The following is a 288358-nucleotide window of genomic DNA, read 5'->3' as shown; positions in this document are numbered from 1 at the left end:
AATGTTTCGACCCCCCCCCCCCCAACTCTCTGTGAAATAACTGCAGTCGTTTTTGAGGCTCTGGCTGAATCTGATGTGAGACAACTTTGAAGTTGAATCGCCCCAATTTAGAGCAAACACGTCACTGAGATCAGCACAAAATGTGACTGAGCAACTTGGCTACTCTATTAGAGGATTGGACAAGCGCAGGTAACCAGCCATATTGTGAGTAGACTAGTATTAGAAATTAACATTTTGAACTTGCAGCAGTGATTGCGGTTGGCAAATATGAACAGATATTCCTCTGAAAGATCAAATGGCATACATCATGGTATCTTCATATCAGTACAAAATTTTTGTGCCTAATTGGCAACATTGTTGTACTACATTTTTGTTGTCTTTCAAGGAAATTAAATCATTTTCTTTGACATTTTCATCTTTCTTTAATCACTTTACAGCTGAATGCAGCAGAAGTTAAGATTAAAACTACCTGCACAGAACACTTGCAAATTGATATCAAACTGTGATTCTAGCGTGATGGTAATTGTTCTCTTTATGACAAGAGGTAAATTTATATAATATTCCACTGCAGAACAGGATGGGGACTCAGGAATGTAAAATGGCCCCATATGTTTGTCGGTTCTGGAAAACAGTTTGTAAAGATTAGCCCTTCCTAATACATTTGGCTCTCTCAACTGAACTGTTAATGGACCTAGCTGTATAATGTGTACAGCTACCCCCCAAGTATCCAACAAATTATATTTATTTAAATTACTTCTTTGATTAACAGATGCCCTTATTTTTACATAGAATTTACATAGCTGAAACTTGGCATATTATCCAGCATCCATATGTAAAACTCGACCAGAACAGGCAGTTTCATGTTTAGTTGCTTGCTCAACAGGGGAAACTACCTGATTCAAACTAAAACCACTTTGGTGAAGAATATAGTTCCTCACCTACCAATTCACGTTGCTACTTGTAATTACCCCATTCACTCACTACACTACATACAGTATAAGCCTGACTTTTTTGTCATACTGCTATCTTTTTATATCTGGCTCAGCTCTGTTCAGTTCAGAAAGCTATTTTTTTCTGGTTCTCTTTTTTTTCTCCCTTTTGCTGAGCATGGTCATTCACTTCCATGGCACCCTACCTGACTCCAAGAGGTTTTTGCATGGAAGGTTGCAAAAGGGAAACAGACAGATAACAAACCAGCATGGGAAGTTACTTTGTGTTTATTTTTATCTCATCCTGACGCTGCCATTCTTTGAGATGTAAATTGCATTCAGCTCTCAAATTCAAAAGTGAGGAAGAAATGACGCTATTGGATCATATAGTTTTTGATCTTCATATGAGTAATTGTATGACATAGAGGGATAGTGCATAGAAAAAAACAACAAGGCTTGCTTTCCCTTCAACAGACTTTAATTTGTATGCATATCAGCAGAATGATGCTGCTCACTTTCCTTTTCCTGTGGAAACTCTTTGATGGCTTTTCATCTGTTTCAACTTGGAAGTTATTTTTGTTAATCCCAAAGCATTTCAATTTCAGACAGAATCAGTCATTAGGCAATTTGTTGTGAGTTGGCAGGTTTCCATTTTTAAACAAAAGCTTGACAGTATTAAATGTCTGTTGTATAACATTTCTTCTTTGTCAGTGAGTTAAGGCTTGTTCTGTAATTCTACATTCCTCTCCTAGAATTTCTATTTTAAAAGCGAGTATTCCAGTGGTCTTGTATTTGACAAGGATTTTGAACACTTTTTGATGTGTGTTCCAGCCCAGTGTGGACCCATTATCCCAAACTTTGCTGAAGTCACTTTATTATTAATACAGTAGAGGACTTTTACAACGCAAGTCACTCAGACATACCAGATTTCAGTAGGCAATAATAAGGAAATATTTGGGATCATGATTTGTGGTGTTAAAGACACCACGTTGTTACCACTGCAGTGAGTTTTAGTCACACGAGGCGGCCACACACTATATGACAGGTCTTTGGTTACTTCCTTTATTTTAGATGTTCATACTTCACATATTCTACATTCTTTTTAGTCAAGAGAACATGATACACAGCCTTCTCATATGTAACTGAATTTCCTAATGCTTGCCCATAAACCACCAAGAATTCCAGTGTTCTCAACCATTGATACCATGAAGACTGGGTGGAACTCAGTCAAAAGTGAAATGAAAGCATATCACTAGACAAATAGGCTTCCCATGAGGTAGTAAAGCGAATCAGGCGAGTATGGGCACACAGCCAAACATCTAGCTAGCTCCATCGCTCAGCAGTTCTTCAGTGCATAAAGTCATGAACACTGCAAGGTTACTAAACAAAGCTTGCAGAAATGTAGAGAATGCTGTATCAGGAAAGCACATTGGTCCTCACAGCAGGCAGTGAGGTCTGAAATTCTAACTGTTGAGAGGGATCTTTTCCAATGATTCAACATTGGGAATTGTGGGATATTTGAAGTATTACCTCATAAATATTTACAGACAAATAGGAAAACAGTTACACAGATGACTGAAAAAACATGCTTAACACAAAGTTGCCACTGTTTCTAGACTGCTGCCTCCATGTATTGTAGGCCATGATATTTTTGCTTTTTTATTGAAAATCGCCCAAGGAGCATTCCAGAAAGCAGGTTTAGCAAGTAATTGATTAACTGATTAATGATTAAAACATAATTTGAAGAAATCCCAAATTTGCAGTTCCACAAACTGAGATCAAAGTAATGCTGTATCAGTAACTATGACAACTCATCCTCTGAAGTTAACCTGCTATCTGGCAGGTTAACTTGAGCTAAGCCTGACCAAGCATAAAAAATCTTAGTTTATAACTAAACAATCCCTTTGCCGTCATGGCCTGTCCTTTTCAAGAAAATCCCATTGATTTAGGCACTTGCTTTGTTCAACAAGCTTTGCACCTTCTTAAACCAGACATTTCCTTTGTCACACACAGATTTCCACTCACTCCATTATAGACAGTGATGCAAAACATGTTTAGGGTTCTTCTTCCTCATATGGGCGCCAGTTATTTAGGGGACATGCCTATCTAGTATTTGATGTTAATTTTACGTGTAATATTGTGATGTATATTGATTCTGTGTTCTAGGGACTGTTGTATCGTATTATACTTGGCTTCTGTTAGATTGTTCAAATTAACTTGTGGTAGGGCTTAAATAGTGTTATGCTCACAGTCACTGGTCTGGGTGTGTTGTTAGCCTGGTCTGACACTGTTGCTCTTTTAAATTGAATGGATACATGTTCTGTTGTGCTGGAAGTCGTTCTTGATAAGAGCTTCTGCTAAATGTTTGTGATGTAATGTAAAGAAATCCATCCACAGATGACACAGTCTTTTTGGCCAGTGTGAGGCAGTGGCCCATAAAATAAGCCGTAAAAGATATATGCAGTAAGGAAGGTAAACTAATCTCCTATGAAGTGTCCTATGAAGAGTTCACCAGTATTTATGGTAAGGTTTGCCCTTTACAAAATTTTAATCAACTGATTGCTGCCATACCACAAAAATGGAAAAGAAGCATTGGTAAAGGAAGTGGCCAGGATCTAGTCTGCCGACCACATATGTAAAATTTTAATTGGACTAAAAAGACAAGCATAAATAGAATATTATATCAGTTTCATCTAAAATCAAAAAATCTAATAGCTGCTCCATATAATAATTTACACTCTTGGGATTATATGCTAGACTGTCCGATTCCATGGAATCAGGCGTTTAATGTAATTTACAAAGCAACAATTGACTCATCTATAATATTCTTTCAGTTTAAACTAATATATAAATTTTTGGCCACTAAAAAGATGCTTCATACTTGGGGAATTGAAGAGTCACCCTTGTGTAGTTTCTGTCAAGAAGAGGTTGAGTCGGTGGATCATTTATTTTGGTACTGCCTCTTTGTGGCACAGTTCTGGACAGGGGTTCAGCGGTGGTTGTCCCCATACTGTAGTCAGTTTTCACTAGACTTGCCCACCGTGCTGTTGGGCGATCTAAGAAATGGCACCCAAATAATAGTTAACGTTATAATACTTTTGGGGAAAATCTTCAAAATCAGTCAAAATCTGTGGAGGGTTTGAGGACAGAGAGATTCAGACTCTTTATAAAACATCACAGCACAATTGAGGGTTACATGGCATAAGAAAACAGTAGGCTAATTGTATATAAGGACAGATAGAAGGCACTGAGAGTGGAGGTAGGCTGGGAATAAAGAATAACATAGACATATGTAGATATGTGTGAATATTGATATGTGATTTGGATAAATGTACTTACTGTAAAAATGTATATATAATAGAAAGAAATGTGTGAATTATTAGTACAAAATGGAAAAGGCGTCATGAGTGGATTGCATAGATAACCAAATATGTGAAGTAGCAAAGAAGTAAACAGCTACAGGAAATGTGGTTGAGTTGTTCCTGTAAGGGGGTTGGATAATGATGGTCTGTGAAGTGAAGGGGAGGGGACTAGGGCATAATGAAAGAAGGAAATCAAAAAAAGTAATGATTAATGTATTTCTTTCCTTTTTTCCATTTCTTTTTTCCTTAAAATGTATGTTTTGTTTTGTAAATATATATATATAATAATAATAATAATAATAATAATAAAAAGGATAAGGGGAAAGAAAATTCATTGGGAGGGGGGCAGGTAGGATGGGGGGTGGGGGGTGTTAACTAGAGAAGAGGTTGATACTGACCATTGGTTTTGGGTGGAGGATAGGTGGAGGACATTCACTTACTAGTGGTGGGACAAAAGACTATTGATAAATATTGTATCTATTTTTTTTCTGTTTTCTTTTTCTTTATTTTATTCTGTTATTATCCTTTTTTTCTCTTTTTTGTGTCTTCACCTTCATCTACTTGCTGTTATACAGTAATATTGTTGATCCTGTTGCCTTTCTTCTTGAGCTTAATAAAGAGGTCCTCCAATGAGGGGTGGGCAAAAAATATATATATATATATATGCAGTACCCCAGAATGTCTCGTCCTGACAAGACTGTCTCTCTGGTGTTAAACCTCAGTTTTGTCTTACTTTTCACAATGATATCCATGGAAAAACATGTAGGAAACTGACTCATGATGTTAGTCAAGAATAAAACCAAAATTACTACCTGCAGCAAAATGGCTTTATAGCAGCAGGTTGTTGCAAACTTTTATAAATAAAAAGCAATATAATGTGACAGTTCCACTGTCTCTCTGCTCTAAAGCAGATTTTTCCACACAACCAGATAAAAGAAAAACAGAAAAAGTGGTTTTGTCATAAACAGTTGTGTGGGGCATCAGGGACAAGCAGACAGATCAAAGTCATGCAGGCTTTCCCATTTAGGAAATGGTTCATTTCTTTAAATAATTTACTTATTCTGTAACAGCCATCCTCTGACGAATGAACTTCCGTAATCAAAGCTGGACCAGTCTCTTATGTTTCACTCAAGCATAATGGACCATGCTATTCTTTGATGTGGACAAGACATCCTGTAGGGCAACATGATACATTTGAGCCTGAGCTGGGTAACAGTGAAGCGACCTAACTGGCAGAGGAGCCATCACACTCAGTGAAACAACTTCACAGCCCTCACAATCCATCTGAGGGAGAGGTGTGTGGACAAGGCCTTGTGAGTGGAAAAGACAGCTGTTATCCCACGGAAAGGGCGGTTGTGGCTTCTGCCATTGAGCTGTCATGAGAAGGTACATGGAGGTGCCTCGCTCAGAGGTGGAAGGTACCTACAGCTACATCCTGGAATTGGACAGAAGATACCTCCTCGATTTTGGTAGGTGAGCTGTAGCACAGCTTAAAGAGCACCCAGCGGTGCTCTCTGGAGACTGCATACCAAAGGAGAGTGTTTTGTTAAATGTAGCAAGTATTCACCATACAAACTTACGTGGCCATAGGCTTGCAGTTCAACATATCCTTCCAGAGGCACAATACGGTTTGAAATTTGCAAATGCTTACTGACTTTTGGAAGGAAAAAGACCTTTGGTACAGGTATTTTTCAGGGGAATATATGCTTCATGGTTAAATAGCCCATACAAGGTCATTTAAAATATGAGTTGTTGTTTCTTTCTTTTGAAATACAAATTTGGCATATTTCTGAATGTTTCAAAATGTTCTCAAAGATGTCATTATGTCATGAATGTTAAATTTATACAGCGGCAGCTTTGGGCTGAGTGGCTTACAACTGGTTTGGCTTTTTAAACTGTGTTTGTAAGCCATGCTCTTGCATTGCATCCATACTTATCTCCATTACTACAAGTGATTTATGGGATTGGACATGTACAGGAATTTTTGTAGGCAGTGAATGAAACTGGATTATTTAAAATCATGTGTATCGCTGTGTGGCTTAAATTTAGACATTTTTGTGCTCAGGTGCCCTGAGTGCCCTAAGTCATTAGACGTCTGTGTGACTAAATGTTAAGAGTGTAGGAAAAAAAGATGCAAATAGAACTAGAAAAGTGCATTTCTTGAAGAAAATGCAGAGTGTGATTGCGACCCAGCAGCAAAAATGTGCTAACGTACATGAGATGAATGGAAGGATGTGGCTAGTTGGTTGCTAGGTTGTTGCTAGGTGGTTGCTAGGGTAAACAATATGGTCACTGGGTGTTGCTAGGGAGTTGCTTGGTGGTTGCCAAAGTGTTGCTAGGTGGTTTCTAGGGTGTTGCTAGGCAGTTGCTAGTTGTGTTGCTAGGCGGTTGCTAGGGTAAACAATATGGTTGCTAAGGACACACCCACCTTTGGTGAGTGTTGGGTCACATGACCCAAAGCAGCATATCAGGTCCCGGGGCTATTCGTCAAATAGTGAGATAAGTGGTAAGATTTTGAAAAATGAACTGAAGTGAATGGGAGGATGGAGGGATGAATAAACGAGTAAAAGACGAGTGCGGGTCAGTATGGGTTTCAATGAGTGTTAAGAGATTTGACCTGAGACAGCATATGTGGTATGGTGGCTGTCAGGACAAAGGTGACCGAGCAGTAAGACCTTAAAAATTAATTGAAGTCAATGGGAGGATGGAGGGGTGAGTGAATGACAAAAAGACGAGTGCGGGTCAGTATAGATTTCAGTGAGTGTTGGATGGCATGACCTGAGCCAGCATATGAGGTACGTTTGCCGATGGCCCAAGTGTGACCGCGTGATAGGGTTTTGAAAAATGAATTGAAGTCAATGTCAGGATGGAGGGATGAATAAATGAGTAAAAAAAAACTGGTGAAAAAAGACAAAAAGACGAGTGCGGGTCAAGACAGTCTTGGATGAGTGTTCGGTGATTTGTCCCGAGGCATCGTATGAGGTATGGTGGCTATGGGGTGAAAAGTGACCGAGTGGGAAGACCATGAAGTGTGAGGGGGTGATTTTGAAAATGAATGTGAGTCTATGGGAAAAAAGGGGTGAAAAAACGACAAAAAACGGAGAATGAGTGCAGGTACGGCTTAGGCCAGGTTCACACTACACGATTTTAGCCCTGATTTTTCACTTGCCGACAGTTTTTGGAGATCGTCGAGAAAAGCCCTAGATCAGAGGTAAATCGGCGTTCGCTCGGCACTGGCGTAGCTACGGGTGGGCCCGGATGGGCCAAGGACACCCAAATTGACAACTGGCCCACCCATTCAAATCCACAGGGAAAAAAATTATAGAAAATAATAGGCTACTATTAAAAATTCTGTGTGTGTGTGTTTTGTCCTCATGAGGGTCAGTCCTGTAGCCTAATATAAATGAATAATAAAGCTATAATTCAATGTGTCTGTCAGAACCTCCTCTCTTGCATTAGGTTACGTTAGCTTGAAAAATAACACGAGCGCCAAGTGGTGTTGTTTCGGTCACCTAAGATAGCAACTGGCTAGCTGATTGTCGTGGGAAGCTAGCTAGCCCTTTTTTTCCAATTAACAGAGGAGTTGGGACATCACTGCATTAAGGGAATGACAACTATCTAATTGTGTGATTCTGTAGTTACAACCACATTGGGAAAACATCCAGCTTTAAGAGCAACATTTTATATTAAGGAAATGTCGAACAGTAGTCTTAAAAGTCAGATAGCCGAGTTAAACTGCAGATTTCAAGAGGACCAATGGGATCATGTAAGCTTGGTGTCCTTTTTGCTCGGATCCGACACTTAGGCCTTAAATAACTGTTGAGAGCCTCTTGTGAGCTGTATGGAATTTCAATCGGGGATGCAGAATTCACCGTTTTCATTCAAAGGACAAGACGCAAAATGGATGCTGAACATAGGAGCTACCCTTCAGTAATCAAAATACTTTCCCTTTAGATATTTTCCAACATAAAATGTCTGTTAAGGGCTATCATAACTCTCCCTACGAAAGTGTTGAAGGACTTTTCTCTACGACAAATCGAATGAAAACACAGATTCTCAACTATGACAGCTCATCTAAACAACTTAGCTAGCTAGCTCTCGTTTTTTGAATGGTAACTAGTGGATGGTTCGGAATATGATGAAATTATCAGCCAGTTCAACTCCCAAGGCCAGACAATTGCACCTCGTGTTGGCCAATTTCATACCCGCCCCACTCACAAGCCAAAGGTAGGCTAAGCCTGAATAATCAACTACATAAAAGGTTTACTTTTTTCATTTTTGCCATGGTATAGCTATGATTGCAGCCTCTGTTTTGCAGTACTATTTGTCCGGTACATTGAGAGAGTCGAGTTCTGATACCTGCAGTGTTGGTTATGCTGATTAGGCAACTGTTCAGTTTTAGCTTGGCTATTAAATTTGTGGCTGGTTTGGTGTCTGTGCATTATGATTGTTATCCATCATTGGATTTGTTAGACTAGTTATGTTTATTACTCTTGCCATACTATGGAATGCGGTCATTCGCAGAAGGCTACTGATTGTGTTGATCACTGTGAACAAAGCAGTGGTTTAGTATTTGATTACTGTCTATATAGGCATGCACCCGTTATTAATAATGTCTGGGGAACAACAATGCGTGTACAAGCACATCTCCGGTTTTGTTTTAATGGATCAAATTATGAATCTCTCTCTTCTTCCTCTCCTTCTGTCTCTTTATGATTTCTATGGCGTCAGATTTATGTCAAAAGTCGCGAGTGCAGAAAACAGTCTCACACACAAAGCAGCCACCATGCGCGAGAGAATTTTTGCTTGGCGAGCGCTGGAGGGCATACGGGTTAACTCTAGCTCTCGACATTGAGTTCTGCTCGCGGGAAATCGACCTGAGTTTTGACAATTTGGGGGCGGAAACCAAGGGAGGCACTGGCCCTCTTATGATTGGTCATTTTCAACACAATCACAACGCAACACAGCCTCCTTGAACCTTGATTGACAGCTTCTGTTAACTGAACGACAAGCAGTGTTTGGCCAGAGGCTTGTTGTTTTACATTTACATTTATTCATTTAGCAGATACTTTTATGCAAAGCGACGTACAAAAGTGCAAATAGTGGGCAAACATGCCCACTAGCGCTCGCCATCAGACATTCTCTTGCGCGTGGTGGCTGCTTTGTGCGCGAGAATGTCTTCTGCGCTCGCGACTTTTGACATAAATCTGACGCCATACTGGCGACTTTTGATATAAATCTGACGCCATATTTGTGTCTTGCTCTTGTAAGGAAATTGAGTTTTGTGGAAGTAAATTGATTTGGTCCCTGAGAGTGAAGAACTCTGAAAAGCTCTAATGCACCTTTTGTTAACATCCAGCTTCCAATGTGACCAGTGCAACATGTCATTTTTTCATTGTGGTTCTATATCTTCATTTTACTATAATGAAATGTTGAGGTTGAGACTGGGAATTCCACGTGCACAGTGTTCACATTGTTCTCTGGTTTTTGATCTTTTTTTTTAAAAAAAATATACATTCTACCAATGTGCTTTTGTGTTTCATAACCTGCACATACAGTGATTGTCTTGTATTCAGAGATGTTTCAGTAAAGTGTACTGTATACTGCCAAAAAAGAAAACATCTTCTGTCAACTATAAGTTCCAAAGCAATTCAATAATTAACTGGCCTTCTCCCTTAGCAACATTTATTGAGTCCTTTCTAAATGACAGAAAAGCACATCTAGTAGATTCATACATGAAAAGGATATATACTCTAATTGGTAATTATTGTGGAAATTCACAAAATGAAAATAAAACTTTAAATGGCAAGAAATTACTGGCTTCCTGTAAACATTTGCTTACCTGCACTTTCTTTCAACTTTGCTGTTTAATAATGACTGCTTGAGTAGGGCAGGCCACTTTAGCAGAGGTAAATTTTGCTGGCTGCTGTTCAGGAGGTATCTTTTAAGTCTCCTCTTCCTCACTTTCTGTTTTGGAATACAGTTTTGTCTTTTCATGACATAGATGGGGCACTGATAGGATGCTAAGGGAACAGTAGATAAAAAAGCATTCTCAGTTTACCTCTGTGGTGCTGAATTATTAATTGGCCATTCAAGATGAGACTGGTTTATTGCTGCACTGAGTGTGAGATTAAAGGCAGGTGAAATATCACCAAAACAGTGGGAACCATGGCTCCAGGCCCAGCGATGTTCTGTAACTCTAGGAGACTTCTCAGTATCCTTTAATGCACATTGCTGGACCCCCAAGTATCTCCAGTAATACACATCTTGGCATAAAGGAGATCCAACTAATCTATTTTACTGAGGAGCAATCCCTTATGTCCCTTCTTTTTTGCCCCACACAACATCCCTTTATATACCTGGATATATAATGAAGTAAGTATCCACAAACAAAATGATATATGATGACATAGGTGATGGAATTGCATGCAAGTTATTTTCTTGAGTCCCCTGTGGCCTGAAAGTATGATTGACTTTGGTGAATTGAAGCTAGAAATTCTTGTATTTTATTCCCAACACCCAGCAAGGATTCACCACCCTCTTGTGCATCAGTTGCTGTAGAGCAGGATATGCTTACATGTTGTGTAATCCATGGGTTTAGCTGCTCTTATTCCTTGTTAGATATTTATTCCCCTGGGAGCGCTGCTTAGGCAGATTCATCAGTCTCAGTCATTCATATTTAAATTGTACTAGATCCCTACTGTAGGTTTTCTGTTATTTCATACTTCATTGTGTGTATCTGTCAGCTGGGTTTGCTGCTCTGGCCCAATTTTTACTTTTTTTTTTTAAGAAAGCAATGCAATAAAAAATAAAAAATAATTGACTGCAATCAGAAACCTAGTGACCTCATATTTGATGTTTGTCCAAAATTATCTGTCACCCTTTAGTTAAAGTAACTCTGGGAAATATTCCTACACTCATAGCCACCTACTTCTGGAAAATAAAATGAAACTTCTTTCTCGTAATATGGAGGAATGTTTAATATCTGTAATAACAAAACAAGAACAGACTAAATTCATAGAAACACAGACCATTACAAAACATGCATGTATACTGTAGGAGCTGCATCTAATATGTACCCATTTTAATAACTTTCCATTCATGTTAAAATGATTTCTACAGTTAACTTACCAGTAATACAACACAGAAACAGAACATGTACATTTGTGTTTATAGAATTAGTTTCACATATCTTAATAGTTTTCAGAGATTAACAAAAGCGAAATTGTGGGCATTGTATTTATTTTAAGTGCATATTTTATTTACTGTATTTTACTCTGTTGTGATCATGCTATAAAAACAGGCTTGCACATTTTGAGGTGACACTTCCTGAAGGTGTGTTGATAGTCAATTTGTAGACTTTTCATATAAAAATAAATTAGATTTTTCATTGCTCTTTCAGTTTTTCTCAATATCAAACATCTAGTATGACTCATTATTTTCTCAGAGGATTGTTTGTTTTTTTATATTTTTGAAATATGATATAATTGAATATATGAAAATAAAATTACAGGATTATTATACACAATTATAGGAAATATACCTAAGCATATTCATTTACTTATTGTAAGGTAAATACTTCTATGAGAAGGAGAATTTGTTTGTAAGGTGTAATCCTGATGACTGGGTCCTGCCGTCTGAAAAGGTCTGCAGAGAGAAACTGTGATAGAAAAACAGTCAAGGGGGGGGGGGGGGGGGGGGGGGGTTCAAAAATGCCTCTATATTGATCTATATTACAAAAGTCTCCAGCTACCCTTTGCTGAAGTTGTTGTCTGTAATCCATAAAGTACATTCAAACATTTTAATGAAAAATAGCACAGAAGTTGTCCCCCCAGTAAGTATTTATTTTGTCTTGTAGAAATCAAGCCCCTCTGTTTTATGTTCAGTACTCTCTTCAATAATTAATTTGGGCCGAAGAGAGAAGGACAAGAGTTTTGTAAATGTTGCCTTTTCTCTATTTGATCTATTCACAAAGCAGAATAGCATGTCAGTTATAAATTCTAGCAAAACATTAAAATGTTAGTAACCTCCAATGAAAATGTTCAGCATGAAAAAACGCCAAAATGTATTACTTGAATTATATTAATTGCATTGAGACTGAGAAGGCTCCTTTGTCTCCCTAAGTAACACAGGACATCACAACAGCATGATAGTTCCTATTAGAACTCTTTATTTTAATGTCTTGCTTTGTATGGTTGCTGACAGATGTATATAACTTATATCTAACTTATAATTGAAATGGACTCAACATGTTTTGCAGCATGCCTTATGGTACTCAAAATCAATTGCAATTTTCATACACTATATGGACAAAAGTATTTGGCCACACCTGATTTTCAGGGTTTGGGCTAGGCCCCTTATCTCCAGTGAAGGGAAATCTTAATGCTTCAGCATACCAAGACATTTTGGACAATCCAACTTTTTGGCAACAGTTTGGGGAATGCCCTTTTCTATTCCAACATGACTGTGCCCCAGTGCACAAAGCAAGGACTATAAAGACATGGTTTGATGAGTTGGGTGTGGAAGAACTTGACCGGCCCGCACAGAGCCCTGACCTCAACCCCATCGAGCACCTTTGGGATGAAGTGGAACGTAGATTGCGAGCCAGGCCTTCTCGTCCAACATGAGTGCCTGACCTCATAAATGCTCTACAGAATGAATGGGCACAAATTCCCACAGAAACACTCCAAATCTCGTGGAAAGCCTTCCAAGAAGAGTGGAAGCTGTTATAGCTGCAAAAGGGGGACCAACTCCATATTAAAGTATATGTATTTGAATACATTGTCATTACAGTCCCTGTTGGTGTAATGGTCAGGCGTCTGAATACTTTTGTCCATATAGCGTATGTATCCAAAATTTAAATGATAACAACTACGAAGAGTCATCCTTATTATTTTACATCCATATATCATGGGCCAGAGAAAATAGGTAAATGAAAAAAAATGGATAAAACACTTAAACTGAAATAGTGTGAAATAACTGACATAAATACATAGGAAAAATAATAACACATATGTAACACAAAACTGTTCTTTTATTGGCACTGTAATGCATAGACCGTCTGGAATTTAATGTATTATGAGTGAATTAAACAGCATTTTTTATTTAATTCAATTCAGTTCAATTTTATTTGTATAGCACTTTTTACAACACAAGTTGTCACAAAGCAGCTTTACATTTTTCCCAGGCCTGAGACCCCCTGGGAGCAAGCCTAAGGCAACAGTGGCAAGGAAAAACTCCCTAATTTACAGGAAGAAACCTTGAGCAGAACACTGCTTAGAGGGGGAGCCCATCTGCTTCTGGCCAACACTGGGCAGATAGAATTACATAGCATACTTGAAATTGTACAATGTACTTTAAGACATTTGAGTTTTGATAGACAGTAGTAAATAACAGAGTAATTATAAAATGTATCCTAGAGAATGTCCGGTTGTTGGCACGTAGTTAGCTTGATAGGCAGGGCAGCCTATAGCAGGACTGGAGATCGGGCTGTGATGCTTGGACTACAGCTCCAGGCAGGAGCCCGGAGCAGGGACAAGAAACAAATAGAGAACAACGATTGGTAAGAATGACATGAATGCACAGCATATGGGCAGGAGAGGAAAAAAGGTGCCAGTGTGCAACAAGGAAAAAACCCCGGTAGGCTAACATTATGGCAGCATAACTAGGGGACAGGAGGCAAGGAACTGGCATAGTCATGAGGGCGGCCCTAAGGCAGTCAACACACCAGTTCACGGCACAGAGTCCATGTCATGACAGCAATGACCACTTAGTCCACCAGAGACTCTATGATCCATGCTAGCACCAGGCCATGTCCCTCAGCTAAAGGATTTACTGTATAGATATGTTTTTAGCCTAGACTTAAAGGTAGAGAGAGAGTCTGCTCCCCGAACCTCGGTAGGTAAGCTGTTCCACAGGAGAGGGGCTCGATAGGAAAAGGCTCTACCACCTATAGTAGTTCTGCCCACTCTTGGGACGATGAGAAACCCGCCATTTTGGGAATGAAGGTATGGATTTGTGGAAGGTATGGATGAAGAAGGTCCATAAGATAGGGAGAGGCAAGCCCATGTAAAGCCTTAAATGTAAGAGTATTTTAAAATCGATCCGGTATTTAATGGGTAACCAATGGACAGAAGCTAGAATTGGGGTAATGTGCTCAAAACATTTTGTTCTAGTTTAGATTCAAGCAGCTGCATTTTGTACCAGCTGAAGGGGTTTTAGTGAGACATTTGCACATCCTGACAAGAGGGCATTACAGTAGTCTAATCTGGATGTTACAAAGGCATGGATTAACTTTTCAGCATCATTAATTGATACAATTTTCCTGATTTTGGCTACATTTCTCAAATGGAAGAAAGCTGTCCTAGAGGTGTTAGTTATGCGAGTTTCAAAAGAGAGCTAAGGATCAATGACGACACCAAGGTCTTTGATAGCTGCACTCAAGGAGAGGGAGACACCATCAAGGTCCAGTGTAAAATGAGTGAATTTGCTCCTGATTGAATTTTGAGTTAAGGAGGAGAAAATTTCAGGCCATCCAGTTCTTTACATCTGTTAGGCAGGCCTCCATGTTTGATATATTCAGAGGGTCATCAGGTTTGACTGATATGTATAACTGAGTGTCATCCGATTAACAGTGGAAGCTAATGTCATGTTTACGGATGATATTGCCAAGAGGCAACATGTATAACGAGAAGAGCAGAGGCTCAAGCACAGATCCTTGAGGTATACCATATCTTACTCTGGAATGAGCAGAAGATTCATTGTTAATGGAGACAAACTGATATCGTTCTGATACATAGGACCTAAACCAGGATAGAGCCTGTCCACTAATGCCAACCAGGTTTTCGAGGCAGTCGAGGAGGATACATTTATTATTTTCTAAACCTCATTTATAGACAGTGATGCTGACTAATCATGGTGGCAGTGTAGTAAGGAGTAAGATTGTAAACGAAAAGTTGCTGGTTCAGTTCCCTGCTGGGGCACTGTTACTGTACGCGTAGGCAAGGTACGTAACCTAGAATTGCCTATGTAAATATCAAGCGGTATAAATGGATAACGTGATAATTGTAACCTGTATGTAATCCACTCTGGATGAGAGTGTCTGCTAAATCAAAATGTAATCGTAGGGCATGCTGGTAGTGGGATTTAACTTTTGCTGTTTCCCATCAGAGAAAATGGTATTCTGTCAGAGTCTCAGAGTTTTGCATGTAATCATAGAATGATATGCATACTCCATGTGCACACAGTATATATAGCAAATGCCTCCTCCCTTCCCCCTCACTGGAGGTGGGATGTACATATTGTGCATAGCAGATAGGAAAAACAATTAAAATACTTCTGTAAACAAAACACAACAATACAGCACAATTTGTTATGTTCACATCCAAATCGGTGTCAGTGGTAGCAATATATGCTCTGCTAACCCATTGTTTGTACGACAATGCAAATCATTTTCTATCTTGGACTAAATGGTAATTAAGAAACAGAGAGTGGGTTAACAATGTCAACATAACTTTAACTTGGGACATTACCTTTAAATAGCTTTAACTGACATCAAATCGAGAGTGTACTTTTTAACCAGCTTATAAAAAACAAACATGTATTAGAGGTTGAAAATGAACAAGGTGTGTTAACCTTGCATGCTTCTGTCTTTTAGGAATATGTGGATGTTGTGGTTCCCTAAGACCTCGCTACAAGCGCCTAGTGGACAACATTTTCCCCGAAGACATAAGGGTATGTGCAGTTGGTTTTTAGCATTGCAAGTGGTCTTTTTAAGAGTGATCAGCCTTTGAAATCTTATCTAATGAATTAAAAGCACATCTGTCTACTTAGCTATGGCTTGTGCAGGCACAATTATTTTACGCAGCAAATACTTTTCATCTCAAATAGGTAGTAAACTTTGGTGAGAGTAAAAATGGTTTCCCATTTGCTGAATCTATTGAACTGGCAGCCAGCCAGTCTGTAGGATGGCATCATACCACCTATACTTACACAGTCCCATAAGTAAAGCCCTTTTGTAGGTCTCATATAGAAATAGGCCTAGAGGTCTGAATATTTATGAGCATTTACTGCTCTATCATCATGTCATGAGTTAAATTAAATTAAATTAAATTCTATGAGTTCATGTCAACATATGGATACAGCATGATCCTTTTGAAATTCCTTTTCTACTTCTTTTTCTTCCTTAGTAAATATATTGGCTAAATGTCCCTTACATTTGAACCAGATAAAATTGAAATGTTGGAGTTTTGGACAGGGATTTGCTACAGTGTCTGGGCTGTATGTGTCTGGATAGGTAGCTTGCTAACACAGATGAATGCATCACCATTTCCAAAGTGTTGATATTAATCAGCTAATTTATTAATTATCTCAGCTACAAATTCAGCTATATATGGTCATATGCACAAATATGCTCGAAGGTCAGCTAGGTAGCAGGCTATTTTTGTTGGTTGACTGAGCTACCTAGCTATTTCAGCTTGCTACCCATACAATTTCTCTTTATTAAAAACATTACTGCTTGCAAAGTGTGGAACATTAGAATGAGAGTGAAACTTGTAAGAAGTGGTCAAAGTAGTAATTCCTATGGAAGTTTAGGTCTAAAAAATTGATGTTAAGCTTGCTGTGTCAATTAAAGGCATGCAGTTCACATATAAACAAATCTTTTTGGACAAATATTTCCAGTATACTGTATATACTGTTACTGTCACTATTATAACATATTTGTTCATACTGGTTCATACTTGTTCATACAGAACGCTTTAAAACCAAAAATGACAGGTCAGCTGAGAAAAACATTACATTTGAATGGGCTGCTATACAGGCATATCTGATTGAATGAATTGCCAGTACACTTCAGGACACTGATTGATTCAGTTTCTATACAGTCTTACTCAGTCATTTTATCCAGTTCCTTTAGTACATGGCTGTATGCAGACCTGCCAACATGGCAATTAAAGTAATTAAAATACATCCAATGTCTACAGTTCAACCACCCCACAATGCATAGAAACCATCAAAGGATATATTTGGCTAGCTAAGTAATGTGAGTTAAGCTAATTTGATCATTCATGTAACTGTTCACTGGCTAACTGGCAACAATTTACCTATTCAATCGTACTAAATTGTTGGGTAGCTAATCAAGTAGCATGTATGGCCATCATCACGCACCACATATACATGTACCAAACCTTACAGGGAGGGGAGGGAGGGGCACTACCTGATAACTCATGCACCCACATCCTAAACTCACCACTTGCTCTGGAATGGGAGGCTCTTCACAATAACAGATGCACTCTGTTCTGAATCCATAACCAGCAGTGGGAAGCAAATCCCTCATTGATAACCAACACACTATTGGGCCCCAAATAACCTGATGCAGATTAAAGATTGAAGGCAATGACTCTTGAGACAATGAATCTTCTGCTGTCCAAAATGGAAATTTAGTTTCCAAAGATGATCACAGTTGATCTCCCTTATGTGCCATTCAACCACTGGTAAACTTTAAGATACAGGTCTAATGGACTTGCCCACAAATCTCACAATTTTTTGGATGAGACTGATGAATTGATGAGTAGTTAAGATTTTGTCATATTACTTATATTGTACTGACAAACCTGTATCCTGTCAGTGTTTTCTCAAACTATGCTAAACATTTGATGATAGTATCATAATTATTAATTTAGCTTTATATAATACAGTAGAACAGTGGAAAAATTAGCTGAACGCTTTAATATACTGTCATTAAATTCAGTAAATGGAGACTGAACCTGAGTTCATTTGGATGCCCATACTGACAGCAGCTAAATCCAGATAAGAGGATATTTAACTAATATCTGGGGCCAAAGGTTTGTCAAAATGTTTGTCCAAATCTTTATCACATTAAGTGGTATATGCTTGGACTATGTTTAATATATTCCAAAACATCAAAAAAGCTACATTAGCTCCCAAATTCACAGAATAATATGTACAAACCATTACCACAAGTCAGGTAGGTCTATTATGCATTGTGAAATCCTGACCTCATCAGACTCCAGCCTTGACCTTTATTTCTAAGACAGCAAATGATTTCACAAGTTATACAGGTTTAGTTCCTCTGGGTTTTAATCTTTTAGTGCATATGCATCCACATTATAAAAGTGTTTTCCATTGTTGGGAAAGGAAGTGAGAAAGTCAACATTCCACATTATTCTACATCTCTCAGGCCCTGACTGTAAGGGGTGAGCAGTGGGATCCAGTTGCAGGGACCACAAAGTAACACAGATTGATGGTAAAGAAACAAAGTAATTTTACTGGAGACTCAAACACCAAGCTTTGTACACACGAACACACATGAGGCAGGGCAGCTCAAGAGTGAGCAGTGAACCAACCAGGAGGCAGGGCTTAAATAAGGCACCCGCCGCAGCGTGAAAATGATTAACTTGATAAGATATGGCACAAACGGGAAGACAGGCCCTCTGGTGGAAGTTCGGGGAAGCAGCAGGCAACAGAACCAGACAGACTGTTACGAGGATGCCTGCTGGTTGTTCCAGGAAGCAATGTTTGAACCCCTGACACTGATCTGATATTCTGGTGAAACTGCATGTTTCCAACGTCTGAAAAGTTTGGCTTTATCCCATTCTAAAACCGCATCAAGCAGAAAGGAAAAGAGCCTCAATCACTGTGGATAAATTGTACATTGCCAACTATTCCGCGATCTCAAGATTACTCTGTGGCTTTTCTAATGGAAAAAAAACATTACACCCGAAATGCACATTACCTGTAAAAACCAGTGTTCTCTTTTTTCCCCTTTAGCTTAAACTTTTCCTCTTTTCCCACTCCATCTTTCTCCCCTGCTTTCTTTCTTATACTCTGTTACATCTTGGCATTTCTGCAATTAATGATACATGATGATGCTTATAAAATTATGATTGATGTTAATGGTGATACTGATTGTGAGTATGATGGTAATGACAATAACATTTTACAAATATTAGTTCTAAACATGGTAATGTTAATTATTCAATCTGTGTCTTTATTGATTCTACTACCAATGATACACTGTAAACCTATGTAATGTTTTCAACAAAGTTTATAAGTTGGAATGTCAGGGGTGCGTCAAAGAGAGAGTCAAAACAGTCACTTACCTTCAGAACCTTAAGGGAGACATCTGTCTATTGCAAGAAACACACCTCATTAATTTAGACCATGAAAAATTTAAAAAATCAATGGGTTAACCAGGTATTTGCCTTATACCTCTAAGAAAAGAGGTGTGGCAATGTTAATTATCAAAAACACACCTTATACTAACAATTCAGTCACACCAGACCCTGAAGGACGTTACATAATAATCAGTGATTGGAGATATCAAGTTAACAATAGCAAATATGTATGCACCAATGAGGACAACCCCACATTTTTCCATAGTTCTTTCTTTTTTTCCAGCTTATGAACTTCTCTGATACAACTATCATCCTTGGAGGTGATTTCAATACAATTATGGACTTGAATGTTAACCACTCAACCACTACAAAATTCTACACGCCAATGAAATCCACAGAAACATTACAACAATACATAAATGACTTTGGTCTCAGTAATAACTGGCAACTACATAACCTCACTAGCAGAGAATATACTTATTACTCTCCACACCACAATTCACTGTCCCGGATTGATGACTTCTTAATAAGTAATTCTGTTATACCTCAGATAAAATGCAAAGATTCACCCAATTATTATTTCTGACCACACCCCAATCAGCTTCAATCTCATAAACAAAATCACTATAAAACCACATACTAGATGGCACTTTAATACATCATTACTGACAGACTCAGAATTCAATAAATACCTGATTCTTCACATCCTTCATTGAACTGAAAGACTCCCCAACAAGCTCATCTACATTGTTATGGGAAACAGCTAAGGCAGTATTAAGAGGAAAAATCATCTCATATTCCACCCACAGGAAAAAGAAAGAACAAGACTTGGAAAAAAAAGCTTGAGCAGAGAGTTGGTATGCTTACTCTGCTAGGAGCCGATAATCCATCAGATGACCTTCATAAAGAACTCATTGAAGCCAAATATAACTTGATACCATCATAAATTAGAAAACCCAATTCCTTATACAGAGACTCAGACATTACCATTTTGAACAAAATGACAAATCTGGACAGTATCTGGCAAATCAACTAAAAAGACAACAAGAAAAAAACAAGAAAACAAGAAAATCATACCAGTCATTAAAAACTGAAGGGAATACCATGTCAGCTCCAAATGATATCTCAGCAACTTTCCAATCCTTTTATAATAACCTTTACAAATCCAACTGTACATGTGATCCGTCTGCAATTCAAACCTTTTTTGACGTCTTATCCCGTTTTCCAGTCCTGCTACCTCGCTGCCCTGCCCATCAAAGCCAACTGCGTCCCAAGAACCGGACATCCTAGGAGACATTCTTATAATCACTCTGCTGTCAATTACTATTGTCTATCAATCTTAAATGCCTTAAAGTACATTGTATAACTTGTCTTTAACTCTATCTGCCCAGTGCCGGCCAGAAGCAGATGGGCTCCCCCTTTGAGCCCGGTTCTGCTCAAGGTTTCTTCCTGATAGGGAGTTTTTCCTTGCCACTGTTGCCATGTAAAGCTGCTTTGTGACAACTTGTATTGTAAAAAGCGCTATACAAATAAAAAATGAATTGAATTGACAATATCAAACTCCCCAGGCTAAATAAAAATCAAGTAATAAATCTAGATCGACCACTTTCACCAGACGACTTTAAAAAAGCACTGCTTTCAATGCCAAATAATAAAGCACCTGGAGCCGATGGTTTCCCAGCAGAATTTTATAAACATTTCTGGCCAACAATATCACCATTATTTATTAAAATAACCACTGAAATTAGAAATTCCTGTCATTCCACTCCATATGAACACAGCACTTATATCACTCCACCTTAAATCTAATAAAGACCCAACTCTCTAAAGCTAACGTCCATTATCTCTCATTAACACAGATATAAAAATCATCAGGAAGGCACTAGCCATAAGATTAGAAACAGTCATACCTTCTATAATACACCCCGGTCAAATGGGCTTCATTAAAGGCAGGCATTCATCAAGTAACATGCGCCGCCTATTCAATCTAATCAGTATAGTCAAAAACAAAAAAACCAACACAATTATCTTGTCATTAGATACCGAAAAAGCATTTGACCGGGTTAATTGGACATTTTTGTTCTCCACATTAGAAAGATTTGGTTTTGGGGAGTCATTTATTCAATGGATCAAAGTTTTGTACAACTCACCCACAGTATCAGTAATCACAAATGGTATAATTCCATAACGTTTTACAATTCACAGGGGTACAAGACAAGGATGTCCACTCTCACCCCTACTATTTGCCCTGTTTATTGAACCCCTAGCAGCTGCCATCCGCCAAGACACCAAAATCACTCGTATCACCACCATGAACACAACCCATAAGGTCAGTCTATATGCAGATGACCTATTACTATATACACAAAATCCTCTAACATCACTTCCAGCTATTTTCAGTCTGATTGGGACATTTTCCACCATCTCAGAATATTCAATCAACTGGTCAAAATCCGTTATTCTCCCAATCAACCAGGACCAGTGGAATGCTGTGTCCGCCAATCTCTCACTTAATATCCGTACAGGTAGCATTCGATATCATGACATTGATATTTCCTCCAGCCTTTCAGAGTTGTTTGAACTGAACTTCATGCCAATTCTTAAAACCATTGGGAATAAGTTAAACCAATGGAATAACTTACCACTCTCACTCTCTGGCTGCATAGCTGCAGTAAAAATGTCAATCCTACCAAGAATCATCTTTTTTCAGTGACTCCTGTCTTTCCAACATCCAATTGGTTTTCTACTCTAAATTCAATAATCACAAAATTTTACTGGAAAAATAAACAACCAAAAATTAAAATCTCAGTACTTCAAGAAAGCAAGCTGCTTGGTGGCTTAAATGCCCCAAACTTTGTTCATTACTTCTTAGCTCATCAGTTACAGTACATAATGAAATGGATATATTCAGACATGCAACAAGACCCCTGGCTTGAAATAGAACAGTCAACATGTGAAGAACTCACCATTAAAGACCTACCATTCTTGTCCCAATCAATCAAAAAACATAATTGCTATAAGACCATCACCATTTCAACAACGCTGGAGGCTTGGTGGAAAATCAGTAAGATCACCAACCACCCACTTAATCCGTGGAAACTCACACCAATTTGGAACAACCCAGATTTCTTAATCAATAAGACCACTTTCATATTTAACTCATGGAAAAGTAAAGGAATCACCCACATACACCACCTATTTGAAAATGATAAATGTTTGACGATCCATGAACTAACACAGAAATATGACATCACCCAAGAAAACCTTTTACAGTATCTCCAACTTAAGAATGCACTTAAAAATAAAATACAACTATCCAACAATAATTTGCAACCACTGCCATTAGTAGAAAACATAGCATCCATTTCAACATCTGAACTTTATCTAAACTATATAAACTCATATCATCATCAAAAGAAAAAACACTATCCATTCCAATTACAGACTGGGAAAAAGATTTAACAATCAAGACTGATCTCAATTTCTGGAAACAAATATGTAGCAACATCTACTCCATGTCTAACAACTCCCGACTACAGCTAATCCAGTATAAGATTATGCACAGAACACACGTCACCAATCGCAGAATGCATCTCATGGGCTTCACTGATACAGATATCTGCCCACAATGCACCCTCAACACAACAGATTGTTATTATCACTCTTTTTGGCAATGCACACCAACCCAAAATTTCTGGCAAACTGTAACAGTTGAACTCTCCAAATTTCTAGGCCACAGCATTCCACTATCCCCATCTCTTTGCCTTCTAGGAGATCTCACACCCATCAGTCACCTTCACAAATATCACAAAACCATACTTATCACGTTGACCATAGCCAAAAAACAATACTCCTTAACTGGAAATACAGGCACAAACTCTCAATGTCACAATGGCTTAATCTGTTAATAGGCTATATCTCAATGGAACGAATCTCAGCTAAAAACAATAAACAATCCAAACAATTCAGTGATACCTGGGAACCCATCCTTGTTAGCCTCAACTTGCAAAAACCGGCATTCCTTTCTTTCCTTCCTTCCTTATTTATTAACTTTTTTTTGTTATCCATTACCACTATTCATTGGCTGTCATTATTATTATTATTATTATTGATATTTCTCTTCTTAGTATTGTTGTTACGGTTATCACTTATTATTCACAATCACTACAATTATTATTATTATTATTATTGATGTTGATGATAATGATGATGATTATTATTACTCTTACTGTTATTATTATTACTGTCATCATGTATGATTATTTACTGTTAATACTACAACTAGTATTATTGTTATTATTATTATTGCTATTGTTATCATTATTATTATTGCTGTTATCATTATTATCATTAATATTATGATTGATGGCTGAAGATTATTAGACCCAGTGATGTTTTGTGTTGTATGTTGTTTATGTTTGTATGTTTATCAATAATTTTGTGTTATACATGTTTATCTATCAAAAAAAGAAAAGAAAAGTTTGGCTCATTGCTTTCTGCCGTTTACACACTGCGTCTGTTGTGAGATTCGTGGAGTAAAGAGCATCTGGACACCTTGTTCCCACTGATGATTTCTCACTCACTCACATCTTTCCACATCTGCAGTTGATTAAATATGGGGTGAACGGGGGCTCATTTTGCCATCTGAAGTGTGGCTCCCTGGAACGAAACCGGGATTTGTTGTGTCAAACTTCTGAACAGCTCATGGTATGCCCATGGCTGGGACGGAGAAAGACTCCTAGCGATAGCTTCCAGGTGACCTTCTGGCGATGATAGATGAGTTCTCCTTCAGTCAGGGAGTTGCTGTGTCTTCACTGTAAAGACTCTCAGGTCAGCCCCTGTCACAGGCAATTTCTCTTCTTTATTGCTGCACTTCTTTTCTGTGTCACTTGAGGGTTCTGAGGCACCTGGATTTAACCTGAAAAAAGGTGAAAGTTTTATAGTTGTATCTTTATGTTCACTTGGTATTTTTGTAAGCAATCTTGTTTTGTAATTTGGAATTTTTAAAAAAATACTTTTATTAAACCAAACCTACTTACCTTTTTAAGTATAACAGAAATGCGAAATGCAGGTGTATTTTCATTAATCCTGAATATTTCTAACTTAAAATGCCTCCCATCAACAACAAAGTAGTTACAAGAACACAGAATGTACCATTTGCAGTGTAAGCTTTAAATTCATGTGTTTGCTTCCCCCCCAGGATGGTCTGGTGAAGTCGGAGATGGAGAAGCTCACCTTCTATGTGGTATCAGCCCCAGAAAAGCTTGACCGAATCGGGGCATACCTGGCAGAAAAGCTTAGCAGAGATGTTGTTAGGCACCGCTACGGGTGAGTGGTCCCCGCCAAAGTTGGGTGCTGTGGCATCTCCTCAAAGCCCTGTCACAGTCTAGCGCTTCTCACAGTCTAGCGCTACTGAAGAGTATAATAGTATGATATTATTAGTATAATAGTATAATTGTCAGTATAAGTTTTGTACGGTACTCCCAACTGCATCTGTAGACATCTATCTTTAGTTGATTGTTCAGCAGTGCCTTAAGGGTGTTAATTAAGATTCAAATCATGCTGAATTTAAATCAAAACAATTGAGATTTAGAGGTCAGAACAGTATCCCCGTTGACAGAATCAATATCACTCTATAGTGTAGTGATTTACATGACAGGACAAAAAAATATATTATTATAAAAAACTTTGTAGTCCCATCAGTTACCCTAGTATCTGAAAAGGGAGTGGTTATTCCAGACACATGAGGTGTAAACCTCATGCTAATACCACACCTTCGCTCAGTACAGTTCCACCAGATCAGATCAGAGAATAGCCACATAAAAGCCCACTTCCACTCTTGCACACAGATATGTAGTCATCGCTATGGAAGCTTTGGACCAGCTCCTCATGGCCTGCCGCTCCCAGAGCATCAAGCCCTTCGTGGAGAGCTTCCTCCACATGGTGGCCATGCTGCTTGAGTCCCCAGAACCAGATCTGCAGGTCCTTGGGACCAACTCGGTAAGTTCCTGATCCCACCCACAGTCCATGAAACACTGGCCTCCCCCCTTCAGCTGCCCCACTCTCATTGATAAATCTAAGAGGAACTTACTAGTGAAGAATTTGGACTTGTAACCAGAAGATTTCAGGTTTGATTCCCTGATGGGACACCCCAAATGCATCCTTCAGCAAGAATGTCTCATTGTTTCAATGAGACATTCAAATGGATAAATGGATAACATGTAAAATGTACAGTAAGAGGTGGTTCTCAAGGATAGGCCTTTTGGATAGGCCTTTTGTTGCTCCATTTTGTGGCAGTTTCTGTTTCCCCTTACCAATCAGTAAGATGTTACCAATCAGTAAGATGTTGAAAAAAATGTTCTAGACATGCTTTCAACAAACATATTGTAATGTTATATTGTAATAGGGAATTGTAGCTTTAAAGGGCTTAGAAATTGTGTGTTGCAGTGTTAAATGATGTGCTTCAAATACACTCATATGTTCAGATAGCACGGACCATTTCAGAGGACTAAAGCCTGCATCTTTCTGTAACTGTATTTGAAGAGTTTATGTGTATCTTTCCTTTTGCATGGAAAAGATGTCAAAACATTTTGATCTCTAACCAACAATGACAAAATCACTGGAATTAGATCAGACAAGGTCTGATTGACTTAAAGACTGATTAGGACCTAGAATGATTAGCACAGGCTGCTGTGACATTTTGCCCTCCTATTCAGTTCATACGAAGTGGTTGAGAGATGGGTAGTGAAATTCTTTCTGACAGAACCTGTTTCCACAGACACAGTCAGCGAGTTGGCAGACTGTATCTTAACTCTGCATTCTGCCAATATTGGCATGGGAAGAAAAGACAGAAAGAGGTTGGAAGAGTGGGAGATAGGGATACAAAGAGGGAGACGCACTGACAGAATCAGTACAGAGAATATGAGATAGCATGGACTATGGAACACATTTCGAATTGGTCAGGCCCATCACCCCCCCCAAAAACGTCAAACTCACCACTGCTCTTTATTGCCAAAGAACTGTCTCCGTCTGTCGTTGTGCTACGTGAAGTCCGAAACATCCACTGTTGCCAAAAAATCCCTGTGTATGTGGACGCACATCAAACTATCAAACTTGGGTCATTGTTGACCTCAAATATGTTTTTAAACAACGGAAGGACAAGAAAGACCTCTCAGCACTGCCAGTTGATATAAGGGATGGTGTAGAACAGCTTCAACAGCTTGTGCACCTCTGGCAATAGAGCTTTTGTCACAGGAGTTGCATTCATTGTCGATGATGATACTGATGATACTGTTAGACCTACTTCAATCCCGGAACTCTGAATTGCGTCTGGCAGCATATCAAGCTGTGTGCATAGACTGTCAAAGTCAAAATCCCTCTCGTAGAGTGCCACTACGGAAGACAGGAAACCAACCGTCTCCCTTTCAGCTGCAGATACAATCAGGCGCTCCAGGTCAGCCGCCACATGCAAGTCTCTCTGCTCAAAACGCCGTTCCAATTCACCATCAAGTAGATCCAGAACTTCAAAGTACAGTCTCGTGTAATGATCCGCTGGGCTGTGGAATGTATGTGCAGGCACTCCAGCATCCAATTTTGCATGGCGTTTCTGTTGCCTCGGCAACACGGGGCATCTCTAAGGTCTTTCGAGTCCTCTACCACTTTCTTGTAGAACTCATCAAAGGCATGATCTGACCTCTTTCGTTGAATAAAGCTTTGATTAAAAGCCACGGCTTTCTGCGCATCCTGTAATGATATGTTTACAGTCTGTAAGGTCCTTGACAGCTGTTCAGTGGGAGAAAAACACATCAACGTGAGGTAGAGGACAAAGAATGTGCTGAATTTGTCAAGGACTGCCAAAATTCCCCCAGCTTTCCTACTGGCATCACTGTATGATTCTTCATTAATTTCTGTCATCAGAGAGGAAAGTACAGTGTAATTGTCAAGGACAGATTTCACTGCACCTGTGTGCACCGTCCATCTCATTGGACAGAGAGTACGTAAGTTATTAGTGCCCCGGGCCATTTCATTTTTTAAGATTTGGAACTTGTGGTTTTGTTTAGGGGACTGCTTCACAACATGTACCACCTCTTGCACGAAATCCGACGCATCTCTAATGACTTTGTATTTTTCCCAATGTCTTGCAAACATAAATTAAGACAATGTGCAAAGCAATGGACATAAATGGCCACAGGATTGTCCCATTTAAAGCTTGCTGCAAGTCTATTCAAATGACCGGACATACTTGCAGCCCCATCGTATGCCTATCTATTGCAAATACTGGGCAAAACATTGCAGCGGATGAGAATGTCATTTAGTGCAGTGAGAATGGTCGAAGCGTCAGCCTGGGGTAAGTCAAATAAGCCAATGAAATCCTCGTGAGGGACGCAGCTGTCGTCAACCCAGCGGAATAGAACCACTAGCTGTTCTTTATTTGAACTTTCTCTGGTCTCGTCTGCTAATGTTGCATAGAACTCCCCACGAATAGGCGAAATAACCTGGCATAGTACTGAACGAGAAATTAAATGAATCAGTTCATTGATTATGTCACGGCACATGTAGTTTCTGTCAGTTAACCATTGGTAAATTTCAGGACGATCCTGAGCCTGTAATTCCAGCAACTTGTAAAGATTACTGTTCTTCGGATCATTGCCATCTAAGGCCATGCCCTGACCCATGAGATAAATGATGGAGGTTATCTCCTTAATCAGCATTTCACGTCTGTGCTGTTGTATAACTTTCAGCAGGGCGTCACGCTGGGACGCAGTAGGTTGCTGTGATAAATACACATTGTAGTAAGCCACGGCCTCTCTGTGATATTTACTGCTTTCATGTTTCCGAAAAGAGCACAAAGCATTTTTCCAGTTTTGGAATCCAAACACAGAGAAAGTGTGTTTGTTAGTTTTGCTTAAGCCTGAACTCAGTTGTTTAATAGTCCAAAGGCGACACTGAGTGCAGAACATTTTTGCTTGCGTTTGACACAGTGTTATCCAATGGAATTTTTTAAACCACCGCAGTTGGACCGGCTTTTCTGTGGTCCACCTTGGACACGTTTTATACCTGAGAGAACAGCTGTGTCGTCTGGTTGGTGGGACTTAGTCAGATCCCTACAACTCTCACGGAAGCAGTAGACTTCTGCCAGGCTTGTAGAAGGAGACAGTTGGTAGCTGGAGCGATGGAGGAGTGTATAGCTGGAGAGGAGTAGCTAGTTGGGGCACATCTACCTGCAATATTATTTTATATTTATATTTTTGGCAGTAGCATATTTTAGGTGGGCACAATTTATCGCAGTTCTTGTTTATCACAACTGAAATTTTACATAGGCTACGATGTAGTTAATGCTGACATCACATTTCCTTTTCCTTTTAACGTGAATAAAGTCCTTATTAATAAATACTGACAAATCAACATAGTGGGCTACAAAACAAAACAGAATTTGTAGCGTACTGTGTCTACATTAACAACAAATAAAAATACAACATCACTGACTAGGCCTATAAGTATATTAAAATGTCTGGGCTGGGTTAGTTCAAAACTTGTAAAACAAAGTTATTCGCTTCAGATATAAGCGTGGCTCTTTTTTCCTCAGTGCTTTTTTTAGTTTTAGCAAATGACATGTATTTAGGCTATTATATAAAATGTGGGGCTCTATTACCTTCCTAAAGACGAAGTATACTTTGCGGCTGCATGATTGTTTGAATATTATGGTGCAGTTTCACGTAATGAATATTACGATTTAATTATTATTAATTTCATTGACATTTGGTTTGACATGTGCTGTTTTGCCACAGAGCAGGCTAATAATGGACATGACATTTGGAACAATGTAGAGTAACTTTTAAAATGCAATAAAACTATTTACAGATTTGTGTATGCCGCCCGACCGGATATGGAAATGAACGAAGCAGTGAGTCAAAGATTCGAATCATTTTATTGAACTGAACGAAAGTCACTAAGAAGAATCGTTTTGAACACTAGAATGTGAACATACGTTGCACCGTGTTGCATGTTGGGACGGGGGCGCCATGTTGTGAGGAATGCGCTCTGTTACCTGTGCCTGCCACGGTGGTTACGTGCATACTTTTTGTTTGGCTAAAAAGTTGTTTAAATCGTTTATATCTGACGGAGAAGGGACGAGATGGAGAAGGGCAAAGAGAAAGAAAACTGACCCTACCGGGAGAAATTAAATCACAGTGCCAAGCAACGGTATTTAACTAACAACGATAAATAACATACATCCATATGACTTGCCAGCCCAAGACTGGATTACAGTAGTGATGTGTCGGTCGCGAACGAGTCGGCTCTATGAGCCGGCTCCCATCTGAGAGCCGATTTCATTTTTTTGTTGTTGTTGTTGTTGTTGTTAATTAATTAAGACAGAATAATAGGATGATCTTTTTGCCACACTGCTCGGCCACAGGCACTCCATGCACTGACTGAATGTTAGAATTGTAACATACATTTATTGTTTTATTGAGTCATAGGCAGTGGTTTTGATCAGTCGCATCATTAATAGAAAAGATTTGCTATATTCTTGGACCTCCTTCTTGCTGCAGCTACCCACGCCATCCGGCGTCGTCTTGTCACCTCCTCAACCTGCTTCCCTTCGTGTTTTTTCCACGTAGGAAAGGTGAAAAACATATTCCATTGTCCAGTTTTCTCCCTGAACGATAGTGTGACCTGCCATGGCAGTTCTTGATGCAGCAACACTGACCTACCATGGTGACATTTTTCAAAATCACGATAGAAAATCAAAACACAGCCTCCAATTCATGAACAGAAAGGTAGCAGAATCCTCAAAATATGGCACGTAAACAAAATTCAACACAGTGTGACGTCAACTTCGCGTTCTCTATAATGAGCCTTTAAAATATAAATTTTACAAGTGCATGCACGAAGCGAGCCGCCTGTTAATGACAATGCTAACGGCAAAAGCGGTAATGATTCTGAATGTGTCGGAACAACCAGCAAGGATTTTGTTCATTTATTTCAACACAGTATAACATAATACAACTTATGAACTTGTAACACCAACACACTTATAAAACAAACGATAAATAAACATAACATGAAGTTAAACATGCAACCTTAACTTTGCAATTCGTTAATGTTAATTAGGCCATTAATTATTTAGCATAATGGAACAACCCTTTCGTGCATATGGTCACACCGGTGTGATTAGCCATTTAGCACGTATGCTAAAACCTGTGCGATTAGAACACTATAGATTGGAAAATTCTAGCTAATTTTAGCTTCGAGGAAACAGTGATTTAATGTTAAAAAATATAAATCCTAACTGAAAACTATGAAAAGCTTAATAACGCTAATGAAAACATAACGAGCCATGTAACGTAACAGCGCCACATTGCATAAAAATAAGTTGCGTACGAAAGGGACAATAACATTGGGCTACTTAGGGGAGAGCCGGGACGAAAGTAAAACTTTTCAGATAAACGTCATTTTAAAACATAACGTTACAGACAGAAATGTGTGTGTTCTATCAATACCAGGTGCTATTTTGTACAAATGTGGAACAACTTCGGTATAATAATATAATAAGTATAGTTGTTATTGTAGAGGGACGAAACTGTCACAATTGTCCCGACAATGACTCCTGACAGTTAAACCTGACTTGCTTCTATACTGAGAAACTCTGACATGGCAAACTTCAGTATGTGTTAAAGTACTAATTAATCTGTCAAATGATCTTGACTATGACACATGAAACAATAGACACAACTTGTCATTCAAAAAAATCACCGCTTGAGTGAATTTACTTCCTGTGATCGAAAACAACTTCTTGGGTATAACTCCGCAAAAGTATGATGTATCCACGTGATTTTTTGGGGTTCTGGTAAGTGTTGCATGCTGTACATACTGATGCAGTCAGGCATATCAGACTTGTATGGGCTCGGAGAAAATTGCAGTGTTACTTTCATCCCATGTTACTTTCGTCCCGGCTCTCCCCTACATGTTTCAGATGATAAGTCATGTTTGCATGCAAAGATTCGCCTATCATTTGTCAACCTCAGAGTTTGCATGTCACCGTCTTGGGGTCGTCCTTTACACGCTCAAAATGATCCCATACTTTGGATGATTTCCTGCCCGACATACTCTAATAACTTTTTAACGACAAGGTGTAGCTCTCAAATGGAGTTTGAGGGTTTTTTTTTTCTGCGACTAACCGACCAATGAAAACTTGGTCGACTAAGACTCTTCTCATCAACTAACGTTTGATCGACTATTAGGGGGCAGCCCTAGGTGCCACATACTCCCAGACATTGTCAGCAAAAGAAAGGTGTCTTTACAATCTCATCCATTGGGGGGCCCAATCCACAGTAATTCGTATGTGCACAGATTTAAGTTAACCATGATGCAGTTTATCCTACATTGTGAATAACAAAATTAAAAGTAATACTTTTTCATTAGATACAAGAACAAACTGGTTTCTTATTAAGGCTGGGATTCAGTCTGTTTCTGATTATGGCTACGGCTAAAATGTTAGCATGGTAACTTCCAGTAAATGTCATGGGAAAGGTGCAGACAATTATAATGTCAAGGACAAATGCTTGGAGTTCTCTTGATTTTTGTCCACAGTGCATGAGGGATTTTCTCACCATACCCATCTAACCTGTAGAGAAACCAAGTGAGAAAAGACAGCAACAGCGAGCAGTGATGAGTTTGTGTATAGAAAACCAAGCAAATCAAACTGGAAATTCTGACTACTGTAATCTGAGACTGGATCTTAATTCTCTGCAGTTTGTGAAGTTTTCCAGCATTGAGGAGGACACCCCTTCTTACCATCGTCGCTATGACTTCTTTGTGTCACAGTTTAGTGCCATGTGCCATTCAACACATGAGAACCCCAAAACCAGGACCAGGTGAGTAGTACCTAGGACCTATATTTAGGTCGAAAACTGTTTAATCATGGTTTAGTATTTGTGTCCATATACACATTTCTTCTTAGATATCGATAACTATCTGGTTTCAAGACAAGCTCATGTATACATATAATGACAATGGCAGCTAAGTACTTGGTCCAGCTGTAGCCCCCACCAGAGGTTGCGTTAGACTTTCTCCTTGTCCGTCATTTTGACAGACAGGGTCGTAAAAATTCTGTCATAATCTATTATTACCTGTCATTTTAATTTTCATTTTTAATGATAAGACATATTTAATAGAATTTCATTTTCATTCATTCATTTAAATTTTTTAATTATTAATATACAGAACAAGCTCATAGATTATGCATTTACAAGGGTATGGAGAGAAAAGATGAAGAGACACCGACCGTGCAGTAACTTTTCATGTCAACACCACACGATTAGGGATAGGTACCAAAACATATTGGCACCAGTTCCCATGCGACCAGTATCTAATATATACCCGCAAGGTCAGGTAAGTTGTTTATATGTGTCCCTTCTTTATCATATATTCTCAGTTTGGCTCAGCTTCTCAGTTATATATATATATATAAATAACTGGCAGATATTAGGTTCACAAGATGAACTCCTTCAGTAACAAGAAAAATCAACAAAGTATGTAAAGCAAGTAGGATATGTTTCTTTAACCTTAATGCATTTGGGTCGGCGCTAGTTTTGCCAGCTCGCTTAACCATCTTGCTAGCTCATTTAAGTGAAATACAATTTTCTTATTACCGAAGGAGTTCATCTTGTGAACCTAATATCTGCCGGTTATATTGTGTGCCAAACTGAGAATATATGATAAAGGGACACACATATAAACAACTTACCCGCCCTTGCTGGTTCGCCATTACTAGCGCTGACACTGATGTAAAGTGCTGTGTCGTTCAGTAGCCAATGAGCTACTAGATCCTGCCCCCAATATCCGGCAATGTGTCCCCCCCCCCCTTGTGGTTAGCCTGTCACCTAGCTTAGAGTGTTTAAGAGCTAAGTAACATAGAAACAACATCCCGTGTTGATGTAGACACAAATGGTTGCCCATACATCTTTTAATCATATACATGTTTTCATGCTACATGTAGCCTTTAGCCTCCGCCATCTTGGTCAGACTTTTTTTGTTACTCCCGCTTCTCTTTTTAACGTCACGTACCAAACACATCAAACACTGAACTGATTGGTTCTCACGTGGTTCTCATTTGCATAAAGTTGAGATTTCGCCATCTCAATTTCGCTTGCCTCGGCGAATTCGTCCCGATTTCGCCCAGCCAGAGCGAATTTCGCCCCCATACAAACTGAAAGAGAGCGAAGCGAAATTTGCTGCAGTGGAAGCGTACCGTAATAGTGGTAAGGAGCAAGGCTTGTAACCAAAAGGTTGCTAGTTTAATTCTTCACTCGGACACTGCTGCTGTACCCTTGGATAAGGTACTTAAACCACAATTGTCTCAGTAAATATAAAGCTGTATACATTAGGTGTACAGTGCTTGTTTGTGCTCAGTTACTTATACGTTTCTCATACATTCCACAGGGATGTGATTTTTCTGGATTAATCCGGAATTCCAGATTTTCCGACCCACGTGAATCATGCAGATCCGTAAAAAAAAATGGGTGGGGGTTGGGGGGCAGGGCAATGAGCTGATGAGCTACATTTAGAGGTTATACACGTGACATCATAGTAGGCGGAGTCACCTGCGGGTTACACCCACTGAGTGGCAGAAAGATTTACTGAGTGGCAGGCACTGGCAGGTACGCATTGCTTTTTTTTAAATTGGGAATTTAGATAAAAATATACCGATAACCGATCATCAAAAATTTTCAAATATCGGCCCGATTATCTAATGGCCAGATGGTCGGTCGACCCCTAATTTTCATTTGTACTTTTTATAGGTACTTATTGCACTGTATATGTAATACAATTTGACAGCATTTCTTTTTACTATTTTCGGACTTTGGTTGGGATTGTGGTTTTTTGCACTGTAAATAAAACGCCTTGCCCTAAAGTTCTATTTGCGTCGAGGCCAGTTTTGTGTTTTCGGGGCAACCTGAACCCCTTTATGGCCTATCTTAGACCACATAATGTATTTGTGGAAAAGTTAAATGGCTTAAGCTATATTGTGCTTCAACTTTAAAAAAGTTGAAAAAAACCTCTGAAAAAAGTTTATATTCAGAATGTCAGTTTGCCACAGCTGTGATCATAATAGATGAAAGCACACATGACTAGAGCGATTTGATGAATTCATATGAACATTTCAGCCTTCAATGACACACTTAGAATTCTAATGGTTAGGATTCATTAAAAAGATCTGAATACACTTCTTTTTGATATTGGAATGCAGTAAGTCACGCCTTGTGTCAACCAATGTAGTGTAATGCTAAGGAGCAATCCTTGTAACCCAAAGGTCACTGCTTTAATTTTCTGGTGGGGCACTGCTGTTGCATGTATGGCTAATGCCCAGAATGCTTTACGAAAATATTCCATCTCAGATGGGTCATATGTAAGCCATTCCAGATAAGAGTGGCTGCAGGGCTTTTTGCATCCTTGTGTGTCCCTGCACTGCAGTCCCTTTATGAGGTCACAGCTATGAACAGAAGGTGGATCTTCTACCAGCAGTGATGTGTTTCAGTTAAGCAGGAGGTATTCATGGGGCAGCTGGTGCTCAGGTGCAACCTCACATTTCCTCCAGGGATGAGGAGGAGGCCCCTAAGGGATATATGGATGATGAAGTGTCTAGTGTAAAGTCTAATTTTTGCACCCTGCATTTCATACAGCAAGCTGGAGTAAGACACTGTTGTCCAATATTGCTGCCATGTGTTCTCTCCCTCTAGTGGAGGGCCCTCGGGAACTTTGGCCAAGTGTCTATCATAGCTTCTCAGCTTAAGCCACAGCATTTGAAGACATGTCAGTGAAAACATTCACTCAAAGAAAGCTTGAGCTGTTAAAAAAAAAAAAACTCATGCAGACTCTGCTATTGGATTCAAACAATCTGTACCTTAATCTTGTTAGTGTGCAAAAATACAGTGACACCCAATCAGGAACAAATGAGATATACTTTCAAGAACAAATTAGAAAGAATGCCCCAAATGCTGAATGAGTTTTTTCCTTTGCCTCTACTATTATGCACTCCATGTCCCATCCTGTGTGTTCCACACAGGATCCGAGTGGCTGGAATCAAAGGCCTGCAGGGAGTTGTGCGAAAGACAGTCAACGATGAGCTGCAGGCCATCATCTGGGAGCCCCAGCACATGGACAAGCTCATTCCATCACTACTCTTCAACATGCAGGAAGCTGAGGATGTTTATAGGTAGGGGGGCAGGTCCAGAGAGGGCTACTGAGTGGGTGGTTGGTCAGTCTAGGGGGCTTTCAACCTTGTCAGTTGTAGCCATTGGTCAGTCCCAGTCTCACTCTTTGATGTACATGCTGTCATTTTTCACAAGGCACAGCCAAACTGCACAAAACATTTTCACTCTGCATTCACTTTGTATTTCTGAAGGAATCTCTTCTGGTCTCATGCTCCAAGTTTTGGGTTTAGGAGGTCTACAAGGATAATGTGTTCATCTCACTAGTGGGTGTTTCATGTCATGCCATGTTTCTTAAATTTCTCAGTTTGTTGCATAGATAAACAAAAATCTGACTTCCTGGTGCATTATCATTAATTAGTGTGATTGTGAAGCGAAGCCAAAAGGGGTCTGATCAAAAGTTATTCAAAGAATTTTGCTAGGGCAAACGATGTGGCCGCTGTCATCCAATGAAATTCCATGGCAAAGACACCAAAACAGAAAGTGAGCCATATGTCAGCAATGCTTGGTTGGAGTGATGCCAAACTTGGTACACTTTGTTGCTATTAGCAACACTGGGTATGCACCAAGTTTCATGAAATTTGGCGCTATACCAGAAAAACAGAGAAAAAAAATTCAAATGCCTATCACTTTGGAACCAAAGCAGATGTTTCAACAAAATTTCTTGTGCATCATCGCAGTAAAGGACCCTAGCTGGGAAATTATGAATCCTCTGTGTCCGCCGTTTTGTTTTTCAGCCATCTTGCTATTATCATTTTTTCAATGATTTTCTCTGGCAGGCCATAGAAGCCCTAGGTGGATTTTGGTGGATTTTGGCGCGCTCACAGAGCACAGTCCAACGTGTCCAGGCACCAAATTTGGGGTCATTCCATCATTCCCTGTAGCATCACCAACGGGCCAAATTTCAGAGTACATTTTTGCTTATTACTTTTGAACCGTTTGTCCTACAGTTGTGATCCTTTTTTCCCCTGAATCCTTGGGTCACGATATATTGAATAGACTCATCCACTGTATAGGATATTAAAAAAAAAATCATATTTTGAATTTTTTGAAAAACCTACTTTTGCGAATTAATCCCTGTCCTAGAATTTTGCTAGGGCAAATGATATGGCCGCTGTTGTCCAATGAAATTCCATGGTGAAGACACCAAAACAGGAAGTGAGTCATATCTCAGCGGTGCTTTGTTGGAGTGATGCCAAACTTGGTACACTTTGTTGGTATTAAGAATACTGGGTATGCACCAAGTTTCATGAAATTTGGCCACTTGGGGTGCTATACCGTTAAAAAAAAACATTTCAATCCCCATTACTCTTACAATTTACAATTTACGATTTGGCATTTTGTAGACGCTTTTAAACCGAAGCAATTTACAATTAGTGCATCAAACAGGTTTAGCTGACTTCCTCATAGGCAAAAGATCACAGTAGGAATGCAAAATAATTATTTACAGTACCATGCTCCTGTATATCCTGCAACAATAAAACAGAAATCTGCAAACAAAATCTGCAACATAGAGACAGGGTTAGTACAGAAGGTTTTTTTTTCTTTTTTTTATAGAAACCTAACAGAAAGGTTACACAATAGGGGACAGGTGGATTCTGAAAAGGTGGGTTTTCAGGCTCCTGTGGAGGATGGCGAGTGATTCCGCAGTTCTGATTGGGTGAGGAAGGTCATTCCACCACCACGGAACGAGGGCAGAAAAAAGACGTGGCCAAGTGGAACGGCTGCCAGGTTCCCGAAGTGAGGGGACCGCCAGCTGCCCAGAGGAGGTTGAGCGGAGAGATCTAGTTGGAGTGTATGGAGTGATCAGAGACCGAAGGTAGGATGGGGCAGAGCCTCTTGTGGCCTGGTAAGCCAGTGCCAGTGTCTTAAACTGGATGCGGGCTGCTACCAGAAGCCAGTGAAGTGCAGTGAGTAGCGGAGTGACATGAGTGACACACAACTATCTGTCATCTACGTAGCAGTGTTAGGAAAGACCGTAGCCAGAGATTACCTGTCCAAGTGATTTAGTGTAATGGGAGAAGAGGAGTGGGCCAAGTACGGAACCTTGTGGGACCCCAGTCCAGAAAGGGCGGGGGCAGGAGACTAATTCCCTCCAAGATACCTGATAGGAGCGGTCAGAAAGGTAGGACTCGAACCATGTCAGATCCTGAGAAGCCCATCCCAGCAAGGGACGAGAGAAGAATCTGGTGGTTCACAGTGTCGAATGCCGCGGAGAGGTCAAGTAATATGAGGACAGAGCTGAGTGACTTCGCTCTAGCCAAGTGCGGGCGGCAGTGTAGCATAGTGGTTAAGGAGCAGGGCTCGTAACCGAAAGGTTGCCGGTTCAATCCCCGCTGGGACACTGCTGCTGTACCCTTGGGCAAGGTACTTAACCCACAGTTGCCTCAGTAAATATCCAGCTGTATAAATGCATAACAAAACAACTGTAACCTATGTAAGTCGCTTTGGATAAAAGCGTCTGCCAAATGAATAAATGTAAATGTAAGTGAAGCGCTTCTGTGACTGCAAGGAGGGCAGTCTCAGTGGAGTGGCCAGCTTTGAATCCCGACTGGTTCAGATCCAGGAGGTTATTGTGGAGGAGATAGGGAGAAAGTTGGTTATAGACTGCGCGTTCTAGGGTTTGGGAGAGAAATGGTAGAAGAGATACTGGACAGGGCCTTCTGACATCAGCTGGATTTAAAGTGGACTTTTTAGCAGTGGCATGACATGTGCCACATGACACTGTTCAGAGCAGAGGGAACTACACCAGTAGACAGGGAGCTGTTGATTAAGGAAGAAATAAAGGGTAGAATGTCCTCAGAGATGGACTGAAAGAGAGAAGAAGGGATAGGATCAAGAGGACAGGTAGTGGGACAGTGGGATTTTATTAGTTGTAGAACATCAGAGTCAGGGAGGAGAAGGAGGAGAAGGTAGTGGGAGTGACAGCGGGTGCAGGATCCGAAATGGGAGGAGATGAGGGGAAAGAGTTGCAGATGTCTTTCACCTTCTCCTCGAAGAAGGAGACAAAGTCATCAGCAGAAAGGGATGGGGGGGGGGGGGGGGGGAGGAGAATGTAGAGAAATGTTTGCGAGGATTAGAGGAAGCAGAGTGGATCCTAGAATGAAAGAAGGCAGACTTAGCGGAGGATAGGGTAGATGAGAAGGAAATGAGAAGAGAGTGAAAATGGGGTAGGTCATCTGGAGATTTTTATTGCCGCCATCTCCTTTCAGCTGCATGAATGCAGTCTGTCAGCCAGGGACTGGGAGAGGACAGGCGAGCTGGTTTGGTAACGGGGACAGAGGATGTCCAGGGAGGAGGACAGTGCAGAGAGGACAGTAGAGGATTTCTCCTCAACAGAGAGAAGTGAGAAGGATTCAGCAGAAGGGAGAGCAGAGCACACAGCAGAAGAGAAGGTGCCTGGGGAGAGGGTGCGAAGGTTGCATCGAGTTGACACTAACAGGGTGGGAGCAGGGCAGCCTCTTGTGAAGATAAGGTCCAGCTGGTTGCCAGCCTTGTGTGGTGGTGGGGACTCCACTAGGGTGAAGTCAAAGGACTGGAGGAGGGGGAGGAGACCAGCAGACTGAGTGGAGTTCAGAGGAAGATTGAAGTCCCCAAGCAGCAGGATGGGAGTGCCGTCCTCAGGGAAGGAGCTGAGGAGGGTGTCCAGTCCAGTGAGGGCTAGGAAGTGAAGGGACAGCATGGAAAACGGAGCAGAGATGAAGACAGCCTTCTGTACTGCCGACTGGCAGTTCCAGAGGCCACCGGAAACGACAACAGCAATATGAGTAGAACGAGGTGGATGAATAAGGTTAGACAGGTTACGACTGTGAGGTTGCCGTCTGCAAAGATTGGGAGGAGAGATACGGACAGGAATGGGTAGATGGCACATGATTAGTGTATGTGTGGGAGAGGGACAAGACAATGCAGAACAACAGGTATTATTAGCACAAACTCAGAGACGACAACAACAGAGATAAACAAAATGGATGAATGAACCAGAATGAACCAGAACAGCAACACAACAACTAGAGCACAAAGACTGAGAGAGAAACCAACCACAAGGTAGCTAGCGAGCAGACCGCAGTAGTGCCCCTTGTTGTCCTTCCACGGTGGACTCCTGCAGGTAGACTCCCTTGTTGTAATTTGACCGAGTCTTTGTACAATGAGACAAGGAAGACTAGACTAGAGCCTAGTGGCTCACACACTCACGGCTTACAGGCTGGCTACAGTCCTGCCCCCTCAGGAACCAGAACAAACCAGAAATCGGCCGTGGCAAAAAACTACCAAACTAACAAACAAACACAAATTAGCAGCTCAACAGCTAACGCGACAGTAACTAAGACTACCAAGTAACATAAACTAGCAACGCTACCAAACAGGACACACGGTTATAAATTGACACTGAACCCTAACCAAACAGCAGCGTTAACAGAGTAAACAGAACGCACGGCTACCCTAAGCAAATTAACAAACAGTCTAACCTAGATCCTGCTCTGAAGAAGAAACACAACCTTCAGTGATGCACACAATGCACGAAAGCAGATATTTCAACTAAACTTCTTTTGCTTCATCAAGGTTAAGGATCCTAACCGGGAACTTATGAAACCTCCACGTCAGCCATTTTGTGTTCCAACCATTTTTTTTTTCAAAATTTTGTCAAAAACACATTTAACCATCTCCTCCTAGAGTCATGGCACAATGATGTTTTGGACCATTGTCTTTAAGAGTTGTTAAAGGATAGTTGCCAGGTTGAACAATATGGCTGCAGTGTACTCACAAATTCGCCCTTGAAGGCGCCATAAAGGAAGAGTGGCCATATCTCTGCAATGCTTTTGTTCATTGGCATGAAAGTTGGTACACATGCTTACCATGGGCCTGGGTGGCACACACCAAGTTTAGTGAAATTTGAGCACCTTGGGGTGCTATACTGAAAAACAGGTTTAAACACCCAGATGTCCATGTACTTAGATTTTAATGACATTTTGTTCCAACGGACATCACATGGCACAGACCACACAAAGAAAAGCAGATATTGCGACCAATTTTTTGTAGATCATTACATCATTACATGTCAGGTCCTGACTGGGAAATGAACACACTGTTCAGTGTCCAAATGGCATGGCTGCTAAGATACAATTAGTTTGTAGCACTTTAAATAGGCATATCTCCTGCACCTTCTGACATACTGCCACAACTAATACACTAAATAGTGTTGAAGAAACACTTGGACTTTCCATATTGGCCTGAATGTAAGACAGGGTTGTTTTTTTCTACTTCAGAAATTACATTTGAAAAGTGGGGTTGTCTTACATGGGAGGACTAGATTTTTTTAATGTCATTATACATTAAGAACAGCAGATGGCGCCATTTATCTGATATTGTTGAGTGATATTATAAATCCCAGTAGACTAGTTTATTTTTATTTTTATTTAAATAACTTATTCACTTTAAATTGTGATTACATTTTATTTTTATTTAAATGGGGCAATTTCATCTAAAAGATGTAGAAACAATATGGAGGTTTCAAGTTCGGGGTGCGTCTGCATTCAGTTTGTACCTTGCCCCTGTGTTCATGTGGCTTTCCTCTGGGTATTCTGGTTTTTTACCACAGTCCAAACACATTCAATGTAATGTCAATTGGACATGCTATATTGCCCATAGGCGTGAGTGTAAGAGTGGGTGTCAATGCGTCTGTTCACCCAGTGATGGTGTCTTGTTCAGGGGTTGTTCTGATTAATTGTCTACCTTTTGGCCCTGTGGTGCTGGGCCCCTTCATTAGTGTGATTGCGATGCTTTGATGCAAAGCATTGCAAGCACAACTATTGTTATCCGATAGTTTTATTAGTGTAGCAAACTATTGTTATCTGATTTTTATTATTATTATTCTTCTTATTATTCCACCAAATTTTGTCCCACTTCTCTTCCCACAGTTTTCGAGATATCGACCCCTAGCGATGCCTCAGTGACCATATCGTTTACCCTAACAACCACCTTGCAGCCACTTAGCAACACCCTGGCAACCACCCAACAATGCCCTAGCAACCACCTCCTATACCTTAGTAACCATCTAGCAACACCCTAGCAACCACCTAGCAAGACCCTAGCAACCACCTTATACACCTTAGCAACCACCTACCAACAGCCTAGCAACCACCTAGCAACACCCTAGCATCCACTTAGCCACATCCTAGCTGTCATCTCATACATGTTAGCATGTTTTCGCTGATGGGTCGCAATCACATTTTGCATTTTCTTCAGGAAATGCACTTTTCTAGTTTAGTGATTATCTTTCCTTTAACTGAACATATCATGTTATACCGCAATTAGTGAGAAGACTTGGTGAGACCTAGCTGGCTCTGTAGGACAGCTCATTCTGAATCAAGCAAGGTATCAATTCAAAATGAAAAGCACTCCTTTTCAACCCAAAAAAGGCCAGACATTTACTATAAGTTGCTTTCTACAGTTCCCTTGACATCCCTTAGCTCATTGAGGGAGGATCTGAGATGGTGCAGGTACTGAGTGCCAAGGCCGCCATCTCAACACATAAGAGATGCTTTGTATATGTTTATAATACAGGATCAGAATTTCAGAATAATGCAAAGGTTGAAAAAAACAACATACATATTTTAGTTAATGCATTTAATGTCTCTTGTGTACTGCAAGTGCAGTAACTGTGCACCATCTACAACATGAAAGTACAAAGCTTGACCTTTTTTTCCCTGTTCAGTGATATTGAGAGTCATTCGCCTCCCTCACCTTCAGTCTTTTATCTCCAGCGATGGTGTGCTGGGGTGTTTTCAGTGTGTCGGAAGCCTGATGAGTTCAAGGCTTTTCTTGGTTCCTGCCTGTAACTTTAAACAGTTGAAGCTCTCTCTCTGCCTAGGCCTGAATGACTGCCAGTAACCAACCCCCTCTAGAACAGACATCAGCTCAGCTGGGCAGCAGTGCGGTATAGATGTAAGCTAAGCAAATAAACAGCAATAATAATTCCTCTCCCAGCCAGGGCTTGATAAGATATCAGTTTCCTTTTATAACAATTGTCTTTCTGATTGGTGATTTACTGGAAGACATTTCAGTATAGAAGAAGGAAGAGTAAAACACAAATCTAGAAGACAGAAAAGGCAGCTTCTTGAAACAGCAAACAGAGCAGGCATGGATCATGTTCCCTTTAGTGGATAAGTGTTTATTGCACCCTCGATCCACTAACAAATGCAGAACATTGAAGGAAAATTCATTTTTTTCTTGTCATCTTCTGCTATGTTGTGCTATTTATGTCTTTTTACTGTTCTCCCTTCTTTATTAAGAATTATTTGCATCATGACCTCTTGTCACTGCAACCTGTGCAGTTACTATGTTGTTTGAGTTAAAACCTCATCCGCCAGCCAGAGTCAATTTCTACATATCAATCATCAGCTTATCCATACTATTGTCCTCATTTTTATCCATACAATTGCCCTCATTTTTGCTCTTCTCTGTCTGTCTCACTGGTGTCTCCTGTGGGCTATATGCCTGTGCCATTCCCCTCCACAGGAGGGAGGCTTGAGGCACACTATGGCTGAGGCAGGAAATGTCACCAACCATCACCCCTCTGAGCTGTAGCCCAAATATGTAATAGGCCACTTTACGCACACACATTATGCTTAAACTCTATTGCACTATTACAGTGTGTGCTGTTATCACACATGATAATACCACACTACTCCTTCACTTGAACTGAATAGTGTCTCTCTTGTTTGGCTAGTGTGAAGCAACAACATTCAAAGTTTAAGATGTTCTTGTTTTAAAATGTATCTTCTGGCATGATATATGAGTGCTTGCTATCAGCGGTATCTATTAGTGTGTATTAGTCTCATAATCTGAAATTCCCCGTTGTAGTGTTCATACATTTACATATTTACTTCATCTAACTATGTACAGTATTTATCTTTAATGCCATGGTAATACTTTTCAAATAACCCATTTTTATTTCTCCTGCGGGTATTATTCATAGGGTTGTTTTCAATCTAATCTGTTAAAGTTTTTGCATTTCAGAGAATTACAAATGTTTTAGTGTTTACAATCTATTAGTGCTTGTAGTGGTAGAAGATTGCAATAGCACAGTTATATTACAGAGCTGTATGAGGAAGAGCAGGTGTATTGTGGGAGATGAATGGGAAGGATGAGCATTAAATGCTATTTTCTGTTTGGTTGTACTTATCCTGCTCTGTCTGCTTAATAATATTCGGATTTTGCTCACTCTTTCTTCTTCTTCTTTTACTGCAGTTGCACCACCCTCACCTCTGCCTCACATGCCGTAACCTTTTGTTTTAAACCGCTTGCCTTTTTGACAAAGTGTGAAGAGCAGCCAGGCAGAAATGTATTCAAGATGATGGTGAAATGGACTTATAATATCTGGTCAAGGATGTTTGATTTCTTTAATTGCTTCTGTGGAAGGCGTACGTGACATGAATCAGTGTAGTGCTTGTAAATAGAGTAAATCAGGGGTGTGATGTTGTAGAATGTAATAATATGTGTAGCAATGATTGATCTCAGCAGCAGATTTGGCCCATATTCAAAAGCTTCAGTCAAAAGTCTGTCATTTAGTTCCTTCTGCCTTGTTGCTCTTTCCACTTTGTTAAAAGGGCTCTTAATTCCATATATGACTTCACATACAGCAGTGATGCTGATGATCTCACAGTTGACTTGAATGTTACCTCCAAATCCAAATGTTAACAAATTTGCATTATGTGCTTATCTGTGGTTCACTACCCCTGACTGTTTGATAAGAGCTTGATGAACTTTAGAAACCAGAAATAATGCTTAAATTCTGATCTAAATGCATCAGAGGCAGCACTAAACAACACTCTAGTCACTATCTGTGTTGTTTCTGCTAATATTGCCAATACCTCTCAATATGTGTGAAAAGTCAATATGGATGTTTGATGTTTTAACTTTTTATTATTTAAGAAAGAGCATATGACTGAAAAGGGGGGAATTGTGGGATGATGATACAGTATCTACATAGAAGAAAGGTTTTCATGGTCACCGACACCAATTGATTATTATTTGGATGGGAGACCTCAAAGGAAAACCAGAATTCTGTTGAAAGTGGTGTTGGCAAGCCAGTAAAAGAGCAGACTTGCCTCATAATCAGGAAGAATACCAATACCTCAGGCCAGTGATAGGACACTGTGCTGCAGGAGAGCCAGATTTTTCTCACAGCTTGACACAAATAAAACCAAGCCTCACACAACTGGGTTGCCTCTCTCAGGCATGATCCCTGTCTGTACTGGTCCCTCAGTGGTGGAATGAACTCCCCATGGAGGTAGGACAGTAGAATCACTGGCCATCTTCCAATGCAGACTGAAGACCCACCTCTTCAGACTGCATCAGCTCAATCCCTGCCCCAACACCTGCTACCTCTAGTACTCCCTGTTTATTTTACATGTAGTATTGTGATGTATTTTGAAATCTGTATTCTAGTGACTAATGTATGGTAGTATACTTGGCTTCTGTTGCCTAGTCAGAATGCACAAGTTAACTCATGGAACACTTACAGTTACATTCATTCATTTAACAGATGCTTTTATCCGAGTGACTTACAAGGCAGAGTACAACACAAGCAAAAAGCCATACAGTATAAGGAATCAACAATATTAAAAGCGCTACATGATCAAGTTTCAACAGTTCGCCAGACAAGGTACAAACTAGCTGGTAGAGATATATAGGGCTTGAATAGTGTTCAAGTGTTGGGAATGGGAGTGTCATTAGCCTGGTCTGACATGTGTTGCTCAACTTACGTTCTGCAATTATCTGCAGTAATGAAGTAGCCATTAAAAGCCATCAGCTCCCTGTGAATAAATGCAAAATATACAGTGTATCAAACTTCACTTCTCAAGACACATTTGACTAATGTTTCACACATTTCATATATGACAAAAACAGCAATGAATTAAATTTGCATCAGATAAAAGACACATCAGCACAATGATAAACATGAATAAGGAAATCCATGTTCAAAAGTATGAGAATATCAGGCCTGAGCATAAGCATAAGAAACATACCCAATGCATGAAGCTTAAGATCTCTGCTCATGGGCAGCTCAAGAGTGTACCCTCTCTTGCATTGCTTTCTAGCTATATCTGTCACATTGTGAAGAAAACCAAGGGCTATAATCACACACCTGATCAGACTGCTGGATGGCCATTGATTGTATTAGAATGATGAAATACTAAGCTGGTAAAGACTGGAAATGTGAATGCTTAACTCATGGTAAAATAAATATGCGATACCTTTATGGGGTACGGTGACTGGATTACAGCACTCAGAATATGATTATAGTTTCTGTTTTCATTCAGTGATATGCGGATGTGATTATCAGCTGATTTTACCAAGAGGTCAACCCTTTGGATTCTGAAGAGACAAGTATAGTGTTGCCCTCTGTTTAGAGACGCTTCTGTTTAGAATTTAAATGACACACTAGTGCACTCTTTTGGTTTGTTGTGCATTTCTTCTGTTACCATTTGAGTGGTGAGGCAGGGCAAAGCTTCAAATGCCCATCTGGACCAGCTGTCCTTGAATTAGCTGTACTGTAATTCCTCCCTTGTTGGGAAGTGTCAGTGCTAACTTGTACTCATTGAAGGTGTGCTGAAAAGTGTGAATTCAAATATATTTCTTTCATAAAGTTATAGCCAAAAGATTTCAATTAAATTTGATGAGAAAATGACCAGTGGCACATAATCACTTACTTTACTGTGTGTATCCGTTTGCTATGGCACTTTAAAAGACCTTAATAAAAACATAATGGCAAACCACTCATCTAAAAGACAGTCTGAGCCCTACAGGCCAGGTTCAGTCCTTGTCATGTCTTCCACTGACAACAACCAGGACCCCACAGCCCAAATTGGCTTCATACTGCTGGGGTTACGGGTGGGTAGGTCAGCCAGGGTTTCTTCATCTCACCACTGTCAGGCACCCTGAAATTCAAAAGTGCCTGTGAGTCATTCAGAAGAGGTTAGATTGTTAGGGGCTCTGATAACCAGGACCTTCTTCTGCAGCTGATACAGAAAATTGAGAATTCAAACTCAAACTCCTCTTTTTCTTCCTTTTCAGAAATTTTTAATAAAAAAATAATTGAAAACAGGATTAACTAGCTTATGCTTTGATGTTGTCTTCCCAGCTTCTTCTCTCTGCTATCAAATGGCAAAAGGTCTTTTCTTTAGCCTTTATCGTGGGTACTTACATGACTAATTGATTAATGGCACTGTACTGGAGAGGCAACTGAGAAATGTGCCAACATGGTCCACATGTTAAACCAGATGGAGATTTTTTCTGTATTTTGTCTAGATTTTGCAGTTGACTCTCTCCCCCTGCATGGTTTCCTGTCTCTACAGAGTAGGGCATGCCAGCACTCCTTCTGCAGTTCAAGATGGGGATGAAAACCCAGCCATGTTAGCAGAGAACTGCTTAAGAGAGCTCCTGGGGTGTGCTGCCTATGGTAACATGAACAACGCCATCCACGCTGTGCTGGTGTGAGTACCCCAACCAGACACACGGACATACAGACATACATACACACCGACTGAAACAAACTGATTTGCTGAGCAACAGCATGAATGTAATGAAATGTAAATACAGGGGAAGGGAACTTGACTTTTACTGGTACCCATTTGGCACACATCAGTTAATGCTATCAAGCATGTGTTCACACAGACCAGCACCACCACAGTCAGAATTAGGCCTGCATAATACTCTGTAGTATTTTAGATTCAATAGTTGATCACATGAATATCAGCATGTGATAATTTTATATTAGCATGTGAAATTTGATGAGGCAGTAAAAAGCAACATTTCATCAGCTACACTTCCAATGGTAACTGAAAAAGCGCATTAAAATGGTTGTATGACATTGTTTTCATTACACAAGAGGAGAATTAATTAATATCCTGGTGATGATTATTACCATTTTACAGACACGTTCATTAAACTAGTTCATTTAAAATCAATTTGGCTGCGATTTTTTTATCACTTCATCAGTGATGGTCCAGGTAACTTACCCCTGTGACCTCAGAACCCAGCCCTAGAACATCTGACACTGGGTGAGTGAAATTAATTAGACAATTCTAGAGAAAGGCAAACAATCCTACAGCACAAAGGACCTGGTGGACTAATCATTTCATTTCTCTGAATTGTAAAATTCTCACTGAAAGACTTTGTTGCTGTGAGTGCATTCAAGGAAGATGTTACTGTAGCCTGCAATTACACAATATCAAGCAGTGGATCAATGTGAAGTACAAGTTATGGCATTTTATATTATGATAGCAATATACTGTAAAAGAATGTCTCACTGGAATTTAGTATTGAATTTCTGTTCAGTGCTTTACAAACCCTTGGGCTACTCATTCATTCCCTTTGACATGGTACTAGGTAGTCTATAAATAATTTGTTTTATACTGGAATGGTGGAATGAATAATAATACGCCATATACAGCAGTTGCTGCAAAGGAGCTCATAAGCCAGGTATGTTGGAGAATGTATGGTGAACATTTGTACCAAGATTTAATACTATGTGGGCTTTATTTGTGGTGGCTATTGAGCGTTCAATCTGGAAAAGGATAGATTTGTTGGGGAATATGGGAACATCTTGAGGAAACAATGTTTGTGCTATAGATATATTCTGTCACCTAAAATGGCTTCATATTCCTTGACTATTGTCCTTGATGCTACCATGCAGAGTAATAATTGGTCCAAGTGACTACTACAAGATGGCTGCCCATACCATAATAGATCAACCATTGTGCTGAACAGCTTGAAACAGACAGTGAGGGTTGAAGGTTTCCTGTGGCTTGTAACGTAAACCAATCAGATGTAGGAACAAAGTAAAAAACGACTCATGTGGCCATATTACTTTCTGCAGCTGCACAGGAATGCCAGTTCTGCGCTTATGTCAGGCTGTTTGTTGTTGTGCATTGCCCTTCACTGCAAATACTTTCAAAATGGCAGTCCCACCACAAATAACAGCTTTGTGAAGCTCAGGACGTACAATCTTTGTCAATATTTGGTCACAAAGGTGTACATGCAGTTCTGTTAGTTTTACTTTAGGTTTTAGTCACATTTTAGTCATTTCTCCTTTCATAGTTTTAGTTTAGTTGATGAAAACACAGGACATTTAGTCTAGTTTTAGCCACAGTTTTAGGCTAGTTTTAAGTCACATTTTAGTCTTTATTCATTTATTGTTCATTACATTATTACAAATCTTTTCATCATGCACACACGGATGTGCTAAGACTAAGGTTGGAAAATTCCAGGAATTTTTAAAATGAGAAATTTTCCATGGAAATTAATGGGAATTTATGGGAATTGATAGGTTTTAACACAGTTTGCTCTTTCCCTCTGCACCTTTTATTCTCTTTACCATCAACTGAAACATATCCTTCAAGACAAATAAAACAGACTTTAAAAGCTTTGCTTTCCTTTTCTTAGAGGCTTGAATTTTCATGAAGTAAAACTGAACTTAACATGCCTTGATTTTTTTTACATGCTGTCAATTATTGTACATCTGTTTACCTCTTACCTTTTACCATTTTGTGTAGCTAGCTGGTAGATTGATCAGTGGTTCAACAACACTTTCCTACCTGTGATAGTTGTCTTATTGTGCTGTGTGATCTACATTTTGTCCCTCAAGCATTTTAACATTTGTTCCTGTTTTTTTCTAAATCTTCACTGTGGTTCTCTGACCTAGCTTATAGAAGGCATGATTTAGTCTTCCATGAAGACAGCCAGCTCATTTTATCTGGGAATGCAGTAACTAGGTAGCTAGCAAATAAATACAAATTATATTAATTTTATTGTAATATTACATTTTGACACTTGAGTTTTATAGGGGTGAGCAAGGTGTCAGTTCAGTCATAGTAACATTGGCTACAATTTGAATCCCCAAAAATGCTCAGCACCCTTGAATCTGAATCAGCTCCTTAAAGCATTCTTTACATTTACATTTACATAGTTACATTTTCTTTTTTTAGCAGTGAATTCCGAAGTACTAGTTCAAACTCCATTTAAAGAAAATAGCATGAAAAGTTGTACAAAGAAGGACACAGCAGGTGCCAAACACAGTGCTGCGATTACAAGTGCATGGTACAAGTTACATGTTTCAACATGTAAATGAAATACATTGTACCCATTATTATGTTTTTGAAATAACTTTGTTTTACATAATGATTATAGTTTTCCAAAACAGAGAGCTACTGCATACGATTTAGCAAAACTATAATATATTAAAAAATTAAATAAAAGGGGATTAAGATGTCATACTAGGTTAATGGAAATGAGGTACAATCTGAAGAAGCAGGTCCCCAGTCTGTGATGGAATATGGCTGGTGATTCTTCTGGTCTGACCACAGTAGGAGGCTCATTCCACTAGATAGGAGCCAAGATGGAGTTGGAATCTTTACACAGCAATTTAATGATTTACTTCTGTTAAATAAGATAAATCATCATCCAAATCTTAGGATATCATCAAAGCCAAATTAAATTTATGACTGTCATTGCTATTTTATGTCCATAACAAAAATCACAAATTATTAAATCAGCTGTGGCCTGCATGGACTTACCTCTGTCATCCTTTCATGTTCAATCACAATGGCAAGTTTCAAAGTTTCAAGTTTTTGTTGCCTATGACATCCGTAAACAATCTCTGTCCAAAAAGAAATATGGAGATGAAATATGCAGCTGTCCTGAAGCACTATGTGGTGCATCAGGACTGGGAAACAACCCAGGACATGGTTAAGATGTTTTTAATTAGCATGATATCCCTGTGTGCTACCCCTGCAGCACTATGGAATTGAGGAGTGTGTTAGAGCTGTTGTCAACCTACTTCACTTTTGTATTGAATTCATTGCCAATGCACTCTTGGACACCTGCTGTTGGAATAACGACATTTCATTTCCTGATATTGTTTCTCCTGCATCCTTGTATGTGCATGAACATGTACTATTAATTTCTTTGTACTGCCATAGCACTGGAAGCTGTTTGCAGTTTGCAGTGCCTCATTATTATGGGCAAATGCATGATCAAATAATTGTTTATTAATTAGCTTCTAATAAACACTTAATTATTACGCTTTATAATACCTATGAAGTAGTGTGCACAAACAGTAAGAGTACATGCTCAGTCTCAAAAGTCATTTAAACTCAGATATCATGCCCATTTCTTGATGTTTGCACAGCAATTAAAATATGCTTACTAGTTAACAGCTGTACTCTGATAATTATTCAGGGTATAATGTAGCCATATTCTGTGTTTATGGTTGTTAACATCCTTTGAGTCACTGTTATAGAGTAAATTAGTGAGAGTTATCAGGTTTTACCAGTTTTACAATGTACTGACTGATGAGTTGACTGCATTCATGGTGATTAATGTGATGAACCAATCAAAGTGCATTATCATGTAGAGTAAGGTGTATCAAACAACTGGCTGACATGGGTTAACCTTTTGAGATGCATATTTAAAATCACTGTGAGAAAAATATGTACATCCTTCTAATTTTTGTAGTTGCTTTTGTGAATCAAAAGTTCTAAAAACAAATCATAATATAATGTAGGGACAAGTGTCAATTTGAAACAGAATATGACTGACGTTTGTCAAAGTGTGATAGAGTGTAGACATTATTTCACTCATAATCAAGCCTAAAGCATTCCCTTGTGCATAATGGTAATGTATGCATATAAAATATGGCCACCAGACTCACAAAGTGCTTGTATAGTTACAATGGTACAAGTCCTACATTTTTATGGAGTGAAATTTAAAATGTTTGTAAAGTGCTAAGAGAAGTACCTAATCAGCAAATTTTGTATTGATAGGTCACATAGGTTGTCTGCCATATTAGATTATGGTGTGGTTATTTTCCTGGAAATCATCCATTCCATTTCATTGATTTTTCACAGCAATCAAAGGTCTTTATAAGAAAACCTCTACATACTGTAACTGTGCAGAGTTGTAGTGAGTGAAAAAACATGTAACTCAGTACAGAATGATGTTTGTTTTGATGGTGTGAATGTGATCAAATTAAACAATAGAGATTACCAAATTATCAATGTACTAAATGAAACCTAAGATGGTCAGCTCCGCTGCCACTGCATGTAATGGTATTGTAAAATTAATATTAATAAGTACTTTGGTACACTGTGGCTGATCTGCACAGGAGAGCTAAAACATTCTTCATGAAGGTCTAAAGATGTTCCAGTAGAGCAGCCACTCCCAAACTCAAGAGTGCTGCGGCCCACTTAAAAATCAGAAAATCCCGTGCGGCCCGCCCAATCTTAAATCTTCACTCTAATCAAAATACAAGACTAAGTCAAGTATTTCCCTGAAAAGTTTATTCAAAAAACATAACAAACAGCACAGGCTTTTGCCTATAAAGTGCTTAATAATAATAATAATTTTTTCAACTCCACATAGAAGAACTGATGTGCAAATAGTGCCCAGGCATCTTACAGGGTGGCAAAGCTAATAGCAGAGACTGGAAAGCCACACACCATCGGGGAGGATTTGATTTTACCTGCTGCCAAAGAGATGGTTAGTGTGATGGTTGGCAAAAAAGCAGCCAAACAACTAAATGTGATCTCTTTGTCTGATAAGACAGTGAAGCGCCATATTTATGACATGGCTAAAGATGTGTTAAACAGCTAGTGAGCAGAATACAAGTGAGCCGTTTTTATGCTCTCCAGATTGAGTCCACAGACATCACAAGCTTTGCAAATTTGCTTGCTTTTGTCAGATAGGAATATAACGGAGAAATACATGAAGATTTTCTGTTTTGCAAGCCTCTACCATCACACACTACGAGAGAAGCCATTTTTGAAACTCTGAATGAATTTATGGTTTCCAGTGAAATAGAGTGGACAAAATGTGTGGGACTGAGCACCGACGGAGCCAGGGCCATGGAGGGAAAACTGACTGGAGTTGTGAAGCGTGTCAATGATGCGGCCCCACTGGTTACAGCTGTCCACTGCAGCATCCACCAAGAGGCACTGACCACAAAGACTATGCCTGCAGATTTGAAGATGGTTTTGGATGAAGCTGTGAAGACTGTAAATTTCATCAAAAGTTGCCCACTGCAGTCGCGCCTGTTTGGCATACTGTGCGCGGAGATGGGAAGCGAACACCGGCAGCTTTTTAAAAAGCCATTTGACCATGCAAGGACTAACTGAACTGCTCAAGTAAAAGTCTCTTCTCAGCACTTAATAGTACAAAATGGCCTATTCACTACTCTGCTGTGATGGATTGGTTAGCAGCTAAAATAAAAGGCAGGTTTAGATAACTGTGTATAGTAAGTCTTGTTTTGAAATAATATTGTCACAGGGAGGGAGGGGGGGGGGGAGTGCCTTGGTCAAATCCCCTCAGTGTCAATGTAAATAGTATCCCCAGCCACCCCCCTCCCCAGTCATTAAGGATCCCAGACAGCTCACAGCAAACAGTGAAGTAGGACTTCTTTACAAATATGTCACAAAAAAAGTAAAATAGGCACTGGTAGGTCCAAAAGTCTCAAGATTAGGTTTAAGATGGATAATTTAAGCAATGTTCCCCAGTTACAGTACAAACAATGCACTAGCTAAAGGCAAGTGTTACACAAGTGGAAATCCCAATACACACTCTAAACCTTGAGGAACAGAGTTTACAAGGTCCCGACCAGCCCTCTCTAGACACAATTAAAAAACAAAAGAGATAACCACCACCATTCATGGATCCGAGCTTCAGCTGGTATCCACGGTTCCAAACCGTGGTTCCAAACCTCAGGTTAGTTAGGCAGGCAGGCAGGCAGCTACCACCATCACCCGTGTCTGTCTGTCATCTCCACACTGCCCTGACATTCTTGGCTACTGCTTTATGTTCTGTTCTTCCAATCAGCTGGCACCTTGGCACATTCTCACGCCTGAAACAATTAGCAGCAGATACGAGGAACAAGGGAGGGAACAGAAACATACACAAACAAGAACTAAACCAGCGAACTCCCGTGACAATTGTCCTGTTTTAGCAGAAGTCCTTAGAAAAGCCACAGGAAAAAGGGGGACAGCATACTCCATTCAATATTCAACCTCAGCCCATTCAGAACAGGGATATCCATGTGGGAAGGGGAGATAAACAACCTGAGTACCACTGTATCTCAAGTGGCAGTTTATGTGCAATCCTGACTTGCGACCAGTAACATATTATCTTGGTTTTAGTTTTATTGTACACAATTGGCAGTGGCAATGAGAGGATTGTTGATAGACCCTACATATTTCAAGAAAATATAATTAAATTTTTTAGTTACTTAACAACAATGTTATTATTTAATGCAGTCATTAATTTTGTTGAGCGTGGAGAGAAGGTCTCAGATAGTGGTAATGTCAATGGCTGTGAAACATTTCTGGAATAATGAAGGAGATGAGCTGCAATATAAAAAGTGACTTATAGTCATTACCTCAGTACTGCCAAGCATCCAGTTGACATGAAGATGTTTCTCATCTCAGTGCACAAGAGAAAGGAATGACTCAGTGCAAGTGGTGCAGAAAAATTTCAGCAGCACCTCACTGTGAACCTCCAAGCAGGCCTTCATGGTGCTCACACAGAAAAAGAAACTCTTTTTGAAGAGATGTTGTAAATCAGTACTGTGCCTGGATCTGAACCCTCAGGCCTTTGCCTCCCCATGGGAAAAGTTGACATCTTCCTTGTTTTTGTCTCCCTCTTAAGATTTTGCCATATTCACAAGAGGGTCCCGTATCACTGTTATCCCTCAGTCATTTTTACACTTAAATAACTTCCTGTGGTAGTACTGCAAACAGACCACATGCTTCACTTTTGAATGACTGCAGTCTTGGCTTGATGGAACTGGCCCTTTTATCTTGGCAGTGTTCATCTGCATCAAAGGTACACTATATGGACAAAAGTATTTGGCCACACCTGTTTTTCAGGGTATGGGCTAGGCCCCTTATCTCCAGTGAAGGGAAATCTTAATGCTTCAGTGTACCAAGACATTTTGGACAATGCTATGCTTCCAACTTTGTGGCAACAGTTTGGGGAATGCCCTTTTCTATTCCAACATGACTGTGCCCCAGTGCACAAAGCAAGGACTATAAAGACATGGTTTGATGAGTTGGGTGTGGAAGAACTTGACTGCCCGCACAGAGCCCTGACCTCAACCCCATCGAGCACCTTTGGGATGAAGTGGAACGGAGATTGCGAGCCAGGCCTTCTCGTCCAACATCAGTGCCTGACCTCATAAATGCTCTACAGAATGAATAGGTACAAATTCCCACAGAAACACTCCAAAATCTTGTGGAAAGCCTTCCAAGAAGAGTGGAAGCTGTTATAGCTGCAAAAGGGGGACCAACTCCATATTAAAGTATATGTATTTGAATACAATGTCATTACAGTCCCTATTGGTGTAATGGTCAGGCATCCGAATACTTTTATCCATATAGTGTATATTCAAAATACAGAGTATCAAAATACATAGGTCAATGGTATGAAGTATGATAATTAAGCTAAGGTTATTTGTAACCTTAGCTAGCTATAAAAATAAAAGAAAAATGCTTGAGAGTAACACCATTACAATCTAACATCATTATACACTTATATTCATTTCCAAATTTGGCTTTGAAATGTTTCGTAGGCCTACTATTATTGATACCGTCGCCTACATAAGCTGTTTTTTAATCAATGGCGTTTTGTGAAATGTTAGCTAGCCTACTAATATGAAAGAAACAGCCTAGCCTTCATCATAGCCGGAGTACGCATATTTAACATGTTTCATACAATTGCCTTTACTCCAGACGCTGTACCAGGTTACTGTTTTGAACATTTCTTCCTCACAGGGGCAATGCCAATTATGTAGGGACAATGCCTACGATTAGAGAGGGGTACCACTTCCGTGTAAGGAATGTCCTTACATGAGGTACCAATTATGTTGGTGATAATTAAATTAAACACATGGAGGCGCCATACAGAATATGGTGTCTACCATAGTGGTTAAAATAAAATATCAGTCTCAATTAATAATTAAATTAATAATCGTAATTGAAATTATCACATCAATAGTTAATCTTAATCAAATCACAATATTATCTATTTAGCTAACTAAAATAACACTGTTGATTCAACTAAGAGGTGAAGGCATTTAGAATTCTGATCAGCAGAGGTTGGCGATATTCATTTCATGTGTAATATTACAACACAACCTTGGAAAAATAATGCATTTATTGAAATATAAAAACCAAAGTAGTAATGCAATACATTTATGTACAGTAAGTGAAGCGAAGGTGTATTTGTATGTATTTACTCTTGTATGTAGGTTGGAGTGAGTGTCTTGCACTAGTGTGTGCTCCCTGAATTGCACGTGTGCTGCGCGTGCTCGCTGAGCACACGTGTTCAAAGAGAACAAAGGATCATGCATGTGGCGGCGAGTTTGAGTTGCTTATGTGCATGTGTGAGCGAACATAACCTCTGTCTTTCACAGTATATGTTCGGACGATTGATAACCGCGGGGTTACTCTGGGATAAAAGAAGGTACTGGGGTTAGTAAGACGATACGCATGCAAAGACCCTATGTCTGTGTCATATCTTAACTAACGCTGCGCGGTGAATAATGTGTGACAAATCAGTTAGGAACAACAAACCATGGCTAGTTACATTACTCGTAATGATCTGAAACACACAGATGTACAACATTTATCAATGCTGTACATTGCATAGCTATGCAAAGTCCGCCAGTTTTGCTGGCGCTTCCGTCGTCGGGGAGCCAGGGCTGGTCTGGTTCGGTTTGGATGAGGGTTACTTTCTGGGAGACACGTTGAGGTGGATCCGGTCGCACCTTTGTCTCCGGCTAGTAACAAGTTTGCGCTTCTCTGATCACTGGCGCTGAAACTCGGCTCTTGCGTTATTGATGTCCACTAGCAATTTGTCGCTAGCTTTGAGAATCTGCTTTCAGTGTGACCAGGGAGGTTACTGTGGTCATGATAACTGCCGTGTACATTTCACCGGATGCTAATGCTAACTCGGCTCTCGGACATTTGCATAGCAGCATTATCTTACAGCAGAGCATGTATCCTGACATCATGCATATAATAGCCGGGGATTCAAAAGCAGTGCTCCCTAAATTCCACCAGCATGTAAAATGTGCTACCAGAGGAGCTAACACACTGGACAGCGTCTACACCAACATCAAGCTGGGCTACAGGACTAGGCCACTACCACACCTGGGCCAGTCTGACCACATGTCCCTGCTCTTAATCTCAGCATACACCCCCTCAGGAAAACTGCTCTTACCACCACTAGGACTGTTAAAATCTGGCCTGATGGAGCCTCTCAGCAGCTGCAGGACTGCTTTAACAGAACCAGCTGGGACATTTTTGAACACCAGGACCTGGAGGTGTTTACAGACACTGTCTTTTGTTACATAAAGAACAGCACAGATATTGTCAAAGTGGATAAACGCATCCGAGTCTATCCCAATCGGAAGCCCTGGATGAGCAGGGAGGTCCAGCGGCTGCTAAAGGAGAGGAACACCGCTTCAGGTCTGGCAACAGGGCTCTCTACATCACAGCCCGAGCCAACCTGAAGAGAGGCTTCAGAAAGGCTAAGGTGGACTACTGGAGGAGGATTGATGACCACCTGGACAGCAACAACAGCAGGCAGGTGTGGCAGGCAGTCCAGCACCTCACCAACTTCAGGTCCGGCCTTCAGGTCCCTATCCCAGTCTGCCGTTCCATCCTGCCTGAAGTCCTCCACCATAGTCTCCATCTCTGCCCAAAAAACTCTCCATCACCAGCCTCAACGACTACCAGCCAGTAGCACTCACCCCTGTGGTGATGGAGTGCTTCAAAAAACTGGTATGGAGTCACATCATATCATTCCTACCCCCCACCTTTGACCTACATCAGTTTGCATACAGGGCTAACAGGTCTAAGGAGGACGCTGTAGCCACAGCCCTTCACGCTGCGCTGACCCACCTGGAGCAGCAGGGGAGCTACGTTCAGCTCCTCTTTGTGGACTACAGTTCGGCGTTCAACACCATCTTCCTCCCCAGACTGGTGTGTAAATTGACCTGGGTCTGCCTTACTCCACATGTCTTTGGATTAAAGACTTCCTGACAGGACGCACACAGAGGGTTAGAGTAGGCCCCCACATCTCCAGAGCTCTCAGCCTCAGCACCGGCTCCCCTCAGGGCTGTGTGCTGAGCCCCCTGCTCTATACCCTCTATACACATGACTGCACCCCTGTCCACTCCAGCAACACCTTTGTCAAATTTGCCGACGACACCACAGTGGTGGGGCTCATCTCAGGGGGGCGATGAGTCCACCTACCGGGACGAGGTGGAGTGGCTGTCAGTGTGGTGCAGAGACAACAACCTGCTCCTGACCATGTCAAAGACAAAGGAGTTAGTCATCGATTTCAGGAAGGAAAAAACGGACATTCAACCCATAATCATCGGCGGGGACTGTGTGGAGAGGGTCACGGACTTCCGTTTTCTGAGAGTCGACATTGAGAACGACCTGACCTGGGGTATGAACACCACAGAACTGGCAAAGAAGGCACAGCAGAGACTCTACTCCTTTGTCTCTGAGGGTCCTCAGGAAGAACACCATCGCCCAGAGACTGCTGGTGTCCTTCTACCGCTCCACCATAGAGAGCATTCTCACTTACTGCCTCTGTGTGTGGTTTTCCAGCTGCACCGTGGCACACAAAAAAGAGCTTGGCAGGGTCGTCAAGACTGCTGAGGTAATCATCGGGTGCCCTCTCCCCACTCTGGAGGACCTACACAGTTCCCGCTGCCTCAGGAAAGCCCATAACATCATAAAGGACACATCCCACCCCGGTCACTCTCTGTTTGAACTGCTTCCGTCAGGCAGACGGTATAGAGCTATTAGAACAAGGACAAATCAAATCAAAAACATTTTTTATCCCACAGCTGTACAAGCTTTAAATGCCACAAAACATAATGTTCACGTCCACTGTGCAATAAGGAATTAATTAATGCAATTAATGCTCAGGGTTCTTCACTCTGCAACAAGGGATCTCTGCAATCTTTCTGATCTGTGCAATTTTTCAATTGATATTTTGCATTGTTGAGGATTGCACTCAAATTTTGTTGTACATGTTCATTGTACATAAAGAAATTCTGTTTCTGATTCTGATTCTGTGCCTTGTGATGTCCATTACAACAAAATGTCATTAAAATGTAAGTACATGGACACATGGGTGTTTAAACCTGTTTTTCAGTATAGCACCCCAAAGTGGCCAAATTTCACTAAACTTGCTGTGTGGCACCCAGGCCTAATTGTAAGCATGTGTATTGACATTTATGCCAATGAATAAAAGCATTGCAGAGATATGGTCACTCTTCCTTTATGGCGACTTCACGGGTGAATTTGTGGGTACACTGCGGCCACATTGTTCAACCTGGCAACTATCCTTTCACAACTGTTAAAGACAGTGGTCCAAAGAGGTAATACACAAAACCTCATTGTGCCATAACTCTAGGAGGAGGTGGTTAAATGTGTTTTTGACAAAATCAAAGATGGATGAAACACAAAATGGCTGATGTGGAGATTTGATAAGTTCCCAGATACGATCCTTAACTTTGATGAAGCACAAGAAATTTAGTTGAGATATCTGCTTTTCTGCCAGAGTAATGGGTATTTTAATAATTTTTAATGATATAGCGCCCCCAAGTGGCCAAATTTCACGAAACTTGGTGCATACCCAGTGTTGCTAATAGCAACAAAGTGTACCAAGTTTGGCATCACTCCAACAAAGCACTGCTGAGACATGACTCACTTTCTGTTTTGGTGTCTTCACCATGGAATTTCATTGGACGACAGTGGCTGTATCGTTTGCCCTAGCAAAATTCTTTGAATAACGTTTGGTCAGAACCCTCTGTAGATGATACGGACCAAATTTGGTGGTGATAGGATCAACAGTCTAGGACTAGTTCACAAAAGTAGGTTTTTCAAAAAATTCAAAATATGATTTTTTTTTCCAATACAAAATCCATTACAGTGGATGAGTCTATTCAATTCATCATGACCCAGGGATTCAGCGGAAATAAGGATCACTACTCTTGGACAGAACGGTTCAAAAGTAATAAGCAAAAATGTATTCTGAAATTTGGCCTGTTGGTGGCGCTACAGGGATTGACTGGTGCCTGGATACGTTGGACTGTGCTCTATGATGGTGCCAGATTCCACCAACATCCACCTAGGGCTTCTATGGCCTGCCATAGAAAACCATTGAAAAACTGATAATACTATGATGGCAAAAACAAAATGGCCAACACACAGAATTCATGCTTTCCCAGCTAGGGTCCTTTACTGTGATGATGCACAAGAAATTTGGTTGAAACATCTGCTTTTGTTCCAAAGCTATGGGAATTTGAATTTTTTTTTCTCTGTTCTTTTGGTATAGCGCCCCCATATGGCCAAATTTCATGAAACTTGGTGGGTATCCATCTGTAGATGATACGTACCAGTGGTGTTAGGATCAACGGCCTAGGACATAGTTCGCAAAAGTATGTTTTTAGAAAAATTCAAAATGGAGGAAAATCCAATATGGCAGCCAATGGGTGCATTCGAATCGTCATGACTCAAGGATTTAGGGGAAAAAAGATCACAACTCTAGGACAAACGGTTCAAAAGTTATAAGCAAAAATGTACCTTGAAGTTTGGCCTGTTGGTGGCGCTACAAAGATGGATAGATTGATCCCAAATTCGAGGCATGGATACTTTGGACTGTCCTCTGTCAATGTGCTAAATTTCATAAAAATCCACCAAGGGGTTCTATGGGCTGCCATAGACTCCCAGAGGAGAAAGTATAATAATAATAGTGAAAAATTCTAACTACAATAGGTGCCTAGCACCTTCAGTGCTTGGCCCCTAATAAATGTGGAAATGTAGAAATACAGAAATAAATAAATGTAGAGATGTAGAAAAACAGAAGTAAATAAATAAAAGTAGAAATGCATAAATAAATAAATGAATAAATGTAGAAATACAGAAATAAATAAATAAATGTGGATGCATAAATAAATAAATGTAGAAATACAGAAATAAATAAATGTAGAAATGCATAAATACATAAATAAATGTAAAAATACAGAAATAGCCTTTTTCATTTCCAAAATGTATTTATTTTTAATTTATTTATGTATTTATTTATTTCTGCATTTATTTAGTTATTCATTTATTTAGGCTTATGTCATTTTTCGTCCTCCTTCACTGCACCATGCGTATCCAGGCTCTTGAAGAGGCTGGACGAGCTGATCATTTGGGCAAGGATGAAATTCAAGCCACATAAGTCGAAGAGTGAAAGGGAGCGGAATGATAGAGCCACCTTCACCATTGGCGGGGAAAACATCCCCCACATTGCAGACCAGCCCATCCAAAGTCTAGGAAGGCAATATAGCCTACATCCAGTCTTTCAGACAAGGAAGTGGGAAAAATCATCCTTCAGCAGCTTTTAGCAGACCCGTCAAAGATCGACTCAAGCCAACTACCCGGAAAGTACAAGGTGTGGTGTTATCACATCACTCTGTACCCAAGGGTAATGTGGCCCCTAAAACTGTGTGAAGTCACCTCATCAGCTGTAAGCAGGATGGATGCCAAAGCCAACTCCTTCATCTGTAAATGGCTAGGGCTCCCACGGTGCTTTTCAGCAGAAAGCCTGTATGGGTGGAATTCACTCCATCTACCCCTGAAATCTATCACCCTCGGGTACAGGCAAGAGAAGGCAAGGTTGATGATGGAGTTAAGGGACTCCTCCGACAAGGTGGTGAAATGTATGCATGCCCGAGTGGTGACTGGAAGGAAATGGTGGGCTGAGGAAGAAGTAAAGAAGGCGGTGAGCAGACTGCAACACCAGGAGGTGGTGGACAGGGTCCAGACATGGCGGGCAGGCCTCGGATGGGGTGACCCATCCAGCCTATGGTCCAGATCAAGGGAGAGGAAGGACCTTGTCATCTCTGAGGTTACCAGGATGGAGCAGGAGGAGTACAGAGTGAAGGCTGTGGCACAGGGGCAGCAGGGGCGCTGGACAACGTGGGAGGGTGCTGCGAGTCGAGCGATCAATTGGGCAGACTTTTGGAAACTGCCACAGGCTCAACTCAGCTTTCTCATCAGGGCAACCTATGACACCCTACCCTGCCCTTGCAACCTCCATCAGTGGTTTGGGACAGAGAAAACCTGTGACCTCTGCGGTACCATCAATGCCTTTCTCCAGCATGTGCTGTCAGGTTGCAAAACAGCACTGACACAGGGTCGGTTCAGATGGCGACATGACCAAGTGCTCAGGAAGCTGGCAGAGGTAGTGGAGAAAAGAAGGTAAGAGGCAAGCAACGAGAGTCCAGCAGGGAGCCAACAGAGGATCCACCTTCTTAGGCAGGGGGAGCCTGCAGCTAACACCAATAGGAGACCAGCACCTAAGCTCCTGACATCAGGGTTAGAGCGGAGAATGGAGGTGGACCTGGGCAGGCAGCTCCATTTTCCAGGGGAAATCTGCAGCACCACACTGCAGCCAGACATGGTGCTGTAGACCACAGCCAGAAAATCAGCACTGGTGGTTGAACTGACAGTGCCTTGGGAAGAGGGGTTGGAGGCAGCCCACGAAAGGAAGAGGGCAAAATATGTAGACCTGGTCGCAGAGTGCTTGCTTGCGTCCGGCTCTGCCCGGTGGAGGTGGGTGCTAGAGGCTTTGTGGGAGACTCAATGACACTTCTGCTCAAGGACCTGGGGCTACGGGGAGCCAGACTGTATAAGACAACCAGGGAAGTATCGGAGGAGGCAGAGAAGGCATGCTTTTGGCTCTGGCTGAGAAGACGGGACAAGGCAGGGGAGCAACCAACTCCTGAAGAAGGTTAGCTGCAGGGGGTGTCAGGGAGATGTCCCTGTTCACTGCCCCGCCACCAGGAGATGTTCCGGGATAAGGGGCGAAACATCTATGAGCGGTGGTTCCCGGCTGATGACCCTGCAGCTAACAAAGCGGGCACCGGTGGAGGTGCGACAGGCCTAGAGCCTAGCAATAACAACACCTAGCTGTACAAATTAAATGGGTTCAGGTCCACTTCAGAGGGATAGTTCAAGATGCCAGAAATTAGGTCAATCAAATTTAGGTCAGAATCTTCTGATATATGTTGAGGTCATACCATAATAATGATAACACAATTTCACACACTCAAGCCACCAGTACAATCAATTAATCCACACAAAAAGTTTGGCTGCTCTCAATGTACACTTATATTATAGATATTCTGTGTTGTGTTTGGTTGAATTGAAAATGCCTCGAGCCATTGTGAAAAGTTCCATTCAAAGTAGGAGCTGCAAGTAGGAAACTGGACTTCAAACCAAATTCTGATTTTGTCAGCACTGTTGCACCCTTGAAGAAGGTCTGGGTTGCCTCAGTAAAAATTACATGAAATGTGTTTTGAGATTTTATGTAAAATGTTAATTATGCCTGATAAAATAATCTTCTGAGCAACTGCATAAAACATGAGTATAATAATATGATATAATATAATTAAAATTAGCAGGAACTAAGCTTGAGTCCCAACATTATTCAGTTCTAACAATATTGTCTATGTCTATTTTAGACATCTGGACAACCATAACCTATGGGAACCAAATGAGTTTGCTGGTTCATGCTTCAGGATCATCATGTATTCCATTCAGGTAAGGTCATGGATTGAAGGGCGTTGATGGTTATTCTCTGAAAAATAAAGGGATGAAACAAGCAGTCATATATCCGTCTGGTAGGGCCATTTATTTGCTATGTGGTTTTCACATTGAGCCAAGAACCTTTTCATAAGTTTCCTTTTAAAATATTTGTTGACTTATCCAAGAGGCAGAAAACAGCAATTAAATATGTCCAATGGCAAAAATGAGTTAAGGGTTTCTATATTGTCTAATAGAGAAGGGCATCATCTAGAGCATATTCTGTCAATGTAGGGACTTGGATTAGTGTTCTCCTCACAATGCCAGAAGGCCAAAGCCCTCTCAGAAAGACCTAAATCAGTGTGTGTGTGTGTGTGAGAGAGAGAGAGAGAGAGGGGAGGGGGGGTAGTTGCCCAACAGTCCTTTCTGATGATGGTATATGAAGTTTATTACTGTAACAGTGTTTAATGCATGGTAATTAAATTATGCTCCAGAACATACCTTGCATACCTATCACTGTTGCTCATGCCTAGCTATGAATTTGTATTCACTGATCTACACAGCATTTATAATGCATTCCAAATTCAGTGAACCATGTGTGGATCATCTGTGTTGACTTGATATGTTCAGCTGTTCTCAGTAAAGATTCTGAATTTGTAGTTTACTTAAAATAAGTCTTCAAAGAGTTATGCTGAACTGCACTATTTTTCTATTTTCCTACAGTAGCTTTTTTTGTACTGATTATGTGATGGACTGTCATAGTATACAAAAGTGTGCCCCTTTCATGCATGGTGTTAAAATTTGTGGACAGTTCATTTAACTCCATTTTGGGTTAGTTTATCATGATGGAGTTCTCCAGACCACTTGGGGGTAGTTTCAGTAGATTCATAGCAATAGTGTAACAGTAGTTACTATCTTGTATTCCAAAAATTATTTGATTGCTGACACCCTCAATCCAAGATGGGTGACAGTGGTAGCCATGCACAAAATGCTTCAGGCATATCTGTGAAAAACTTCTATTCAAAGAGGTCAACTCAGGTAAAAATAAATACTAGTATGCACAGGAAACTGATGAACATGTCTGTGTTTTGTAAACCTAAATTTTGAGTTAAATGTAGTCTTTATACCTCAAAAACCAACTGCCCACATATGTGGACGTCATGCAACAGTGGACTCAGATTACATTAAGTCCTGTTTGTGTAACTTGCTATTATATCTATTGTATTTGTTCAACTATGATTTAAATTAGCTTATATTATAATTAATATAATTAATATAATTTTCCTACAACTATAAAGAGTTATTTGTACTCTGTTGCTTGTTACATATTGGATGTTGATATTTTTATAACTGAGACGATTCAACATGAACTGAAAATGATCTTAAAAAGTGAGAAATTAGTTTTTTTTTTCATTAGGGGTGGATGTATTCTTATATTTACTACACTGTTGCAAGGTTTCCACATACAGTACATTTAACCACAATTGTTAATATCACTTTGAGTTTTTTCCTCTGTTGTTTCTAAAATATGTGTTGTTGTTTTTTAATGATTGAGCTTATATACATAACATAATATAACCTAAAAAAGAAATGACATTCCTTATTGTCAGCTGTGGCTTTATACCCTTTTTTACTCCTTTGTTGCATGGTGTCCACATGCGTGGACAGTTAAATAACTTTTAAATAAATCAGAATTTTGTAAAAAATTAAAATCTTTAAAAAATTTGGACCATTTTTCTCATAATTCATGCATGAAAGGGGTACGCTGAAACACAGTGTGGAGGATAATGCCACAAAATGGGCCTTAAATTGAACTTGTGAGCAATTGACTTTACTGGTGCATCCTATGCTGTGCTAGTATACCAGATACATTTTATAGCTACTCCAATGTTGCATATTTGACATTGTCGCACAGGAGTGATCAGGTGGGCTATCACAATCACGTGTTCACTACGTTATGCTCTTACATGCAAACAAAGTGTTTGACAAACTTTGTTACATTCCAGTTTGCATTGGTCTTTCCTTCTGCATTTCCTTCTGATTGTTCTCTACAAAAAATCGAAGCTGAAATGTGAGTAATTCCTTTGAATGGCTTCTCAGAGATAAACACATGCAGTACGGTAATGTATATGACTGGCAGTCTGTAACAGCCAGAGGAGCTGAAGTCAGTATGTTTCTCCATCATCTGCTTCTTTTCATTCTTGTGCAAAGTAATAAAGTTCTGTATCTTGATTCAGCATCAGTGAGGGAGGAAATTAGTTTCATCCTTATCTCCCTCAAAGAATGGCAGCCTTTGCTTTGTGTTTGAAGGTGTGGTATGAGGACCCAGGAGAACCAAATGTGACATATTTGATGTCTCACACAGAATGATCTTTCAGAACTCTGCCCTTTGTGGGCTCAGTGCAGAGGCAGAAGACATGTTTGGTCAGATTGAAGTCTTGGAGAAAAAAAAAACTTCACTGAATTCCACAAGACCATTAGTACTGTCTGCCCTGTTAACTACAACAGAAAAACCATTTAGCATTATTTAAACAGAAAGTCTTGGTCCAGTAACTGACACCACAGCTTGCTCTATTTTGAGGCTCAAAACAGTGCTAAAATGAAACCATACACCATGACTGTTTCCATAACATTAGCCCACTGTGCACTGTTAATGCTTACTTATGTTTGACATTATTCTCATCATTAATAAGAATGTAATTTTATTTAGTCTGTGAACCATTGCAGTATCAGAATTGTAAAAACAACAATAAATTGCAATAAATAATCTATTCAGACTCAGCACTGACAGTTTATAATAGCAAATTTGCAAGTCAACATAAATAAATTAGGTGAACAGATATAGTGTAAAGACATATGATCATAATAATTGGGCTTGAAAGATTTCAATATATAAAAAAAAAAAACTCAACTTTAAATGCCTTAAATATGTACAACAACTATAAATGCATCTGTTTAGATTAACTAAAGAAGGTCTGCTGTTGCAGAGGTCACATAAGTGAGTTAGAGACTGTGAAATGAAACGCAATTCAATTGCTTGTTCACACAAAAAATCAAATGATGATCCAGTTCAGTTTTTCCACAGCATGTGGAAAACCTAATGATACATAGATATACATACTTTTCATACTTTACATAAAATTTCTTTCTCAAATCTTTCATGTTCATGCAGTAGTATTTTGCACCTCTGTTTATATATATACAATATATATATAAAATATCTTTAAATTCACTTGATGGTGTAGCTCACCCCATTCAAATTACCATGCTAACATTTCTTCAGTTTTTCAGTCATCCTGCAGCTTATATGTCCAGTACAAAACAAAGAAAGGAAAAGACTGGAGACTTTGTTGCATGTGGACCTTCCTTACTTAAAAAAACAGCTATTACCCACCAGGTCCAATATTCCATGTACCTCATAATATACTCTATCTTCTCATGCTACAGTCACAGGCTAGCTCACAGCTGATGTTAATGACAGAGACAGTAGCATGTGGGTTTGGATCCTTTGCATTACTTCTCCCGAGTGGCTTCCTCCAGAAGGGAAGAGTCTCTGTTGCACTGTTAATTCAAAAAGCTGCTCTGCTAAAGACTACTTGGGGAAAGCACCCATGGTCTTACGTTTGTGTTTGGCTATCTGAGTTCCATCAAGGACAGGCGTCCCACTGCAGTCTGAAAGAGTCCTGGTTGGCACAAGCTCATTTCCACTTTTTACGTCATAACTGTTGCATGTTGGAAATTGGCAGTATTGTTGATTTGACAGTTGCAGTGCTGGTATAGCACTGCAACTGTCTTGGTATATGAAGCCAGTCAGTGAGAAACAGAGAAATATATATTGATTTCCAGAAAATGGAGGAGAAACTTACCATTACTGTGCCTGTTTGCATTTGCTGGCATTGCCAGCTTCGTGTTGCTAGTGTAATTTCCAACACACATTATCTTCAGCAAACATTCAATGTCCATCCATCTGTAAGTCATTGGCACTCATTTCATCTACTGTTATAATGAAGTTGGTTTCCTGTTACACTGTGCCTGTTTCTGCTGTGCAGATTCATTGTGATATTGGTTCTTGTATATGAAATATGTGTATGTGTGTGTGTGATTGCCTGTCTGTCTTTCTAAAATGTTAATACAAATGTGTTCTAAAGTCTTGATACACCCACACAAGTCTTGCCAAAGAGAGCCATGAATCAATCTGGCATTGACAAATGCAAACAACGAAAACTAATTTTAAAAAGGAAAGTAGCAACAGATACACATATAAAATCATCTATGTAAAATCAAAATAAACATGGACACTGGTTAATAAACCAAGATGTATTAAAGACTTATGAGGCTTATGATGAAGTATTAACATTAACTCCAGACACCTCACCCTCACTGCTATGGGAAACTGGGAAAGCCGTAATCAGAGGAAAAATCATATCATACTCTTCACATAGGAAAAAACAGCAACAACAATTGGAAAATACAGTAGAACAAAGAATCAAACACTTAACAAACGAAATATCCTGCAATCCCACTGAACCAAATCAAAATGAATTAAAAGAACTCCAAACACAAATTTAAGATATCACACAGAAAAAAATACAGTTTCTAATTCATCACCTGAAATATAATGGTTTTCAATACAGTAATAAAGCAAACAGTAAATATTTGGCAAAAGAGAAATCAATCATCCCATCCATCTTGGACTCTATAGGAACCATCACTCAGAACCCGCAAGATATAAACAACGTATTTCAAAACTTTTACAGCAATCCTCTGCTCACCAACCCGCATAATCTGAAATTGATGCTTTCTTTAGCAATCTGACCTTACTGAAACTAACTGCTGAACAAATTAATTTTCTAGATGCACCCCTTAACCTCAGTGAACTCACCACAGCTCTCAACAACGTGCCAAGTAACAAATCTCCCAGACCAAATGGATTACCAGCCGAATTCTACAGACACTTTCGGGACATATCACCGCTATTCAACAGAGTAATTACAGAAATAAAAACTTCCTCCACCATACCCACACACATGAATACTGCTGCTATGACATGACTATTAAAACCCAACAAAGATCCAAGTCACCCCTCTAGCTACCGACCTCTTTCACTAATGAATACCGACTTGAAAGTTATCACCAAAGCGCTAGCATCCAGAATAGAAACAGTCATCCCCACGCTCATTCACCCAGATCAGACAGGCTTCATAAAAAATAGACACGCCACAGATAATATACGCAATATTCAACCTAATCAATATATCACAACCAACCCAACAGAAAACCATTATCATTTCACTTGATGCAGAAAAAGCATTTGACAAGGTAAATTGGTCCTTTTTATTCAACCCATTACACAAGTTTGGTTTTGGAGAGTCGTTCATGCACTGGATTACAACACTGTACACATCACCCAGAGCCACCATTAACACTAACGGAATCACTTCACCAAGTTTCACACTGCACCAGGGCACCAGACAGGGATGCCCACTCTCGCCTTCTCTCTTTGCTATTTTCATTGAACCTCTCACAGCAGCAATACGACAGAACAGCAAAATCCAAGGAATTCAGGTAGCTAACATACAACATAAAATCAGTATATATGCAGATGATCTACTACTGTACTTACAGAACCCATACGTATCACTTCAAGAAACTTTCAATATCATCAATAAATTCTCAAAAATTTCACATTACACTATAAACTGGAATAAATCAGTAGTATTACCCCTCTCAGAGGATGCCTGGGATTCTGGAGCTCAGGACTCTCCCCTCTCTCTTCACACTGGCAACATCAAGTACCTAGGGGTTAATATCTCCCCCAGGCTGTCAGAGCTCTTTAACCTCAATTATACTCCCCTCCTCAGAAAAATTGAAGACGACTACAAATGCTGGACCAAACTCCCTCTCACACTCATTGGAAGAATTGCCGCAGTCAAAATGAAAACCCTACCCCAGATTAACTACCTATTTTCTATGATCCCCACTACCCCTACAGATAAATGGTTTAAAACACTCAATTCATTAACAACACAATTTTACTGGAAAAACCAAAAACCCAGAATTTCACTCTCAACACTACAAAATAAAAAATCATATGGCGGGCTCGAGGCACCAAACTTCCTTCACTACTTCCTCGCAAATCAATTACAGTACTTAGTCAAATGGATCCAAATACACAAATACAATTACCCCTAGCTGGAACTAGAACAAAACCAATGTACAAACATCTCAATTGCAGACCTCCCCTTTCTCCCACAATCAATCAAAAAATCTAACTACTGTAAACTCATTACTATCTCTACAATTCTGACAGCCTGGTGGAAAACAAATCAAATCACTAAATCATCACTAGCTCTAAATAAGTTCACCCCACTCTGGCACAACCCAGTCTTCATGTTGCAGAACAAACCTATTTACTTCTCCACATGGGCACAAAAGGGAATCACACACCTTCACCACCTGTTTGAGAATCATCAACTCATATCATTCAACACACTCATACAGAAATATGGGGTTGGGAGAGACCAGTTCCTTCAATATCAACAACTTAGATTCAGAATTCAAAACCAGTTTAACCAACAACACATTACAACCCTCTCAATTAGTTGATGAACTAATGAAAATCAATAACTCTAAAAAATTAACCTCCAAACTATATACACTGATCTCCAACTCAAATAATACAATAACAATACCAACAACCAAGTGGGAAGCTGACCTAGCCCTCTCTCCCAACCCTGATTTCTGGGAACAAATCTGGAAGAATACCTTCTCCATGACCACTAACACAAACCTGCAGCTCATACAATATAAAGTCATTCACAGAACTCACATCACTCAAAGTAAAAAGTTAAGAATGGGACACAGATATCTGTTCACAATGCACTTCAGGTAGCACAACTATCTTCACGCCATCTGGCTCTGTCAACCAGTTCAGTCTTTCTGGATCACGGTTACTGAGACACTCTCCACCATCCTGAGCTACAGAATCCCACCATCCTCAACACTCTGTCTCCTTGGTGATATCTCCAAAGTTCACATCCCATCAAAAGTCAGGAATCCGTTGCTCATTTCTCTAACTGTCGCTAAGAAAGTAGTCCTCCAAAACTGGAAATCAAGGAAATCCTGTCACATCACTCACTGGACTAATCTAATTTCAGAATACATTTCAATGGAAAAAAGTAATGCTCACAAAAAGAACCAAATATCAGCCTTTGAAGACATTTGGTACCCATTTCTAATTTTTCTAAATTCAATCCAAACATAACTACAAGCCGTGTATATTACCAGACACATACCCCCCTTCTCCCCATTTTCTGGCGCCCCCCTCCCTCCACCCCACCTCACCCCCTGACCCCTAACTTTCCTACTCTGGGTCCCCCCCCCTTTTTTATTTTATTTACTTATTTTGCCTATCAGTTACCACAATTACACATACACATAGACACATGTCACTTACACTCTTGCAGAATATATCTGACAACCTCCTTCAGCATCCCTAAACCGTGACCACCCAATGTGAATCATAGCTTACTTTACTCAATCTCTAATAACTTGCCTCTTCATGTTCGTCAACTGTCTTGTCTAGTCCTGTGCTATTGTCCTGTCCTACTCGTCCCGTCTTACTCGTCACTTTGTTTTGTCTTGTGTTTTCTTTATTTCACATTCTGTATGTTGTGCTATACACAATCCCCCCTTTTTATGAATATCCATAAGTATATTATTACAAATGTATTGCCTTATTAAAAATAAAGTTGTCCTCCGAAGAGGGGGGGTGGTGGTGGGTCTTTAAAAAAAAAAACATTACACTCATCACGAAGCATCTAGCAGTATACAACTTGTTTCAGTGTCATTATAGTGCCCCCCTGCAATCAAATTGCATGAAATGCAGCCTTAGACATGCTTTGTTTCTTTTTTTTAATTGTTCATTTTGTCACAGGTCCCCAGGTGGCCAGTGCCGTCTCTTCAAGATAATCAATTTACTCTGGCAGTCTTTTCTGTTTTTTAAGGGTTTTGAGTGAGCTGAAATCAGGCTTTTGGGGTATTCTGATACAACTGCAGCAACACTGTCTGATAAAACCAGTCAAGAATGTCGCATTTGTCGAATGTCGCATTTGTCAGCCTATTTGCATTTCTCAGGAAATCCATCTTAAAGTTTCAACCTCTGCAACATACACAGATATTAGAATCTTCTGTTCATTTTTGTGCTTGTACCCTAGAAATTGCATGACCATCTTCAAGCAAACAGCAGAGTGAGATGACTATTTATGTCACACATGCATGAAGGTTACCTAGATGGTTCTCAGTTCCAGATGGTTCTAGTGTTTTTGGCAGGCAACTTGGCACACTTCCCTCCCACACACACACACCTTCACCCATGTGCACACATACCTAGTCTCTGTTGTCTTTTTGTTTGTATCCCTTTGTTTATATTTGTTTTTTTTTACCTTGCAATGCATTGGGCCTACAAAGATACAGTTATAAGGACAGTCATAAGGCTTCAAATTATAGACTGCATGACAGCTTTATAGTTTGCCTAATTCCACTGTAATTTTGGAGAGAACCCCTATTATGTGAGAAATATTACACTAAGCACCGTTCATACAGTCAGTGGAAAACTGGACTTCTGATAAATCAATCGACAGATTTTAAAATAATAAAGTGATGGTATAAAGTCCTCTTGTTCATGATATAACCTCATTTGATATTTCAAACCCCAGTAACAGATATAAAATGTAAATTGTGCTGGATTACTAAAGGACCCATTTGAAGCACAAATAACCAATTGTACTTGTGAACAGTCAAGTCGTCAAGAGTTTGATTTAGGAGAAAGTCATTAACATTTTGTACTATTGCCAGTTCAAAAAGGCATGAGAACATGAATACCATACATTTACATTTACATTTACATACCCCTAATGCTCTCTTTTCTTGCTGGTCTTAGGCCCAGTATTCCCACCATGTGATCCAGCAAGTTCTAGGCCATTTAGATGCCCACAACAGGGCCACGCCGAAGGTCCGAGCGGGCATGGTGCAGGTCCTGCAGGAGGCAGTAGAAATTGCAGCAAAGGGGTCCATCGGTGAGGAAAGATGCACGGCTGACCTAACATTGACCCACACATTGGCTGTATGTCCAGCAGGGAGCCAGCTCCGGGCTAAAACATTCCACCTCCGAGGCTCTACATTTGACATGGGGAACAGAGAATGTTTGGTAGTTACACTACAATCAGTGTTGTTTAAAGGGTGTTGTGTGATCTTTTTTGGTGACATTTAGTGACGTGAAAATGGAAGAATAGTCTACAACGTCCGATCAAGCATTCAGTTTTGAGAGTTGAATTGAGGCTGGGACCTATGAATAGGATGCATTCTTGTATTCTTAGTCTCTTGAGGGCAATGTCTAGCCACTACAGTTTCAGTTTGGTTAGAACTTCTAATGTCGTAGATGTGTATCAACCTTTGTTAAACAACTTCAAACTTCTATGTTTATTCTAGAGCAATGGGATTTGTACTTAAAATTGATTAATGAATTGAAGCAAGCTTTCTATTTTATATTATGACTATAAGTTATGAATTATTATGTATCAGAATTATTATATCATTATGAGTTTTCTATGGACTATCAAAATTAAACAATGTATAAGAATCTACAAAATCGATTGACTGTCTAAACCTAAGAACATTAGATATTTGACTCATGGAGGACTGCTGGATTATAGCCTTCATATTTCCAAACTTCTTGAGAGGGCTGTGTTTTGAGTCACAGGTCCAACAGTGCTGGAGGTGTTCGACACCCTTCTGAAGCATCTACACATGAGTGTGGAACTGGAGAATGGGGTTGGCTCCAGACACAACTCTGAAAGCAGTACCACCTCCAAGACCAAGGAGAGTGAGGAGAAAATTGTCCAGAATGCCATCGTCCAGACTATTGGTCAGTGAAGACTTAACTCATCTTTGCCTGGGAATCCATGTGATTGGGAATCCAATCCTGTATACTAAAATACAGTTTAAATGCATCTAAACAATGTCATTGTTGGTGAATATAATGACAATGTTGAATGATGGTTGGAAACTGTTCTTGTCATGTTTTCCATTTTTTTCAAAGCATAGTACTCTTGTCAGTGAAATATTACATATAGTGTATGACAATATACCTCTTTAATTCCAAAGAAGCCATCAATTAGTTTCCCTATCATAAGCCCCTATTTGTCATATCTATAGGACATTAATCAGGGAAAATAACTGTGTTTTACCATGTGTTTGTAATGATACTGTGCAGGGTTTTTTGGTGGAAATCTGCCAGACTATCAGCGAGCAGAGGTGATGATGTTCATTATGGGCAAGTTTCCAGTCTGTGGGGCCCTCTGCCACACCCCACACATGGTGCAGATTGGGTATGTCTCCATGGCAACAGCACTAGCACCACTTCTGTCTCCTGTACTAGCTAGGGGAATGTGAGAGAAGGTGACCACTTTGTGTTGAGCCATCTGTGAGTAATATGTGTGTAAACATCAGGGGACAAATGCAGCCGGTTTTGTTTGTTGTTACTAGACTTTGACAATACTATAACTTTCAACTTCATCATTTTAATGCCAGCTCTTTCAAGTCAAGACTGAAGGGATGCTCTATACTCATTACATTACAGGCATTTAGCAGATGCTCTTATCCAGAGCGATTTACATTAGTTACAGATTTTTTTTTACAATGTTATCCATTTACACAGCTGGATATTTACTGAGACAATTTTGAGTTAAGCACCTTACCCAAGGATACAGCAGCAGTGCCCCAGGTGGGAATTGTTGATATACAGTTGATAATAAAACTTGCATCCTTGCATCCCAAAGATAAATTCTTTCTTTTTCTCTCTTATGGACAGTTCCTTTTGAAGAAAGTGAACATGACAACGCTAGTTCTAGGTTCTTGTCTGAAATTTTTGTTTTTCCAAAATTCAGGCAACTCTCTGCACAACTGTGGAATTTACAATCTTATTCTCCCTGTCTTTTGAGTTCAATGCTGAACATCAAAACCTATTCAAGAACAGTGTGTCTCTTGTCTGCAAGTCCAAGTATGATAAATCTGGTATTAGATAAAACTCAGATTGCACAGTGATTTCATTTTAAACATTGCAGTTGTTTTCAGGATTCTTCCGTTTTCTAAATCTCTTAATATGTTTGTTGTTTGCTGCAAGAGAGAGACTATCGGCTCCAATGTTGTCCCTAATCTTTACTTTTAAGGTGCTTGTAATATTACCTAAGGCTCTTAAAGCTGTGTTAAGACAAAGAATGAACATTGCTGTTCCTTCTCAAGGCACAAGCTGTTCTTTTGATATCTTTTGCCCACATTTTTTTTCTATTTGGATCACTCTGGGATCAGCATGTGTCTGCAACACATACAGGATTGTCCTGCTGAAGTTTCTCATTGTTTTCTACAGGGATCAAAGCACCAGATGCATTCAGATCATGCTGCTGCGCTCCCTCATTATGGCAAGTACTCTGCAGGCTACTTATATAACTGGTGTCTGTGAATTAGTCATAAGGCAACAAACGAAAGTAGACAATGAACGTTGCCATTATAGAAATGCTGCAATGCTCAAACTGTAATCACACAAGTACACCAGTGTATATCTGGGCTCTGAGCACACCAACAATCTTATTTGAGCAAGGCTTGGATAGCAAAACCAGCACCACAGTGACAGCACCATGGTGATACCACTGTGGCAATGGCACTGTGAGGGACTCGGCCCCACTCACAGCCTGGTTTGCGTGTCCAACCCCAAAACCCGAAAACTAAGGCACCATTCACCATGCTGCAGGGTGATTTATTCTGTAATCTCTTCCCTCCTGCTTCCCTACTGCTGGAAGTGTGGAAAGCTTAAACTATTTTTGACTTTCTTTGGTGCCAAGGTGTACCACTAGCACTGTGGCTGCAGATGTGATTGAGGGCAATGCTGCCACCCTGTTGTCTGCAGGCACTCTTCCTCAGAAGCAGTCAAAAATGCCATCATAAGGCAAAATGTTTACATTACATTATTAGCAGATGCTCTTATTCAGAGCGACTTACATCATTCATAGGTTTTTACAATGTTATCCATTTAGACAGCTAGATATTTACTGAGGCAATTGTGGGTTAAGTACCTTACCCAAGGGTACAGCAGCAGTGCCCCAGTGGGGAATCAAACCAGCAACTTTTCAGTTACGAGCGCTGCTCCTTAACCACTATGCTACACTGCCGCTCCATGTCAAGAGGCTTTAGTATAGTTGAGACTCATATTACATATTGTGAGCATAGAAGCAGAGTGTTTAAACAAGTATAGGAATGATTCTGTCCTAGATTATTTTGATCATTATTTTCAGTTGAATCATATATCAATAATTCTTACAAACAGAGGACAGTGTATAGCAATTACATGACTGAATTTTCAGTTTGAATTGTCCCTTATTCGCTATACTACTATAATTTGTTCAACTAAATAAGAATGCTCTGTTAGGGGGAATGCTATGGAAATAAATAGAAAATGTTATTTTTATTTTCAATTATTTAAATGAGCTATATTTTAAACTTAACTTTAACTTAAAAGTTTAAGAGTTTAGAAGTTAAGAGTAGTGTTCATAGAATAGTAGTCCTGGATAAAAGTAGTATTGTGAGCTACTGATTTTTACTGTTTTTTTTCCTCATGATTAGCATATCAAGGTTCAGATTTTCTTAAATTAGTCTGTGTGCCCAATTCTGCTATAATGTAAAAAGCAGCACAGACCTCAGTACCGTTCTGCTTTCTTATGATGTCATTTACTTTCACATCCTCATATCATTTAGCATCTTATACAGTATTTCTTTATTTTCTGCTATTGCATGGTTGAGGATATTTTTTCCTTTCTGCATATGAGGAAGTAATTTCTAATTTTGACTGAAATTCCATTTATTGCAACACTAAATGTTTGAAGTACCACCCTGCCAAGTGTCTAAAACACAAGGAGAGCTAAATGCATTTTATTCCAGTCATCTCTCAGTTCTGTTAGCATAAATGAGAAAAATGTGCAAAATATGTGTACTCATACATAATCAACCCTCAAGCGTGTCCAACTTGTGTAATTAATGTAATGTAATGCCTTAGCTATTCTTGGTTTAGTCTGATACTGTGGGTTTGATTCATCCTCCCTTAGCAGGAACGGAGCCGATGGCTCATTGTAGAGGGGGCGAGGACCTGTAGTGGGCCCTTATACAGCCTATTATAGGTAGTATGGAGATGCAAGACAGATCCAAGGGGAAACTTACGGAGACGGAAGGGTGGAATGGAGAAAAATGTGGATTTCAATGAGGTGTGCTATTTCAGCACACCTCATTGCGTGAGACCTTTTTTAAATACTGCGGCTCCATCAGCAGTGACAGTGATGAGGGGGGGAATAAAATAAGACAGCCGGCGATCGCCTAGTTTCTATACTTTGGGACTTGAACAGAAGGCTTAATTTTTCTGTTTCTACACATACACAAGGAAACTGGACAGTGAATGAAGTTGTCTGTAACTCTATTGTGTCTCTGCTCATTCAAAATAAATATTGTGGCGAGAAACTCAGCTAGGGGTTGGTCGAAACCTTTACACCCTCAGTCTGACTTTTTTTTTCTGCAATCAAGACACACAAACAAACTTTATTCAAAATATTCAACTAAACAACAAAAATGCATGTTCAGTCAGGCAGATTGGGCCCAAGGTGGGCCCCTTTGTAACTGGAAGAACTGTGGGCCCGGGGCAGCTGCATCCTCTGCCCCCCCACTCGCTCCGCTACAGGTCCTTTGCACCTTGGGTGGAAATTATTGTGTGTTCACAGGTGCTCCTGCGTATCTGCAAAATGACTAAGTACTGATCACTATCAGTAATATTACTATTACTTAATATAATAAAAAGGATACCTCTTTTCTTTGATGTAAGGCACACTGACTTTGACCTTTCATGTCAGGTGACCTCCGGTTTCAAGGCCAAGACAATGTCAGCAGCCCTCCCTGCACCCCTCCTAGATCCTCTCTTTTCTATCTCCCTGATGGAGGACAGTGAACTCAGACAGCTGGCCCTGGAGATCCTGCACAACATCATTGATCGCCATGACAACAGGGCCAAGCTGCGGGGCATCAGGTGATAGTTGTTGCCCATATGACTGACCAGTTTTTGCTCCCTGTGACGTGTAACGTGAATGTGGGACATGGTGGTGCTTTGTTTTTTTCTAATAGCACGATAGCAGTTTTTACACAAGAGGAAGTAGGAGGAAATGGATGGAGGATTTTTCAGTAACACTAATGGGGTTTTTATACTGTAAGTGAAATAATGGTGTAGAGAAATAGTCATGAATCCTGAGAGATTTGCCACAATAAATGGCAAAAATCAATTCTTAAAATATATGTCCAAAAATATATTAACTGATGCAAATTTAGGTAAAGGAAGCAATGGTTACCCATTCTTTGCATTTTTCTCTGTTTTGAAAAATGAATTCCTTGTAAAAGACTACTCCTTAAAATTACATTGTCATTCAACAGATGCTCTTACCCAGAGTGACTTAATTTTTGTCCAACTAGATATTTACTGAGGTAGTTGTTGGTTTAGTACTTTGCTTAAGAGTACAACAGTGTGGAATCAAGCCAGCAACATTTTGGTTATGAGCCCTGCACACCACATTGCTGCCCTAGAGAAGAGGGTGGGCAATTAAGTGACTGACATCAGACAATTCTCCAGACTATAATTTTATTTCATGGTCTGAAGTAGAGTCATTTTAAGAATGTGTTCTTTTTTATTTTAGAATCATTCCAGATGTGGCAGCTTTGAAGATAAAAAGAGAAAAAATTTCCAAGCAAGATATCAGCTTCATGAAAATGGTAATAATGCAACAGTACTAAATGTTTTGCCTCTTTTTTTTGTCTTTTTTGTTGCTCACATCTTGAGTTAAAGTGAGAGGGTCTCACCTTGTGCCTTGAATACAGTGACCACAGTGGAGGGCAGATTATACACTATATGGACAAAAGTATTTGGCCACACCTGTCTTTCAGGGTTTGGGCTAGGCCCCTTATCTCCAGTGAAGGGCAATCTTAATGCTTCAGCATACCAAAACATTTTGGACAATGCTATGCCTCCAACTTTTTGGCAACAGTTTGGGGAAGGCCCTTTTCTATTCCAACATGCATCCAGTGCACAAAGCAAGGACTATAAAGACATGGTTTGATGAGTTGGGTGTGGAAGAACTTGACTAGCCCGCACAGAGCCCTGACCTCAACCCCATCGAGCACCTTTGGGATGAAGTGCAACGGAGATTGCGAGCCAGGCCTTCTCGTCCAACATCAGTGCCTGACCTCATAAATGTTCTACAGAATGAATGAGCACAAATTCCCACAGAAACACTCGAATCTTGTGGAAAGCCTTCCAAGAAGAGTGGAAGCTGTATAGGGGGACCAACTCCATATTAAAGTATATGTATGTCATTACAATGTAATGGTCAGGCATCTGAATACTTTTGTCCATATAGTGTATCTGTGTGACTTACAATACAGATGTTGAAAAGGCCAATTTTGAAGTAACATGCAGAAACCCCATCAGTTTAAACATCAGCCCAATAATAACTAATGTACACAAAACATTTGTTAATAACAGACAATTGTATTTGCTGAATTGCAGATAATTAAACATGTCAAAGACACTTTGGTGATGATGGTATCAGTCATTAAAACAAACTCACCTCTTAACTACTTGTGAAGGTATTCTCATCTATTTGGCTTTACTCTCAAAGCAAGGTATTATCTGAAAAGCAATTAAACATGATAAAGCCCAGTTTAAATGTGATAACTGTACTTAGCTGTACATAGCTTTGAGATATAAATTTATGCAAGCATTATTTTTCTCTCCTTCCACATTTTTTGTTAGTTTCAGTAATTTTAACTCATGTAAAACAGCTGATTAACAGAAGCAGTTGCCAATATAGATTACATCATGCTCTGTTGTCTGGAAAACAGTTGAAATAGCAAAATACTACTGAGTTGGCAGGATATGCCCCATACCTGAAACAGACAGCTCAGATTTAGGTCTTTGGGGGGGCGTGGAATAGACGACAGCAGTCTTATTTGTGCATGACAACTAGCTAGCTAGCATTAGCTAGCTAAGCTCTTAGCCAAAAGATTAATAATAATGGTAATGGTAGTGTGGAAACATAACCTTAACAGGCCTCAAAAACATTTCCAAAATACTTTCCATGTGATGTCCAATTTAAAAACACCACATTGTTGTTAAATCAAAAGAAGTACCAAGGTTAAAAGGTAAGAACTTAATATCACCAACCTAAATTTTTTAGTCACAACCAGATACAACCTTCCATTTCCATGCTAAAAACTGTAGCCAGTCTGCAGGCTAGCTAGCCAACCAGTGGGGTACCTAGATTGCTGCCTAACTAATTTTGGGAAATGGGCTCACTATCTAACTTATTGACAACGTAATTATCATAAGATGATTTAATTTCAGCCAGTTTTCCATTAGCTAACTAGCATGCTAACTCACTGGCTAATTCATAGATCCACCTAATTACTTGAGCTAAGCAAATTATTTGAAAAATTCTGCATTGGCTGAATGTCCAGTTTGTTCAGATAACGTGATATTGAAAAAAGGTTAACATGACTTGTCTTGAAAAGGTCACCCTCAGCTCATGAAAAGCCTGAAAACACAAAATTTAGTCATGACTTTTTCCCTTGTCAAAATTTGATGGCCTTACCTTCAAGCACTAAATAGAAGAAACTAAAAAGTATTAACAAGACTGTTGAAGCTTCCCTATGCTATATAATTTTGATTTCATATGATGATCAAGAAGAGATGTTTTCAAACCACCACATCCAGCTAAACTAAAACTTGTAAACTATGTACATTAGCCTGGTGTCTGCTAAGCAAACGTGATAGTAATAATGGAACTGTGCTGTCTGAAACTGAGCTTTTGAAATTCTACTGAACAGTCTTGTTAAATTCTGTCGTGTGGCTAATCAGGTTTGTTCTCTTGGCAGCATGGGCAACAGCTGTACAGACACATTTACCTGGGCTGCAGGGAGGAAGACAATGTCCACAAGAACTATGAGTTGCTCTTTATCACCCTGGCCCTGATAACCATCGAGCTGGCCAACGAGGAGGTGGTCATCGATCTCATCAGTTTGGTCATTGCACTGCAGGTAAAACTAGCATCAGAGAGCAGCAGGGTAAAGTATGCAGATTCAAGCTACTGTGATCAAAAGTCAGCAATAAAAAGTCTGTTTGCTGTGATGTGATCAGTTGTTCAGTTCTAAAGTGCTCATGAAACTGACAGTTTGACAGCTCTTAAATGAACACATAAGACTATATGAGGTGCCCTAATACCTGGCCCACGATCAACTAGACTATGCCACCTTCAGTTTACAGAGGAGAAGGACCTCAACCCATCCCGTGAGCTAATAAATAAGCTAACCCCGCATACAGATAATAAATCACCAAATGAGAGATGAGTTGTAGAAAAGGATATGTAACAATTTATTGTAATCAGTATGTATACATTAGTTAAAAGGCTAAAAACTCCCACTGGAAGGGGGCTTCTTCAGTGCCAGCTCCAGCTCCACCCCGCCACTCACGCCAGGTTCCAGCTGGAGAAACTGAAGTGAACAGCAGAGAGGGAGAGAGAGAAAGCAAATATCCAAGCCACTACACACCTATATAATTGTGAATAAGCCACTGCAACCAAGCCAAAGATAAGTGCACATTCACTTAGCTTTAAGACACCTTGTGCAAGAAAGTCTCCCCAAACCAACCCACTGAAGAAGTGGCTACAGCAAGGAGGGGAACTGCATCCAAGAGGCCTCCCCCCTCCATGATGGACCGGCAACCTGCCACTGGGAGAAAACCCCCCCGCTATGGAGACACAGAGCTACAAGGTCACCAGTGGACATTACACTCGGTTCAGGCAGCAATAGGCTTGGAGCATATTCAACAATATAATCACCCTCTGACAATTTCATGCCATTTTAAATGTGCTGCTGCACTAAAGGGAAACAAACAAAAACTACTAAAAGGAAACGGTGTTTGGTATCATTTCAACCTAACAGAGACCAGAAATAAATAACACCGTTAGCAATTAACTGATTAAACTTTACCAATTAAATAAAATGAATTAAACTGAATTAACCCTTTAAAAAGCTCAAATTCACATTACATACTTCCTGTTCTAGATGAGGGATTACACACACAAAGCTCCTTAATTTGTAAAAAGTTTCACCGCCTACTGGCTTCACACTTGCACACAATGACCGCTGTGCGAAATCTGCAAGCAAACATTACAATTTTAAACAAACCAGTTTGTTCACTTATGTGAGAATACATGGAGTTGAAAAGTAATTACCACCTGTGTCGAGTTCTACGTGTTGCGCAGTCCACCCATGTAACCTTTAAAACAAATGAATTAACTGGATTACATACCCGATTAAAAAAGGCACAATATGAGCAGCAGCAGACTTTAAAACGCATGCCTTGTGGGGAAAATTACCCCACTATAGTCGGCCCCAGCAGCAGCAACAGAAGAGAAAGTGCCCCGGCTGTGAAATCAAGGTTTATACCTTCTGACTTCCCACACAACCACGCACACACTCAATCACACCTGAAACTCATTCCCCAATCTAGGAATGGAGTGCTTTGTATGGAGCTCGTCATTTTCCGAAGAATATACGGCTACCACTAATTACCACATACAGGTCCAAAAAATTTATAGAATATGGTGTTCTCCATGCCCTGACCATGTCATGTACAGTATCTACATCTGAGAGGGATCTGGGATAATGATAGGAAGCAATTTTCTCCAAACAGAAATCTGGTAGTAAATAGTAAAATTTGGAAAGAAAAAGGTAGTCTGCTTGATCAAAGTCCGGCCAAGAATGAAGCCAATAATTCTCACACTGCCTGTAAGAGAACAGTTTCCATGGACACAGATTTAAGGTGGGGTACTGTCAGAATCCCAGCAGTTTGATTTATCTTTTGCACCTAGATTCAATGGCCTTCAGTGGCAAACCCCAGTGTACCCTGTGGTCTCAGATCACCATGGCCCTGATCAGAGGGATTGTTAATGTTCTTGTCCATGTAAGGGTTTCACAGAATAGAAGGTAATTGTCTCTGCATCCAGGAAGTTCATGTCGCTGCTATTTATATACCATGAAAATCTCTCAGAGATCATATATTGAGATGCTGTGACCCCTACAGAAATCTTTTGAATATAACAATGGTTATTTTGGCAGATTCAGTTCTCAATCAGTTTTTTAAAAAGATCAAATCAAGATTGTTTTTTTTAAATTTGGTGACGTGTAATAAGGGGTTCTGCAGAATAATCCTCAGAATGGGGATTACTTGACCTCACTTTCAAGGTTAGAATTTAGTGTTTCTTAAAATAAAAAATCTGGCAGTGAATTTGTGAAATGATATGCATTCATGTCAATTTTTGCTAGAAGGGTTGCTAAAAATGTTGGTTAAAAAGTGATTACGCAAGATGCTTTTTCTTGCATTTCTGGATGCAATTTCATATGGGGAGCTGCTGAAGCAGTATTACCTGTGTTAAAGGTGGTGTGTGTGAGTGTATGTGTATGTTCAAAGATAGGGTTGCTGTTTTGCAGGACATAGTCTGGCATATTGTGGGCCAGTTTACAATTACAAAGTGATATACAAATCAACTGAAGATTTATATCCCATTTAGGCAATGTTTGATTATTCTTTGATTATTCTTTCTGAGGTACCACTTAGCAAGTCTGTGTCAATGGCCACACCACTTGCAGTAGTTTAATAAAGGACTATGTGAGTACACATGATGTGAATTGTAAGCATGCTACTGTCTTGTTGTTTCAGGATTTAGCCTTGTTCAATGATGTGAATATCTCCATGTTCATGCGGTGTGGCATCATGGCTCTGGTAGCGAGCTACTTAAACTTCCTCAGCCAGATGATTGCCATTCCATCTTTCTGTCAGCATGTGACCAAGGTAAGGTGAAAATTCTAGCAACATACCGTATGAGTGTGGTTCTCCAGTCTGAAGTAATCACCCACTAAGGACATTTGTATTCATAAGGTTGTATTCAGTCTTTGAATTGAATTGAAGAACCTTGGTACTGGAAAACTTGAATTTGATCATTGTGTGCGTGTTCTTTATACAATATTTGTCATTATACTTTCTTGCATGTGAAGTGAAACCTGGAATACTCCCAAAAGAACGTAGCTTAGGAAAAGATGATATCCAATATTTATTAATTAATGTTAAATAAAATGTATTGTGTAGCCCAAGAAGGCATACTGCTTATAGACTGAAGTGATTTTTTTAGAAATTTTACTGCCTTCATTAACCTCGTTCAGTAAATACACAGCTCACCTTCTCATAACATGTGTCCTCAGTGCTTTATGTCAACAGTAAGGAGACATGGATGTTACTGTGGCTTTGTAAGCCACCTTTTGCTTCAAAGAAAATTGCTTCACTTCCCTCTTTGAAGTGAATAGTGATTGTTGTTGACGTGTACCAAGATTGAAAGAGACCAATTAAAGTTCCCTTTGAAGTAAGCAGCTACAGAATGTGTGAACACATCGGAATACATCTATCATGAATCCTCATGCGTTGGGTGACCTGTCAGCTTAAGGGTACCTTGTATTAATTATCTAAGCCTAACCATGACCATTATAATATGAAGTCTTTTGGTGAAGGAGTGACAATGATATGCACAAGTAAAGAGCTCCATAAATTTGATTTCTAAGCAAATGTCCAGAGAGAAATCAGACTTGCTGGCCTGAGTTCCTGTGTTCAAATGTCTCTTTCCACGGTTTTCATGCCAAGCTATTTTAAACAGATTTAATATTTTGGAGTCACCTAAGGTCACATCATTAATTTGGACCAGAAAAATCTTCCTCTTGTACTTGTGTGCATAAAGAGCATTGTTATTTTCAAGGGGAATTTTAGTTTTTGCTTATATAGGTGTACTGGGTGTGGGATAGTGCACTACCTGAAATAAATAGCTTTTTCCTCTCCTGGAAGGTTCTGGAGACAAGAAACCAGGATGCACTGTATCTCCTGCCAGAGCATATCTTCAAGGATAAGTGCTTGTGAGTTTGCACACTTGGTCATCCCAAAATACCATGGTTAAACTAAGGCAGGGCATCAGACCTCTAAATGTCTTCTCCACCTTTGTCTGCTATCTTTTCCTGCAGGTTGCCCAGCACCCTGGAAAAGGGAAACAAGAGCCTGTACTTCCTGACCAGTGAGATTTCAGAATCGCTGGCAGGCCTTGGTTACAGTGTCGATCGGTTGTCAGTGCCGTATGTCCCACACGAGTCAGGTACGGGGGCTGACCGAGTCAGACACCAAAAGACACAGATAAACTCTGCATGCATTAGAGCAGTGACACAATTATTTGTTCAGTTCAATTGTTTTTTGCTCAGAAAAGGTTTGATCATGTGTTGTGCAAGTTCACATTTGAAAGTAACAGCACCAAAAAATCATAATCTGATATTGCTCTTTAAGTGAAAAAACAGTTGAGTCAGTCCTGAATAGCTCAGTGGTTCAGGCACATACTGAGTTCTCCAGTAGTGTCATCAGCTGAACATGACTGGGAGTACACAGCCATGTAAGAAATTGGCTTTAATCCGCCAAGGATAGGTCAGTAGTATGTCAGCAGAAATTGTTCATCTCAGCATTGTCTGTCCACCCATTAGGCACCTGCAGGTTGCTTGGATGATGTTAGTAAAGTCATACATATTCTGCAATTAACCCCTAGCTCAATGTAGCATGCTGAGTGACTTGTATTATGAAAAATAGTCAAGATTGGCATGTGACTGTAGAGAGGATTTCATCAACTCATGCAATTGGCGATTCAAAAAACAAGGCTACAAAATGAGTTCCATGAATTTGATTTCTGAGAATCTCTCGTAGGGTAGACAGTAACTCTCGGAATGCCTTCTGTCCACGTTACAGTGTTATATGGTTTCGTAATGAATTTATGCGCTTCGTAGCACAGAAGGCATTCTGTCCACGAAAAAAGGTCTGTTACATTTGGCGCCCCATATTGGACATCAGAAAGAAACAACTTGAAGAATAATGGGGAGTTTGGCAGTGGGTCGATTACATTTTGTATTTGTTTTATTTTTTATCTCTGTATCCAGGAATCCCACATTAGAATTCAGGCAGCAAATGTATTTTTAGCTGTAAAAGGCAGAGCCTGTCCTCAAAATGGTTGCGTCATTCGCCCACTGAGTAACACTGTGTAACAGTCCACAGTGATTGGCAATAACAACGTTCTACCACTGGGGAGCAGGATCAGTAAAATTGGCATGCTTACTGAATAGTGCCTGCTGCTTTCTTGGTTTTATCCATATGTTTATTGTGCATATTTGGCAATTTTATCATTTAACAACTAGATATGCCACACAGTTGTTTAGAACAGCTGCAATTCAATGAGAATTTGACCCATGCAGATTTGAATAGTGCCATCGAACATTTTAGCTATAAACATCAGTGATTTGTATTAAATTTGCAGTATGGGTCATGGTATTATATTGTAATATTATCCTACTTTTTTCAATTCCTTCTGGTTATTACATGTTGCATACTGAATGCTGTTGCGGTCCTATGATACAGTCATGAGTTTCATTCAATAGCAATTAAAGCAATTCTGTGCCTGTATGCATTATGTGTGTAGTATGTACAGGTATGTGTGGATTAGAGGTGTACAGAGATGTCGTTACCTGTATCTGTATCTGTTCAACTAACAAAATTATCTGTTTCTGTATCTGTATCTGTATAGTAGACCAGAAGTGGGTGTGGTTTACATAGGAAGTCATGTTATATCGGGCAAATGTATTTTTCGTCGTTTTGTTTTTTTCCCCCCCAATATTTTGACTGCGGACTGGAGGAAATTAACACATACAGCTAAAAACTACAGGTTCTAAGCTTCATTTTGATGTATAGGTTGCGGGAGTTTCTCGCTAACCCTACAGTCACGTGGACGACACAGGAGGGAGACAAAGCGACCGGCTGCCATTCATTTTCAATGAGAGTTGGCGATAAACGGCCGTTGCAAAGCCAACTAGGCGGGGCTAAAATAGACTAGAAGTTTTTATGCAAATACTGAGCGATGCGACACGGCAACTACCAATAGGAGTGAAGGCAGCAGTGACACACATTGCTGAAACAAACGATGCAACATTTTGATTAGCTCTCGCACATGACGCCTCCTCGATGCGAGAGCTTCTCTGAATGATAGCCGGGAACGGTCACCTCTCAGCCCGCTGCCTGCGTTGCCCTGGGGGCGATTACAGAATATAGCGAACACTTTTCAGTAATGTATAGTGAATGAAACGACTTTCGACTGTTTTTTTTAATGAAGCAAATTAACACGTACAGCTAAAAACTACAGGTTCTAAGATTCATTTTGATGTACAGGTTGCGGGGGTAATCCAGCTACCACACCAGGCTTTTGTCTCGCTAGCTCCTGCACCTGACTCGGTGGGGGGGACTACAGAAAAATAGCGATCACTTTTCAATAATGTGTAGTAAATTAAACGACTAGTTGGTGAAATTCAAAGTTTTCTGTTGCAAACAGAATGGGTATCTTGTGGCCATCCACAATGATATGAATCGATATGAAGAAACATAATGGCTGATGCACAGACTTGTCAATCATGGCTTTTTCCGAATAATAACGAGCAACTTCGGGTAGAAGAAATATTTCTTCCATCGCATTATTTGTGCTTTCCAGAATAAGGTATTCGGATTCGGGTACATCCCTAGTGTGGATGTAGATGTGCATGTGTGTGTTTGCACACATGCAGTGTGTTTGTGCACGTGTGTGTGTGACTGAAAATCCTCCCTGTGATATTTCTCCAACACCTCCGAAAGATGAAGATAGTCTCTCAAAGAGAAAGAGTGTTGTGGACATTATCTCCATCCAAGTGGACCTCCTGTCCAGTAGCCAGTCTGACAAGGTCAGTCCTCCTCCTTTGTAGTGTATGTGAATATTGAATATTTCTACACATATTGAGTATGTAGAACTTTTATGTTGACTGTATTTAAAGCAATTACATTCCATTTTCCATTTACATTTTTGTGCCAGAAAAGGTGAACAAATCTGAAATTTAAAAACAGTAAATCATTTTGTCATTGTTCATTGTGGCAATGTTTAATCACCCTAAACCAAGTGCTTATATTGGTTTTCACCCAGTGTATAACATTTAAGAATTTGAATTTGAATTTGGCCTACGGGCATTCTTAACCAAAGGCTTAACCTTATGGTCTAGGGGCGCCTGCAGGATTTCATCTTAGGGTACGCACAGAAACTTGACCACGCATGCGTGTGCATACACACATCGAGACAGAGCTGAGAGAGAGAAACGCCACTGATTGATTAATGAATAATTAAATATGGCCTACCTATTTGAAGTTTACTCTCTCTCTCCCGGTCGATTCGAATTGTTTGAGCACTTTCTCACAGACCTTTGATCACATAGCTTAACTGAAGAGCGTTTTGCTGGAAGAGAAATATTTTGGGACATTTTAAAATGCTTAACGTGGCTTAACGTTTTCCTCTCCATTGACGCCCATTATAAGGAAAAAGCTTAACGTGGCTAAATGTCCCAAAACAGCCATCAGTGATCACCAAATTTGTCTGACATCTCACATGTCATAAACACTATCTCCTGACAAAAAAGCAAAACTGAAATTCAATGAAAGGGGTAGCCTAACTATCTTGCGTTAAGCCGTTTCTTCTCCATTGACCTCCATTATAAGGAAAAAGCTTAACATAGCATTATGGACCAAAATAGCGACATATCAGGACTAGACTTCTCTAACACATTTCATGACCACATTCAAGAACCAATATGACGACCTCATGGGTTTAATATAAACACTGACGTTTTCACTGAAGTTTTCCCCATAGGAACTCATTATAAAGACATTGCTTGCGGCTGGCCTACAGCTGGCCTATTGGGAATAGCTTAACGCAAATATTCATGGTTAACCTCTTACGACATCACTTGAGCCTACACTGGGGTGGTGATCAGCAATGTGTAGGCCTTCTGTTGCAATAAGGAACATTAAGGCTTTTCTGCCATTATAAGAAACAAGCTTAATGTGGCTTAATGTACCTAAACATCGATCAAAGAAGACCAAATTTCTCTCACATATCTCTTGCCATAAACACTTTCACATATCAAAAAATCAAAACCGAAATCCAAGGAATATGGTCGTTATCTTACGTTAAGCCTTTCCCTTATGCCCGGTACTTAATAAAGTCGGTGTGTCACAAGTTTGTTTGTTTTACAGCTACTTTTTCAGTGTGCTACACCTAGTTAGCAAGCTAATTTCTACTTAATTAGAAATTGAATAAAGCACAATAAATTCCAAATGTTGTTAAATGCTCATGCTATTATGATGAAAATGGTCTATGCTTTAATTCTGTCAGACACAATTGTGTCGTCTTTTACATGTAATATTTGACGGAAAAGCTGGCGCAATAATGCGCCAACCTCCATCAGAGACATTATATAGGACGTTAGCTTGGTACCTAATATTACTCATTGTGTAGCTTTGCCCCGTTTGTGTGCCGCATAGCTATAATTGTGACAGTAGAGTGGGCTGTGGGCGTTCATTTTCGCCTTAAGAATATGATGCCTTTTTCGGGGTTACGCCTTTACCAACAAAGCGATTGGTCGTTTGATGTAAAAGCGGGACTTCCCTTAATGCACACTGAGCGTTACGGCCAATGCCATTCATATTTCAACGAGTGGTCTGTCTCCGACACACCCCTCTCTCTCTCTCTCTCACTCTCAATTTTCAATTTCAAATTTCAATTCCAAAGAGCTTTATTGGCATGACACATATACACATACACATCTCTCTCTCTCTCTCTCTCTCTCTCTCTCTCTCTCTCTCTCTCTCTCTCTCGGGGAGCGCTCACAAATCGGAAATCTCGTGGTACGCACAGTGCGTACAGCCATACACCTGCAGGCGCCCGCGTGCTTTGGTCAACCTTTTGTACGATAAGGTATCTTCATTTCAGTGTTCAAATAAAATGAAACACTTCATTTCTTGGCACTGAAATTAGAAATTATTAGTGAAGCATTATTAGTGAAGAAATTATTAGTGAGGCAATGATAACCGATTTGTTAAGCCCAACTCTACCCACCATAACTTATTGGCATTATGTTTAAATAATACAATTCATTGGTAGAGCTTCATAACAAGTACAGCTGACATCTGTGTTTTAGGTATTCATTGTGTCTATGTCTATGTCTTAAGATGATGCATAGTTTTCTCTCATCTAAAGACAGTCCAAAACAGCCTGATTCAATCATTCGATAATTCAATACCAAATTTGATTCCATTTTATCACTCAGTGTTCCTGTCCTCCTCTCTTGTTCACTCTCCTACTCTACCCTCTGCAGCCCCAGATGGCCGAGGAGATCACCTTCGAGTCTCTGAAGAAAGCCATCGGTGGGTGGAGTTATTTGACATCCTCTGTTTTTTTCTCCATTTGTCAGTGTCACTCCAGTATTGTTCTCCTCAATAGGCTACGTAAGGACATCCACATGTCTGCAAATAGGCATAAATACTGAAAGTCATATGTCCAGTCCATCTTTTTACAGTGTGAGGAAGCAGAGTTGACAAATTTTAACATGAACATTAAACAGTGATATTCCTTGTCTTTCAAAAGAAAGCTGAATCACAACCTCTGGCAAAAATTGTGGAATCACCACACTTAGAAGATGTTCACCCAGCTTTTTTACTTCGTAGCAAATAAACAAATCACAGACAATTTTTGTTGAATAGCTGAACATTATGGCTTTGTGAAACATACCTCAAACAAATTAAATTATTTTAATTAATGGCATATATTTTTCCAAATCAAGTAGATTCCATAAGTTTGGTGATTCCATAATTTCTACCAGGGGTTGTAGGAGCATAATTAGAAGCCAGACAGCTAGTTTTGTGACATGAAAACTAGGACACTGAACTATAGTAATATATTTCAACAATCATGATGGGTTATGTAAACTTACAGTAACTAACTTGCACTATTAGTTTTCTTTAGCAGACATGCTATTTGTGTACACATAATAATACTGTTTATTTTTCTCCTTTTCTTGAAATATAGCTAATACTATTGCAAAAACTGGTAAAACATGTTTGTCAATTATTGCACATAACAGGTCACAATAGTTACTGTTCCTTGTGTGAGTGATTTCAAAGCAGTGCGCAAGACTTGTTCAAAGAGAGTTACAGTTGACTGCTGGGATTCCACAGAATGGCCAGAATGCTTGTGCTTAGTCAAATTATCCACAGAAGCTATTGAATTTTGTCAAATGAAGGAGCACTTTTCAGAGTCACAGGATCTGTGGACACACGTGCTCCAATGACATTTTCAGATCAGAACCCAGAAGATACAGTAAATCACAACCAGATATGTGGAGCTTTATATCATTGCAAATCATGTTAATAACTTGAGAACTGTTAACTGGTGAATCTGTGTTTGTGTCTGTATATATATGTTTATCCATCTGCATATCTGCATATCTGAGTTCTGTGTTCCTCTGCAGACACGTCTGCCACAGAAGAACAGGAGAGGAGACGGCAGGTGATTGAGAAGTTTCAGAAAGCTCCTTTTGAGGAGATTGCTGCTCAGTGTGAATCAAAGGTTAAAATTATATTCTGTATTATTTCAGTCTGTGTAGTTATTTAATATGATGTTAATTTATCATTAAATTGAACATGAATTCATAATGATCAAAAAACAGTAATGATAACACAATTGCGTTGTTATATTTTGCATTGAATATATTGTGCTAAAAGATATGCATAAAAATGGAATTTGTGTCTTTTTTGAATTTCATCCTTTAAAAGTTCCACAACTATACAAAGGGATCCATGCAAAATACGTCTTGTAGTAATTCTTTTTGACAAACAATTTGTGCTAGAACAGTAAACATTTAACGTTTGGTGATAGTCTTGTAATGTATTCCACCAAATACTGAATATTATAGTCAGTATTAAAAACAGTACTGTTAAGAATTTTGGACACACCAATTCATAGAAGGCTTTTTCTTTATTTGTACCATTTTTCACATTTTAGAATAGTAGTAAAGACATCAACATTATGAAAAAACACAAACTGAATTATGCAGTGACCAAGAAAGTGTTAAACATATCAAAACTATTTTATGTTTTACATTCTCCGAAGTAACCAAAAAAAAATATATATACATATTTTAATAATTTTGAAAATAATTAGAAAAAACATTTCAGGCATTTAATCATAAGTCTTTAGATTAAAATGTCTTTGAATGCATGGTTCCCATTATTTTAATCAGATGTGTCCGAACTTTTGACTGGTACTGTAGATCATTTCTCCAAGACTGTTAATCTAGATATTTCCATGTCTCAGCACTTAAACATTTTATATATTTTTTTCCTACAGACAAAATCATTGCACAACCAACTGCAAAAGATCTTTGAGCTTGCAGTCCGGTAGGTTTCTCAGATGCTTTTCAGGTTTAAGTTTCAACTCTCTTGTACTCACATTACCAGCATCCTGTACACTGTTGTTTGTGTTTTTCAAATGAGGCCAACCCCTGTGGTAAATGGAACAATCAAGTCCCAAGTAGATCTGTCTTCAGTAAAATCTGTTACAGTTTTATCACAGTGTCAGTCATCATAAGTCTGTCTGTCATAAATCTTACAACGGCTGCATGCATGTATAAAGCAAACCAGATAGCAGCTATAGAAGCATCAAAGTATGAATGTTAAGTGGTTATGGTAGTATCACCTTACTCATGTTCTCCTCACATTCTTGAGTGTGTTGTCGTCTTTTCTTCACTCCAGACCTCCACCTAGGCCATCAGGTGCTGTGACGATCATATCGGGCCACGCCCAGTCCGAGTCTGTCCCTGTCTACAAGATGAAGTTCCCAGACCTCTGTGTCTATTAGTCCTACCACATGTCATGGCATCTATAACTTCTTTATATAACTGCTTGATTAAGAGACTACCTCTATTCCAGATGCTGTTTACGTGATGATGACAAACACCTTGAATTGAAATATTTTTGCAGGTATCTTTTTTTCACGTGACTTGATATAGACAGATTCTTCCACAGGAGAAAATTGTTTAAAAAGCCTTAAAAAAGGCTTGGTTAAAATTTGTTTACTAATCTATGCATACTGCTTATCTTAACAGTGCAAAATTTGCACGGGATGCTAAAGCTTACCAAAGAATGTTTTCAAATTAAATTAGTATATATACTGTGATGGAGGAAGTGTGAAGCAATGGAGCAGTGGTGATGGCCTGAATTACTTCAGTAAATAAATGGATAATATTACAAATATAAGGCTAATGTACATAATATAATGGAGGTGGTAACAGTGAAATTGTCCCCTGAAACATATTTTATGATGCTGCTGGCATCTTGACTTGTGTCCTGAGTAAGTTCTCTCTGTGTTGGAATGTGACAGCAGAAGCTGTGATGCTCCCCTGAAAAAAAAAAAAAAGATTAATTTTGGAGTTTGATCACAGGAACCTCAGCCTGGACAGGAATGGATAAACAATGAGTCCAAATTAACATCCTCACTCTAAACAAAAAAATCTGATCCATGCCAGTCAGCAGGATTATTTTCTGAGGTGTGTAGCCATATGCATATGGGAAATTATCTGCTTTGTTATGTATTATGTTATGTTATTGGAGGGTCACTTTAAAATGCTTTGTTTCATGTTAAAAGACTGTATTATTTCATTCTGATAATGGTGCAACACATTTTACTGGCAATGTTTTGAAAGTAAGATTGTATATATCATAAAAATATTTTTGTAAGATGATGCTGAACCATTTGTCTCACCACATATATTCTGCTCTGGTTATTTACTCAGTATTCAGAAAATCCCTTGTGCTCATTTTTTTTGCAGTAGTATGTAATTCTTTTACAGGCCAAGTCTATTCTAACAAAAGTATTTATCTGTAGTATCAATTAATTAAATTAAGTGGGATTTGTTCACGAATCTGGCCAATGCTTGAGTCTACTAAAATATTTTACAATGTAGCTCATTTCAAACTTATATAAAAAACAGATACATGCAAATGCAAGCAAACTAAGCAAAAACAGGCAGCAAAAGTACACATAAAAAATACCTCCTGCCTTTGAAATAGTGTCTGCTAGTTACACAAATGGTTCTAGGGGGGTTACAATCAATCAGGTGTTTTTTTTTTTTTTTTTGTATTTGAAAGTATCTGTGGATGCATATTCTTTTATTTAAACACTGTCTAAACACTACTATACTATATAAGGGAGGAGGAAAGGAAAGGAGCCGTGGATGGAACATCAAGAATGTCCACAACAAAGGCCATATCTTTGAGCAAAAGAGAGCAACAGTTAATCATGATTTGACAACAGTCCTACGTGCAGATATCTTACAACGGTTTATGTTAACAGCCATTTACCCTCATTTAATGACCTTTGTATGCTGTGATGGATGTTTGATCACATTTGTCATTTTAACAGACAAAAACCCTTATAATGTGATAGAGAATGCTGTCTGCATTGCTCTGCCCAATAAAAGGTTTTATTTTGGTCCTCTGATCAAATTCACCCTTTTGTTTATGTCACAGCAACCATTTACAATCACACAACACCACTCTCTGCTAGAGATGCCTCAATGCCTGTGTTTGGAATGAAAGGCTACCTATTTACTGTAAAGAGTCTGTCATTATTACAGACAGTCCACAACATGGACAAGCAGATTACAAAAACTGCAGGTGTATGGAGGACAATGACTTTTTCAGCTTACACCTTGACCAAGTCTATGTCAAGAAGCCTATGACAGATTGAATAGATAATAAATGAAGTTTTGAATTAATTTATCGTTGTTGGATTATTGTTTTATGCATTTCAAAGCCCTGTTGTGGTGTGCACTTGCTGAACTCATTGCGAAATTGAAATGAATGTTACAACCACAGCCTAACAAAAATTTATTGTGCAGAATGTCAGTTTAGTGTAATTGCCAAGGGTTTGTAAATATATCTGTATCGTTCTGTCCTTGTGATGATACTTTAAATAATCAATGAATTGTTTACCTGAAAATGATGATGGACAAAATTTTATGCCAATGCAAATTGTCAACCCTCTCTCATTGTAGCAAATGAGAAATTATCCTAGCGGAGACTTTGATTCCTTTTGAAAAAGTTGTTGGTAGTGATAGTAATTCCAAATTAACAGTATATAATGATATCCTCCAAAGCTTGTTGCCAACATGCCCCTGCGCAAGTTTTCACACACATCAGCATTGTCCATGGTTCTAAATTGTCCGACTGAATGTAACACGTGACCGTTTTGAACGTAAACATGTATGTCATTTGTGCTTCATTGTTGGTATTTAATTTATCAGTTTAAAACATTCAGGAGGTGTGATCAGATAGTTGTTCAACAAGTGGGAGGACTGAAGTGCATGCAAGAAAACAAGCGGAGAAAAACCAAGAGCTCTTAACGTATGATAGAAATCCATTTTTTTTTTTCTTGGAAGTACTTATGTCTATCACATCTCCAAGATTGTGGCAGTAGAGTTGGACTGATGTTGCAGGGCACTTCACTGCCACTCACTGGCTCATTTGTATTGGCCGCATTCAGCTATACAGTGCCATGCAAAAGTTTGGACACCCCTGGTCAAAATTTCTGTTACTGTGAATAGTAAAGTGAGTAGAAGATGAACTGATCTCCAAAAGGCATAAAGTTAAAGATGAAACATTCTTTTCAACATTTTAAGCAAGATTAGTGTATTATTTTTGTTTTGTACAATTTTAGAGTGGAAAAAAGCAAAGGAGCACCATGCAAATGTTTGGGCACCCCAAGAGATTTGAGCTCTCAGATAACTTTTCTCAAAACCACGTTTGACTGCAAAAGACCTTCAGGAAGATTTAGCGGACTCTGGAGTGGTTGTACACTGCTCTACTGTGCAGCTGCACTTGCACAAAAATGACCTTCATGGAAGAGTGATCAGAAGAAAACCTTTCCTGCGACCTCACCACAAAATTCAGTGTCAGAAGTTTGCAAAGGAACATCTAAACAAGTCTGATGCATTTTGGAAACAAGTCCTGTGGACTGATGAAGTTAAAATAAAACGTTTTGGCCGCAGTGAGCTAAGGTATGTTTGGAGGAAAAAGGGTGCAGAATTTCATGAAAAGAACACCTCTCTAACTGTTAAGCACGGGGGTGGATCGATCATGCTTTGGGCTTGTGTTGCGGCCAATGGCATGGGGAACATTTCACTGGTAGAGGGAAGAATGGATTCAATTAAATACCAGCAAATTCTGGAAGCAAACATCACACCGTGAAGATGAAAAGAGGATGGCTTCTACAATAGGATAATCATCCTAAACACACCTCAAAATCCACAATGGACTACCTCAAGAGGCACAAGCTGAAGGTTTTGCCATGGCTCTCACAGTCCCCTGACCTAAACATCATCGAAAATCTGTGGATAGACCTCAAAAGAGCAGTGCATGCAAGACAGCCCAAGAATCTCACAGAACTAGAAGCCTTTTGCAAGGAAGAATGGGTGAAAATCCCCCAAACAAGAATTGAAAGACTCAAAAGCTACAAAAAGTGTTTACAAGCTGTGATACTTGCCAAAGGGGGTGTTACTAAGTACTGACCATGCAGGGTGCCCAAACTTTTGCTTCGGGCCCTTTTCCTTTTTTGTTATTTTGAAACTGTAAAAGATGGAAATAAAAAGTAATCTTGCTTAAAATATAGAAATAAAGAAATGTGTCATCTTTAACTTTATGTCTTTTGGAAATCTTGTCATCTTTTACTCGCTTAGCTATTCACAGTAACAGAAATTTTGACCAGGGGTGCCTAAACTTTTGCATGGCACTGTATGTGGAGTATTACTCACTGTGGCCAGAGCATGGTTAAATCTTTGTAAATCTTTTTATATCGCAGATGCCTTTATGATTGAAACTGTTGAAAGATATTATAAAGCACATCTGAGATCGTTTTATTTTATTATTCCTCTCCCTGAAAGTGTATTAAAGCAAAATAATGAAGATTAGCTGGGTACATTTTTAGATAGATAGCTAGATTATTTTTTTTTTTATTTTTCCTGAACTAGCTATTTGCCTAGCATACCTACCTGGCACAGCAGAAGGTATATTGCCCATCTAAATACATAATTTCTAAAGAAAACATTGAATGTTTCCAGGCAAATGGAGTTTTTGCTGCATGGCACATTTGTAGTTTTACTCACAGTGCCCTTACTAGGCTACAAGTGAATGAAAATAGCAAAATGCGTTAAAATCAAACTACCAACTACCTGTTATATTATGTACCAACTGATCTTAGAAAATATTCAAATCTGTCAAGTTGGATGACGTTCCACATACTAGTTAATTGCTAGTAAATGACAAGGAGCTACCTAGTAGTAAGACTAATTGTTTAACATCATTACCGAGATTGGATGTAAATTTTGGTGTAATCGAATGTCCTTCTGTCACTGCATGCATCACAAGGTAATTCAAGGACTTTTTTCAACACAGACTCTTGTTGACCAACACCACTGTCAAAAAAAGAAAGCTGTGAGAGCCTGTTTGTTTTTTAGCATGACTATGTGAAAGCAGTAAGAGTATGCCTATGCCATTTGTAAGTGCTTTTACATTCAGGAAATCAGTAAAACAACATTAAAAAACATATAAAAGTACTGACTGCTTACAGTTATGTACTATCACATTGGTAAAAATTCATTAAAAATTAGGGCTGTCGATCAATTTAAAAAATTGACTAGTTAATCGCACAATTTGCTGTGATTAATCACAATTAATCACTTTTTTTCTTCTTAAGACTAAGCTTGTAATAATGGATATTTATTTAAATCTAATTTGAAAATTTTAAATCACAAAATTAATGTAGAATCAACACAAAGGAAGTATATTTAAATTCAAATACTACTGTTTAATACCATCTTTCCCAGTAATGACACATTGTTTGAGAAATCTTTCCAACTAGGTGTGAGGAACCTGGCTTTAGATGACCTATGGCCCCAAAAGTGTTTGTTGTGTGCATTACATTTTATTTGAAATGTACTATAAAATATACAAAAATATTTTACTGCTCTTGCAGTACAGCATTTTGTGTGTGGATATTCTAAACAAAAATGCACAATTCTGCTATTGTTCTTAAGGAGAGAAAACATCAGCTTCATGTTTGGACAGTATCTAAACCGCATGCCTTTGTAATATCTATTGGATTTCTTGATTTCTCGTGTGCTTTGTGACACGTTCAGCTCACAAAATGCAAAACCAAACATAAACGCAAGTACTTCAACCTGCACACTGATGCTGCTCATTCCCGAGTGCATTTTGTGAGACATGTTCATGGAAATTGTACACCTCCACCTACTGGTGAAGATGGTGTAACTTCATGCAATTTCGACCGAAGTGGTGCCTGTATTAGTTGAAAGCTTTTTAAAGTGAAACTTTCCGCCTAAAACTCCATCCTTGTCCTCATCCATCTTTAGCCAGGATGGGTCGGTTTGGCGGCACATGTCGTCACAGGTCATAGGTCAGCCGCCTCAGGAAGTAAACAAAGCGCAGCTGTGTTCATTTTTTTTAACGCGTTAAATATTTCAAATTAATCGCAAAAATTAACGCGTTAATTTCGACAGCACTATTAAAATATTTTTTTATTGAGGGCCATTATATCTTTACTGAATTAATAAAAATAAGTAATAAAAAAAAGAATACTTGCTTAATATTGTTGAGACTGAGCACATTGTGATTTGACATTTTTTAATCATAGTTCTGCTATTACACTACACTATTTCAGTTTATTATTCAGATGTAGTATAAAGTAAGTAACTGTAATTCTCTTCTACTAATGGAGATTGTTGTTTTAGGATACCAATGCAGAACATGAATTATGCAAGGATGCTCAAAAGAGAAAAGACCAAAAAAAATCTAATGTTAAAACATGCATTTGCATCAGCTGTGACTGAATTAGTTGGCTTGGTGTTTTACTGTACCCGGGCTTCCTTTTCCATATCCCCAGGCCTCCAGTGTAGCCCTCCACTCTGCCAGCAAGATGGTGGCCATCTTCTCACAGTACCAGTTCCCAAAGTACTGCTGATGGGCTGTTGGTTTCCTCTCCCTTTGGTACTTCCTGCAGATGATCACATCTATTTTCTCTATGTGTTTTCTTGCGGGAGTGCAACACGGTAAGTTGCAACAGGGTGAGGGATGGCAGGGAGAATGAAAGAGATCACTGCAGGAGGTAAGGACTGACCCTCTGGCTGGTTATCTGCTCAGGACCTGACATTGGTGGCTGTGGAGCAGGAATGCCCTGATGTAAAATCCCCACTCTCCTGGGAACAGTCGTGCATACAATACATAAAATTAGTGTTTGTAATGCATAAGTATATCATCTAAAAAGTGATTTCGCTTAGATAGGTCTTTCCCGACTCCCCACTGTGTCATGGTAGTGCCATTGACCTCAGGGAGTTGGATGGTGGTCTCCCGCATCACATGCATTGCTGAGGATTTACTCCCTGATGTGACTCCTTCATAAAATCTTGTGTTGGGGAAGGCTGTGCAGAGCTTGATGAAAATGGCCTCCATAACCCTGTTGCAGTCAGGTCGCTGAGCAGGACTGTGAGCTCCCACAAAGCACCCGCAAAAAGATGGCTGATATTAGTGTCAATCAAGAACAAATGAAATGGCAGAATGTGGCAAAGTGATCATCATGCTTGTTCTTTTCAAAATACTATGTCATGCTCTCCATGCCCATTGCCACAATTCTGTTAGTAGCCTTGAACCATCCCTTGTTGAAGGTGGATTGGTGGCATGGAGTATACACAGTCCGTTCCTTATTATAGTTCCATAGAGCCTCCCACAGGGCTACAATGTGGCTGGACTCCTCCCTGGACAAGGCAAGACTGCAGTTCTTGAGGGAGACCAAGTAGTCCACCAGCTCCTGGAAAGCTCTATAGCCTTCAGTATTGTCAGGTTTGACTAAGTTCTAAAGTAAAAATTTTTTAGGAAAAAAAATATCCTTTGTTTCACCTCCTCTGTCTCCATCAGTCCCAGATGTCCTGCCTGATCCCTATGTCCTGCTAAGCCTCGAGCATCCTCCTGAGCAGGGTGGACCCATAGCAGTCTCTGTCCACATGCAGGACCTCAGGAGGTGGCATCTTGGCATCCTGGTACCCCTTCAGAATGCGCTCAATCATAGGTCCCAGACTGAAGTCCGAACTCGCTGTGAGTACGGACGTGATGCCTGTACTCATTGTCGATGTTTGTGGCCCAGGCAGCAGTTCCAAAGCTGTGACACACCAGCTTCCTCACCACCTTCTTGGTCAAATCAATTTTCAGGATCCATCCAAAGTAGGATGTGATGTAGACCTTGGTCTCCTGCAGCCTGTGTAGGACATCTTGGACAAAATAAATACATTAACTGAAAGGATGTGCTCCTGAGAAGCACATTCTGAGGAGAATTTTGCCTAACAACAAGCGCTCCTAGACAGAGCTAACGATCAAGCCTACCTGCAATGTTGCCATGGCCCTGGTCAGTGCAAAATGTTTAAATAAGAGCTTGAGACTTAGTTGCTCTTCTGGTCCGTTTTTGCAAGAGTGTTCTCCTCTTTTTCCTCAGTGGATCTGCTGCTGTTAAAAATGTGATTGGTTTATTTTGTTTATGCACCATCCTTAGTCATTGTATCTAGAGCCAAATTTAAGGTGCAGCCATGTGATTTGCTTCATTTACAAATGATACATCCATGACAGATTTCTGACTTGTTCAAACCAGTCAAACATTAAAGCCCCATCAACTGCACAATAGAAAATTATAACTTTTATTAGACAAAAGCAGAGTCCATATTCTCCTCTGAAACAGCCCACTAACATTAATGTCTGTAATTCTTCCATTCATGCCAGCTTTTCCCCCATAGGCACTTTCAATGTAAGGCCGTGAAAGCATCACCTTTATACAGAGGCTGACAATGGGGTTTATTGCAGTCATATGGCATTTAGCTTGTGAACTTACTTCCATTGGCACAGTTATTTAGCAAAAGAGCCACAATTCTGTGTGGGATATGCTTTATTGTTCGTTGTACAAATTTGGGAAGACTCTCTTTGCATCAGCTATGTGAGAAGTGATAGATTCAATTCAATTCAATTCATTTTTATTTGTACAGCGCTTTTTACAACACAAGTTGTCACAAAGCAGCTTCACATTGTTCCCAGGCCTGAGACGCCCTGAGAGCAAGCCTAAGGCAACAGTGGCAAGGAAAAACTCCCTATCAGGAAGAAACCTTGAGCAGAACCGGGCTCAGAGGGGGAGCCCATCTGCTTCTGGCCGGCACTGAGCAGATAGAGTTAAAGACAAGTTATACAATGTACTTTAAGACATTTACGATTGATAGACAATAGTAATTAACAGCAGAGCGATTATAAGAATGTCTCCTAGGATGTCCGGTTCTTGGAACGCAGTTGGTTTTGATGGGCAGGGCAGCGAGGTAGCAGGACTGGAAAACGGGATGAGACACTTGGGCTACAGCTCCGGACAGGAGTCCGGAGCAGGGATAGGAAGCGAACAGAAAACAGTGGTTAGTGGATGATAAGAATGGCAGGGATGTAGAACAGAGAGGCAGGAGAGGAGGGGCAGTGAAAAAGGTGCCAGTGTGCAACAAGGAAAAAACCCCGGCAGGCTACCATTATGGCAGCATACCTATTGGACGGGAGGCAAGGGACCGGCATAGTCATGAGGACGACCCTAAGACAGTCAACACCAGATCACGGCACAGAGTCCATTAAAGCAATGACCACTTAGTCCGCCAGAGACTCTATGATCCACGCCAGCACCAGGCCATGTCCCTCAGCTGAAGGATTTACTATATAGATATGTTTTGAGCCTAGACTTAAAGGTGGAAAGAGAGTCTGTTCCCCGAATCTCAGTGGGTAAGCTAGATATCAGTGAAAGAGAACAGATGTAGCTAATGCTCAGATTTTCCACAGAAGTCACTGTGTGAGGGTTTTGCCATCTAAACATGGAATTATGGGAAACATGGTTTCCCCAGTGAGCTCTTACTCAATGAAATTGTATTTATTAGTATAATTTGTATTTATTAGTATAAAAAGCACCCATAGAGGTCCTGGCAGTCAGATGTAGACCTTTCTACCTCCCAAGAGAGTTCACAACAGTGATCATCGTTACTGTTTACATCCCCCCTAGCGCTAATGCTAATGCTAGCGGGGCCCTGGGTGAACTCTATGGGAAAATCAGCAAGCTACAGATGGCTCACCCCAATGGCTTCTTCATCGTCACTGGGGACTTCAGCAACACAAATTTAAAGACAGTACTTCCGAAATTCCACTTAAATGCACATAGCCACTTTATGGAAGGTGTAACTTTACAATTTACTTGCACACTTCTGCCTGCCACCTTTTCCATTTCATGTCTTGATATTTTGTCTATTTATTGTCTTGATATTTTATCTATTTCTTATCTTGTGTATGCATTCACTGGCTGAATGTAGCACCATGGGTCCCAGGTACACACATCGAGACAGAGCTGAGAGAGAGAAACGCCACTGACTGATTAATGAATAATTAAATATGGCCTACCTATTTGAAGTTTACCCTCCTTCTCCTGGTCCCATTGAATTGTTTGAACACTTCCTCACAGACCTTTGATCACATAGCCTAATTGAAGAGCGTTTAGCTCTTGTCTCTCGGGACATTTTAAAAAGCTTAACGTGGCTTAATGTTCCAAAACTGCGATCAAAGATCACCAAATTTCTCTCGGACATCTCTTGTCAGAAACACCTCCTCCTGTCAAAAAATCAAAGCTGAAATCCTAGGAGTATGGTCGTTATCTCACGTTAAGCACTTTCCTCTCCATTGACGCCCATTATAAGGAAAAAGCTTAACGTGGCTAAATGTCCCAAAACAGCGATCAGTGATCACCAAAGTTGTCTGACATCTCACATGTCATAAACACTATCTCCTGACAAAAAAGCAAAACTGAAATCCAATGAAAGGGGTAGCCTAACTATCTTGCGTTAAGCCGTTTCTTCTCCATTGACCTCCATTATAAGGAAAAAGCTTAACTTAGCATTATGGACCAAAATAGCGACGTATCAGGACTACACTTCTCTAACACCTTTCTGAACTAATACGACAACCTCATGGGTTTAATATAAACACTGATGTTTTCACTGACGTTTTCCCCATAGGAACCCATTATAAAGACACTGCTTGCGGCTGGCCTACAGTTGGCCTATTGGGAATAGCTTAACGCAAATATTCATGGTTAACCTCTTACGACATCACTTGAGCTACAGCCTACACTGGGGTGGTGATCAGCAATGTGTATAATCAGCAATGTGTAGGCCTTCTGTTGCAATAAGGAACATTAAGGCTTTTCTGCCATTATAAGAAACAAGCTTAATGTGGCTTAATGTACCTAAACATGGATCAAAGAAGACCAAATTTCTCTCACACATCTCTTGTCATAAACACTTATCATAAACACACATATCAAAAAATCTAAACCAAAATCCAAGGAATATGGTTGTTATCTTACGCTAAGCCTTTTCCTTATGCCCTGTACTTAATAAAGTCGGTGCATCACAAGTTTGTTGTTTGTTTTATAGCTACTTTTTCAGTATGCTACACCTAGTTAGCAAGCTAATTTCTATTTCATTAGAAATTGAATAAAGCACAATAAATTCCAAATGTTAATAAATGCTCATGCTATTATGATCATACAATCCAAAAATGGTCTATGCTTTAATTCTGTCAGACACAATTGTCTCACAATTATCTCTCTCTCTCTCTCTTGTGGAGCGCTCACAAATCGGAAATCTCATGGTACGCACAATGCATACAGTCGTACACCTGCAGGCACCCGTGATCCTAGGTATCTGTTTAGCACTATCGCCAGATTAACTAAGAGTCCTGCATCAATTAACCCTAACTTGCCAGCAATTTATAGTTGCGATGACTTCATGAACGTCTTTGATAGTAAAATCATAAAGATACGAGACACAATACAATTTCCATCGACTTCTCCCTCCTGCCTGGCCAGTTCCGTCCCAGACAACGTAGGTAGTGTATGTCCATTAGACTTACTGCGTGCTTTGACTCTTTTATACCCATTGAATTTAGTGACTTTTTTCTTTAATCAATTCATCTAAAAACTCTACCAGCCAACTAGACCCCATACCAACCGGCTTCCTAAAACAGCTACTACCTGCAATTGGCACACCACTACTAAATCTTATCAACGCCTCCCTTACGTCTGGACATGTACATCAGTCCTTTAAAGTAACGTGCAGTACATGGCATGAAGTAAATGATTGTATTATTGAGAAATAAGGAAAACATCTATACCCACACTACTGATGCAATGCAGAAGAAAACAAAAATGCTTATTTAAGATGTGCTGCTGCTACTTTGACATGCAATAGTATGCATGGCCATCTGTACAGGCATGATATTTTTATATAAGAACTAAATGCGAATAATCATTTGTCCCATCCTCATTATTTAGCCTTGACATGCTTGAAGTTGCTTCAATTACACATTACTCACAGACATTTGTATTTGACTGCTTGCTTTCAAAAATGTACTTAGCTTCTTAGCACAAATGGATACCTATGTATCGGATTTTGGTTTAAGCTGATTAATTGAAGTTAGGATGTATAGCACTTGCAGTGAGACAATGACAATTTGATGTGATTTCTGAAGGTCATGTATTTGCCTGTAACTAATAATTAATACAATTCACAACTTCAGAACTGGTCACAAGTTTACCGTCTACTAGGCTGGAAAGATGCCTTTTTGCAATGTAGCCAGGAATTATGAAAGTAGTAGTATAGAGAAGTCTATTTCAAGTTACACTTGAACTCAAATTTAACTCAAAAAAACTCATTGCTTTGCAATGCAAGCATGTTAACTTGCTAACAGGGAAAGTCTGCAGTTCCCTGATAGCTGGTTGTCATATCTTGCATCTTGTGGGTGGTCATGTTAAGTGCATAGCTACCAGTGAGGTAGGTTCTAGTATGACATTGTGTTTTGATTTGTGTCTTTATAGCATTTCCAATAAAGAGATCAATTTGGCTATGACTGATCCTTGATGGTTTCAATGCTTTGGCAGTAGACAAATTATTGAAATAACTGATACTGTCTTGGTCCCCATATTACATTTTTAACACCTTACATTGCAGTGTTCTATCTACTCTGAAACTTGCAGGGAGCAAATCGGCACTTTCTACCCTAAAAGGTGGTCATTGCCACTTGGGTTGATACTTGAGCAATATCAGTTGCAACCATTTCAGTTATGAGCACCAAATGAATTATACAAATGTTAGGTAATCCAGGAACTCAACCTGGCATAACTGTGTTCTTTTGGTTTGAGGCCATGTATGAGTAATATAAACCTAGCATCTTAAAATCTAAATCTTTCCTGGCAGTGACTACAGAAGCTAACATAAGGATGCTACTCTGTCTACTGATCGTGGTCACTATACATTCAATTAACTAAAGTTGCACTTGCTAATCAATTGCTGGGGTGTGGTCTCAAGGATCTCAAGATCTGTCTCTGCTCTCTGACGATGAAGAAATACTCTGCTAATATGCATTCACTGCGTAGGGCCTGATAGAAATTATAATTTATTTTGGTGATCAAATTTTCTAGTATTCCAGAGAGGATAGTGGAAATATTTTTTGCCTAAATATGCTGAAAGCCCACAGGAGTCCCTTGCCCATTCGCTCTAGTAAAGCAAAGTTAAATGCCGTGCATTGCCCTTTCACAATTGATTGGGGGAATCTAAATAAAGATTATCTCCATGCTGCCTTGAGCTGTGCTCAATGCTATGGAATGACAGGGGGGAACATTTGAACACACATTCTTCTGACACATTAGCCCTAGATCCTGGGTGGTCAATTAATACACTAAATACAATGACAAGTGTAAGGAACAGTAAGTGACTGGTCCAGGCAATTGGCTCCAGCGTTGAAATCCATGGCGATCCACCAGCAGTATTGCAAATGGTGCACAGGGATTATATTAACCTGCCCATAATCTAGTTTGACCTGAGTGAGAGGGCATCTGCATGTGCTTGAGCAGGCTTTGCAGTAGTCAATATGGAAAGATTGTAGCAGGACACTGGGCACAATAATACCACCAAAATAAAGATGCAGTTAATTGTTACTGTTGAACAGGCAGATAAAAAATAAATTAATATGGTATAAACGGCGTCAATCCCTTTGTTTGCTCTCGGAAACCCAGAAGAGACTGGCACTTCCACACACACAATAATTTTGCCTTGTCCAGGTAGCATATACATTATGTGCATAATATTTTACACTTTCAACTACTTTATTGCATCACACTAATCAATGACGACTTCTCTCCTCACTAACATTATCTATTTGACCTGTGACTTTAAGGTTACAAACACAGTTAAAATACCTTGCAATAAGAGGTTTAAGTTTTGCCCTTTGAAACCATCCTTCAGGGGGAAATGCACTGATAGAGAGATACAGTGGTACAATTCCTTGGCAGTGAAATAAGGGTTGGGGTTTGGTAGAGTGGTTGCCAATCTCGTGTAAAGTGACACTAAAAGGCAAAATGGGGTGGATTTGGCTCTGGCAAATACAGCAAGTATAATACATCTCACTCTTCACTTGGCAGATTCAAATACGCCACCATAGCCTAAACTATTGGAAAGTCACAGTACAGATAAGGTGCTTACCACTGCCTAACAACCAAGTGATTTTTTTCTAATTATGCTAAGAAAATGTTGGTTTAAGTGACTTGCTTATGTTGCATATGTCGGGAGTGGACAGTATGCCCAGCCCCGCCCCAACTGGTTCACTCCCTCCTAGGGATCCACCCGCCACAAGGACACCAGGACAAGGTGTGTAGGATAACACGCTCTTTATTTTACAAATTAACGAAAAAAGTTTACATGCAAATTCATAAAAACAAAGAGACGCTATTACGTTCCCACTCGCAGCTGTTCTCCCTCCCCCGCCCTGCCCTCCCCTTCTCGGACCCAGATGAGCAGCCGTGCATCCCCACACACCACGCAATTTCCTTCCGCACACATGCCCCACTGCAATACACTCCGTGATCTGGCGCCCCCGCCACCCGGGCACGAGGAGAACCGCTCTTTTCCACGCCGGGGCACCAGGCAGCGAATCCCGTCCAAAACCCAACAATTCAACCAACGCATTAGCCCTACCGCACGCCCGAGCCCCCTCGCTCTCCCGGGGAGTACAGTGCGTCCCTTTAAACTCCTGACACATATTTGAAAATTTTTGTCAGTCTTGGCTTGGGAGTAGGCCTACATTAATGCCGGGTTCAGACTACACGATTCCAGCCCGATTTTGACGTAGCCGACAAATTTCCAGCGTCGGGCCCGAAAATGAACATCGAACAGCGAACGGGTCTTGTAATGTGACAGGCTAATCGACGAACAGCAATGTGGCGTCTGGGACGCCCCACGACACCCCGACGAAAAGTCTAGCATGTCAGAATTTTTTAAGAATCTCCTACGATGTGTTCCGAAGTTGACCAATAGGATGACAGAGTGCTCTCTGCAAACATGGAAATTAGGAATAGTAACAGTATATTGTTGTTAAACGTCGGTAATATTATTTTAATTGTGGTTACGCACACTGGCGTAGCTACAGGTGGGCCCGGATGGGCCAAGGACACCCAAATTGACAGCTGGCCCACCCATTCAAATCCACAGGAAAAACAATATATAGAAAATAATAGGCTACTTTTAAAAATTCTGTGTGTGTTTTGTCCTCATGAGGGTCAGTCCTATAGCCTAATATTAATGAATAGTAAAGCTATAATTCAATATGTGTCTGTCAGAACCTCCTCTCTTGCATTAGGTTACGTTAGCTTGAAAAATAACACGAGCGCCAAGTGGTGTTGTTTCGGTCACCTAAGATAGCAACTGGCTAGCTGATTGTCGTGGGAAGCTAGCTAGCCCTTTTTTTCAATTAACAGAGGAGTTGGGGTGTCACTGCATTAAGGGAATGACAACCATCTAATTGTGTGATTCTGTAGTTACAACCACATTGGGAAAACATCCGGCATTAAGAGCAACATTTATATTAAGGAAATGTCGAAAAGTAGTCTCAAAAGTCAGATAGCCGAGTTAAACTGCAGATTTCAAGAGGACCAATGGGATCATGTAAGCTTGGTGTCCTTTTTGCTCGGGTCCTACACTTAGGCTTTAAATAACTGTTGAGAGCCTCTTGCGAGCTGTATGGAATTTCAATGCAGAAAAGGGATGCAGAATTCACCATTTTCATTCAAAAGATAAGACGCAAAATGGATGTTGAACATAGGAGCCACCCTTCAGTAATCAAAATACTTTCCCTTTAGATATTTTCCAACATAAAATGTCTGTTAAGGGCTATCGTAACTCTCCCTATGACGTCCTAAAGTGTTGAAAGACTTTTTTTCTACAACAAATCGAATGAAAACACAGATCCTCAACAATGACAGCTCGTCTAAACAACTTAGCTAGCTAGCTCTCTTGTTTTTTGAATGGTAACTAGTCAGTTTAATCAGTGTAATCAGTATTATTATCATCTTTGTTAAACTTACTAACTACATTTACACTAGCAGGGCTTTACGTTAACTTTTTTGCTCATCGCACTGGTGCTACAGGTGTTCATAGTCTTGTAGCACAAGACAAAAACTGGTAGCACGATAAAAACGTGTTACATCTCTAAAACCGACCACAAGTAGTGCCGTTTATCATTTAAAAACAGATGAAATATTAAGAATCTCTTTGTAAATTAAAATACATTCAAGGTCTTGGAAAAATATATATTTTTAATTCAAGCACTTAAGGACAAACATATCAACATAGACTACAAATGAACAGTGTAAATACATTGTGTGTGTAGTCACAGAGCTGGCATGTCCTCTGACCGCCTCTTTAACAGTGGCCTCCTGGCCCTCTTGGAAGAGGACAACCATCTTGCTGCTACCTGACTGGGGTTAAATTGCTCTAAAAGACAGCCATCCGTGCTGATACGAATCAAGTCCTCTGTAGTGGAGACATGGAGGCTGCTGCGGGTTGAGTTTTTCATCCTATTTTGACCACAGAATCCCCGCCCACATTGAGCAGAAGAGACTGGCAGAACCAGGATTTCAGCCAAGTGCAGTAAATTCTGAAATCAAAGTAACCATGAGTAAAACTCTTACTTATTCAGGAGAGTAGACATGACTGTAAATTCTCATGAATATTCTAATATTCCCTAATAATAACAATAATGTTCTAATATTTGTTAACGTTATCTCTCTTAAAAATTTTGTTTCCTATAACATACGGATTATCACTCCTGATTTTTTCCTGAGCCTGCACCATCTACAGAACAACAATTGAGCTTTTTCACCGAAAATGAGCCAGGGGAAATCCTTTTTCCATTTCGGGTTGTATTTGTATATTTTCCTTTTTGCGTTCTCATTTGACGTTACGTTACTTCCACTTGCTTCTTCGTTGTCAGTTTGTGTTTCTTGAGTTACGTCTGTTTCCTCCTTGGAACCGGTTTTATTTCAAACTGGAAAGTATTTCTTCATCTTGTCGTCTCCTGTGCATCGATCTGAGCCAGCCCAGCCAAACGCGTTCGAGAAATGGCGCCGAAAGCATAGGAATTGTGGGAATTGGTGTTGGATAGGCAGGCGAGGTGGCATTGATTCACGTCTTCACTCACTCTCTCTCTCTCTCTCTCTCACACACACACACACACACGGCTCTGTCTCTCATCCCACCGGTGCTACTACAGTTCATTCATTCATCGCACAGACCAATTTTCACGTCGCACTGTAAAGCTCTGAATAGTTGTAGAAATCGTACTAGAGACAACGAGGCACATTCTGTACCTGCGATTTATGAGCTGATAGCAAATTCTCCGGTGTAACGTTAATGCGTGAACTCGACAGCAAGAACACAAATAGCACTTCTGTAGCCATGATTGACACTGTCTTGACCCGCCTCCCCGACGACACGCAAGGACGGGGGGGGGGGGGGGGGGGTTCAAAATTTCTTTGTATTTTATTTTTTTTTTTTTTTGTGGGCTGAGAGGTCTCTTGTGTGAAGCTGTATTTTAGCTGAAGCCCTAAGGTTGCTGTGTGGCATCTGCTGTCATTTGTGGGAGAGTCAAATAAAAATGACTCTACCACAAATGACTGCAGCCTATATTTACCATCCTATACAAAATATAATAAACAATAAACAATTTGTCACCGGTGCCAGATAGGACTGATTTAACCAAATGCAGATGCTTTAATGAGCCCTACAGTCTATTTTATGGCTTATACTGACTACTGCAGTGGTAAATTGTTGTGCGTGTACAGTAATCCTTGTTGGGAATCTTCCAATCAAATTATTTTGCAAGCTTTCGATATATCATTGGCAGTATTGATATCATTCTTTTAGTAAAGCAATACAACTATTAGGGGCCAATTCAGTCTTCAGTATTGTGCGCGTAAACCTCGCTTAAGTGCATCTGTGGAGAGTTGCCTGCTTCTGTTACTGTAAGCACATTCAGACATGGACCACTTAAGCTTGTATGTGGGACATGTGCATTTGGGGCTTTGTCCATAATGAGGGCATGTTGCTCAAAATAAGGGTGTGCCTCATTATTTTCCAAGATGCACCTATTCTGACTTGACGCTTTAGTCTCTTCTCTCACCGCAAACCCTTTTGCACAAGAAAAGGTTGAATAAGTTATCAACCCGCAGTGCCCATAAGCCTGAATTGGCCCCTTAAAGAACAAAGACTAATTAGATTTTCAGCAGTTTATAGTTAGGTCTCCTAGAACACTATGCAAGCCAACAGTGAGATCCAAAAGGAACTGTGAGAAATTCTACTCAGTCAGACTAGGTGCTGTTTCCAAATGCAAGCCAAGATATTGCAAATCTGAGTCTGGGTTATGGAGCCGATTCAGACTTCAGGGAACTGAGTGGTTTTTGTGTGCCTCATTTAGGATAAGTTTCCATTTTTGGGATTCAGACTTGACTTATGCACCTGCGTCTATCTTAAAGTGGGTGGTGCAAAGCCTCGTGCTGTAAACAAATGTAAACTGTGATGCAAAACCACATGGCCACCGTGGGTGCATGGCTTGTTCCATCTTTTTCTGAGCAGCTGGTTTCTGGATGGAAAGGAGACTTAAGTGTCAAGTTAGAACATGTGTATCTTGGAAAATAATGAGGCACACCCTTATTTCAAGCAACACACCCTCATGTTGGGGAAACTCCACCCCAAATACGCATCTTTCACAAAGGAGCTTAAGAGGCCCATGTTTTAATTTGCTTAGTAGTGATAGAGGTGCACAACTCTCTGCAGAAGCATTTAAGCACTTTACATACCCCGATCTCAAGTCTGAATCAGCCCCTCTGTCAGTACTAAACGATAACCAGGAATCCGCAACAGAAGAATGTAATTCTGTTCTCTTCTCTTCTATCACAATGGAGTAGAATATAATATTTTGAAGAGACAAGTGTCCAGAGAGCATCCTTCTGTCCTTCTGTCTGCCAGTAAAATTGCTAAGGTTGGCTTCTTAATAATAAGCAAAAATTGCAAGCATTTTTGTTGCTACCTCTTGCTTTTAAAAGCTATAATGTTTGCTGTTTTGCTAGCTATATATCCTGTTTGTTAGTCTAAGTTTTCCATCTAGCTAGCTGCCTAGCTAAGTAATGCATTTGAAGTGATAGTTTTGTCTACATTGTATGTTTGGCCATTATTGCATTACACCACCTGATTATTGTTAGCTGTAACAAACATGTATTTTTACTATTACCATTTACTATTACCACCGAGTTTCATGAGCAAGACAAAAGCAGTTTCTCTTTACACATGAACGCGACACTACTTAATTTTGGTCAGAATTCCTCTATCCTAACCACATAAACAGTAAAACAAAAACATTGAGTGGTGAGTGACATGACTACTGGTCATTACTGAATTTAATTTCTGTTATGTTCTTTAAAATCAAAATTTTGTTGCTGGCATGCTTTTGTTTCTACTATAATTGTGTCCTCGAAAGTTGTTCAGTTATAGCTAGGTGTATAATTATAATGGTAATTGTACCGATTTTTTACTACGGGACACTGACTGCAGTTTTAATTTGGCGTTTGTTTTGTATTGTACCTCATAGTATTCTGTGGCATATTCGGAAGCAAACTGTTTGATGATTGGGGTTTTACAAACATTGACAATGTTGTACTTCACTGTGTCCTTTTCAATGCCTGTCATTTCCTGTCAGACAGTCACACACACTACAGAGCAAAATCTTGTATGAACTGAGCTGTGTTTATTACTCTGTTCCTCAAGGGACACCATAGGCAGGTAATGCTGAGCGTAATCTGTGATACATTTAAGAAGATGACCCTGATGTCTCAAACCGAAGGCAAACTTTACCATCCTAGCAATCTTTCATGCATACACCCCAGTGTTTTTCTCTTTAAAATGCCCTCTAGCATCATTATTTGTGTATGTTTTACTATATGGATTATGTATACTATATGGTTCATTCAATCAATAATCAATAATAAAATTAGCTCAAGGAACTTCACACCAGAAAAAAACTCCTGTTAGCTGCATTAAATTAATCTTTGTTAGATTAGTAAGGTAACTACTTAGCTACTTGTGCTTTATGTGATGAATGTTCATTTTGATTTACCACAACTATAAACAGCTATCACACCTATATTACAAAAGAAAACAAGAGTGTATATTTGGTAAACATTTGATAGTTTACTCGTTCTATAATGAGTAAACACATGATAGAACATTTTGGACAAGCAATATTTCAGTACCTAAATATCTTGCTATAGCTCTTTCTGACACTTTGGTGGTGACAGACCAAGTGCAGTTTTCAAACCTTGGCTGTGGCCTGCTTGTGATTATGCCAGCATTAGTGAGCTTGGTTCAGATGAAGAAGACAGATGCAGAGAAGCGGAAAAGGAACTTAAGTGTCCCAGTATCTCTTGGAGTATTGTGTGACTGCCCAGGCCCATTAAGGCAGCTGGAGGGTAGAGGTTTGAATGATATACAGTGGTCGACCTCAATTCACCACCACCACTTACATTTATCCATCAGTCAGTGAAAGTGAAGTCTCAGAGGAGATGGCATGCTCCCACACAATGGGGCGCAGGCGTACCCTCGCATAATGGATAATAAGATTAGTTGCACAGTCTGGCCTGCGTCAGTGCACAGGGGTCAGTCACACGGATTACATCGCCAGCTCAGCACCGAGAAGGCTGTGGAATTCAGCGTGCACACCTGTGTTTTTTTTCCTACCTAGATTTTTGTCAGCAGATTTGGGAGCCCACGGGAATTTCATGGTACTACTCTTTGCCTATTCATCTGTTGCATTGGAAAGCTTGTGTTTTTCCACACTGGGAAATTCTTTGAATGCTCCTGTCCACCTGGGCAACATCTAGCTCGACTGGCTATGGGATTCTCCCCGTTCCAGCCTGGGTGCCTGGCGTGAGCTCCCCTCAGCGAGGTGCGTCTTGCCACTACACTTTCGGCGCACCTCCTCCCTCCCCCAGACCCTCTCCATCACTGTGACCAGGGAGAGGACCACTACTCCCCCTTGAAGGAGCCCTCATGACCCTCTCAAACAACAAGGTGGCCAACGATGACAATGCCAGCTCATCAAAGGCAGTGGAGGAGGCAAAGGCTCTTGTAGATGCGCTGAACAAGGTGAGAGGCTATGCTTAGCTTATGAGAAGTGGGATGCGGTTATAGAGTTTCAAGACACTTAAATTCATGAGTACTACCATGATTTCTATGATGACTAATTGGCATACAGTGATTGTGGCATACCCTACATTTCATTTAATTGATGTTTTACACGACCCAACTGCATAGGGATTAGTCACCTTATCCATTTGATGCTGACACATAACTGGCAATGAGCTCATTGGGAGAATATACAAGAATATATTACAACAACCATGGATAAATGAAATATATTTGAATGCATACACATAACATTCAAAAGATAACACTGATATAATGTGATACAGTATATGCGTTTCCATATTTATATCAAAGAATATATTCAGGAGTATGCCTGGGTTTTAAACACTACCTGCAGTTATTTATACAGTTTAGGGCAGGACGGATATTTTGGAGGCACAAAAACTTATTTCACAAGTTCAGTTTCTGTACTTTGCTTCTGCTAGTTTCTATAAATACTTCAAAGCAGACTGCTGTGTGTCCACGGTAATGCAGAGTAAGCTTGTGGTAAAACAAGTGGTGGTCCCACTGCAGTGCACTGGCATAGCTAAAGAGCAGGGGTAACCCCTCTAATATGCCATTTAGTGAGATCCAGCTCCAGCTCCTGCCGCTTGTCACATCTGCATTGCTGCTCCAGGATGTAAAAGCAAACTCCAAAAAAAGAGAATGCAAATGGGCTTTTTCCCTGTGGGTGAAAAAGCACTTTACCTCAATAGAAAGAGCCCATTGTAGACTCCTACTATATCCAGTGATAAAAAAAATGTTACAGTTGTTCCACACTACGCTGAACAATGGCCCCAGTTGTGTGAATCAAAGAGAGAATGCTTTTGGAACTAACTGCATAGAATTCGACACACAAGTTGCATTAGAATAATTATCTGGTCATGATATCATTATTATAATTCTCAATGGCTTCTTAACAAAGAACTTTCATTTTAAATGCAGTGCATTTTGCTGGACATCATGGAGTTGTTATCAGTACAGGGACTGCAGCTACCATAGCTCCCAGAAGACATATTTTCTGAAACTGTTACCTCAAACAAATGACCAAATCCAGGAGCCTTTCCTTAAAAGGGCAAAGTCAAGACCCTGTGCTACGTTACTATGCCCCATTGTTGGACTGAGATTTGGAGCACCCTTAAATATGTCATTTGAATTATACCTTATGGCTCCCTGATATATCACTTAGATGCGAAATTAGGTGTGAGAAATTTGATGGGATTCAAACTGGTTAAATACCATCGTATCTGTCTACCTTTGAGATATGTGATGTTGTTTGTGTTGTGAATTACAGTTCCCAGCCTACAAATGTGCTGCTCAGAACTACATAATTAATGTAAAAAAAAACAGGACCATCAAAACATAGGAAGAGGAATTTCAGCCAAATCATACTATAGGGATGCTCTGCTTCACATGTAGGCCAGTGTGAATGTTATCAGCTGTATGCTAGCACACTATAGAAGTATAGACCTTCTTCCTTTCTTATTAATGGTTCAGGGTAATAAAAATCCACACGTTACCAAGATTCTAGAAATCTACATTTTCTTTCACAAATTAACATATTTTTTCATTCTTTTCTTTTCTTTTTTGTACCCCCATCATGGAATAGGCATATTAGGCCTGTCTCAACTCTGCAGGAACACTGGAGATAGCAAATACAATACTAGAAAAAGCTGCAACTGTTTTCCACACTATGAGCGACTACAGTGCTCCATAGAGAAGCAAATGCTGATTGAATGATGGACACATTGTTCCCAGACATTTCTAAGATGTTTGGGAGGAAGTAATCTGACCAAGAAACCAGCATTCCAGACCAGACTAACCTGAAGAAGTGGTTCAAGCTGCTTTGCATACCAATACTTGTTTCTATTATCCCTTGAAAGAGTAACATGCCTATGATGGAAGAGGGTCAATCACCCAAAGCCCTAGAGCTTATCTAAGAATAGATCTTTAATATGGAGCAGATTATTAACAATAACTGCCACGTACGTCATGCAGCATGACACACACAAAGTGAGGCCCAAAGGATGTTTCAATGAAAATTCTCTTGTTGTTTGTATTTATAGAAATGTGGTGATGATCCAATGATGTCTAAATTCTGTCTGACGCTTCGTTTAATTCTCCTGCTGCTCCCATATGAAGTTAAGCAGCTCAGAGCAAATATATGCCTGGGATTTGCTGAAATACAGAATAATAGTTCCTGCATATTATTCCATTCAATTCACGTGCACATTTTATCATAACAGGCATCTATTACATGAAACCAACAGTAGGAACAGTTTTTTTCCTAGGCTACTTCCTTGTACATACATATTATTCCACCAAATTGTAACACTCCTACTAGTATACCTTTGAATATGCATACTACCAGATTAGACTTTTTACCTTCAAGATGGTGTTGTGCAGTTCGTGAACGAGTAAATCTTTTTGAACAAATCTTTTTGAATCATTTCAGTATACTGTATGTACTGGTTCACAATTCTAACATTCATTCATTTGACTCACCTGTCAGGCAACCTCCCCAATATGCTTTGAGCAACAACAATGACTGTGAGTGGAGAAAACATTAAATTGAGGTGGACTGGTGTCCAGGCAGCATATCACAACTAGTAGAGTCATTGACAGTAAATGCCTCCAATCACAGAATGAATCATAGTCAAATAATTTGTTCATTCATCCAGTTCTTTAAATTCACTGAATCATTCAGTTCTTTCATTCTCTTAGGACATTTTGTTCAGTGAATCTTGTTCAGTTCTTTCAAAACTTCTCGTTTATTGAATCTTGTTCAATTCATTCAGTGTGTTTCCCTCTCCAACCACAGTGACTCCATTTCTCGTCATACTAGTCTGTGAAGTTTAAAACATAGCCTAGCCAAAAAATTGATCTATTATGGACAAATATTATACTTGAGATTGCAATACAATAAAAAACAAGTCTCTACTGTCATTTTAAGCTAATTACTAATGAAGGTAGTTACTAAGTTTAGGTTGTTATACAATTAATAGCCAACTTTATTTTTGGCAGTGTAATGTACTTCTATTCTATAACTATATCTAGACATTTCAGTAAGTAATGTGTAGTTTGTCAGTTGTTTCATGACATCATATTAGCCTATGAAAAATGTGAACAATCTAAAATGAGATGAATGAGCTAAAATGAGCACCATGTTGCAGCAGGAAAACTTTTTTTTGATTAGGCTATTTATATTGCTCTGTCATGTAGGCTAGACAGTGTGTGGGTTTTCCAACAAACTGCCATTGCACAGTCATCAGCTGCTAGCCATAGAGCATTATCTTTACTGAGCAGGCCTTCTTCTCCCTTATCTAACTTTGTTAGTGTGGTGGACTTTCAGGCTGAACAGGACAAAGTCAATACAGTGAATTAAAACACAGTTTAATATTGTATCTATTGTAATTGATCCAAATAGTTAATAATAAAGTGATGAAAGATATTTTTCTTCATTAATACCTAGATATAAATTAGCCTACCTGATAATGATAGTAGATGTATGGACTGTTGTACTTTTTGTAATGAATGCTGTAGTCACATTTTTATATGATAAGCCAGTCAGTATCTGTTTATTGTTCAGTAATTTTGCTTGAACACTTGGGGACGGGGAGTGTTGGGGGGCAAGGGTGCAGAAAAAATCTACTGTGTGACGTGTGTTTTTTTTTTTCAGTATTTCACATGCATAGGAGAAGTGTAACCTATCAATATTGTAGTGAACTCACTAATAGCTAAACACAACATCCGAACAACAGCCTACACGTTTTCACAATGTGCTAATGCCGTTGTCTTTGCTCTTTCATTAAAAACTACCACCACTTCATACATTTGGTAGAATTATGGAAGGCGGGGCATTTGAGGATATTATACTGTTAATGACTATATTTTTATTTTTTACGCCTGAATGTCTGGGTAAACTTAAATGACATGCCATCAGTCCTGCTGCATGATGACACAATTTGTCCCTTAAATCAAAAGACAGAGTATTTTCAAGTCGCCTTCCTATGGCCAGAGAAGAAAACACTGAATGAACTGAACGCGATTCACTGAACAAGGTGTACTGAAAGAACTATATTTTTATACTATATAAAAATATAGTATAATACAGACAAAATTATATTCTGAACACATTTTTAAATCATTGGATATTAAACATCAAAGAATTATAAACTGCATTTGTCAATTTCAGCACTCCATCTCTTGGGTGGGGGGGTTTGCTGGAGTGGTGGGGGTGGGATACTCAACTAATCAGTGACTCAATGAACAAATCATTGTACTGAACTGAACGAAATACCTCAATTCAGTAAAAAGAGTCAGAATGCCAATCACTACTTCAAGGGTCAGATAGATTACTTAGCATAGCATTGTAGTATTACCACACCTTATCTGGTGTGAATAGGTTATCAGAACATCAATGAGATATCTGGATTGGCCTTGGTTTATTTTGTTCATTTACCCAATTCAGGATTACCCAATGAGTCCAGGATGCAGGGAAGGCTTTGTAGTTTTCTAATGTCATTTACTTTTTATCTGAGGCACTAGCCCAAAAACAAATGTAATTTGCAAGATTACATGATCAACATGTTTCAATATTTGACATTTTAAATATTACACTGCACATATGCAATGTTGACAAAAAGCTAGTTTTATGTGCAAAGCACAAATGGATGTTCTATGAGAAAATAAAACAACTTTTTTAGTTGAAGTTTTGTTGATCAGTACTTCTAAAGTGTGCTTTGTATATTCATCTAAAAAAATCCCTGATGTTCATTTTCAAATACTGATTTTTTTCATAAAGTTTAAGACAAATTAAAAATTCTAACTAGATATACATATTAAATGATGATTCTAAAATATTTATAATTTTTAAAGGAACATCCCATGTTAAATTTTACCTCCATAGGCGCCTAGGCCACCACAGACAGCATTCACCAAGCATGGTATTGCTAAGATACAGGGCCTCTGTGTTTGTGTAATTTCCCTTGAGGGGGGCATTTTGTGTCAGGTTCAACAAAGGCATTGAGTTCATGTGTACAAAAGTTATGTTGACTTTTAAGATTTTTTGGATGTTGTGGGGTGACTGTATGCCGGACATCTTGCTGGACATATTTTAATTCTTTTGTTTTGTGACAGCTCCTTTTTATCAGACTATCATAATGGCCTTTGAACTAACACAGTTATCTTACTTGACAAGAGCTGTGACTCCTTCCGATAACATTTCATTCCTACTTCATTGCCTGTGATATAACCTGATGTTACTTTTTTCCCCCATATATTTTAATAATTGTAACTCTACAGTTCTATATAATTTTTTCTAAACTTAACAGTATGATTCTATATTATTTCCCATACAAAATATATATATTGACACTATATTTTAGAGAATATATTTTAGCTCAATAATTGTAAATTATTCTAATTTTAGTATATTGCAATAGATTTCAGGATTGTATTAATATATTTAATTATATTTTCAATGTATTCTTGAGCTGATCAACACATTTCTCAGTGTACTACAATATGCATCATTTCTGTATGGGTTAATTTAACTCAGTCACAATTGTGAGATCATTGATGGGTAAAAACTAAACACAAACTGACATTAGCAAAGCTGTTACATACAGTATTTGCTTCACAGTTCATGTTTGTGTTAACATTATACTCTTTACATTTTTAATTAAATGCTCTCAATGCTTACCTTTTATAAGACTGGTATGAGGATAAGGAATGAGAAATGTCTCTCTGGGTCAAATACCTTTGTGTTTGAACCCTTGATGTATTATGTACATGCTGAGATATTATACAAACATCTCACTGAAATGGTTTGCAAAGCAGTAATGTATCCAACAAAAATAGTGTTCTTTCCATAAGCAAGGATCAGAGAGAATAAGAATTATTGGCTGGTCTCTCCTCCTCTCCTGTGTATCTGTGTACATTTAAGTTCACTCAATACAAGCACAGATCTTCCTGACCCCCACAGAATCGTTTACATTTACATTTACATTTATTTATTTAGCAGATGCTTTTATCCAAAGCGACATACAAAAGTGCATACAGTAAGTATAGCGACAGTACGGGGACAGGATGTGTACAGTTCCATAATGAGACAGTAGTTCTCAGCTGAGAGCAAGGTCTATTTGAGGACACAGTACTATCTGATTTGTACAACTACAGCGTATAGGGCAACTAATACGATACACCTTCAAACTTCAAACAGCAAACTTCAACAACTTCAAACAGCACAATGAGTGTCAGAGTAAAGGTGGCAACAAGAAACAATTCAAAAAGCACACAGCAATTTACAACAGTACTGACTGGGGGGGGGGGAGCAATTGTGTGCTGGGTCAGTCCAGGTAGAGTCTGAAGAGTTGCGTCTTCAGACCCTATCTGAAGGAATGGGGTGATGGAACTGTCCATAGCAGGACAGGGAGTTCGTTCCCCCACTGGGGAGCGATGTAGGTGAAACGCCAATGTCTGGCAGAACGAACACCTCCTGCCTTGACCATGCAAGGAGCGAGGCGTCCAGTTGCTGCTGAGCGCAGGGGTCGGGCTGGTGTGTAGGGCTGGATGAGTTCTTGGAGGTAGGTAGGGGCTGTCCTGTTGATTGCAGAGAAGGTGAGGGTCAGGGTTGTCACCACACAACCATTTCCTGTTTCCAGTTTGTGCTGTTCTATTTACTAAATATTCTGTTTAGTATCTGTAAAAACATGACTTAAATTAAGGGTACAGCAATATATAATTTATAATAATGTAATATACATCATACTGTATATAATAATGTATAAAGACACTGTCACTCCAGAAATAATTTAGAAATAACTCACCTGCTTGTGTCACCTGTGTCACCTGTGTCTTCCAGGTAGTGGCGTGCTACCGGCACCTGGCCGCATGCGTGGGTGGCTGTACAGATGGCGCAAACCTGCGGGATGAGCTGCGCCGAACGCGGGAGCGGGCACAGGAGCTGGCCCTGGCAAACCGGCAGCGCCTGACCACCAGTCTGCGGGACAAGTCCCTGCCCACAGAGGAGAGGCTGGAGATGGAGCTACTGTGGGTGGCCTTCTCCTCCAGTCTAGAGCTCTTCCACGCCGACATGTGCAAGGTCTTTGACATGGGTCACAGCTTTTCTCTCTCCAAGGCCAGTGCCTTTGTGCAGACAGGCATTCAAGGTAGGCCCTCTTTCAGACCCTGTTTTTAACACATGTAACCATGCACAGCTATAGTTTGTCCTCAATCTAAATTTCTATCAATATTCAATTCTAATCTATCTACACTTCAGAGCAGATGTCCCCTTGAAACATATCATATTCAGTTAAACAACGTATGACTAAAAGTCAAAAAATGATGCATATCTCCAAAGTGAAACACAGAGGGAGCCCCCAATGCTACTACCACACACACACACACACACAGACTCAAAAATACAAATGTGCTTAACCATGCCTCTGCCTGTGCACAGGGGAGACCACAGAGGTGGCTGCCCGGGCCCTGAGTCTGCCAGACCTGAACCGCGATGAGACCCCAGCCAGCGTGGAGCGGCTGGAGCAGACTGATCTGGAGGTAGAGATCGCTCGGGTGGACCAGATGATTGAGGAAATGGAGCAGAAGGTCAGCGTGCTGCGGTGGACGGTGGAAGCCCGGGGGCCACAATACGCTGACCCAGCCAGCACCGACAGCGCTTCGCTAGCCCTGCTGTCCGGGAACGAGGAGGACCCGAGTCGCTGCTGTGACCGCAGCCAGATGTTTGTGACCCTGCTGCTGTGTGGGGTGGCAGCCGTGGCTGTGGCACTGTCCGTCTGTGTGGTCTACTTGGCATAAGCTCCACCCTCAGCTTCCACCGAGGCCTGTCTCCTTCCATTTATCAGACACCAAGGAAGCCAGTGTCCACCCAGGGCAGCTTTGGAGAACCCCAGGAAGGACTCTATAAGCCATGCATTTCTTTTTTTCTTCTCCATTCTGGTGCAAGTTGGACACAGAGGAGCCTTTGAGAACTTGATGCTGAAGTTGTGGTTACAGTGATGGATTGTCATTGCAGAAAACCACTAACAGGAGGCTGACCTGACCAGATCAATCTGACCATATTGTGCCCAACATATCTTGGTTTTAGCTACATTAATGGTAAATTGCAGAGCGTAGTTACTGAAGTTCCTATAACTGTGGAACCTGTGGAGAATAAAGTAACAATAAATCAAAGGGAAAAAATATACATCAGATCTTATCTGACTGCTGGATGTTATTGTTATCTTCAATTAATTTGTCTGTGATTTGATGCCATTTTCAATGCTAATACTTAAAATTACTGTAAACTGAGTACATAGGAAATGAGCCCTTCTCATTTCATTCCAGTTAAATTTCATGTTGAGGGCAGCTTGTGCATATCCCCCTGTAACATGCAAACCTTTCCTGTCAGTGACGAGCGAGCTATAAACAGCTCCAAATAGTTGTATATGTAGTGCAAAGTGAGCCACTTACAGCCAAATGTATACAAAATAGCACCCTAGCATGAATTGATTATTTGGAATTCAGGCATGCTGAGAAAGCTGTTGGATATGCTGTGACAAATAAATATTTATGGAGGTTCTTCAGTAAATTTTGCTGAAAGCCACATGCATTAGATGGCCAAACTATTTCCATGTCTTTTTTGTTGGGAGTAGGATATGAGCATGTAAATGGTACAGCGTAGACAATATAAAAATGGTGTTCTAATTTTCATTTCTGAATTTTTTTCTGTTTCTAAATAAACATCTCTGACAAATTCAGACATTTGTTACTGTGTCTGTTGTTGTTGTAACTGTTCACGTACAACACATTTTTACTAACAAAGGCTGCAGTTCCAAATTGCACAAAATGGTGACCCAATGTTTATCATGTCCCACTGGCCCATGACCATGAGGGTTCAAACAGCAAGAGTACACAACAAGAGTATCATCCTACCTGGCTACTCCTAGCACAGCGAAAATATTTCACCTGCAGTTTGCAATGGTAATTATGAATATGTTCTACGTGTGTCAAAAATAAATGCAGCTGGTTCATAGACATCCAGCCTGTCAAGGAACGCTTATAAGGTTTGCTCAGATGGCTGAGTAGTGCTGGACTTTTTTTAAAATAATTAAGTAACCTCAGTAATCTACCCCAAAATATCAGTCTGTATATGGCCAAATATTTTATATCTGTTTTCCTTTATTCATTCTTGACATATCTCTTATTGTTGAATAGTCTCCTACATCAATTTAAAAAAAAAAAAAAAACGAAAAAGAAAGACCTGCTCCCCCACTCTGACTCTTTCTTGGCCTGGACTTAGACCACAAAGGCATTTGGCATGGTTTCATGACGATATGACATGCATGCAAATCGCACGGTTGGCCATACCGATAACGCGTATACTAGCCCACGACTTCATGTCCAACCAAACATTTCTCCCATGTGGTTTATTTTCAAATACACTGATATCTTCAAATTAGCTCCCAGCCTCAGTTACATATAAACATTGTATTAATGAACATATTATGTTTTGCACCGTAATGGTTATAGCCATTCAGAAACATCAAAAACCCTTAACATGATGTGAACATTGTTATCTGTATTGCATATCATATATTAGTAAAATTACACTTAAAAGTATAAATTATTTTACTGTTTTTCCATAAATAGGCAATATCAATATTTGACAAGACGGTTTGGCCTTTTTGTACGCAAGGACAGAGTACCGTAGACCTGCAGGAAGTGTACAAACCGCAGCTCAGACTCTCGCTCGTGATTCGTTCAACGAGCCCAGCGCGTTGACGTAGGATCAACTACGTAAAGTGTGCGCCAAGGAGGAAAAGCAAGGATGACAGCGCTAAGGCAGCGATCATGTAGGTCAGTGTAAGGAAGTACAGTTCGAGAAAAAGAAAGAAAGTTGCTTTTGAGCATTTTTGGAAGACGTGTTTTGAAGGTGAAAAGAGCTGTCCTTGAGGGATCTCAACGTTCGTTTTGGAGGAGATGCACCTAAAAAACTAAAAAGTAACCTTACATGTACCGCTGCCGCAATATGCTCGACGCATTTGTCTCTCTACAGTCCTGGAAATACTTTGTCAAGGTAGTCGGTCATGTTCCACAACCTTCGAAAAGCTTCAGCCGACGACTTTTTTGGCATTCTTTTTGGCAGAATCCTACGCTTGTCACTCCAAAGGACACGACATCGTCCAGACTAATGCCTGCTAGACCTGGTGCAATGTTATGCTTAAGAGGAAGGCGGAGAGTCTTATGCACAGGAATGGACACTACATTGTCATTTTTAAAGCGCACCCGTCTACTGGTAAGAGGTGGGTATTACAAAGCAATATGTTTGTAAACTCAATGCCAGTGCACGTGGTGTAACTGACTGCTGGACGTGTGCCTTCAATTTTAAGACGGTTGACAAAAGCCGACGTTAATTACCTAAAAAAAATAGTTAAATTCTGCCCCCATGATAATCCAGGAGCAGCTAAGCCACCTCAAATATGAAAACAGCTGTTTTTTTCATTAAGCTTTAACGGATCCAGGATCAGCGTCTGCGGGCGTTATCGACGCACAAGCACGTGAACACGAACTAACAAGTATTGTTAAGTCCTTAACTTGCAGAATTCAGCGATTTTGATGACGTATAGAGCGACTTCCATTCTAGAGCAAACATTTCTTTCATAATTAGTCAAGAGTGCAGACAAGCTATTGTGCTTTACAGCCACGCGGGATAAACGTTATGCAACCCTTTTAGCTGTTGAATCAAAGGGAAGGGTATTTGAGTGTCAAAATTCGATCATTATGAAACCACCGAATTGGCCTTTCCGATTCAAACGGCAGACGTCGGCGCAGTAGTCCCCTCAAGGGTTGCCGTTGTCCACAACTGTTCGCGATTACGCAACCAGTGGGTGATCACATAGATCAGTTCTGCTGTGATGGTGGGTATATTCTCTGATCCATATAATAAATTAGATTGGCTAATCTAATTCTTTAATGATTCCATACTTGAACTGATTTAGGAGTTATTTACTCATAACACACTCATAACCAGAAAGTAGTACATCCGTGTCCTGGGTAAGGCAGCGTTATCTGAATCTGAAAGCACTTACATGAGAACATCAAATATTATAAGTCTCTGTGAAAACACTATCTGTCAAGGTAGTCTGATGTCAAAATGGCAAAGGGTCTGATGTTGATGCCTTTGGGATCTACGTTGTCATTGCAACCCAAAAGCATTCAGTACCTACTTACTGTACATGTCCAATCAAATGTCATGAGAAATAAAAATGCATTTTAAGGTGGTGCAGTTGATGCTGGCATCAGATAGCTGCTCTTGTACATTCTAGTATTAATAAGTATTGAAATATCCAATGTTACAGAATATAATTGAAGAAATTTTAAATATAAATCTGCTAACTTTGCAGTTTTTACCTAAAAATAACTTTCACTGCCAGTATCAACAGCAGTTTACTTTTGACGCACCCTGTATTTATACATTGCATGTAAGACTTATGGATAAGATATTGCTGATGTGTTGGGTTAAAAAGGCAGTGTTGTTTACAACATGTTGGCATAATCATTTCCTTTGTTTTTTGTGTCCGTAGGCAATCTTAAGGTGTATTACACATTTAGATAGTATTAAAAATAAAAGTGCTAAACTTGAAACAGTTTATTTACATATTTGGTATGATGATAGAAATAAAGATAGAATGATGATAGAATAAAGTACTAGTAGTAGGGCTGCAACTAACGAATATTTTGATAGTCGAATAATCTATTGATTATTGAAACAAATAATCGGCTATTCGGATTATAAAGCACGCTCAATGGCTCTTATTTATGTATCGCCTTTTAAATTTAGCTTGAGGTTGGACTAATTCAGTGAGGGCATTTTCTTGCTGGGGAGTACGTCTGCTTCCTTTGAAGAAAGCCATCCATGGAGGTCCAACAAACCCATAACTCATTCGAATTAAGACCTGATGTCATTGTGTATTTGTGCTTTACAACATAACCGCCACAAAACAATTGGGGTTGGGGAAAAAATCTCTTTCTCTCTCTCTCTCTCCCTCCCTCTCTCTCTCAGGTCAAACCAGCAACCGTTTGGTTACAACTCCTGCTCCTTAACCACTGTGCTACACTGAATGAATTTGGGGCAGGCAGTGAAATTTGGGCACAACGATAAAAAGAACGGCTCTCAAGTGCGACTCGGATCCCTTCGTTTGTACCAAAGAGCCGTTCAAAAGGCTCGGAGGGGTCGCAAACGTAACATCACTAATTCCAATGCAGCCCACATTGGGCACGCACGCATAGACATGAGTTGTAGAAATGTTTCATGATTTAGGAAGTATCAAATTCTCCGGTGTTCTCTAAACTTGTGTACTCGGCAGCAACACTATCTCCAGCCATAAACGTCACCATGGCAAAGATGCAACGTTTAAGCAGAGACGGGCTCTGGTTTAACATTGTAAAATTAGGGCACATTTGGAATGTAAACAGGATTGTTGTGAATAAGAGGTTATTATTTGCTACACTGTATGTTCAATGTCATTAATAATTTATTGATCAAGAGAAAATGTATTTCAACGTAGAAAACGTTACAGCTCATAACATGAAGTAATATGGCTTTTAACATTAACATTGGCTATGCTAGCTAGCTAACTAACTTAACTAGACCAGTCTTCATCATCCAGAGAGCCAACGTGCTCGAGCATAACTGATGTGCTCCCATGCCAGGCAAGGTCAGGTTTGCAAATGTTGCTGTTCACAACCTTCTTGGCAGAGTTAACCCTTTCGCGCGTACGGTCACACCAGTGTGATTAGCCGTTTAGCGCTTATGCTAAAATCAGTGCGATTAGAAAACTAGATTGGAAAAATTCTAGCTAATTTTATCTTTGAGGAAACAGCGATTTAACATTAAAAAATATAGCAAATGTTAACTGAAAACTATGAGAAGCTTAATAACGCTAATGAAAACATAACAAACTATGTAACATAACATGCAGGCTACAGAGCATAAAAAATAAGTGGTGTGCGAAAGGGTTAAGAGTGAAATGCTGCCACACTTTTGAGGTCGTTGGTCGTGAAGGTGTTGCCATCTGTATTGTTCACTCCAGTAAAGCAATGTAGCTTAGGCTACATGTCTGAGCATTCTGAGTCAGCACGAAAAATACACACAATGACACCAACTAATTGACAATTAAATTCGTTGGCAACTAATTTGGTCATCGATTTTAGTCGACTACGTCAATTATTCGTTGCACCCCTAACTAGTAGTAAAACCAGTAAATAAATAATATCCATGACTTCTTCCAGAGAAATTTATCAAGTAATTATTGGGGCAGCATTGTTATCGTACATTTGTTAGTGATTTTGATTTTTAAATTGAAAACCTTCCAGTTGACTTACATGGATAGAATGTTCAGAATCTTTACATTCTAACCTGCAGCTGATGTCGCAAAGGGCCAATTACAGTGGCTACAGATGCAGACCATCTCTCAAGCAAAGCTTGTAACTACTAGCTATTACCATGCTAGGATTTTTCAGGCCAACTTAAAGTTTGCCTCAAACTTTCCTTTCTAGTCCTTATTTTATCCTCTGAGTATGTGTAGTATCTCGCTCCAGTTGCAAATTAACACCTGTCGGAAGAATGGATTACATCAGCATGCCTAATATACATTAACAGTTATTTTCAATGCACCCCGAAGAGTTACATCAACCAAAGTATAACTAGTTACTTGTATTTCCAGTTTAGCATAGGACACCTTTACACACAAAATCTGCTGAGAGATGTGTGTGAGTTTGTTTGCATCAAGTAATTGTTTATGGCTCCTGGTTTTTTAGAAGCATAGATGTCTAAAATTTTGAAAATAACAAAAAGGGCTTTCAAATTTAGGATATACATAACCAAATTGGGTATGCATTTTCTGTCCAGCAGCATAAATTGATTTAGTTTGGTTTCTTGGTGTATTTTCTTTGTTTTTCTTTCTTTTTGCCAAATCCCCTGCTGTGAAGTTTGAAGAACCTCCTACTTGATCATAGTGGCATAATTGTTCTAAGAAGTTCTTGAAACTCAGCTGTGAATTTCTGTGACTTGATAAAACCAGTTGTTGCATAATGAAGCTGTAACTGAATGTGAAAACCTCATTGTCTTGTTTTAATGCAGAATTGAGCACCTCAGTTAAAGTCTTGCAGTATGATTTGAAAAGGGCGGATACTACAAAATCGGAGAACCGAAAGTTTTTCTTCGACACACATGCTGTGGTTCAACTTCTAGAAGAGAATGGTAAGCAGCATTTTTTTTTTTATAAAGAGTAAATTTTTGATTTCATTGCATCTTAGGGGTGTTGGCTTGCTCTTTATGGACGAGAGATGTTGAGCTAATTTATTTCTTGATGCAATATGTGATATATGGAGCTGTGGTGATTGACACTAGTCTGTCATATTACTTCCCCCAGGGTTCAGCACCCAGCAGGCAGAGGTCATTGTTACTGCCCTGGTGAGGATCACCAATTCTAACATGGATGTTATCTACAAGGACATGGTCACCAAAGTGCAGCAGGTTTAAATTTCATAGATTTTTTTTACCAGATAAATGTATGTCTTTCAGTGCAATACTTGTTATAGGGTTTGTAAAAGACCTCACTTGCACCCTTTGCTCTTGATGTCAAAGTCTATGGCTTGGACTTTTTTTTTCAGATCTTATATATTATCCGTAATGCAAAAGTAACTTGAAGATATCTCTCTTGAACATGATATTTCACATGTTGTTGGAATTGCTTGCTGGATAGATTCTACTACAAAACATGAGCCAAAAGTACCACAAAGAGGTAGAATACTGGAGCTCTCAGGAACTATGTAACACAGCTCCTCTTGATGGTCAGTAAAATAAATGCCAGGACTCTCATTGTTTGCTGACAGGAAATAATGCTTCAAAGAGTGATGTCACAGATTGCAGCTGTGAAAAAGGACATGATCATACTGGAGAAGAGCGAGTTTTCTGCGTTGCTGTCTGAGAATGAGGTTAGGTGTGCTAACTAAGCCGGCCATCTCGCAGAACATGCCCTCTACGGAAACAGACTGTTGCACAACAAGACCTTCACTATTAAGCAGTGCATGTAAGAACTCACTAATGATCAGTGAGTCAAGCTTCAGCCATCACTTATTGTGTAAAACTGCCATTACCTGTAAATCATGACATTTGAGCTGATTAAAATACTGATTCAACGAACAAGTCATTGATGCATGTAATCTAAGATATGAAGGGATTCATGAAGTTTCGTTTACCCTTCAGCAGAATCTACCAGCCTCTGACTGAAAAACATGTCAATATACTCATCTTTCTCCCCTCTAGAAAGTCAAGATTGAGCTTTTACAACTGAAGATGCAATTAGCTGTGAGTATGGAGTTGTTTATGATTTTGGCCCCAAGTATCCGTAGTTGTTAAAAACGTTTTTTTGTTTTAGCTGCAGTTTTATTGGTTTTCAATTCTCTTTGCAGCTTAAACAAGGAAAATGTAGGTTTAGTTTTTCAGTGACTCCTTGTTCATCTGGGTCTGCTGAAACAAAATGTTGCTGGAGGTTCAAATAAGTGAGAAGAACACAATTAACATGGACATGAAGCATACCCACAGCAGGATTTGATTCAAAATCTCTCACTCTGATATGGTCCAGAGTTCTTTGAATTTCCTCTTAATACTTTTTAGTACCATAGTCCTCAATTTAGCCCTAAACCACCACATTTTGCAAATAGCTAATGTGCCATCTGTCAAAGTTTATAAATTGTCTTCAGTAACTGAAATCAAGAAATGACTGCCCTGGCTCTGTCAATTGCAGGATGTGATGAACAAAGTGCGTTCAGACAACCTCCTGGACATGAATTTGGAGAAGAGCAGAATAAAGGAAATGGTAAAGAGTAAATGCCTGTTTACCATAGAAAATATACTGTAGATATCACTGGTTGAGGTTTTTAAAAAAGTATCAAAACTAGCATTTCAGTAATGCTTGTCCAATCTAAAGCTACAATGTCAAACGTAGCACAATGTATGCATATTTACACTAACACCATAATGGTTGTTTTGGTTTGTAGTGTCTTTCTGTGAGAAACAGGCTTTTTGCTTATTTTCCCATGTTGACACATCAAAGCTATATTTTGAGTGCTTTTCAGTGAATTGAACTTTTTTTTTTTTATTAACAAGTTTCTAGTTAGTTTCTAGCCCCGATACCAGTCTTCAAAGGCTAATGTAAAAGGTTTAGAGATATAACCACAGAATATTAGATACATTTTTTGTGCTAATTAATTTCATAATCCATCATGATAAAACAGATGAAAGTATATTGGAGCAAGCAGTATGCTTTCGTGTGTGAGTGCACATAATATCCACAATTAAATTGCTGTAGAAGTATATGGATTGTCTTTTTATTTATTATTTTGATGCATCATTTTTTAATAATGGTGAAAAACAGCAGGGATGGTATTTTGTCATCTTAAACCAACTCATGCAATGATCATGATTGATTGCCATGTCTCGAAAGTTGTTTGGGAGGGAATCACATAGATTGATGCCATGTTTTGAGGCATAATATTGATTTTTCTGATCAGTACTAAGTACTGATACTCAAAGCAAACCGTTGAAATGAAGCATGTTTTATTTTGAATTCTGAAATGGTCAACTTTTATTTCAGAAAGCCGAGCATGAGAGGAAGCTGTTAGAGGCCCGGACTGAAATGATGGAGATGGTGCGTGTGTACAGGAACACTGTCACTTAGTACTAGCTACACCACTGTCAGTGTGTCAGTCATACTGGACTTACAAGTCACTTTTTACATGAAGTCTCGTTAATTTGCCCCTTATCATAATTGCAATCTTGCTTCAATACCTGTTTATCGCATCTAATACTTTTTACTTATTACCATATCTGCAGATGTAGTACACTAAATATAATCTTAAACCCACATGCAAAACAATTTAGATATAATTGCCTTCAATTTAGGATTTGGATCAGGGTAGCCAGGGGATGAAGATCCATAATTTGAGAACTTGGATATCCCAGTATCCTACCAGACACTACATACGGTGGCAGCCACTGTTGTTGTTCTGTTATAAATAATCATAAACTTTTAAGCTGACTTTGAGGCAGGATCACTAAACCTATTATATTACTTCCCATGCATGAAAAATTAATGCATAAAATTCAATAAACACTGGCATGTGTCTCCCCCTTGTGGTCAGTGTTTATTTTTGGTTCAGATTCCATTGATAATCACTCATTGCTGAAATTCAGCACCTTACTTGATATTTAATTTATGCATATCTTGACCCATTTGCACATGGCATGTGAAGATCATAATAAGACCTCAGTGGTACAAGTGTTGTCTTATTGCTCATTAAACACTTTTTGGAGTGTTGAGCAGTTTTTTTGTGATGTTGTTGTGTTTTAATTGTGTAACTGTTTTCACCTGAACTTTTGGCGTATCTTTTCACCCCTAGAATGCTGAGCAGGATCGACATATGACCCAGACCAACATGAAAATAGACACTGAGGTGGCAGGCCTGAAAACTATGCTGGAGTCCCACAAACTTGACACTATCAAATACCTAGCAGGTAATGCAGCTTAGGCCCTGATTCACTTGGTGTATTTAAACATAAAAAAATTAAAGTCATTATTTTTCATAACTACCACAATATTTGTTTCTGTGCAAAAATGAAGTGAAACTATTGCTTGGTTTCAAACTGTAATTTTGGTTTAAAAATGATCACATTTTGACAAAAATGTAGTGACCTCTTTAGTAAATAGTTGCAGGACATGAAATGAAATAATTTACTTTATTTCTATGTCTTGCATCAGAAATAGTCCTTCAAATTTTCTGTTTTTGAATCTGTGTTTAATACAAAATGCCCTCACAATGTTTTGCTGTCACTTTTCTTGCATTTATGCAAGAATCTGCTGACGTCATGTGAGTGCACCTGAAAACTCGCAGGGTGCCTAAAAGCAGTGAGACGATCAATCCCTGCTGACATGCCCAGCCCTTTCAGGCACCTTAACCAATGAGTTGCTCTGGAGCCCCGAATCATCCCTTATTTGTATGCTTAAATTAAAATCCTTAGGGAGACATTTCTCTGCTTGAGATTTCCTATTGATTGTAGCAGATAAGGCGTTAAGCTTAAGATGGCCACGATACTTGGAAAACAGTCCCATTTATGCTCTCTTTCTGTCGTTTCAGGTTCAGTCTTCACCTGTCTAACAGTGGTTCTGGGCTTTTACCGAATCTGGATGTGACAGGACACCCCAGAGGTGCCTGGTTGTCTTTCCATTCGGACCCTCTGCCCACCCAAGCAAACTGTCATTCACAACTGTATTGTCCTTTCTCTTGAAAAAGGAAATTACCAAAGAGCTTTTTATACACTATGGGCCCCTGAGGCCCAGAACTGTGTACCCTAATGCAGAGTCTCCCATTTGACAGAGTCAGCAGGTGAGAATCACTGTGGACATTTGCTGTGAACTTCAGCTGAGACCCAGGTGAAAGAGAAGCTCTCAATAACATGGTTCTAATTTCCATGCCAAGGTCACTTGCAGAAATGACATGTTTGGCGGCCTGACATTCCCTCCACATGCTTGTGCTCTGCTTCAGTTCTGCTCTGAAGTCAGCCAGAAAGCTAGTATGCCTCGCTTTTACCAAGTCATTCACCTGTACTGTGTTAGAAATGTTCATATTTATCCATGGAACGGAATTGTGTGCAAAACAGTTTGTAAGTGTGTGTGTTTGTCTGTATGTGTCTGTGTTTGTCTGTGTGTGAGAGGGAATATACCTGATCTTTTTGACGTTTGTGTTGAGGCACAATAAGAAATTTGAGTTACTAAAGTCTACAGACGATGCAACTGTAGGGATGTTATTTTTAGATCAAAAATGAATTAGGTAGTAGATTCAATATTTAAGTGTCAATTTGGATTTTTAAAATAAGTGTTCAAAAAAATGGTATTTTGGTTGAGGGATTTTTAAAATATTTTTTATTATTAATATATTTTAACAGCACTGCTGTGAAAGGGTATCACATCATTTTTATGTAGGGTGATATAGTGGTGAGGGAGCTCGACCAGCTGGTTCAAAGTTCAAATCCCTGTTGGGGCATTGCTGTGTTACCCTTGAAAAAGGCTCAGAACCTGACTTGCTTCAGCAGCTGCTATATAAATGGATAATTTGAAAAAAATGCACGCTACAGAAATCACCCTGGATAAGCATACTTTTTCTTTTTCTTTGAAAAGTATAAACCCAAGAAAAAATCTTAGTTTAATGCGTTAATCATTTGTGTATTAAACATTGTAAGGACACATTCTAAGATGTAACTGTAAAATCATGAAAGCTGGATAAAATCATAAAACTTTGTCAGAAAAGCACCCTACATTAGGATACATACATTATTCCTTATTCATGCTAGTAACATTTCAGTCCATAAGGGACAGTTTTGTAGCTACAGACATGCCTAGAAATAATAAATAATGCTTTATGTTTATTCACTCTGAACCTTTAGAACAGGTTGAAGATTCTTTCCATTTTTCTCAGAGCCACAGAACACAGCCTATAGCTATTATCAGCATATATTGGTAGAAGGGGTTCAATACATGTATTATTTTCCGTTTGCCTTAAGTCCAATTGCCTTGGCATGGAGTGATTACTTCTGTAATAACAAATGTTATTTATGCCACACATGCAGGCTGCTATCAGACCATGGTTTTGAATGTTACGTGATAGTGCAGTTTTAGAGTGCAATCATGTATAGCACAGAAACAAGTAAAGACAATGCACTTTTCTTTACTTCCTCAAAAATGTTGGTACAAGTGCTACATTGTTAAAAAGTGTCATTGAGTAAAGTGATTAAATGTATAATTTTAACACTGTGGTGTGAGGGGTGGGGTTGTGGAACCAGCAAACACTGCAGTCCTATAGCACACAAACTCCAACAAGAGACGTTTACCTAACTGAAAGAATGGCCCAAGTCCCCATCACAGCTGAGGAAAAAGCCCAAGTCTCCATCGCAGCAGAGAGGAAGAGTCAAGTCCCCATCACAAACCTGCTGCACAAAGCTCCATCTAGCTCCTTTTATGGGCAAGTTAACAGAAACATGTTTTATTTTGTTAATAGATGACTGCTGTATTCTAAAAGCTATTACCTTGATGTTAGAAAGGACAACAGGTTTAAATTATGTTAAACATCAGAATTATATTTACATTTACTGTGCATTGTAGGTTGTATATCTGTTTGTTGGGAACATTTTAATGTAATTGTAATTAATTCTGAATGTCATTCATTTCAGTATCTTTGTTTAACACTGGACTGGGACAAGCAGTAGCATGCATGTATTACTAGCCTCATATTTATGTGGAGCACAAAATACTTTGAGTTTCCAATGTGAGGTCATCAAAATAGTGTCAAAGCACACCGTACACACTAATGCCTTTGCCAATGTGGAAGTTGATAACCCCATGGTCAAAAGTTCAGTGTTTGTAAGATCATTATTTTAAATAGCAGTGGCAAAATAGTACTTTCTGTTCTGTGCAAAAAGCTGGGTACTTAAAGGGCTTTTTCTGTAGATAACCTTCCAACCTTCATCATAAACGCTATGTAGTGAGCCCAAGCTAAGTAATATTTCTGCCTATTCAATTTACACCAGCCTGCCAAAAGCCATGGGATGGGAGTAGTTATGAATAAAATATGTCTTTAAGTAATTAATAGTGTGTTGGCCCGCCTTTGGCTTTAATGGCTGTTTCAGTGCATTTTGGAAGATTGTCTACTAATTTCTGGGTGAAGGCTGATGGTAATTTGCTCCACTTCTGTAAAGCATTAGTCAGCTCCACCACTTATGATCATCTTGTCTTGCCCTAATTCTGCATTCCAAATCATTCAGAAAAGTTATATCAAACTGAAGTCAAGAGTTATGTGCTGGACCCTGCTGTGTTAGTCTGTTATTCTGCTTAGACCATACATAGTAAAAACCATTTCCCTGCAATCAGACAGGGGGTCCCAAAAGGTTTGTCACAGAGTAATTCTAGATGCTTTGTAACCTACTGAGTCAACTAATATTGCTTATTATTCAAAGCAGTCTATAAAAACTATGAAACTCTTTTAATACGTGCAGACACCAGTACTGTGTGCTTTGCTGAATATAAATCTGCCTGTGATATCAGTTGACAGTGGCCTTGCCATTTCCTTTCAGCGATGATAGACCTCATTTAAGGCTGTAGATCACAGCCAAAATGTACCCTGTGTGGGAGCTGAGATTCATTGCAGATTATCATCTGCTAATGATCCCTCAGCACCAGCATCAACTTAAAAACATGTGCCTTCCAATAATGTCATTTTTGGTGTTCATAAAAGCCTCTATAGCTTCTTTTCATGCAGTCTGAAATGAAAAGGAAGTGAACATTTTGTGAAATGTGTTGCTGTCTGTATTGACATTTCTACATTATAGGTGAAATACTCTGCGCATACTCTGTCATTCCTGTTTTGCATTCAGAACAAGGAATTTGTTAAGGCAACATATTCAGCAAATGCCACCCCCGTTCACAGAACTGTAATGGATATCCCTTGAGCAAGACAGTTAACTAAATAAAGCATTGCAAAATAATCCTAAGGTAACTAATAGCACCTAATCTAAATATCAGCACTATAATGCTACAAAAAGCAGCAGTATTTTACTCTGGTTATAGATGGTAATTGCCTGTGTACTTTTACAGAGTTATAATTACAGAAAAATACTTTAAACAATACTTAAAATAATTCAAAGTACTAGCTATTCTACGTTTTTGAAACACAACATTTCATTGTTATAAAAGGAAAATCAAATTGTGTGGTCAGTAAACATGTTTGTGAAACAAAAGTAAAATTTCCCTCTGCTGGTAAAGGGCAGTAACTGGTTTGAGATTACGTCACCAGCACAGTGAGCAATCCTGTATGCAGCTGATTTTACTACACACTGGGTTTCTGGGCTACCTTTTGTGAGGTGTACCTTTATGGCATAAGAAATCTTTGTTAATCGGAAGAGTAATTTCTACAAACGGATAAAGCCTATTGCTAATGGTCCACTATATTCTGGTTACTTATTAAAGTTTTTGTTTTCCTTTTTAATTTCAAAGAATGCAATGAAATGCAGCATACAAATGTAAGGACTGTATTTGTATATTAGTTTGTCTTCTTTCTGTGAAACTCATGATTCCAATTTAGTATTCAGTGATTATGGATATTGTTTTTAAAGGTTATCTGTGGGATATATACTAATGTTTGTTAGGTCAGTGGTAAATTCTGTAAATGGTGGGCCTTGGTGTTTGCATTACTCTATGGCACAGCACCGAATAAAAAGATGTTTTCCATATTTGTCTCTGAATATCATATATTTAATGTAAATAGAACATTATCGTTACTTTCTCTTTGGTGCAGACTGCATGCTTTCTGCTTGCACCTCACAGATGGAATTTAGTACTGTGCTTAAATCTATCGCTTTTGCCTAGCGAGTATTTTTGATCTGAAAACAAGGAACGAGCAGACTTAGCATTGATTAGTTCTGCCTGTGCGCGGAATCAGCCGTGGGGTAGAGTTCTAGTTTGACTGGAGCCTCGCTCCAATCAGATTAGTGGATCACGCACTTGCTAACAACAAACAAAAGCTCTATCGGCCGATGTCAGGCTGTAGCTAGTAATCAAGTTCATTGTGTCGGTCAAATCAGTTGTTTTTTTTTAAACTGTAAACATATTCTTCCTCACGCTGCTGAATATATTGAATTCATTTTAGTCATAGATTATTTATAACGTCGTCTTTCTCTTAAGCTAGTTGGCTAGCTAGCTAGCTTGCTAGTTTGATTTTAATATAGAGCGAGCTAGCTAGCTAAAAACAATCCGATCGCCATGTCCGGGCAGTCTTCAGGCTGTGGGTTTCTGATGTCGGTTGTGGTTCACGGGGACTCGGCTCTCAACGAGCAGGAGAAAGAACTGAACCAACGACTCAGACGGCTTTACCCAGCTGTAAATGAGCAGGAAACCCCGCTCCCCCGATCCTGGAGCCCCAAGGACAAGTTCAGTTACATCGGTCTCTCCCAGAACAATCTTCGAGTACATTATAAAGGTACGAGGAGGAAATATGACGTGGTTTTTAAATATGTTCTAGCTAGTTAGGTTGCCAGCATGCTAAATTGAGCTAGCTTGTTTTCTTTTTTTGAGTAAGATAAAGAGGGAAGCGGTAGCCAACCAACTACCCAGCTAGCTGGCTTTCCTCTGCCATTGAGGCCTTTCCATAAATTAAACGAATCTAGCTAACGTCGGGTTTGACCTCCGTTTCTGTGTGAATGTCCGGAAATAATAATAACGGAGATGTGTCGGTGTTAACTTGTTTTAGACAGTCATACGGTCTAAATAACATTTGGTAGCAGCTGGTAACTACCTAGCTCTGTGATATTTCGCATGGGTTGTTTTTGAGCCAGCTAGCTATCAAGCCAGCTATGTGTGTTAATGTTCCTTTGGCTCGTTAGATAACTACCTAGCTGGCTAGTGATCAAAATGTTCCACCGTGCTAGCAGTAATGAATCTAGCTAGCATGTTAAAACATTTTAACGGGTTGTCTGCGGGCCAGACTTATGTTGGTAGAAATAAAGAGATGGAGGGTAAGCCGACAAGAACGAGAACTAGGCTAGCTTTCCAATAGTGTTCAACTGACTTTTTCGGGAATAACAGACTAACGTTACAATTTTAAATATGAATACAGAGGAACCAAGGAAGGTGTTGATTTTTCGTGTTGAACTTAAGTTCAGAACTATATTGTAAGACGTTGCTCCGTGTAAGCAGAGTCAAAAGCACACGTACGATCTCATGTCGACTAATTTGGAAGCTTGCCGCAGTTCATCAGAACAGTCAAGAGGGCTGCACCTCACTTATTAATTGAGGTCTTTTTAAAACCAAAATAAAATATATGATAAAGTGTTTCCACGTGTCTTTTGGCTGATGAAAAATGCGTTTCAATGATGTCATGTTGGGAATAACGTAACGAGTTAGTTGTCTAGGTGCAATCATCAAAGGGAGTAGCTATCTTGCTGAGTTAACGTTAGCATGTATGTCGAAGTACCCGATGAAATTAGAGACTCATGTTTACAAATATATTTCACTAACACGATGATGATGATGTAGCTACGATAAATGTTAAATTGATAAAAATAAACAACTGCTGTTATAGCTAACGTTAGGCTATGCTTAAAGCCCATGCTACAAAAAGAAAATAGCGATTATGCAGTGGTACAGTAGCTAACCACTGAACGATAGATAGTTAGCGATCTGATGTCGGTAGAACGCTAGCTAAGTAGTTAATTTAGGGTGCGATGAAATGGTAACAGGAAGAACAGTAATGGCTGGATTGAGTCATACAGATGCCATGTGAAAAACTACAGTAACATTAGAACAGAGAGGACCCCTTTGTGTAGTGCAAAACGGTAGGCCAGATGAGCCGTGGGTAGTTCCTCCGGTGTTGTTTCTCATCAGTTGAAGCAATGAAAGATGTTACTCGCTAACTACTGATGATAATTGAAAAACATCTATTCATGTCCTCTGTCTGAGATGTAAAGCCTTTGTGTTTTGTCATTCAAGTAAATCTTGTCATTCAAACGTACTATTCGCTACTTAATGGCCTTGATCGATCCATTTATCTGTTAATTGAACTGCTTCAACATAAACATCATTTCAGCAGTATAGGTCACTGTGTCAACAAATCGGGGAACACTATGGTAGTTAGGAGGGCAGTGCCTAAAATGTAAATAATTCCTGAATAATGCATGTGGTTACATGGGTAATTTGGTAAAATGTAGCTGATGTGAATATAATTAATAGTTCTCTTTAAGGTAGGAAAACACCTTCAGGCAACCCTAGATATTTTTAGACTGGTTTAACTACCACCAGACGCATGCTACTTTTCTTAGTATCACATGTAATAGGGTATGTATTTTGAAACAGCCAAAATCCATTTGTTGTTGCATTTCTTAAGTGTTACACATTTTTTCTCATTTGCTGCACATGCACTTCAACCAATTCCTTTATCAGTTTCTGGATGTATTTTATTATGTGCTTGAACTGTTTCATTTTCCCATCTTGTGGGAATATGGGATTTTGTTACCTCTCTGTCTCTTGTTCACAAACATGTCAGCCAAGTGACCATTCCTTATAAGACACAGTTGTCCCTATTACAGATAATAACCAACTCCCATTATACTGTATCCAGTGTTAGAAAAAATACTCAATATGATATTTCTGTGTGAGCAACACCAGTTTAGTAATCTATTTCTCATAGGAATAATAGTTTTCTAACTGTGAGAGTCTAACTGCTGAGTCATTTTGTGTGAAGATAATGTCATAGCTGAAATTCAAGTGGTAATGGATGGCATGTTAATGGATTTGTGACTTCTGATGTCTTTGAGTTATATGAGAAAAATGTGTCTCCATTTACAAGCTGGGGACCTTATTGTGATTTGCTGTGTACGGTACAGCAGGAAAGCGCACTGTGTAAAATATTGAAACGGGATTACATAGCTATGATAGCAACTTGAGCGTTAAACATTTCACAGCACTTCTTCATCAAGTGATTTCAGAAATTGTCCGGGTGGGCAGTCTCATTTGATTCCTCAGTCACTTTAAAAAGTCAAACAGATGGCCTTTTTCAGCAGAATATCTCAGTATTGGTAATTTTTTGAGATAGATTATTTAGGTGTTAAAACCTGTGGGAACAAAGTAGTATCATACAAGCTAGCTGTCACATTAAAGCTATTCCAATTTTACCACGGATTTTTCAGAAGGTGCAGTCCTTATTCTCAGTATGAATTTTGTTTGACCATGGTCAAGGCAACAAAATAACATGAAATGGAGGCAGTTAAGCCAAAAGATACAACAGAGTCTAGCTACATTGACCAAATTTAGTGGTTTTTAAATTTAAAATGCCTCTGAAGTATGGGTGAAGTTACACTATTAATCTTTAAGCTTATAATCAAAGGTAGCCTTGAGATTTACAGAAAGGTAGCAAGTTAAATAATATCTTAAAAATAAAAGGATATTAAAAGCAGTTTAACTTTCATGGCAGGTGGTGACCTTGACAAGGAAGACATGTAGCCTATCAGTGTTAAAAAAAATTGAGATGGTCATGGCAGACAGCCTGCTCTCACAAAGATGCAAACTCAGCAATTCTGGTAATATTCACTTCAACATCCGTTAATGTGACTTTATTTTATTTGTGACTCAATTGTTGAAGTAGCTGAGATATTTAGCTAAAAGTCTTGGTGTGTCTTCAGGAATGGGTCTGACTCATTTGTTTAAACAGGTTGCCATGAATCATTTAATCCACATGTTAACAAAGGTAGCCTAATGTGGGTTTTGGGCTATGTGTCATCATCACTTGCTAGATTATTATCAGGGTTATACACCACACATATTACACCAGTTTTTGTAACCCTATATTGGGCACTATCACAAAATGATTTGTTTTTACAACACAATGTACATTATTAGTGACATTCAGGCCAAGCCCAACTATTTTCCCCATGCTTTTTTGTGTATAATATAGCATTCATCTGAGCAGTGTTATTTCTTTTTTGTTTCAATACAAAATATGCTATCAACATAAATCCTTTAAAGGAATTAAGTGGAAGTGCTTAGCATTGTATTGGCAGGGCTGTAAAAAATGCAGCTTTTATTTTGTGATCAAATTTCATTTAACTAAAAATGCAGCCCTAGGTCAGGGATGGGCACATGTAATACAGAGCTGGCCTATAAATGTCATTCAGATTGTACTGGAATGTCAAATATTACATGTAAGACATATCCAGAAATCACATTTAAAAGTAAGCGTTTTATCCTGTAGTTGTGTAAACAAAATCATCTCCATTTTTCCATGTAAGCTCTACAGTCTTGCGGTGCTCTTTAACTTTCTGAAACACGGGGGTTTGGTTTTTAAATCAGATCTGTGGTAAAACTGACACTAGCAAATGTATTATATTTAGCAATGGAAGTTCAGAGATAGCCAAATTCAAGAACATTACCTATATGCATCATACAAAACCATGAAGTTGCATGAAACCAAAATTGCAATTGTCATCATTTTGTAACCCCTATACATTTTTTCAATTCAGTTTTTAGAAATCTGCAGCACATTGTTTCCATATCTCTCAAATCTTACAGTGTTCACTTATGATGAGTTATAACAACGATGAACTTGTCACTGAAGTGCAGTTGAAATGTGGTAATCAGGTTCCTGAAGTCATGGGCTTACTTGGGGGCCACAATAATAATAATAATAATCGTATACCTTATTTATCCCCCATGGGGAAATTCATCCTCTGCATTTGACCCATCCTACACACACAGTGATCAGTGAGCACACACACACCAGGAGCCCACCAGGGGCACGTACACACCAGGAGCGAGGTGCAGTGGGCAGCCGCAGTGCAGCGCCTGGAGACCAACTCCAGTTCTTTTGCCAGTGGTTTGGTCAAGGGCACTGACAGGAGTATTAACCCTAAATATGCATGTGTTTTGATGGTGGGAGGAAACCGGAGCACCCAGCCGAAACCCACGCAAACACGGGGAGAACATGCAAACTCCTCACCTTCAGAGCCCATCAATATCCCAGGCATTGTCACATGTCAACAATTAGGGCTGTACATTCTTATGCAAATAAATGCTTCAATAACATTGCAATCTGCAGTATTAATCCAGGATCACTGCAGTGATGAAAGAAACGCTCCAGAGTTCAAACATGGCCAAGTTTGGTACTTTGACAGATAGGTGGAGGAGGTTTAACTGTGAAACTCCTGCTCACTGAAGAGGTTTATGTTGTCTCTAGGCTCAGGAGTGTCCTGCACAAGCAGTTCATTCTTGTGCCAGTGTTCGGCTGACAGTAATAATACATGAGCACCACTTAACCAAAGCTGAGTCTTCCCTCCCTTCCTGGGCAGACTGATTGGAATCTGAGACTCGCTGAAGAAGCCAAATACTGCGGCATCTGCTCCTCGTCCCCTCCCCAGTCTTACCTCATCCATCACCTCTTCCTCGTTGCCTTCTTTATTGTGGTTTTGTGTCTGCTCCGCCACCATTTTCACCCTCACTCCTGCCTACTTTCTTCATTCTTTTGTCCATTACTGTTTTTCTTCAGCTTGCTCTGCCAAATGTTCTGCTCTTTCGTTTATTCTCCTCCTGCTCCTCCTCTTTCCCTGTTTCCAACTCCTTTTTTATCCTCTATTTCCCTTTTGTCTTCCCATCCAATTCAAAATCATATTTTGAATTTTTCAAAAAACCTACTTTTGCGAACTAGCCCTAGACCGTGGATCCTATCACCAAATTTGGTCCGTATCATCTACAGAGGGTCCTGACCAAAAGTTATTCAAAGAATTTCGCTAGGGCAAACGATACGACCGCTGTTGTCCAATGAAATTCCATGGTGAAGACACCAAAACAGGAAGTGTGTCATATCTCAGCAGTGCTTTGTTGGAGTGATGCCAAACTTGGTACACTTTGTTGGCATTTGCAATACTGGGAATTCACCAAGTTTCATGAAAGGCCACTTGGGGGCGCTATACCATTAAAAAATACATTTAAATACCCAATATTCTGGCATGAAAGCAGATATTTCAACTAAATTTCTTGTGCTTCATCAACGTTAAGGATCCTAACTGGGAACTTATGAAACCTCCACATCATCCATTTTGTGTTTCATCCATCTTTGATTTTGTCAAAAACAAATTTAACTATCTCCTCCTAGAGTCATGGCACAATGATGTTTTGGACCATTGTCTTTAAGAGTTGTTAAAGGATAGTTGCCAGGTTGAAAAATATGGCTGCAGTGTACCCACAAATCTTCCCTTGAAGGTGCCATAAAGGAAGAGTGACCATATCTCTGCAATGCTTTTGTTCATTGGTATAAAACTCGGTACACATGCTTACCATGTGACTTGAGTGACACACATCAAGTTGAGTGAAATTTGAGCACCTTGGGGTGCTATAATGAAAAACAGGTTTAAACACCCATGCGTGTATGTATTTAGATTTTAATGACATTTTGTTCCAATGGACATCACAAGGCACAGACCACACAAAGAAAAGCAGATATTGCGACCAATTTTTTGTAAATCATTACATCATTACATGTCAGGTCCTAACTGGGAAGTGAACACATAGTCCAATGTCCAAATGACATGGCTGCTGAGATACAATCAGATTGTAGCAATTAAAACAGGCACATCTCCTGCATCTTTTGACCTACTGCCACAACTAATACACTAATTAGTGTTGAAGAAACACTTGGACTTTCCATATTGGCCTGAATGTAAGACAGGGTTTTTTTTTTTCTACTTCAGAAATTATATCTGAAAAGTGGGGTTGTCTTACATGGGAGGACGAGACTTTTTAATGTCATTATACATTAAGAACAGCAGATTTATCTGAGATTGTTCAGTGGTTTTAGAAATCCCAGTAGGCTATTTTTATTTTCATTTCATTCCTTTGAAAATGTGATTACATTTTATTTTTTATTTAAATGTGGCAATTACATCTAAAAGATGTAGAAAATATATCAGCGTATGTTGTTTTATTCAGTGTGTTTTATTAAATTGATATCAGACTCAGATTCAGATTTCCTTTTTTGTCAGTTTATCGTGCACTTGCATACAATTAAGAGTGAAATGCCATTTCTCCTATACCAACAGTGTTCATAAATTAGAAAGAGAATTAAAACAACATATATCTATATACAATACACTCAATTTTGTAAACATTTGGAGAGGAATAGCAGTATGTACTGACAATAAATTATCTTTTTTTCTGTACAAAAAGTGCTAGGTGCAGCATGAAAAGGATTGCACTAGTGGAGAGAAGTGTCTGTCTGGTCCTATGTTGGGATTAATCAGTGGGGGGGAGTGTTCATGATCCTCACAGCCTGGGGTATAAGGCTGTTTATATGCCTGGTGGTATCAAATGAAATGATTTCTTTAAATAAATAAGATTTGATCCTCAAAAAGTCTTTCTCTTAGGGACATTTTATTATATTCAGCTAATATGGTATGTTATCTGCCATTTCTCCTACGATTTTGAATTTTTTCAAGTACCCAAAAATTGCACTCCTCCAACAGCGTTGGCACTTCTTATTGCAATGTCCCAAGAAGGCACACTGCATTTTATGGCACTGCTTATGTTTAAGCTTGACATATATGTAGTGGGGGTCAGTATGGTGGTGCAAATGGGTAGCACTACTGCCTAACAGTATGGAGGTTTCAAGTTCGGGGTGTGTCTGCGTTCAGTTTGTACCTTGTCCCTGTGTTCATGTGGCTTTCCTCTGGGTATTCTGACCACAGTCCAAACACATTTGGGTAATGTCAATTGGACATGCTATATTGCCCATAGGTGTAAGTGTAAGAGTGGATGTCAATGTGTCTGTTCACCCTGTGATGGACTGGTGTCTTGTTCAGGGGTTATTCTGATTAGTTGTCTGCCCGGTGGTCCTGTGGTGCTTGGCCCCTTCATTGCTGCTTGCAGCTATATTTATTATTATTATTATTGTTGTTGTTGTTGTTTGTATTATGTGTAAGGTTACATGAGGCTGTAGTAAACCACACAGCACTTCTTATTAAAAGAGCAAAAAATATACAAAAATGCATTAAATTTAAATGTATTCCAAAGCAATTTGTTTGAACTGTAGTTTAAGTAGGCTTCACATACAAACAGGTGTAGGAATACAAATTGCTGTGGCAACTCCTTTAATATTACGAAAAACTTGAACAAATCAAGTGCACAGCAATATATTATCAACTACTAGTAAGTAGATTTCTATTCATGAGTTCAAAAGTAATAAGAGAATTCCAAAGAGAGCGGGGCACAAACTAACGCGGGGCACATTGTAACATTGCTAGTTTCTAAAGTTACAAACACAGTAGTATGACGATACTTCTTTTATTTGTTGCCATATCAAGATGGTAGCAAGCAGAAGTGACTAGCTAGGTTTAAATTCCAGTTGCGCTGAGGGGGAACATAGCAATGCTGTGTTACAGTTTGCCCCGGTTTGAAGAAACGTGAAGCGAAATACAAGTCTGTGCAGCACGGTGTATTTTACACAGTTCCTTTTTATGAACATTATTTATTACAGCATGAGGAACAGGCCGCGAGCAACAAACAGAGGAGGTCATGTTGCATTGCATCGCCTACGCCTTCTTTGCGCGTAAATAACGAAAAAAGTATATGCACCTGTTAAACGAGCACATTACGGTAACATCGCTGTGAAAAAAGAAATATAATTTCAACCATAAGTGTATTTACAAAAACACAAGAAAAACAACAAGTGTTTGTGTACCGTTCTCCCCGTCTAACTCATAGAATGCTGGGAGACAAAAATATGCGGACTACTGGATATCTTTGTAGAACTGTTTATTTACTAGCCTAATTAATTTTTCTGCATTTTGGCTATGGGCTTAAAATTGCATTATCACATATTTATAATTCATAAAAACATCAGACTATGGAATCTGGATCGGTACGTGGATCGGTAACGTCAGTCCGATATCCGGTGAGTGAATTACGTCAGTATCGGCATCCGATACCGATATTGGATCGGATCGGTCCCAACTCTAATTTTAGTATGTGACGTTGAAGGTATTGTAATGGAATCCAGTCTCTTGCAGTCTCACTGTGTACAGGTTGTGCTTTCCCCTCTTGCCCATGTTCATTTTCCATTTTTCCCTGACTATAGGCAGACAATGATGGAGTGTTATGAACTTTGCCACATGATGGCTCCAGACACGGATAGCAGTAGAATGATGACTTACCCAAAAGGATACCATCTGAGGTTGGCTGTGTGCTTCCAGAGGCGTATGCTCCTCTGAGCAGATGCCTCATTAATGGTTCAACACTCCATTCAACACTCTGAATACTTTTTTCCAGGGAAATCGGGAAGAACAAAACAAAAAAAAAAAAAAAACAACAAATCATTCAAAACGATTAATCAGCCTTGTGGTTTGTTTAATTGTCTTGGTTTTTCTGCTCAGTGATGTATTTCATTTGTTCTGCACATCCTGATGAAACAGCAAGAGGAAGCCATAATTGTTACAATACTTTAATATTGAGGGACTGCACTGCTTTGATTGCTTGCCCAGGCCACTGAGCATCTTGACAACTGATTGGACGAGGGGCCTACTGTATGTTTTTCCTCTCTTGCCTAGGAAAAAGAAGAGGGGAAATACTTTTTTTTCCCTAAAGTGGTATAAACCTTTTGAAGCTCTCCATGTGTTTCTCTGCCAGAGTGAAATGTTTAACCACTTCACCTGCAGACCTGAAAATAGCCCTTCAGTCACATTTGACCTGAAGTACACGTGGTCCTCTGTCATGCTGATAGGATGTATGTCAGCTTATAATCTGCATGAATCAGACCGGTGTGTTTATGTAACATATAACTTTTATTTTTTTGCAAATGTGTACGTGGCAGTCATACTAGCTGGATGTAATTTGAGGTCAGGAATATTGGATTCCAGCGGTATGCACCTCACACCATTCTCTTTCACCCAGGTCACGGGAAGACCCCAAAAGATGCCGCCTCAGTACGAGCAACACACCCCATCCCAGCAGCCTGTGGGGTTTACTACTTTGAAGTGAAGATTATTAGCAAAGGAAGGGATGGGTGAGACAAACCTCCGTCATGGTTCATACAGGATACAATTATATATATACCAATTTACTTGACAGTGTTAGAATTAGAAGCAGAAAGAAAGAAAGGAGATTTAAAGAAGTTGCTGTTTATAGTTAAGTATACAGTGCTTAAGTACATGGTTTATAGTATGCAGTAAAATGTATTGTGTTAAGAAGATAAAAAATGTGGATACTCAGATGTGAAAAAGTAGCAGTATGTGTTTTATGTGTTAGAATCTTCAAAATATGAAACTGAGAAATTAAACTAGAGGAAGTGTTGAAAATGAAACCTGTAGCATGAGGTCGGCCTTAGGCACCTCAACGGTTACCACTGGTGGCGTGTGTCAGTTTTTTCATTCATCTCAGATGTGTGTTATACAGAAGCAGTTTCTGAGGTAGACACAGATTCTGCTAAACTAATTGTAAACAAACTGCTAACTAGGTGTGTCTGTGATATAGTTGTATTCATGACAAATCAATCTCAATGTCAATATCAATCTGGCCACATGGAGTTGCAGCAATTACTACTATAAGGGAGAACAAAATGGAAGGTGAAACGGGATCGGGTTGGGCTGTAGCTATTTCAGCAGGTTTACCATGGCAGATTAGAAGATGATTAATTGAATTACAGGCTCAATCTATCCACATCTGAGCATGCAAATTTCACACTGTAATGACAAACTTTTTCTGTGATTTAATACAGCACACAGCCCATCATTCTCCAAGAACAATCAAGCGGACATCTGGTGATTGACAGCTAGACACAAGCAAACAAAAGCTGTTGTGATCTGTGATAATAAAGTTCTCTTTGTGTCATTTTCAGGTATATGGGAATCGGCCTCTCGGCTCAAGGGGTCAATATGAACCGGCTCCCAGGTAATACTGCATTGTGAAAGGCTGCTCTCTGAGCGCGTTGTCTTCTGCTGGGTACGTCTTACTCTTTCTGTGTGCCTTACTGTGATCTGTTTGCTGGAGCTGTCAAGGTGACAACTCTGAAGAATACAGAGGCAGTGCCCCACCTAGGATAGGAAACTGTTTCTCCTTTCAGGTCCAGAATCTAGTAATCTGAATAGCATTTCTAAGGCTCCTCAGTGTCTGTGTATGTCAAGGCTCGTTATCAGTTTATTAACACAGCCCTGCTTTATGAATTGTAAACCTTATTACAGCAGGTTAACAATCCAGTCTCCTGTGAGCCGCTGTGACCCTGGGGGATGAGTTTCCCACCCCACTACTCAGACAGTGTACATTCTTAATCAAACTGCTTGATTAGCACACTAGGGTCCTAAGGGTAGCATTCAGATCAGGCCTACTCGTTTGACAAAGCATTTTCATCTGAATGTGCATGCACACGTGTGTCGCTGATTTGAAATTCTTTCATCGTGTAACTTACTACAGGTTTCAAAACCATGTGAAGTACATGACATGTTATCAGTGCAGTGCAACATGAATCCTATTTGCTCCAGCAAAAAAGGAGGCAGGTTTATAATTCAGTTTAGTTATATAGTTATAGTTCAGTTTATAATTCTTTGCTGCTTGGGACTTCTAGGTGCTAAATTATGTGTCACCCCGCCAGGTTGGGACAAGCACTCGTATGGTTACCATGGAGACGACGGCCACTCGTTCTGCTCCTCAGGCACCGGGCAGCCCTACGGCCCCACGTTCACCACCGGTGATGTCATTGGCTGCTGCGTCAACCTCATCAACAACACCTGCTTCTACACAAAGAATGGTCACAGTCTAGGTAGTGTAGCCACGTCTGCTAATTCTGCACACACACGGTCACGTCTAGGAAACGGCCACAAACATACAGGCAGTCAAATACACAGCCAGGGTTATATGCACACATTTGCAAACGATGATCATGGTATCAGAATCACCAACACATCCGCAACTTCTTATCAAAATCCAAATGGCTAGCAGAATTTCTCTTAGGAAAAATGTCAGAATGACTGCTATCACTAATAGAATTTACTGTAAAATGTTACTCTCATCAATTTGTTTACATGTAGTTTTGATAAAAACAAGGCTTGCATGTCACCTTCCACGTACAGCAGGTTAAATGTAGACATGATTGACATTGCCAAGGGGGCCACAGCTAGAAGAGTTTATTTCTAGAGGGGGGCTTTGAGCTTGGAAATTGTTGGAATCTTATTTGTAAATAATCAGTCATACTAATTAGTCAATTAATTTTCTAAGACAAGGAAAATGACACATTGTTTTCCCCTTGTGTTCTAGGTATTGCTTTTACAGATTTACCGGTAAGTCTTGCCTTCTATCCTGCTGTTTGAATCATGTGTTCATTGTTTAAAACACAGGCTCAGCCGAGCATCTACCACCAATGTCAAACTTGCACAGTGCAGCGAGTCACTCCAGGTGCACGTATTCTTTCATTTACTCTTAATTGATTTTGTGTGAAATGGAAGAAGAGGCTCCCTTCGTCTCAGGGCCATACTGATGCATTAGTTGTCATCCCATCAGCCAGTGCTGCTTGGTGGGAAAACAAAATGACTAGGCAAAAAAAGAATAATCTACTCAAATGAAAATGCCACTGAAGTTTTTGGCTTGATTCACTGCCAGTGTGTGTCACCGTGTCCTTGTGCTAAATCTGGGATTACAGCACCGGCTCTGTTTCATTGGAAAGCACAGGAATGCATTTGCTGCAAAAGCGTGTGTATTACAGCAATAATGTGAGCTTTGAGCTGTGGTAGGTGCAAGTACTTGAGTTACACAACTCAGCACCACATAAAGGGCACCTGTGAAATATTATCAGTAGTTTACCTTACACTCATCTTTTACCATTTATATAGAACTGGAGCTTTTACATTTATTTTCAGTTCTCACTGTTCTCACTAATTTCCATCACAAAATCATTATTATTTTCAAGACAGCTGGTAGCTTATTTACACATGTTTTGAATCTCTGAGTGAACAAACTCAAGAGCAGGGGGACAGTTGTTGTTAACCTCTTCTGTACTAGACCAGCAAGCTTGTAAAAACTTCATGCTAGCTACTATCTCTAGCAGAAAGAATAATCTTGGTCTGTATTTTGTTTAGCTAAATGACACAGCTAATAAGACAAGACAAATAGTTTAGTTAGCTTAGCACACTAGCTAGGTGGTACCCACTATCCCTCCAGAGATTGAATTTCGTGAATTTGTTCCTATCTCCTCAACTAAGCTGATCAGTTTGTTCTCATTCTAATGTCCTGAAATTGTGGCCATAACTGCAGTTAAAAAGTGTCTTCTGGCCCTCCTTGTTTCTCATTTCCATACTCTTTTGTGGATGGCCCCTGCACTGTAATTGGCTCAAATGCTCTCACTGATGACTGATGCCAATTCTATATGTTGAAGCTGGACCAATGACTATTACCGGTGGGCGACACACTGCGGTGATTACAGGCGATACTCGGCCACCAACGGTTTTTGACCAACTATTGAGTGTATGTCGTTAGCTTATGATGTGTCCAAAGCAGTGCTACTTTTAAATGGCATGCCTACAGCAAATGATTGAAAGGCACATTAGTCTCTCTGCTAAGTGAAGCAGTTGATTGGTTACAGTGATACACGTGCAACTTAATGTAAAGTGTTTCCAAGAATTGAGTCAGAAGTTCCGCTGCCTGTCATAAGACAGAACTCTGCAGAGATCTGTGCATCTGATGTTTACCTCTCCGAAAACCCCTACCCCAGCAAAGAAGAGGTCCCAAAATGCAAAGACATGTTCTCACTGCTCTGCTGCTCAATCTCTTGACAGCCCAACCTCTACCCCACTGTGGGCCTGCAGACACCAGGAGAGGTCGTGGATGCCAATTTTGGCCAGCATCCGTTTGTCTTCGACATCGAGGACTACATGCACGAGTGGCGGACGAAGATCCAGGCGCAGATTGACAGGTTCCCCATCGGAGAACGTGAGGGCGAGTGGCAAACTATGATCCAGAAGTAAGTCCTATCATCTGTGCGCTCACGAATGCAAAGGTTGGTCAACACGCACATAGACGTACTGGACATCAATACTCTGTGTTGGCTTGATAAGAAGGGGTGCATAGTTGCTGAAAATGAAATATGGCATTGCTGTTATGTGTTAGTCTAAAAAAATGTGTACCTTCCTGTACCCGATCACAGTCAGCTCAGCTGTTAACCCTGAGACCCAGTTGTTGTGTAACAGTAACTAAACTGTGTTTTTGGAAGAGGGCAGCAACAAATTATTTGCATATTTCAACCCCCCCGGATGTCATGAGTATCTATAGAAAAGCTTTTGGTGCTGCAAAATAGACTATTGTACAGCGCATAACATATTTTTTTAAATGTATTTTATTTTAATTTTTCTTTCTCTTGAAATGAGGGTGTTTTAGACTGATGTTGTTAAATGTGTTCATGCAAATGCATCCTTACGCAGATTCTGTTTTCGCATTGGCTGGAGAGGGCATGTGTGTGTAAATGTGTTGCATGCTTGTTTCTGCAGATACAACCTGTTCCATTGCTTTTACCGTAGCTCCGTTCTGTTACTCAGTGTTGAGCTGCTTATCTGGGGAAATGATTCCTTCTCTAAGGCATGTGCTCGCCTTCCTCCCAACAGAATGGTCGCCTCGTACCTGGTCCACCACGGCTACTGCGCCACCGCCGAGGCTTTTGCTAAGTCCACAGACCAGGCGGTGCACGAGGAGCTGGCTTCCATCAAAAACAGACAAAGTGAGCGGGAACGGCGTGCAAGTGTGTGAGGGACAGAGCAATGTGATGGCAGGCTTCATCTCTGTTCCGTGTTTCACTCTAACCCATGACACAGAGATGTTTGTTGTGTTCTGCCCTGTCACGGTGCTACCTCTAGCATCTCTTAAAACACACGTGATGAATGCTCCTGTCAGCTGTCCTCCACATGACATTCTGTTTGTCTTGCCTGCAGAGATCCAGAAGCTGGTCTTGGCTGGAAGAATGGGGGAAGCCATTGAGACAACACAGCAGCTTTACCCTAGTCTACTAGAAAGAAATCCTGACCTCTTATTTATGTTAAAGTAAGTCACCTGTCAGTTAAGGGAAAGGGGAAGGGGCATAGTCGGGTATATCCGCATCTGAAGCGGGTGGGAGGGATGTGGTCTCTCCCATTTCACTGCAGGGAGTTACTGAAATTCCCACACAGGCCTAGCTTGATTTATTGCACAGCAGTGTGATCTAGAGGTTGGAGAGCCATACTTGGGGCAGCTGCAGGACTGAATCCTTTTTTAGACACCACTCTACAATTGAGTGAAATGCTCAGATGGCACTCAGATGCTGTTTTGCTGAGAAAATGCTTGTTAGACAGGGAAAACCCTGTAAAAGTCTTGGATCCTGTTTTTCTTTCAGTGTTATTAAGAGGTGAGTTTCTTGGCCTCGGTTTCCATTTATGTTGCTTTTGTAAAGACTCCTTTGAGCATTTTATTTCCTCTCACTTTTATAAAAGAAATGGGTGGTGCTCTTTTAACCAATATTGAAGTAGCCTGGAGAAAAGCAATGGGCTGTTTGGAATCAAATTTGTCAGCCTTACATTTTCCCAGTACATATTTTCCAGGAGCTTAACACCTACAAAGATACAAAGGATCCCTGGTTACCAGATGCATCTCGGCTGATCCTTCAAAACCCTTCCATTTCTGAGACTGTATTGAGCAACTGTAAATGCAGACTCTAATAATAATACTCAGTCATAACCTTCATGTTTTGAAGATAAAAATAGCTCTCTTAACAAAACAGTTAATAGAGGTCATTGCCCTCTAGTGAATGGAGTAGTGTAAGTACCTTGTTTGAAGGCCCGTTTCCAGGGTTTACTGAAGCTATAGTTGGTTACAGGTCCTCTGAATTGACTGTGTGCTGCTTTGCAAAGAGTCCTTATCTTGCAGTCTGCTGAACCACTCCTTACAGCTTGCTTTTCCCTGTGGAGTCCTTTCATTCATGAACAGTGGAGCAAAATGCTCACTGACAAGCAATATTGGATTCCCACATAAAACACGTATACTGTACCAGGTAATGTCTATAGATGTGCAACCGTGTCTGGGGAGGGCTTGCAGATATTGCTACTTTTATCAGAGAAGAAGATGTGTCTGGGCAGAGCGATATAAGCGCCCACTGCGTCGTTCTCCTCAGGGTGCGACAGTTTATAGAGATGGTGAATGGCACAGACAGCGAGGTGCGGTGCCTAGGCGGGCGCAGCCCGAAGTCCCAGGACAGCTACCCTGGCAGCCCTCGGCCCTTCGGCAGCCCCACCCTGAGCCCCAGCCACAGCACCAGCATCCACAGCCTGTCCTCTTCCGCCAAGCTCAGCAGCTCCCACTCCTACCAGCCAGGTACCTCTCCACACCGCGACATGCGGGTCACCCGCCTGCAAGTCACACGGAACAACAGTGAGGGTCGGACACATGCACACCTACTCAATTCCACAAGATACAACGCTGCACATAGATCTACAGAAGTGGGGTCAGTTCCATATGCAGAATCGGGGTCAGTTCCATTTTGGTTCAGTCAATCAAATTAACTAAATTGAAATGGAATTTACCCCAGCAGCAACATGTACATCCGTGCATCCATGCACACGGACAAATATACAAGAGCACACACAGGCACACATTCATATTCTGTCACATAAGTATGTATGTGCAAATACACATATGTACATGCTCCTCCAGACATACTCTCATGAGCACTCCTACAGAGACCCCAATGCATTGAGACACAATGTAGCCAGAAAGCTTCCTCATAGGATGACAGATTTGTATGCATTAGTCAGGCTGGCAGCTGTTGTCAGCTGGCTACTCTCAAAAGCAGCGGTTTTCAACGTTTTTGGGGCTAAGGCACATCAAAGATCAAACCTCAAGGCAACCATCAAGGCACACCAACTTAAAGTGAAGAATGTCAAAGGTTGGTGAAGAATGTCACACACATTATGATAGACTATAATGTCATTGGTGAGATTTGACCCTATATTGCACTACAGCAGACTGTCAAGTAATTATCAAGCAGATAGTTAAATCAGACAAGCAATCGTATAATTTATTAAAAATTCACTAAAGTGCATCGGTGCAAGAACTTGTCCGACATAGTGCAGCATCATGAACAGCAACGCTGTTGCGCGTATGCTAAAACCGGTGCGATTAGAAAACTAGATTGGAAAAATTCTAGCTAATTTTAGCTTTGAGGAACCAGCGATTTAACGTTTAAAAAATACAGCAAATGCTAACTGAAAATTATGAGAAGCTTAGTAACGCTAATGAAAACAATCCATGTAACGTAACACACGCGCGCTACATAACATAAAACCAAGTTACGTGCGAAAGGATTAATAACACAATATAAAACATCAGTCTTTTCACAGAGTATAAGTACACACACACACACACACACACACACCTGTATAAAAACGCATCGGGTTCCTCAAATTTCCACGGCACACTTCACTTTGCCTCACGGCACACTGGTTGAGAACCACTGCTCTAGTACATTGTCAGAGTAGCTTCACTCCTTTCCCTGTTCAGCATTCCTCAGAGCACTGCCAAGAGAAGCATCAGGCCACATAGCATGCTACCAGGGAGAGCATGTTTCTGCTGAAATCACCTGATTGATGAAGGGTTTATGATGAGAATAATGAGAAAAACAACACTGGTGCAACAAAGTGATGTATGAAGTAGTGTAGTGTGCAACTGCTGCCTTTCACAACTAAGAACTGTGTAGTAATGTGAAAACCGAAATAGTTTTCTAACTGTCCACTAATAACACTGTAGATCCATATAATGTAGTAAATTCCCAGACAATGTGATATTACCATAAATGATTAAATCACTACCAAATTATCATTTAAGAAATGTCAGAAAAGATCATTTTGGATGATTTTTAGAGAGTAGTAATAATGTTATCAGTTAAAATGATTTTGTTATTGAATGCAAAGCGGTGTTCAACATATAAAGTAATAACTGCTTGGTAACTCAATAAGTGATTCTACTGTCGGGTTTTATTACATTATCAGTGAAAAATATGATGGGTTTTTATGTTATACAGTTTTGCAACAATCCTTGCTTTCCATAGTGAGCTAAAGTTCTTGGGCATTGTCATCAGACAGAAATAGAGGGGAACATTGCAGGGCATTTAGCCAGCAACGTGAGCCTTTGAGAAATAAGATGGAATGAAAACCAGCCTCAAGGAAATGAAGTGTTTGGCAACAATTACATAGGCATTGCATGTGCATTGCCTATGCATCGTATTTAAATATGTTCGTACTGAGCAATTTCTTGCCATGCACACATTGGTACATAATTTCTGTAGTCTCTAAAAGGGACACTGAGACTTGCTGCGAAATGGCACTCATCCTTGTAGTACGTTTTCTCAGTTTGCCATACTGCCTCCTCTCTAGGCTTTGACAGCAGCTGCAGCAACGGAGTGATGTCCAGCAAGCCCCACTGTCACAAGCAGTCCCCTCCCACCCTCTCCAAGACTGAGCTCAACAGTTTAAATTGCACCAGGAGCCAGCAGGCCAACAGCTGCCCCAGGTGACCGGGTGGGGCGCACAATTCGGCCACTCGGACAAAGGGTTATGAGACACAGCGTCATGCACAGAGCACCACACAAAGTACTGGAGTGTATAGAGTCTCCCTCAGTCACTAAAGCAAGTGAAAGACTGAAAGGTTTTAAAAACAAGCTTAAAATCTTTTTCTGATCAGCATTAACATTTTTAGACAAAATTTGGTTCTGGTTTTTCCATTTTACACTTAATGACTTCCAGTCTTTGTTACTGAATTCTGACAGTTGAAGGGAGTAGTTGGGAGGTGTAACTTGAACAGCCTGTCTAAGAAGTAGTGTAGTGTTCAGCTGGAGGATTAAAGGCACAAGTACACTTCCACAGTCAGCATTACCACTCGGTTAGGTTCACTGATCTAGCAGAGAGTGATTGTTGTGAGAGTGTTACATTTACACATTACCAGAATACGTCTGTGCATAATGTCTGATCATAATGCTCCTTTGTTGTATGATGCCCAGCAGTGATGTGGATATGGAGATGGATCACTATAGCAATGGCGTGACGGAGTCCTCGTCCAATGGCTTCTTGAATGGCAGCTCTAAACACGGAGCGGAACTGGAGGACTGTGAGGCAGAGATGGGTAAGGTCTTCCCTGGTAGCAGAAAGCTTTCCCACAGTGTAGCCTTTAGCATGTCTGTAAGCATGACATCGGTGACTGTGTATGGCTTATCGTGAGAGAGGACATACAAAAAACACACCATAGAAAATGGAGGCTATTTCATTTACAATCAGAATAAAATCTGGTCTGTGGTTAGTCGAGATGTGCCATCACAACCAATCAAAGCATTTGTCATATAATTTGCAACGTTTTCAGTTCTGCTTGTGTCTGCAGTGGTGATGATGCATGAATGGGCAGCCTATATTCTTAAATGCTGCACGTTTCTCTCAGGAGCTGATCAACATCAATCAGATGACTTCAGTCCCCCTCAAAACATTGGTATAAGTCAATTATAGCCTTAACATCATTTAAACCAATTTAGACCTTAATTTTCATGAAAACCAGGAGACCCTAGACACTGCTAGTCAGGCAGCTGCTGGAAGGAACATATTGAGCCTAATTCAGAACAAAAATTTGTACGTGAGAGCTCTGTGTAGCCAGAGCCTGTCTTTATTCCTGTCAACACACTGCTAGTTTCCCTGAGGTTTCCACAGGGAAAGGTCGTCTTAAAAGCCCTTTCCTTCAGCCATAGCAACACCTATGTGGGTAAGGAAGTTGATCCAGGAGGGGCAGATATCAGATGAAATGCCATGAAGACCTCAAGAAAATGGGAGAGGTTTGAACAGTACTTTTGACTGACAGCCCTCCCCAGTATGTTATGTCTTGGTGAATATGAGGGTGCAGCAAAGGCTCCCTCAGCCTATGTTCTGCTCTGTATGCTCCCTCCACCATGTTATCTTCGGTAATGGGTGGTATTGTTCACAGAGGAAGTGTGCAAATCTGTGCGAAAATGGTAGCGTGCTCCCATTTTCGGTGTCTGAAAGCAGTACTCATCTTTGATCGATGCACCCTTCCCATGATCAGGGTTCCCACAGTCATGTAAATCCTGGAAAAGCCATGGAATTTTAAAATCCCATTTTCCAGGCCTGGAGAAGTCATGTAATTCAGTGAATTCATTGAAAGTTTTGGAAAAGTCATGAAATTTTATTTTATCATGCCAGGGGCATAGGAGATAAAATATACAATAAGATATACTTTATGGAGTCACAAAATCCGATCGCTTACTACTCCCATTAAACAGTGTGGTGACAGAGAGTGAGGGGAGAAAACACATTTTATCCAGTCCTGTTTCGTTCTCCGTGAAGCTTCAGTCTGAGCTCTGCCCTCCAAATCATTCACCACATTCTCAGTAGTGTAAATGAATAGGAAATCTAATTTTGGTTGTCAGACATCGTGGTGATCAAATTCTTCTATTTCTACGATGCGGGCGTCTTCTATCGAAAACATCAGTGGCCAAAGCCTTCTCAGGATTTGTCTGATAACAATGTGACTGACAGTAAATGCTAGCAATCTTAGACAGGGCCAGTAATTCACTTTGCTGGAGAAGTTCTGTTTGCCTAAACAATCGTTTTACTGATGTTTACAAATACAATTTATAGCCTAGGATTTAACTTGTCTTGTAGTGCCATTGCTTTCAAAATAATCTTGATTAGTTGTAGGCTGAGTAAAGATGGGGAAAGGCCCTACGTTATTGCTTATGCAAGATATATGGCTTCAAAACGAGCTGTGCTAGCAAGTAAACCATGCATTTAGCCTATTAGCAAAAAGCTTTGCGCTTTTTAATCTGTGCTAATCCGTGGGCGGCAGTGTAGCATAGTGGTTAAAGAGCAGGACTTGTGACCAAAAGGTTGCTGGTTTGATTTCCCCACTGGGGCACTGCTGTTGTACACCTGGGCAAGGTACTTAACCCACAATTGCCTCAGTAAATATCCAGCTGCATTAATGGATAACATTGTAAAAAGCAACCGATGTAAACCGCTCTGGATAAGAGCGTCTGCTAAATGCCAATAATCTGGGGGCACACCAGGACGGTTAGTTAGCAACAAAACTTTAAAGTCAATGGGCAGTTGGGCATAAAATGTTCACTTAGTATTATAGTAACATTATTTAGTTTCATTGAAACTCAGATGCCTGCTGTAAATTATGAAACATTTTAAAATGAATAAATAAAACAAAATTTATATTATAGTTATTGTTGCTTATATCTGCCAAGGCAAGTAAAAGTGACGTACACTTGCATTTGGTGGTCTCGCTAGCCAGTTTGAGCATGATTCCTCTGTGCTCCTTTAGAAATGCCGGGCAAGTGTTCCTTTAATATTTTATGGCTCAGTAATGAGCAGTGTAGTCTTTGGCTCGAAGCTGAAAAAGATGTTTCACGTGCTAGATGCAAGCTTTGTCAGAAGAGCTTTGATGTTAGCAATATGGGAAAGGCAGCCCTCACTAGTCATGCCAAGGGAATGAAGCACGTCCAGTATGAGAGGATGGTGAGAGATGGCACACTGATTCAGACCTTCATTGCCATACTTTGTTATACCAAAGTGCTTGTAAAGCTCTTTCATTTAATAAAGAGCAATATAATTGCAGTGTCTGTATTTTGAATGTTTGAAATGAATATGAAAATAACTGACATTACGTGAATGGAAAGGTTGTTGTTTAATTGTCGTCTAATAATTAGGCCCGACCTGTGGAGTAAAGTACGCAATTTTGTGTACTTGTAGGTAGTGAAAGGTCATGGAAATTTCATTAAAGGTCATTGAAAAGTCATGGAAAAGTTTTGAAATCTTGTCAGTGAAAATGGGTGGGAACCCTGCATGTTGCGTGTAAGAGTGAGAGTATCCTCTCCTGACTTTTCGCTTGCCCCTCCCTCGCTCTGGGGGCGAGCAGAGGTGGACCTATCCCAGCTGAGGCGGCAGCTGTGCGGTGGCAGCCAAGCGGCCATCGAGCGGATGATCCATTTCGGCCGGGAGCTGCAGAGCATGAGCGAGCACCTGCGCCAGGAGTGCGGCAAGAACTCCGCCAACAAGAAGATGCTGAAGGTGCCTAGCCTCCCTCTGCGGTCCCACCGCACAGAGCTCTGTCTGATTTTACCCACAAATTCACTGCAATTAGTGGAAATTTTTAGAAAATCAGAAAAAAAATGTTTTCATACATTAATGACATGTTATATTTGAAGTACAGTTAATATGCTATAAATGTCATTTCTTCAGAATAAAAATTGTTCAGATTAAAAAGAAATCGGTGAACCTCAGCACCCAGGGGAAGAAAATAATGGAATTTAGAGAAATCAAAATCAAAATTTGTATTGACTAATGAAAGTTTAAATATTTGAAACCAATATAAGTAAAATTCTTGATGTACTGACTTAATTAATAAGTAAATATTTTTAATAAATTAATTTTTATTAAACTTGAACAGCGAGTGAGAGAGTGCAGACAGTAGGGCAGGCTCATTGAAACGTGTGTATCTGTCAGAAAGTCCTCTCTGTCTCCGGTCTCTCTAGGACGCGTTCAGCTTACTGGCATACTCAGATCCGTGGAGCAGTCCAGTCGGTTACCAGCTGGACTCCATACAGAGGGAGCCGGTGTGTTCCACCCTCAACAGTGCAATACTAGGTACGGCACTGAGTCCACGCACTTTTACTGGAGAGAATGTATGATGCCATCATCCATTTGAGTACATCATAATTATAGAAGCCTGGAATTTGTAAAATACATCAGGGGACATTAAATGAATCAGGAGTTTTTGTGTAGTGACCAGTAGGGCTGTGACGGTAATGATTCTTTCTTCCCTCGGTAATAAAGCAACAAATTACTATGATTTAGCGATTTACCCACCCCCCCGCGCTGCCCTCCGACCCCCCCGCGCTGCCCTCCGACCCCCGCGCAACACAAAAAGCCAACCCATAACGTTTGCACATGAACAACTTATTTTTCTGCAAAATTCTCGGGAAGGCTGATTACAACTTAGAAAGTGATTGCACACTTACAATTATTTTACATTTTAACATTTTTACATTTAACATTTTAATATTTTATATTTTAAGTCATATAAATCTTTAGGCTATACAATAATGGCGTTTGAAGCAGCATGAACAGGTAGGCTATATGTAGCCGCATTAAAACAGTTTTAATTATTTTTCAAATCAAATGACAAATAAGAAGATGGTAAGGGAACATTAAGCTACTGGTTTTTAAACATGCAACATAATTGAACATTCATGATGTCGGTAGGCTATCTACTACAATCACTGCTTGTATAAAGTGGTGCAAAAAAATTGAAATGTACTCATTCTTTATTTTAGGAGAAATTCTAGCTAATTTTGGCTTTGAGGAAACAGCGATTTAACTCTAAAAATATAGCAAATGCTAACTGAAATCTATAAGAAACTTAATAACGCAAATGAAAACATAACGAACCATATAAGGTAACAGGCGTGCTACATAGCATAACAAATAAGTTACATGCGAAAGGGTTAAAACGAAATTTGCCGTTCAGCACATCTGCGTTTGCCACGCCTTTCAGTAATTCAGCCAGGTAAATATCTGCGCTGGAATTACAGAAGGAAGTTGTGGTCAGACTTGATAATATGATTAATTTGCGTTACAACATTAACGGGTAAAAGTTTCCAGATTAATTGCAAACGAGTTAACGCGTTAACGTTGACAGCCCTAAAATAAATAAATAATTGGGGTGATGCAGTAATGATATAATGGTAGGCGTCTCATGACCGCGGTATTGCGGTGATGCGGTTATCGTCACAGCCCTAGTGACCAGATGTGGAGCAGTGGATCGATTCATGCTCAGATGTGGTATGTCATTTTCTGCATGCACTGTTGTTAATATACTACAACTGTGACTACGACATACGACATACTATGAGCATATTAGAAGCATTTAATTTTATGTTCTTCTGTACCTTTGCTTTGTCAGTCATTCTGGATGAGTCTACAAGTGACTAACTGTAAAAGCAAATGCTGTGAAATGATAACAAGAGCAGTACTCAATTTTGAATTTTTTACATGTAAATTAAGAAATGTTACGTTAACTTTAAATTGTAAAATGTTTACGCTTATAACCGTACGCTAATGACACATTAAACTACTTGATATTTTCATATACCTACCAAATGAGTTATACAAATATTTAAAACTGGTAATCATCATATTTTAAGATACTACATTAAATATTAAAATGTGATATTTTAAGTTGGTGTTTTAAATGGTAACAGTACAGCTGAAAATAATAATTATGTTAATTGTGTTCTCTCTCTGAGGAATGCAAGTGAGATGATTTCTTCATTAAATCGATGTAGTGGTCTTTTTGATTGCATGCCTGGATTGATTTTCTAAAACATTTGCTTATTTGAATCTCAGCCACGACGAACGTAATTCCTGTTAGGAAGATGGCTAGTGCGACACGCAGCACTGCATGTTTGGGAAAGGTACGACCGACACGGGTTAACCTTGTTTGATGCTCTGCCCCTCCTCCCCCAATTCCAACAGAGACTCACAACCTGCCGAAGCAGCCCCCCCTGGCCCAGGCCCTTGGCCAGGCCTCCCAGTGCTTGTCAATCATGGCCCGCTCCGGCAGCGGATCCTGCGCCTTCGCCGCTGTGGAGGACTTCCTGCACTAGCTATGCAAAAGCTCCAGCTGCCGTGCCGGACTCTTACAACACACGGAGACGGAAAAACCCCTGTGCCAGAGGAACGGACCACCTTGTCTTTTTAATTAATGACATACTGGGGACAGGATCTGATTGTTGCTTAACTTCTGTTTCCAAGTTTACAAGGCATGGTGCAAATTACTATTGCTGTCTTTATAATAATTATCATTATTATTATTATTATTATTTGCCTCTTGCATATAAAATGTATTTGTTCTCATTTTGAAAACTAGTGTGGTGCATGCCACCAATAAATAAAGGCCCCAAAAAAAATGTCACCCTACAAGTCACATGGCATTCCAAGAATCGTTTTGTAGGACCATGTACATATACCTCAAGAATGGTATATGTCTCCGCGAGCGTGTGTGTGTGTGTGTGTGTGTGTGTGTGTGTGTGTGTGTGTGTATAAAATATACATAAATATATATATTTAAAAATTTAACTGATTTATATTAACAAAGTTTAAGATATTGATCTACCAAACAAAAAGGAAAAAAAGACTTCTTTTTGATGGACATCTATAGAGACACTTAGTGTAAAGTACCTCATGGCTGTGGTCCTGGTCAGTAGATTTATTGAGAGACTGAAAATTGATTGATGGAGGAAGATGAAACCTTATGTTATATTGTGTGTTATGTGTGATACTTACATCCAGGGGAGTGCTGAGTCTGATGTATTGTAGGCCTAAACTAATCACTCAAGGGTTTAGGTGCACTGCCTAGACACAGAACATGTCACACATGCTCCTAATGTCAGACATGCCTCTGTATCCCTGCTTTGCTCTTTCAAATTGCTGACCAGCTAACGTCAGGTTTTGAAATTTTTAAGTTCAAATTCCGGAGGTTCTTTACAGTGGAACAGCTCTGTCATGGATGTGAGTATGTGATCTCTAATACGCAACATATCAAAATACTTTTTTTCCTACCATTTTCATCAGCTCGACACTTCTCGGACAGCACAAAGACCAGCAAAAGGTATAAAATGATGTGCGTTTGACCGTTCTTTCATTTTTCTAAGTGTATTTGTGTCAAAGCTTGTCCTTGAAAACTCACAACTCAGGAGCCTGATATCCTTGCTCATCTCTGCTATAGACATATGTGGCCAGGTTTAACCCAAGTAGGAGTACTTTTCATTTGATGCTTTTTCTCCTTTTGCTTTCCACTTGCTTTGACACGCAGCAGACTTCCATTGTGCACCTTGCCATTGTAGAGGGGGGGAAAAAAGACCAAACAGTATTGTTGACACTGTGGGAATTACATCTACAATAAAAACCAAATAACAAGGGAGGTCTAAACTGTGTGTCTTGCATTTTATTTGTGCTTCAGTGAGTACTTATTCTCTAAAAAAGAGAATGGTAGAAGTGTCTGATCATGATTAACCATCCATTAAAGTTTACTTCCATAGATGTGTGATTCTGTGAATCCTTGATGTGTGTTTCTGTTAACCCTTATTTCCCATGCCTTTCTGCATTTCTTCCTGTTTGTGGTTAATACTGACTTGGGATTAGAGAAGTCTGTAAAAACACACATACTGTCCACAAAACATATTCTATGTTTTTTTTTTTTTGCACAATCATGCACTTTGCTCATGTGTAAGCTATGGAGCATTGAGAATGCACAGTTCCCCCTTTAATGGACCCTGTGCTACTGAGTTCGTTCTCCAATATATATTTTTACATTTCCATCAAGCTTACAATGCCTTGATTCGTAATGAGCTGGGTGAAAGATATGTCATGTGACCTTGCATCCGGTAAATGTCAAAGGTAATGATGTCACCTATTACTACTGATCTCACCTGTACTTGTGTCATTTCTCTTATTGGAAAGATGCCATAAAGATATGTCCTTGTGGCTGGCTCAAAGTATTTGATCACATTCAGTAGTAATCTGACAAATCCTCTTTACAATAAGCCTGGTTCTGACTGGAGCAGGTTACTAACCTCTGACCAACAGGGGGCAGCAGTGATTCACTGTAAAATACAAAGGCAAATGTAGGGAAAGCTGTAAATTGTTTTGAACGAAACTCCATGACCACTACATGATTCCAGAAATATTATTATAAGGGTATTAGGCTGAAGAGGCACAGACTAAATCATTTTATTATTTAAATATTCAGTGGGTTTTATGATTAACAAGTGATTTCTCACATAACCTACAGATTGATTCAAAACCCCTGTCATGGGCCTTGGCTCAAAGCATTGAGTATTAAATCACAGAGGAGTTGTTAGCTCATATGTTTAGTACACTTCAATGATTAAGTGTAGCTTTCTTTTCCCATCTCTCAAAAAGCCCCACTGGCCTCCTCGTAAGGCAGGCAGAAGGCACAGGAAATCCCTCATAAATATTTCTTTCACTGAGTGCACTGCTGCTTGTGTGCTGCTGTATGATGTCCAAGATTCCAAGTTTCATTAGACAAGGTTTCAACTAAAAAGAGATGTGAAAACTGTTGGTCACATACTGAGATAGCTAGCAGGTTAACGTATCCCAGTACTGGATTTCAAAACCTCTATGATCATGTGTTTTCTTCTTTTTTAAGATAAATTACCAGATGTGTAATTCTGTTGCAATTATCATTACCTGAATTATTCAAATTCAAATTATTAATTACATTTACTGGCATTTATAAGTTTGGTTTGATCCATGGTCATCTCCAGCCAGTCAAAAAAGAGCTAAAGGTATCGGGGGGGGGGGAGAGGCCAGCATGTAAGAACAATGAACTGGCACCTGCCTATCTTGATTGCACGGTAGTTCTGCACATGTTGCACAGTGAGACCATTTAAGGTGAGGGGTGGCTTTCATGCTTCACCCCCGACACTCCCCCCTCCCCCCCCCCCCCCCCCCCCCGAAAATTCACCAACCCCTCCTGAGCAGTGTCCCTCAGCGATGTTAAGAAGAGGAAGTCGCAGACAGATACTTGTACTTCCGAGAAGACTCACAAGCACAGTCGTGCTGCTTTGTGAGTTTCTCTTTTGGACACGGTGGCTACTCACCCGCTGGACCACAGGTGGATCAGCACCCCTCCTGCTTCTCGCGGTTTCATCTGCGCCACGGATGTGAGGAAGGTGATAGGAGCACTTCCCCCGTGGTCTGGTGCCGTTGTACAGGCACGGAGAAGGTACCTCCCATACGACTGTCCTACGCTGTGGTCCTCCAGCCCACTCTAGAACCTCAGGTTGGCTAATTTCCAGGTAAACTCTTGTTACTTTTTTCTCTTTCTATAGTTCAATGACCAATTGTGGATAGTGACCACTTAAAGGTTGTCGCTGCACTTTCAGTTAAGACTTCCTGCTCAACAACTGCGCAAGTATCTTAATTCAGACCTAGTATCATTACTCACAACTCGACTTTGTGAGGATAAATCATTCATCAGAATGAGAAAATGAAAAAAGTGCAGTTGTGAACACAGGAATACAGAAACAGATTATTGTCAGTTTATTCACTTGTTCACGTGTGCTGGAGAGGAAATGAGTAGATTACCAATATCCATACCAAATTTTCAGGATAATTTACTGTAGGAGCACAAATTTTGCAAATTAACAAGAACCTATATTTTTCAAAGATGTGTTAAAATGCAAATATTAAAGAGAAGGTGCTATTCAGAAAAGCATTTGAATGAACAAATTTTATAGTGAATGCCAAAAGTGGAAGTTAAAGATAACAGCAAAGAGAGAATGAAGTGTTTGCTTGGAAAACTCATCACTGACCGTAAACCAAGTTCATAGCCAAGACTGGTGTAATGCTATGTGTGAAAGTTTTTTTTTTTTTTATCTTACTCACAGCTTTCAGCTCATCAAATAGCACTGTGATGGCTGACTCTGAGAATTATTCTGTGCCTGAAAATAATGCCACAAAGGCAACAACTGAAAACAGGGAAAGTGCGCCCTATCTGCCCTTCCGCATCTCGCTGGTGGTCATCTATGCCGTGTCACTGCTGGGTGGGACCCTGGGTGTCTTTTTCATGAGTCGTTTCCTGAGGCGGAGCAAGAGCAAGCTGTCCATCACCACCACCTCCATCATCAACCTGGTGGTGGCCCACGGCCTCTTCCTGCTCACCCTGCCCTTCCGCATTGACTACTACATCTCCAACACCTGGCACTACCCCTTCGACTTCTGCAAGCTGGTCAGCATTGCTATCCACACGCACCTCTACATTTCTTTCTTCTTCTACGTGGCCATCCTTGCTGTGCGTCTCTTGCCTTCCCTGCCCACCCGGGACTTCTACCGGCCACAGACCGCCTTCATCTCCAGCGCTGCTGTCTGGGTCCTCTTCACCATCAGCATCTTCCCGCCGCTCTGGCTGGAGTATGGAAAATCCGCAAACTACACGGAAAAAGAGTGCTTCAAGTTCCATTCTGAGATCACAGGCCATGTGGTGCCCATCAACATCACCATATCCAGCGTGATCATAGTGGTCTCTGTGGTTATCCTGGTTATCCAGGTGATGGTTCTGAACAGGGTAATCCGATCCAGCCAGGGCGACCTCTTCTCCCGGCAGGAGTTCCGAGCCCAGCTGAAGAACCTGAGCTTTCTTATCATCATGATCCTGTGCTTCCTGCCCTACCATGTCTTCCGGATCTACTACGTGCAGCATGTTGGAGAAAAAGGCGCCCTGCAGTGGCACAACGAGATATACCTGTCCATAACAACACTTTGCTGTCTAGACCTGCTCACGTTCTTGGCCATTTGAGTGGTTGTCCATGGCACTGGACTTGGAGGAATGAGGAGAAGTAAAATAAACTTGTGCTAACTGGATGCTACCAAGGGGGAGCTGTTTTCAGATTTGTGCCCATAATAAAGCCACAGACCTGGCCATATCCTGAAGCGTTAAAACTTCCTTTTGAATGACACACTGAAAAGCACACACAGTTCAGAAAGAATTAAAACAGCAATCTCCAGTGCAGGTCGGTATATATATATATATATATATATATATATATATCTTAAACTAATGATGACGGCATTTACATGACAGCTGAGACATCCTGCCTATTCTGTCTTCTACATTCTTGTATTTACATTAAAAATCTACCTAAACTCAATCTATAAAGCTAATATTAGTACTAGGTGTAAGCAAGAATGGGCGCACAAAATGAAGAAATAAAGCACGCCATTGACGTTACGCAACCCATGACAATTACCTTGTGGGCTTGTTTTGCGATTCTGAAATCCTGCATTTCAGAAATTGAGATTGAGATGATAGGGTAATATTCTCACCATTAGGATTTCTTGAAATGTGTTTTTATGAAACAAAGTTAAATGATAGTAAATAATGAAAACCAAGATTTAAACCATGACCATGATTTGCAGTTGATCTCATGAAAAACATTCCCCAGTGTGTAATGGTAGTCATTTTGTTGGCAATGGAATTCTGATATTGGTGAATGAAGGAAAAATAATTTCTTTGTGTGTTTATTTTTGTTTATTTCGTTTGAAATGTTGTGTCAGAAATGTTTAAGAAATAATAGAAAACATCACTATGGTTAGTTGTATTAATTCATACAGACATATTTACTATAAAAAATATTTTTAAATTATTACAGTGCTTCTAATTAAAGTAGCTGATTTGTACATTCTGAATGTGCATGAACAGAGGTTACTAAGTACAAAAAGCATCACTTGTAATACAAAGTTCACCTCAGCTCCTTCCTGCTCTCATCCAGTCACTACCCACCCCATTTTTAGTATCACCTCAGTATACTTAACTTTGTGAATTAACCAATTACTGACTAGCTAGCAACACTCCCTCTCTTTTGAATGTTAGTTCATTTCTTCAAAATAAGCCGCTCAACCTGTAAGATTTAAGCCCTCATACATTTATTGCTGTGTAGCCCAAAATGTGCGGCCCTGGTTATAAAACATTGAATATTTCAAGGTGTCGGTGCAACTTAAGTGACACATTTTTGATTGCATATGCAGCCTATATTATACTGGGGTTAGATGCAAGCCTAGTCTATTAAAGGTGGCGGGGCCAGGTTTAGCTTAAACTCTGCAGACTCTAAGATTCCACTGTGCTTGAAGATGTCAGTTCCCAGATTACTTGAGTCCACACTGGATGGCTGTCTGGTGACGTCCATCAGGATTGAGATCTGTTGCCAAAACAAGTACATTTATTTCACAGAGAGATCCTTCACGCTTCTTCCAGTGTGATAATTTAACACTGTTCCAAGTGGATCACTGAATCGTTTTGACTTGATGAGGTGCCCACAATGAACAGCCAACTGAGAAAATGACTTCGGCCAAATGATGCAAATGTAGTATTCACTGATTCATTTTGTCAACACTGAATTTTCAGACAGTGTCAACTTTCTATAGTCTGGCAAAGGGGAAGAGGGTAATGTGCTGCTAAAAATTAATTTATTAATATGATGCCAGTCACTCATCTGAGTGGGAGAATCTGATAGGTGATGCCTCAAAATATGCACAGAATATTAAATACATCCAGTGTGCTTTATCCAACACTGTTATATGTAAACGTATAAATAAGTGTATTAAGGCAATTTTTTTTATATCCCCACAACATAACATGGGCAGATGCAAAACTTAATGGAAAAAATGAGCAAGAAAGGAACAAGCACCTTGCAATGACTCAAAAGATGAAAATTCACCAAAGCATTCACCATTTTGCAAACAAAATATCACCTGAGTACCTTTTTAAGACTACATACCAATATGTGAAGCACTATAAATAGGATGTTAATGTATATGGATGAAGCAGAAAGAATGGCAAGAAGCCCTACCCGTGACGGATTCTTGAAGGCTCTTATTAGGCAATCGGATGCAGCTATTTGCCCTTGACCCAGTTCCAAACACTGGAAAAATGAAGATGTATGAAAAACAAGATTATGGTATTTATAAAAATGTTGTTCTGCACTGTTTGAGAGGAGAGAATCCTGATTTAGGACAAGGAAGAGAGAGAATGAGATAAGACTGAAGGAGGTAAAGGAAAAATTGTCTGAGAAAGGAAAGGAGACATTGTCCCCTTCAGGGATCTTGATTTTGTTATGTGGAGGGGGCACCTTCATGCATTTTGTGCTTTAAGTATGAGTGCTTTTTCACTTTCCCTGTAATAAACAGTTCTCTGAGGACCGTGATTTGTGCCTTCCTGGTCTTCATCTCAGGTCATTCCTGCACCACTGTGCAGCGTGCATCACAACGCTGAATATTCATACTCTCCATCATGTGTAAGTATATTTGAATGCATAAATGGTAGTATCTACAGTAAGCACAGATGTTAGTATTTATCAAGTCAGTTGTGCAAAAATTCTATTGCTAGCCCATGTTCAGGAATGTAACCCCCACTTAGTAACATTGTGTCAGTGAGAAAACAAGAGTTGATTTCTGATGATCCAGTTATGTTGAGACTTTCAGGAACATACTGTGTCATAAAAGACCATCATTTTTCCACTTAATACCACGGTAAGCCATCAAGCCTGTTGTAACAATATTTCAAAGGCTCATGGGATTTTTGAGTATCACCTGAAGATCTGCATGATAGAGACACCACCACAATAACTACTTCTTGATGCTTATGAATGCTACACTTTGTGCTCTGCAGACATCCAGATAAGAACTACTTCAAAGTAATTTTGCACATCTGTGAGATTAGAAGTTCATCTATTTGCTTTAAAATTGCTACTTCAGACTTGTTTACAGGAAATGGCACTCATTTCAAAAATGCAGCTTGATGAAATAAAATGATTAAGCAAAAAGTTCATTTAGATTGTTAGTGTTCATTTATAGATTGTCATGTTAGCCTGCTGTAGTCATATTAGCACTAAACAGAACTACAGAACTAAGCAATGGTTTCAAGACCCAATATCAAGAGATTGTGGAGTCATTCTGTGTTCTACAAAATGTTTTTTGTAATGATTAGAACATTTAAATTTCATTTCACAATCACTTCAAATCAATCCAACTTAATTTTTCACGATGCATGTCAATTAATGCAACAGATTGATGATCATTTACAACCCTGCCACCATTACAAAACCAAAATGAAGTTGTAAAAATGTAAAAAAAAAAAAAAAAGCATAACAACCTATGACCTGGCTACAGTTACCACTGCAACTCCGGTGTAACTGCACAATTACCTGAGGGTCTTGAGCAGCTTGCTTAGGGGTGATGGGTGTCCAGTTCTTGTTGGGGGCTTGGCACTTGTAGCAGGCCCACTGCTCCACCTGCCCCTCCTGCTGGCTCAGGCTGCTGTGCAGGCAGGTATAGTGGTAGATGTGCCCACAGCTGTTTGTGTACAAAAAATGGGTCAACATGGCGGCAGGCTGGACACAGTGCTCCTGGCCATCCTCCAGCCCGCTGTTTGCTGTTTTCACATTCACTGCTGATACCTCAGCCCTACAACAGTTCACAACACATATAGCTTCCTTCCTGCATACAAACGTAAACTGGAGGTCAGCCACATGTGAAACCGATACATCAAGCAATGTACAGAAGAGCTCCTGCTCTGATATGAGACTGTTGTGAACTAGGACCTCACACTTAACAATGAACAAGCAGTACACACTAACATGATGATATCTCTTATTAGACAAAATACCAGCAGTATACATATAAAGATGATAACAAACCCACCATAGCTCCAGATAAAGAAATAAGAGCCCTGTAAAATAACGCTGCTTTATTCTACAGCATACTTAATAGACACCAGGAATGGTCACACTGCCCTACAGCTATTTTTAACAATGATCAATCAGAAGGAAACGGAACAGTTTGACAAGGTTTTCCCTCCACATCTAACGATCAATATGTGCACATACAGTAGCAATGCCGAGGAATGGCCAGCAAGCATTTACACAAGCCTCTCTGTGGCAACCTGACAGTGGATGACATGCCCAGCAGTGGGCTGGACTTAGTGTCTCACCTGAAGAGGACCACCCTGGCCCCCATCCCTGCTGCCCGACCGTACTGCTGCGTACAAACCCCGCAGCGCTTGTGGATGGGGGCCAGGCCGCGGGTCACTGTAGCTCTCAGGCTGCACAGGGACCAGTGGAGGTCCTGGCTCAGCAGGCTGCTGGTGGTCTCTAGCAGCGTCTGCGAGGACACAAACAGTCAGACTAAAAGCTCACTCTGCTCTTTCTTATATTATTTGGGAAGGAAACTCAAGCTATGGATTTGCTACAAGTTGGCTCAAATGTACGCAAATGTGAGTCAACAGTGGAGACTGCTGAAACCTGTTAGACCAGGGTGCGTGCGGACCTGCAGACACTGAAGTTGCATTGGCTGCACATTGAGGCATGGCTCTTCTATGTTTGGCAGAAGACATTCTTTTGTGGAACTGACTAAGGAGGAAGTAACAGCAAGATCTTCTTGTGATCTTCCACAAACAGAGTTTATCTGATAAAGTGAATGTGAACAGTCAGATGGCACCACCACTTGTTGCTTGTGAAAATGAGATAGAACATACTTGTTATTTGATCATAATGGGTTCTTTCATGCAATTACTGTCCAACTTAGACAGTGCAACTTATCTTATATTAGATAATATAAGGGAAACCTGTTTATTATCTACACTGACCCATGCTGACCAAGGCTGTCAACACACAAGTCATGTGACTGCTGGAAAGCACGCATAGGAGGGCCTGAGGAGGTCAAGGGTCATCATACAAGAGTGGGAGTTCATTCATCCTTCACTCAAGTTACACTAAAATTCATTGTGTCATGCAGCACACAGTCCACAGGTCCTGGAGAAGGTCAGATGATGCAGAATGAGAAGTGCTGTAGCCCAAAATGGATTCATACTCATGTCTGCAAGTGTGTTCGAATAAGATTCAGATTCAGATTTCCTTCATTGTCATTTTATCAAGCACTTGCATACAATCAAGAATGAATAACGTATCTCCTGTACCAACAGTGTACATAAGTTAAGAGAATTAGAAGAACATCTATCTATATACAATACACACAGTACAAACAACGAGTGTACTGTAAATTGTCTTTGAGTCCTTATAGCAGCATATCTCTGCAGTATATTTGGAGGGGAATAGCAGCATGTACTGTCAATAAATTATCTTTATAGCCTGTACAAAAAGTGCCAGGTGCAGCGTGAAAAGGATTGCACTGGTGGAGAAAAGTGAACCGTTAACCCCTATGGAGGGTTTAATGATTCAATGAAGGGGGGGGGGGGGCAAGAGTGTTGTAGTGTACCCCTACGATAATGAGTATGGGGCACAGATGTAGAATGTTGTAGGTAGCATTCTTTTTTGTTTATAAGGAGTCCTTTAACTTAAGATACTGCAAGAGGCTTTGACTGTGAGCATCAGATACCGTATGTTGTGTGAGTGAGTTGGTAATTTTTTTCTTTTTGGGAATGGAAGAGGAAGGGCTTTTCTGTTGAGCAGAAAACTGGGGTTAGACCAGATGGGGTGAATTGACCGGGTGTGAATATGGCCCATTCGGTTCTTTTGCAATTTCAGTGCAGTCAATGTGACAAGTGTGTGATATACACCATGGGATGGGGGGATGGCACATATGGAGGTGTGGTAATGTGGTACACACCTCAAAACAGCCGTAACAGAAAGAGTTACTTTTTGTGCAAGATGAAACACAGGGTGTGGCAACAGATGGTATCCCCTCAGCCTGAGCCATTTACAGAAGCAAAAAAGTTGCTCAACAGAGAGAGTATCTCTTGGCTGAGCATCAAAGTCAGATAACAGTCTAGGGCAAAAGAGGAAGTGCTGAATATAATGCCTCCACTAGCAAACAGCCTTGTAGCTGTCCTGCAACAGAATAAAATCCAGGGAGATTGCTTTCCTCAACGTACCCTGCATCTATCAACCAACCATGTGAATATGCCTGGTCCAGGTAAACTCCAGGTAAACACTTTCCCTGGGGTTAACTGTCAAATACTTCTGGGTTTTTCACAGATCACTTCAAATTAAAAGCGCCAAGTGCCAAGCATATGTTTGAAGGTGTTCTGTTCATGTACCGTTTGCAGTTCAGACAACCCCAAGTTTCCTTTAATTTGTTTGGTCTCCAGTTCAGAGAGACCAACCTAAATAAAGGAGGTATTATAACTGTGAGTGATAAATAGAAAGATAACCGTGAGTCACAAAGAGAAATCAACGTACCTTTTCATAAATGTAGGCATCAAGTATCCCAGAGATGAGGGTCTTTATGTCTCCATATTTCCCGACACTGTAAACAGGATCCTAACCAGGAAATGCAAAGAATGCAGCAACATGTATTTGATCATAGCAACACATGTTATGCCTAACAGAGTCAGGGGTAGGCAACACTGGTCCTACTTCCTGAAGAAGCTTCAGAGGTTTAGCCTCTTACTGGATCAATTTGGCTAAACTAAGATAAACTAATTTAGGGGACCATGTGCTCTAGGAGTAAAAACACCTGTGTGTTCACAATGCAATAATCTTAGTTCAGCTGACAAGATATCATTCAATATCACTGACCAGGTTTTGCTGTGTTCTGAAAACTCAGTGAAGACAATTCAAACACCTTCACAGCAGCACCAGGAAGAAACAGAGTACATACACTGCAGCAAGTGTATTTGTGTCTGTGATGAAGCTCATGTTAAAACACACGCACACCAAACCGTTTCCAGGGGATCAACATCAAACCATCCGCATTTGTCCCTTCACCTACCACCAGTATACAGTTTGACAGTTAACTCATTCCAAATAGGAATTCAGAACAACAACCTCAAAGATGACACAGTGAGGGGTGGTGGAGCTGGAGTACGACTACAGTATCACACACCTGTAGGACTCATGTGTTGAGTGGCTCAGAGGACTGCTGTTCAAAGCAGCCTGAGTAAGGCTTGCTCTGTCTGTAAACACTTCCGCCCCAGTGGGTAACACAACACTAAGACTGTGGGAAGACATACCTGCATGAGTCTTTGCAGGATATCCATCAGAGGGATGTAGGTGGTCATTCTTTCCAAAACCTCCTTGGCAAAATCTTTGATGCCTTTGAGGGAGGATGAAGAGGATGAAGATGAAGAGTGAAAGCCACACTGTGATCTCCCCTCAATCAGAATGCAGTGACTTTGTGGTGGCAGTGTGGCACAGTGCTGAGGACAAAGAGGTATCTGGTACAATTCCCTGTTGGGACACTGTGGTTGTACCCTTTGGCAAGGTGCTTAACCCAGACCACCTTATCCAGCTGTACGAATGGGTAACGTGAAAATTTAAAGCTATAATAAATTGCTCTGGATAAGCGGGTCTGCTGAGCTAATGTAATTATGTGCATTGGATGTGCACCGTCCCCTTTTCAAGCCTTTTTTCTGCAGAATTTGTGGTCATAAGTGTGCTGTTCAGATGTTGAGTTACACACTGCTTTTGTGCAGTGAATTCCCCAGCCCCCTCTCACCTCTCTCTACTTCATCTGAAAGCGAGCCCTGTAAATGCGCTGATGGAGACATCAGGAAATCCATAAGGGGAAACCACAAGTCCTGGGGGAAACAAACACAGAACACCCCAAAATTACATGCCAACAGAGGTCAAAATGCTACTGTGCTGGCTGTAATAGAGTGTAATACAGTACAATGAAGTAAACATGAACATACTGAATTTCTTATGCAGAAGGGATGAACACACAAATGCACAAAAAGGCCACTTACATCCCTTTTTTACTAGTCTTGTATAAAGTCTATCAAAATACACACTGTAGAGACATGGTTCAAAGCTCGGCACGAAGCAAGCTTTTGGCAGATGAAGTCTGAGATGCAGAAACTACAATTATTTCCTGGCATTCATTATGTTCACATACTGTACACAAATAAGTAGTAAAAATTTTCATGAATGCTTCATACTGTAATACTACTGCTTTATACTTTGCTTATTCTGTACTACATACTAATATTTTATTTCCCATTTCATATCAGCCAGGGAGTATTTTAGTACTTTCACAAAAAGTTTGGTTCAGATATTTTGAGGCAATCAATTTTCCATGAGGGTTTTTCTAAAACAAGGCCCAAATGTTCTTTTTTTGTGCCAAACCTCTCTCTTTTTTGCCATCGGTTTTTTATTTGCATTTGTTTTACTATTAGGTTTACTTGTGGTACCATCAGCAATCTATGGCTTCCACATAAGGCATGCAAGGTAAGCTACACCTCATCCATGTAAAACGTGTATGAATATGACTGGTTGATAAATAGAAATATGATCAGTTATATTTTAACTGGCACCGGCGCCAGCACCAGTACCGTTAGGGAGTTGACATAGCAACCAACCCATGATCACCCCCACACCCTTTATCAAAATATATTATAATTTCAAGCATCACACATTTATACAGGTTTCCAAACCTTCAGTCCTAATGTCCTGAGGTTTACCTCATCCTGCTAAGAGTGAGTCTCATGAGCAGACAGACCAGCAGGTAGCATGATTACTCACCTCCCTCTGCCTGGAATCCAGTGTACCTGACACTCGCTGGCAGAAGGCAATGATTTCCAGGAGCAGGGAGTGGACAGTCTGCAGCAGGTCATGCCCCTCACAGGGGATCCCTGAAGAGGGGGCTATACAGTCACACGGGTCTAGCAGAGCATGGTCTACTGAACCACCTAATAAACAACTATGGTCTACTGAACCACCCAAGTAATGACCTCAGTTCCTCTACATGTAAATTAAAATTTTGTAGGGATAGAAAACTACATTAGATGGTAAAGTGTTTTTTTTTTTCTTTTAAATTACCCAGATTGTATCATTAATCAGACTCCCACCAACAAACAATTTTGTGTTTAAGGTTTAAGCAATCCAGCCAAAGCCTACTGAACTCCTGATTTAGAGCACCTTCTATAATACAGTTTTGAAAAACTGCTTGGTTGGGTCACAGGCTCACCAGCATGCATTGCTAGAAAGTGTGCTTTGGTGTGTTTTATGAGGTAGGTGCAGGTAGGGTTTGTCAACCACACTTTCCTGGTCTTTGGCTCTAAGCACAGCGTCATAGTTTAGTGCACCGTGACTCTGACAGTACTGTAAGTAACGAACAGTAAAGCCCGCGGCTTCAGTGCTGCATTAGCAACATGTGGGTTTCAGGATGTGGAAGACTTCAGTATGCAAACAGCTAGAGAATGGTGAGCTTGACTGACCTTCAGTTTCCGCAGCGTTGCTGGGAAGCAAGGCGGTCTGTAGACTCAACTTGAGGCTCTGGGGACAAATAAAAAGCTATGACTCATCCTCCTCAACCTTGAAAACCACAGTCCTATGGTGGAAAAACACCATTTTCACTTTTAACAAAGAGCATCTGGTCACACTTCTACCTCTATCCATTTCAGTCATTTTAATTTGGGGGCAATGAGCATCTGATGACGCATTTGGCCACATATGCTTAAAATAATTGTTTTCTACTTTGGTCCTGTTTGGTTTTTACAAGGACAAAGCCTCAAAAATGTTAGAATAATACCACCATACTCCACCAAAACAAAACACAGTCATAGTAACTGGCACCTGCACGATGTGACATGGGTGTGCCTTGAGAGTTATCTCCACCTTGTGTGGGCCACATCCCAGTTGTGTAGACTCATCAATATTTGTTACCCCACCCTACTGTTTCTGAGCTTCTGTCCACCCACCTCCATAAGCACAGAAAAAGCCCCCTGCGTGTTTCCCTGGCTCTCCAGGAGGTAGGCCAGTGCTTCGTGCACCTGGCATCTTTGTGTTATCTACAGAAGAACAACAATCAGAAATAGTAACTGCCTGGTACCGTAAACAACATTTAGAATCATTCCATTAACTGCTCTGGAAAAGTGTTTCTGCCAAATAAAGAAATGTCATACTAAGTACCGTCACACTAAACACTAAGTCATCAAGAAGGGTAGTTTATATTCATTAGGTGATTTCATTCCTAAGTCACCTGAAAATTGAGTACATATAACACTGTATTCAGTACCATGGGTCTTGTTCAACCAAAGCTCATTCTGAAGTTCAAACATGTATTATCCTTAATTTTGGGTTTTGCCTCAAGTTATAAGGAAAGATGATAATAAAAAAAAATCTGCTAAATAAATAAATGTAAATGTAAATAATATTCTCAATACATACACACATATCAACTTTTAAAGCTATCTGATGTTCCAGAGAAATCATCAATTATTTGTGAAAGCCTGAATCCATTTAACAAGTCAGAACTTGGGGCACTATTATACTGCATCTCCATGACCCTATCTCTCTAGCATAATACGGGAAGGACTAACTTCTAAGCCTACTCTTATAATGTCAATTGTAAGCATGTCACTTGTTACCTCTACTGCCTCTTCAAGCCTGTACATGTCTGACAGCTTGAGGAAGTTCAGTGCCAAGGATGGGTGGTTTTGGCAGAGCAGCTCCAAGTAGCGCTCATGACAGTCATGGCTGAGGCAACTTGCTTCTCTGAAAGGCCAGGGCTCCACTCTGCACCACACACAGAGTGTTATCAGTTGACCATCCACACTACACTCATAGACTCACAATGTGTGTCAGAGAGCTGGCATCTGTTAGACTTAGGATCATAACTGTGAGGTACTTATGATCACTATGCCACTTTGCTGTGCTGATCAGGGTGATAAATTCTGTAACACACAGTTATGGCTTGAGCTGGGTCAGAACAGACCTGGCTGCACAAATGGTTAAAATGGACAAAACATGTATGAATGGTCAAGCAAGAAAATTACTGTGATTCAATGTATGTAGTAATAACATAAAACAGACTGTGTAACTAGAACAGTGTAAATAGAAATAGGATTAGATCATGTATTTGTGGTTTACATTACATTTTACACACAGGTGAGATTTTTCCCTCTAATGCAGACTTCAGTGGTCTGGGTTGGGTGTGAAAGCATGTCGTTTTTGACAGTCACTCTTGTAATGCACACTAAAGACCTGCTACGGTATCATTTTATATTCTTACCTAGGATTGAATACTCCATGAAGAAATTCAAAAAGCAGTTTGGTATTCTGGGGAAAGACAGGCAAAAGCAGCTTAAAACAGTCACCTTACTTATTTAATGCAATTGTACGAACATTAGCAGGCAATCAACAAGTGGGAGGGGGGAAAAACACCTGCTGGAGGGTTTCCAAGACAAGGGGGATGCTGTCTTGGAAATGATGCAGAATGAGGCCAGCAGTCTGGCGTGCTCCAAGTGCCAAAAGTTCCTGTAATATAGTAATAAACAAAGCCTGTGACAGTAAACGGTTACATACATTGATTATGCTCTGACAACCACGTCTTTGAAGGAGAAGCCTTCACCTGTCCCCAAAACATGATTGTTTAATTCCGACAGTTATATTAGTGTGATTGCAATGCGAAGCATTGCAAGCACAACTATTGTCATCTGATAATTTCAGTAGGGGCCAAGCACCGAAGGTGCTGGAACCCTATTGTAATTCTTAGTTTTCTTCTTATTATTATACATCTGCCATGGGAGTCTATGGCAGCCCACAGATCTGTTTGTATGCTTTTTATGAAATCTGGCACACTCACAGGACAGTCCCAGCTGTCCACTCACCAATTTTGGGTTCAGTCAATCAGGTCCTCTAGCACCACCATTAGGTCCAAGTTCAGCTGACATTTCTGGCCCTAACTCCTGACCCTGTTGGAATTTTTTTTCAAAATTCTTTTTTTCCTAAATTTGTATTATACTTATATTTGAACATATCTTTTCAATTGCACAGCCTAAAATCATAATTCTTTCTTCTTCTGATTCCCTCATTCATGCCAAGTTCAGCACACTTAATGGGTTCAATGTCTGCCTTATTGCAAAACAGCCCTTCATTGTGCTTGGCCCCTGTATCGCCGCTTGCAGCTATTTCTTTTTCTTCATCTTCTTATTCCACCAAATTTTGTCCCGCTTCTCCTCCCACAGTTTTCGAGATATCGACCCCAAACCAACTGTAACCCATCCACTCTGACCCCGATCGGGTTGCTTGTATACAGCTAAGCCGTACCTGCACTTGTTCTCCTGTTTCTGTCGTTTTTTCATCTATTTTTCCCATAGACTCCCATTCATTTTCAAAATCACCCCCCTCACACTTCATGGCCTTCCCACTCGGTCACTTTTCACCCCATAGCCACCATACCTCATACGTTGCCTCGGGACAAATCACCGAACACTCATCCATGACAGTCTTGACCCACACTCGTCTTTTTGTCATTTTTTTCATCAGTTCTTTTACTCATTTATTCATCTCTCCATCCTGCCATTGACTTCAATTCATTTTTCAAAGCCCTATCACGTGGTCACATTTAGGCCATCAGCAAATGTACCTCATATGCTGGCTCAGGTCATGCCACCCAACACTCACTAAAATCCATACTGACCCGCATTCGTCTTTTACTCATTTATTCATCCCTTCATCCTCCTATTGCCTTCAATGCATTTTTCAAAGTCTTTTCGCTTGGTCACCTTTCAGCCTATGGTCATAGTTCCTCATATGCTGGCTCAGGTCATGCCATCCAAACCTCATTGAAAGCCATTCTGACCCACACTCGTCTTTTTGTCATTCACTTATCCCTCCATCCTCCCATTCACCTCAGTTCATTTTTAAGGTCTTACCGTGCGGTCACCTTTGGCCTGACAGTCACAGGACCTCATTTGTTGGCTCAGGTCATGCCAACCAACAGAAATTGAAAGCCATACTGACCCGCACTCGTCTTTTTGTCGTTCATTCATCCCTTCATCCTCACATTGACTTCATTTTTCAAAGTCTTACCGCGCGGTCACCTTTCGGCCTACAGTCACAGTACCTCATATGCTGGCGCAGGTCATGCCACCCAATACTCACTGAAAGCCATACTGGCCCGCACACATCTTGTTGTTCACTCATCCCTCCATCCTCCCATTCACCTCAGTTCATTTTTCAAAGTCTCACCACTCAGTCACCATTTGATCAATAGCCACAGGACCTGACATGCTGCTTTGGGTCATGTAACCCAACACTCACCAAAGATAGGTGTATCCCTAGCAACCATATTGTTTACCCTACCAACCACCTAGCAACCACTTAGCAACAACCTAGCCAATGCCTAGCAACACCCTAGCAACCATCTAGCAACACCCTAGCAACCACCTAGCGACCACCCAACATCGCTCTGGCAATGCTCAGTGACCATATTGTTTACTCTAGCAACCACTTAGCCACACCCTAGCAATCACCTAGCAACACCCTAGCAACCAATTAGCAACACCCTGGCAACCACCCAACAACACCGTAGCAACCACCTCATATACCTTAGCAACCTCCCAGCAACAGCCTAGCAATGACCTAGTAACGCCCTAGCAACCACCTAGCAACACTCTAGTGACCACCCAGCAACACCCTAGCAACCACTCAGCCACATCCTAGCGATTGTCTCATATACGTTAGCACATTTTTGCCACCGGGTTGCAATCACACTGCATTTTCTTCAGGAAATGGACTTTTTTAGTTGTCATTTGTGTTTGTTTCTGAGGATCCTCCATCTTCCATTTTACGTCCAACTAAATAACAGATATGTATCTACTCAATCTCATTGTTTTGTAATTGTCTTCTAATTGCCTTGAACCAGCTCACTGTTTAATTGGCCACACCCGCCTTATTAAAGGCATATTAAACATAGGTGTGTCTGGAGAGCATGAGGCTCGCTTTTTTCAGCTGAATGTGTGCTCAGGCTGATTCCTTTTGTTTGTTGTTGTTTCTAAAATAAATTTCTGGCTTTTTGAACACCTGTTCTTTCTGTTCATTTTTGTGAGAAGTTTTGGCCAGCTTCTCCATAATGTTTTATGTGAACTGGGGAGGGAGGGGGGGGGCAGTTTGTATGGTCACACTTCAAGCAGTGGTCTGAGACAGCCAACTTTCTGCCTCAACTGAACACAGATGCCACAGTCTCATTCAAGTACTGTTTCACTCAAAGTTAATGTGATCCATGCTAATGTCCTATATTTTTTGTTATCCACTCCTAGTGTTGGTTATCCATGGTGCTGAGGGTTGGAAAGATGCCTTTTACATGAGCAACTGATGGACACATGGAATAATTCTGATTCTAAATCCATCAATATTTACTATTCATTAAGCTACCGTTGTAATTAAGCTGGAAAAAAAACCAATGGAGGTCCAGCAGACACTGCAAGTGTGGCATGAATTTTCAGCTAATACAGGTGTTTATCTCCCCTTTCACGATTTTGACAAAAAACCAAACTAACATCTGTAAATACAGAGCTCAATGCAACAAATTTTTCTGAGCCTGAAATTTTTTCTGTTGATGGTGGAGTAACAACAGCTTTAATTCAAAATTGTAAAACAAAAAAAAAAGCCATTAATACAATTTTGTATTACCGTGCTAAAATTAAAAGTGCTTCCTTTTTTTCTTAAATGCTATTAAAAATGGAAAGTGCAACTTCAATAAAAGTTGGTCAAGTAGCAAGATGCTGTGTTGCAACTTTGTCCAAGTCATCAACATAGAATCAGACCAAGACATTGAAAATTCTGTCCATGTTGCGGTTTGTGGACTCGTCAACATTCAGTGAAAACATTTGTTTCGACAGCTTGTGCGCTAAACATTGCCTAATGTGACAGACAGTGTTGTGAGTGGACAGGTAGCTGGCCTGTGTATTTGACATGCTAAGTTTGGAGAGTGCAGTCCTGTCCTGTGATGTTTTGCACAGGTCAACTAGCGCTGGCGCTATCCTGAAAGACAGGTCAGTTCTGCTATAAATGCAGACTTTATGATTGCACATGTAGTCTTGGATGTATGAAGCGGCAACAGCAACAGTGACCACAGCTCCCGGCAACGTTGATGTATAAGAGCCTGAACAGCTGCTTTGTGTGAGGGACCTGTGTCATGCCGAGACAATACCTTTTGCCACTTGTCCCATACTGTATTTTTTCAAACACACGGTGCAAAGCAGCTCCCGGGCTCATTTAATTTGTGACAATATACGCCGAACATTTGTCCGTCATTACCGTTTTCATCTAACCAAGCCTATCGCCATTTATTTTTCACCCCCCGTTCTATTGTGCTTGTGTCGGTTCCAGGCTCCATCTATTTCAATGCATGCTAGCCTATTGTACAGTAATCAACTGATACAGTCCTCACAAATACTTCCTGGCACCGCCTCACATAAAGTTGAAACTAGTTCCAGATTGGATAAGAACAGTGCTCTCCTGCCAGTACATCACCCAAACAGGGTACCATTGGTTTAAACTCCACGTCAGATCGATACTGCCGTAATTCACTCATCGGATATCGGACTGACGTTACCGATCCATATACTGATCCAGATTCCATAGTCTGATGTTTTTATGATTTAAAAATATGTAGCCTAATAATGCAATTTTAAGCCCACAGCTAAAAATGCTGTGGCACAAATTAATTAATTAATAATTAAACAGTTCTACAAAGATATCCAGTAGTCTGCATATTTTTTTTTTTGTCTCCCAGGATTCTATGAGTTAGACGTACAGGCTGCACCATTAGGGCGCAAATGAGTGAGCTAGTAACGTTAACAGTTGGCTATCAACTCAATATGTCCTAAGTTTGGAGATATTTTAGTCCCAAAACACAGAAAAGCAAGACAGAAACTTGTAATGCGTGTAAAGCCAAGATTCCGAGAGGTGGAAGTTGTGCTGCATCGTATAATAGGCTCCTAGGGCTGTACCTGACTCAGAATTTTGTCAGTTCAATCGGATTTGGCTGTTCAATATTAGCATGAGTTTAAGTGATGATTTCAACCACATTAACATAGTCAAATGCAACAGAGTCGTGGGAACATATTTTTGAGCATTTCACCCTTTCGCACGTACAGTCACACCGTGTGATCAGCTGTTTATAGCGTGTATGCTAAAACCAGTGCAATTAGAAAACTAGATTGGAAAAATTCTAGCTAATTTTAGCTTTGAGGAAACAGCGATTTAACATTAAAAAATATAGCAAATGCTAACTGAAAACTATGAGAATAACGCTAATGAAAACATAACGAACCATGCATCCTAACACGCACGCTAGCACTACATAGCATAAAAAATAAGTTACGTGCGAAAGGGTTAAACTACAGTTAAAAATAAATTGCTTTGGAATACATTTAAATTTAATGCATTTTTGTATATTTTTGGTTCTTTTAATAAAAAGTGCTGTGTGGTTTACTACAGCTTCATGTAACCTCACACATAATACCAACAACAACAACAATAATAACGGTACTAATAATATTCAAGAAAAAAGAGCTCTGGTATCGGTATCTGTTTCGGTATCGGCAGATATCCAAATTCAGGTATTGGAATCAGATCGGAACTGAAAAAAAGTGGATCGGTGCATCTCTAGTAATAGCAGAGCCCGTATACGCTATTAATATGCCTGATCTAAAATCTCTGCACGCCGGATTTCCGGCGTAGGGTTGGAGATCTTTAACCCATGTAAATGGTCCCTTGACCACCACGACCATCTGCACCAACCACCTGTCCTCAACAACACCCTTGAACACCATGACCATCTGCACCAACCACCTATCCTCTTTCACGCCGATCAACGACTTGGAAGTGCTTCAACTCATCTCCACCACCAACACCACGCCACAACCTGCCTTCTGGACACCATCCCCTCTACTCTGCTCCAATCTGTATGCGGTGAGATCGCCCCATTTCTTTGCTCAAATATCAAACCCTCACTAATCTCTAGTATTGTCCCCACAGACCTCAAGAATGCTCTGGTTACACCACTCCTGAAGAAACCATCCACTGACCCATCAGATGTTATGAACTACCGACCAGTATCTTTCCTCTCATTTCTATCCAAAACCCTGGAATGTGCAGTACTTAACCAACTGTCCCTTTTTCTTCTCAGGAACAACCTCCTGGACCCCCACCAGTCAGGTTTCAGAGCTGGCCACTCAACGGAAACCGCACTCCTGGCAGTAACAGAGGCTCTCCTCACTGCCAGAGCCTCCGACCTGTCACCTGTCCTCATCCTCCTCGATCTCTCCGCCACTTTTGACACAGTCAACCACCAAACACTAATCTCAAAGGTGTCAGAGATCTCTGGGACCGCCCTCTCTTGGTTCAAGTCCTACCTGACTGGTAGATCCTCCCAGATCTACTGGAGAGGTTCCACCTCTGCACCCACCCCTCTCACTACAGGGTTCAGTACTGGGACCCCTACTTTTCTCAATTTATATCAACTCACTTGGCTCAGTTATCAAATCACACGGCTTCTCCTATCACTGTTACGCTGACGACATCCAACTGTTTTTCTCTTTCCCTCCCTCTACCCCCCAGGTCAACGAAAGAATTTCCTCATGCCTGGCTGACATCTCCAATTGGATGTCATCCTATCATCTGAAGCTGAACCTCAAGAAAACCGAACTCCTCTGCATCCCAGCCGGCCCTTCCCCCCTGCAAGACCTCTCCATCACCGTCGATGACACCACAATACCATCCTCCCGATCTGCAAAGAGCTTGGGCGTCATCCTCGACAGCAACCTGGACTTCAAGGAGCACATTGCTCGCACGTCACGGGGCTGCCGATTCCTCCTCCACAACATCAGGAGGATTTGTCTGTTCCTGACAACATACGCCACGCAGCTCCTTGTCCAGGCCAGTGCTCCCTCACCTGGACTACTGCAACGCCCTCCTTGCAGGCCTCCCAGCCTGCACCACCCAGCCTCTGCAGCTCATCCAGAACGCAGCTGCTCGACTAATCTTCAACCTCCCCAAATTCTCCCACGTTACTCCCCTGCTTAAATCCCTCCACTGGCTTCCTGTCGCTGCCAGGATCAGATTCAGGACGCTGACCCTCACCTTGTCTGCAATAAACAGGACAGCCCCGACCTATCTCCAAGACCTCATCCAGCCCTACACACCTGCCCGGCCCCTGTGCTCAGCAGCAACTGGTCGTCTCGCTCCTTGCACAGGCAATGCGGGAGGTTTGGTCTGAAGACACATCTCTTCAGAGTCTACCTGGACTGACCTGTCACACAATCGGATCAGTACTGTTATAAATTGCTGTGTGCTTTTGTGTTTTGTTTTCTTGTTACCGCCTTTGCTCTGGTACTTACTGCGCTGTTTGAAGTTGGATCTTATTAGCTGCCCTATACCCTGTAGCTGTATAAATTAGAAAGTACTGTGTCCTCAGACAGACCTTGCTCTCAGCTGAGAACTGTCTCATTGTGGAACTGTACACACCCTGTCCCCGTACTGTCGCTAATACTTACTGTATGCACTTTTGTATGTCGCTTTGGATAAAAGCGTCTGCTAAATAAATAAATGTAAATGTAAATGTAAATGTAAATATGAGTTTAGATTTAGATTACAATTAGGATTTTCATCAGATGAAACAAGCACCAATATTATGAAAAGTACAATAGAAAACAAAAAATTAAAATGTGAATATTTGCTAATACTGTAATACTAAAGTCAGGTTACACTGCAAAGTTTAAGTTCTGTGAACACTGCTTTTAGGAGCAACAGATTTTGGATTGCTACGCAGGGTGTTGAGCAGTACCTGTAGATTACAGAATACTTCGTTTTGGAACAAAAACCTTTCTTCCGCTGTGAGATCAGAGGAAGTGATAATGATGTCCAGATATTCAAGAGCTTGATCCTGGAGACAGAAAACAAGACAATGTACTGTGGAGGACATCCCACTGTCGAGACCAGCTTCCCTGCAAAGAAATGTCCTCATATCATGGAATCGCAAGATAATGATCATCTGTTTTCTCAGCAGATGCTCAAGATTTCTAACTGTAGCTTTTTCACCCACTGATATAACAATGATACATGCATTGCTTAAAAATTTACGGTCCATCATTTTATACATGTGAGTGTGACTGTAATATTTTCATTCAGTATTTTGCTAATACTAAATCATTGCCTTTTCAGTGTGTTGCGGTGTGCTGTACCTTTTTTGTGGGATTCTTCAGGTAACATGTCACAAACTTGTGATATAAGCGCCTCTGCTTATACACAAACTCACACACCTGATAGCTGAAGGGAGAAGGTGAAATGTAAGAGGGTGTGTGAATACTCTGTGTTCATTCCAAGAAGGAAACAAAAACCCATAACTTTCATCACCAACTCCTTGTGAGGTAAATTGCTTTCAGAGTACACACACTGTACAAGTGTACATTATATTTGTCTGTTAATTCTGGGCACTTTTGCTGTGCCCCTTTCAATTAAATTAGGTTCCTCCTTTCTTCAATTATTGATGAAAATATAATTAGTCATTTCATGATTTGTGGTCAAAACATGGTGATGTCTGAAGTTTGTAGCAATACAAACTTGGCTGTTAAAAATGGCGACAGTAGTGCATGTCTGTTGGCACTCAATGTAGCAATGTTTCCAACATTATGTATTACACTAATGATTCGGTATCTATGTGGCCACTTACTTAAGTTACTTAAAGACCCTCTGGATAAGACAATCTGCCATATGAATAATGTGTAGCAAACCCTTAGATTTACAGAGTGACATGGTTTCAAATATTGTGCAGCAGATTGACTGTAATCTGTCCTATTCCCTACAACTGTTCTTGGTTGAGTAATCCTGTAACATACAGGAATTAACAAGAATCAATGGGCATACAGACAGCCGACAATCTACAAAATACAAAAATTACATCTATGAATATGTCAGATTTTTTAATCTAAGCTCAGGCTCATATATGAAGGAAGAGGACCAGAATGCTGCAGCGATGAGCTGTCAACAAAGGTGGGTTTGCCATTTCCTCTCACTATGTTATTGTATATTATCACTTACAACTGCACAGCCTCTGCCATGGAGAGCAGCTTGGTCTCCTCAAAGTATGCAGCCCCGCCAGCCTGCAACAGCTCCAGCAAGGCCTGCAGAGAGACAAGAGCATCCAGTAAAATTCAATCTGAACAGCCAAGAAAAATGCCCATTTCTTAATCAAGACAGAATTAAGGGAACATAGTGTAGGGTCATGCTACTGCGGTGATAATGGCTAACTAGAAATCATGTCGGAATTGATGAAATCCAAGGGAGGTGTTTGAGGGAATGCGTTGTGCATCCATAGATGGGCCTTTTTAAGGCTCTTCTACTTGATGCATTCTTGCTACTATCCAGTCACCTTCCATGCATTTCACTTGCAAATACAATCAATTATTCCACTGAACTTCAAAACTATTAACGAGCTCCCATTAACACATAAATATACAATGAAACCAGCAGAGTAAACCGGTGGTCATTTTTCAGAGAAATATCCAAGACATTTGTTGACAACTAAACTAAAGGCTTGGTACTAAATTTATTAATTTACATAATTCTGGGCCTATACCTTTTGAACACTTTGATCAAGTACTACCAGCTTTTCAGAGATCTACCCCACAGAGTACTGAAGAGCATTCCTCTGAATTGCTGGCAGTGTTCGTGTGGTGACACAGCTGGTTCATTCACAGTACAGGGGATCTTTGTTTCAGCTTCACTGGTTTTCCGTGCAATTTATGTCTGTTGCACAATCTGTTTCCTCTTTCTATCAGACTGCATCACACATCTTACTGCATACTTAAAACATCTTTGATCATGCACTGAGTTTTCCTTTGTTAAAGATAGCCAATGCCTCTTTTTTATAGTTAGCATATTTTCCCATACAGATGCACAACATATAAAATTAGCCACTTTTGTAAAGGTCCTGTAATGTGCCTAAATTACACCAGTTTCCCTGCTCAAGTATTGCTGCTCCTTCCCAACTGATATATTAATGTACTGTCACTTTCCCATGCATGCATCAAAACATAAGTGTAGGTTCTATTAATACCTGCTGCCTCTCTGCATGTTGCGTTGTGTCCTCTGGGTTACACAAAAAGTCGAGCGCCTGGATTGAAAAAGAATGGTAACAGTGACATCTAGTGTTCACATGATTTTACCTTCAAGTAAATCTCTCTGCTGAACTTTGGTAACAACAAAATATTACAACCAACAGCAAAACCTATAGTTGAGCATGGCAAGTCAGATTGTGGGATTATCCTTTCCTTGCATCTCTCATTCTCTCTCAGAAGAAACTATGCATTGTGTGTGAAAACGTGTGCAACCTATTACTACATCTTCTGATAAATCACACGAGAATGTATGTGTGCGCAAATCCATGCAGTTCTTTCTGTGTACACATGCAAAGGCATAGCACCAAATTGTGGGCCCCAGACACAGTAGTGTTCCTGACACCCCCCCTCCCCCCCTTTGCGCACTGGAGGATCAAACCACTGTTGCTTCTGAGGTCGGGGGAGGGGGGGGGGGGGGGTGTGGGGGCAGGAAGCAGGCGGATGAACAGATAAAGGAAACAGGCAGATAAGCAAAATTTATCATGGAAGTTATTATTTATTTCTATAATAACAAAATGTATCAAAATTAGAAACCAAAATCAATTCATTTCCGAGGCTTTTGGAGGTCCCCCCATACAGGCAGGGCTTTGGTTAGTCAGGTCCACCATTACACGTGGTCTGACGCCCCTGTACACATGGCTGATAAATGAGGCCTCTAAACAATACTGAACAGTACACTTGGCCCCTTCAGCATTAGAACACCTTAGCCCTACATCCTGAGACCAGAGCAAGGACACTGACCTGGTGAAAGAGCTGCTGGTTGACAAACAGGGTGTCTTCAGCCTTGGCCAGCTGGCGGGCCAGGAAGGTGAAGAGACTACCGATCTGGGAGGGACTGAAGTCTGTGCTCTCGAGCATTACCTGCAAGCACAGATCTTCAATATACCACTTCCCATATTATAGGAGATTATACTCCACTCCCATACTGGAGGAATCATCTAAAAAAAAAACCTCTGTCAGAATATGTGAGTTTTCAGTTAAATAAGAGGAACTACACTTATGTCCCACCTAAGTTTGTTTGCATGAGTATTTGCATGTCTGAGTGAAATAACATACAAATACTCATGCAAACTAATGATAGAAAATAAAGAAATCATTATGTTTTAAAGGATGGGGACTTAATCATGTGAATACAAATCAATGTCTGGAGCACCACCTTCTGTCTGAGTGGTGGTGGTGGGGGAGGGAGGTGGTTGGCATTTGGGATCTGCCTTGGACTGAGATTCTGGAATTTGTGGTAATATAACACAATGATGCTTACATGAAACGCATGTCTATCAAGTGCTGTGGCACTTCTGACAAACCACTGTCTTCAGGTAGGTTGCATTTCATTTTTGTAATGGGGACATTCACCACTTTTCTGGGTATATATATTGGACACATCAAAATAGAAAAGAGAATTAATTCACTATTACGGAGTTACACAGCAGACCTTGAGTCAAAACAGAAAATAATTTCCATGAGAGATTTTCTGTTGGCCAATACAGAGACTGACTTGGCAATATCCCCAGCGTTTATGGATATTGCACTCCAATAGGAAATATGCATCAATTTGACACCGCTAATATATACCACAGTCTTTTTGCACCAGTATCCAACTGTTAATGCTGAATTTTTGTTTTTGTGCAAGACTCACCTGTAGCAGGATGTCTATTATTCTTTGGCGAAATTCAATTGCTTGCTGGTCCTGGTCCACATCTTCAAATGCCTATAAAATGCATGCGGAGAGGTACAGTATCAGTGAACAGCATAATTCCATTTAGGACTGAATGTACTCTTTTGAAGTAACAGATTGCATTGCACAAATGCATGAATGGATGTCCAGAAGGAATACTTTTTCAGATTAGACAATGCAATTAAGTCTGTTAAATATGTAAACGTCTTCTGTACTTTTTCCATAAATGTGTACATATATTGATATTTTTGAATTACTTAAATACAGTTCAGATCATATGTGCATGATGCTTGCAGGGATGTTCCAAATTCACATATGATTTGTTTCCACAACAGCAAACAACAAAAAATGTCTGTTAAAGTACTAAATACCTAAAATTCTAATGTAAAAGGGAATCTCATGACTGTATATTTTTTAACATGTTTAAAGAACTGTTGAAGCGAAGGAAAAATTTATTAAGGTCTTCTGGAACATAGATGACCATGACTCAGTTTTACCAAAGCAAGCACGTTGAGGAACTCTCTGGTGTTGTACTGGAGCAGGGTGCGGATGAATGGATAAGGTCCTTTGCTCCCCTCAATGTCCTTTGCCTGTACACTTGTCAGGCAAGTAAACACCTAGAGTAACAAACCAGCACAATATGTAAGTTGTCAATTCTTGAGTTATTGTCAATAACTCAGTGTCTTGGGTCTGTTCAAAAAGGTGTGTAAAAAAAAAATCTAATTACTGACCCAGGATAGCACTTCCGCTTTAAGTGATGGGAAATTAACATTGATCCAAGATTTTAAAGTGGCTCCAGAGAAAAAAAGGCGGGCACATTGGCTACACTCGCACATCCTGGGACCTCAACTACTGTCTTATTTACTCCTCAGCTCTCACCTGTGTTTTCACAGTTTGCACCATGTTGTCAGGGAGGACACCAAAAGGGTACGCTTGACCAGTCAAGCAGCAGCTAAATGAGGAAAAAGAGCAAATTTGGTTTAGGTCATGGTACGTTTCCTATACAGTCAACCCTGCTTTCCTTCTTCAACAGATGCCTTAACAGGTCCTGTGGCAAAATACAACAGATAGAAAGTGTTTTGTTCTATGTACTAGACAATTATGAATCAGCTTTTGCCATTTACTGTACAATTTTGCATTCTGATCTGAAAGGTCATGACTGCAAACTTTTGTTGCTACTAAAATCACTGCATGGCAAACCAATAATAACTTGCCACAGACAATTTGTTCATAAGATAAAGTATTAAATACAATGTATGCATGTTTTTCTTTTTACCTTATGTAGACGAGCATTTTGTTTCCGACCATCACTTGTTTATCTGGATAATAAGAAAACAAATGACACTTACTTTTTAATAGACCTGAACAATAACCCGTGTGTGTGTGTGTGTGTGTGTGTGTGTGTGTGTGTGTATTACATACACAGTGCCTTGAAAAAGTATTCAGCCTCCAGTACTGTTTTATTTATTTTATTGTCTCAGATTCCAAATTTAAAATATATTAAAGTAAGTTTAACATATATACTGGACTACATAGTATTCTACATCTTGATAAATCAAAAGAAATATCCAAAACTTTTCAAAAGTTTAGGAAAAAAAATAAAACTAAAACTTTGATATTTAAAAAGTATTCATACCCTTCGTAATTACAAGGCTAACCTTGCTCAGGTGCAAGATATTGTCTTATAAACTCATCCAATTAGTTGGTGGTCGCCACCTCAGTAGGAAATTAATGGATCACCTGTTTTGAATTACTTCATAAGCATAAACACCTTCCCCCTCTGTAAGGTCAAACAGTATGGTTGGATTTTCCATTGAACAAACCAAAATGATAAAAAAGAATTCAAAAAAAGTGAGGGATATAATCGTGGAGAAGCACAAATCTGGGGAATGATACAAGAACATTGCAATGGTTGAACATACCTCGGAGCTCAGTGCAGTTCATCATATGAAATATGAAACTACAGCCACGCTGCCACACATGCCTCCCCTCTAAACTTAGTTACCAAACAAGAATGGCGCTTGTCAGAGAGGCTACTGTGATGCCAACTGTCACTCTAACCGAGCTACAGAAGTCAGTGGCTGCAGCTGAAAATGATGTCCTTGGGTCAACAATCTCCAAGCTGTTGCACAAAAAGGCCTTTATGGAAGAGTGGCAAGGAAAAAGCAGTTGCTGGAAAAAGGACATGCTTGCCTGTAAAGACTTTGCAAGATGTCACTTGGAAGACACTAAAGATATGGCAGAAGCTCTCATTGTCTGATGAGGCTAAAGTGGAATTTTTTGGCTCAAACACTAAGCAGAATGTGTGGTGTAAAGCTGACACTGCACATCAGCCAGGACACACCATCCCCACAGCAGCAGGGAACTGCCAGTCTAGTCAAGATTGATGGGAAGATGAACGCTGCACAATACATGGAGATACATGGAGGGAGTTTGTGTTTCAGCAGGAAAACGGCCCAAAGCACACTGCCAGAGCAACACTGGATCGGCTTAAAATGAAGAAAACTGACATCCTTGAGTGGCCCAGTCAGAGTCCTGACCTTATCCGCATTGAACGTCTGTGGAAAGACCTCAAAACTGCTGTCCTTCGCTGCTCCCCAACTAACCTGGTACAACTTGTGCAATTTTGCAAGGAGGAATGGGCTAATATTGCTCCATCACATTGTGCAAAGTTAGAGACTTATCCAATAAGAAAGCTGCCTGTAATAGCTGTGTGGTGGTGGTTCAACCAAGTACTAAAGAAGGAGATGAATACTTATTAACTGTTGACATTTCAGTTCATTAAAGAATTAAAAAAATCAAGGTTTATAATTTATTTATTTTTTGGGCTGCACTGTTGCAGAGTTGAGTGATTCATGAATAAATAAAATCTTAGTTTAACTAGTCAAAATCTCAGGTTGTGGAAATCATTTGTGTGAAAAAAGGGTTGGGGATGAAAACTTTTTCAAGGCACTGTATTTGAGAGAGAGAGAGAGAGAGAGCTGTGATCTGTTTTTGAGAGAGTACTTTAAAAACAGCACATTAATGGAGCTCAGAGGATATGGAGAACGGGTTTATGTGGTAAAAAACAAGACTAAATTGCTACCTGGTTTCACTCCAGGAGAAGCACTGGCCATGCCGCCTACCATTTCCTGTCAAATAATTGACAGAAGACAGAGGGAGAGAGGGTTAGTTGGCTACTGTGTTCTGCTCAAGAAAAGTTGTTTCACCCCGCCTTCTGTGGTTGAGGGCTCTGATGCCCACAGTTATTGACTGGTCTTTTCTCCTTCTCTTTCTCTGTAAAACTAGAGAACATACTAGAACACAGAGTGGCTAACCAACTAACTTCCTTTCTCTCCCAGAACATGCTTCTTTACCCCTTCCTGGCTTCACGGCTGGTCGCTCAACAGAGACTACCCTCTTCTCTATCACTGAAGCTCTTCAATCAACCAGAGCAACCTCCTACTCCTCAGTCTTGATTCTTCTGGACATTATCTGCAGCCTTTGATACAGTGGACCACACTCTCCTTCTGTCCACCCTGGCTACATTGTGGATCTCTGACACTGCTCTTCTTTGGATTCAATCCTACCTCTCTGGATGCTCATTCAGGGTGTCCTGGAATGGTGGTTTGTCTAGACCCCAGGGCTCTGTATTCAGCCTCCTCCTCTTCTCTGTTTTCATGCAATCTTTTGGCTCCACCATCTCCACCCATAGCTTTTCATACCACTTCTATGCTGACGACACTCAACATTTGCTGTCTTTTCTGCTATCTGACACACAGGTCTCTGTGCACATCTCAGATTCCCAGAAGGACATTTCACAGTGGATGGTGGACCACCACCTAAAGCTTAACCTGGCTAAGACTGAGATGCTTTACCTCCCCTCCAGGTTCTCCTTGTTTCAAGACCTCTCTCTCAGTCTATACACCACAAGCTATTTTGTTGAGAGTGATAGGTTTGAACCAGTTCCATTCTATTTAAACTGCATTTTATTTGAACTACATTTTGTATTTACATTACCACACACACACTCTGTAATAGCCCTCTGACTGTTAGAGACGGCCAGCCACATATAGGGTTCAAAGGGATGTCCCCAGTAGCTGACCCAGTGGGTGTCCCCAGGTCATCCAGGTGTGACATGCACTTCCCAATGGGAATGTTCATACCAGCCATTTGGTATATTGTGGACAAGGTACTTAAACCCTCACTTGTGGCCGTTATGCCGAGATTCGTTTGGAACACTGCACCCACGCGAGTCTCCCTTTGGCCATCGAAATAAATCTTTTTCAATTGAAAAGTGGTGATCAGTGTGTTACTTCGCCAGTCCTGACTTGGTTCCCACGAAGGGAGAAAATTCCCAACAATAGCATTCCTGCTGCAGAAGCCTGAAAGAAGCTTGAAAACCAACTGCCCTTCTCTGTAATGGTTCCCCCACAGCAATGTCTGTATTTTGTCCTTATGTTGGACTTGTCACATAGCAGTCAGCCGAATAGTATGCTTTAGTACACATATGTCAATATCAAGGCCTGCGGGCCAGACACAGTCCTCCACGACTTTTAATCAGGCCTGCCAATAAATTCTGACAATAAATTTAATGTGGCCCATGCTCGGGTGTTTAAATTTACGTCCGTTACAATACAACACTGAAACGCAGGAGGTGCTGCCGCGCTCCAGTCTCACACTTTAATAAGAGAATTAGTCTACAATAAAAACTACGTAATGCTATCTGCCTTTCTGAAGGGAGCTAGCATAAACAATGGCCAAAAAAAAGAAAACTGGACAATGAATAGCGACAATTTCAAGAAAGATGGGAAACAGAATATTCAAATTCAAACAAAAGCAAGTGTGTCTCATATGTCAAGAGTCACTGGCAGTTTTCAAAGACTATAACCTTCAGAGGCATTTTGAAATGAAGCACGAGCATTATGGAAACACGGACATCGAACGGCGGCTGCAAAAAGTCAAAGAATTAAAACGCAAGCTTCAACAACAGCAAAACATGTTTACTCGCATCAACAGTCAGAGGGAGCTCTGAAGGCAAGCTTTATAATAGCGTAGGAAATAGCAAGATCATGCAAGCCGTTCACAGAGGGAGAGTTTATTAAAAAAACTGTATTGAAAAGGTATGTGATGTTGTATGCCCCGACAAGAAGCAGGCATTTGTGAATATCAGCCTCTCATTTTGACAAAAGTACTGTGATCCAAATGTGTTTTGTTTAACTGTACAGTTACCATTTTATACAAAAAAAAACTTTTCAGCACAAATACTATTTTGCTTTATTAATCAGTTTTGCTGGTAGCAAAGACCTTATTTGTTTTGTAAAAGACAAAAGTACTGTGATGCAAATGTGTTTTGTGTAATTGTGCAGTTATTTATAGAAAAAAATGTTCAGCATTTGATAAATACTATTTTGCTTTATTAATCAATGCTGGTAACAAAGACCTTATTTGTTATTTTGTTACAGACAAAAGTAGGCTACTGTGATGCTAACGTGGTTTGTTTAATTGTGCAGTTATCATTTTATACAAAAACATTGTTCAGCACTTGATAAATACTATTATTACCATTTTACTCAGTTTTGGTGGTAAGAATTACCCACAAACACAAAACCATAATATTTGAAATGTGCATCCATGCAATATTTTTTATTTAATGCAGTTACTAGCCTACTTATATTTCTTCAATAAAAAAATATTCATTGTAATAATCATTGTAATAAATGTCTGGCCCCTGATTTTATTCACAACCCTCAGCATGGCCCTCAGTAAGTTTGAAGTTAGTTGCTAGCATATTTTACATTAGTAGTAGTACAGTTTACACACACACACACACACCGACACACACACACACACACACACACGTATAGACATGCCATACATATTTATGTGTGTATAAGGTGATTTTTAGAAAACCAGAGACCTACCTCAATGGGAGTGACATAATCGTTCATTCCTTTGTTAAACACAAAGATCAGAGCATCACACAGCTTGTGCTGTCTGGATAAACTGACAACCTGAGAAACACAAACCATACCCTGTCAACACCAGACATGTGAACAGCGTCAATCCAAACTAATGAAGATAATGTAGCAGAGACTAGGTTGACCCTACCGTGGCCATTTTCATACAATATTTTCAAAAGGCTTCCAGTGTGCCTCTGTGGATGTGCAGTCAGCATTTAATGCTGAAAACAATACCACATACTTAATATATGGACCAAAGAGTCAGCTCAGTGTGCATCCCATTGAAAATCAAGTCTCTGCAATTGTTGAAGCTATAAGTGTTTTAATTTACCGTGTCATTATAGATATTATTTAAGGGGTGTGGCCTAAAGCAAAGCATCCATCGTCAGCGTAGAAATGCAGCAGGCACTGGTACCTCCTGTTACCAACTGAAACCTCCGAGATTGAGGATGAAAGGAATCAAGGAGCTGATTATTTGGTCATAATAGAACATCTGCAATAATACTTTCTAAAATGTTACCAGTTTAATTTAAAGAAAAATGATGAGCACAATACTGGCGCCAGTACAAATTCAGTTCTAGATGAAAGATATTAAGTTACATATGGGAGTGAGGTGGCACAATGAGATAATGGTGTCCAGAGGACATCTCTCACACCTGGTGAAAGTCAAGGGTCATGACATCGAGGTGGGGTATAAGATCATCAAGGAGCTCCGTCATGCCCTGGTCCTCATAATGACCCACCATGTCCTTCATGACTGGTGGGGGGATGCTGGTCAGCCGGCTGGCAGAGATGTGGGGCTGCAGACACTCAAACAGCACCCAGAGTGCCACTGCATGGTGAATCAACTTCTCATACACATCAGTGAACAGCACCTCCCTGTGGTGGTAAGGAGAAAGGACACAGAGACACCCCCATTGCATCATACACACAATAAAGACAACACTTAAAAAATCACTCACATCCAAGGCAAAGGGAAAATCCATGCTGGACAGGTCCTCATCACCTACCTTCCCCTCTCCCTAAGTGAATAATCTCAGGTGGAGTTCACCAAACAGACTGTCCATGCTAACATTTACCCTGACATCATAGTGAACTTAGGTCTGTTGTGAAGTCCACACCTAAAGCAAAGTCCCTCCCTGGAATGATTTTGCTTGAGTTGTTTATATGTTGTTCTTCAATCAATCAATCATTTTTTCAATTATTTATTTTGTGTACAATGCCTTTCATGGTTGAATTCAGTTGTACAGTTGTACATCTATACAGTTATCATTGTTTTGCATATTTGTACAACAATAACTGTTTTTCTACTGCACTTCATACTGTATAATAGCAATAACCGTACCCTTGTTTATTCTTGCTTCATAATTCATTTTATACTATGTATATAATCATAGCACATGCACGATAACTTCTCAACGCATAATTGCAGAACTTCTTTCTATTTGTTGTATTTTATACCTCTTTATTTATTTTATTCAATTTATTCTTTTGTTGTTTTTGATGTGTGCCGGACAGTGCAGTTGTGACACGCAAATTTCCTTCGGGATTAATAAAGTATTTCTTATTCTTATTCTTATTCTTGCTGAACTTCTACAGAAAGTGCACAGAATGAAATCAAATTTATATGTTTTGTACAATTCTAATCAAGCTTGGTTGAAATATGTCATGAAGGGAAATCTGATCTTTTCTGTGTATATGAAGAGAGAACAGAAAGCTTTAACTTTGTTAACATCAGGTCTCTCTTACACTCAAGATGTATGGTCTCCATTGTCCTTGCATCTACCCAACAGCAGGTGTATAGCACAGTTACAACCTCCTTTATGACACAAATGAGACATTCATCAGCACTCAGTTACTGTCACATTACCTGGGCACTGAGAAACATTGGAGTTACACCTGCTTGGTACACCGTGCCCAAGCAGGTGATTTGGACTTAGCCAATGTATAATACTCACATTTTGTTGAACTTAATACAGCACGTCACACAAAGAGGAATTGTTTTCTGGGGACGAAGAAGAAATTTTGTTAGAGACCAGACCAAATACAGAACTACCCCTGATCAGAGAGTAGCCACATTTTGAAAGGCAGTTCTAAACTTTCCAAAACAAATTGATTCTCAATGAAAAAGCAAAAATCATCTCTCCATTACATTTTGAGCAGGCCTATGTTCGAAGCATACTGAAATGAATATATGGGCGTCATTTTTGGTGCAGTGAGTGGACTTGTGTCCTACATGCAAACTGACTGGTGCGTTGAGGTTTACCAACACAGCTTTAACCTCAAAATATTATCTTTACTTAAAATTCCACACATGCAACAAAATGACTCAAATAATTAAACAAAAGACAACGGGTGATTTCCCATGATGCACCTGAAAGTGCTCCTCCATAACCTGCAGTTTGCCTTGCTCTGGACACCTCCTCAGTGACAGGTCTATATAGGCCAACAACAGCTCCACCACCTGAAGAATCAAGCAGCATGTTTCAGCCACATTTTCTTTTATATGAGTCTCTGTATTTACTCTCTCCGCAGCCACTGAGCACTCCAGCACAGACTTAAACATATATGAGTGTTAATAAAAATGAACCACAGCAATGACTGGGGAAGAGTACATTTCATTACCTTATTATCCACCATTGCTTTCTTCATTTCCTTGTTCCCAGGAAGACCTTTAACAATGAAAATCAAAACCATTGATGCAAAGAAGAAAACAATAACAACTGCCTAAACTAACCCACTGAAATGTCAGTGGCAGTTTTTCATCCCTGCTAATACATAACCTTCCCTCAACATTACGACAACATAATAAGAACTTAGAAGTCTCATTGACGCTGCCCTCAAAAGCAATGCTGTGATTGTGACGTACCCACAGCTGCCCTGGCGCTGCCCTCTGAGAATTTCCACGCAAGTGCCAGAGCCTCCTCATACCGTTCCTCCCTCACAAAGCAGTCCAGCCTCTGAAGAGAGAGCACACAGACCAAAGAAATAAGAAAAACAGTGCAGAGAGGAGAGGGAATGATTGACAATTTGCCCTAGGATTCACAACACAGCCATACCTCTTCCCATGTCTTCAAAGACACCACTCGCACAGACTGAGAAGAAAAGCAGCAAAGGTGATGAATCGCATCAACAAAACCAGAGTAGAGGTCTGTCTGTGGACCTTGTTGGTCTTAACCTTGTGAAGTCACATACTGATCTTCTGCCATCACTGCCGTAAGATGTTTACCTTGGTCCCCAGAAAAGTAACCTGCCCACCGTAAGCACAGACTGACTGGTAAGCAACCCTCTTATAATCCACCTGAAAAGACAAGGATTGGCTATCAGGCTGATGTTCACAAACAAAATTTAACATCAAAATTTTAAATCCAAATCATATAATTGAATATGCCATTTTAAGTTAAAATACAAATGAATAACATTTTAAACTTGCCTAGCAGTACTTGTATCCCTACAGCAAAGTCTCCTGGGGTTGGTGTCCAACCAATTTATATAGCTAAATCTATACCTGAATAATGTGGAAATTCTGACATCTACATTATATTTGTACTGTCTGTACAAATTCAAATTTGTACAGACAGTTCTGTGTATGATAAAACTATGATAAAATAGATACATACAAACAGGTGTATTAATATTATTTTTATATTTCACGACTTCCCTCCCTGTGTGCACAGGCTCTGACGTACCGGCACTGCAGTGCTGTCACCTCCTGTGGCCTTATCACTTGATGAGTGGGCAAAGGTGACTAGCTGCATATTCTCCATCTCCATCTGCTGTAGATCCTCCCCAGACTGCCTGTCCACCGCATGCAGCCGTTCTCCATTGTCCACCAGAAGCAGGGTGCTGGACCTTAGCCACTGAGAAAGGGCAGGGAAGAATGCACAAAATATGACTACTGATTTGTTCTGAAACTCATGAAGTGACTTAAAGGAATGAGAATCATCCAGTGTAGCTACTGACACTGGTCATACTTGAAGAATTATAAGCCTTTATAACGTTACTAGCCTACTCAATGAAAATGTTTGCTGTGCCTTTTACCATTACCATAGAAAAGATGAATGAACATTCAAGTTACAAATACAGACTTCGTTTCTGAAGAAAAAGTGGACCACTCTCGAGAGAATGGTCCTTTTCATATTAACACTCACCTTGCAGTCAACAATTTCAAAATGGAAATTGAATTCTTTCAGTTTGATCACTGTGAGCATTTCGTTTGCAAATTTGACCTGCAGTTGGAAAAAAAAAGGTGTTTCCATAAATCTGTCACAACAATTTCATATTTTAGAAATTACAGTGCACGTGTATGTGACGTGTTTCTAACTTTTTGTGTGCTTACATCAGGAGGAAGCTGAAAAACATCTCAAAAATAGTCTCAACTGAAGCCTTAAATACACAGGTCTCCATTCATCAATGAAGAACAGCTCTTTAAGATTAGACCACAGAAGCATAGGGTCTTAAATGGCAAGCTCTATCTTTTATATTCTTTTGTAAGTCACAACTTCATACATTCATTAATGATAGCATGGCTTTATAAAGCTTAGTTGGGTCTTATGACAAGTTGTAAGATTGCTGTTAATCTGTCATAAGTACAAGCTACAATAAGAATGCTACATTTTTTATCTGCTTAGCAGACCCTATTACCTAAAGGGACTTATATTTGACATATTGTCCAGTTAAAACACTGAATATTTCCATTACTATCCAATTATAACAATGGATGTTTATAAAAATACTTTAAGGTAAAAACATTGGATTTTTGCCAAAGAAGCTCAAGCTAAGTTCATGGCTCATGACAGTCCTCCCTGTGATCTGAAACACAATACCAAACTGCTGTACTTGTTTAATGCAAGGAAACGTGTAACAGAGGGCTTGACAGTGCGGTTGGAATGTGAGACTTTGGAAAAAGTTTCTCACGTGGTAGAGGCACATGGAGGAGCCCTGGCAGCATGCCAGAACAGGGTCAGTGGAGCCGCCAAACCGCAGGAAGTGCCAGGAGAGGCTGGGCACACAGGCACCGTGAGCCTGAGAGATGTAAACACACATCTGTCAGCAGCATCACTGCTATCCGGCACCAACTTCAATACAGCAATTTATACGAGATAAATACACAATCTGCAGCTTACTGACTGTTACATACAGTCTGCTATTTTCATTCCAGGATTACTCTTCATATTCCCATATGTCAACTTCTACCAAACAAAGTGAAACTAAGGCATGATGTGTATGGGTGTGCATGTGCATGCATGTGTGTGTGTGTGTGTGTGTGTTTCTACTGTCATTAAGTATCTTTACCATTCTCAATAATGTATGATACAGTACTTGCATCAAAGCCTCTGATATTTAAACATTTATTGACTCTCTCTCCACCTTTGAGTCTAGGCTCAAAACATATCTATATAGTAAATCCTTCAGCTGAGGGACATGGCCTGGTGCTGGCGTGGATCATAGAGTCTCTGGTGGACTAAGTGGTCATCGCTTACATGGACTCTGTGCCGTGATCTGGTGCTGACTGTCTTAGGGTCGCCCTCATGACTATGCCGGTCCCTTGCCTCCCGTCCCCTAGTTATGCTGCCATAATGTTAGCCTGCCAGGGTTTTTTCCTTGTTGCACACTGGCACCTTTTTCACTGCCCCTCCTCTCCTGCCTCTCTGTTCTACATCCCTGCCATTCTTATCATCCACTAACCACTGTTTGCTTCCTATCCCTGCTCCGGGCTCCTGTCCGGAGCTGTAGCCCAAGCGTCTCATCCCGTTTTCCAGTCCTGCTACCTCGCTGCCCTGCCCATCAAAACCAGCTGCGTTCCAAGAACTGGACATCCTAGGAGACATTCTTATAATCGCTCTGCTGTTAATTACTATTGTCTATCAATCGTAAATGTCTTAAAGTACATTGCATAACTTGTCTTTAACTCTATCTGCCCAGTGCCAGCCAGAAGCAGATGGGCTCCCCCTCTGAGCCCGGTTCTGCTCAAGGTTTCTTCCTGTAAATTAGGTTTTGCTTTGCCACTGTTGCCTTAGGCTTGCTCTCAGGGGGTCTCAGGCCTGGGAACAATGTGAAGCTGCTTTGTGACAACTTGTGTTGTAAAAAGCGCTATACAAATAAATGAATTGAATTGAATTTATCTGGCAGGCTTGCTCATTCAAACAATGAATGTATTGAATGTAATGAATGTATATAAAAATGCTCAATTCTCACATAAATGCACTTGCTTGGATTGTTCAGCACATTCTGTACGACACTATGTGCCCTTTACATTGTTATTTTACTATACAGACACCACATAAAATCCATTGAGAATTCCAATATGATATTGCTAACTACAAAGGACAAGTGCTCATTTTATAATACTACACACCATCACATTTACAGTAAATTCTTCCCAAAAGAATGTAAGAATGCAGTTTTAATTAACAGATATCCTTATTACACCTGCATCACTTTTTTACTCAGTCCTCTTCCACCTCAAGTGGAAAGTTTGATTTCCATTGTGCAAATGAATTTTGTACATTCATTCTACTGCAGTTCTCAGTACCAGCTGAAGTTCTGTTCGAATCCAAGCATACCAAGGAGGACACACACCTTTAGAGGCGAAGCGTGGATTACCCTAGGCTCAGGTTTCTGACAGACGATCAGAAGCTGCAGGGAGGTGGACAAAACAAAGCAGATCGATGGCAAGTAGTTTCAAGACACCAGCTCTGCCTTAGAGTTTGATTCCTTGTGTGGGAATATGTTACAGAAGAGAGGTTCCCACCTTTCGCAGTGAAACCATGGCCAGCAGAAGGAGCTGTGCCACAGGGTGTCCAGAGAGTTCTTCCCGGAGGTGCAGGGGCTCCACACAGCGCACCTGGCCCTTTTCGCTGTTGAAGAGACAGCGCGAGTCCCACGTCTTCACTCCCAGAGATCTCCTGTGCAGCACACAACACGCACGCGGCGTCATCGACCCGTTTTCCGCTAACTGGCACAATTTCACACAACAATGCGACAACGTAACAATGCCATATGACTGCCCTCCCTCTTCGCTGGTGAAGAGCAAAAACCAACCACTTTTCACCTTTGCATGCAAAACTGTGGTTGCAGCATCAGTGTAAGGTTTGTGTTGTCCTAGTTAGTAAATATCGGCATTGTGACAGGATTTCTGCGCTCACTTTAAGTGAAGCTCAAACACAGAGCCTGCGCTGTCGTTGCACACAGCCACTGTTGGGTCATCTGTAAACTGTGGACAGGAGGCATAAAACAGACTGGGCATCAATTTCAGTGCAAATGGCTTCATTAAAAATATATCTGTACACTCCCAACAGATTCATCATGTGAAAAAAGCGATCTCAAAAGCATTGCATTGAACAAATATGAAAATGTTTAAAGTGTGCCTCTTAAGGGATCTATATTATCTTGAAGCAAGGATGTCATTACCATGAACCATGGACAGGATTCTTGCTTATAGTTGCTTGCTTATCGTTAAAAATCTGACAGTTTGTCCTCACTAACTTATCAACAGCTAATAATTTACAGCCAGCACTCCTTATATACACTGTGCTAATCCAGCAGCTGCAACCCTTATGCATGTCAGTCTGAAGTTGATTAGAAAAAAGATGTACTGATCAGATGCTATATTTTGCATACAAGAGGAACTTTCTCTGACCTGATGATAGCTTTATAAATATTGAGTTAAATTAGTGTAAGCAAACATCAAGAATCAGATGGATTTGCTTTTTTCATTAAATTTCTGCTTCAGTGGAAGTTATTATACAAGCATGGTTGACAATGTGTCTCATTTTTGTTTTTTTTCCCAACTAAGGGATTACCATAGCTGGATAATGTATTAGAAGTCTCTCTGAATGAAAGATCTACACCCAGATGGAATGTCTGACTCTGAACACCAAAATGTTTTATTTTCTCAAGCAGAGAAAAGACTGTGGTCTTGAGATACCTATTCAACATCTAGTACTCTCATTTTAATTGTTTTGAATGTCTGCCATTCTGTTGATGACTCCTGGATCACTAAAAATGAGGAGGCTAGAAGAATTTGTAAATGAATGTACATCACACTTCACACAGGAATTTTAAAATTGGACACAAGAGATATAATCAGTATAACCATTAGGGTTAGCATGGATGTGCTGAACCATTACAGCAATATGAGGACACTGTACACATGTGAGTTGGAAAAGCTGTTATTTGTGAAAGTCCAGTTCGTTCTTCCGTTGACACTCCATTGAAACAACGGATCCTACCTTGACAGTGACGACACTGTTGCCCACTGGAATGACATTGGCAATGGTACGGAGCAGTTTTCCCGATTCCACATCCCACTGAAGAATCTAAGCATTGGACACAGTCACTCATGTAGCGCAGCTACATTAATTTAGGTGATCACATACAGGTCCTATGAGGACCTTTTGAGGACCAACTAGCTGGTACACATCTATCATGCACACAGCCCTTCAAAATACTCACCTGCAGTAACAACGCTAACGCATGGAATGAACTGTTCATATAATCAAGGCTGATTTCAGACACCTATTTTTATTAGCACATGCTTATTTACGCAAATCTTGTATTCAAAACAACACAAACAATGCATATTTACTTGGATGCATGGATGCTATTTGTCCACAGGAGCAATGAATTCGGGGTTACCTGTCCTCTCAAGAATCCGCAGAGGATGCAGGTGCCGTCACTGTTCAACCCAAGTGCAGATATGGGTCCATACTGTGCCCCTAAGGTGAGGCTCCCCAAACACAGCTTCAGCACCTGGCTGGGGTCTGAGGCCAGGATACAGGAAGAGAGGGCTGAGAGGGGATTCACTGAGGCAGACGCTGGTAAAGCCCACACTGATCTGGAAGGAGCTCGAATGGGACTAGCAGGGGGCTTCGGCAATAAATCAAACAGAGTGACATGTGGGTAACTGTGTGTAATCATTAACTAAAAGGCAGCAATACAGCGGTTACCTTTGGTACTCTGACTCAGACTATCAATAAAACAAAACAAGCCCTCTCTTACCAAAAATAAGCAACTGTCCAGTTGATGTTCCCACAGCAATGATGCCGCAGACAGCCTAGAGGAGAAAGACGTCAGGTTAACATCTGTCCGTTGAGTATGCAGAACACAGCTGACTGACACTGAGCCCCATCTCAGATCGAATATTTACTGTGCTTTCTTCCAAGAGAGATTGAGGACATAAAATATCAAGTTACCCTGTTTGCAAGAAAGTGGTATCTAACCAGATAAGCACTGCACATGTACAATTATAGTACTGCTTAACATGGTGCATTCTTAGTCCCATTAAACATGTATTCTGGATGCAATGCCTATGTGTTTTCAGAGAGATGTACCAAACTTCAAACATTGACTACATGCATGATTGTAAATTTTGTAAGGATATGCTATCACAAGTTAATACAGGAAAGGTTATCAGCATTGGGCTTACAAGAAATGAATATTCACAGACATGAATTAAAGGTGGTAGAAAAATGCTAAGATTAGAGGAAAGTAAAACCGAGCAGTAATTAAAGATGAGTCTAATCTGGCTCAGATAAATGTAAGACCATGGGAGGACTCCAGCCTCCTTTAACTGTACTCCTTTACCTACGGTTTTGCCCTGAAATCAGAAGTTTGCCTCACCATTATCATTTCACATACATCCAACTAGAACTTGAAATTAAAATTAGATGTTCTCGTAAAAGTCAATAAACACTGAACAACACTAAAAGTCAAGTTGGGTGCCCAAAGCACACACCAAGTCAACTGCTCTTACAGACCTAAAAAAAATTTAAATGTTGGGTATGGCCAACTAAACACCTTTCCTGGTATTTATGTTCTCACAGAACAGCCTTAAATCTGTGCAAGCATCTTTTACCATTTGAAACAATACTGAAACTCACCATTGCAGTTGGACCTCCGCCTTCAACTCGGCCCTGCACTCAAATAAATGGAGTTAATTCTTTTCCTCTCAAGACACATCCAGTACATGTTTAATGCAAAAGGGGTATTGATAGGGTACTAGCTACATAAATTTGGGGCAAGTGTAAATGACTTGCCCAGAAATGGGATTACAGGAGAGCACAGTATGTGTGAAAAGAAAGGAAAAATACAATATCAAAGTGCCAACAATGAATGTCTTGTTGGTGACAAAAGCTATTGGATGTCTTTTAAATAGGAGGTAAAGCACATTGAATGAAGCAGAATCAGCAATGACCAGGAAAGAACAGAAGGGCTAATTTAATGTTTTTTTATAGTGCATGTGTAATCCTACCACAGCAGAGAGGATTTGCGCCGAAATGCCTTTGAGGGTTACACAATCCAAAACTGCATCTTGTTCAACCACTGGCAGAGGAGGGTCTTTGATCCTACGTTGACATAAATGAGAATACACATGTAGAATATCAGATAATTACAACTCATATCTCTCACACTATATATTACTATTACAATATATTACTAACTTTTAAACTTCAATGATTTTACAATTTTCTGAAACAAGAAGTCATAACCATAAAAGCATAAATCACATCCAGTACGTACGGTTAGTAGCAAAGTCAGTTTCCACAAAAATAGCCATTAATTAGTCCCTTGGTTAATATTCAAAAATCTTTTTTCGTCTCACTAACACCCCTTCAGCTGGTACAAAATGCAGCTGCTTGAATTGTGGTGGGATGACCGCAGTAGCCAGGCAAAAAGATTCCGAAATGGAGCCGACCAACAAATGGCGTGGCAAGGGTGTTTATTGGTTCCCAGGTGCAGGTAAAGGTGACAGCTATGCACAGTGCAGGTGGCAATAAAGTATCAAAATAAACAAAAACAGAACTTAAGCAACAAAAGAAAAAAAACAGGCAAACAAAACTATTTACAGGGGTTCCAATAATTCCCCACTAACTGTACACACACAGAGACTCTGACCAGTCTTCCTCCATTCAACCAACCCCAAAATGAGGGCAAAGACTGCCTTATATACCCTCCGAGCTGGCTGGGATGATCCAAAACAATTTTAATGTTTTTCCATCCCAGACTGTTAATGCTGTAATAAATCACCAAAATAATTTACATTACAAATAGCCTTTCAATTTTAACACATTTCCCACAGTTTCTGATTTACCAGGTTCAAAAAATAAACGCATATGAAAACTGGTGTTAGTTGGACCATACCACCCAAAGTATATTAAATTATAAATACAGTCCCAGCGCAATGTACCACCCTTTTGCTCCCCGATGACCTGGAAACAGTGGATGCGGACTGAAACATAGACAGATACGCGGTAAGGCGTTTGCATGCGAGCACACTCACACAGTACCATAAAACATTTAAAACAAAATTAAAACTGTTTAGCTATGTCTTTTTTTTTGATAGCGTGTAGCTTCACTGCCGTGTTAGTTGGCCACCCTAACAACAACAGTGTCGCCTGACAGTAATTTAAAACTTTGTTTTTAAACGTGCGCAGTGCGCTCAGTTGCAAACTAACAAACTTGCACCGTAATTCTGCGAACTGTTTTTGCATAATAAAACGGGTAGGTTAGAGTCATGTACGGCGTTATTTCTTTATCGTTCCAGTTACAGAAATATTCTGTAACGTGCTAGCAGCTCCGTTACAGAATCTTAACTAGAACTAAACGTTTTGAGCACATTACCCCAATTCTAACTTCTCTCCATTGGTTACCCATTAAATACTGGATCGATTTTAAAATACTCTTACTGACATTTAAGGCTTTAAATGGGCTTGCCCCTCCCTATCTTAAGGACCTTCTTAACCCATATCTTCCACAAAGAGCCCTTCCTTCCCAAAATGCCGGGCTTCTCATCATCCCAAGAGTGGGCAAAACTACTGTAGGCGGTAGAGCCTTTTCCTATCGAGCCCCTCTCCTGTGGAACAGCTTACCTACCGAGGTTCGGGGAGCAGACTCTCTCTCCACCTTTAAGTCTAGGGTCAAAACATATCTATACAGTAAATCCTTTAGCTGAGGGACATGGCCTGGTGCTGGCGTGGTTCATAGAGTCTCTGGTGGACTAAGTGGTCATTGCTGTCATGACATGGACTCTGTGCCGTGAACTAGTGTTGACTGCCTTAGGGCCGCCCTCATGACTATGCCAGTTCCTTGCCTCCCGTCCCCTAGTTATGCTGCCATAATGTTAATCTGCCGGGGGTTTTTCCCTGTTGCACACTGGCACCTTTTTCCCTGCCCCTCCTCTTCTGCCTCTCTGCTATACATTTATGTCATTCTTACCATCCACTAATCATTGTTCTCTATTTGTTTCCTGTCCCTGCTCCGGGCTCCTGCCTGGAGCTGTAGTCCAAGCATCACAGCCCGATCTCCAGTCCTGCTACCTCGCTGCCCTGCCTATCAAGCCAACTGCGTGCCAAGAACCAGACATTCTCTAGGATACATTTTATAATTACTGTTATTTACTACTGTCTATCAAAACTCAAATGTCTTAAAGTACATTGTACAATTTCAAGCATTCTACGTAATTCTATCTGCCCAGTGCCAGCCAGAAGCAGATGGGCTCCCCCTCTGAGCCGGGTTCTGCTCAAGGTTTCTTCCTGTAAATTAGGGAGTTTTTCCTTGCCACTGTTGCCTTAGGCTTGCTCTCAGGGGGTCTCTGGCCTGGGAACAATGTAAAGCTGCTTTGTGACAACTTGTGTTGTAAAAAGCGTTATACAAATAAAACTGAATTGAACTGAATTGCATTTTTTTCCAAAGTCTGAATCAAAGACCACGTTCCTTGCGTGACAGCTAAAAGGCATGCTGAAAAGCACACAACATGAAAATGAGAATCTATTTCAAATGACAAAATATTGCTTTTGCCATTAAAAGTGTTACCATTGGAGTGTTGGAATAGATGCATCTGTCACCTCCTGCACCTCCTGGTCCTCCACCACCATCTCCTCCTCCTCATCCTCCTCTTGCAGAGGCTGCTGCTGCTCCCCACCGCTGTCCTCCAGCTCCTCGGTCTCCAGCATGGAGATGGTAAAGTCCTCAGGCTGGAAGGAGCTGTTCTCAGCCTCTAGGAGAGAGTCCTGCATGTGAGAGAGAAGAGGACATGCTGGGGTTCACTGGCCATCTTCAGCCTCACAAACTGTTTGACTGTGGTCCATGGTGATCTCAGGCATGTGATCATGCTCAAACTCAGTTTAATGCTGAGTACCTTTTTTTTCTTTTACTGTAAATAAACAGCCAAGAATAGGACAATCCATGTACTGCACTGTTAGTCATGAAAATGTCACATGTACTTTCTGTTTGGCTTTGGGCGAGAAGAGTAAACTGGTTGTTATATCAGACTGGTAAACAAGAAAACAGTGACCAAAAGGGTATAATACTACACTGTGATATCAGACAATTATGCTGCAATAGGTGTAGAACAGATTACCACAGTCAACTCTCCCTGAGTTGAGAGCTTAGTTGGGCCGAATGGCCTGTTCTCGTCATCATATGTTCTTATGTTCTTATGTACATCATACAATGTAGACTGACACAGTGTAGGTATAATCCAAAAACATAAAAACAAAAACAGTGCTGGCCTGTCGGTAAAACACGAAGCTGAGGTTGCAGGTGTACCTCATTTAAGATGCTCTCCAGGGTAGGAGCAGTCTCCACCTGAGGAATATCAAACTCCTGGTCATCCAGCTGAAAAGAGAACCAAATGTTAGCTGAGATGCCCAAAGGCTGCAGTGGGGTCTATACAACTTCCTCACTGACAAGCACTGACACTAGCATTCTCACCTCTAAACCACGGACACTCTCAGAGCTGGTAGTTGCCAGGATGGACCAAAGCAACGTTCAGTTGAATCAGTTAGATGGAAACAGCACCGCTTCTGTGATTTGTTATGGCCTGCTACCACATGGCTCCCCTTCATTACAACAGTAATATATATCTTACGCTATGGGTAGTGAGTTCAATGTAGGATTATGAACTATCTACTAAGCAAAGAAAGTAAAGAGTAAGTAAAAAAAGTATATCATCTATATGTTAGGGATATGCATTCCTATACGACTGGCCCTTACTAATGAATCTCACTGGAGACACCGTCTAACTTTACATGATAAAACAAAATACTGCAACATGTTCTTTCAAGCCATTAATTCCTTTGCGCCCGGGCAGAACACTGAGAAGTCATGAACAGTGTAACGCAGGAAGGCTTTTACAGATTTGCTTTTAAATTCTTGTTGGCTTGCAGAAATTTCTCATGAACAGTGCAGTTGCCTCCTTCATGTCTACCTTACTGTAAATAGTCAGACACAGGAAATTAAATTTTTAATAGGAGGGGGAAATTCAGTCCAGGTCTCAAGAAATCAATCAACTTTGTCTTGTTGTTGCAGCTGTTCAAAACTGAGATGTGAAAGCAAAGAAAATATAAAAATGTATCCCCTTAGCAAGATGTGGAAGAGATGTTTGGCAATACTGTAACTGAACACAGGACATGAACTTGGGCATAACACTTCTGACTTTATACTGTAGAGAAGTGTAAAAACAGTTTTAAAAAGTGTTCAGTCAGTTTAGAGTTCAGTCCTATCAAAAGGTCTCGTCTTTAGCACTCATCGTTAGCAGCAATGGTGTCGCTTAGCCATATTCTCCTCTTTCTTTAAGGATGATACCCGAAGTTTTAAGCGGGACGAAAACCATTATAAATCAGGGCATGTGGAGGAATGTAGTTGTTTTGAGGGCCATATTGCCGGTTTGGTCAGGGCGAGCAAGAGGGATAAGACCCACAGGGTATCAGTGAGTGTAGGCCAGTGTAACGTTAGGTAGCATAGCTAACCAGCTAGCTAGCTAGCAATGTCAGGTTACCACATCATCACCCATCGAGCTTTCCAAGTGGACTGATTGTTAGCCCACGAATTTGAATGATGAGAGACATATCTACATATCTACCTTTGAGATATATACAGAGTCCGAAACACCTTGATGTTTAAGCAAAAAGATAATTCTGCTTACACGTGTACATTTGGGCACCCGACTTGAGAAAACGCTGAGTGAAAATATTACAAAAATATTTCCCATATTCATGTCTGGAAGAATCTTGTAATACGATTTCACACACCCCTAAAGTGGTCCATACTTTGTAATATTTACAATTACAGGTAAGAAGGATATATAAATGATTACCCATTTACTTTTTATGGTTAAACGACTCAAATAGTACCGAGATACGGGCTGCTAGTCGGATCAACACAACACGCACAAATGCTAACATTGCAGTGGCTGATTGTGTACAATTATTGTTTATTGCATTAGCTTCCAACACTGAATTAAGACTTATCTAGACTGTCGACTAGAACCCCAAATCCCGTTATAGTGTTATACTATAAGTTACTGCTGCACAGAAGAGTCACACATAGTCTAGCTAGCTATATGCGCCATATAATACCGTCCTGAATTACCTCCTCCGCTTCGGGAAGACTGATTCCCAAGAACAGTTCTGAACTGCGTACTCCTTCGATATTATTTCCAGACATCGCCAAGAATGTGTATGCGTTGTAAAGCGCTCTTGTTTTATATCCTGCAATCATATGACCCACGAGGACATATCACGTGACACAGACCCATCTCCGATCGCTCTGAATGAGGCGGTTGTATGTTATGGTGTAAAGGTATATACCCAAATGTAACAATTTTTATAACACAGTTTGATACCATGTGACTGGCATATAGTCATATCAGATTAACTGTTTTTGTGCTTGTATTCCTTTTTATTTCGATAATGGATTTTTTTCTGGCACGGCCATTTTGTGTTATTAAATGGGTGCTTCCGCACTCTGAGAACAGTACCACTAACAATGTTCGATGTAATCACAGAGGGCGCCCTAAGTCCAAATGTCGAATTGAAATGGTCAGTTCCAGCGCAATTATTAGCAAGACACTTGCCTTCAACTGTTTTTAAATCCTGCATGATTTGTGGCTATTAAAAGCGTTAACACCCTGAAAAACACACCTCATCTTTATCATAACATGTAAATCCCACTGACAGCATGTTGCGCACAGAATTTCGAGGAAAAATAGATGAATAATGCTAAGGCTGAATGGCTTTGAATGATCGCGTTGTTACATTTGTTCATTTGCAGACGCTTTTATTTAAAGCGACTTATATAGGTTAAAGTTCTATACAATGTTATCTATTTATGCAGCTGGATATTTACTGAGGCAATTGTGGGTTAAGTGCCTTGCCCATGGGTATAGCAGCAGTGTTCCAGCGGGGAGCTGATGAATGGTACTTTAGTAGTGTATGTTATGTTCATGTTCAGCTTTCTTTTTTTTAAAGACTGGTTGGACAAGTAACACGTGTATTGCACTGTAGTGTCTGCAAGTCGTACAGTAACCAAGTTTGAAGAAAACGTCTATAGTTGGTTGAGTTTGAGTCCAGTTTGAAAATGTTTTTGTCCCTCTTCTAAACTCATTCCCTGAATAATCCATTTCTAGCCTAGCCCGTTTCATTTATTTCTAAAAATGGAGTGACAAGTGTGCTTATCTGGGTGACTCAGGAGCAGTGCATTTGGTGGAAGTGGGATGAAATGTGAGGATGTTTGAAAAATGTCTGTATAGCTTTTCTGTAGAATGCTATACAAAAAGTTGTCCTCTGCAGAGATGGGAGCAGTGGTGAGCCAGTAATAATAATAAAATCTGGTTTGCATTAGCAAAGCTTAGCAACATTAGCAAATCTATAAAATGCAACCTTGTACACTGTATTCATCCAATTCACTTAAAACATACCCAGATTAGTACACAAATGAAAGAGAATCAAGGGGGTCAATATTTGCTCATTGTTTGGGATGCTTGTTGATCAATGCAGAATACATATGTTGTTTTTACTTGCTGTATCTTCAATTATGTCTTTATACTTTCATTTCCTCGTTGTACATTGTGCTACATGGTGTGGGACAATTACAAGATGCCAAGCATCTCACTTTTTCGCACATATTTACACAAAAATATGAGTTATGCTGGTCTGCATGCTGTAAAAGGTAACATGCATGCCTTATAACTGTCATATAACAAGCTGGATGTATGCAGCAGATACGATAAACTATCACATAATGTGTCAGGCTCTTGTCTGCACAGATAAAGGCGTGAGTTGTAGTTCACCTGACAACAGCCACCTTGAAAGTAATTAGATGTTTGCAATTACATCACAGTTAGCCAATGGGAAGAGTCCTTTCTTGCAGTCACACATCATGCAGTCATTGGATTCTAATGACATTTATGGGAGTTTTCATTTGGTAAGAAGGTATCCAAGGAGGTTTGAAAAGAGGTGTTTATATTGAATTGACCATTCATTTTGAATGCAGTGTATGAATCTGAGATACATTGGTGGTTTTTCATCCACTGAAGCAGTTCATTCACTTTTATATAGTAAAGGGTATGTTCTGTAATGACCAGTTTTCTCCAGTATGTTAATGTTTTTGCTCCTATGTCAAAATAATGTCTAATCGTATTTAGATAATGTTTCAAAACTTTGTGGCAAATAGTATTTTTCTTTTATGTTTGAATGAGTATTTTACCAGTTTTTGACCATTTAAAATGCACTGTTTCCTTTAGTCTAAACATGAATAGATATAGCTTATATTGTCAGGAAAAACTGTCTTCTATTGTGCTAATTATCTAATTGTAGTGAGAGCATCTACAGACAGCAGCGTTTTGATTTTCTAGAGCAAATACATGAAAAGCAACTAGGGAACATTAATATGCAGGACATGCACAGGCAAAACTAACCTTTATACAACATCAAATGGGAACAAATTTACATTTACATTGGGGGCGGCAGTGTAGCATAGTGGTTAAGGAGCAGGACTCGTAACCAAAAGGTTGTCAGTTTGATCCCCGCTGGGACACTGCTGCTGTACCCTTGGGCTAGGTACTTAACCCACAATTGCCTCAGTAAAAATATCCAGCTGTATAAATGGATAACATTGTAAAGAACTGTAACCTATGTAAGTCGCTTTGGATAAAAAACGTCTACTAAATGAATAAATGTAAATGTAATACCCTTGCCTTTCTCAGAAAGCAGAGCTAGTTTTGATGCTGCCAGACCATACGGTTTGCAGTCTTTCTAGTCAGTCACAAAGCCTCCTGATTAGACTAATTGTTGTCTTGACTGAGCAAGTTTAGCCTCCAGCTCCAGAAATACAGTATGTTTTCCTTATTCACAGATATCATAGAACATATCAACAGAGGTGTAAGCAGGTTACAATGTTATTAATGTATAGTGTGTTATTCCTTAACTTTAATTTTGCAGGAATCTACATCAAAGAGCTTCATTGAGATCCAGAATGCGTATCACCATCTCTTTCTCACTCTGGAATGAATCTCCATCCCAGAAGACCAATAGAGTATATGTTGGAAAGCCTCAAGGACAGACTGTTGTTGCAACTAGCAATGTGCAATGGTTATATCCATATGCAGTTTATGCTTTCATGAAATGGCTTTTTAAGGGTATCGTAAGGACATGAATTAAGGTATCAATTGGTGAATTGATGGACTGACTGATAGGCAAGTGAAAGTGTTTACATTTCATGTGTACTCACCTATGCCAGGTACTCCCACATCAAAATCAGCTGGCCAGACCAGTAGCAATGTAAACACAGAGCAATGCAATACAATTCCTAGAATCATTGAAAGAAATACCACATTAAGTTTTATTTGTTTTAGTGTATTTGTGTGTGTTGCAGGTTTTATTGGTAGTGTAGTGACAGGGCTTTGGGGGTGAGAGTGGTGAGTGTCTGTGATGCTAAATTTTAAAAGTACTGGAAACCATTATTCAGTGCTATTATCACTGCAGGCAAGTTGCAGGCAAACTAGTTGCCTTACATTTGTTGCTTTCAGTTGCCAATCGCACATTAGTGTTCTTTTTTTCTGCAGATTAACATAGATTGCTGTTCTCTGTGTTCTAATGTACCATAGAAGCTTACATCATAACATTATTGTAATATTTTCATTTACAAAAGATTTTATGTCTAACAAGTGTAACAAGTATAGAATTTCTAAAGCATCTTAATGGAAAACTAATGGTAAGTTTGAAACTGGGATATTTTCAGTATGTCTTTGAAAAATTCTGAAATCTGAAGAACCATATGACAGATCAGCTTTGGTATGAAATGATGTAATGTTATTTACTGCACAATTATTTGTGTAACCTTGATGCTGGTAGTCTGTGACATCACCTATAAGCCTGAAAAGCCATCCCAATTCCAGAAGCTGTGTCGAATCAATCATTTCTATCTTTCACAGTTGATTTTTGCAAGTGTTAATGTTGCAGGGTTAGCATTTAAGTTTTATTCACATGCAAGTTTGTAACAACATTGCCTTAAATAGTGTTTGTCAATCACCTAAGAATGAATTCTGCAATTCAGGTCTAATACAGAAGTCATTGCAGTCAACAGAGCATTATCAGCTGTCACCTACAAAATGCAATCTGAATATTCAGTTGCATTTATGCATCATTTTGTCTTATTTTGTGTACAGGGGCATGGGTCTACTGGTAATTTTGGTTTGGAAGATCTTGGCACTCAATTGCAAAACTTACTCCAGAGGATAGCATTTTGAAACAGCGTTCACTTTTTCTGGCAGTTTAGTTAAGTCAGTGCGATGACAGTTTGATTTATGAGTTGTCATGGAGCACACTTTTTGCAGAGAAAAGTCATCAAATGGGAACAAATTTAAGATTAGGGTGAAATTCTAAAGTTGATCCAGAAACCACAGTTGTGACCTTGTGATCCGTCTGTGGAATTACACATGCATGTTACTGTTACTGTTACTCTTAAATGACTTGTCTTAGCTTGTCACTATAGTCAGAGCTGGAAAGTAAGTTATAGACATTCCCCCTTATCAATATTTATGATGTAGCATGTTTTCAGCACGTGTTGTCATTTCAAAAGTGATGTGCTAGTCATTAAAATGTTCCAGTTGCATCATAGGGTGTATTGAAATGTCCATCAGGATTCTGAGTTTTAGTAAGTGATTTTTGACAGAAAAATCTGATAGTATAAGTATGAGAAACATAATTATGAGAAAAGGGTACATGTACCATTCACTTTCCCTGTGGAATTTGAGGTCTGCACTCAGCATGCCCATAATGCATCAGCTGTAAAGGTAACATTGTTTTCAATGGTAACAATGGGCATTTTTACCTTTTGTCATACTCTCTTTGTGTGTAACACTGTGTAGGAATCAGAAGGGATATGGCTTCTGGGAGAAAAAATAGTAAGGACTAATGTTTGATATGGAACCAGCATAATGTTACATGGCCTATATTGCATCAATTTAGCTCAGCCTTTTATCCTGGGGTTTAAGGGTGACATGGAGGACAAGAAGATGAGGCTGAGTGTTGGTGACACAAGATGGGAACACCCAATCTGGCAGCAGTGCATGGAATGGCTTCTGCTGCTGAAGAGTGGTGACTTGCTGTGGCTAATGGGACACACTGAAGAGACACCCTCTGCTAGCCCCTCAGGCAGTTCCACTGGACAGTGTAGCAAGGTGACACTTTTAATGACCCCATAGAACAGAATGTTGAGCCAGTCTCTGGTTGTGCCCCAGCAAAGGACATTATCAGCAGTGTTAGAAATTACTCACCTGTCTCGTCAGGTAACTGGCTGTAAAGGGAAGTTTTTTTCTGACGTAAGCAAGCAAAAAAAAAAAAAAGCAAACTTGCTAATTCATGATAGCAAGGGTGACCTTGCCAGTTTTAGGGATCTCTTCCCATGTTGCACTGTCTTCCTAGCTACCACTGCCACCGGAGTCACACCAATGGGTTTGACTCTTAGCTTCAGTTATTTTATCTAAAAACAATGGCACAAAGCAGCACATCTAACTTCTGGTTTCAGGGAGCTCAGCTAGGTACACAAGTGGGTAGGCTTCCATGTCCACCTAAGGACTACCTTCTGAAAATATCCCCATTCATGCATTATCAAACTCACAGGAAGCAGGGCTGATGGCACAATACTGTATTTTTAAAAAGAATCGAGAAAACATTTGCCTTTTTTCTGCTGATAGCATATTGGCTGGCAAGCTAGTAAAACTGTGAGAAGCTGTGCATAGTAGCAGACCTTACCATTGAATAAATGTACAAAAACCATTGTGCAGGTAATACACAGCATGAGTGCAAAGGCATTTGTGAGGCAGCATATTTACATTGCAGTTATTCTTAACTTAAACTAAGCTTGTTCAGGGAAAATGCCACCTTTAATGGCACTTTTGCATTTCATTAACTTGATTTCTTCTATGAGGAGGGGATAAAGGGGATGGCCAGTACAGCAACTTTAGCAATGACAAGTGCTGTTTTCTTCAGTATGCTTTCTTGATAACAATCTGGCTTGCTAAATGTACTAACAGCCACATCATCCCATGCCAGCAATCCAGGACATCTGCTGCACAGATGACACACAGTTGTTCTTCTCTTTCTCCCCCTCCGACTCAAGCCACATTGCGCCGGTCACCCAGTCCTGCAGACTCTCCCTCTACAACATCAGGAAGATCCGCCTTTTCCTCACCTTAACAAGCAACCCAGCTCCTAGTTCAAGCACTAGTCATCTCCCGCCTTGACTACTGCAACACCTTAGTGGCTGGCTTACTGGCCTGCACTATCAGGTCGCTTCAGCTGGTTCAGAATGGTATTCAACCTGCCAAAACACCCCCATGTCCCTCCACTACTCACTGCCTTTCACTGGCTTCTGGTAGCAGCCCGCATCCAGTTTAAGACACTGGCACTGGCTTACCAGGCCACAAGAGGCTCTGCCCCGTCCTACCTTCAGTCTCTGATCACTCCATACACTTCAACTAGATCTCTCCGCTCAACCTCCTCTGGGCAGCTGGCGGTCCCCCTCACTTCGGGAACCTGGCAGCCGTTCCACTTGGCCACGTCTTTTTTCTGCCCTCATTCTGCGGTGGTGGAATGACCTTCCTCACCCAATCAGAACTGTGGAATCACTCGCCATCTTCTGCAGGAGCCTGAAAACCCACCTTTTCAGAATCCACCTGTCCCCTATTGTGTAGCCTTTTTGTTATGTTTTTATATTTTGTGGTAAAAAAAAATCTTCTGTACTAACCTTGTCTCTATTGCAGGTTTTGTTTGCAGATTTCTGTTTTATTGTTGCAGGATATACAAGAGCATGGTATTGTAAATAATTAATTTGCATTCCTTTGACAGCAAGAAGAAGTGACAAAAATGGGACATTTTCTGAAGAATTCAAGATGGATGAAGCTGTGTTTTTGCCTGGGGTAGGATGGAATGACTCCTTTGCACTGTAAAAGGCTCCCCCAATTATGACAAAAAGTACCATCAAAGGAGTAAGTCTACAATAGGATATAGCACTAGTTTTACTTGCCTTCTTCTTTGGCTGTTGGGCTTCACTGACCAATAGGAGTGACTGATACATGTGGATATATATTCTGAATATGAATTTTCATGCCAAGTTAAAACATATTATATATTTTTCAAAGATGAATTACTCTCTTATGGCATCTCAGAGATATGACATACAGTAAATTGGAACAGATTTTACAAATCATACAATCAAAGCAACACAAAGACAATGGCAGCCAAACTTATGGTGATACAATCTGACTTTATTTCAAAAGCAGAAACATGAATCCCAGTATAATGAGTGAAGGAATGCTGTGTACTGTGGAGGATGGAAAGCACCATTTTTACATCATCTGATTTAACAGAAAAGACAATGTTTTTTTAAAAATCTGTAAAAAAAAAAAAAAAGATGTTTAAAACTAAAAAAAAGCTGTTCCAGCAGTCTTGTTCAAGTTGTTATAATACATGTATGGGTATAATAAAGCCAGCTTTAAAAGGAATAATTTTGTTCAAATTTATAGTAACTACAAAATAATAAAGGATGTACCGTTGTAGTATTTAGTGGAAGAAAGTACTACTAACTGTTTTCTTTGTGAAAATGACATTCAGAATTTCATGTTCAACAGTAAATTGCAAAGATCCTACTTCAGCATCAACCTCTGATTTGGTGAAATAGTGAACTGTAAACCTAGGGAATCTTTTGCTCCCACTGTTTCAGCACATAACAGTTCAACATGAGATCATGGGAAAAAACAGGCAGTTTGCTTTCTTTTCCTGTGTTGCAACTGCATGGACAATAGGGTGAGTAATGCTGCCCCCAATGTCATTTGTCAGTGACATCCTGTAATACAATCTGAGTCGTACCTCATTTGGTATTTTATTTGTGGAACCACACAGGGTCTTCAAAAGTATATAAGAAAAATCCACAGAATAAAATGACAGGTAATATATAAACATTCCATGATAACTACTGATTCATTGCAACCTGGACTAAACCAATGCATGACATTCATATGGGAAAACAGCATGTAAAAATCAAAATGTTACATTTAGTTTGGTATAGTTTTACCACTCTAAGTGATATTGGCATTGTTGAAGAGCAGCCTTTGATTTGCAGCAGACATCTATAAGGAGTAAAGCATGCATTCATCTCAAGTTTGTACTAAAAGTGTCCATATGCTCAAAAACATTAAATAAAGCAAATGTATGGCTTGTACTAGTATGGGAGAAAGAAAGTTGTGCCTTCTTAAAACTTGACCAAAATTTCAACATTTGAGTGAATCATTAGTTAATATGTGCCAATAAATTCACTTACCAAACATTTTAAGAACATCATAAAAATTGTTCTGCAGACATTATGGTAAAATGCAGTGCATGCTTCTTAATAATTTTGGGCTGTGGCACACTTTTTGAATGAGTTATATAAGTTATATGTCCTTCGGTTTCATAAATGTGTGTTACAAATAAAAATTTGCTCTCCTTTGTATTATGGATAATCCATATTGCCTTTTTTAGCATCTGGATTTTTTCATTTTATTTTTGCATAAAACAATTGAGAGACATGGTCGAGTGAAACACAAAATCTCAAGATCACAAACACAGTATACTCTATTTCAATAGATATTTTTAACCCCAACCTCATGAAATTAAAATATGTCAGAGCCACTCGCTCAGCGAGCCTATGTTGTATAAGATTGGGTCCTGCATTCAAAATGCAGGCAAAAGTATTTCTCAGCATGTAGCACTCTCCAAAGGCATTGACAACCAGCGCAGGGCTGCAGTTTGAAAGACAACTGCCCTGGTGTAGAGGGTCTGGACTAAAGAATATGGTGTAAAGGGTTAAACAAAGTGACATACACCATCACTAATGTATAGAAACCCACTCAAATGGTTATGATGGAATTTTTTAGGTCAATTATTGACTATAACCAATTTCGTTTACAGCATAGCAGCAAAAGAATAAATCACAGAATGCAGTTCATCTTGGTTAATGAACAATAATTGTCAGTATGCCATTGTTATTATCCCTTCTGCATGGTGCAAAGTGAAATCAATATGTAAATGAAACCTTATAGCTCAGCATACAGAATTTAACAAGATAAAGTGAGATGGACTTGAAAATACATAGGTACCTATCAGAGCTAGAAACCAACTGTAGTATGCAAGTGGGATGCGAAGGCCTCTGTTCAGTCTAAATGAAATGTACTTTGTAACTTGAAAGGTTCATTATGGTTAGGTTGAATCAGGAAACAAGTACATTTTGTGTATATCTGATCAAATAGGAATTGTAAAGTTATCACTTTACATTACTTTACATGGATTCTGTGGTACAACTACATGTTGTGGTAACTTGAGGTAACAATTATGTGTTTTGATGTCAGAAATTGACACAAACTTGATGAGTGATGTAACTGGATGGAAAAAACCAGGTGAATCTGAAACCTTCAATATGTAAAGGAAATCTGCTCATATTATATATCTACTATTTGGATGAATGCAGTTGTAAATGTAAAGTAAATCTGTAGTAAAGTCAAGTAAAATCACTAATCCATTCTCAGAGGTGCTCATTTTCTCCACTCATTTTGTGGTACAGCGTAGACCATGAAACATAGTGATCAAATTTATCAACATTTCATTATCAACTGCACTATCAACTGCACTGTCTCTCAGGACCAGTGCTGGTCCATCTAAGAAAACTGAAGGGTGCAGCTGTACACCATGTTTGTTGCAATGTGTAATTTGTGTTCAGACTTTCAGCCTGTTGCAATGGGACTGTATCCATGGTTTTGGCAACTGTGTCTACATTTCAGTAAAACCCGATCGTGAGATTCCAAGCTCATCCTAGGGCATTTAAATATTTGTCCTCTCTGCAAAAGCTTAATTCCTTAAGGGTAACTCTTAACCATCTTTCAGATGATTATTTAAAAAGCTGAAAATTACAGAAGCCAGTCTGCAGTACACAACACAGTTGTAGTTAAGGGTAAAGATCAATATCAGCACAGAAGCAAGAATGTAAAAATTTGAAAAAAAAAAAAAACATAAACCTAAAAATGCACTAAACAGCTTTTTTAACTCACAGCACACGTAGCTTACATTTATAGCATAGCCAGATGCAAGGGGGATGGGGGAACACTGTATTTTGTTTTCTGATAAAACACTAGGGGTGCATAAAATACAAATGCAGTGCAAACCTGTATCTGCCACGGACTCCTGGATGGTGGTGAGGGGGGTCAGGGGGAGTAACCGTGAGAAGTTAAAATAAGATCTGAGGACTACATGGTGGCTCACTATGCAGACTTGAGAAGTCATATGCTGATCCTCACCATGGGCTGGAGAAAACAAGGAGGGGGGGCAGAGCGCTTATGATTTCTGCTGCCGGTCGTTCCTCGGCATGTTCTTGCTCCTAGTGGTCTTCCTGGAGCCCCCTGTACTCAGACCAGAGCCCCTGCTGTTCAATCTGGGGCTCCTCTGCTGCTGTTCCTGTAGACGTTGTTCCCAGCGCTGTGGGGTCAAAAACAAATTAAAATTAAATTTAGAGCCATTACCATACAGCGAGTGTATTTGCCTTGTAGCTAGGCCTGGTGCTATGGGGGGTGCTTAGGGGTGTATTGCACCCCCAGACAGACCTCAGTGCACCTCCAGTTGTCTGCTTATATCTTGAATGTCTCTATAGTACTTTTGACTTTTTGTGCACCCCACGGATTGCAATTGCACCCATCGGTATTTTCTCCTGCCGGCTTCTAGCTCACCCAATTTTTAACATTTAGACAGGGGTTTGGGGGCCTGCCAAGTTCACAATTGGAATATTTTGTATTAATCTGAGTTGTTGCTTGGAAAATGCAACCCAAACCTTAGCAAGAAATATTCTGCTGGGCTCAGCGTAAATGCTATAATAAATGGCAGCATCTTTTTCAGTGCCCTACATCCTAATTATATATCCTAATTACTTATTTCCCCCTGCTGTGTGATCTGGGGGGGGGGGGGGGGGGGGGGGGGATTGATCAAGATGAGGTGAATGGTTGAAGCTGAAATTGAATCTGTATCTCAAAAACCTATATGATGTCATGCTATCCAAACAGTTAAACAGTGAGTGTGGATATAAACTATTCAAAGTTACATAACAGTAACACCTAAGCTGTTATTCCAATGTATGAGAAACATATTAAACATATTCACTCAAATATGAGATGGATCAAATTACCTCTGTGTGGTGAGGGTTTTGGTTTGGAAAAATGTAGCTTCTCAAGGAATATGACTTTGAACCAGATGGAACTGAGCTGGAGATAAAAACCATATGCTGGGCAAGTCAAAACTATGTTCTCCTCATACACTACAGCATTTAGCTTTCACTTCAGGATTTTGGGTAAGAGGAGGTATTCCTCCATTGCTAGTTCATTATAAATATCTCTGACCCCCCACCAAATCAGAACCGCGCCTAATTTGACAGCTATATTTGAAGATCAGAATGAGAGAAGACAATAATAGTTTTAAAACAACATTGATTACTACCGTGCCCCTTTTCATTAAAGACATACATAATACACAATAAAAGTGGAAAATTAACCTTTTCATGTGGAGGGATCATTATGAGACTGAACTGAAAATTATTTTAATATGACAGCAAAGACAGTCCAACAGAAGTGTTTTCAGTGTATTGCTTTGACACCTGCTGACTTTTGTGAGCTTCTCAATCTCCATAAAAATAAATGCAATTCCTAAAATTTTCCCATATTAAGTATTTTGATTTTTCAAGCAATGTGGTAGGGGATAGGGGATAGTGTATGTATAATACTGTGGATGGAATCACTGGTAGATATTAATAATTGATAAAATGTGAAAGAAAAATGACTGGTTACAAGGACTACAAATATATTTAAAATTTTAGTAATGTTTCACTTTCATGGCACATGTATTAAATGTGGAAAGTGCCAAACACCGGCTAGAAACATAGGCTAGAAATTAATCCACTCGCTTTTGACAGAAATGACCTTATACCTTATGTGACAATACAACAATGCAACATTTCTGTAGGTGTGGATATTCGGCACAGTTTCCATAAAATAGTCTAATCTACTCATTATTTTCCAGTCAAATGATTCCAAACCAGTTCCCAACAAATTACTACCCCATATCAGTGCTGCAAAGCAGTTTTGTTATGGAGCCAGCTGATAATGTCACATGTTTGCAACATTTCAACTGTTCTTAGTTGAAGCCCATTAATGTATATTGAAAAGGGGTTTAGGGAAATTTAAAACTGACGTTTAGTTTTTAATATAGCAGTGTTTCATTTTTATTTTAGAGACATAAAGTGATTAATTGTAACGTAGAGTGGCCTCTATTTATTTAACAGGAGAGTGAAAGTCCAAGAAATGTTTAGGTAGCCTGTATAGTCGTTGCTACCAAACAAACCCTCAGGTGACTCAGGTAAGGATAGGAGAGTAATAGTACTAGGATAGTTATAACATATGTTACAACATAATTCTAAAAGAACAAATTCACAAAGTTAGCAAGTTACATCCTTAATAGGATAATTACAATCTAAAAATGAACTTCTGTCAGCACTTCTCTCAGGTAATTATGTTTTGCATAAGAATCTATATTTGGGCAATTAAAAACAGACATTTATAGAAATTCTAAATTCTCAATCCTAATTTGACAAATGTGAAACACCCCATGGAAAATACTTTATGTGTGACCCTTCCTGTCTGCACAGTTGGTGCCTCAGTTTGGGAGAGCCAAGCTCACCTTGTATCTCTTCGCCAGTTGGTCCTTCCATCTTTCCACTAGGCACCCATCCAGCAGCATCAGTCTGAAGTGACAGAGATAACTTGAATGTACTTCTGCTATCTAGTTTTGTACAGTTGAAGTGCAAATATGCTGTTGCGTGCATTTTCCCATGGCTCAATACATCATGGGCCACACAGGAAGGAAAACATATTTTAACAACATTTCACAAGCATTAAGTGTTTTTGGTTCCTTACCATAGACAATTCAGGAAAAGGGGTAACAATTGCAGGAATTGATATAAAATTATGAAACTAAGATAAAATATAATTCATAAATATTCAGTTATTGCTTTAGATCATTATGAATGACTTGATAAAAATGTTAATAATGATAGATGTATTATATTTCACACTTGTCCTTCTGTCGTGAAAATGCTCAACCTTTTTTGTTATCTAGGTATAAGTTGTCTTCATAATTATCATGTCTTTAATAGTTATAAATTTGAATAAATATCCGTTTTTATCAAATCTGGTAACCCCAAAAAGGCGTTTGAATTCACCCTTACCTTGAGCGCCACTCATAGCACATGATAATCACCTCTTGATTGGGTAGGAGCTGCGGGCAGGAGCACGACGAGTTGGTGATTAAAGGTACGTGCGCCCGTGGGATGGGTTGGGAGGACTTGAACGCTTCCCTCACCTCCACCAACGTTGTAAACTCCTGGCAGCCAGTCCGGCTTACACCTTTGACTTTTGCGTGAATAACTGCAGGCGTGAAAACAGTATTCATTATTCTGATTACGTGTCGTGTCACACATACTGAAAGATTTATTTGCATGAAACATAAAACTACGCGACAAATAAAAGTGATCACCAAATACGCACCATAGTTGTACTTCTTCTCAATATATGTTGTTAGCGTTGGTCTTATTTTTCGGCACCTACAGCGCTCTGTTGAAAATCAGTTAAGTTATGGTATTTAATGCCGTATTTTGAAAAAACAGGTAAGATACTATGTTCGTGTGACAGATGAGCGTACGCAGGAAACTCACCGGAATTCCCGTTTTTGCAGTCTGATGCTTGTGGTTTTTCCAGCATGACATCCCGTGAAAAATCAACCCATTTAACATCTGGAAAATTAGTAAAATTGTCTATCTTATAATATACATCATCTAAAAATATAACTTGTCTATTGATTGAATCGGTTATCAATTCTTTTGAAACGTAGCCTACCACTTAATATTCGAATAGTTATCCATGCGAATCACTATATCAGCTATCGATCCCATTGTACCCCATTCAGAAGAGCAGTACATAGGCGTGGAACTCACCTTCAGGTAAATCAGTTACGATGGCTTCAGGAGATATGCAGACCCCCCGATCGTACACAGGTAAGTCGTCGCACGCAAGGCTTTCCGGCCAACTGTGATTATAGCGCCTCATGATGGGCTCGCAGCCGTCTCTAGCCCTCTGACACACCGACTTGCAAGGTTTGATTGGATCGTGGAGAAACTCGAGGGTGCAGATTGGAGCGTACATGGCACACAGGAAGAAACGCAACACAGAACTGCAGTTGATGTCCACCAGCTCTTCATATTGCTCGATCGCGAGTATTGCGTTCTCTTGCGTGCTGTGGTGCAGATGGTTTGGCATTCTGGTCATGTTCCAAGGCATGTTCTTGCACATTGGAATATTGACTGGCTCGCAGGGTGCACCGCACACCACTAGTCCAGCACCTGTGCACAAACACAGAACAACAGCAGCTATCGAGAGCATGTCTACCCTAATGTTCACCAGGGAGAGAGTCAACGCGGAATTCCTTTTTATAGGTAAAATGAGAGTTCAAGACCATTTGCCCAAGGACGGTCCCTTGGCTGGATGTCCATCACAATAAATCCCCCACACCCCCCCCCCCGCCAAAGTACTTGCTCAACAGGATGAAGTCACAGTGGATACAAACCCACGGATTGAAGAGTACACTACACGACCCAGTCGTGGAAATTATAGGACTTGATTTAACGTGGGACGAACACCAACCCCACAAGTGACGCGGGTTCTTTCCATTTATTTTTTGCCTGCATCATTTATTATTTTCCAAGCTCGGTGACATCATCCTTGTCTCCTTTCAATTCTCGGGGTTGCTTCGCTAAATTCTCATCGTCTCGGTTAGCGCTGACTCTGCACGGTTCTTGACTTTTGCGCCGAAGTATCCATCTACCTGTTCCAGTCAATGTGTCAGCTCTGTAGCTACAACTAAAATTTAAGGGGAGGAACGCTTTAAACGCCCCCAGTCATCACCCCCACCCACATGGTGCCTCCCTCATATTGCACACTGCATCTCACCTCCTAGAAGTAATTCATAATAGAACATTCGCATCTAACCACTTCAGTTGTCGAAAATTAAACTTAAATCTGTTTTTGTGTTGTATGTGTTCCAAATGTAAGCTTCGACAGGTTGGCTCAGTGCTGTGCAATGTATTGTTGCTCTGAAGTCCGTCGACCGAGAGTTAAACATTTTGATTCCTATATATATATATATATATATATATTCCTATATATATATTCCTATATATATATGAACACAGATCAGCATCGATATAAATGACAAAGAATGAAAAATGTAATGCAAGATTACTTCTTAGCACGATGAACACATTCCTTCATGCCTGCGAACGTAGAGGCCACAGATGAAAGAATGACACAGAGTATTTCTCTTTTACTCTCAAACCACATGGTATACAATAGCCTCTCCAAGATCCTGTATGCTAAATTTAAGCACATTTCGCAAGATCTTTGCATGTAGATAACACTCGCTATTAATTACTTCGTGTGACAAAATTAATGTTTTTTTTTCCCTTTGCACTGGTTGTGCCTTTCATAGTTAATATCAAGAAGCTATAACCTACATTAATGTATATAATGCAATAGTTCAAAGTGTTGCTGACTGTAAGGCACTTGTGCGTGTAATAAATATGTGCCTTGAATTAATGGAGAGAGTGATTCAGCACTTAAGTGTTTAACAGCTTCACAGAAGCTATTTGTTTTTCCGGGGGCTGCAACTGTGCAGCGCTGCTCTGACAATCGGGGGCACGGTGGAAGGCGCTGCGAGTTCCTCAGACGAACATTTGCTTGAAAACATGAAGTATTACATAAATGCTATGTTTTCTCGTATCCATTTTTATGTGTTACAGGCGCGGTACACACTTAAGGCCACCCTGGGCTATGGCGCCCCCGGCTCAGCCTTGCCTTGCACCCTTGCAGTGGGAAGGCAGATCCGTGGAGTATAATCACAGTACGGGGCGGAACGCAAGGGATGTCGTATGAAAACCAGTGAATAAGGGTCTTGGAAGAGAAGGAAGGACATTTACCATGTAAGAAGTACGTATAACTACAGCGTGTTGCTTGTCATGTCCGTGCTATTTTAGGCAATGGGATTCAAACAGAATAAACTGGGTTTCCGATTGTACTCTTCGGATAAAATGGAAAGAAATGACGTGTAGGTGTAAAATATGATTGCATATGGTGTCGTTGCATCTGTACGGATTCCGTAAACGCCGCGACAGCGAAACATACCTAAATATACTTTTTAGAACGTTATATTTTCTAAGGGGTTTTATTTTTGTTTTCATTTCATGTGGTTGCGTCATGGGAAGTGTTTTTAGGTTGGGTGAGATCCGAGTTGGCTCACTACCTTTAGATTCTCGAAGCGTATAGCATCCAATTTAGTTGAGCAATTTCTTACACTTTTTTTCTTAATGACAGAAATGACAATCTTAGCATCAACTATTGCATCAATCATGGAGTTCACCTTAGGTTATATTAATTCATTCTTGTCTAAGAGGCCAAAGGAAGAAATGAAAAGTCATACACAGACTGTCTACACATTTTGCATCTTTTTCAGGAATCTGTGAGAGGAAGACCCTACGTTCATTACCACGTGGTAGAAGTACTGGAATTTTCTTGTAATGGTCATGAACTATCATTGATTAGGGTATTATTCACATTAAATATGTATCTTCTAAACTGCTGATATAGTTTTGCCATACTAAAAGCACAGTTTGAATGAACAAATGTATACTGAATAAACGTGTATCTGAAGAGTCGTTGTGACATGTTATATACAAAACACAGATGAAAAATCAAAGAATGCAAATAAAGCAAAGAAACATTTGTGAACATTTATTATGAGAAGCATCTGTGGAATTATGTGAAGTGGCAGTGGGTTGACCTACAATCCACACAGACTACATTTAATTAGTCACAGTGACTGCAGCATTTTCTGGAAAGGGTTAAACCTTGCCATTTATTTTAGACAGGAATGTTATGTTAAGTTTCCAGAATTTCCTTCTCTGTCAAGTCTTACCAAACCTGTGTTACTTGAGTAGGCATGCTGCATTCTAGCTCAGTAAGGCCTTCACTGCTAGAGTGTTCTAGTAGGGTTTCCATTCATATCTATTTTGATGAAGTATGCATGGGGTTAAGCAAAAGTCATAAAGCCACTATCAAGGGGTAAGTATCCTACTGTCTGCATACCTGTGTGTCAGGGCTTGCTCTGGTCTGATTAACAGTGCCATATGGTCAAATGCAAATACAACAGTCTCAGCTGTAGCCTTTGAAAGCTGTACAGTGTCAAAACTGACTGATCATTACTTATTTTCTTTTTTGCTGTTGCTTAACATCGTTCTAACATTCAGTGAATTAAATTTTACGGAGCTGTTTCCACTTGAGATAAAAAAGAAAAAAATAGATATATTTTAAATTCAGTTTATTTCACAATGCAATACCAATGAGAGGTATCTGACCACAAGAAATATTTCAGTCCCCCCACAAAGGGTCCATGGTGTGGAACAGTGGTGTTTGTTGTTTCAGCAACTTCCTTATTTAAGTTTTCATGGATTTTCTGGACAGCACGATTCCTCTAACAGAGACACCCTTGTAAAAAGTCTTCAATTCATGAGTGACATCAGCTTTGTTGTGGAAGAAGTCCCCCCTATATTATGAAGGCTTTAGATCAGTTTTTGACCTAAGACAAGAGACTTTCTCCAAAGCATGTAGTGATGTATATATATGCTGGCTGAATACTGGTTTTGTGGCCTGCTTCTCAGGTTTCATCTGTTAATTGGGTTTGTTGTTATTCCACGGGGTTTCATGTTAAAGTTGTGCTCAGATTGAGCCTAGCCCTGTTTTCCCTAGAATTCATGTGGGAGTTTGGATGGGAATGACTGAAAGCTGAATGCTTCTAATACTCCTTATTCTAGGAGGTTCCTCTCTAAATTCGTAACTGAATGTAATTCAAGGAGGAATAATTGATGATGGTAGTGATGGTGGGATGTTTCAGTTCTGTTGGACTATTATTGTAAAATAATCCCTCATAAAAACATTGCTTTGGGTATTGAAGTACTGCAGAGTGATCTGGCTGGTTAAATCATCCTAAACCCACAGCTGGCAAGATCAGGCAAAGTGCCCCGCAGTAGAATATTTTTTGCAGCATATGTCAACTAAAGCAATAAGTTTACCAAACAAAGATTTTTTTCATGCAAGCATTCCTGAAAGCACCTTAAATCACCTCTGTGTTGACATCTGGTACCACAGGCAGATGAGAAATGTGAAGCTCCAATGCTAGCGTTGCACACTGGTATCTGTCTGTCAGAGATGTGGAGGCGCAGGACAGAGTAGGAGCCTAACAGGTGTGTGACAGTAGAAATATCCCCAGCCCTGTCCCCCTTAATCACAGGCCCTTCGGCTTTCAGCGTAAGAAAATCCTTCTGTGAGGCTTACATGAAGGCAGTATTAATAGGTGTGCTTGACAGAGACCCACTAAGTACATCAAGGCCACACTCGGGTTTGTTTTTAGCTCTCAAGCCAAAGCCAGTAATAGGTAAGGGACAAGGGGTAGTGGCAAGAATTTTAACCCTTTCCAATGTTTGGGCTACTGTTTCCTAAATAACTGCATTTGAACTTTTGTGTTTTTAAAAAAACTGTGTCACAGATGCACAGTTTTGTGTTGTTTTGACCTGATTTGAATTAAGGTGGGAAATGTATGAATCTTACATAGCTGATGGAGCAGGTATCTCAGTGTCACTTTCCACATGGGTGTCTCAGCTCAGCTGAAATAATTTTTTTTTAATATAAGCACTCCAGTGTCACTAGAGTTATTATGCACCACCAAGCCAGGTATGTGAGATGGCTGAGATTTCATTTACAGAAGAGCAATAAAGGCTAGCTATGTGCTTATTACAGTTCATTTTGTTGAGATAAAAATTCTTGGTTTCCATGCATAAAAGGTCATCATGAAAACACATCAGATTGCACCTCCAAAATACTTACAGGTATTTGTGGAGAAAACAACAGTTGTAATCCTGCTTCAAAGACTGCAAAGCAGATCAAAGAAGCAAAATGTACCTTGAGGGAAGATACAACATTCAGAAATAGGAAGTACCGTATTCCCCCATACAAAATACTCAGGTCTGTAAATTACACCATGGCAATGCGTGGGTGTATTGGCTGCATAATTCTCACAGTGCAATAATCTGGCTGAAATGCAAGGGGGTCTATAAATAAGCTGTTTTATTTTTCTACCTGTTGGCCTGAGAACCTTGGTATGTTGTCTTGTCAAGAGAGAAACTGCTAACATATTCCTGTCAAGCCTTATCAGCATGGGGCCATCTAAACTTGTTCTGACCTTCTCCTGTGCCATGGAAAACTTTCAGACAGTGACAGAGCTGTATTGTTATACCCAATATTATTTACAGGGCTTCCTGGTAATGCTTCTTACAGGAGTCTGTCCTTGAAAGATTGGCTATCCATGTAGTCCTTTACTAAACATTTATTTGTTGATTTTTCTTTAATCAACATCTCCCTGACGGCTAACCTCTTCAGAACTTATGGGGATTCCCTGTTTGACAGGAAACTCATCCTCCACTTTAAGGAGAGAAAAAGGTTTAAAGGTATAAAGAAGTGTTTCTTTTTGTGGAGTTTCCCTGTCCCTCTCGCTCCACTGCCTCCAGCTAGCTCTCAGGTCATAAAAACTTGGCCCATTTCCTTTGTAAAATAAGGGCTCTCAAAATAGGACAGATTTGTTGAGTCTTTCCATGCATTTTTTAAAGTAAGTGGCCAGATGCACCCGATTTCCCCTCAAACCCACTAAATTACCTTCAGTATTTTGTCCACATTTTGCTGGACAAGACCTCCACATAGAGAGAAGTATGTGACTTTGTTCTTTCGTCTCTACAGTCTGTTCGCAATATGCGTTGGACCCTAGCATGTCAAGAATATCTAGAGATGATTTTACACAACCGTTAACATTTTGAATTAAATTGGAGATATATTGAAAACTCCCTCTTGTGAGAAAAGAGAGCTGTTGTTGCCAAGACATATTAAACTTATAGGCTGAATAAATTTTATTTGCAGTTTAACATTTCTTCTCAATCCAGATCTTATCCTAGACTAAATTGACAACATGTGTATTTGTTAAAGTTAATTTAAGCAGTTATTTAATATTGACTTGAACCAAAAACCATGTGTTTCTAATTTATCAGTGATGTACCGTAAATGTGATAAGTTCCATTAAGATGTGAAGAATATGAAGAAAAAACCAAGGTTTCTGAAGAGTTTGCAATCAGTCCATCTGCTTCAAATGACTATTTGAGCTTGAAAGTATGAGGCCAATGTTCCAGACCTCCCATTGCATGTCAGGAGCAGTGGAACCTATTTCTCATCTTTGGTAGAATGGCCATTATGGCTACAGCATAAATATACCTGTATACCTGTGTGGTATCATTCAGAATTTTACTCCGATGTATGTGGTCTCCTGAGTAAAAAAAAAAAAAGAAAGGAAAAGAAATCACACACAGCAGTGATCCCTTAAATCACCAGTCCAACAAGTATCATTCTCAAATGCAATTTCTAATCATAACAATGTATTTTTACCTTTCCAGTTTCTTTGAATACATCTATCTTTAGCAGAGTGCTGGCTTGTTCTACATTGAGCAGGGAACCAAGCAGTGCTCTAAGATCACTCTCACTCAGGCTTGGGACCCCTATGACATCCCAGGCAAGTGATCTCTCAGATGATCAAAGAGCAAGATGCAGCAAATACAGTAAAGGAAAAACAATACAGAATTACTTTAGTCAAGGGAATAGGCATAGTGCCTTCAACTTTATGATGCACAGGATGTGATGTGCACATTTCAGCATATTGTATTTAATCACTGTTTGCTCCATCAGCTCAAATTCAGAGGGCTGAATGTGTTATCTAAAGCTGATAATTAATGATTATTTTCACTCCAAATATGTGTATAGAACAATTTAACATTGCTTACAACATAAATGTTTCTTTCTGTACAGTTTTTTTACACAGGAAACAATCCTGTGGATTGGACTTTCTTGATGACTTTAAAACATTCACAGTCGAAAGAAATGTTTGCCTTCCATAATAAGGTTTTGGAACAGGCTCTTTGAGTGCAACTGCATTATGCCTGCCCCTCATTCAGGAGGGCACGAGAGGGCAGTTAGGAATGCATCCAGCGGGTCAGATTGCATTACCAAGACCTCGGATGGAATGAAAACCAAAAACATCTCAGGGATGAGGACTGGCCACCCCTGCTCTCTGTCCTTAAGAGAATATTATTTTGGGGGGAATTTCTTTTACAGTTTAGTTCTTTGCACAATCATTTTTTCTTTTGTTTGTCTTTTCAATCTATAGTTTGCACATTTTTTGTCAGCTGTGTCTTCCAAATGGATCTGCTCCCATTGTAAAAACCATTCTTTGTCTATCATAGAGACCATCTCTTGATATTTTATACCATGCAATATACTAGTCCCTTTGTAATCTATTTAAAGACCATTTGCTCCTAAGACAGAATTTTGCATTTGTTGAGCTATGGTCAAAGGTTGGTTTGGTAACAATGGTAACAGTTTGTATTCACTGTTCAGGACATGGTTGGGGTCAGAGACAATGCTGTTGGCCAGCCTTAATATGTTGCCATGGTAGGCCGATTCATAGAGTTTCTCAAGGGGTTGGACTACAATCTTTGAGCAGATTTTTAGTTGGTGAAACAGTTTTGATTTTAAAGTAGTGGACAAACACTTGTACCATGTAGTGTTACAATGCTGTAGAACACTCAAAATCACAGAAGTAAAAAACAAAAGAAGAATTTGTCTACTCGCCCCGAAAGACCTAAGGCGGCAGAGAAAATAGATTCTTTGCTTTGTCCTTTTGCAGACAGATTCAATGTGGTCTTTCCACATTGGTTGTCACTAAAAGGTTGTCACTTCTCTTCACCGGCAAGCAGACTCTTGCCATGTTTTCCCACACAAGTAAGGTTCCTGGGAAGTGCATTTGAAGTGCTTTCTCACAGCTGTTTTTAGCTTTTACTTCAGCTGAACAGAAGAAGCGCCAGGCCTTGTGTGGAAGCTCGACGGAGACCAAACTGTCCAATGTATTTTGATTTCATCTCACGGATGATAAAGTGCACCTTTGCTATCATGGTGAGACCTGGATTCCTGCTCTGCCTGCACGGCAGATTGGGCCTTCTGGTTCGGCGTTCTTTCAATCCCCTTTCTTCAGGGACCCCAGGGAGTCCATATTGACAAGCGTTTGAGGAAGTTTTTTTTCCCCATTTGATCCACAGAAGTAGGCATTGGGGATTCCCTTAGGAGACCCTTCCAAGTGTACAAGTAAATGAACAGGCATTGTTTTTGTTAGCAACGGGTGCATCACACTGTAGTATCCATGGGCAGCTTCCTCCCTCAGGAGGCTGGTCCATTACCATGGGAGAGATTTTCTGGTCTTCTTTAGTGGTTTAATCTTTTGAAAATCGATTAGCATTTGTCAGCAGAAATCGTGGGCATGGCTACATACCACAAATTCATTTGAACAACACCTGAAGCAATCTCATTCATGTGTACAAAACACAAATACTGTTCAGTGTAGAGACGTTGAACAATAGTAGGGATAACACCTGAAGCAGTCTGGGTCATGTGTACAAAACACAAGTGTTCAGAGAGAATTTGAACAATAGTAGGACTCAGATTCTTTAAAATAAACCTTCTTTGCTATGAGGAGATTTGCAGTAAAAAAGGTTTTGCTGAGTATTGCCTTAGAATCTAAATATTTCAATTTATACTGTTCTGAGAATAGAAATGTAAGATCATCCACTGCAAATGAGTGCAAAAGACAAAATATAACACTACATAGGAAAACCTAAATTATAATTCTACTCAGTTCAGAGAATTGGCAGTTGCATTGAGTATTGGCAGTTAGATCTACTTTAAGATCTATAAGAGATGTATGTGAATTTTTATCAATTCCCAAATGCCTCCAAAAATTCCTTTTCAGAATATGCAATGACACTGGAGACTTATGGGTCAAAATATTCAGAAAGCAAATCAAAGTGTGGGCATTTTGTTGACAGGGTATTTTGTTGGGTCATTCAATTCCTCAGCAATAACAATGGCAAAGCTAAGTATGTCATGTTCAGTTTGAGATCTCAGCTTGATTCATTTCTGTTGTAGTGCCTCCAAGCTAAGAGCAAGTGAAACTATCTTAAGTGACAGCTTTCAGTTTAAGCTACTGTATTCATTTTATTCATTCCAAACCTTAAGAGGATTGATAGCCTTACATGAGGAAGGATTTCGGACAATGCATAAAAAGTGCAAAGCTATTTCAACAAAGCCTCTACGGCCATATTGGTTTGGCTATTAGCAAAGCAGTAACATATAAATGCACCCCGACCCCCTCTGTACTTCAGTCTCCCTTGGTTCTTCATTTATTTTCTAAGGTAATGATTCACAGCTCACATTTAAATAAAATTCTCTTACTAACTTAGCCCGTTTCTTTACTGAACATACAATATCTTCCCTCAGCCTGTTGTAGTGTGCCTCCTAACAACAGATATGGTGGTTTCTTTGCAGCTGAGGCCTGGGCAGGCTTGACGCCAGGAGAAAATACAGAGGGATGCACAAAAAGTCGTAAATACTATGTAGACACTGGGATATAAGGAGACAACTGGGGGTGCACTGAGGTCTGTCTGGGGGGGAAACACACCACTAAGCACCCCCATGGCCTCCGGCCTGGGCCTTGGTTGGCATTTACACAGCCAAGCACTATTACCTACAACAGCGTGACAACCTCCACACATTTCTTTGATCTGCAGCTTGGCATCAGCGACCCAGCTGTGTTCACCCCACGCAGCACCTGCCAGTCTACTTGTTCTGAGAAGGTATGCAGAGACTGCTTATCCCTTGGTAGGACCCCTGGCACCCACACCATTACCCATACACTCACAAGTGGTCAAGCATAAAGCAAAATGGTTAGGTTGTGAAAGAAGGACCATTGCACCACTTATACTAGCTCTTACAATACTACTGAAACCCAATTATTACATGTAGATTGTGTGTTGTTTATGAAGGGTAAAATGGGATTTCTTGATTAGAGGCACCATAGAATTATATTTAAGAATTATATTGCTTATATAGCTATTTCAGTCAATAGATACAGTATGATAAGTAACCATTAACATATGGTCACGTGATCAATAATGTGTAACAGTATTGTAATAATTAATGACTATAAACAAGCAATAGTGAAAGTGAGAAATAAAGTGTATTTGTAAATGTATTATAACTTTTTGAATTGGTTTCTCAAATGCATTATTCAAGCACCTCCCAATGACAACTGATAAAACAATAGCTTTTCTATGCTTAACATGTGCCAGTACAAAAAAAAAAAAACTACAGAGGAAACCATCTCTGCAGCCTTAATTATGCTGATCTACCATCTGGAATTTTTTCTAATGTATGAGGCTTCTAATTTTTACTTTGAGAAAATTTTGGTTAAACAACAAAGTTGCTTATGCTTAAGACTAAAGAGGTTAGCCAGATTTTAGTGATGTTAAACAAACTTGTGGAATGTCAATATTTGTTTTTGTCAAATGTATTTTAGAGATGCACTACTGTGAACACAGTGGTTATGATTTTGTTTCAGTGTTTATGGTACCAATTGTTAATGCTAAATTTTAATGTTTGGAGTACAAAAAGAAATGATTTGACTTTCCTTGTTGTATGTTGCACAGAACATGATTAAGATGTCTCTCGTCATCGTACACAGTCAGATTTGATGAATTCCATCCAATAACATGCTGGGATTGACACATTTGTCTGTTTCACTGCCCATTTAATTATGAAATAATACAGTACAATGGATTAGATTCTGTAGAAATCTTTGCAGGTTCATATATTAAAAACAATCAATTGTATAATGCTGTACAAGTTTGTGTAGTATAATCCAGTATTACCACTCTCACTGTAGAGGCACCATATAATAACTAACATAAAAGTTACTATAGGTACATATGTGTCCTTATCTCCTGCTGTAATGTGGTTTGGTGTTGAGGGTATGAGGAAAATTGGGCGGATACTTGGATGCAAATTTTCTTTGTTTAAAAACTTGTGCATAGTTTGCACTTAGTAGACTTTGCAAAGAATAAATGCCCATGTCTGAATCCTTACCCAGTACAACATTTACTTCAGGCTCAATATAGATGAAAATGTTAGTAACGTTCTAAAGTTCAAAATGTACATGACCACTTTAAAATATGAAATCAGCCTTCCACGTGTTTTCAAAAAGAGAAAAGCAGAAATACAGGGTAGATGAAGCAGCAGGAATGCACTGGAAAACGGAAAAAGGGCATTGTTATTGAGGGCAATTGGGATTCCTTTACCGTTTGCTTTGATGAAAACTTGCAGCTGAACAAACTGGAAAGAGTGGCAGCGTCAGACGATGGTGGGCGAGACAGCAGCGGATGAGGCGTGCGTCCCATGTCAGCCCTTCCCCTCCTCACACTGCCTCCCGCAACCTGAGTACACAGTGACCCTGTGGTCTGCACAGTTTGGAGACAAGTATTAAAACTACTGCACAAAAGTGTAACACAAAACCAACATTGACATTCAACATATTGTTTAATAGCAGTCAATTTATGTCACAATAGTGTAGTATATTTGCTTGTGTCTGTGTTTTGCGCTCTGAGGATGTGAAGAATAGATGTAGTAGGACAACTGCAATGGGACAATGTTAATAAGTCTGAAAGTCCACCTACAACTTCACCATGTTTGTTTTACACATGTATAGCTATAACTCGCATTTAAATCCCAATAACAGTTCATACTTGGCTAGGTGCACCGAGAGAACGGGCTTTGCGAGGCCAATTTAAATATGCTTTGTACGTCCAAACCAACCATTTTCACTTGGTTTAAAATTTTCTTTTGAAAGAACCCTAAATGCCCTTTAAGCTCTTGGTGAGTCTGTGCTTCTTGGATATACAGACACTAGTATGATTCAAACCATTCTTTTGTGTGTTTGCCATGACAGAATTGATCCCATCAGCTCTGGATTTACTCGAGACACTTTCAATCATATTTTTCTTTAGCATCCCCTTATTTGTTTGTAATCCCCCAGCCTTGGCTAGACTGTTTCGTATTATGATGGCTTTTGCTCTCAGATTTAGTATTGGGTTTTTTATACAGTATATGGTGGAGAAAGATTATCCTGACTCAATACTCCTCTTCTGGTCCCAAAGTTGCAGTCGAACAGTCTTCTTATGTGGTGAACTGGATGCAGCACAACAAATGAAACCTCCAAAGATGTGAGATTGTCAGTGTGGTCTGAATTATTTCAATTTCGTCTTGCCACTTTGGAGTTCACTCTCTGACTGAGACAGCAGTCATGATATGTTAAAATATAAGAAGATTTCATACATTTCATACATTCATACATTTTCCTTTCTTATCGTTGCTTGTCTATTTTGGCTCTGATAATTTATTTCACACATCCTCACCAAAATTTTTATTGGGATTTTTACTGGGATAAATAGTAGTTTTTTTGACTCAGTAATTTTCATTGATTTTATTTAACTAATGTTGATTCCAAATAAAGAATTTTCTGTGACTTTTTCTCAAGTCTCTCTCAATACTTTATGTTTTATAATTATAGCCACGATTTAAGTTGATTCCATGGATTGATTCTGCCATCCTATGCATATATTATGCTTGAACGTGAATTAAAAACATAAACAATAGTTCTACATCTTGCCATAAGATGCTGCAATGCAGAGGAATGTTTTTAGCCCAGAGCTTTCTCACAGGTGGCAGTTACTTTCTGTGTAGCCTTTACACACAAACCATATCCATTTTATGCTGACCTATGGTAATAGAGGTCAGGGTTGTCTTTATGAAATGAATTAATAATGGGTCAGCATTCTGTTTATTTTTAAACATAATAGTTGCATTTTCTGGAGGATGTACTCGTGACTTATAAATAAAAAGTATACTTTCTTAAAGGCAGAACCCCAGCAAAATATTTGAGCACAATATATGCTTATAAAAATGACAAATTTACATATATGAACACAGGGGCAGACTGGCAACAAAAAGCAGCCCGGGAATTTGCTGTTAAGCGGCCCCAATTTGACACACCAAATTTGAACTGACACAACATGTTTGTCGATCAACAAAACAAAACACCCACAATCTGTTAATTTGTATTGTTTGTGCTAATATGTAAAACGATGAAACTAATTTTCCAAGGTTTTCCTCCCCATGTTTATGTGTACAGAAAGCAAAAATTCAAAGCTTAATTAATGTAATGATCACCTGACACCTAATTTGACTTAATAGCCTGCTTTTATTATTATTGCTTTTATTATTTAAAATATTGCAAAAACACAAAACTAAATCAGAACCAGCAGACTCTATCCATACTACATATTCACACAAAGCACACTATATTTACAGCAAACTTAATTTACATAAAGAACATTATATTTACAAAATATCACACAAAGCATATTATATTCATAATGGTTTTTGTTTGTGATTTCCTTCCTGAAGAGTAGAGTGCATGTTTGTGTAAAATGTGTAAACTGTTTAGATTGTAGAGTAAGTATTTAACAAATCATTCTTATTGCTGGGCTGACTATCAAATATTATATTGAAGTTGATGACCATTTTTTAAACACTTAAGAGAAATTCAGCGTAAATGTCTCTAAACGTTTGTGCACGGAGTCTGACTAGGTAAACCTTGGAAATGGACAAACCTGCAGCGGGACTCTAGCATTGACACCCCAAGGTTAACAAAAACATTTTGTTCTTTAGTTGGTTCATTTAGGTAGTTCACAGCACATAGCATGTAAGCATGACAAAGCACCTTCTACCTGCTCACTCCTCTTTGATGTTGGATATGTTCAGTGTTGGGCAAGCTACTTGGAAAGTGTAGTGAGCTAAGCTACCAAGTTACTCTACATTAAATGAAGCTTCACTACACCAAAGTGTCGCCAAACATTTGATTTGTAGCAATTCGGTGGAACGTGTGACTCTTTCTCCTCCATGATAATCTGTGACTCGCCCGGACACGCCTCCAACTCGCCTCCAACTCCAGACTTGACTTAGACTTGACGAGAATTGGCCACTGATGGCAGTGGAGGTGAGAGAGTGCGCTTGAGAAAACGGTTTAGAGAGGAGGAATTAATCTAAATATAAAATTATTGGTCATTTTTAAATAATAAAGGCATAGGGCCTCTACTAATAATTATATACACATAAATAGATTTTACCGATGCAAAGATGTTAGAAACGATGCCTGAGCTTCAGAAATGCTAGGGAAAATGTAGCTTGTGTGGACGCTACCGCACTACTTGATCAATAAAAGAGCTTCGCTACTGAAAAGCTATTTGATTCAGAAAACAGCGATGTTAGCACCACGCTACTGAGAAATGTAGTTAAACTAGTAACGCTGCTACTTGTAGCGACTAGTGGTTTTCAAAACGATTCTTTTTAGTGATTCGGTTCCTTTCGTTCAGTTCAGTAAAATGATTCGAATCTTTGACTTACTGATTCGTTCATTTCCATATCCGGTCGGGCGGCATACACGAATCTGTAAATAGTTTTATTGCATTTTAAAAGTTACTCTACATTGTTCCACGCATCATGCCCATTATTAGCCTGCTCTGTGGCAAAACAGTATATGTGAAACCAAATGTCAATGAAATTAATAGTAATTAAATCGTAATATTCATTACTTGAAATGCACTCATGCTATTCAAACAATCATGCAGCCGCAAAGTATACTTCGTCTTTAGGAAGGTAATAGAACCCCACATTTAACGCGTATAATAGCCTAAGTACATGTCATTTGCTAAAACTAAAAAAAGCACTGAGGAAAAAAGAGCCACGCTTATATCCGAAGCGAAAAACTTCCTTTTACAAGTTTTGAACTAACCGAGCCCAAACATTTTAAAAAACTTGGAGACCTAGTCAGTGATGTTGTATTTTTATTTGTTGTTAATGAAGACAAAGTATGCTACAAATGTAATCCATAGGCTTATGCATCACATTTCTGTTTTGTTTTGTAGCCTACCATGTTGATTTGTCAGTATTTATTAAGACCTTTATTCACATTAAAAGGAAATGTGATAACAGTAAATACATCGTAGCCTACGTAAAATTGCAGTTGTGATAAACAAGAACTGCAATACATTGTGCACACCTAAAATATGCTACTGTAACGGCTCAGGCAAGGACTCAGTCGCAGACCAAGAGAGCTTCAGGTTCCAGGCGGGTTTATTAATGACGACAGGCAAGTTGCGAAACGAAAGCAGGCAGGGCCGAAAACCGGAAGGCAGTCCGCGGGCAAAAGCAGGGACGGTAACAGGAGCAGGCAGGGTCAGGAACCGGGCAGGCAAATGATCAGGCAATGGGACAAGACGGCAGGCAGAAAACAAAGACGAAGGGCAGGCAGAGTCAAAACACGGAGAAATCAGAAATCCAAAAAAACTGCAGGAACGAAACAGGTACGAAAACGCTGAGACGAACTGGCAAACAAGATAGGAACAAGCAGGGTAGAAATAGGGCTGGGCTGATGAGGAGATGGGATGCAGGTGGGCAGGCAGGCAGGTGAAGGTAATGGGGCAATCAGGTGGGCGGGGACCAGGCAGGGCTGGAACACAAGGAAAACAAAAAGCACATGGACAGGGAAAAACAAAAACACCACAGCTAGAGGGGCGGAGCCCTGACAGCTACTGCTAAAAAAATATATATAAAATAATATTGCAGGTAGATGAGCAAAATAATATTTAATATTGTTTTTAATTCCTATAATAATGTCATGGAAGCGCTCTGATTCCTTTTGCATGGTCACAGTCAATGGCGGATGTAGCCCAAGCCTGCTATACTGAGAACTAGCGATTCTGGCAACATGTAGTCACCAGGTCTTCATAGTCAGTGAATCTCTGGAGTCCGAACGAACTGGTGAGCTGAGGAACTTGTCAGCATAGTCACCAGTTCCTTTGAGTCTGAACGAACTGGTGAACTGAGTACTCAAAAGAACTGGTGAACTGAGTTCCTTTGAGTCCGAACGAACTGGTGAACTGAGGACTCAAGGGAACTGGTGAACTGAGGAACTTGTCAGTGTAGCAGAGCTGAAGTAATAGCTCATGTGAGTCCTGCGTAAAGCCATAGGGAGCAGGTAGCAGGTAGCTGAGCGGTTGCAGCGGCTATGTCACTCCCCCAAGACCTGGTTAAGCAGCGTTGTTGCCGACGGGCTAACAGCAATTTGCCTTTAGCTCAACTGGTAATGATACTGGCTGTAAGGGGTCGGCAGCGAGCAGTGAGAACCTCAGTTCGAAACTTGCTCGCTCGCTGACTCCTGTTAACATCTAATACATCTAATACATCCTTTGAGTCCAAACAAACTGGTGAACTGAGAACTCAAAGGAACTGGTGAACTGAGTTCCTTTGAGTCCAAACAAACTGGTGAACTGAGGAAATTGTCAGCATAGTCACCAGTTCCTTTGAGTCCGAACGAACTGGTGAACTGAGGACTCACAGTTCCTTTGAGTCCGAACGAACCCAGGACTCACAGTTCCTTTGAGTCTGAATGAACTGGTGAACTGAGGAACTTCAGTTCATCAGGTCAGTAGGTGGAGTTTAGAGTCTTCCTAGTCACCGGATCTTTTGCATTGTCCCACAGCTGTGCCGAGATGGGCAGTGGGAGGTGCTTCGAGAGTTTTAGCATTTCAGCCATTGGCTAGTTGTTGTCATGAACGTAAGCCTACTGCTGATACAGTTTTGTGATAGGCTGCTTCGTGGACAGACTACATATCCACTGGAGGGAGAGTTATTGCTGCTATGCCAGCTAATCAGCGCGCATGTTTGCAAAATGGAAGGAATGAATCTTTTAGACTAGGGATTCAGTACACTCAGTTCACCTCAAAGATTTGTTCAAAAGGATTTGTTCGTTCACAAACTGCACATCACTAGTAGCGACACTACTGCCCAACACTGGATATGGTACCATTATCTTAACACACTTTGTGGCGTCAGCCAGCAAAGCCTTTTTCTTTTTTTTTTTGGCACACCTTCTCTGCACTGCTGGCCGTGGGCTTTCACTTGCTATCCATGTTTTGGCAACGAGTTATAGATCAGTTGTGATGGCAACTGCTACCTGCTGTTACGGATTGCACCAGCCATGTCGCTGCAGCTAAACTGACCTATTGAATATCTGTAGGTAGGCTATATAATGCCGGTGTCACGTACAATTCTTCCCAAAGACCGGCCCACCGGGAAAATTCCCGAACTTCCCGATGGTCAGTCCGCGCCTGTAGGAACATGACAATAATTTGTGTATTACCCAATACAGAATCTGCAGTGAATTTGCACTTTTAAATATATACCCCCGCCATTGTGTATTTTACATTTTAGCATTTATTGCATGACCAGAAGAAAACATTACTAAGCAGGTGTCCACCTGGTCAGAAAATAAACATCCCCCAATAAAGAGCATTTTTCATTTATATACATTAATATTAAAATGAAAATGCAAATCATGAATACATTTAAAATAAGCCATTAGTCCTTCATGTAATTGTTTTTTGGCTTTAGCCTCCACCACAGAGTATATGCATTCTGTAAAATGCATTTGCTTATAATTGCTAACAATATGTAAGAGAACACCCTGTGTTAAAAAGGGCCACATCCCTTTGTTCATTTCATTTTGTCTACTCCCACCTCTCACAGACCTGCTGCTCTGCCTTGTTGGCCCAAGGCACAGGCGAACCCCTAAGGACAGCCCCCAGGTCACCATTTGCCCTCTGACCTGTCCCTATCCATTAGCCACCAATAGGAACCCAAACAGGGCCAAGGATTTTGGACAATAGAAAAGTTGTGGTGACCTCCCCCATCTTGGTGCTGCACCAATTCCTGTGGGGTGAAGAATTGGTGACACCAAATTCCGGGGGAGAGATTGTTGTGTTATTGTGTGTGTCTATGCCAATGTAAGTGTCTTGCCTTGTGTAAAACTGGTTATGTGACAACTGACTGTAGAGAAAGGGGTTTGATATGCATCTGTGTTGAATGTATGTTATGTGTGCACTGTAATTACGATCGTGTTAGTCTGTTATTTTTCCAGAAACAAATGTTTCTTTGCAGAAGACAACATGTTCGATGAAACGACTATTCTACCATCAGTCCAGCTCGCTTGCTTCATCAATTCCTCTGCGTGCATGCGGTGCAATGTAATGAGAACAGTACACACCCGGGACCTCATGCGGTCATGGACAGAAACGCGGTCCATTGTTAGCCTTCTCACGCATGTACAGTAATGAAGGGTGGTGGCCCCTAAGCAGTAATCTAGCCGCTGCGCTGTTTATCCAATAGCAGCGTACCAATTGCATGCAGAGGAAATGCATGAATGCATAGCTGTGTAGAGGCTGTGGTTTTAGCTATGTCATGTTTGTATTTGAGGGCTCCCATTTCACTGCAACATCTGTGCAGTTGTGGCATTTAATGCAGTGTTATTCACATCAGTGATGGTATTTGCCTAATTCCTTGTTCCTGCTCATTGCCTCGCAGGAAACCACACACACACACACACACACACACACACACACACACACACACAAAAACACTCACACACACCCAGATACACACACCCCCATCCTTTCAATAAAGCTCTGAACTGGATGCTTGACTCCTGTGTTCTGACCAACACACCACTGTGACAGCAACATTCTCCTGAACACAGTTCCTTGAGCCAGATAGTGCTGTTGCAGTGAAGATGTCAGGCAAACCAGGTTCAGCTCCCTCATTCACAAGCCATTCTTGCCGTGAGACTTGTTGTCTTACACATGAACACAAGAGAGCTACGAGATCCAGTATGTAGGGAGGAGCACCCACAGAACTGATGACGTCCATGTCAGTCAGCAGGAGGGACAGACTGAGATGACCCCCCTCAGGACGCCAGACAGGATTTCTCCAGTCCGCAGAGCCAGTCATCCACAGCCCCACAAGGTCGGGATAAACACACCACTGCGACAGCAACATTCTCCTCAACCCAATGCACGGGTGAAACTGCCCCCTCAGTTTTACCCTGACTACTACATTTACTTGAGCCATCATGAATAAGCAATACAAAATACAGAATAATCTGCAAGATAAAATGTAATTTTGTTCTAGAGAGGAGGATGTTTTTTTTTTCTCTGTGTATCCACAAACAACATGAGAAGCGGACATTGTCTAACAGCAGAATGGTGAGCTGCTAATTTACAATTTATCAGGACAGACTGTCAGGCAGCACAGGGTAGGACACAGTCGCAGACCCCAAAAAACGCGAGGGCAGAGAAAAAACACACGGCAGAATCAAAAAACCAGAATACAGGCAGGGTCAAAAACCAGGGAAGCAGTCCGTGGGCAAATCCAAAGCGGGATAGTCAGAACGGGCAGGGTCAGACAACAGGAAGGCACGATCGAGCAAACTAAGCAAAAGCGGCAGGCAAACAACGGAGTCAAAAACGGGCAGGTCGAAAATCACAAGAATAGCGAGGTAAAGAAAACGCGGGGACGAAACAGGCAAAAAACACTGAGACGAACTAGCAATGACTGCACAGCGAGCAGGGTATAAATAAGGACAGACCGACGAGGGGATGAGATGCAGGTGCGCAGGTAATAAGGCGGAGACAGGGCGGAGAGAAGGGCCGGGCAGAAACACAAGGAGAAAAAAAAGGAAAAAAAAACCAAAAGCGCAGGGCTAGGAGGCGGGAGTACTGACAGTACCCCCCCCCCTACGAACGCCACCAGGCGTAACAGCAGGTGCACCAGGGTGCCGGCGGTGGAAGTCCCGGATGAGGGCAGGGTCCAGGATGTCTCTGGCGGGGACCCAACATCTCTCTTCAGGGCCGTAGCCCTCCCAGTCCACCAGGTATTGGAATCCACGTCCCCGGCGCCGAACCTTAAGCAGACGGCGCACAGTGTACGCCTCCGCTCCGTCGATCAGGCGAGGCGGCGGCGGAGCCCGGGGAGCAGGGCAGAGAGGACTGCGGATGACGGGCTTGATCTTGGAGACGTGGAACGTGGGATGGATGCGACGGAGGGAGAGCGGGAGCCTGAGCCGGACCGCTGCAGGACCAATAACCTTGGCGATAGGGAAGGGGCCGATAAAACGAGGAGCCAGCTTTCGGGAGTCCACCTTCAAGGGAAGGTCCCGTGTGGAGAGCCACACTCGTTGGCCCTGGCGATAGCGAGGGGCTTTGGAGCGGTGACGATCAGCAAACTGCTTGATCCGGGCCGTGGAACGGAGCAGCGCGAGCCGAGCACGTCTCCAGGTACGGCGGCAGCGTCGTATCAGCGCCGCCGCCGAGGGTACGCCGACCTCCTCCTCCTGGGCCGGGAACAGGGGCGGCTGGTAGCCAACACAGCACTGAAAGGGGGACAGACCCGTGGATGCAGAGGGTAGGGAGTTAATGGCGTATTCCACCCAAGACAGGTGTTGGCTCCACGCCGTGGGCTCCTGGGACGTCAGACATCGTAGCACCGTCTCCATTTGTTGATTCGCCCGCTCGGTCTGGCCGTTAGACTGGGGGTGGAAGCCGGACGACAGGCTGACAGTGGCGCCCAGTAGCCTGCAAAACGCCCTCCAGAAATGAGAAGTAAACTGGGGACCCCGGTCAGACACGACGTCGGTGGGCAGACCGTGCAAACGGAATACATGGTTCACCATTAGCTGGGCCGTCTCCTTGGCGGAGGGTAGTTTGGGCAGCGGAATAAGGTGAACAGCCTTGGAAAAACGGTCGACGACTGTGAGGATGGTGGTGTTACCGTCAGACAGGGGCAAACCGGTAACGAAGTCGAGGGCGATGTGAGACCAGGGTCGTCTGGGTACAGGCAGGGGTTGCAGCAGGCCGGCGGGTGGTCGGGTGGTAGTCTTATTCTGGGCACAGACCGAGCAGGCGGCTACGAAGTCCCGGATGTCTTTAGCCATGGTGGGCCACCAGAATCGTTGACTGATGAATGCCGCGGTGCGACGAGCACCGGGATGGCAGGCGAGTCTCGAGGAGTGCCCCCACTGCAGGACCTGAGAACGAACTGGCTGGGGAACAAAAAGACAGTTAGGGGGACAGGAGCTGGAACCCGGTTCAGTCTGGAGAGCGGTGCGCACGGTGGTCTCTATGTCCCAATGCGCCGCCCCGACGATACATCGGGCGGGCAAGATGGTGCCGGGCTCCTGGGTTTCATCTGCAGGGGTGAAATGACGGGACAGAGCGTCTGGCTTACGGTTCTTGGCTCCCGGGCGGTACGACAGGGTGAAGTGGAATCGGGAGAAAAACAGGGACCAGCGGGCTTGTCGAGGGTTAAGGCGCTTAGCCGTCCTGATGTACTCTAGGTTTTTGTGATCTGTCCACACCAGGAACGGCAGATTCGCCCCCTCTAGCCAATGCCTCCACTCCTCCAGCGCCAGCTTGATAGCCAACAACTCCCGGTCGCCGATGTCGTAATTACGCTCCGTGGGCGAAAGGCGATGGGAGTAGTAGGCGCAGGGGTGGAGCTTGTTGTCAGCCGATGAGCGTTGCGACAAGACTGCTCCCACACCCACATCCGAAGCGTCCACCTCCACCAAAAACTGCCGGGCAGGGTCAGGCTGAGTCAGAATGGGCGCCGAGGTAAAACGGGTCTTTAGATTGCAGAACGCCCCTTCAGCTTCCGGGGACCAGGCGAACGCTCTGTTGACCGATGTTAGAGCCGTGAGGGGAGCTGCCACCGTGCTGTAGTCGCGAATAAAGCGTCGATAAAAGTTCGCGAATCCCAGGAAGCGTTGCAGCTCCCGACGGGAGGCGGGGCGAGGCCACTCCTCCACTGCCTGGACCTTCTGCCGGTCCATCTGTATGCTCCCTGCCGTGACGATGAAACCCAGGAAGGAGATAGTGCTACGGGTAAATTCGCACTTCTCCGCCTTGACGTACAGGTGGTTCTCCAGCAGGCGCTGGAGAACACGACGGACATGCTGGACATGTTCTGACGGGGAACGGGAAAAAACGAGGATGTCGTCCAGGTAAACGAACACGAACCTATTAAGCATGTCGCGAAGGACGTCGTTTACCAGGGACTGGAACACGGCAGGGGCATTAGTTAAACCGAATGGCATAACGAGATATTCATAGTGCCCAGATGGAGTGTTGAATGCCGTTTTCCACTCATCCCCCTCTCGGATCCTAACCAGATGGTAGGCGCTACGAAGATCCAGTTTCGTGAAAACGGTAGCCCCCTGTAACGATTCAAATGCAGATGTCAGAAGCGGCAGGGGATAGCGGTTCCTCTCCGTAATGGCGTTGAGGCCCCGATAATCAATGCAGGGACGGAGGGAGCCGTCTTTCTTGCCCACAAAGAAAAACCCGGCCCCGGCGGGTGAGGAGGACGGACGAATAATGCCGGCGGCGAGGGATTCCCGGATGTATTTATTCATTGTCTCGGTCTCCGGTGCAGACAGGGAATACAGGCGGCCCCTAGGAGGAGATGAACCGGGCAGGAGGTTAATGGCGCAGTCGTAAGGGCGATGCGGGGGCAGCGAGGTAGCGCGGGACTTGCTGAAGACCGGTTTGAGATCCATGTATTCCGGCGGCACAGCCGACAGGTCCGGGAACTCCTCAGGGGCTGGGGCAACCAGCGATACAGGGACCAGAGCGTCGCGAAGGCAGCTGGAGTGGCAGAATTGACTCCAGCCCAGGATCTTGTTTCCTTCCCAGTCGATGTGGGGGTTGTGCTGGGCCAGCCATGGGTAACCCAGAACCACGGGAGCTTGAGGGGAGTCGATGATGTGCAGCACGATCGCCTCGCGGTGGTTGCCAGAAATGAGGAAATTCACCGGGGGAGTGGCGTGGGTGATGCGAATCAGCGGGGCTCCGGTGATGGCGTGGGCCTCCAGAGGTGAATGCAGCGGGATGCGGGGGAGACGCAGGCGGGCCGCCAGGTCGGCGTCAATGAAGCTCCCATCGGCCCCTGAATCGATCAAAACAGAGACCGCATGAGGCCGATCCCCGACGAGCAGGGAGGCAGAGAACAAGGGGCGGATTTCAGGGGACTGGCAGATAGGGGTAACGCTCACCTGTAATCCCCTCGCTACGGGTGAGCGCCGGCTTTTACCGGACAGGTCGCCACAAAGTGACCAGTCTGCCCGCAGTACAGGCACGACCTGGTGCTGAGTCTCCTCTGACGTTCGGCGGGGGACAGGCGAGTGCGGTCGACCTGCATCGGCTCCGGGGAGGCAGGAAGCGGGGGCGTGGGGCTCGGTGATGCGAGCGCTAGCGGAAAGGCTCGAGAGGAACCAGGCAGTCCACCGACAGCTCTCTCCTTTCGCCGCTGCGAAAGGCGCTGGTCCACACGAACGGCCAGCTCCACCAAAGCGTCGAAGCTGGGGGGTAGCTCCCGGGTGGCCAGCTCATCCTTGATGGTCTCTGCAAGACCGTGGAGGAAGGCGTCATACTGAGCCTCGGTGTTCCAACCGCTGGTAGCAGCCAGGGTGCGGAAATCGATTGCGTAGTCCGACACCGACCGGCGCCCCTGGCGGATCAGCAGCATCTCCCTAGCGGCCTCGCGCCCGTGCCTGGAGCGGTCGAACACCTTCTTCATCTCCTCGGCAAAGGCGGTGTAGACGTGGCAGAAGGGGGCATCGGCGTCCCAGACCGCAGTCCCCCACTCCCTGGCTCGGCCCGTCAACAAGGTGATGACGTACGCGATCCTCGCACGGTCAGTAGGGAACGTGGAGGGCTGGAGCTCGAAGACCAAGGAGCACTGGGACAGAAACGATCGACAGGTTCCCGGATCGCCTGCGTACGACTCCGGAGGTGGCAATCGGGGCTCCCGGCTAGGGGGCACGGGCAGAACAGGTAGGGAGGCTGCTGCGGACGGAGGGGAAGGGGAGCGGCTGCCTAGGTTGAGCTGCAGCTGCTGCAGCTGTGCAGTGACGCCCGCTAGGTTGGTCGCGAAGCTCTCCAGGGATCGACCGATGGCGTCCAATTGGTTCTGATGCCCCCCCAACAACGCACCTTGCAGCTCCAGTGCAGCCTTCAGGTGAGGTAGGTCTGCTGGGTCCATGATGGCTAGTTCGTACTGTCAGGCAGCACAGGGTAGGACACAGTCGCAGACCCCAAAAAACGCGAGGGCAGAGAAAAAACACACGGCAGAATCAAAAAACCAGAATACAGGCAGGGTCAAAAACCAGGGAAGCAGTCCGTGGGCAAATCCAAAGCGGGATAGTCAGAACGGGCAGGGTCAGACAACAGGAAGGCACGATCGAGCAAACTAAGCAAAAGCGGCAGGCAAACAACGGAGTCAAAAACGGGCAGGTCGAAAATCACAAGAATAGCGAGGTAAAGAAAACGCGGGGACGAAACAGGCAAAAAACACTGAGACGAACTAGCAATGACTGCACAGCGAGCAGGGTATAAATAAGGACAGACCGACGAGGGGATGAGATGCAGGTGCGCAGGTAATAAGGCGGAGACAGGGCGGAGAGAAGGGCCGGGCAGAAACACAAGGAGAAAAAAAAGGAAAAAAAAACCAAAAGCGCAGGGCTAGGAGGCGGGAGTACTGACACAGACTGCCAAAAATTTAGGTTTTCTGTCCTGCACAGATCATGGAATCTGTGAATATATCTATGATTTGTACATTAATAGTCAGTCCTGCATGATTAAGGATCTTGCACATAGGCAAGTGCAACTAGATGGCAATAACATCCCACTGCTTAAAATTATGATCTTGGAGTCACTGATTCTGGAAGGAAGACACTGAAAATATTAAATACAATGAATATATATTTCATGTGTATTTCTTCAGTACATCTATACCTGTTTTTAAAAATCCTAATGGATGCAATGTAAAGTTAGCTAAGTAACCTCATTCTCTATAAGGCTATAAGAGGACCTAAAAGAAGGAATAATAGCAAAATTCTGAAGTTTATATTGAGAAAACATGGATAGCTGGGACACATACCTCATGGATGTTCGTGTCACAGCATAAAACGCATCAGTCCGCCACACTCCTGGAGGAATGTGCAGGTACTGAAGATGGGACAGGAGAACCAGGTCACACACATGCTAACCAGATCTCTATCATTATCCAAACACCCTGTTTTTTTAAAAAGGCACGCCCAGGTGCTCAATCTCAGGTTAAATAGCAGACGTAGCGATAATATGTTGACTCACACACCTTGTTTCAGCCCATATAGGTTATCAAACTGAAGGGAAGAGGATGGAATGTAAACAAATCTTTGAAATGCCATGTCAGAGGGAAATGGTATTTCTAATTTAGGGTTAAATCTTAGGATTACCCTGGAAATATCTGGCCTGAACCTACAGTAGGCCCTCAATGGAATCCCTGCTAAGAAGTAGCCAGTAATGGAGTACACAGGCCTTAGTCAGAGAATCATTACCATATCCTTTGAAGCTAGAGACCAATGAAGAGGAACAACCACAGGACAGGCCTCAGGTGAGTTACACCTTATGCAGCTGCCACAAGGTCTGCTGAAAAATGGAGATCAATCAGTGGAACAGTGGCTATATGCCCTGAGAATATACACCTCAATGTCTACAGTCTTTATGGTGTGGGTGGACTTCCATGGAAAATACATTTAGACAGACCTCCGTTGTCTGCTGGGCAGAAAACCTGACTGCTATTATTCAATATCAGTGTTTCAATGAGCATGCTAACACCAGACTTGTATTATGGACAAACAGGCAAAATCAACATCCCACAAAGCAGAATGCTCAAACCTTGGTGCTACAAAGGCTGCACCAAGGTTACAGTTACAGTGTTTTCTTATTAGAATTCGCCAACTTTTTATCTGACCAGGTTGTCAATACAGAAAAGGCTGTGATAGTAGGTGACTTTAATGTGCATAAGGATAATGAACATGACCCGTTCAGAACAGCATTTTTGTCAGCATTTTTGCAGATATTAACCAGGTAGAAATTATGCCACACAATCCTGTGTTATCCAACCACTATCTCATCTCTTTCAATTTACCGCTAACGTGCTTCACATACTCGGAGCCCAGATATTATTCTAGGCGTTTTGTTCTCTTACAGCCAATGCCTTTATCGACGAGCTCCCTACATCATACAACCTGCACAATGAAATCTCCTCTAGTTTATGTTCAAACCCTAGCTCAACTGAAATTAACCTACTCGCAGACAGTATTGACTCTACTTTGCGTAAACCTCTGGATGCCATTGCTCCCCTCAAAAGGAAGAAAATCACAGTCAAAAAGCTAGCACCTTGGTATAACGACCACACTCGTGCTCTCAAACAAGCTACGTGAAAACTCCAAAGAAAATGGCGCTCCACCAAATTACAGGTTTTTCTCCTGGCGTGGAAGGAAAGTCTCCTAACCTACAAGCATGCTCTCACAGCTACCAGATCCAAATATTTCTCTACCCTTATTGAGAGAAATAAGGACAATCCTAGGTACCTGTTTAGCACTATCGCCCGATTAACCAAGAGTCCTGCATCAGTTAACCCTAACATACCAGCAATTTATAGTAGCAATGACTTCATGAACCTCTTTGATAGTAAAATCATAATGATAAGAGACACAATACAAAAATTTTCATTGACTTCTGCCTCCTGCCTGGCCAGTCCCATCACAGATTATGTAGGTATGTCTATTAGGCCTGCCTCGCGCTTGGACTCTTTTATACCCATTGAATTTTTCTTCTTTTATCAATTCATCTAATAACTCTACCAGCCAACTTGACCCCATACCAACCGGCTTCCTAAAACAGCTACTGTCTGCAATTGGCACACTGCTATTAAATCTTATCAATGCCTACCTTACGTCTGGACATGTACCTCAGTCCTTCAAAGTAGCAGTTATCAAGCCTATTCTGAAAAACCCCAGTCTTGATCCCAATGACCTGCCAAACTACAAGCCCATCTCGAACCTTCCATTCCTCTCAAAAATTCTGGAAAAAGCAGTATCAAAGCAACTCTGTGCATTTTTACACTCTAACAACATTTTGGAAGTTTTTCAGTCCGGGTTTAGACCTCACCACAGTACGGAAACCGCTCTCCTGAAAGTGCTCAACGACCTTCTACTCTCCTGTGACAATGGCTGTATCTCTCTTCTTGTGCTACTAGACCTAAGTGCAGTCTTTGATACCATCGATCATCGTTTGCTCTTCAACCGCCTGGAAAACCTGGTTGGCATAAGCGGACAGGCCCTATCTTGGTTTAGGTTTTATCTATCAGAACGATATCAGTTTGTCTCCATTAACAATGAATCTTCTGCTCGTTCCAGAGTAAGATATGGTATACCACAAGGATCTGTGCTAGGGCCTCTGCTCTTCTCATTATACACGTTGCCTCTTGGCGATATCACCTGTAAACATGACATTAGCTTCCACTGTTAATCGGATGATACTCAGTTATACATATCAGTCAAACCTGATGTCCCTCTGAATATATCAAACATGGAGGCCTACCTAACAGATGTAAAGAATTGGATGGCCCAAAATTTTCTTCTCCTTAACCCAGACAAAACTGAAATATTAATCATTGGCCAAAATTCAATCAGGAGCAAATTCACTCATTTTACACTGGACCTTGATGGTGTCTCCCTCTCCTCGAGTGCAGCCATCAAAGACTTTGGTGTCGCTACTGATCCTGAGCTCTCTTTTGAAACTCACATAACTAACACCTCTAGGACTGCCTTCTTCCATTTGAGAAATATAGCCAAAATCAGGAAAATCGTATCAATTAATGACACTGAAAAATTAATCCACGCCTTTGTAACATCCAGATTAGACTACTGTAATGCCCTCTTGTCAGGATGTGCAAATGTCTCACTAAAACCCCTTCACCTGGTACAAAATGCAGCTGCTCCAATCTTAAGTAAAACTAAATGCTTTGTGCACATGACCCCAGTTCTAGTTTCTCTCCATTGGCTACCTATTAAATACCGGCTCGTTTTTAAAATACTCTTACTCACATTTAAGACTTTATATGGGCTTGCCTCTCCCTATCTTAAGGACCTTCTTTACCCATACCTTCCGCAGAGAGCCCTTCGTTCCCAAAATGCTGGGCTTCTCATCGTTCCAAGAGTGGGCAAAACTACTATACATGGTAGAGCCTTTTCCTGTCGAGCCCCTCTCCTGTGGAACAGCTTATCCAACATCCAACGAGATTCGGGGAGGAGACTCTCTCTCCACCTTTAAGTCTAGGGTCAAAACATATCTATACAGTAAATCCTTCAGCTGAGGGACATGGCCTGGTGCTGGCGTGGATCATAGAGTCTCTGGTGGACTAAGTGGTCATTGCTGTCACTTTATCATGGACTCTGTGCCGTGATCTGGTGTTGACTGCCTTAGGGTCGCCCTCATGACTATGCCGGTCCCTTGCCTCCCATCCCCTAGGTATGCTGCCATAATGTTAGCCTGCCGGGGTTTTTTTTTTCCTTGTTGCATACTGGTACCTTTTTCACTGCCCCTCCTCTCCTGCCTCTCTGTTCTACATCCCTGCCATTCTTATCATCCACTAATCACTGTTTTCTGTTTGCTTCCTATCCCTGCTCCGGGCTCCTGTCCGGAGTTGTAACCCAAGCGTCTCATCCTGATTTCCAGTCCTGCTACCTCGCTGCCCTGCCCATCAAAGCCAACTGCATTCCAAGAACCGGACATCCTAGGAGACATTTTTATAATCATTCTGCTGTTAATTACTACTGTCTACTGTTACTACTGTCAATCTTAAATGTCTTAAAGTACATTGTATAACTTTAACTTTAACTCTATCTGCCCAGTGCCGGCCAGAAGCAGATGGGCTCCCCCTCTGAGCCGGGTTCTGCTCAAGGTTTCTTTCTGTAATTTTTCCTTGCCACTGTTTCCTTAGGCATGCTCTCAGGGGGTCTCAGGCCTGGGAGCAATGTAAAGCTGCTTTGTGACAGCTTGTGTTGTAAAAAGCACTATACAAATAAAAATGAATTGAAATTGAACTTCCTCCTCCATCTTGGGATGAGTACCAGGACTAGAGCCTGGTCCACTCCATATCTTTCCAACAGGGACTATTGCACTTTTCTGAAGCAGGCAGGCAATGTCTATTTATGGTGCCTCTAAATGTGCAAGATGTAATGTGCAAGAACAAATCCTTTGAACAATAGGAGACAACAGAAGAACTGCAACCTCTAGCTCTCATAAACAGATTCACAGGATCACTGTGTAATCCCACCTTACTAACTGAGAGGGGGAAAGAGGTGCCATCAAAGGGTTCTCAATCAAATGGGAAGGGTGATGGAGATGGTTGCCATTGCCTCACTTTAGATAGTTGACCTGCGACAGCTAGGCCTGTGCCCCTGCAAATGCCTCAGCCTCATGCCTGTCCATAGTGTTACAAGAAGCAAGGCGATTCGAAACACAGAGAAGGCTCAGGGCATAAAGGCTGATCCCAAGAAAACAAAATGCTAATCAACTAATCAACACAGATGTGAAACATTAACTAAATGATACAGGGAACAAATAGGAAGTGATGCCGTCTGGTTGTCATCCCGGGAAGCAACAACAGCCAAAACAGTGACGCATAGTTTCTTGTCAGCCTCTCTCTAATTTTGGTCTAGCAGTGGTTCTCAACTGGTGTGCCGTGAGGCAAAGTCAAGTGTGCTGTGGAATTCTGAGGAACCCAATGCGTTTTTATACAGGTGTGTGTGTGTGTGTGTGTGTGTGTGTGTGTGTGTGAAAACATCAGTCTGTGAAAAGACTGATGTTTTATATTGTGCTATTAACCATTTCACACGTAACTTATTTTTATGCTATGTAGCGCGCATGTTACGTTACATGGTTGTGTCATTAGTGTTATTAAGCTTCTCGTAGTTTTCAGTTAGCTTTTGCTATATTTTTTAATGTTAAATCGCTGGTTCCTCAAAGCTAGAATTTTTCCAATCTAGTGTTCTAATCGCACCGGTTTTAGCATACACGCTAAACGGCAAACCACACTAGTGTGATGCGAAAAGGTTAATGGAGTAATGTTTTAAACCTCGTGTTGTGACTCATCACGTTTTATTTCCCAGTCAGAGGACAGCGATGTGATACCCGGCAGCGCAAGCGAAAAGGACAACCTATGTTTGAGTAATGTTTGGTTTTATTTTATTTATTTTATTTTTAGTGTGTTGCTGTTCATGATGCTGCACTATGTCAGCCAAGTTCTTGCTCCGATGCACTTCAGTGCATTTTTAATGAATTATACGATTGCTTGTCTGATTTAACTATCTGTTTGATAATTATTTTACAGTTTGCTATAGTGCAATATGGGTCAAATCTCGCTAATGACATTATAGCCTATCATAATGTGTGTGACATTCTTCATAAGTGATAACCAACTTTAAGTTGGTGTGCCTTGATGTTCTAGTTTGACCTTTGATGTGCTTTAGTTCCAAAAAGGTTGAAAACCTCAGAGGTATAGTATACATCTGTTATAACCCTTGGGAATAATCTTTTCTCACTCTGCCCACCATCAAAGCAAGCCTCTAGTATGAAAGCAGTATACAGGAATTTAGAAATCATAGGAAGCACTTATTTGGACAGACTGCCCTGTTGCTGCCAGAGGCCTATTTGGAGAGGAGGGGTCACAACAGGGAGGCCCTTGTCCAGCTACTATCCCTTTTATTAAATCATTGTCATAAATCTGAAAATTAGATGGTATGCCATGGGAAGATGATAATACTATTCAATAGTTTGAATGATAGTTAGACTACATTTAGACAGCTGGTTATTATTATTATTATTAATACTACTACTAATAATAATACTACTACTACTACTAATAATAATAATAATAATAAAAGTCATTCAGTAGTTTGTGAAAGATGTGATCCAGCAAGTCTATATTAAACGCAACTATTCAGTTTATGAACCATCATTTAATCCTTGTTCATGAATTTGTTTGGTAATATGGGTGGTACAGCCTCTTTGTATTTGTAATTGTTGACAACAGCCAAATACTTTTGGGGAGCAAAGCTGCAATATAATTCCAGATTTTATTAAAGAATTGTCACTGCTGTTTTCTTGTGTAAGTGCAATACACTTCTCTGTTTGTGACAAACTGTTAACTTGCAACCATTGAAGCAGTCAAGTAGGAGAGACTTTTTTTTCAAATCTGTTCTTGATCACATAATTGACCTTTTATCTCAAAATTATTAAAGTTTGTTTATGCCAGTACATTAATCTTGGCTATAATAGTTATAACATAGTATGTGTTTTGTTTGATTGAATTGTTTACAGGATTTCTCAAACATTCTGCTTAACTACTTCCACTATGAAGGCTGCAGAGACATGGCAAAATACATGGAATAATGATGGGTTGCAAAAGCATTTTCTTACTTACATTCGTGCTCCACACATCTTAGATGAGGCTGTCTACCGAATAAATAAGACAGCTAATAGTGGATGACAACAAGCAATACTGGTAGTGTGCAGAAATGAGTAATACTTCATCCAAACATCTGGTGTCTGTGCTCTCTGTCCTCTCCAGATCGGAGCTCATCCTTTACAACAGTCAGGCAAAGGCAGGCAACATACGCACATAGTCAGGCAAGCGCAGCATGTCTGTTATCGCCACAGCAATGGAACAATCTACTTCTTGTTTTTTTGTGACAGCTATGTACTCTGACTAGTAGGCTTTCCACAAGCCCAGCTGCGACCAATTTGAAAACCAAAAGCAGGCCAGTGTTAGGGTCATCTGTGGTCAAGAAAGTTATAAAATGGGATTATGGCAAAAAAAATACTGTAAAATGAGGGCTAGTATTCCTGATCCAAATGAGGTTGGTTCCCTAGTAACAATTAAGCGCATTTCAAAGCAATGAAGCTGAATTATTATAATTAGTTACTTTACGTTACATTTGCTTACCAGATGCTCTTTTCCAGTGAAACATACATGGCTTACAATTTTTATGTTATCCATTTCAGCATCTGGATATTTACTGAGGTAGTTCAGGTTAAGTACTGTGCCCAAGGGTATACAGCAGCAGTGGCCTACCTGGCAATCCAATTAGCAACCTATAGGTTGCAGAACCCAGCTCCGAGACACCACTGTGTCACACTGATGACTAAATTCATTAGCAGAATGTATCTGTTGTAGAGGTAACAGTACAAGCAGCAGAATGCACTGTTGCTTTTAATGCTGGTGACATCTGTTACCTTATGACCTTAAATACATAATAAAGATACAGATCAGATACAACCATTCAGCACAACATTTTGCACTTATTTAAAAATAATCATAGTGCTTCTAGTATATTAAAAAGTCATCAAAGCCAGAAATAGTGATAAACGCAACAAAGCTACACATTATTATTTTTAAATTAAAATTTCCATGTTTTACATAGTGGGACATTTACTGAAGCAATTCCTGTTAATCACTTTACACAAGAGTGTAATGACACTGCTGGAATTAAACCTATAATCTTGTAATATTAATTGGAAATACCTGATGGGTCGACAGCAGTATGTGCGACTTCAGAACTGCGTGTTGTAGACGGTGGTCAGTAATACTGGTGCCCCACAGGGGACAGTACTGTCACCCTTCCTGTTTACCCTCTACACTTCTGACTTTTGCTACAACTCTGGAAGCTGCCACTTACAGAAGTACTCAGATGACTGTAATTGTGGGCTGGATCAGGGGAGGGGAGGAAGCAGCTTTGCTGAGTGGTGTGGATTGAACCACCTTCAGCTCAACACAAAAAGACAAAAGAGTTGGTGGTGGACTTCAGGAGAAGCAGATCACCCCTGACCCCTGTCTCTGTCCAAGGGGTGAAACTGGAGGTAGTGCAGGTGCACAGATACCTTACTGCCGTCCGTTAATTGGTCGACAGAGAGTCGTCACTTCCGTGCGACAACGTGAATACAAACTAGGGCTGTCAACGTTAACGCGTTAACGCTCGTTCGCGATTAATCTGGAAATTTTAACGCATTAATGTTTTAACGCAAATTAATCATAATACCAAGTTTGACCGCAACTCCCTTCCGTAATTCCAGGGCGGATATTTACCTGGCTGAATTACTGAAAGGCGTGGCAAACGAGCGTTTTGACAGCCCTAATACAAACACAAAAGTTCCTCAACCGTCTCTGCAGTGTTGCGTTCCTCACTCGCTTTTATGATGTCACGCTACTTACCTAGCAGCAATCGCCATCCAGCATGCGCCCCGCCTATTAAGTAGGGTACGGTTGGCAGTGGAGACACAAGCCGTAGCAGGGTTTACCGTTCCAAACCGTTACGTAACGCACCGAACTGTACTGTACTGCTTGGTGGAAACGCACCATTAGTATGTATCTGGACAACAAGCTTGAGTGGTTCAGAAACACTGAGGCTTTGTACAAGAACGGGCAGAGTCATCTGAACACGGTGCATGGGTGAAACAGTGGTCCTGTATTTCTTCCAATGGCTCCACCAGTGCAATCCGCCAGTGCAATCTTCTTTGCTGTGGTGTGCTGGGACAGCAGTGTGAGAACAGCTGATGTCAACAGAATCAACATGCTCCGAAGGAGGGCTGGCACCATCCTGGGAGCAGGGCTGGATTCTCTAATGGAGGTCTCGGTGAGGAGGATGCTCCATATGCTGCTGACACTGATTGTCATGGACAATCCAGATCACCCCTTCCATGGCACTCTGGCTCTCCAAAGGAACACCTTTAGCAACAGACTCATACCTCCAAAGTGCTCCACGGAGGGTCACAGGCAATCGTTTCTACCAGCAGCGATAAAACTGTTTAATTCCTCCCCCTTCTGCCGTAGGGAGATCACCATTTAATCCCCCCAATGCAATAACTAATTTGCAATTAAGTATGGAACCCTTCATGTGTAATATGCTTTTTCTCTATAAGTGTAATCCATGCAAGAAGCACGCTTCATTACTGAAATTCTGTGACTTGTCACTTTAATGGTGCAGTTGCAGTATTTATTGTTCTGTTTATTGTCCTATTGTTTTATGTATATTTTATGTTGTGTACCTCTCTTCCGAACATGCTCGACTGTTGGCAAGGCAGTTTCCTCTTTGTTTCAATAAAGTACTATCTATCCATGTGTACCACCACACCATTAGATGTCTGCCTGCAAAGAGCACAGCTTCCTCCACATTACTACAGCTATATTCTGTGAAAGTATTACACTAACTCAGTGATGGGGAAGAGAATGTGTCATTGTGTTTGCAATGGATTTTCTATATCTTTTTCAGCAGCATAAATCTAAATTTACTCTATTATTTTGATATTAACTTGGACCATTATAAATACTGTGAGCATATGTCACCTCAGTGTCTTTTGGAAGCAAGATAAGGTTTTAGCTGAAAAACTATAAGAAAACTGTCTCATCATTCCAGTTTGCTGTCCTTGGCTGCCAGTATTGAGTTGCAATTTGAAAAGATATAGATGTTTTCCCTGGAAACCTTTATAATTCATTGTCAAGGGGAGCTCCATCACTCCATCATGTTGATAGTCAGGTTTCCCAGAATACAAATGCAGTCAAGTATGTCTTCGATCACTGAAGCTTTCTTGCTCCCTTCACTTCCCAAACCATAGCATTTTCTAGTCATGTTTTGACATAATGTGTAAAAATAATTCATACATTGTAAACACAATTTTACAATACATGAACAGTTTTTATTTTTCATTTTCGTTACGAATCTGAGGAAATAATAAATGTCCATGTGCCACTCAAACATTCAGTATCAATGGTTTACAGGTTTATGGTTTTGCAAATCACATTCAGATCTGAATACAGTTACAAATTGTACAAATATAGAAACCATATATTTTGTGTCATCAAAATGGGGAATGTGTCATTACGTCACATTCATAATATTCTGTGCAAAGAGGGAACAGATGAAAGATGTTTCCTCATACTCCTTTTGCATGATGGACACCTATTGTCAGGCTGCCACGCATACTAACTGGCAAATAGTCAATCATGGGGAAATGAATAGCTTTGAATGGAGCCTATGAAGTGTAATCCTTTTTAAATCACTGAGTAACTTAATTTCAGTGATTTAAGGGACATTCCAGGGCCAGTTGTTATACAATGCTTATTGCAAACCATTTTATCCACAGTCTGTGAGCTCACCTGCCTCTTATCATTAAGGTGCTGTTCAGGGTTATGGTGCTGTTACAAAACGAAGGTAAGTGTAGATGAGTTGACCAGTTTATAGGGTGACAGGTGTCATAATGACAGAAAAAATATACTGACTTTAACAAAGAGAAGAGAGAAGAGAATGAGAAGAAGAGTACATATCTGTCTGCTACATGCTTTGAATTAATTGTCCATCAAAAACAATGTAGGAAAGAAGATTTATTACAAGCTTAAGGTTCTGCATGTAGCTTTCTCTGTTCGTCTGGTGCAAATAATTCCTCCAACAGAAGGAGAGGTGGCCCATTTTATTCTTACAAGTGTGGATGAAAGGCACATGGCGGTGCCACTGAAATATTGCTCAGCTACAAAACTAAACCCATTAAGAGAGCCCATGGGAAGCAGGGAAGAGCTGAGATCCCTAGAAGACCTGTCCCATATAAACTCAGGGTCTTGTAGAGAGCTAGACAGGTGTGGTGGGCCAGTGAACCAAATGTCCCCCAAGCACATATCAGATCTGAATTCCTGCTGGTGCTGTTTATCGTGTCTAATGAACCAGACTGACAAACTGACAAACTTCCCCAGGGATCCCTTTCAAGAGCACAGGGAAATATTACATCTATACCTCTGTTACAGAATTGTTACATGGCCAGCCAAGAACCTCCTCAGATTTGCCAAAGAAAACACTTGGTTTTTGAGCTTCCTGCAGAGGTTGAACTGTGTCTCAGCAGCAGCTGCTATCAGCTGGAGCTGTGAGATCATTTTCAAAGGCAACAAAGGGAGAGCACACGGTGTGTTTTCGAGCCCTGACCAAGTCATGTTCATCAAAGTCACACCTGTTCTGGTATTCAGTGGTTCTTGTCATAACTGTCCTAATGATGAAATATGGTTCCCATATTCAGGACATCTCCCCTCTTTTCTCAGTATCTGAGTCATATCACTTTAACTGGCATATTGTTTGGGTAATGTTTTCAAAATAGTATTCAAGTATAGTCTACTTAAGTGTCAAAATTTAAATGTGAAAATACTTATCCTGAGTGTATCATTCATTAAGTTGAGCTCTTGTGGAATGTTAGTGTTTCCAAACAATAATTTTAGCACATTTCTTGAATCATACAAGAATGAAAACATTCAATTCTGTACATGATACCTACAGAATTCTGGCACTTTGCAATGCAATTTTCATTAGTACTCAAAGCATTTTAACAAATATTAGAGGAACATTTTTTTGTTTATACAATACATAATTGTAAACAGGTGATTCTGAAAACCATTGAAGGGAGTATAAACAGTATTTTCTTTGCATGTGCACTGTTTTGGCAGAAGGTAAGCAGGCACTGTAAGCAGGCACTGTATCTGTGAGGGATGAGCTGCAGCTGGTGTGAGCTCACTCTCAGTGTGTATGGGGTTTGCTGATTTTCAAAAAGCAGTAGCATTTAGCATTCTGCTTTTTCCAGTAGTGATCAGCTTTTTCCTCTGCAGGACTGGGGAAAGTCCTTCATGAAAATCGCAGTGCTCAACACCAGATTTACATTGAACTTATTTTAATTCCATTACCCTCGGACTGAACAAGCCAATACAAGAATAACAACATTGGCTTGTCAACAAATGGACAGAAATGTCTTTGTTCAATGGTCAAATTTCCATCTGATTAATACAGTGTACATAACTTAATCTGTTTAGGTATTCCAGTATGAATTTAAAATTCCTGACCACTGTTGGATTGTGTTCGGCATCCTCATAAAAATATTCATTCATATCATATTCATATGATATTTATTTGGAATGAATAAACCTCAAATGAATAAACCAATTCAATATCCTCAAATGGAGTTCTCGATTGTATCTGGAAGGATGTTGCAGCTTAGTCCAGTTAATTTGTCTGTATTAGGTGATATATAAACATAACTAATATTCTACAGAAAAAGGAGATAATAAATATATAATATAGCACTCACTTATTCCATTATTAAAATTGAAAAAAATCCAGAAATCCCTCTTCAAATGCCTGTTTTTAGCATTTATTACTGTGCTAATTAATCATAATTTGGCAGGTGAAGACCCCCGCTACTATCTAAAATTAAATACCATAACATCAGCTTCTAAAATGGCTTTTTCACAGAACTACAATAATATTGTTTCAGTAACACTACTCTTTCCATGCTAGCAACTGATATTTATATAAGATATTTTTAAATTACTTCAGTTTTGCACACTGCTTAACATAATGCAATTTAGATGTGTAACTTTTCAAGTTTGTATGTTTCAAATACACACAGACCAACTGCGTTTGCAGGTCACCATTGCCCATGTGTGCCAACTGGCCAAGGATATCATCATAATTTATCCACTCTGACAATGAAGTACATTGTAGAGATTGTCTTTATGAAACTGAGCTCAAGATTTTAATTTTTGTTTAATGTTTTGCAAGGGAAATTTCCTACAACTTCACATCCTGGCGCTTATTCCAAGCCACTGCCAGGAGGCTTGCCCTGGATCTGAAATCACTATATATGTGCTCTATAGTACACTTTTATGGCGGTTTGCTGTAGTGTGCTTACATGTATACAAAGTGAGTGAATTCCATATACTCCTTCCATGTCAATGCCATATACTACCTCCATTATTCTGGCAAACAGTTGTAAAATATTTGTGTCAAATTAGACTAACTGTACCTAAACAAACATTGTGGCTATCTTATGTGTTAGCTAGGTACAAGGGAGGCAAGCAGTAATAAAACAACTCAACCAATAAGAAAAGAGGCAAAGCATTATCACTTTGTCAGATTGAAGTTTGGTGTGATCCTAGCTGGCTATCTAGGTAATTAGCAATACTAACATGACATAGGCTGGTTCAGCAGCACAGCAGCAGTATCAGTGTCCATATTCATTCAGTTCTACTAAGGCTTAGCCATTCCTATAAGACAGATAGAGACATCTTGCTAATTCAATCTCAGATACAGGTGGAGCAAGTCAAATGATTTACAATCAAAAATTAATTAGTTATCATTTGCATAATCATTAAGCTACACATATTAACTAGGAAGAGCAAGAGTCAGTGACTCGCATTCTTGACCTCCCAACAAAATCAAGGTGAGGCTTGTTCAGCATTCGTTAATATATAGGGACTTTCACTTACTCCTCAGCAGGTTCAGCAGGTTGTTGCTGAGTCTAGTATTTTATGGGATTATACTTAAGTAAACAAATCTATGATCTCAACTTCATCATGCAAATTTTAATGGGTGAGGCAACAATCACAGATTTTTTTAGATTCTTTTTTGAAAGCTGTTATCCTGGATTAAATTACACCATGACATTATCACTTGCACAGAGTCACAGCCTTGTAAAGGCAGCTATTATGAAGGGAGTCATTTGTTAGGTTTATAAAATGATATAAATCAATTGGAGCAATGAAAGGCAGAATCAATCTTTACAAGTAATTTTTATGGCTCTTTAACTTCAGCATGAGTCACACCAATAAATAAAATGCATGGGGTGGAAAAAGTGGGTACTGCGAGTGATGTGATTTGGCTGCATTGGGTGGTGTGGGTTTAGGCTGATTGTGGATCCGGCACAACAAGTATATCATTCCGACTGCTGCACTAATGAACACCAGGCTTTAGATTGATAGAGCTCATAAACTAGTGAAACTTGCAGGCGTCATTATTTGTGATGAGCAATAACTCTCTGTTCGTGGCAGGGGTCTTTCCAGGGTGTAAATCTATGGTTGTGACCGCTAACGGCTGTGGGGGCGAGATTTTTACTGCAGGGCACACACTTGAGGATGACACCCTGGTGGTGTTAGGGGATGTTAGGCAGTGTTAGGGGATAGTTTTGTCGTATGGTGGGTGTTTCTCCCAAGAATGTGTAAAGATCCAGCTGGTGATTGAACCAGATGTTTTAAGGTGTGTGTGCTCTCCTTCTTCTCCTCTGCCCTCAGCACCAGCCACTAGCAGTAAGGAGGTTGGGGTGGGTGCTGCTGCAATATTTTCTCCCATCCTTTAGGGGGGCATGGAGTGCAAGCATTTGTTTAATTGGCATATGGAGTAGCACTGTAAAGGAATGACAGTTATATATGTTTAGGGGCAGTGTCACAGTGTCTGGTTTTCATTTCACCTGAGGTCCTCATTGCATTGATTAACTTACAGTAAATAAGCACTGTCCGAGAGTAATCAGGCTGAAATTTTGATTGCAAATTCTGTGCCACTCTGAAATGAGAACTCATATTTGAACCAACATATTTGTCTACTGTTACGTGAGACAATTGAATCAAAAGTGATCCAGGTTTTTCCATTTGATCTTATTGCACTAGGTTAAAGCATTACGTAAGTTAAGTATAGGTCTGTGAAACTGCTTAATGATGATTTTCTTATTTCCTTTTTATTCATATCACATGTGGCGCTGATCCTTTCTACCCGATACCCTGGATTGAGTCTGGTATGAACTGGTTGGTTGGCTGCTCTGGACAAGAAATGCTTGTCTAGTGAGTTGCCGTTGTCACTGCACACACAAACCCAACTTAGGAAATGTATGGCAGGTCTAAGACAATCTCAGTCAAAAGAAGTGGAACCATATGTTGGATATTACTTATGCTCTGTCCTATTAATATTCATGGGATTGAAATGATCTGGATGTTATGATAATTGTTTTGTTACTTTGTGCTCAGTGTGATGGCTTTGGAGCCAGAGCATTTGATGGGCTCATCCAGGGTGTAGTGTGTGCCAACAGTTGGCACTCTGCAGCACTGTAGCTGGGCTTGCCTGGGAGCAAAGCTCCCAACTCTGGCAGATCGGACGGCTGTGAGTCCCAAATATGAACAAATTTTCCCTACATGCAACTCAGCAAACATTTTCAGCTAAAATAACACATGTATTGTCCTTGCTTAGCGCTGAACACATTACCTTTTCTGCCCAATGCAAATGTTAATAACACTTTTGTATATACACACCGATGCAATTTAGTAATAAGACTCCATGTTAAGGAGACCTTCACCTTTCCCAAAATTGTGTGTTTGTTGTTTAATTGTCAATTTGTTAAGTGTCTAAGGATTGTTGTATTTTTCAATATTGTAAATAACTGAGTTAATCAATCAATTTCATCTGAACAGGTCACTTGTTAGGTGAACAGGTTACTTGTTATGTGTAATTGTCTTTGTCTGTCTGTTGTCAGCCATTGCTTAACCAGCCTCACCTGCCTAATCAGGCTTGTTAAATACAGGTGTGAGGCTGCAGTACCAGCAGACTGGGTTGGTTTGGATGTGTACTGTAACCAGATGAATGTGTGAATGACAAGGCAACCATTGTGGATCAGAGGAAGACCAGGTGTCTGCTGACCTGTGGTGCCTGGGAAAGGAAGCAGCTTGGGGAGCCCTCAGGAACTGGCATGGCCAGGAGGATGAGCTGTGTACATGTGCAGTAGAATAGGGAGCATTTCATGGGGCCAGAGCAGATACTTCGAGTGGCCAGTGAGAGGCTACCCTATAGCCCTTGGTGGGGGAATAATTGAGAAGCCCAGTGAGGCTTGATAGAGCCATAGGGAAAGCTATTATTGCTATTTTGCCTAGGGTGGAGGGACTGGCTGTCTGCAAAGCTGTAGGGAAGGTTTCCTGGCATCCAGTGGTCTTGTACTATAGTGGGACTCAGGTGGAGTTACCATTGCATGATTTTTGTGGACAATTGCAGGACATTAAACCATAGCTTATGTCTCAGACTTTGTGAGGCTGGGAGAGGGGGGAAGAAATGTGAAGGAAAACTTTCACCCCCCCCCCCCCCCCCCCCAATAGTTTAGTTGTCAATTTGTTAAATGTTTAAGGATTGTTGTCTTTCCATTTTCAACCTTGTCCATAACGGAGCTCATCAATTTCATCTGAACAGGTTACTTATGTGTAATTGTCTTAGTCTGTAGCTGGCCATGGTTTAATCAGCCGTATCTGCCTAATCTGGCTTGTTGCAGGTGTAAGGCTGCAGTGCCAGCAGGCTGTGTACTCTGGCAGATTCCTTTTGTTTGTGGATCTATTTTAAATTCTTATAAATATGGTCCTTTTCATAAGAAGTGTTAGCCAGCTTCTCTAACTGCACATGGCAATTTGAGACACGGATTAGAGCAACAGTGACCACCGATCTCTTGTATTTAAAAAAGACATGGGGGTCTGAAGCAGAGGGATGCACAACCTCTATGCTATCTCAGGACTTCAGCACCCTCTGCTGTCAAAGTAGTCAATGGCACTGCTGATATCTACATGAAAAAGCAACCCTGATCAGTTTCAATTCCATGAAATTTGTTTTGTTCATCAGGGATTCTTACATGCATGTGAAATGCATGAAATACATGCGCACATCTGAAATATCTCTGCTGAAAGTCTGTTCGTGATGGTGTGTGAGGCAAGCCAACAGAAACATGGTCGCATGTCAGGCACACATCTGTGATCTCTGCCATGTGTATGGTAGAGAACAATATATCATTGCTGTGGTCATAATGATTGTTAATGATTGTTACTTTTTAAATATACCTATATATCTACAGAGCCACTTGAAAAGGAAAAGACTAAAGACTAATGTGGCTAAGAAAGACATTTTCACAAGTCTCAGAAAAAAATGAAGACTATAAAACCAAAGATGGATGCCCTCTTTTACAATGTGCTTTGATTGTGGTGCTGAATCTCTTAGCATAACTGCTGCACAGTGAATTTCATTCGTCCTTTGTTGGTTGTTGAATTATAAAAACATGTCATTGACTGAATAAATAAAACCCTTTTGAATGGAATGACCACTGTGCGCTTTTCAACGTGTCATTCATGACAGATTTGGACTTTCCTGTCCGTGATGCAATGCATTAAAATACAGCCAACATAACAGACTTCGTCCTTTAAGTCTTATGCGCTGGATTGTGAGTGGAGAATGACTTCTCGAGAGTAGGTTTAGATACGTCACATGCATCGCTTACGGTGTTACTTTAACAACTCCATATCCCATGAAGCGCTCTCGATACAGTTGGTGTGTCCCTCTGTTTCCTGTCCGACAGAAACATGAGTCTCAGTCCGTACCTGCGTATTACTTTTGCATTAGCAGAGACTGGGAGTGATGAACCGTAACACTGCACATTGGAAATAACTGGATAACCACTTTTCTCTAGCTAGCTGACTGACTGGCTAGCTAGTTACCTGAGGTAATCCGATTTATTTATCATCAGTACTGCACTATAACTAAAGTAGCTAAATTCAAGTTTTCCCAAGCCCATTTCCGCTCCTAAGACCACTGCTTATCCGAGCTATCTAACTAGCTATTTTAGAATTATTCTAACTAGGATACCTTAGCTTAGCTTAGTTAACAAGGTAGCTGTATGATTCTGTAAAAATAACAATTGCTATTTAAAGGGGCGCTCAGCGCCTGTACTGTAGCCACGTACTTAGCTAACAAGATAACAATGCAGATGCTAACTAGCTAGACAAGCAGGTTAGCTGCACGGATCGTAGCTATTTATATAGGTGGGTTAGACTAGCTAACGGGGCAATCAACTGTTTACTTACTGTATATTTCAGTTTTCCAACTGGCTAGCTGTCTCCACCTGATATTTGTGGAGTGCCGCAAAAACACAAAGCAGACCTATCCGATTAGGTCTGCGATGCGATACGATTCAGCATGTTAGCTAACATTAGCTAGTCTAGCTAGGTAGTGATAGCCATTTTATACAATGACTTAACATTACATCAGTTTATCTTAAGTTGTGTCCAAGTGGGAAGTTAGTTGTCAAGCGACCTAACACCTCTCTGGAGTCTGCGACCTGATGTCATAGTCGTAACATTGTTAGCTAAATAGCCGAGAGAAAAGCTGTTCAGTGTGTGGTTCAGTGTTACTGGTGTCTGGGCAAACAGTAATACAGCATCATTTAGTTGAAATCCTGCTGTTTCTCGGTGTTTCAGCATCTTACAATTACGAGTAAATTATCTGTAAATATTAACATGTCAGTAAGCAATTAAGGTCAGCCATCTCGTCTGGTTGCTAATCCGATTTTGGTCCGTCTGGAACGAGCCAACAAGCTAGATAATGTTACGTTTAAGTGGGATACAGGCTTAATTTTACTGAACCACTTATTTTTTGTCAGTGTGGCATACGGTACTGTCTAGCTTTGTGTTGGAAAACGCAGAACCTTTTAGCACAATTTCAAGCATACTGGCGTAAACTGGCACAGATAACCTTAATTTTCAACATAGGATAATTGTCCCAGGTGTTACATTGTGGGACTCACCTGTAATAATGATTTTTTTTTTCTGAGATTCTCAAGTAGGCCACTAAAATGTTATACAAAACTTTATTTCTTACATCCAAAACATCCGAACCCACTTATCTGTCATGTGCCCCTGGTGCATATGGGTTACTGTGGTGTCCTATAGGGACGACGGCAACATGATGCTGTTAACAGTAAGCAGGTCGCATGCACACCCCTTAGCTGATTTGCTAGCAGGCTACCTTTGTGTGAGTTAAGCTGTCAGTTTCTCTGTCCTTTGTTTGGTTTGTCAGTTCCTTTCCTTTCAGTTCTGTAGTGATGACATCTTCTCCCACTGGCTTGTTAGTAAATTTCCACAGAATAAGTATTAAGAGCTTGTTCTTCCTCCAAATTGCTACCCCTCTCTCTGACTCCCTTGGTCAAGACTGCCGTCTGGTCTGCCGTAAACCGTTGATTAGCTGCATGTGCTTTGCCTCTGAAGGCTATCACAACCAGTTAAAATGTATGACCATAACTAAAGCGAAAAGAACAGTGGAGCACTTTCCTTGTTCCACGAGATGGTGTTTGTAGGTGTGCTTAGCTCATTGCCAGGATTCAAAGGGTGAACTCTACAGTCTATATAGTGGAATGTCGAGAATGCTGGGAAATTGTCATGGTCACAAGACATGTATGGTATAATTTATTTTTTTTTTATTTGCAAATCAGCGCTCCGCATTGTATTGCCTGTGCATGTAGTGAGCTGCATTCCAAACAAGGAATTGTCACTGACTCGAAAGGTGGTTTAGTTTTACCTGCAACACAGTGCGTTACAAACTTACCAGTACATATATAGGTGTTATACCCTGTGCACTATACCATACCTTAAAAAGTGCTAGTGTTATGCTGACAAGTTATAAAAGTGAAAATTTAGCAAATTTGCAAACTTTTTTTCCACTTATTTTGATTGATGTAGAGAAATATTTATGTTTAGCTTTTGTGCAGTGTGTTGTCTATGTCTGAAGCAAATATGAAAGTTAAATAAACAAACAAAAAGCACAGTGGGCTTCTCAGAGACTGCACTTTGTATCCTCTGTCTTTTGTTTACGTGTTGGATCTGTTTCAAGAATCACCCATTGCAACATATGCAGCATCTTGCCAGCATACTGTGAGAGACTAATCCTGTGAACGTGTGCACAGGTTTGGAGGAAGTCACATGATCAGACTCGGGAGGAGAAAGAAGCATGGTGACTGTTTCTTAGCATCGAGATCCTCTGTAATCACTGATCCGTAGGACTGAAAATGTTTTTGTTTCTTCTGGCAGACTGGGTGAAAAACATGATGTAAAACACGGTCACTTAGCCATGAAAGAATTTCCTTCTCATCATTGTTTCTGTTTCTGTTTTAGTTCCTGTTGGATACCACTGTGATTTATTAAATGTGTGATGGGGTTTTTGTTTGTTTTTCGCACTATGCTATTTTTGGATTCATCTTGAAGCAAGGTTGGAATTACATAAAAATTTGCTTGATAGTCATTGATCATTAGCAGGTGAAGCAGAAGCAGAAGAATGCAGGCAAATGTTCTGGTGTTGAATGTAACCTCTATACTGCTCAAAGGTTGAGTTGAGCTGAAATGAGCCCCACCTAGAGAGTGAAGTAGTTGTTGAAGTGCATGTGGAACATGTTAGGAGCCGCCTGTGGAATAAGAGGACAATAAAGGACAAGGGAAACTGTAGGCTGTCCTACAACAAGTGGTCTGCAGTTGGAGTATCACAGTTTTACAGCAGCAGGATTTAGTCCACACCATAGTTACATTAAAGAACCTTGACAGCAGAGAAGATATGGATAAAACAGTGCACACTACAGGGAAGATGAGTTTGTAATTATAATAGCTGACTAAGTGGTTTTCAAAACTGACATGGTCTCTGAGATCTGGTCACATGATGAGGAAAATCAATCTATAACTTTGAATCCACCATAGCCATGTGCCCAGTAATTGTTTTCACTGAAATTTTAGTTTGGAATTTCAGAGACAGCCAGATAGCCAGTTGCTTGATACTGTAAGAATCTATTATGAGCATGAGGAATGGTGACAATTAATATATTGTTGTTTTTTTTTTTTTCAGAATAATTGCGGTAGCAAGACTAGTAGACAAAATACAAAGTGTATCAATACATGCAATTAAAAAAGTGTATCAGTTATGTGTTACTTTTAGTAATAGTTACTGGACAATATGGCCGCTCTAGATATAAACGTATTAGACATTTTAGGGTTTGCAATACTGCAGGAAGAGAGACAGCTGTGATGGTGAAACATGGTTCTAATTATCAAATCCAGAGGGTGATTCAGTCAGATCATTAAGATGTTTTCACCTCAACTGTCAGTGATACCATTCAGAAAGTCGTTTTTTTCATGTATTCATTGTTTTGTTTCTGTCCTGTTACTAAGGACGAAAATGAAGCACGTGAAGACGTTAGCTAAGTGGTTACAACAGCAATAAAAAGAAATGCTGTCTAAAATCTGTCATTGAAAGAGCATGCTAAATTTGATGCTCAGAATGGACCTCACGCATGCATTGCTTTGTTTTTTCCTGTAGAACCTTAACTGAAAAGGACCTTTTGTATGATGAGGTTGACCCTTGCTTGGTACAGGAAGCCCAATAATAAACTCTGGAGCCATGAGAGGACTCTCTATGTCAGACAACATGGGAAGAGAAGACCCGTGACCTGTATTTAACTAATTTTTTTTTCTCATTTTTTTTAAATGAATTCTACAGGCTTACAGTATTTAATCTACAAACAAATGCCTCATATCTGCTTGCAAAGGACATGCTGTCTTTCATGGATAGCAGTATCAAGGGCCATGTTTACAGGGTTTAGACTGGCATAGTCAACCAAGAAGAGAGTATATTGTTCTTAAAGTCCAGTCTGTTTCACCATTGTCTGATAGCATTTTATTTTTGCACAATCTAGGACACCTCACTGACTTTCCCACACCAGAGGCAGACCAGTGTTTGCCAGGCTTTTGTGTCTGTCTGACACAATGTCTGCAGAAAGATGTGGGGGGAGGCCCTGTGTTAACTTTAACTGTCTGTGTTGACAATTTGTATTTACTTTCGAAGTTTCTGAAATAGCATTAACATAACTGAATTTGATTTATATCGCTTAAAATTCAGATCCCAAAGAGAAAATTCTATGAATCAGACTTCAAAAGTATATGAAATGATGCAGGTACAGCTGTGTAGCCCTCTCTTGTGTTTCCTGTTTCCTTGATTAATTTTTTACAGTATTCCATGGAATCCACTCTGAGGATGTTGTGTACATTATGTGATAACTCTGCCCTGTGATAATTGTGCTTATCTTAGCTTTGTTTTCTAGATTTTGCACTCTTTGCTTGCCTGGGCCACTGCCTCCCTGTTGGCATTGTATGAAAGACAGATCTTGTGACTGGATCACACAGCATCACTCTTCACTGCTCTGCAAGAATCCCCCTGAAAGGTAAATGGCAGCATGCTCTCCCTTCCCTTTTGCAATATTGAAAAAAACTGGCAGGGATATTCAGTTATCCCACTTCATTAGAGCTTAACTTTGAGTAACAAAGATATTTTTTTCCAGATATTACACATTGTTTGAATTAGGTGGGTACAGAAATGAAGGGTAAATGTCTTTGTATGTGACAAAAAACACTTGCTTAAATGTTCTTGTTAAAGAAAAATACATCTGTCTTCATGTTGAGCGCAGTGATACCTCTGTAGCTTTATTTAAGGCCTGGTTAAAGCCTGGCATGGTTCAGATATCAGAGGGAATGGTATGATTGAGACCTAGAAGAGTGAAGTAAGAAAAATAATGAGAGTCTGTATGCACCATTTCAGGGATTCACCCTGGATTGAATGCTAGCAGTGTTCTGTGAATTTTGTATATGTTCATATTTCTGATAAATTAGCCAGCTAAAAATGTCCAGATGCTGTAGCTTTTAGATGCTGTCTTTTGACAGCATAACGTCTTACAAAATGTAATAGTCATGCAGTGTGACAGCATAATCAACACGGTGGAGCTTTACAGCATATCATTTTACCCTTTACATATTTTCTAGTGCATTGATGCCTTTAAAACCTTTGAAACCTGTCCCACCGCAACCCCATTTCTACCCTGAAAAATGTTTTGAAGACTGAGGGAAATATATACTTTGCGTAGAAGAACCCAAATGAGATGCTTTAATGCTGTTTGTTTGATCTGAGGTTATTTCATCCATGTGCCATGTGGGGGCCCCTAGGTAGAAACTGTTACCATTCAGTTCTGCACTTTGACCATCTTTTAGCATGTTGGTACAGTCATTGTTACTTTTGGAAAAGGGACTTTGATTAGTGGAAAACCAGCAATATCCTGCCTGGGGTTCAGACTCTAAACCATTACTCTCTGATTCCATTACCCTAACCACTTCACTCCACTTGTGGAAACACTAGCATGAAAGAATGCAGATCTGCTTGGATCTTCGTCAAGCTCATCACCCTCCAATTTCTCTCCCCCAATCCCACTTCTCCCAGCCCCACCCGCTGTCTCGCAACTCCCCCCCAATTCCCAGTAGCATCGGTTCCAGGACAACAGTGGCAATGCTGTCCAGGCATTGGTGAGTGGTGAGCATGGTCCAGTCGCACCATGGCTAGCACCCTGAGCAGCAGCCTGGACTCACGGGCCACACTTCGAGGCCTGGCCTCCATCAACCCTGGCGGCCCCTCCGCCCGCATCGAGTCCTACGAGGGTGGCGAGAAGAAGTGCATCTCTGACGTCAGGAGGACCTTCTGCCTTTTCGTCACCTTTGACCTCCTCTTCATCACCTTGCTGTGGATCATAGAACTGAACGTATGTGTCTGAATGTTTAAAACATTTTAAAAATTGTATCTGTCTAAGTTTTTTTTTTTCACTAAACAAGGACTAGGCTTGAGGTAAATATACCCACCACTTACTCACTTGATAATTACATAGTTAAAGCAGAATTGGAGAGATACTCAGATCTATCCATTAATTGAAAAAAAAAAAAAAAACTAGCGTTGTTTTACTTGTAGATGTTTTTCACTGACAGTTTTTAACATCAAGTGTTGCAGTGTCCACAATTACAGAGAGTGATTAGGTTATTAGTATTAAAGTTCTGATGTGCTGGTAGTCATTTGTCAGCTGCCCTAGAGACCATCAAAACTGTAAACCAGCTAATAGATTTGTCTGCTTTTTTGAATGTGGTTTGGTTAGTTTTTAATGTAGTCTGGCTTGTTTTACAGATAATATATCAGATTACACTAATCTGTTATCCAGTCCTTGCCATTCCACTAAGGCACATGACTAATTTATTCAACCATTGGTTACCTATACTGGCAACACAGAACAGCTCATGTTTGGCTAGTGGTTTAGTCACTATTGGGAAGCTGGCTGACAAAAATGAAGCAGAAGGAGTGTGACAGAGTGCTGTCACTACGGTTGAGTGTGCGCTCTGACTGCCATACCAGCGAGCCACTAGTTGCCATACACACAGATAGTTAGAAATTGACAAGTAACAATGAAACAATTAACCTGTTGTATGGACTTGACATGAAATGAGCTCAGTTATTGACAACTGAAATTGAAAATTGAAAGAAAAAGATCCTCAGACATTTGACAGATTGACAGTTTTTTAAACACTTGCTTTAAGTACTCCCCTTCAAAATGACACTTGGTTCAGGGTATCCCAATCTGCAGAACACCCTGAGTTGCTTCGTTTCACATTCCCTGGGTGTGCATTTGTGCAGACTGCTTTTTGTGAATTTTAAGAAAATTCCATTCAACTGCAGGGATGCTGGAAAAACTCAGTAACATTATCAGATAGTATTGAATTTCACTGTAGTGAAACATTTTTCACTTAGTGAACATTTCTCAAACACAGTCATGAAATAGTGGTAACGTTGGACTGAATGATTCCAGTGCATTTTGATTAGAAATGAACAGAAAACCGTGACAAAACAACTTTCCAATTACATTTATTCATTTGCCAAAAAGTCTTATCTAGAGCCATTTACGAGACGTTTGCAATAGGATTTCAAGACTCAAACCAGTCCAAACCACAGTGATGTGTATCTGGATATCAAGTAGAAATTGTCAATGTCCCTAGCCCTTTTTACAGTACAGGTGACTTTACAATTGACTGCTTTTAGCTACAATGTAGACAGTCCATTGAGGTCAATGATAAACGATATATTTAAATTGTTAGAATGGTATTCTGGAAACTGCTAAAGATGGAAGGCTAATGGGAGCAGGATTCTCACAAAAGTGATGTTTGGCATATTTACCCATATTGAGAGTTCACATCCAACATTACTTACTGCAGGGTGGTTTAATTGTACCTCTGTACTGTCCCTTAATTTCCAGGCTGTGCTTGTAAATAACGATCAAAGATCAGGGCGGGAGAAGGTACGATTATTCAGAACTGTACTGTTAAAACCCTCTTCCAGATTAATTTTTTTTTTCAACATTCCCTTTGCTTTTCATTCCAGCCACCTGCATCTTTGGAATGTAAGTGTCAAGTGTGTTAAGTGTTATAGAGACAACTGTAAATACCTTCCCACTTGCAGCCCTCCTGGATCAGAGTTGAGTAGCTGGTAGAGAAAAGAGGTTTTTTTGCAGGGAGGGGGACAGGAATAGTTAATGAAAATACAACAAACACAAAGAAATACCTCGGGGAAGATTTTCATCCTGTCAGTGCAGTGCTAGTTGTACTGTAAAAGGCTATGTGCAGCTGGTTAGAAAAAACAGCTGATCAGTGAAATCAACATTATGCTGAGATCAGCCTTATGCCCTATTCCCGCTGCCATTTGCCTAGATGCACTTAAATGTGGCTTTTTGGCTGATTTTTCTTTTCTCCAAAAGCTTTTATCCAACATGTTATAGTCTGTACATATTTCTGCATAATAACAATGAAGCCATACACAGGCTTTCTGGTTTTATTCGAGTTTTGCGCAGTTGCTACAACTGTTTAACTCAGTTTCCTTAGATCTTGGTATTTTCCTTATGTGTTCTCTCTCTAGGTAAATGGAGGAATCCAGAATCAGTTGAATAAAGAGGTCCTTCATTATGACTACCATGCCTCCTTCTTTGATATATTTGTAAGTGTCTTCTGTTTTAAGTTTTTTTCGTTAACTTAATACACTCTAGGGGAGAATATGTCCTGTCTTGCTCTGATGGTTCAAATTCCACTATGTATTGGAGGTAAAATCTGACACTGAACTGTGCCCACCTCTCTCCAGATCTTGGCTGTGTTCCGTTTTGCAGCCCTCATCCTAGCCTATGCTGTCTGCAAGCTGCAGCACTGGTGGGCCATCGCGGTATGTGTGCTTTTAACAGAAACAATGCAGCACAGAATGTTTGAAAGCCAATGCAGGCCCAGTTTGAGCTTGGATTGAAATGCAGAGGGCACTTTTGCCTGTAGTCCTGGACAGACTCTATCTGTCGTGCTTTTGTCAAAGACCTGATAACTTGTAATGTAAGCCTTTCACATTGGCTTAGGACTGAATATGATCTGTATATTATTATATAAAAAAATTACAACAAATTGCCGCTGATGTTCATGATGTTTCTCATGCTGTTTCAGATAACCACGGCAGTCACGAGTGCCTTCTTGATAGCTAAAGTTATTCTTTCAAAGGTAGGTGTCTCTGGGTTTGCTGTATTAGAAAGCCATGCGCAACTCCTCATCCTCCTGGAATGTTGCACAGTGTGATGTCATTGTCATTCACCCCCCCCCCCCCCCCCCCCTTACTGGAGCTTTGGCCATTACAATATTACTCTTGTTTTGCAGCTTCTCTCGCAGGGGGCCTTTGGGTATCTTTTGCCCATCATCTCCTTCATCCTGGCCTGGATTGAGACCTGGTTCCTGGACTTCAAAGTCCTTCCACAAGAGGCAGATGATGAAAACAGTAAGTTCGCTGTCACAGCCATGGAGGCTGTGGCCTTCCCACATACTCACTTTGTCTGTTGCATTTTCATTTCATTCTGTCATTGCAGCAGCAGATTTAGGGAAAAGGTAGTGGGAATTTTTATGACATAATTTGAGCCCCTGCCAGTGAATGAAACCTCAGTCTTTTCTCTGCATTTTCTCACATATTCCATATGAATTTTGGGGCGGTAGTTTGGGGGGCAGGTATATAGATTCTGTATATTTATGTACATAAGGGCAAAACAATATACAGATAGAGATACAATGTCGTCTTAGGAATTTTTATTATGTAGAAAAAGATCTCTCAGAATTAAACTGCAGGTGATTACAGGACACATCCCTTGAATGCTAATTTTGAAATAATCCATCAATGAAATCATTGTGAAAACCTGTTTCAGTTTCTTATTTTGTCATTATCTCAGGGAAGCACCAGAATCAAAATTTAAAGTTACATGCAATAAACACTGGCTGGCAATTTTCTGTAGTATATACTAGTAACTTTACGGTAAGCACTGTTTTATTTGGTTTTCCAACATGCCAGAAAACTTTGACATTTTCTTCCTACTCAACCAATGGTGATATAGTCCTCTGCTCAATTGAAGTTTTGCCTTATTTCAGAATGAGCCAGTTGATTTCACACCATACGTTTATGCTTTTTATATTATTGTGCCAGCATGTGATATGAATTACAAACAGAAAGGAATCAGTAGGAATCTTAATGCTTAATGTCACTTTGTATGTCATCTACCTGACCTGCACATGTGGTGCATATAGTAGACATTTTCCGTTATAGTGCGATCCAATTAGTGATTAAACTTGTCTGTTTAGTGACAGTTTTCTATTTTCTTTTTTCCTGCATCATTGATCATTGTACTTGATACATTTATTTATGATCTATTGGCTTTAGTTCAGGAGAAATTAGTAAGAAGAAAAACAGCTTACTACATAACATTAGATACATACTGATTACATATTTATTTTTGCATTTACAGTTACCAGTTTTATTTAAAGGAATTTCAAACACAGAAGATATTTAAGAGAGTAACATCTTTAACAGAATAACAAAATGTGCAACTTATTTTTTTCTTTCATTCTAATTGGGTTTTATTGTGATGGTGTTGAGGTTGTGTGCCTTCTTTCTCCTGCTGTCCCTGTCTGTGGTACAGGGTTGTTGTTGGTGACAGACACCTCAGAGAGGGCACCCCTCATGCACCCTGGCCCTCTGTCGGACGGGCAGTTCTATTCCCCTCCAGAATCTATTGCAGGTGGGTTAGCCACAGCCCTGTGGCCACTGCATTGGTTAAGCGTAGGCACAGTTCTCATGTGCTCCCTTCTCCATTTCTTACCTCAATTCTCACACTTCCCTTTTCAGGGAGTTAAACAGAATAGCACCATCTTCTGGATGCCAGTGGAATTCTGTAGAATGCTTCTTTCTGCATGAGCTTCTTAGAAAGGATTACCCAACACTAATATTTTACAGCGCCAGAATAAAACATGAAATAGAATATACAATGAAAAATGGTCATATTTCGAGTACAGAAGAGAAATCCCAACATGTGCTTTTGGGTTGTAATCTGTGCAGCATTAGTGTTTCAGCATGTTTATTTCTGTGGAAATCATGCTGGAAATAGAGGTTAGATCTCTGAAGTCTGAAACATTATGAAACAGTGTTCCATAGACCAGTTTTTGTAGCGAGCAAATGGATAGGTGACATTCATTCTCTGAGTTTAACAATTACACAAACAAAGTTTAAACATTACATTTTACCCACTTAAAATATATGTTGGTCTCAAAAGCATAATTCTGTCGAAACATGTGCCAGTTAGATCTTATGCATGTATTCACATATAAAATTTACCATTGTCCTAGGGTTCTCAAGGTAATGCCACCATATATTTTGACTTCATCTTGCTGAAGAGTACAAAAACAACCTGTGTTCAATTTGAATATGGTCCGCAAAATGCACAACACAGTTTCCTTTTGTGTATGGCAGGCTGTGCGCACTTTAGGTCTTTCCTGTACATTTTCTGCCACTATTCACAGTTTCTGTGTACTTCAGTATGAGGTATATACAGTGTATGTGAGTATCAACTTAAGACAAGGTCAGCTTTCCAAATACAGTATTTTCATTGTACACAATTTTTATTTCAACTGAAATCCTGTAAGGAAAAACTTAGCAATGCACTGGTTACCATTGTTTTTGTACAATAGAACTTAAATCTCCTGTCAGCTCCTTTTGGCATGCTTTAATTAATGTCTTAATGTGTCATAAACCAACTTGCCTTGCTATGCGCAGTAACTGTTAAACCACAGCAAAGAGGAAACGCAGACTGCTGACAGAGATGGTTAGGTTGCCCTGCTGTCTCCTGTGTCACGGACAGGTGCGCTGCAGTGGAGTAGACTTCTGTTACTTAAGCCTCCTGTGGTACCTCCATGGTTGAGTGCGGTGTGGAGACAACGGTCTCTTTGTCAGGACCCCAGAGTTCTACAGACTTGGCCAGTTGTGATACAGATGCCTTTTTTCTTTGATGTATCTGCTCATTTTTTGCATTATTTTGTTAATTCTGCTCAAATAAATGTATGCTCAAATGCATGCACACAAGCATATTATTCTTGTACAGCATTGTAAGAAGATGTACAGATGTAATTTGGGTCTATTGCTGCCTATTAAGCACACATTAATTTCCATTGAATCAAAGCATGAAGGTTGCATTCGATGTGGTTATAGCGGTACTTGTATTTGCCCCGAAGGCCAGAGAAGGGATCATATCTGGCCATGGGCCAAGGTTGTTGACCCCCCCATTTGGACGTAATAAATGGTTAAAAGAAAGGGAGATGGGGTGGAGAAGGATGCCATGGAAGGGGGTAGTTTGTTTTGATTTGGTTAATTGCGTGTGGATTGTCTGAAAATTCTCCTCCTGAATCTTCCATTGGAGCTTCAGTCATTGACAACATCTTACGGTAATATCCCATTTGTATAAATGCTGTGTTTGTGGATTAGAAAGGTCCCAGATTTCCAGTACATTTCCAATATGAAAATAGACCCTCCTTGCATAAATTATGAAAACATATAGGCATATACATGCATATGTACATATGCTCTAATTTTTTAAAAAGCTGGTAACTTCATGTTTTTGTACATGTAAAGTGCTTTTTTTGTTCATTTCATAGGTATAAAGTACAGTGTTTGTGTTTTTCAGTGTGGTCTTATGAGGTCAATGCAAAGTGTCAAGTCTGCTTTAAAAACAGGAAATTCGCTTTCACAGATATTTCCGCCTAAGAGTCTGCCATTGAAATATTGGACATTTACCTCTTTCTGTTTAAGGACAAGCACAGTATATCTGTTATGTGTTCAGATACTCACTTTACTGAGACCACTAATATGCATGCTTTGTTTTCAGATTCTGATGAAGATATTGAGGAAAAGCATGACCATGAGAAGCCAGTCATTTAGCAGGTAATTCATATGCTAACATTCAAACACTCAAACTTCAGAACATTTGAGAAGAATACAATAACTATTTTCAGTGTGCCATACAACACTACACATGCAATGAAAATTTTATTACAGAGCACATATACATTATAACATTATAGTACTGTTCTTCTGTATTGATAGTCATTGACTGAGAACCAAGGACATCTTTTTTGTGATTAAGTCATATGTTTTCATTAATTTAGAAAATTTTAAAATATACAGTACCAGTCAAGAGTTTGGACACAGCTGATTAAGATAATGGGAGACATCCAAAGACATTTTGATCTAAAGATTTATGCTTCAATGCTTGAAGTTAGTTTCTGAGACAAATATGGGTTGATGCCTGTGTATAAGTTTCTTTCCTAAAAATTAAATATATATATATATATATTTATATATTTATATATATATATATATATATATATATATATATATATATATATATATATTTTTTTTTTTTTTTTGCTATTTTGAAGAATCTAAAATGTAAGATAGTTTTGATTTGTTTATAACACTTTCTTGGTCACTGCATAATTCCGTTTGTGTTATTTAATAATTTTTATGTCTCTACTGTTATTGTAAAATGTGGAAAATAGTAAAAATAAAGAAAGAAGAGTGTGTCCAAACTTTTGACTGTTACTGTAGCTGACAAAATTATTTTAGTAATCTTATTGAGCTGCTGATCCTTGAAGAATTGAAAGTGTGATCTGTGTATTCATTCAAAGTTCAGTTCAATACACTGGGCCCTCAATAAGTGAGTGGAATGCAGCTCTCTAGCATAGGTGCTAATTCCTGTTTAGGTTATTGTCATTGATCAACAGTCAAACACAACGCTCTTAGCAGTACAGGGTGTAGCCTTAAAAATGTTTATGCTATTCCCCTTTCATGCAACAAATATTGCGGTATTGCAGTTCTGCAGTATGCAGAATATCACTGCAACAACCTATATCATGCAGATATCACTGCAACAACCTCTGCAGTCATGCAAGAGTGCTGAAGTGAATCAAAGCTAATCATCCACTACGATCATACTCTACCAAGAGCTGTTGTTCACACTTCAAATTACAGACTGCATCACATTGAAGTAGGCACCAATTGTAACATACCACACTGCTCCAGTAACATCATCCCAGCACCTCTTCTTACTCCTTATTCCTCTTTCATTTTTGGCTGGTGAAGCAGTGGTAGAGAAATGGAGGAGGAGCCCATGGTGGTTGACAGCTAGAATCAGCCCAGTGACGTGAGGGCTGGCTCAGAGTTCAGCGGCACTGGCCCATGGTCTGCAGTTGCCTTGGTTACTACTATCCTCTCCTGTCACGGAAGGTCACACTGCCTTACAACTGCTACCAACCTCTACAATGTTTTTTCTGCTTGTGGTCACTGCACTAACCTCTACTGCAGCCAGACCTAACCTTTTTCCCCTGGCATGGATGAAAACGAGGTGTTTTTGTGTTTTTTTTTTTATTTTTATTTAAATGAAATAGTAACACTCTACAAATGATTTTAGAACCAGTGTTGTGGCACATGCATAAGCTGTTCCTGATGTTTACATTTTATATGGTTATTATTTCCAGTTCACACACAGGCCTAGTGAACACTTATGTGGAGAGTTCAGATGCTGCAGTGCAGTGCACTCCAGTCTCATGCATGCCTCCAGCAGACCTGCTCTTCTATCTTAACATCTCTTTTTGTAGAACATCTGTCTCAAGTACTGGCATTTGTTTTTTTATGGTTTATTTATTATTATTGTCATTACGTGATGTGTATTTTGAATTTAACATCATGAGCTTGGCATAGGCATTATATCTGCATGTGTATATAATGATCCCATATGCTGCAAATATTGTCTGTCTCATAGTACAACTGAAAAGTGCTTTGCTTTTTATGAAACACTTTAACCTTGCGTCTCTTCTGAGACTCTGCCTGAATCCCACATGCATAGCAGGTGTTGTTTATTGTACACGCATCAAGGCAGTTGACCAAATCTGACTGAGAAAAGACAAGGAAGATCTGGAATCACCAGAAAGTCAACCATGTAAAGCATTGCACTGTCTTTGGTGTGTTGATTGGAGGATTTTGAACAGTAATGAGTGCTTCTGAAACACACTTAATTTTGATAAAATCAGGCATCTCTGAAGGGTATGTGCAGTCCACCTTTCCCCTATCATATCAAACTCTGTATACTCTTAATTATCGTGTGTAGTTATCCTATATATAAGCATGGAAAAATCAGTTACAGCAGCTCCCATTAAAAAATCATCTGCTGGATGTTTTACAATTATGAATCATATGCACAATTTAAAATGAATTTAAAATGAAGTTTACTTTAAAAATAACCTCATATGAACTCACTCACTGCAAATGGCTTGCATCAGTATATCATGTATTTACAAGGTACCACTAAGATTGAACACCTGTGATTATTTAATATTTTGCTATCTCTTAGTCTGCACTACAATTTTAAAGTAATCAGGAATTTTGCCAATTTATATAATGTATGAGATGGTTTATTGCAAATAATGTCTGTGAAGTAGATCCTTTGGTTTTTGTTCACATATCAGTTTAAACGGAACCTTTTGACAGACCGTACCACTGATATTCTGCCATACTTCCAATTTTCTCCTAAAGGTATTATGGAATTTATTCACTACATGTGTAATGTAGCATAGTTAAAAGAGCTAAGGAGCACAGATTTGTTTTCAGTTTGTCTGTTACCTGCTATTTCTGTATACTTCAACTTAAAGCAATCTCGTATAAGGCTTGGAAAAGGTCATTCTGACTTTTTTATTGATAGTTAGGTCTCTACTTGATCCTACAGAAATGTGTTTTGCCCTTTGAGCCATTGAGTATATTTCATTAAACACAAATGTTTTTTTGCTGAAATTGAGTGAAAAACAGAATTAAACTGAATGTGAGGGTTGAAAAAAGATAAATTGCTTGGATTGGATTTACTCTAAATCCAGTACTACAGGAAGTGCATTATGGTTATGCTGAATAGAGATGCCAAACTGATCTGTGGTTTGATTTCTGAGAAAGTTTTCACTATTGATGTTATCAGATTGACATTTATAAGAAGTTTAAAGATGTTCTGCCAGCTCTTAAAAATGAATAGAATATAATAATTGGCAGTGTGACACATACCACAAGTTAGTCTGTCCCTAACATGTGACAATTCTGATTTCAGCTCTGTATTGAATTATGATGCAGTTCTCCCACTAGTGTTTGTTTTCATTTACAGATTGTGATGGATTTGGGCTGCATTCAGTTTTGCATACTGAAGACAAATTACACTGTATTTCTAATATGGCTTGCATTTTACTGTCATTTCACACTTTCTGTTTAGTTTTAGTGTTAACAGTTGTGAAGTGGAACAGAGGCATCTACATTTTGGTGTATTAATGCAAACTGTGATCTGTACATTACCTATTGTGACTTTATTCAGATTCAACTGAAGATTTGCATTTTGGAAGATGAACCTGAACCTTAAGGCCCAGGTTCAATCCAACCACAACACACTTTGTCCCTAACTAGCTTTTCATATTATTGAGTAATATTTCTCCACTAAACATCAAACCCACGAAATTAAGTAGTGAAACAAATGCTGCAGTCACATAATGTAGTTATTCAAAGTTAAAGACAATAAAGTGTATATTTGTTAGATTGAATCTAGGAATAACACAGGAATACAAACACATGTCCTATGATCCTTGTCTGTTGGTTATACAGATGAACCTGACTGACATTAGACTTTTTGCTTAGAAAAGGATATTATGAAAAGACACTCTAGTAGTGTAAGGACAGCTGTTAGTGTAAGGTGCTATGGAACAGACAGTATTGTTTGCAGTGGGTGAGAAATTGTCTCCCTTTAAATGCATGAGTGCATGTTCTGTATCAAACCACCCAATCTCCGTCCATTAATAAAATATGTTTCTACCTAGTTGTCTACTACTTAATTGTGAGCATTAAACTAAAAGGGGCTGATTTTGATGCTACAAACACAGTCTGTAAAATCATGGCCCAGATGCCAGTGCAAGCAGAAAGTGGACTGGAGAACATTTTTGAATAAGTTTGAGATCTTTGGAAGGTTTGACCTTGTACTGGCCAAACATGACATAGCCACATGGTCTATAAATGTGTGTTTGCCCTAAAGCCATTGTGGAAAGGTACTCTATCAACAATAGAAAATAGCATTGGCAACAATATTGGAGACAAAGGAAGAAGCTTATTAAAGACAGAAAGTGTGAGCAAAATGTTGAACGTTCTGTTAATAAAAGTTATGAAACCATAATTGTGTTGATTTGTTATGCCTGTGAAATGACACCACTTAGATACAGGCATGTATAGATACACGTATGCTAGTAGTATGCATAGTAGTATTTTTAATGTGCATTTAAATAATATGTTTGCAGTATGTTTGTGGTAATAGCAGCCTGATGGAAAAAAACACTAAATGCAGTGAGCAACAGGTGTAGAAGATATTCAGAACCAGCCTGTTTTACCACAGACATGTTTTTATATTTTGTAGTGCAAACAAAAGAGGTGTATGTGTTACCAGTTGTCACACATCAATCAAAATTATTCTACAAAGATGAGAGCCTACATTTACATGGTGTCTGTTTTCCCATAAAATGAATCGCAAGGCACCACGACGAGAAAAAAATTCTTAAAAAGCAGCTGAATAAGCAAATAAAGCAAGTGAACAGAATTCTGAGAATTTTCTTTATCAGTATATCCATATGCTTTTGGACGTAACATACAATCAACATTTAAAAGGGACAAGCCACCCTAGTTCTGATAATATTAACAAGACAAAGAGAAGCATGAGCCATATTTAAAAACCTAGCCATACAAGACTGAATTCAGGTGGATATGACAGCACGTACAAATCTGGCTCCACAATTATCAGAATTGATTATCAGCCTAAACCAACATGGAATAGACCACAATTTGTGTTTATCATGTAAAGTGAAAAGGGTACAGTCCAGACCCTGCTGAACAGTACTGCACCTTGAAATCATCAGTTGTCATGGTGTTTTCCTCCCATTCCCAGTCACATCTGACCTCTGGGACACAACAATGAGGTACACCATGCTTTTCATGCTCCTTATAGTGTAGGTGAGCATTGCCAAATACAGACTGTGCGTGAGCTCAAAAGAATCCTTCAGACAGAGGCAGAAAGGTGTGATCTGTAATCAGGACTGTTTAATGGTTAAAGGCATACTGCCTGCACCATGCTGCACAATGTTCTCTTCCTTTGGCTTATAGTGCCACCATCTTCTATGCAAGATATTCTCACAATGTTCTTACAGATCTGAGTGCAGGTATCCATCATATTCTATTATTCTGTGTCAGTGTAGGTATGCTTGAGATTACCTTGACAAACTTAAAATGAATGTTTACCAATGCACACTAAGGCTTGTTTTTGACACTTTTTAGAGTACTTTCAGCCTGTTAAGAGTATCTTGTTTTCTTTTTTTTTCTTATTCCTTTGGATCTTCTGTTTGTCCATTATCATTATAGTGATCCCATCTCCCCTCTGTGCTAGCACTTCTCCATCACCCTTCAACAAGTCTTTTTCTTTCATCACCCTTTAACAAGTCTGTTTCAAATGGCACTTGAATTTGATCATGCCTGGATACATTTCCCTGTGGCCAGGCATACCAAGGTTATATTGCCATTGGTTGCACGTGAAGGGGTGTAAGCAGTCAGTTTAGGTGGGATCTCATTGTCTGTGAAATAACATCATATGATAAAAGATTATACTGAAGGTCAGAGGAACTGCATTGACAACCGGATTGGTAAACTAACAGCACATTGCACATTCAAATGTTTCACAATAAAACCCCACAAATTTATAAAGGCATGAAAATGCTTTGGTCAAATCCTATGAATGTAAAAGCAGATCACCTGTTGACCTTAATTTTCCATAACGGACTTCCAACCAATTCTCAGAGCTCTTTTAGAATGAAAAAGCTGTCTTCGTTATCACATGTGCAACGGAGCCTGCAGTTTAGCTGAAATTAGAGCTGCACATTGAGAATGCAGTAGACCTCAAGCAACGTCAGAAGAGTAAAATTCAACTAACCGCACACAAATAAACAAACAAAGTACATAACACGGTTTCATTCTGAAAATGAAAATGCATAATGTATTACATTAGTAGTAGTAGTAGTGATGATGATGATAATTATAATAATTTTCATGCCACAAAAACATGCTGTGCACTGCAACATAGACTACTTGATCTTCATGATTCACCTGGATACAGTCTTACAATACAGACTGAAAATAGCATATGCATTCAAATTGTCAACATTCCTTTTTTTCCCCCACAAAAACAGAGGATATTGATGTGTTCAATCTCATTTTTCCAGTTTCATCAAATCAATGGTCTGTTAAACAATTTATAATAAACAAGGTATAAACTTACCTGCAACAAACAATTTTGTTGATCCAAAGACCTTGAATTCCCCTACAGTGCTTAACGTAATTACAATAAATTGAGCAAGATCATATACACAACCTGCTGGAATCCAGAGATAATCTAAGGGAAAGTGGGATGTTTCTGTTGAACATAACATAAGCATCATATCATTGCATTCCATTATCCATTACATTACTGGCATTTAGCAGACACTCTTGTCCAGAGTGACTTGCATCAGTTAGTTTTTTAATGACATTATCCATTTATACAGGTGGATATTTACTGAGGCAATTGTGGGTTAAGTACTTTGCCCAAGGCCCAAGGGTACATCAGCAGTGTCCCAACGGGGAATTGAACTGGCAACCTTTGGCTTTAAGAGTCCTGTTCCTTAACCACTATGCTACGCTGCCACACCTTATCCAGCCTTTTCTTCTTAACCCAGAGACATGTGATTCTTTTTGGCATAAATCACCTTTGTACTTCTTCTTATTAAGTTATCAGTTCCTCACCTATGCTTCACCCATGCCTTTTTTTAACCGGTGGGATACAAACAGGCTAACAGGTTAACCCCCAAAGGAACATCTTGAAGCTTTTCCAGCTTTTAATAGATTGTTATTCAGAGCATGGCAATTGTATTGTACTATAATACACACTTGACTAAACATTTTTTAAACCCTAGGATTGTGTGAAGTACAAGATTATGCTTACACTTACATCATTCGCCAACTTCTGTCATTCCTCTCTTCTGGGAAGGACTGAAGTCGGGTCTATGTGGGTGCCGCAAGTGTGAATCGGCTAGTTCTCGAACAATGCCCCTCTGAGCATAACATGACCTATATTGCCTGTCTGGTTCTGCTCATCTCTTGAAAATAGTGCTGCTCAGTACTTCCTGTCCCTATCCTGCCCTATGCACATTTCCTTGACCACAAACACAAAGACCAAAGAGATATCAGAACTCCTGATGTCTCATCAACTACCTACCTGCTCCTTTGACCTGCTTCCCTCTCCTCTTCTCCAGGAGATCTCAAGAATGTGTCTCAAAGGCTGTCCTTGTTTTAACTGGTACCAATGGATAGTGATTTTGTTATAATCATCCACTTCCTTCACTCTGCAGGAGAAAATGGCTGTTTTACAGATAAATCTGAGACTTGCCAACTTAGCTTGCTCTACAATCACTGATGTAGCCACTGCAAAACAGAGGATTCAGTATTAAATTCGGCAATTAACTATTATTTCTGTCACTATGCCTCAACTAGTGACACTTGTGTCACGGGTTAGCCGACCCAGACTGTTCTGACCAGTCAGCCCACCACAACGTGAGACCAGGTAGGTAGCAATACAAACTTTATTTTCTCAAGTTGGAGTTAGAACTTACAATAAAAAAAGTTCATCACTGACAGCACAAGTGGAGTCACCCCCTTTGCCTACTCCTCCACTTGTGAGCCCCAGCAGAACCGTGGCCTCTCCCCCCAAAGGATAACGCTCCCCACAGGTAAGTGTACACACTCCAGTCCCACAGCACACAGTGATCCCCTCACACCTTCACACTCGGACAGAAGCAAGCACTGCAATTTCCCCTCACAAGCTGCGGTTGGCGCCTCCCTCTGGCCAGGGTGAGCCAGTCCCGCACGGGGCTGACCATGTAGGGTCGCAGGCTGCCACCGGGAGCGCTCCCACACACACACACACACTAATATAAAGCAGGCGTTGCTGCTGAAAAAAAAAAACACTAGAAAGAAATAAACAAATTAACAAAAATATCCCCCAAATACACCCTCGTGTCCCATAAAAAGAGTCCTTTGCTGTCCGGACGCCAGGCTCCACATAGTCGTGCTGCCGGGTGGAATTGCGCTGCCTCTCAGATCCGATCCCCCCGCCGTGCTCTGCAACCCCGCGAAGAGGGAACTGAGAAGCCAGCGGAGCCACACACACACGTCTCGTGCAGGACGAAATAGCACACTTTCCTTACATGAAGCAGGGCGGACGCGCCAATCGACCAGCCGGGCAGCAGCTTCTCTGCGGCGGGTCTGCAGACGACAATCTTCCTCTATCCCGGCTCTCTGCTCCGGCGACGCTCCGCCCTGCTTGAGTCCCGCACGCACACAAACACAAATACAAAAACCGAATGAAGAAAAACTAGTGATGGGACGTTCGACACCAAGGTACCGAAGCTCGTGTGGTGGATATCCCCCTGGTCTGGGCCAAATGGACCAAGGGTCTTCCTCTACATTTTGATGCCTTCCGGAAAATAATAAGTCCTCACAGTCTGATGTAATCATGGTTGTTTGGTTTATTGCATATGGTGATCAATCACATACAGTATACCGGGTTGGTCCACGGAGCAACAGGTCTATATGCGGTGTGTATACATTCACAAACACTCCCCAATCACTCTGCCCTCCCCTCAGCCTGTATCCATCCTTTATACCTTTTCTCACTCCTCCTATCCCAGACCACAATTTCCAACTCCTCCCAGGCTCCTGCTTCAAGATCATCCCATTTTCCATTTAATACACCATTATTTAATTTTTAAGCTGTTAAACTTACCCCGCCTGGAAAGTCCCATAAACTCCATAGTCATTAATTGTATATTATTTTTAAACATAACACTTCTGAAATTTCCCATTATTTCCACTCCACACCTATATGATTTTTAAACATAATTAAATAATACACAGCATATATGCCTGGAATATTACCATTATTTCCAGGCCCACATTTAAATAATAAAAAAGGTTAAGTAACTCAGTTAGCCAGACCGCGGTGCTGCAGACTGTAAGAAGGCACACAGATATCTATGTGCCATAAGCTACAAGGTTAGGCCTTAAAGCAAAGGGTTAATGTAAGAACTAGGCTCCGTCTGGACACGGCCCAGAAGATGGGCCACAGGAACAAGACAAAGAAGAATTAAACCCTGCGAAGGGGGGCCGTTGGCTCAGCACTACTATGATGGGCAACTATGACAAACTGCAGTAAATCCACATACAGTTCACAAGCATTTGTTAGTAGATGTCAGCTAGGCAAAAGTAGGCAATCGGCTCTTATTTTCTAGCTGTATGGCTCCTAAAAGAAAATATAAAACTAAAATGGGATGCATATGTTAAAAGGAGGCAAAAACATGCTGACACGCTGTAGGGGCATGTCAGGGGGAGAAGATACAATTAGCGAAGGTGGCATGACTATGAGTCAGAGAAAAAGGATACAATAAGCGTAGACCGTAAACCAATAGGAGAAGTGAAGGGAGAGAAGATACAATAAGCGTAGACCGTAAACCAATAGGAGAAGTGAAGGGAGAGAAGATACAATAAGCGTAGATTATGAACCAATAGGAGAAGTGAAGGCAGAAAAGATACAATAAGCGTAGAATGGTGACTTCCAGGGAGAGCCAATGCTGAAGGCAGTGTTCCTTCTCCAAGGTCACCCACTGTCCTGTAATAGCCCCCAAGATTACCCCCCTAGCAGTGTCTTACTATGGCCTACATGCAATGTTTATGACCTAGGGTAACCCCCAGCATTATTTAGGCATAGAATCACATCATATTACTTTTCAGTAGTAGTGCTTAATGCAAACAATATTTTCCACTATACAAAGTATAATAGAATACATATTATTTAAGGCTAACATATTAGATTGTCTGGTTTCCTTATACACTTCCAGACCTCCACATGTACAGTACAGATAAAATAAATAGTTAATGTAATATATCAATAACTCCAGTTAATATGTCAATAACTGTTAAAATCAAAAGCTAACATCTGTTGGCAATGTTTATGATGTTTGCTGGCAATAACTTATTTCCACCATGTAACAAGCTTAATCGTACCACGTCAAGCTCCGCTTTTCTCTGGGGGGGGTGAAAGTGGCAATGCTCATAATTTACATATGGGGTATACACTTTATCAAAAATTTTCCACCACACTCGCTTCACTTTCGCAAAGCATACTGGTTCAAAACAGTGTGTTGAAGCTTGTATCAAATTGCCATTTCCACGTGACTGATGACGTCCGAAGCTTCGTACGTCACTGAACGATTCGAAGTTTTGGCACTATCCCATACCCATTA

At 40.3% G+C, this 288358-nt stretch overlaps 8 protein-coding genes across 15 annotated transcripts in view; 6 read left to right on the top strand and 2 right to left on the bottom strand.

Moving 5' to 3' along the window:
- LOC118772976 (protein EFR3 homolog A-like) overlaps nucleotides 1-92310 on the top strand; it is a 93138-nt gene extending 828 nt beyond the window's left edge. Inside the window, exons 1-23 of one of the 3 annotated variants that reach the window (XM_036521686.1) lie at nucleotides 9404-9413; nucleotides 15948-16024; nucleotides 24629-24756; nucleotides 25278-25428; nucleotides 32185-32306; nucleotides 35498-35647; nucleotides 46997-47134; nucleotides 63223-63301; nucleotides 72225-72360; nucleotides 73044-73208; nucleotides 73557-73671; nucleotides 74709-74760; nucleotides 77230-77402; nucleotides 78061-78136; nucleotides 80297-80458; nucleotides 83142-83273; nucleotides 84312-84379; nucleotides 84485-84603; nucleotides 87123-87256; nucleotides 89717-89765; nucleotides 90869-90966; nucleotides 91747-91796; nucleotides 92151-92310. In XM_036521686.1, coding sequence (XP_036377579.1) covers nucleotides 9404-9413; nucleotides 15948-16024; nucleotides 24629-24756; nucleotides 25278-25428; nucleotides 32185-32306; nucleotides 35498-35647; nucleotides 46997-47134; nucleotides 63223-63301; nucleotides 72225-72360; nucleotides 73044-73208; nucleotides 73557-73671; nucleotides 74709-74760; nucleotides 77230-77402; nucleotides 78061-78136; nucleotides 80297-80458; nucleotides 83142-83273; nucleotides 84312-84379; nucleotides 84485-84603; nucleotides 87123-87256; nucleotides 89717-89765; nucleotides 90869-90966; nucleotides 91747-91796; nucleotides 92151-92256 — 2490 coding nt within the window. In that variant the 3' untranslated portion in view covers nucleotides 92257-92310. Of the gene's footprint in view, nucleotides 1-9403; nucleotides 9414-15947; nucleotides 16025-24628; nucleotides 24757-25277; nucleotides 25429-32184; nucleotides 32307-35497; nucleotides 35648-46996; nucleotides 47135-63222; nucleotides 63302-72224; nucleotides 72361-73043; nucleotides 73209-73556; nucleotides 73672-74708; nucleotides 74761-77229; nucleotides 77403-78060; nucleotides 78137-80296; nucleotides 80459-83141; nucleotides 83274-84311; nucleotides 84380-84484; nucleotides 84613-87122; nucleotides 87257-89716; nucleotides 89766-90868; nucleotides 90967-91746; nucleotides 91797-92150 lie in introns of those variants that run through there. The other 2 variants (XM_036521688.1, XM_036521687.1) reach the window with 2 other exon arrangements.
- Nucleotides 92311-112954: 20644 nt separating this feature from the next.
- LOC118773816 (regulator of G protein signaling 9 binding protein) lies at nucleotides 112955-121126 on the top strand. The gene is made up of 3 exons (XM_036522913.1): nucleotides 112955-113050; nucleotides 119955-120261; nucleotides 120552-121126. The coding sequence occupies exons 1-3, from the start codon at nucleotides 112955-112957 to the stop codon at nucleotides 120908-120910; spliced, it is 762 nt and encodes a 253-aa protein (XP_036378806.1). The 3' UTR covers nucleotides 120911-121126.
- A 1795-nt stretch (nucleotides 121127-122921) lies between these two features.
- mcur1 (mitochondrial calcium uniporter regulator 1) lies at nucleotides 122922-132056 on the top strand. The gene is made up of 9 exons (XM_036521358.1): nucleotides 122922-123396; nucleotides 127236-127355; nucleotides 127528-127631; nucleotides 127991-128092; nucleotides 128424-128465; nucleotides 128905-128976; nucleotides 129754-129807; nucleotides 130559-130673; nucleotides 131294-132056. Exons 1-9 carry the CDS (start codon nucleotides 123105-123107, stop codon nucleotides 131347-131349), a joined length of 957 nt encoding a protein of 318 aa, XP_036377251.1. The 5' UTR covers nucleotides 122922-123104; the 3' UTR covers nucleotides 131350-132056.
- Nucleotides 132057-135671: 3615 nt separating this feature from the next.
- LOC118772510 (ran-binding protein 9-like) lies at nucleotides 135672-160797 on the top strand. Its single transcript, XM_036520894.1, has 14 exons — nucleotides 135672-136183; nucleotides 145633-145744; nucleotides 146576-146628; nucleotides 147326-147493; nucleotides 147988-148010; nucleotides 149502-149686; nucleotides 150324-150436; nucleotides 150648-150756; nucleotides 151859-152058; nucleotides 154116-154251; nucleotides 154742-154860; nucleotides 157663-157814; nucleotides 158279-158390; nucleotides 160281-160797. Exons 1-14 carry the CDS (start codon nucleotides 135967-135969, stop codon nucleotides 160409-160411), a joined length of 1830 nt encoding a protein of 609 aa, XP_036376787.1. The 5' UTR covers nucleotides 135672-135966; the 3' UTR covers nucleotides 160412-160797.
- A 3447-nt stretch (nucleotides 160798-164244) lies between these two features.
- LOC118773769 (probable G-protein coupled receptor 141) lies at nucleotides 164245-165126 on the top strand. Its single transcript, XM_036522845.1, has one exon. The coding sequence runs from the start codon at nucleotides 164245-164247 to the stop codon at nucleotides 165124-165126; it is 882 nt and encodes a 293-aa protein (XP_036378738.1).
- A 761-nt stretch (nucleotides 165127-165887) lies between these two features.
- On the bottom strand, nucleotides 165888-209256 carry LOC118772449 (vacuolar protein sorting-associated protein 8 homolog). The gene is made up of 45 exons (XM_036520792.1): nucleotides 209182-209256; nucleotides 207358-207426; nucleotides 206623-206819; nucleotides 204062-204155; nucleotides 203691-203723; nucleotides 202810-202864; nucleotides 202447-202571; nucleotides 202041-202127; nucleotides 200955-201022; nucleotides 200561-200714; nucleotides 200389-200445; nucleotides 198724-198831; nucleotides 197958-198035; nucleotides 197496-197666; nucleotides 197036-197107; nucleotides 196866-196901; nucleotides 196676-196766; nucleotides 196432-196478; nucleotides 196181-196270; nucleotides 195765-195811; nucleotides 194463-194685; nucleotides 193768-193857; nucleotides 190950-190995; nucleotides 189141-189183; nucleotides 188744-188816; nucleotides 188362-188481; nucleotides 187826-187897; nucleotides 186931-187050; nucleotides 186129-186185; nucleotides 185111-185193; nucleotides 184255-184339; nucleotides 183858-183956; nucleotides 176447-176539; nucleotides 176295-176341; nucleotides 175651-175798; nucleotides 174982-175071; nucleotides 174499-174556; nucleotides 173804-173913; nucleotides 172779-172860; nucleotides 172294-172376; nucleotides 171521-171601; nucleotides 169315-169484; nucleotides 168530-168677; nucleotides 167177-167248; nucleotides 165888-166525 (listed from the first exon to the last, which is right to left on the bottom strand). Exons 1-45 carry the CDS (start codon nucleotides 209254-209256, stop codon nucleotides 166385-166387), a joined length of 4188 nt encoding a protein of 1395 aa, XP_036376685.1. The 3' UTR covers nucleotides 165888-166384.
- A 9971-nt stretch (nucleotides 209257-219227) lies between these two features.
- LOC118773767 (secreted frizzled-related protein 4-like) lies at nucleotides 219228-224198 on the bottom strand. Its single transcript, XM_036522843.1, has 7 exons — nucleotides 224165-224198; nucleotides 223153-223557; nucleotides 222874-222951; nucleotides 222707-222772; nucleotides 222388-222586; nucleotides 221841-221904; nucleotides 219228-219596 (listed from the first exon to the last, which is right to left on the bottom strand). Exons 1-7 carry the CDS (start codon nucleotides 224196-224198, stop codon nucleotides 219456-219458), a joined length of 987 nt encoding a protein of 328 aa, XP_036378736.1. The 3' UTR covers nucleotides 219228-219455.
- A 41076-nt stretch (nucleotides 224199-265274) lies between these two features.
- On the top strand, nucleotides 265275-280362 carry LOC118772921 (STARD3 N-terminal-like protein). 6 transcript variants are annotated; one of them, XM_036521594.1, is made up of 11 exons: nucleotides 265275-265401; nucleotides 269815-269934; nucleotides 271022-271296; nucleotides 272830-272871; nucleotides 273486-273563; nucleotides 273705-273782; nucleotides 274049-274102; nucleotides 274256-274373; nucleotides 275560-275658; nucleotides 277795-277850; nucleotides 279051-280362. In XM_036521594.1, exons 3-10 carry the CDS (start codon nucleotides 271093-271095, stop codon nucleotides 277845-277847), a joined length of 726 nt encoding a protein of 241 aa, XP_036377487.1. In that variant the 5' UTR covers nucleotides 265275-265401; nucleotides 269815-269934; nucleotides 271022-271092; the 3' UTR covers nucleotides 277848-277850; nucleotides 279051-280362. The 6 variants fall into 6 exon arrangements, with proteins under 6 accessions (XP_036377487.1, XP_036377486.1, XP_036377485.1 ...); XM_036521593.1 differs by having other exon boundaries at nucleotides 271019-271296; nucleotides 279054-280362; XM_036521592.1 differs by having other exon boundaries at nucleotides 271019-271296.
- The last annotated feature ends 7996 nt before the right edge of the window (nucleotides 280363-288358 follow it).

The sequence above is a fragment of the Megalops cyprinoides genome, chromosome 2, assembly GCF_013368585.1.
Source record: "Megalops cyprinoides isolate fMegCyp1 chromosome 2, fMegCyp1.pri, whole genome shotgun sequence".
Taxonomy (NCBI): Eukaryota; Metazoa; Chordata; class Actinopteri; order Elopiformes; family Megalopidae; genus Megalops; species Megalops cyprinoides.
Note: the sequence above shows the minus strand (reverse complement) of the source record. Positions and strands in the feature narration are given on the sequence as shown.

Coding starts and splice junctions, on each gene's coding strand:
- LOC118773816 (XM_036522913.1), top strand. CDS start 112,955: ATGACCCTCTCAAACAACAAGGTGGCCAACGATGACAATGCCAGCTCA. Junction 113,051..119,954: donor TTGTAGATGCGCTGAACAAG/GTGAGAGGCTAT, acceptor TGTGTCTTCCAG/GTAGTGGCGTGCTACCGGCA. Junction 120,262..120,551: donor TGTGCAGACAGGCATTCAAG/GTAGGCCCTCTT, acceptor GCCTGTGCACAG/GGGAGACCACAGAGGTGGCT.
- mcur1 (XM_036521358.1), top strand. CDS start 123,105: ATGTACCGCTGCCGCAATATGCTCGACGCATTTGTCTCTCTACAGTCC. Junction 128,466..128,904: donor AACTGAAGATGCAATTAGCT/GTGAGTATGGAG, acceptor TGTCAATTGCAG/GATGTGATGAACAAAGTGCG. Junction 130,674..131,293: donor CACTATCAAATACCTAGCAG/GTAATGCAGCTT, acceptor CTGTCGTTTCAG/GTTCAGTCTTCACCTGTCTA.
- LOC118772510 (XM_036520894.1), top strand. CDS start 135,967: ATGTCCGGGCAGTCTTCAGGCTGTGGGTTTCTGATGTCGGTTGTGGTT. Junction 148,011..149,501: donor TTGCTTTTACAGATTTACCG/GTAAGTCTTGCC, acceptor ATCTCTTGACAG/CCCAACCTCTACCCCACTGT. Junction 152,059..154,115: donor CTCCCACTCCTACCAGCCAG/GTACCTCTCCAC, acceptor CCTCCTCTCTAG/GCTTTGACAGCAGCTGCAGC.
- LOC118773769 (XM_036522845.1), top strand. CDS start 164,245: ATGGCTGACTCTGAGAATTATTCTGTGCCTGAAAATAATGCCACAAAG.
- LOC118772449 (XM_036520792.1), bottom strand. CDS start 209,256: ATGTCTGGAAATAATATCGAAGGAGTACGCAGTTCAGAACTGTTCTTG. Junction 202,865..203,690: donor GCGGAGGTCCAACTGCAATG/GTGAGTTTCAGT, acceptor TTTCTCCTCTAG/GCTGTCTGCGGCATCATTGC. Junction 188,482..188,743: donor TGCAAACTGTGAAAACACAG/GTGAGAGCTGAG, acceptor TTGTTACTCTAG/GTGTTTACTTGCCTGACAAG.
- LOC118773767 (XM_036522843.1), bottom strand. CDS start 224,198: ATGCGAATGTTCTATTATGAATTACTTCTAGGAG. Junction 222,773..222,873: donor CTGCAAAAACGGGAATTCCG/GTGAGTTTCCTG, acceptor GATTTTCAACAG/AGCGCTGTAGGTGCCGAAAA. Junction 222,587..222,706: donor TGAGAAGAAGTACAACTATG/GTGCGTATTTGG, acceptor TCACGCCTGCAG/TTATTCACGCAAAAGTCAAA.
- LOC118772921 (XM_036521594.1), top strand. CDS start 271,093: ATGGCTAGCACCCTGAGCAGCAGCCTGGACTCACGGGCCACACTTCGA. Junction 272,872..273,485: donor AAAGATCAGGGCGGGAGAAG/GTACGATTATTC, acceptor TTCTCTCTCTAG/GTAAATGGAGGAATCCAGAA. Junction 273,783..274,048: donor AGCACTGGTGGGCCATCGCG/GTATGTGTGCTT, acceptor ATGCTGTTTCAG/ATAACCACGGCAGTCACGAG.